This window comes from Hippoglossus hippoglossus, chromosome 5 (genome assembly GCF_009819705.1).
Source record: "Hippoglossus hippoglossus isolate fHipHip1 chromosome 5, fHipHip1.pri, whole genome shotgun sequence".
Lineage (NCBI taxonomy): Eukaryota > Metazoa > Chordata > Actinopteri > Pleuronectiformes > Pleuronectidae > Hippoglossus > Hippoglossus hippoglossus.
In genome coordinates, this window is record NC_047155.1 from 25,159,270 (window position 1) to 25,443,006 (window position 283,737).

Below are 283,737 nucleotides of genomic sequence, written 5' to 3' on the forward strand. Positions count from 1 at the left end.
GCTGGTTTTAATTTAGAGGAGCTGCGTACCTTCACAGCAGATTTATTGTACTGTGAAAAGGTAAGTGGAGTCATGTGGGGGTAAAGAAAGAGCTGTCAAAGTCTGTAAAATGTAGGTATATTTAAGATAAAGACAATTTTTTGAATTCTTTTTTTTTCAGGCTGATACATTGTAGCAGAGGAGAGAAAACTTCGGTCTCACAGACAAAACACCCTTAGGGGGATTAAAGAATCCCCTCGCACACTCTAAATGTAATTGCTCTTTATTACATGCTGTTGCACTAGTGTAAAGCATGCATGCATCGAGATTAAAATGACTGATGAGATGTCAGGGAGCGTGATTAAAATCGCATTACGCTGACATTTAAATCAGAGAACTGGTATTGCCGTTGTTACCTTTAGCTTTCTAAATGACGGGGATGTGGATGAGCAGTTGTTGCTTGCATGTTTGATGTGTTTTGTTGCATTTATGGATCAGATATATCTCGCGTGGTTTTAACATAGTGACTCCCTCAATATGAATATTTACAAGGTATGCAAATGTTTCGCACATGCTGTGTGGAAGTGCTGCAAATTCAAATGTTGGTTTTCTCTGCCTTGTTGTGGTTTCGTGGTGTCTCATTACAGATGGAGCCTTTGAGGGAATCCCAGGAAACAGAGAAATGTTACATAGTTTATCCATAATTTGATATTTATATTCCTTTTGATGCTTTTTTCTTGTATTGTTCTCGACAAACTCTGCTTGCCCTATATTGTCTGCAGCACAGTTTGAGGCACATTTTCCAAAAACAAAGAAATATGGTACTGTTGTAGTAAACACACTCCTGCTACCTCTGCTGCTTGTAGTTCTGCTAGAGCTCCTGATACTGATCCTGCTGCTGCTTAATGTTAAACACAAAGACCTTCTGAAGGTCAGACTGATTCCATTAGTGAATATAATCACTTCAAGCTGCTCTTCAAGAAGAGTACAGCTGTGCCTCGCCCATCCCAGTAAGCACATCCGTTCTCAAGTGTTCAGTGCCAGAATTATCACAGGTAAGTTGCTTAAATTAAATTTCTAGGCCAAAGATGAGAGTCTCGAATGGCACTTGTCATCACACGTGGTCCCCAGCCTCTCTGTATTCAGGGCAGTGGTGCATTGTGTCCAGAAGTAGGTCGAATGCTTCTCACCAAACAATTTGAGCGAGAGCCAGTAATTGGACAAGCAAAGTGTCGACCATCTCCCAGCCGGTCCATGTCAGCCAGCCCCCTCGCCACTTAATATGCAGCTCCAACCTGACGCATTTCATGGACCTTTTTCATCCTTTTTATCGTTTAGATTACAAAATGGAGGAAACAGAACATCCTTTGTAGCTGTGGACCGTTTTGTGGACATTTGTTAGTGGCTGACATACTCAAGCCCTAACAAATGTCTGCTCAAATGTCGAGAAACACCCAGGTAGGGTAACTGTTTGGATCAAAGTCCCACCTGCACATAAATGAGGTTTTACACAGTATGGTAGCTGGCTGTGTCTGCTGCACACAGATTGAAACTCAGTCACACAGACAACTGATAAAAAAAAAGCCTGAGCTTATAGCGTGCTGTGTTGGTTTCATCTTTTTTGCACAATCAACACAGACTGGCTCTGAGGCAGGAAGTGCATTGAAGATGTGAAGGATAAAGGCAGGCTGTGATTTTGTCTTTACCTTTTTCATACAGGTGTGTGTTTGCAGAGCTGCAGACATGTTTGTGCTCGCTGTGTGTGTGTGTGTGTGTGTGTGTGTGTGTGTGTGTGTGTGTGTGTGTGTGTGTGTGTGCGCGCGCGATCAGTGTATTGTCCAGTGTACATGAGAGAGGTTGGGGTTGAGAATGAAAAGGAGAACGGGTGAGGCACAGAGAGCCCTTTCTTTACAACCGGGCTGTGTACACCTGGCCTTTTGACAGTGTGGACTGAAAGATGTACTCGGAGTCTGAAATTAACTTTTTCACTCACAGGCCAAGCTGGCTGGGAGATGAAATAAATCCATTGGCAAAGCATATTTTTATTGGCCAAAAATATACATTGCCTTTTTTGTCACATATAGGTTTGTCTCAGTAATTCGTGGAGATAAACAGGTAAATGTTGAATAAAAAACTTAGGCCTTGTCTACACTACTGCAGATATTTCTTTTCAACAGATACAAAAATGACTAAAAACACTTAAACAAGCATGCCGGGCCACTGAGTGGCAAAACAGTCTACATTAAAGATCTGTCAAATACCAGAGAAGAACACTGTGGTCCAGGTGATCTTGGGCGAGGCAGATGCCTGTGAACCCGGGTTGTCTGGTGCAGTGATACTAAATTTAGTGGCAAACTTGCAAATTAGACCCTATCAGATAACCAAATTGGTATATAGATACAGTATATGCATTGTTCGAGTTGTTCCCGGTGCATGCTCATTACACAAAGCAGTGGGCATACTCAAAGTAAGCTGTGACTTCATCGTTTCCCTAATGCTCTGTTTTACATGTACACACGGATACATAGAACCAAGAGTTTTTGAAAATCTGAACTTTGGAAGGCATATGTAAAAATCTGTTATAGTAATTTAAAATGCTGTTTGTATGGGAGCAAGAGGCCCAAATGCTGAGGAACAAATTGTAGGGCAAAATATCTGCATCAGGGCATTAAAGGGATCACAGCAAAGTTTAAATCCCAATTATTTTTGATGTATTGACCAATGGATTATTTGAGTTAAATACAAAATCCAGAATACGACTCAAGATGTCTGGCGTGAAGCTCAGGGACAAAGAAAGAGGCTCGGACACACTGTCAATGAGCCGAGTGCTGTGTTCATGGTCTCAAATGTCCAATTTCATTGTTTCTATTTTTGTCTTTGTCATACTGGCAACTCCCAAAACAACTCATCACCATAGCCCTGACATTCTAATGTCGCCAGCCTCACTTCCATTATCTGCAAACCCTCATTCCTCAAAGAAATGTACTTTTTCTCTTGGGGTTTTTCATTTTGAAAGTTGGCCTCTTGTAAATATTGTCCCATCACTTTAAATTAGCCTGACTGCTAGCTAGCAGCGGACCTGTGCCAAAAGTCCCCTGAGAGTTACTCGCTAGATGGAACGTCTACCTGCATTTGATGCTTGGCTGTAGTTAATTTTGAACCCTGGATATATTTTTTAAGATTGAGTGAAGCCTCAGTGATTTCTGGTTGTGACAGAGTAATTTACAGCCATCTGTAAACTAAAGCACCTGTCTGTCCAACCCCATCTTCTTCTTCTCCTGTGCCGTAGCATGACTTGAGGCGGTTCTTCTGTATGGAGCCATCTGGGTTTTTTCCCCACATGCTCACAGTCACTTACAAGAACCGACTCTCAAAGATAACTCATTTAGCCAGCAAACTCATTGGTATTCCCACCCCAGCTTCTCCGAGCGTGTCACCTCATCCCTGTTCTGTAAAGGACTCACCATCTCACGTGACCCGGACCACCCACTCTACCAGCACATTAACCGCCCCTTCCCATTCCTTCTGGCTTTAGGTATGGACTACCTATGTTACAAGAAATCCAGCCTGCGTGGTGTGAAGTGTTTCAATCCATGTCTTTGTCTCTATTGTGTGAACCCTGCAATTAAGTTTCCCATGTAAACTCTGCATTGTGCTTAACACTGTCCTACTAGTGTGAGTAATGCATGGACCCCACTGTTTAAAAGCATTTCTTTTTAAAAGACATAAACTATCTGGAGCCAACCAAAACAGATACCTGCATTTATTTGATTTAGCAGGTTTTGTGTGAGATCAATTCTGTCCACGAATTTGCGGATCTAAACCACTCTAAAATGTCCGTTTGCATCTTATCTGCGCCCTGTCTGTAGAGGATGCACCTCTTATCAGCATCAGCAGTGTAATTTCAGCCTATAATTCAGTCTGTCGGATGGAATCTGGAGTATCCGATGGCTATAAGGGATTAGAGAAAGCAGCCTGACAGCAGCGAGCATGGACTGAAATGACTAATCGTCCATTTAAGCATCCTAGAATGTGCTACTGGTGGTGATACAAAAAGAAAAGGGATCTTCAGGAACAGTCTACTGTGACGCGTGGATACCACTTGTAAACCTAAACTGTGATAACGACAAACAATACAGTGATACCTGGTGGTGTTGGGACGTTTGAGTGTGTGTCTCAGAGTGGCTGGCAGATGCAGCGGGAAGGTGTGGAGCCTAGCAAGTACCCAGGCCCCTAATTGAGGTTCAGCTCATGCTTCATCACTACAAGCAATTACAGTGACGACTCATGCTCCGCTCTGCTGCAGGCGGAGCTGAGAGTGCTGCAGCGGCGTCGTACCTGAGCCCCCCCCCCCCCCCTTTCATGTTTGTCACTTCTGACAGCCGGAAAGGCACTTTCTAGCCAGTTTGCTCTGGAAATGTGTTTGGTTACATGAAATATTCATTTCCTCCTCTGCCTGCTCTCTGGCAATGTGCATATATACTGTATTTACCAGATTTTATTTTATGTACCTGACCAGTTCAGAGGAGAGATAGAGGAGGGTTGGTAATGGTTCCCTCCTTACAGCCTGTGATGGAGGTGGAGGAGGATGCAAAGATAAGAGGTGCTGATCCTCAGAATCAAGCTTTATTTCTTATTTAACAGGCCACCGCAGCACCGCACCACCGGGTGAACATGATCAATGGGTTCTCGCGCTGCACGCACAATTAATCAGTAAATTTCATACTGAAGGACAAACCGGCAGTGAGGTCAGTGTTATCTCGTGTGTTCAGTACTTCTTTTCCCAGCAGGAGGGGATGAGAGGTCAGCAGCACAACACTGGCAGCGTGCTACACACTCGTCCCTGCCTGAGGGTAGAGTTTAGCCTGTCTTTCTCGTTTCTCAAGAATAGAACATGTAACCAAGACTTATTGTTATTTGCAGCCAGCTACAGCTAATGTCTTTCATAATGTCTTGCACTTACATGTCATCATTAAGGGACAAATGAGACTCTCTTTATTGCTGTGTTGTACAATTACACACATCTAACACTTGTTGTGTTCATATCCTGACCCCCGGGCTCTTTGTGCATCTTTCATGGGAATTTTCCATCCCCTGTTGGATTCAGTGCAGAGACAGTGATATGTACTGTTATCCGTCCTCGTTTGGCTTCAGAGTTGTAATTGTTATGTTTAATTAATCAATTTAGATTATGCTCGCATGAAAACCATAACCAGTAAAGAGGGGGTGCTTTATGCGAGGGATGCTAATCCCACTGTGCATTGCTGTCAGCGTCAAACCCATTTGCCAATCGAATTGTCCTGATTCTTGCACGCCTTCTCAGATTTACAGCACCACCGTTGAATCGCAGGGTACATATCCACTAAATTCAATGTTTATATTAAAAACCGCGGTGAAAAGGGCAACACAGCCATAAGGTCCTCCAAGGAACAACAAACATGACAGCCATGCCTCAACGAGTAAGAAGTTATTGCCCTAAAGTCACTGGGTTGCAGGGATGATTTCCATTTCAATTGTGGGCTCAATTTGGGATAAGTCATGCATACAGAGGTGAAACGAACAAAGAGCATAAGAATAAAAGTGACAAATTTAGAGAATAGAACAGAGAAACGCGGTGTCATTGGCTTTGTGTCCCATGAAGGGTATTGTGTGTGTGGCTGCACGGATAACGTTGCAAGGGGACCCTTGGGACGTGGAAGAGAAGGGTACCGATGAAGAGGGGGACGCATGTGACAGGCAGGGGACACGCAGGGGACACGCAGAGGACATACGGAGACAGAAGTAAAACATGTCTCAGACAAAAATGCTGTGAGAATGGAGCTGTTTGCCAGTTAACTCATCAGAAGTTCCATTAGAGCACGACCGATAAGGGAGCTGCTGCTGATACCAATATCAGGGATACAACAAACTCCTATAACGATCTATTGGCTGCTATACAAATTCATGAAAGAAATTGGCAATAATTCCCAAGATGTTGTTATCAAACATTTATGACATGATAAATGCAATTGAGGCTTGATAGTTTACAGTTTAACGATAAACTTTATTTTGAATATTTAAAAATAAAAACACCAATACAACTTTATAGAACTTCAACTGAGAATTGTTTTTTTTTTCACGAGTGCACATCTTTTCATCATTGTTTATTCTGTAAAATAAAAGTTTCCTTAGCAGAGTATATTGGCATCTACGCTGAGACTGACATGTCTGAAAGGCTCATGTTGGCCAATATTATCAGCCAACTGATATATCCCTTGGGCTCTAGTTCCCATACCTCAAATTATTTGTCCAGTCTAAAACTCTAAACCCCATTCAATGTACAGTCATTTAAAACAGATTAGCAGGTCCAACTTGGAACCCATTCAAATGGAGGTGGGTGGGTAGCTGAGGAGGTGGAGTCGCTCAGCACCCTATTCTCTTTGCATATTCAGGAAAAAAAAGGCTCTGTCAAAGCCGTGATGTGTCACCGTACAAACCGGGACTTGATCATTTGTATGAGATAATGTGTCTCTTAAGTATGGCAGCCGACTGTCTAGAGGTAGGCGACTAATATGTGTCTGTGTGACAGGGTCTGGTGTGTCCGCACCAGTGCTGTGTGTCCAGAGGCCTCCCCTGGGACCTCATTACACCGTGTCGGGGCTCCTCTGGGTACTGTAAGTGGACTGCTGGGAGCCCGAGCCGGTGCAGCTACATGTATGTTGATTTGGTGTCGAACACGTGAGCTCGCTGTCTGCTCTGCATAGTAAGAGGCTGTTTACTGGCCCAGTGAGGCCTGGAGTCAAGCACAGCACTATCCTCCAAATGGAAGATTAGAGAGCAGATCAAGCATGATTAGACTCGTGAAACAAAGAGGCCCGGGCCCACAGAGTGGTCAATTTGCTAATTGGGTTAACACATGAGCAAGAAGTATAATCCTGTTTTTGTTTTCCGTTGTATTGACCCATTTGTCCCATATTTTCATTTAGGTTCACTCATAGAGAATGTGCAGACCACAAAAGACCTAGTATAAGAATGTAACATTCTATAGATGCTTATAAAACTTTGAATAGACACAGCCTGGTCCTGCAGCATTGTTCTGTAGGTAGTAGGTTCCACTGCAGTATTATGTGTCAGAACTAAGTTATTTTCCTCATAACTTACATTTTCAACAGTTTGTAAATGTGGCAATAGTTTGTGAAAGTCGTTGCAATTGTCCTTTAGGGTCTCCTACAAACAGCCAGAACCCAGCATGCCTATTTCTTAATGTACCCACCCCACAGCCTGAGCAAATGTTGGTTGGAGGAATCTTGCCAAGCTGGTGCGTTTCCAAATGAATTCATTAGCTTGGGGGGGCTCGACTCACCACTTTTACAAGTGTGACCCCGCAGACCAGCAGTTATCAACTGCAGACCTGTTTGACCTCATTATTTTTACAGCTCCAGATTTTTGGGTAGAAACCAAGACTATTTTACAGAGCACGTTTTTTATAGCCTCGTATCCAATTGCAAACGATTTCACCTTGTAACATTTTCTGTGGTTTTTAGTGGAATTCGAATGAGTATCGTGGGATTGTTTTTTACCGAAAACAAGACCAGTCATAAGGTCTCATTCTGGTTAGGTGGAGCTATTATGATGTTGAGGTTTAAAGTAAATAGCTGGGTGTGAAATCACTAAGCATTTTAGTCACAAATTGACTCATTGGGACACACAAGAGGGCAGTGGTACGGGTAAATACTGTTTAATTGCATTAGCTAATCAGTGTAATGCAGGCTTTCCTGAACACAACTACTAGAGTGAGGCGAATTTTGAGTGTAGTGCTCATTATGAAATGCCAACCAGTTTAGCACCCGCTATAATTGGAATAATTTTCCATTTAGAAGCAAAACATACAAACACTATAATGCATCAGTGTGGCACAGATTCCAGAATGGATTGGCTTGGATAGTTTTCCTAAATGTCTCTTTTGTAGCAAAGTAGAGAGTAGAAGTAAACAGATCTCAGTCTTCACAGCAGACTGACTACAAATCTAAAAACACAAGAGTGAAGGATTTTCTGGAAATAGCATCCATGCTGTTTAAGCTGCAGGGTCATTCTGTGTTTTTGCACATTGTGTTTGTGTGAACTTTTTGTTTCCTTGGCGCAGATGGAATAATACAAGCACAGAAAGCTTGACAAATTGCACAAACAGACAAAGGAAAAAATGTAAGATAACACTTTTTTGTCACAGAGGCAACGCATGATTAACAACCGAATGCTAATTTGTAGAGTTGCAGACAACCTGGAAGGAACAGATGTTTGTTCCAGATTAACCCTGGTGATATTTAAGGGAACAAATACTTCATAGACAAAAATAGTGCCCTGTAGTCCTGGTAATTAGTTATTTTTGCTTGTCTGCACACATTCATTCTCTTATCTAGGGTTGCTCTTGTGTTACTCTACCTGTAGACTTTTTGATGAGTGTCTAATAAATTAGAGCAGGACAGACAGATTTTTTCCCCCCTGCAGAGGAAATGAAATTACATCTGGTCCCTGCACAACAGCAGACATTTTTAGGCTGTGGTAAATCTGCATTTAATCGGGTTCGGGTTCAAAGTGTAACAGTGGAGGCAGAATTGCTGAGCTCAATCTGAATTCTTGACTTTCAGAGTGAGTACTTTGCCAATTTGAGAAGGCTTAAAGGCTCGAAGCGATGGCTTTGAGAAACAAAAACAGATCAATAGAGAGTGATCCTGGAAAAATCCTACTTTGATATCCTGGGCTTCAGCCTGGAAATGCTCCCATCAGTCTTCACATGACGTATAGCACAGGCTTTTTTTGTCTGGGTGGAGGTCATGGTGGTCTTCAGTGCTGTGATTCACCTTCATCACCACAACTTTTTCAGATCTAGCTCCGTAGGCAGCGTGTTGTCTTTACCATTTACATTTGCATATAAATTGACTTCATGCCTCCGTGATTTATTTTCTTGAGACAGTGACAGAGTTTCGCCGACGGCTCTGCCTCTAAGTCTCTTGCATTTGCCGCAAGTATGATAACAGGAGCAGGATTGTTATTCAAAGAAATTGTGGTCTGGTTCTGTTTTATAGTGGAGCCGCACAGCAGCCACTGACAGAACACTTATGTCTCGCAAATTCTTCCAAAACTGCAGATTAAATTCGAGTCAGCCATGCGAGATGGCTTTTCTCATGTAGTAAAGAAAAAAACATTTCTTCACACCGGAGAGAAAATTGAACTCAGTGGTGTTTTGGGGAATTTAGTCAGTTCCATCTTTTTCGAGCATTTTACCTTCCACTTCTGACAGCTGTTATACTATATGGGACTTTTTTGTCACTACATTTCAGATTGACTTGTAATGCGGAGTGACATGTGTTCTCTCGCACTAAAGAGGTAACAGCACCTGTTTCATGTTATGTTTTCAGCCCTTTGAAGTCTCGTCGATGTCACCTCCGCGATTTATCCACCTTATAAAAATAGTCGAACAAGAGACTTGCCAGCTCTGCAGGGGTCATGGTTATTTAGGGGGCCACGGCGGGATGGGATCATGGGATGACAGTTTGACACAGGATATATGCAGGGATCACCTCAGAAAAGCGACTATAATTGACATTAGCCTTGAGGTCTGTCAGTTTTCTGACAGCCAATGAATGCAGGCGTGCCTTCCCTTCACAATAGATAACAGATTCATACCTCCTGTTTTTTTAAAACCCTTTTACACCTCAGTAATTCCTCTCTAACAGCCACTTGCCCCAGCTGAGCCACAGTTTGCACCCTGTGTCATGGATTTGTGATTATCCTTTTAAGAGTGTGAAGTGGGCGAGGCGGTGGCCAACATGCCCTCGTGAAACTCTGTCCGCTGCTCTGATTCCCCCAGTGTGCTTGTCTTCCTCTCGTTGAACTGGTGCTGTACAGTCCCCCGGGCTCTTCTGTGAGGCGTAACTCACCTGCCGTCGAAACATTTGGATCATATCCCTGAGCCCTGAGCAGTCCCCGACTCCCCATATACAGCCAAACCAACGTTACAGATGGCCCTGCTTCTTCCTGTGGTTCCCGGCATGGTGGAGAAGGTGCAGAGAGTATGAAGGTTACAGGCAGGTCTTCCCTTGTAGTTCTGTGTCGAATGTCATTGCCAACACACGGAGGCCTCTTTAATGCACCAGCCCTTCTTTTTCTCCACCACCTGCAGAGTGGTGGGATTGTAGCTGAGGTCAAAAGTGTGCCAGAAGCACTGCTGTTAACCCATTGTGTTGTGCCTTCTACGGCAGTCCTCGAGCAGACTCTTCCTGTACATAATAGAGTAGACCGCATTCCTTCCAGTGAGCTTGGACATAGTTAGCTGGCTCTCAATGAACCTTCATGCAGATTTCGCAACAGTGGACGCTCTTTTCTTCCCATTTACACGAGCCCTCATTTTTCAACCCTGTTTAGACCAAAGCTGCTGCTCTTTGGGTTTGGTTCAGCTATCTTGCTCATGGAGTAAACAACATCCCCCCCCTCTCTTTCGCTACACGACCAGACTCTAAAGACGTATTCAAATGGAGTGAAAAACAATGAGTCTTCTCCTGTGTGTGTGTGGGAGTGTGTTGTAACTTAACAAAGAGAGGCTGGTGCTCTGTTTGTAAGTTGACGGAGTCGTGTTAGCGCCCCAGTAACAGGCGGGGGATTTTCTTGCATTCACAGCAATGCTGTTTTGATCTTCTGCAGCAGGGAGTTGTAAATCACACTTAAGGGAAGTTGTTCACACTTCATGTGAGCCTGTAAAGATCTAATTTCTCAACATCTTTTCTATGAGGTTATTTCACAATATTAGTCTGTAAATTGTACACACTGACACTGGCTGGGGTTGTAACTAATCTAAATCCTCAACATGGTTTTCTAACACAGATGGTAGGACAGCTGTGTGGGAAAAGAATTAGTAAAAAAAAATGATCAAACAATCGAGCAGTCCTGGATCGTCCTACATCATTTTGTGACCGCATGCTTACTACCCTGGAGAGATGGAAACACTTTTAATATGTGGTGTGAGTAATGGCCATTCATCTACTGTATAGAGACTGTCTGTGCGGTGATTCATTTACTATGCAGCTGAAGGGGCAGAACGTTACTGGGCGTGTACATGTGTCTCTAGCTCGAGGTTGGAGGGTCCATCACAGGGCTCAGCCTGAAAAGACCGGCCCCCATCAGGAACCAGAGGGGGGATTTGTGTTGCTCAATAAGTGGTGAAAATTGTATCAAAATGGTAGCCCCCCCCCCCCCCCCACCCCCTTTACACACACTCACACACAGTGGCTGATTTATAAGTCCGCACGTCTCCAGTTTCCTGCTGTTGTGTTAAAGCAGGAGGTGGGGTAATTAAACTGATGGCGTAGCTTTCATTCTCTGTCACGGTCAGTAAACAGCAGCCAGGTTGGCCACTGGATTCCACTGCTTTGATTTGCCTCATTTGTAGATCCTTTGCTTCAGACCTCAACAGCAGTTTATAGCATTTACGTGACGGAGAGAGAGAAACAACAACAGCAACGAATAGAGCTTAAAGCATCAAAGGGATGTTGTTCTGAGTCATTTGGTTCCGGTCTTGACCCACTAAATACAACAAGGCTACTACCTACACAAGAGCGTGTTGGGAAATCCTCTCCCAGTCTGACCACAGCCAGAAGCTTTGGTGCACAAAATGCAGAGAACAGCAACTCCTCAACCATCATCATTAGAGCTGCAGTGCTGTGGACACTAATGGCTGTCCCTGTTCTGCTGCCTCGGCACATTCAGAGGCCTCATCTGAGACTTGAGGGTGTGAACACATGAATTAATTCAAGATAGATGAATCCACTGGTCCTGTTCCCCCTTTAAAGCAAGATGCAGGATATAAAAAAACCCTTGTATGGGAGCCACCATGGTTGCATTAGTTGTGACATCCTCTTTCAACCACCCTTGAATCGTCAAAGGAGGCTTATTGATGAGTTTGTCCGTGTTTATCTTCGTTTAAAGGCTGGAGAAGATGCTGTTGTTTACTCGTTTCAATATTGAGGAACGTGGGTGGGTGCGGGGAACAGTGGTAGCAGTGTTAAAATGGGGGGGGAAGGGCTGGTAAAATTTGACGGTCAATGGATGTGCTGTCCCTGGACTCCTGATTGTGTTTTAAGTCGTCAAATAGCCATATAAGGATCTTCTAAAGGAAAATACTCGGGCATCAAAACAGTGTGGTGGTAAATGTCTGTTTGCATATTTTAAAAGAATGAAGATTTATCACCTCTATTTCTCAAGAAAGTGTTAAATGCAATATTTGAAAAATCAATAAGGGGTCATGACAAGGCACATTCATCAAGTTTGTTTATTTCTCCCGTCATGGCGGAAAGCTTAACATGGCCATCTTTTTCCAATTACATGCAAAGGCAGACATAGTCTTTCCCCCATTCTGTGGTGTTTTGTAGTGGCAGTATAGATTTTCAGCCATCCAAATGAACTCTGTACTGAAGAGCCTGCAATCATTGTGCGTGGCCTTTCCCTGGTTTTAGGCACAATCACTACCTCCTTCTAATGTACACTTTACAAATCAATAAGCTTTCACAGTAATTTAACTCTGTGTGCCCTTGAGTGTTTGCGGTAAATTCACTGTATATCCTAACTAGAATTAAATCAGTGAGGTTCCCTGTTGTCCTTGCACATTGTAAATGCTGGGTAATTGATGTCATGGCACTGACTGTATTCTTTGTTATGGCCAGATTTATTTTGTATTCTTTGTAAGCCACTATCAGAGTAAGGATGCAGACAAATACTACCTGGTTTTCTTCTTGTTTTGCTTGAACTTCAATGTATACTTGATATATGTTCTGAGTCCTGAATCCAGTGGGATTCTGGCAAGTAGGGCGTCATTGATGATGATTAGCCCAATGGCTGTGCCCTTACCTGATGCTGATCAATACTCATTGCAGGAGATCAATCTCCCATATGGAGCAGAGGCTAGGATCCCCAGTGCGTCTGTTTGGTTGGAACCTGGCCAAAACTGGACTTCTAGGGCTGAAGTCAATACTATTTTCAGGAGGAAAATGTTCTAAAAACATCTATAATGTGGTGCTGTGCCGACTCACATGTTCTATGATAAATCTGTCTTTGTTAAGCCAGACCAATAACATCAGCCCTTGAATGTCAAATTTTTGTATTTAATGATATTCCTTTTGATTCCTGACCAACAAGATAAGGGCAATCTCACCAGACATGTTCTAATGGCAAAAACACATAATTAGTTTTTTCTGGCAGAAGGCTGCAGTCCAAGGTTATTTTAACTGTGTAAACCCTGTGAACTATCTGCCAAGATACAGATCAGATGTGTTTTAGATCTGCTTAAATGTGGTACTAGTGTATTGAAATTTTTATTGACGTACAGGTAAATGGTGTTTGATTGGAAAATGCTCATCTTCTCTGGATTGGATTTAAACAGCTCCTGATATCAAGTAGATCACAAGAATCTGTGTTAAAAATATCACAGAACAATTTCAAACATTATATATTATTTGACTGTTTTATTTTATTTTGTCTCTTATTTCCTATTTTATTCTATTTTATACTTTATACTTATATGTCCTCGCTTGTCTAGCTCATTCCAATTGTCTGTTGCTATAACAACTGAATTTCCCCGGAATGGGATCAAGAAAGTTTACTTTATGTTATCTTAGCAAAATTCCAAAGTCCAAAGTAGATGTAAATGTAACTGCAAATGTATTGACATGGTTTTACAATTGCCTGTTAGCGAGATACCCTGTATCTAGTTCACTTGCTTTTTGATCAATCCCGTTTTTCAATAACCTCATTCTGGATTGGCAGTGACGTACCCGGGCATTGCAGACAACTGGTGAAAGAGAATCATAGCTACCTACTGAGAAATGATGCGTTGTTGCTTTGATGCAGTGTACTCACCATTGCTCATCATTAGGCACAGCTGAGGAATATGTGTATGGAAGATGCAGTCAGTCCACATGTAACACATAAACTGTTAAGGGTTTGAAGATAAAAGTTAGGATGTCAGACAGTGAAGAGCCCGCCTCTGACTGTCCACAGTTCCTGCTGTGACCACAGCGTGAAACAGAATCCGAGATCAATCAAAACCTTCGTTAATGGAGCGTACAGTGGCAAGAAATTCAGCTGGTTCCATTACCAGCTTCCCCAAAAGCAAAAAGGTGGAATCCATTAAGCACTTCTTTCTTTATGACATTTTACATCTGTCAGTATGTGAATAAATATCTAAGAGGACCAATTGAAGATAAAATATTCAGTGTATGCTAAAGGAGAATGTATTTTCTTTTGGTTGTGTGGTCGATTTTATCGTGTCCCGGATAGAAAAGGTCGTAAAGGAAGCACAGTCTACTCTTATTGACTTATTCTATTTGATCTAAACCCCCTTCAGTCAAACAGGAAGCTTTTAGTAGGGCACACAATATTCAACATACAGTACAGTATCGGTATTCAATGTTTCAAACTTTGACAGGCTCTGTTAAGAACAGGACGTTTCAGGAAAAAAAGTGACGTGTTTAAAAGTCAGGAAAAGAATTCAAGTCTTTACTATATATATTTGACATTAAAAATTGAAGTAGATGAATAAAAACAAAACATTTTCTGGGAAATCTTCAAATGTTCTCTCTGTGCTCTCCCAACTTCAATATGTCCAAAACAGAGCAATTCCTAAACCCTTTAATAGAGTCTTTCAGGGAGGCACAGGAAGAGGAACAAATGCCTCTATTCAGTAGCGTCCAAAATGCTAATGCCTCCGGCTCTTAACACGTTTATAAGGGTTCCCATGTCACGACATGGCATAGTCCCCCCATGGTGGCTGTGGCTGTGGACCACATGAAAAAGCCAGACAAATTACAGAACATGAGAAATATGACAACAAGATTGCTCGTTTCCGGGGGAACGAGGCATCTGAGACCCTATTTTCCTTTTGGAAGATTTACGTAAGCATGTTATGTCACACTGAACTGTGAGGTTTTTTTCTCAATGACTTTGGTCATTGAATATTCTGTTTGTAACAGAGCCTCAGCACTGACATTTAATATATCTATTAAAAATTACTGACTACATCAGTGTTGTCATGGACTTTGTGTGTTGGTTAAAGGGAAAAACAAAGCAATGAAGTGACCGATAGCACCGGTGCTGACATTGGATGTGCTGGCTATTTTACTGGCTATTTTACTGGCTTATATTGAATTCCAGTTACTTTGTGCTTTAGTATGTAAATGATGGCAACACAAGGCTCTGTATTAGAGAAACTTTCTGCAAATATATGAAGGGCAGGTTGGCTTTAGTGATTGCTAGGAAAAGTAATTACTCCTTATCTGTATGGGTGCTGCAAGGCAGGCAGCAGAGCGAGGCTCCAGCCTCCAGGCCCCTTTGCATTGATACTATGTCAACTTCTCAAAAGGTATTTCTTGACTAACATTCTGGTCAACCTGTGGAACAGGTTCAGTGTTATATTGACTACTTTGAATGATTAAATGACAGAGTACATCAAACTGTGCTCCCAACTCTTAATTCCATTTTCAATATGGTAGTTCCTGATCTAGAGCAAACATGTGTTTCAAACAGCCGTTGGTTGACAAAGACAAACACTGGATTGATTATTGAACTATTCTGGGGATGAGGTGGAATCTCCAAAGTCTACACTGCCAAAAGTGCTATTGATGTTTAGATAGACAGTACAAAGTAAAGATTACTGTAAGTGGACTGTACAGCAGTAGGACAACAGAGTGACAAGATGCCATCAATGCCACTTTTAACAGGAGTGAATTACTTTGTACAAGTGCTTTTCCAATGTCTTCCCCCTTAGGAATACCACTGTTGGATCTTTTAAGCAAACCTTGGTTATACTGTACATACCAGTTAACACACAGGTGTTTTGAAGTCTATCTTTACACTATCACTTACATTCATCCAGTCATGGCCGCCTGCCCACTCTGTTTTTGTGTGCATCAGCAATCCCTGGCTCCATGCTACTTTGAGTCAAAGGCATACATTGACTGTACCTGTTTAGCCGATAATTAAAAGGATTTGGCCGTACTGACTGATCGGATGAAGTTGGACTGGATTTGTGCCAGTCTGGGCCACTTGGGGGTCAATCACAGTGACAGTCAACAGGTGAAATAATATGTGTGTGTGATATGTCAATTCATTCATCCATTCACTTGCCATGCAGCTTACCCATGTAGGGTCTCTGGGCCCTGAAGTCAATCCTAGCTTACATTAGGCTGACATTTGCCAATCACAAGGCTGACATAGGCTGACATGACATAAACAACCTTTCACGATATTCACACTTCACATTCACAATGTAAGGGGATTTAGAGGCTCCAATTTACTTAACCTGCATACCTGGACTTTGAGAGTAAGCTGCAGTAACCGTAGAAAGCGTGCTCAAACCCAGAACCTTCTTGTTGTGAGACATCCGCACTAAACACTTTCACCACTTTCACCACCCTTTGTGATATGTAAAGAGTCTGATATAAGTGTTTACGTCTACTCACTGCCAGTTGTTCTCATAAATATTTTTTGTTTGATATTACACCCTGGAGACCCATGGAAATTGAGTGTTGTCTGAGGGAGTCTTACTGGTAAGAGGAGGTCTTTCGGTAAGCGAAAAAGCTTTGTAGTGTGAGTGTGCACTGGATAGTCAATCCCTTAATTTAGTTAATTCTTGAATAAAATCATCTAGTGCCTGTAGTTGTTTTATAAAAACAGAAAGAGTTGTACTTACTGAATGTGTTTTAGTCATGCAAATGTTTCCCACCAAGTGTAAAGGCCGCTGGTCAATTCAAACCTTCAGAGCAGTATGGCCAAATATTTGGGCACTCTGCCATGAACAAAATGAACTCCTATTATGCCATGAACCACCTTTGTTGTCATTGTTTCACAGTTCTTTTCTCGTGCAGTGCTGATTGTACACTGCATCTTCACCATTACATCATTGACATAGCTTTTAATCTGTTGACATGTGCATCAAAAGGAATAAAGAGCTTGAAGTTGCTGGTACCTTTTATTCAAACAAAGCTCTTCACATTCGTGTTGTTTGCCTTTGGATGGCCTGTCCTTTGCAGCTCACAATACTGTTTGTTCAATCAGCAGTTAACCTGATTATCCAGTCACCATGGGCAGCCACTGGGAGGTCAGCTCTGTGTCTGGATTGCCATTGGCCAAGCTAATACTGAGATTTATTACAAACCACTAAACAAATCGATATATTTCCCGGGCATTTGAAGTTAAATGCATGATTAAATCACAGTTTTGTTTTTGCCAGCTGTAGCTAGAGATAGCATGCCAAAACTAATGGTTTGTATGTCTATTTTCTTCCCTCATCCTGCCCTGTTGCAGGTTAGATTTTTTTGATGTAGGACATTTGATTGAATCCCACTCAGTGCAGCTGCTACACTGCAGCACAGCAGCCAAAGCCATCAGTGCTTGAACAACCTGAGGACTTCAGTCTCCTTTTGCTCTAACCACTTGATACCTCTTGTGACCTGAATTATCTCCCTCTTAGCTCATTTCAAATGTTGAGCTTTTTACTGCTATTACCTCTCAACCTCCCACAGTTGAACCCTTTACACAGCCTGTAGCAATGAAAACAAATTGCATGTTTTGCTTTGCTCTACAGCGGATGCATAGCTTGTACTGAAGTTTGATAAATGGAAGCATCACAAATGCAGCCATGTTCAACCAATCATGACTCATAATGTCGGCACAAGTTATGTAAGTTGTCTTACAGGTGTTGCTATAAATGTCTCTACCTAACCTCAACCTGCCGTGCCGTTCACAAAGCTATTGCTGTATTAAGCTATGTTGGCAGAATGGGAAGAATAAGGAAAACCCCTGTTATCATACCATGTTATCCGTAGTGCTAATTGTAGGAACACCAGATTCTCAGAACTTTTTCATGTATTTGTAGTGGTGTGTGACCTGGAACCAGATACATAGTGTTGACAGTGAGTATCTCCTACGAAATGACTTGAATAAATTGTTAATGTTGGCTTTTATTTTGATATGACTGCCAGAAGTTGCATATTTGCTACCATTCTGTCAACACACACAGAATTACAAGTGTGGCCCACTTGTATAGCCTTTCCTGCTCAGCTGCTTGTAATTATGGTTTAAACATTAAAACGTGACCGTGGCATGAGACACAGAGTGTAATTCGTTTGCTAATAGGGCACTAAGGCTGTTTATTTCGATATACTGGGGGGGGGGGTCAAATAAAGATGTCCGAAGCAATTCTTTGCACTCTTGAATACTGAAGACATTATACTCAGTATTTTTGGTGGGTTAGTCGGTGTTTAATCTGTGTCTATTTTATATATTAAAACCATAGCAAAACCATGACCAGACGACATTAGCATCATCTGCATCTCAATGAAAATTAAATAAGAAAATTTAAAATATCAAATTGGTGCATCGATAAATCTCATGTGAGAAAATAACTGAGATAGTTCTCCTCTGTGTGACTTGTAGTTCAGCAAACAGCAGACCTCCACCCACACAGAAAACACAAAGATATTCTGTCTTCATGCACATCTTTTGATGTTAGCCTGACAAAGGCACCAACTCCTAAAGCCTCTTTCACTGGAATTTTTAATGCCTCATGTGTCCTTTCAAGTTGTGAAAAGATAACTTTCTGGGTGTGCCTTGTGTTTCAGTTTGAATCAGGCATTTGTTTCATTTGTCTGAGCATCCTTTCAAACCACAGGGGCTCTCAGAAATGCTGAGAGCTTTAAGCTCTTGATTTGGTGACACACTCCACATCTGTCACAGTGGTTTGATGCTGGGTGGATATTTCCAATGTCTATGTTGTCCTGTGGTTACATTTCTGGTTTAATGGTTTGTTCCACAGTTCTATGATTGTACTTTACCACTGGTGCCCATAAAGAGTGAAACAGTGATGGAAGCCGTTTACGAGTGGCGGTTCAGTATTGCACCTAATCAGGAAACTATACCTGTTTCGCCCCAAGTCAGCAGGTGCCGCTTTATGCTCATCCATAAATTTCTCCTGTAACCCATAATTTATGAAGCTGTCGCCGTCATGCTTGAGGTTGTAGGCAAATGTCAGGTTCTTGTACTTCCTCAACAGGCCCCTCTGGACACAGTAAATTATTTATGATTGATTGAGTTTAAGTTTTATAAGCCACCACTACACGACCCTGAGTCCCAAGTATCCTTTGCTGTGCTTTATTCTCTTGGAACATATGCAGCATACATTATATAACTAGACACTGATAAACACAATCCATCAAGTGAAGCCAGGAGGGATATTCGAATGGTAGTTACTTGGTATACTTTACAGAATTGTGCCTGTGGGCTGGTTTACCTTGCATGGGCTAATTGGCTATCAAGAGAGGCTTTGAGAAAAATAGAACAACAGGATTCCCACCAGTGCAGGCTATATTTTTGAAAAGTAAAGACAACTATAAGAAATTTGTAGCTCTATGGTATATTGGAGGACCAGGGATTTGCTATTGTTGCTCTGGCAAAGTAACATTGAAAGAATATTGTCAGCCCACACACACACTCAAGTAGATGTGCTCTTTTTATGTGCTCAGTGAATGGCCATGAGGATGAAGTTTGAAAGGTTGTGCAGCCAGCCTATTGACGAGCATGTCTGTGTACACACACACACACACACACACACACACACACACACACACACACACACAGACAGATGAGGCCTCAACCAAACACCCCCAGCCCTCCACACACACCCACCCACCCACCCACCCACACAGACACACACACACATCTTTAATTCGTCTCAAATATTGGTCCGCCTCCTCATCTCTTGCTGTTCGCCCATGTGCGACGGATCCCGCCGACATTTTCCACCGCAGGATTAACTGTGTTGCGCGACGGGCCGCTCTGCCTCAGTGCTCCTGAGGGGCTGACCCTGGGATGTGTGTGTGAAGAGGTGGCCAGCAGGACGCTCCTTTAAAGGCTATTCGATCCTTACTGCTTATTATGAGTGGGCGTTCAACCAAATTATCTGCCCTCCTTTCCCTTGTCATAAGACTATAGGCGTAAAAAAGGTTGTTTTCTGGAAATAATTAATCCTACTTGTTGGCATAGGGAGAACACACTGGTGGTGCCTAGAGTGTTTCCTGATAAACCTTTTCTCTGACAGGTGGAGGCTACGGATGGAGATGATCATCTCATTTAGCTTCCTGCCTGCAGGACCTTTCCATTAAATTACAACTGAGCCACCCTCTCTGGAGAAGGAGATTTGATTCAGGCTAGAGTGTGCACTTGTGTGAGCTGTTTGTGCATATGTGGAGTGTATGTGTGTGTGTATGTTTGGACACAATGTGTGTGTATGCTGATCCATCCATCCAATCATTTTGAGCGCTGGGTCCAGCATGTATCTCAAAGCAGAGCCAAGCCTGGTTACCATGCCTACACACTATACTGAGGAACACTTCGTTTATCTTAATGAATTCATTATTCAAGCTTATATTTGTCTCTGTATTCTCTGTCAGCTGTGTACACACTCTAAATAGCAGTGGAGTAGAGGCCCTTCCCTTTGCTAAAAGTGACCTGGGGGAAATAGCTTATTGATTCTTTGGGGAAACATGATTAAATTGAGTTCTAAGTGGACTCTTCATCTGAACTTGTCCACAGAAGAGGAGATAAGAAACTATAGGAGCCACTGTGCTTTTGTCCAGGTCCTTGTCTGATATTTTGTCTTTTATGCAGTTAAATTAATCCCTCTTTTCTCCAGGGTCCGACATAACTGATGGCCCAGGGCCAGCCTAGTGTATGCTTGGTCCGCCGGTCACTCTTGACGTGGGAACCAAATTTATCAACAAATTAAAGTTCAGACCTATATTGGCTTATTACAGAACTGTGATTGAGGTTGTTGTCTCATATGACAGTCTATACGTTATACGAGGCACTTCACTGATGTATTTGTGGCTCACTATGATCCATGTAACCAGCTGCATGGAGCTAAATAGCTACGGTAACTTTTAAGGCTGCTTTATGTTGAGTGTCCATTGTCAACATTAATGTAAAAACCTGAAAACACTGACATACTCAAACACTTTTCTGTGGGTCAACACCAAAGACAGCTCAGTGACTCTATTGACTCAACACTAATGCTCGGTACAGTCGGTTATTAACAGGCACAATCTCAGTTGGAGACAAAATAAGTCAGGATGTTTAATAGATTTGTTCAAACAACATGGACAGCAGTTGATGGCTACCAGTGATGTGACTTTATGGGCTGTGACTGGCATCGGATGATGGAGTTGTTTTATTCTTCATATACACACACAGGCCCTGGAGCGGGGAGTTTGATTTATTGTTTCCATCCATGCCATCATTTGAAGGACTGCTTCATCATATCAAAGTTGTCGTTTGTATCAGGCAAGGATTGTACTTAATATGGAGTGATAACATCAAGAGCAGCCACAGTAATAATACAATTACTACAAGACCATCAGACATTTTTGGGGGGGATTCTTTGACAGGTCAGGTAAATTACACAATACAATATAAAGAAGGGGCTATGTGGGGTCCATGATTTTACCTATTTAAGTAAATAATGAATATTTTACATGAATTGTGCTTCCTTGCAAAGGACAGAGTATTCACTGTTTGTAAAATGGATGCAACCCAATAGGTGTTGTACAGTCACAGACGCAACAGACGTTGGGGTGCACATTGTGTTCACTAGGTGTGCTAATCAGGAGTAGAGATCCCTTGATCACTGCCATGATCGCTGAGAGCACCATCTGTGAAGCTCTGCTGGCCGGCAGTCTGGCTGAGCGAGATGGATGACAGTCTGGTAAAGTCTCTCTCTCTCTTTCTCTCTCTCTCTCTCTCTCTCTCTCTCTCTCTCTCTCATGTCCTCACAGGACTTCACTCAGCTCTGCTTCACACTACCAGGAAAAAGGGTTTTTCTGGACTTCAAAGACCTGGAACCACTTAACACTTGCCTGCAGACACTTCTTAAGTGACACCACTGTTACAATATTAAACATTTTGTATAGTCCAGATAAACCACAGAACGTGTGCAGGCCCCCTCGGATGTGTTTTGATTTATCAGTTTCTCGTCTGTTTTTAGAAATGCGTTGTTTGATCCGTTTTCTTTGTAGTGTCCTGCGCTGAATAAATCAGTTGTCAACACGGATCTGGAAATAATTGAGCGGACTATTAAAGTGCCATGGGTAATGGGGAAATGCACATAAACGTGGGCAATTTGAGTCCTGGAATTTTGTCTGCTTTTCATTTGCAGTCACAGGTCACAAACTGCACAAGTCACTATAATAATGGAAACAATGCACAGGTTCTTGTCGAGTTCAAAAAGAGTTGCAACTTGTTTGTGATGGAATTCTTAAACTGTGACCTGGAATAAATGTAACAACACTTCACGCATCATGTAGCTCACTGTGGTAAACAGCTCGGCATTGCATCAGCAGAAGAGAAGTTTTCATCAGTGCCCAAGCGATCAGTATGAAGATAGGGGCACTTGTTACTATGGCAACTTATAAGGCAGTCATACACAGAAATGCACTCGTGTTCATATTGATTCAGAGTGCAGATATTAAAGCCCATAGTATCAGCCAAAGGCGGGCTGCTTTGCTGCTATCTGCAACTGCCAGGTTTTAGGCTTATTGACCGTTTTTGACAGACTGAGTAGCAGACGACTTTTTGGTGAATGGGCCGTGTGCCCAAAGTTCAATTAAAAGCCTCACACTGTGTGTAGCCAGCATATTTGCCAAATCGTGAGAAAAGTGAAAACCAGTCTTCTGCTTTCTCAACATGCTGGTCCTTGAGCAATATTGATTGCTCTACTGTAACTGATTTTTAAAAAGAACCCCTTCAATATTTATCTTAACCTGACAGGCTGAAGTCCGTTTTCAGGCATGATGTGAGCGCACACAGTGAACACACAGCTACATTTTGAGGTTTTAGTGGGGTCCTGAACTGTGGGTGCGACCACCTACATTTATTCTGTGTTCTCAGAGCGTGTCAGTGGGGGAGCAAGATGGCGTTGGTTTTGAAAAGGCTCGGTGGGGTTTGTGATTTCCTCTCATTTGGTCTGACTTGCCGACTGGGGCCATTGGGTCAAGAGAGCATTATTTTAATTCCAGTGACAGGATATGGCTGCAGCCCTCCATCTTCTACTGGTCAGATAACAGTTAGCAATTGCTGCTTGAGGGAGATAAGAGATGTGAGATGCTGTACGAGGACACAGTGGATTAACTCAATTTAAACTGATTTTTTTTAACTAGTCCATCAAACCGAAGTCAGAGTAGGGTTGGTTACATTTCACATTTAAATTGATTCGTTACCGGTTCCAGTGCCTGGAATTCGCTATTGGTACCCAACAGTACACCTTTATCCGCTCGCCATTGCCTTCAGTTAACGACCCGGTAGCCTGATGCACACCTTCCCACAAATGGGAATGAAAAGAAGTGGCTTGCAACGCAAAAACACTAGCACTCAAATAATAATGCCTATGCCGCTTGTGTAGGCCCTCCAGAGATTCTACTTGCTTTCTCATGCAGATGATTTAACTGCCTCTCTTACCGAATGATTTAAGGTGAATCTGTGCGCAGTTGTACCAGCCTAATTTGGTCGGTACCCTCAGAAGTAGAGTTCAGCACTCAACCCTGATTCATAGCGACCGCTTAAAACTTAATCAGACAAAAAATGACTCATCAGGTGAATCATGGTGACTGTGAAAAAAACAAGCCAGTTGAATTTATGGAGGTTAAATGATCTGCTTACACTTTTCTCCCCAACATCTTTTGTGGTATTTCAACATTTGGTTCAAAGTGTGAACAAATGTTTGCCCTCATGCCTCTGTAAGTCATGTCCAAAACCAGTGAATCAACTGGACTAGATGTGTGAATGAGCCGGAGTAGCAGAGAGAAAGGGGAAGAGGCTTTCCCCCCGGGGCAGTGCCCAGGACAATGTCAAGTTTGTCTGGCCTGAGTGCATGAACACTAAGCTTTTCGGAACTGGCAGCTCGCCCCGGTACCTACCCATCTCCCCTGGCTTCCAGAGCTGTCCAGCCCCGGAGCACTAAGCATTTGTGCAAAGTTCATAAGGCTTCCCTCTGTTTGTGTGGCCATAATGGCAGCTCCATCCTGTTGTAGCTCAAAGAGTGCTTATGGGCTCCGAGGGCCTGGCGCTGATGCTGCAGAGGCGTGAGTGTTCTCAGTTACTGACTTTGCCTGACTGCTCCCATTATGAAAAAGAGCAGACCCCCCCCTCTTCCCTGCTCCTGTCCTGACAGTTTCAAATCTCAGCCTCCACTATCTGCATTTCCTTCATTGTGTTCTCCTTCTAAATCTAATTTGCTTAATGGAAACCTCAAGCTAGATAAAATGTCAGTCCAGTCACTTGGGTCTATTTATTTGAGCAAAGAATCTGCATCTATAAGTAAATTCAAGATACTTTAAAAGCTGCTTGGAAAGAAACAATTTTAATATACAATTCTGATTCTGATTATTCTAATTTACGAGACACCTCTGTCCAATCCTGCGAAAGGCACAATCTCATGTAAACCGTTTCCCAAATGTCACCGTTCTTGAGACCTGAGTGATAATAACCTTGTTTTTTGTGACTGCCAGTTCCGTGGAAGCAGTCGTGCTCTCGGTTGTTTTTTTTTCACCACGGTTACGACCTGCATCAGCATAATTCAAGCATGACCCTCCTCCCCCTTTCATTTTCTGCCTTTCTCCCCCGTTAAAACCCAAGTCGCAGGCTAGGGTCCGCACCATACATCATCCAGACTGGGGGGGGGGGTGGTGCTTCCTCCCTTCCCCCTCATCCGCCGTGGGAGAGAGGGAGACTGCGGCTTTTTTTTTTGTACGGCTGGTGGAAAGCCCTTATCGACAGTTTCAGCATTCTCTGTGCATTGTACCTCCCCCTGACATGTCACTCGGCATCCACTCAAGTCCATCTGCATAGCCGTGAAGTCAGGTCCCTGTTCACCTGAGTGGAACAATCACGTCCACTTGAATCCAGACGCATACTTCAGAAGAAAAATACAAAAAATACATTCGTTTTTCAACTAATATCCTATTCCATTGGAAAGATAAAGGAGGGACGCATGCTTCAAAAGCTCCGCACTTCAAAAATACCAGACTAATGCCAGGCGACAGTCTTCAGTGGTATTAGCAATTAAGGAGATTTTCACTGGCTGACAGAAGAAGATTGCAGCAAACTTAACAGATTTCCACACAGTGGGCGATCTGTGCTCGCACTTAGTACAGCACACTGTCCATATGTTTTCCCTTAAATGATTATTGCTAATAAAACACTTTTCATTGAGCCTTCAGGTGCAGCAAACATCGTTCATGACACTGAACAGGGCGCGAGATGGAACTTGCATTCCACCACTCTGCTTTGTACACAGCCGGTGAATAGGCTTCAGATCAGGCTTTGTGAGAATGATTGTCAGTGGCTTAATGAGCGTCTTTGCCAAGCTAGAGGCTTTGGTAACATATGTGACTACAGTGGCTCCACTCCTGTCCGTCTGCAGCTCGTATGATACAACAAAGAACGTGTTCCGCTCTCTATGATTTTTGCTAGAGTATGATTTTTATCTCAGTCATGTTTTTCTTTGATTCTGGATGTTGCTGCCTAGAAAGGAGCGGGTGTTCATCTCATGACGACCAGAGCTGAGAATGTGAAGTCTTGTAAGTATTCTATAGTGTCTGAAGACGCCTGTAAAGCTGTTGCAGCACATTTGGGTTGAGCATGTTTTGGTCCCTCCACGTGGAGGAGACACTCTGGGAGGCATTCGGTAGATAGGGAAATCTCTGGCTAAGATTTGCATTTTAAATAGTCTAAATGTTGTTCTCTTGCACAGTTATTTTGCATATGTAATACCTCACAACACAGTTTATGTTTAAAATTCATACTTTTTTTATCATAGGTTTCTCTGGGACCAAAGCCCAATGCAAATCTGCTCTATGACGCGTCAACATATTGCAACTCTAAATAATTGTCAAAGATAAAAACACCTGTTTATTAGAATGAAAATGTTTACATCCTCTCGAAGCACTGTCGTCATAGTTACTGTGATGTTTGAAAAGCATCTCAGGAGGTTGATGAAAGTGTTTCATGGGAAATGTTTGACAAGAGTAAAGTATCATCTGAAGTGTCTGCATCAGTAAATGTGGGACTTCACTACATTTACATGTTTGCAAACAAATTTGACAAGAGTCCTCAGTCAAATGTAAATAGTCTTAATCTACTGTTTATTGATTTAATAAACAAACGAGTGAGATTAATTAGATTGGAGCTGAGATCATCATTTGATTAAAAGTAAATATTTGCAAGTTTTCTCATTTTATTATAGCAAAATTAATCATGACATATTTTTGGGGTTGGGGGTTTTGATCGCAAAATAATGAATGCGGAAAGTCGGATTTTTCACTATTTCCAAAAATTCAAACAGTTAAACAATTAATCCAGAAAATAATTCTCATATGAATTGGTAATGAAAATAAATCGTTGTGGCACTAAGTGAACAAGTTGCCTAAGTTCAGTGATCTCAAAGCTCATCTTTTGTTCTACAGGATTAATCACACATTTATCGTGATTGTTTGCTAAATATAACTTGAATGATTCTATAGTTGTAGTGTCAGGCCTCATAGCTCATTCATTCATCTTTGAGAAGCTTGACATTTATTTTTACTGAAACTCAGCTAACTTAAAGTGTGCTGTGCAACACATGCGTGACACATGCAGTACAGTATGCAGGGATGGACACATGCGTATCACTTGCATCTGGATCTGTGTAAACTGTAAAAAAACTCAGTTCAAATAGCCTCTATTGTTTTATGACACGACCACTGTGCAGAGCCGGTTTTGTCCGTTGAAACAAATCACATGATCCAAATGACACCACTTTTTTAAGATACACATCTTAACACATTAAGATATCCACGAGAAGCAGCCTTGGAGTGTCAACAACCTGATCAGCGTGGAGGGGTTCAGTGGTGTCGTTTGAGCCTGGTCCTGCTGAGGAGCGCTGGCTGAGCTCAAAGCAGACCAGACCACCTGCTTACAAAAGCTGCTGAACCTGCATGTGATATATTTTGTGTCCAAAGGACTGAGCAGATTTTTAACTCTGGACAGACTTGAAGTTTTTTACACACCCCTAAATATTTCAGGTTAGCACATGTAAGTGTCAAGCCCTGGTATGTCTGGATGGTTTCCAGAGCTCTCGCTTAGCAAATGCAGACTGTATTTACATTCACTTTAAGTTCATTCTGCCATTTGCTTTTTGCCGAATTGACATCAAAGTGGGACTGGACAGTAACAGTGAGGACTTTAAAATGGACCCTGAGGTGCATCTCCGACCTCCAATTAGTTTTATTTAATAAGCCCTTTACTGTAGATTAAATACTGGTAGTGTGAAATAGATTTTTTCATCTGAATCTTGTGTTATCTAGGGAAAAGCATTAATGGCAAGACTAGCTAATGTGGTGTTTCTATAAGTGTAACCAAACTGGTTTTCATGTTTCATTAAGAAATACTATTAGTCTGGGAAGTATTAAGCTTGAAGTGGTTTGTTGATTTAAAATAATCATAATCTTAATGTAGCTGCAAAGACAGTGAGACATATATTTATTTCAAAAAAAGTTAAAGTCAGTTAAGATGATATTGAAAACATCTTGTTCAGTTGTTGCTGTTTTCTAACATGTGTTCTTGAATAACAAATATATTTCGTCTTTAACTAATGAGAGCCCACTGTAAATACTGAGATTCTGCTTTGTTATATTTCACAATCTTAAATCTTGAACGTCAGGTCTTGAACTCATTCCAGTCGCCTGGTCTCAACATAAACTCATCTCGACCCTATTAAGAGATTGAGAGCCACAGGAACTGGGCCACATATCCGACAGCTGTGTCAAACAGCTTACCCTGGGTAACACTGTCCAGATGCTCTGCTGCAGCAGCGAACAGGAAATTCAAATGTCACAACAGTCAGAGCAGAGCCTCTCATTTCACAGGCTGAAATTCAGATTTCTTTTCCCTGTATGGACATGAGACACCTGAAGGGATTAAGAAGGTGGATGAGGCAGCACAGGTAGAGTGTTTCTATAAAACTGTAGTTTGCGCTGCAGCTCCGTGTGTGCTGTAGGGACATCCGGAATTCTCGGTAGTTGGCAGAAATAAATTGCACCGGGGACTGATGGAGGTGAGGATTTGGGATATAAGAGCCATCGATCATGTCTTGCGGTGAGACAGTTTCGTCTGGGGTAATTTCCAGCATCAGTCAGTCGGAGGGAATGGATTCGGAGAGGAGCGGGCTGTGTTAGTTCGAGGGAAAACTAATATTCCAATCCCTGCAGTCCAACTCGCAGTCCAATTCATCTCTGTGCCAGCTACTCAGCGAGGATCACACACTAATGTGATTATTGTCCTGGGCGAGGGGGCACTCCTGTGGGACTTCAAAGAGAGCACATCAGAGGGAAAAAGGGAAAAAAGGCTGTAAGCTGTGATGCAGACAGGTGCACTGCACTTTCCAAAACCTTTTCCCCCGTGCTCTGAACATATTAACCGGTTCAAAGAGAGGACTCGGAAGTTTTTCTGTTATGTAGCTTTAGCCACAAACAGTGTGCAGGATTTATTGTTGTTATTTTCATGTCACGTGACACGCTCTGGTGATCAGTTTATACGGTGCCCGGAAACCCGAGTGCAAAAGCCACAACACGAATGCAAAAGGGCACAACTTAACTGCACAAGCCACACAATGGAAACAGAACCACCACTGAAGTGAGGGACAACTGATGTTGACAATGAAATGAGCAGTCGCTGCTTAAAATGAGAACCATACTTGAGGTGTTACACTCGGTGGTACACGAGTATCTCATTTAAGCGGCGATTGACTTTCATAAACCACGGCTCACATACATCCTTGACTCGACCGCAGTCAGTAGCTGCGCTCGTTTCAATGTGCGTTGTGGTCGTGCTTCCGTTGAGTGGCTTTTGCACTTGTGCATTTGCTTTTGCATTTGTGTTATGGCTATTGCTTTTGTGTTTCCCATTAATGCGCTTGTGTGAGACGTCTCAGCCACCAAGAGTTCCATTCTGCGTATAAATTATGCAACAGGCCAGTATTAGAAGTCACAATGGTTAGCTCTGATATAGAGAGAGCGCTGTAAGTTTCAGCTTGAATATTCACAGCAGAGTTTCATATTCGTCTGAGGCAAACAGCTTTCAGACACACAAAAGAGCAGCTAATTATATTCTGGAGAAAGCCTTGGTGCTCTTTTGTTCATGAAAATCTTTTTTGAAAAATGCACATTACTTACGAGATAAAAACCTCTCGTGAAAAACCTCTTCAATTTCCTTTTAAGAATGCACTTATTCAAGGGTGTCTGATGCCAGCTGCTGACATGAAGATCCCACCCTCGTACAGTGTGTCGTTACATAAGGCTGCAGGGTCACTGCGCAGTGTAGGCAGTGGATCCCACTCTCTCCTTGAAGAAGTGGGTTCACCCGGGGTCATGATGGTCGTTCTTCATTAGTTCATATAGAACACACGGGGGTCAGGAACCGAACAGTTCATCAGTGCAGCTGCTTTATATCTGTCTGCAACTGAGCCCCATTCCCTCACAACCTGAGCCTCTCCTCTTTCCTCACTGCCTCATTCTTCATCCTCCTCCTGTCACTCCTTTCGCCCAGCTCCCGACCCTGTCCCCTGAGCACGCTGGCGCTACAGGCCTCTGGAATTAATGGTGCGATAATGGAACTGTCATGCTTTCTGAAGTGCAGTCAAATCGAGCCCAATCTCAATTAGACAGGCATATTATCTAATCTTGCTACCACTTCCTAATCTCATTTAGAGCCTTGTTGCTGGTTTTTTTTTCTTCTTCCTCCCCATTAATATTTTAATAATAGATGAAACGCAGGGCCAAGCTTGTTGTAGAATACTAAAACTGCTTAACATTGCCAAAGGTCAGAAAGGAATATAGTTCGAATTCCGAAAGAGCGAGACGGGAAAACAAAAATCTCTAAACAAATCTGAAAATATAATTCTACAAAAAAAAGGTTTTCACCACTTGAGAGTTTGCATTTTCAGAGCAGGCCACACTGTGTCATATTTGCAAGCTAAATGAGCCATTGATTGGACTGAAAGAACAAACTGGCGACCCCAAAAAACTGTGCACTCATTACACACTCCAGAAGCAACGCAAGTCAATTGCTGCTTAGTGTTAATCAGCTCACTTCGTTGTTTTAATTGTTCTTGAATGATCAAATGGGAATCAGTGTGAAAGCATTATCAGGGCCGTGAGAGGGGAGCGTGGAGCGGCTGTCTTCCCGTTGCAGGTCTTTAGCGAAGAGAATATTTTAATCCGGCCTGACAAGACGAGGATCTGCTTAATCCTATTACAGGCTCGCACATTAAACTACAGTAGGCTCACACTCTCTCTACCCTGTTGTCTTTGTGTGAGAAAGCAGCAGATGGTTCCAGCTCAAGGGCTCTAGACCTACTGTAGTGAACTTTGAGTGGTGGAGACAGGACCCCACCCCTTTACTAAACAACGCTGCATGGAGAATGTTCAAGGAAGCGACTTGATGTGCTTTGTTTTTGTCTTTGAAATCCGACTCGTGCCATCCTCGTAGTGTGTGATACATTTTCAATATTTGTGCATTTGTTCACGGGTCACAGTTGAGGTGTGATGCCAGAGCAGATGGCTGAACTGTAGGAGTCAAGAAACAGACAGAACAGGCCAGTTGTATAGTGGCATGCCAGATCAGCAGCCATTTTGACATGAAATAGTGGGTGAACACAGGTGTTGACGTTAATGAAGGTTTAGATTGATTTAGGTACAGAGCGTTGATTAATTTAATTAGTAACACTATTAACTGGTAACTGTAATTTCGTGTCAAGATGGCTGCTGTGAAAAATCTCTAATGTAACAAGTCAGTGAATTCTGCTCTTTAGTGATACAGGATTCAGCAGCGTGAAGAACAGCTTTTTTCTCTCTGTATTTGAGCTTCTCGTTCATACACAAAAATTGCTTTGAAGTAATTAAAACTGAGATTTTTTACAAAAACCTGCAGATTTAGAAAAACTCACAATTCTATGTATCCGTGGGGACAATTAAAATCGTTTGGGAAACGATTACATCACTTCTTACTTTGCGCACGCCCACTGTTGCTTTGTCTGTTTCACCCAACATGACTGGGACCGCATCGTTCTTCTCTGGCATTTGAAGGATTATTGATGTCGAGTTTATCACCACCTACTGGCCCCTGCATGCATGTTATAGACTTTGTAGTCGTTTTTGTGTTCTTGTCTGGCGAATGAAGGCCATGTGGATGGAGGTTTTTTTTTTTTTTTTTTAAATGGAGAGTAAAATAAAGGTTAAAAAATATCCTCAGTATTGAAGACAAGGTTTAAAGCTGTTTTCAGACATCAACTTTGTCTTTCTCATTTGAGAAGGAGATTGTCTAGGTCAGATGCATTCACAGTAAGAGGAAAATGTCCTGAACATTCAGGTGAGGGGTGACAGCTGAGTATCGCATACAAGAGGCATGACATAGGCCTATAAATTCCACTGTGGAAACATGACATCACGTTGGTTCTTATCACCAAAAGCTCCTAATTATCCTCTTCGCAAGCTGACGCATCTATCTGCAACTTAATGGTGTAGAGCTTCTCTTTTTAATCCTGAAATATTTGTATTCTTTTTGTTTATTCAGTTCTGTTTTTCAGGTTTAGTTTTTCAGCATCTGTTGCGTGTTAGAAATGTCATCAACATGCCCACCCACTGTGAAGGTTACGATATTTCTTGCTCTATTCTCACACGGGCTCACTCAGACATTTTCCATTTTACGAGAGGCCTTGCAGGAAATGTTTCGGAAAGGTCCAGAGCAATGGACTCCTACAGCCCCTCCGCAAAATTTCAGGAAAATGTCTGGAGATCAGTGCATGTCTGAAAAAAACAAAAGAAAAAAGGTAAAGTGGGGATGAGCAATATACAGTAAATGGTAAAACACTGGTTGACATAGATAATTTTCTCAATAGAAAACTATGGATATACTGTCGACAAATTACTTTGTTGGCCAGATATTTAAAGAACTTACACTCCACTAAGTATTGAAGGGTTGTTCTTGTCAGCAGGACATTTTGATATCAGTAGTCCATATGGGAACGCAGAGTTACCCCCCTAAGGAAACAGTTTCTGTTGGCACAGAAAGTGACAGCTCACTCAATAGTCACAACAACCCTAAATGTAAGGATCAGTCATGGATAAACAAGATGACAAGACGTGGGTGGTGCAGACGTGCTTTGGCTACATCAAGCCCAGTTTGCACAGTTACTCAGTGGATAAGACACATCCCAAAAGGGCTAGTTAAAGGTCCAGTGTGTACGATTTAGGTGAAAGGGATCTATGGCCTAGATTTAATTTATAATAATCATAGTTTTCACTAGTGTGTTATCATCTAAATAGTTATAATTGTTGTTTTCCTTACCCTAGAATGACCTTTACAGTTATATCGGGAGGGGGTCCTCTCTATGCCATATTTTTTATAGTAGCCCAGACTGGACAAACTAAACACCCTTTGAGTTTTTATGACAACTGAAGGCTACCACAGGTTCTCTTTCATGTTTGGAAGGGGGGGTTGAGCTGCAACATACATCCTCACCACTAGATGTCACTAAATTATACACACTGAACCTTTAACAATGTGTTTGTGTGTAGTGTTCACTTAAAACCTATGACGACAAGGAATGGAAATACTACACCCCACAGTTATCATGTGAAACATAAAGCATGCAACTCCCTAAACTCTCAAACTATTTAAAGTAGACACATTGAACTATTAGCCACTAAAACTGAAAGAATTAATCAATCAATGTGTCATTGATTTTCCAAGCAAAAAAGCCAAACATTGACAATTTCCTGACTAGCTGCTTTTCTCTCAGCTTTTTCTCAGAATTTTTTAACATCTTGTACAATAAATGATTGACAATTTAATCAACACACTAATCGATTATGAAATTAATTAAAGTGAATCAAATTTAATTCAAATCAAACACGCTTTTTGCTCTAAATTGTCTTGATTGTAATTTGGCACCAATTACGGCTGCAGCTAATGATCCCTTTCTATTATTGATTATACTGCTGATTAATTGTTCTGATTAATCATATAATGGAATCTTTAAAAAGACCCTAATCGCAGATTTACTGTACGAGGTGGCTTCTTTATACCTTGATAGACTTAGTTTGTAGTGTACTATCCTTCTATGACAGTTGACTGAAACAACAAACCAGTGACAAGTTGATCACCAAGGATTTTACTTGACACAAAACAGACCCAAGATACAAGATGAAATCTATGTTTGATAATAATGAAAGCGTCACTTTTAGTAGCTCTTATGGTTTTTGATCGTTTTTGAGTTTCTGACTGTACTACTCTCCACACAATCTCCACACTCAACATAGAGACTTCATTCATATTTAAATACATGTTGATATTGGTAATTCATATCAATATTGACTACAAATGTTTTTTTGGCACCATTTTGTGCCACATTGCACATGTCTAACCCCCATCGCACCCCAGCTGGGAGTTTGAAAAGCTTTTTATTGTGTCAAACACTTTAATGATGAGGGGTAAAATTAGGTTACAATGCCTTTGTGTAGAATTGGTCCACATTGTAAAATGAACATACTTGGTCCTTTTGGTCTTGTTGATGAGGAGAAGGTTTGTCAGAGAGTGCTCTACATCTGTCACTCAGAGACAGCTTTAAAGTGTGGAGGCAGATTTTGACTTGGCCCACATTGCTTCATCTCCCACTTCTTGCCCCCTCCTGGGCTGAGCTTCTGTCCCCTCTGAGCCTTGGCTAAGTAAGGTTAGGGTTCATATTGGCCTTCCCACAGTGAGCAGCTTTTAACCTCCTGCCAGCTTCATCAATCTCGAGCTGGTGTGATCGCTGCTGAAAGGGGCGGGGATTAAAAACAGCCCTCGGTCTGTAAATCAGCCGAGTCGGAGGGGGGGCCCCTCTTGAGTGTATCATATAGGTCCAATAGGCTCTATACCCTCTGACTTCAGTGTAGACATTGTTACTCGCAGCAGTTAAGCCCTGAGCGGACCTCCCTCAACCAGATGGCCCTGTTGCTTCCCAATAAATGTTTAATGAGGGGAGAACAAATTAAATCAAAAGGCAAATGATCAGGCACAGTTTGAACAAAGTGTAATCCATCTAAGGTGTTGTTAGGTTGGTAAAGGATTTTGGCCAACATGGTCTAACAATGAGAACACATTGTCTAGTGGGAATTGTAACCCTCTCCTACTCCCTATGCCTCTTAACCAGGCCAATCTCACCAACAAAGCACAAACCAATTAGCAGAAAGCCCTTACCTTTGATTTTAATCTCTGTTTAGCAACATACGCAAATCCTCGTGTTTGGGAAAGGCTGAAACAAAAGCAAAGCCTCAGGCGTTTCTGTGGATGAATTATAACTCTGAGGTCGGTGGGCATAAATTGTGATTGAGTGGGGCGGGTTTATATTACGCGTATCACCCTCGGATTCTCAAACCTTGATGGCGATGCTGTTGGTGGGCGGGGCAGGGGTCACGAGTTGGTTCAAAAAGGTCAGTATTGAGTTGCAGACGGAGTTAATACCATTACCATGAGGCACGGCTGGAGAGTCAACGCATGTTCATCATTCTCTGAATTAATGAAATCGACTCTTTTGTTCTCTGGTCAGTTATTCAATTCCATCTCTCGAACGGGAGTTTGACCTCGGTGTCGCCCATTGAGTTTTGTTAAAGCAGCAGGAAGATTAGAAAAGAAGAGCGCTGAATTCAAACAGGCTCCTTTCTCGACGTCGCAGAGGTGTTTGAGCATCGTTACTGTCCAGCTCATATCTTTGATATGACTGCTTGACTGTGTGTGTTTGACATTAATTGCGAGCCCTATCAACATTAATTCAGTAATTGCAATTACTGGATTTCCTTACCTTGTAATGCGGATCCTTGCATGTTCAACAGTTTCTGTTTAAGCACCAGCATAAAAACAAAAAATCCCTGCAGACCAACAGAATTATGATTCTACATTTCTTTAGAACTCAAATGTTTTTGCTATTGTGTCTTTTTTTGTTGTAATGGTGTATGTTAAGCTGTTAAGCTAATTACTACGACATGACCTACCGAGCTGGGTCACAGCCAACACAGGGAAGACTAATGAGCTGACACCCCACAGGGTATACACTGCACAGACACTCAAATTCCCATACATCGCTCTCTTTCGTGCTCCTCCCTGCTCCGGTCCCGCACTCCCGACCAATCATGTGCTCATTATGGTCCACACTCTGGTCTGTTAGCTGCAAAATGATCCTGTACTCTGGAGCCTGTCAGAGTGTGTGTGTGTGTGTGTGTGTGTGTGTGTGTGTGTGCGTGTGCGTGTGTGCGTGTGTGCGCACAGCTTACTTTGTCTGACTGCTAACTATGTACGCCATGTATGCCTCACATCCCTCAGGCAACAGTGTTTGCTGCAATGACAGATAAACGCGTAGCTGCATTGTTAATCTCTTTCACTCATTGTTATCAGAGTCTTGCAGGCGCTGATCAAAACAGCGTTGTGATTAAATCGGCCAAATAGTCTTAACTCCGATTGTAATTTTGATTTCAATCTTGGCTCTGTTTTGGAGTAAGTGTTTCTTTCCTTCAGTATTGTTGAACATCTGCCATGCACTAATAAATCCACAGGCTCCTTCATTTGCTTATTTATTTATTCCCACCGCCGCATGAAAAATGCACTTTTCCGACTACACACTTACACTGACATCAAACTACAAACAATTTGAGTCCCAGGGGGAAGGGGGATGATACACGGCTTTAATGTGAATATTTCTTTGTCACAGTAAAACGTGAAGTAGCGCACAACAGAGCCCCTGTTGATGCAAATGAAAATGTGCGGTGTGCCAGGTTATGCCTGGCTGAGCAGGGAGCAGTCGGGCTCCCAGTCACATGGGATTTGTTGTGTTTGGGGTTTGCCTTTCTGTCTGCCAGCGCGTGGGTGGATTCATGGGGGCCTTCTCCGTCTGTGCTGCTCTCACAGGTACAGCATCTTTCGACGCGCCAGAGAAATGAACTGAGGACGCAGAGGAGAGAGAGAGAGCACGCGTTTCCTGAGGACGTCTGAGATTTACAGTGAAACCATGAGGTCGCAGAGGAGCCCGGGACTGGTCGCCGTGCTGGGCTGGATCACCTGTTATTGTGCCTTATATACGACTGCTGCCATTGACATCCCACTGGAAGGTGAGTGCTGACTTTGTGCTATAGCAAAACATTCATCCACACATGTTCACAAAGGAGGCTGGTTTCAATTACTGCTGCAGTTAAAGTGGTAGTTCCTTTAGATAAAAAACATATATTATTATTACACACACAATGTTAGAAGTTTTTATTAAGTTTGAAATGATTTAAAACATTATTCGTTTTTTTTGTCGTATCCACATAAACAAAGACATTGTATTTGAAATGATCACAGATTTTAACACTGAAAACAAACTTTCATTTTGTTATAATGGAGCAGTAGATCTGAGAGCAGGATATCTCATAAACTGATGATACCATTAGAGTTATGTGAGAAATCATGTTTTTATTGTTTCATTATTTGGTTGAACTAACCCTTTAAATCATGGTTTCTACACTGTAAAATATTGAAAGCTGGTTTAACTTAACTTAAACTATTTTAATGATTTAAGCACATGGAGAAAAGTGATTGGTGCAAGGGCATTTATGCTGTGTCCAAATCAGCTCTGTCTCGTTAATGGTGGGAAAAGGTCACTGTGCCAGATGCATGGTGAAAAAAAAAGGTTGTACTGTACGTTTTGGAGCCCAACATGCAATAAACCAAATCTAGCGCCATCTCCCATTCCCTTTGGCAGTCAGGTGTGTTTGCAGGTGCTGGTGCAGAGACCTTTTTTCCACCATTGAACTAACAGCACATTAACATGCCCCTTGGAACGTCCCAATGAAGTTGTAGAGTCGTTAAAATGTCGAAAGGTGGCAAAAACATTGACGCTGTAAACAAAATGTGTTGTAACTATGTAATAAGTGTTTCAACAACACTGCAACACCACTTTTATATATTTGCATAGAAAAGAAGAGCAACGAAAAAGGATCAGGTATGACAAGCACATTGATCATTTAATAATAATAATAATAATGTATGCTCATAAAAAACATGTGGTCATGTTAGACACTTGTGAGAGATGGAGGAACTAACACCACATGAATGACAAAAGTAGAAATGTTTTCAGACTGTGGGTTTAGATTGTTATAATATGCTCAAGTTTAAGTTCAACACACCTGACCACACCTCATTTGAAGATGGCCATGGGTCTGTTGATGTCAATGTAGTGTCCACAACTTGTTTCTGCAGTAATATATGTACTTAACATTTTTAAAAGACAAAGATACATAGTAAAAGATCGGCTTTCCAACTGTTTCTTTAGAATCAAGCTGCAGTGAACTGATTCTAATCATCCTTTCAAGTCAGAGGAATTCAATTTGTACATTTATATTCAGTTTGTGGTACAAATGACCTGATTGCACAAAATGTATATGATGTTTTCCTGTCTGATAATTCACAACGGATCTGCTTAATGTTCAGATAAGAGACACTTAACCGTAACAAACACACATCATAGACGACTCAAAGAAAGTGATTTCTGACGGGAGAGGACCCAGTGGAATATATAAACAAGGAAAGGTTATGTGTGAGGAGTCGCACAAATCTTTATTCGCTTCTACAGAGAATGTGTTCTTGGTTTAACTTGAATAATTTAGAGGCAAATAAATCACACCACAGAGAGCTGTTATAGTCATCAAGTATTCTGTGAAGGGAATAAATCTACAGCGATTATCTTGTTCGAGTGAGACTGCTTTTGTGTCGTCGCTATGCTTCCCAGTTTTATTGCAAAAAAAACGTATCAAACCTCTCCCTCTAAATTATTCAGGGATATCTCTTAAAAGCTTGATAAAGAACACTTCAAGGAGGTTCTCTGAAAAGGCAGAAGGCTCCTAATGTCTGAATATTGTTTTAATTCATTCCTTTGTTTTGCATCACCAATGTGTATGTGCTTGAAAAGGCTTGTGTACAGAGAATACTTGTGACAAGGCTGTTTTTTGTGCTGTTTATTTCCCCCTGCTGCTGTGGATTGTGCAGTTTTAGGTCATGTAAACAGTAAGTTCATTCTGCCGCTCGGTAGCTGGTGTTAGTGATGACCTCAGCTCTCTCTCAGTTCATCTCCTGGCTCGCTGACTCACAGCATCAGTCATGACTCCGTAACAATACACCGATTGTAGCTTCTATGAGGCATCACATTTGCATTTCCTTTATACTTATTCATACTCCAGTCATACATAATGTGTCGTGTGTTTTCCATTCTTACCATATGTTCCATGTCATAAGATCATATGAGACTGAGTGAAGAGTTTTATGCCCAAAATAGAAACAATCCAACAAGTTGGCTTATTCATAAATGCTAAACTTTCGACTTTATAGACAAAGTCATTGGTTTATTCTGTTTTGGGATAGAACTCTGCATAAAATGTATTATTGGTGTAAACATGTTAGTCCAGTGGTTTCCAGCCTGAGCTCGCAAGATATTTAAAGGGAAAAGACTGGAAGAAAAACAGTACTTCTGTCGTCTCACAGCAAGAACTGGTCCAATTTGGTAAATTGGAGACTCTAAATTGACCACAGGTGTGAATGTGAGCATTCATGGTGGTTTGCCCCAGTATGTTGGCCCTGTGATACGCTGGCGACCTGTCCAGGATGTACCCCGCCTCCCGCCCAATGTCAGCTGGGATTGGCTCCAGATCCCCCTGCATCCTTTAAAAGGATCAAAGCAGTATGGATAATGGATGGATGGAAAATTCTATATGTGTTCTTCTTATGAGTTATTGGACATTTTTACTGCCTCAGGCTTCAGTAGTCCTTCATACTTAAGAATAGCTTGAATGTCAGTCGGTACCGCGCATAATGTACCTCCGCCTCGGCCAAACAGTCCCACACATGATAGTCTGGTTGTTATAGCAGAAATATAGGAGAGAATAATGCTGATGTAAGTGTTGCTGAGGTCCTGAGTACTATTAACTGATAAGTGGAACTTACCTTTGTAGTTTTAATGTGAGGTGCAACATGATATAAAATGTTTTTTTTCAAATATTTTCCAAGTATTTTCAAGTATTTTCTTTTTTTATTACAGCCAAAGTTCTCAGAAGGTTATGACTTAGAAAAATCTGATCTGAATCATGCTCCAAAATAAGTCATATTTGTCTGTGTTACACTTCTAAAACTATCAGATACATTGAATTTCCCTTCCTGTGGCCACATTATCTGAGCTACTTATTACTGTTAATTGCAGTCTTCTAGCCTTGTTTTTCACATAATGTGGTCGAAAGATCCTCCTATAAAAATTTTTACAAAAAATATATATGTTGCAATTTAAAGAAAGTATAATAAAAATGTCCTGGATCCAACCCCTTCATTCACATCTACAACAAAATGTTCCAGGTTCCAGGCTCCATCCCTCCACCAAGTTAAGTGGAAATCTGTTTCGTAGGTTTTGATCCTGCCAAAAAACAAACAGACAAACAAACAAGCAGACACAGGTGAAAACATAACCTCCTCGGCAGAAGTAAAGTTGAACTTCTCACACTGAGGCCTTATAACCTTCGATAAGGGGGGGGGGGGGTCACCTGAGGGCCCTGCTTTGTTGTATTGAATCACGGTGGCATAAAGGTTGGAGACCACTGCTGTAGTATCACGTTTCATATGACATAGTTTTGAATAGAGTTCTGTATTCAGGCCTATGTTGTGCTTCTCACATTTCCATGCTTGTCTGCCTGTTTGTTGCCCAGTTGAGCAGCTGCCCACCATCACAGATCAGTCGCCCAGCACTGTCATCGCGTTCCCTTTTGACGAGAGCTTCCCCGTGACGTGCGAAGCCAAAGGGAATCCCGAGCCAGAGTGAGTACAGAACCTCGAGGCGAGGATGGAGAGCTTGTTCGCAGCCAAACAGACACCAACAACAAACAACAAACAACAACAGTTGGCCACTGAGATGATGTGCTATATTTTGTTGCTCTGAATTTGTGCGCCATCTCTGGAAAGTGAGCATGCTGAAAATCTCAGGTTTTAGGATTTGACGTTTCAATACTGGCTTTCTTTATTTAGATTCCGATGGACAAAGAATGGCGTGGAATTTGACCCCTTCCTCGACCCCCGGTTGATGAAAGAAGAGAATTCTGGGACCTTTGTGATAGAAAATAATGGGAACCTTACAGAGTACCAGGGAATCTATCGCTGTTACGCCTCAAATAAACTGGGGACCGCCATATCGGAGGAGATCGAGTTCTATGTGCCCAGTGAGTAACATACATCCATGTGTGTGTGAGCAGGGTGCTCCGTTACAGTGCCTTTCAAAGTGATTCAGGACCAGCAGTCCTATGTAACGACTGCGCCGCTCCATTGTGAGCTTTTCATTGTATTTGACATGGCAGAAAGTCATTGAGGTTGGTGCCTGCTCCACCCCTCGCAGCATCTCATCTATAACTCTGCACTGGAGAAATCATCAGATGTGATCGAGCCTCTGCATCCCTTTACCACATTTTTATTTTTGTTCCCAAGCACAGTACATAACCCCCCCCCCCCCCACATAAAAGTTGGCTGGGCGTCAACCACTCAGCAGTGGTGACAAGCCACAACAAGTGTCATAGTGATGTCTGTTTTGTTTCTTCGGGCCAAGAACTGAAATACATCCCACAGAATTCAATCTGCTGAATGATACAGACAGAGCTCAGGAAGCAGGCCCCACACAGAATTCATGAAGGATATTACTGCCATCTACTGGAGTGGAAGAGAACTAAAGAGATTAGTTTATTCATTATTGTCTGACTTCATCTGCTGACTCTGTTTGCTTTATATCTTTAATGTAGGTGTTCCAAAGTTTCCTAAAGAAACACTGGCCCCTCTGGAGGTGGAGGAAGGCCAGCCTTTTACTTTACAGTGTGACCCACCTAAGGGAATCCCACCTCTGCAGATCTACTGGATGACCATCAGTAAGTGATACCTTTTAGCGATGATGAATTTGTTTTCAAATACATGTCAACATTTTTTTTTATTTAATATATTCAATTATTAATTATACACATTTTTTTCCTCATCAATTAAATAGTTTATTTAGGTATATTAAGATATGTCAGTCTGAATTGTGTGGAAAAGTATTTGAAATGCTGATGACATCTTGGTTTTTAATATTCTCTTATATCCCAAACCATAAAGTATATTTTACATACACCGTCAATGTTTAAAATATGCAGTACAGTGAGTAATATCAACAAAATGTGTGTAAAATATCAAATTAAATGTGCAGTAAAATATCTGGGAAATGAGACAAACGTTATTACAGATAACATTATTACATCTATGCTGGTTCAACAATGTGAAACATGTGTTTCACTGTTTCTACTCTACATACGTTTTGATAATTCCCAGCATCAGGCTCCTTCCAGTGTCACAATGTAAATCTGAGGTCATTATATAATTAATGGGGCATCAAAAGAAGAAAAAAAATGCCACACAGATATGAATTTTTGTTATATTTTGTAAATACTGGAAAATGTGACCTGTGTTATTTCTTTAGAGAACTTATTAAATGTAACGTCTAACAGCTCATGGATTTTTAAAACGTGACAAGGGGTCCAAAGAAGACCCTTCTGTTTAATAAAGAGTCATGATCAATAAAGATCGTGAACCTCAGGCTGAATTTATGAAACTGCTTTGTATTTGCTACATAAACCCGTCATGTGTGTGTGCTCAGATCTTCAGCACATAGAACAGGATGAGAGAGTGTCCATGGGCCTGAACGGGGACCTTTACTTCTCTCACGCGGAACACAAGGACAGCAGGAGAGACTACTGCTGCTTCGCCGCCTTCCCAAGAATACGGACCATCGTTCAAAAGATCGCCATGGCTGTCATCGTCAAGACAAGTAGGCGTCACTTCAGCTGTTTATTCCAGCTCAGCTTTGATTTGTTTTCAGAGCACTGATCATTTCACACTTGTTCGCCGATATCCACGTTCATAGCAGCACTTCAAAAGCCATCCGAGTGACACCCTGTCTCGTTTTGTGCATCCTCTCGGTTTTGTGTTGTGATTTCGGTGATGTTTTTGTCATGATGCACCCACGTTGTCCTCATGTTCATTGTATTTTTGTCTCATCCACCTCCATTTCAGAAAAAAGTGACATGAGTCCTGAAGCTGGTGAGTTGTTTGAGTGAAACATCAGCTAGAAAGAGCTGTGTGCACAATGCAGCTCTGTCAGTTTGCCATTTATTTAGGTGCAGCATTTAGGAAACTGCATTACACCTCTGGTGTGTATTGATACTGTCTAATCCACTGCTATACCTCCTCAGCTAATGCCATCCTGGAAAGACGGCCTTCTCTTCTGACGCCCTCTGGTGGCAGATCAGAGACACAGCTGGTCAAAGGAGAGGACCTGAAATTGGAGTGTATTGCTGAGGGATTGTAAGTAATTCAACATGTTTCAAACATATTAATTCACTTACATCTTTGAGTAATTTCCTCAAATTCTAAATTCTAAATTTCCTGGAGTGCAAACCTCCGCCAAGGCCCAACAGTCCACTATTGAAAACACATTTAAATTCCCTAGATCTGAAAAATGTTGAAAACGTACAATGCTACGATTTGTTAAAGAAAACAAAAAATTCCCGGATGCGTTCCCTGATCCGGATTCACACTAAAGTTTAATGGATTCTTCCTTGGGTCATGAAATTTGGTTGATTTTGTTTTTGCATAATCCTGCTGACAAAGAAACAAAGCAGCCAACAAACATGGGGGCAAGGTCGAAAATAAATCCTCCTTGGTGGAGAATTGTAGTTTTTATATCTACTGTATTTATTTTAAAATGTCACATGTTTGAACACTATTTACTTTATATTCAGGTAACTGTAGCATGTTCAGGAACGTTATTTGTATTCTATCTCAATATTTTCTTGTGTTTATATTTATATTTCTCCGTGGGAATAATAAAGTATTATCTAATTTAAGTTTAATATATTAACATGTTTAAACTCACTGTGTGTTTCCCTCTCTGTCAGTCCAACTCCTCAGGTGGAGTGGGTGAAGATTGGCCATCAGCTCCCCGTCAGAGCAAAACTGGAGAATCATGGGAAATTGCTGATAGTGCCGAAAGTTGAACAGGAAGACAAAGGAAAGTACATGTGCAAGGCGAAGAACCTGTTAGGAGAAGCCATCCACTACTTCACAGTGAGAGTAGAAGGTAAATACTACATGCTGTTACAGTGCTGCTGTCACATCAAACCTTTTGTCTCTTTAAATAATGGACTGAATCCTCACTTCTCTTACAATAAGCAAGTAGAGCAGATTTACTGTAGGAGCTGTGTGGCTGATGATATATGGATATGATGAATCCTTTAAAAGAAGCCAGATAAAGTGCTGGATGAAGGGCTGAGATTGCTTAATTAAAAGTATGAATAAAGCAATTCAGAAATTTAATCAAGTAAAAGTATAATGACCTACATGGACTTGAAGAAAGTTCATAAAAATGGCCCCTTTGATGGATTTATTAATATAAATGACATGATTAGATTCAAATCTTTCTTTTTTGTGTGAAATATTGTCGGATTTTACATCTTTCAGCCACAAACATTTAAATCTAAAACCGGATAAGAAATGTTTAAGAAAATGTCTCTTTGGTTAAAGAGCAATGGTCGGGAAAAAAAGTATAAAAAAAAGACAAAAAACACTGATTTAATCTTTGGATATGCTTTGTGTATTACACTGTTTTTACATGTCTTGTACAAAAATCTTAACTTCGAGCAACTATACTGGTCAAAGACATTTAGTGGAGTAAAAGGCTCCATTTTCTGAATGTAGTGGAGTAGAACTAACAGTCATAAAGTAACATAACATAGAAATACTGCAACTAAGCAGCAGAAAAACCTATTTTGTTGTTTAAATAAAATAATTCATATGCTATAAATATCCTCTAAATTATCAAATCACAGACAAGGTAAATATACATATCTATGTTCCATCACTGTTAATTTTTTGTTTTACACTGCACATTCACTGTAGCACAATCAAGTTTCCAGGATAATATGTATGTGAGGCTCATTATTGTGATAATTTGGTGAATTATAACAGACCAATGTGATGATGCAGAAGGGTGTGAAACTGTTTCCTCAGTAAACCAGGAGTGAAAGTGCAGGTGTTGCTTTTACGTCAGATATTCTGTAAAAAGCCTTCATACCTTCTCCTCCCTTTAATTGTTTCTAGAAAACCCTGCCACACAACCTGAATAACTCCAAACCAGTGCATCACAGAAACTTGCACACAATACTAATGTAGTGTGGCAGCCTGGTGTGCCTCTACTTGTCTGTCCTTGGTACCCTTAAATGTAATTGCAGCATTTATTCTAAAAGCGCTCTCATATTGAATAACATATAAAGCGTGCATGTTCCTGTGGTTGTGTCCTTTCTGTGTAAATGCTCAGTGTCTTTCTCAAACTCAAACTCACACTCATCACTTTAACAACATTGTGCTGACTGTGTGTTCCCAGAGCCTCCGGAGTGGCTGTTTGAGCCCGAGAGTCAGCTCAGCATGATCGGCTCAGACGTGCTCATCAAGTGCTCCGCCAGCGGGACTCCTCCGCTGGTCATCTCGTGGAGGGTGAACGGCGTACCTCTGCAGGGTCAGTCCCACACACACCCTTAAACATGTACAACCTGCTCATACAGTGGTAGTCATAATGTGGGGAATCTTAAAGTCTCAAAAAGTATTAATGTTGACATTTTGTTTTTCTTTCTTACGACATCACATTGCATAAGATTTAACACGAGCGAGGAGTGTTCCAGAGTGGATAGGAGAGTCATTGAAGCCTCAAACTCTAAATGGATGTTGAAGGAAGCCACTGTGAAATGCTGTTAGAATAATCCTGAGCTGTCAAAAACTCTGGGTTCTTTAAATTGAAATCCATCCAGTGAGACGCAAACATTGTATCTAAGGAAATAAGGAAACAGACCAGAACTATCTGTCGTACCACGATGCTGCTCATGATGAAAACTGTGACGGTGCAGTTTTTGTGTCATAGAGGGCAGAATGTGGAAACCACATTAATGGTAGAGTCGACTTTCTTTTATTTGTAGAGCGACGCATGAAAAACATGTTCATTAAAAAGTTTGTGAAGCAGTCCTGGCTCAATGGATTAGGGCACTGGTTCCCAACATGTGGTTTGGGACCCACAAACATGGTGGCAAAACATTTCTAAAGGGAGGATAAACAATCAGAATATACACACTTGTGCTTCGGGATGGGACTGAACCAGTATTAACCAGGTCCTGGTGCTACACAATTAAAGACTGTAGTATCAATAAGCTCTGATGTTATTGGTTCTGTTCTCGGCACTGGAGAAACGAGGTAAATAGAGTTTGTATTTATTGTTGCAACATGAAATATTATCTTGTACATTTTATATGACCAACCACACACACACACACAAACACACACACACAAGCACATTCTTGTACTCATTTAAAAGTATGAATACAACAATTCAGAAATTCACGACTCTTATTGGCAAAATTCTTTCCCTAGCCCTTTAGCCTTAACCTTTACCATCACAACTAAATGCATAACCCTAACCTTAACTTAATCCTAATTCTAACTCTATCTCAACAAACAAGTACTTACACTCAATCGGTCTATTGAAAGTAGGTCAGAAAGCGTCCTCACTCTGTAAGTTCTAGGCTCAAAATGGTCCTCCTAAACTTCTGTAGTAGTAAACACACACACACACACACACACACACACACACACACACACACACACAGCTTGCCGCTCTTAGTGACAATAGCACTGAGAAGTAAAAGTTCAAAAGTATCACTCAGAGCAGGGAGATGGATTCAGTGATTTGGGAGCTGCATGTGAACTATGGCACAGTGAAACATTGACAAATAAAAAGTCCTGCATTCATATATTATATATATCTATATCTAAGAGCTGGTGCAAGTGTTGTTAAAGTTGTTAAAATGCCGAATCGATGAGCAGTATTGGTAAGAGTTACGTTTACTTTAGTAGTATAGTTAAAATCTTAAGAATACCCATCTGTTCTTGTGCATTAATGGTCAGTGCAGTGTGGATAAGACGGTGGGTTATGAATGAAGCAGAAAAGTCCAGTTACCTGTTGATGTGTGATTATCTGTGTGTGATGAATTTTATCTTCAACATTGATGTTTCATCGATTGTTTCTCTGGTTGACTGCAGACGCCCCAGCAGCCAACAGGAAGACGCTTGGTGAGACCATCGTTTTGCATAACGCCAAGGCGTCTGACAGTGCAGTCTACCAGTGTGAGGCCTCCAACAGACACGGGAGCCTGCTGTCCAACGCAAACATCATGATCATGAGTAAGTTCAACGGCTTTGGGTTAAATTCATCAGATCCGTTTCCACGGCGTGTTTTAACAAGTCGATGAAAATGCTGTTAATGAGTAAGTACGGTGAGTCATGGGGAGACTGCTGACTGATGTTCTAAAGATTGGAGAGCTGGTGATGATGTTGGCATATGCCCATGAAGCAGTGAGTGAAGAGGAGGGGGCTGTCTACAAGCTGCACAGGCTAGCCGCTCTCCCTGTGGAGCACCAAGCGGCGTTCCCTGACATTTACAGTATACGCAAACAAGTCCCCCCTCAATTCTGTCCTGATTCCAGTGCCACAACACAAACATGTGCTGCTTTACAAGTAACAGATAAAAAACAAAAAGAGGCAGACTGTTGCTTCCCATCGCCCCGCACCAACGTGGGGGGCTTTGTTCTCGGTGACACAGGAGTTAATAAAACCGGACAGCCTCTGAATGCTGAGTCCCAGCTGCTGCCTCTGTAAACAATTAGGGGAGACAGAGCATTTTAATGGGAGGCTTTGACTACGACTGATAAGGTGCACGCGCTCGGCTTACTCATTATTCCTTTGTTTTCTTCTTTGATTTCATTTTCACGTTTGCACATTTCTGACAGCATGACAGCTGAATCTGTTATTTATTAATTTATTTAGTTTTTAACACAAATTAGGCGACAATTATCACACGGTAAAGGCAACTGTTTTGTCACCTCATTTAACCCACGATTATCTGCCTCCCTTCCGTTTTCTCTTCATCTGGATTCAAGACTGCAAACCTGATTTCGTTGGGTTGTTTTTCTCCTCCTCAAAGTCCCGATAGTACAACAGCCGTGGGCCACACCTTGTTCCGTCATCGGTTGAGAAGCCACATTAACGCACTAACCGCTTTCCCAACAACCTCTGATTGATGACTCGATTCTGCTCCTGGTCTTTTGCAGATCTGCCCCCCATGATTTTGACCAGAGAAGGGGAGGATTACTCCGCTGTAGAGGGGAAGGGGGTGATGATGCACTGCAGGGTCTTCAGTTCTCCTCCGTCCACAATCACCTGGTAAGCGTAACTGTTTTTCACGAGTCTACCACACACCAGCAGAGAGCAGTAGATCTCAGCTGCTCGATGCTCACAGTCCTTCTGTGCACTGTTCATCTGTATCGACGACCTGCTGTTTCTTAAAAAAAATCATGCCTGTCACTCAGCACTGTTCTATTCTTTTATTTCATCTTTACTGCCACAGTGATGTGTTTATCCATTTTGACTGATGTTTTTTTTTTCATTATGTTTTGCAGGAGCAGAGACGACTCCTCTGAATCCGTGGAGGGCCCGAGATTTAGCGTTCACGACAACGGATCGCTGGAGATCTACAGCGTGGAGAAAGATGACACGGGACAGTACACGTGTTTAGCTAAAAACACAGAGGGAACGTCCGCCATTGAGGCCATGCTCTACGTTAAAGGTGAGCAGATTTACACGGAACAGTGTTTGCAGAGGCTCACATTTTCCTCAAGATGTAACTAACACGGTCTCGCCCATTTGGAAGATCCCACCAGCATAGTCGTGGCCCCGGAGGACCAACAGATCCTAATGGGTACCACGGCCCAGCTCTCATGCCTGGTAGAGTACGACAAGTCCTTCAGCAACGACTTTCAGCTCCTGTGGGAAAAAGATGATATCGAGTTAACCCTCAACTACACTGAGAATTCAAGGTGGGATACATGATTTTTTTTTTTTAAAACAGCATTGCAGACTTAATCCCAGCTTGAAAGTCGTTTTACTTCTCAGCTTCGTCCGTCAATATTGTGTCTCCATCTTTCTATCAACAGATACTTTGTGGAGGACAGTAGTCTTCAGATCATCAATGTAAGCCACAGGGACCAGGGCGTGTACACGTGTGTGGCAAGGACTCCGGTGGACACAGCCACGGCCTCGGCGCTGCTCATGGTGTTAGGTGAGCCAACATGTGAACTGTATTTCTGCTTCGGAGACCCCTGGTGCTACATAAATGCATGACACATTCACACAGGGATCAATATGTCAGGAGGCCAAAGCGGAGCGTGAACATGCAGGCCATGGCTTAATTAGTGCAGGGCATAGTGCTGTGTCTGACAATCGCTCTTTGAAATCCTATTGACCTCCTTAAATCTGAAAAGAAACAGTTGTGGGCCGCGCAGTCATGCAGCTTGTTCCACATCCCTGGACTTTCGAGAGGATTTCATTGAACATTTGTTCCTTTGGCCTTTCTCTGCCGCACAGATGGATGTGTCTGTGATTCTGTTTTCATGTTGCCATGTTGTTATGATGGTTTTCAGATGTCCCTGATGCACCTGACAACTTGGTTCTGTCTGAACACAAGAGCAAAAGCGTGAAACTGAAATGGTTCCCTGGGGACGATCACAACAGCTCAACCACAGGTAAAAAGGAGCATGTATCAGTATAATGTATTTATAGAGCATATTGAATGAGTTCATCTCGCAGTGACATACACATTAAGGGCGTCATTCTGTATTTAAATAGATTGTTTGATAGCATCTTGTACAATGTGAATCCGTGATTGATTCATCCACGTGTGAATTATGACAAGGCTCCCTGGGGAATATACCGGCCCGGAGCAGAGTTTGAGGAGCTTTCTGCTCGGCTTGTGGTTAGATAAGCAAGAACCACATCACTGATTGTTTCTCTTCCCCTCAACAGAGTTTATTATCGAGTACGAGGAAAGCCAGTGGGAGCCGGGAAACTGGAAGGAGCTGCTCCAAATACCTGGAAACCACAACTCTGCCGTCGTCAAACTCCACGGCCACGTCGACTATTGCTTTCGAGTGTCTGGAGTTAACGCCGTTGGGAGGGGGCTTCCCAGCGAGCCCACGGAGAGATACAAAACCCCCCCAGCAGGTCTGAGGCTTCCTCCTTTCATTGTTTATTGTACGTTTTGATAAGGTCCTCCAGGCCACTCGAGCTGCCATTGCTGCTGCTTTGTGAACTTTAAAACACTCAAACCTGCTGCATAATTGATTCCACTCTTGTTGAAAATCTGCTCTCTTGTGTGCCTATTTCACTGGAGATTTATTCCACTATGCCGACAAAATCTATATTTCTTCTTTTCTACAGCCCCTGACAAGAACCCTGAAAATATCAAAATCGAAGGTCATTTGCCACATGAAATGGATATCAACTGGGAGGTAAGGAACAGGGTTTGGTCTTTTATTATCCTCTTACTGCAGATTCTGTAATGTGGGCCACCTTTGCATAGTGAATTATTCACATCTACTGCAGTTTTTGGATGTCAAAGAATCCCACTAAGAGAAAAGAGATGAAGTTTTATTGATGTCCAATAGGCAATTACCAATAGGAATTTAAGAAATGGAAATGGTCCACTTTTGATATTTCATTCGGTAGTTCAGATCTTTAGAAAAGCCATTTCCTGGGATCGCTGTGAAAAGGGCCCCCATTGAAAGGTGCTCATTTTCTTTGATTAGAAAGAGAAAGGATGGCCATAAAAAGGAAAAATTTTCTTTTGATGCGTACAGTAATAAATTCTGCCTTATTGTAGAAAGATGAATCTGTCCTTCACTTATTATCCGGTTGCCCTGTCAGGGTACCGTAGCTCCTGAATCCCGGATTCATGAGCTTCCCCACTGTTAATTATTTGCCTTTGTGGAAAATCGTATCTCATTCTATTTCTCACGCGCTGACTCCTGTGAGGAGATAAATCTTTTCATCTACAGAGATATACGAAGCCCTATATCAAAGAAAAACCTTGCTGCTAGACCAGGTCAATTGTTCCATTGTTTTATTAGATAGAGGGATAAAACACAGCCAGTGTTCCAAGCACAGTTCACTGGGCTAGCTTGTCATTTTAATCCCTCAGAGGCGGTGACATTGAACAGAGAAATACAAGAAGCGTCTTATGCAATTGTGAAAGCCTGCATGAAACCCCTTCACCCCATTGTTGTTATTTATTTATTTATTTTTGCTGTCTTTTGCTTCCATCGTTCAGCCCTTGTTACTCATTGAGCAGAATGGCCCTGGTCTAGAGTACAAGGTGAGTTACAGAAGACAGGACATGGAGGAGGACTGGAAGGAACACATGGTGAAGAGACACTCCTTTGTCGTGACGAACACGCCCACCTTTGTTCCCTATGAGATCAAGATCCAAGCCAAGAACCATCAGGGCTGGGGACCTGAGCCCAAGATAGTGACTGGCTACTCAGGAGAGGACTGTGAGTAGCTGATATATAACTTTACTCAAAGCTGCACTAGGTTATATGGAATGGCAAAAATACCACCCAAATTGGCAGTTCCCCTCATATCTATGGATGTCTTAGTGTCTTTTGACACATTGTTTTGGTTGTGATGTCCTCACTTCTGCTCTTGTCAGTGCAAAAGCTCCAATAAACATGTGGAGCATTGAGGGGCTAAAGATTAAGAGCTAAAAAGAGAGTAAATATTGGACTTACATTCAATTAATGCAGAGGAACCGCAAATTTAATTAATGTTAAAGTTAAACCTCTCTCCTAAAATCCCCCCTCCTCCATGTTAGCAATGGGACATGGGCCAAATTAGAAAGTCAAAGTTTCCTCGAAGAGGGTGTCTGTCATTTTACTTAGTTTTTATCACACATGTTTGTTTAAGTTCATCCAAGGGACCTCAACTACATAGGCTTCATCCCCTGATTGCAACTGTGCAGATTCTGGCTCCTAATAGGATGGCAGCTTGCACATGTGGGATATTCTGGCCTCATTTCTGGATAGTGGGAGGAAGTGGAGTAGCGTTGTCCGTCTTTATATACAGACTATGGTTTAATAATATATAATTGTTTTTGCTTTATCTGGTCTAGAGTAACCACTAACTTGGGGTTTATGTTAGCTAACAGCAAAAAAACTGTGTTGACATTATTGTGCCGTTCACTCACTGAATGACTTTTCTCTACTTGTTATTTATTCTCTACAGTTAATCAAAAGTTTCATTGTTAGATTCAACATAACTCTGCAGCTGCTGTAGGTTTAAATAAGTGTTAAGGTTATAATATGTCAAAGGGGATTCAGCAACTTCTAACATTTCTCTCAGACCCAAGTTAATGTAAGCTTCAAAATAAAGTTGCTCTCTAGATATAAACTAAAAGCTAATTGACAAAGATGCTCTAAGAGATAACTGTAAAAGCAGTAAACAGACTCATTATAGATTTTTTCTTAATTTAGTTCTGGTGAGAAAATTAAAATAATGAATGTTCTAGTGGCTATTTTCAGTGGGAAAATATTGCAGATAGTCCTGTTGAATAAAACTGATTATTTGTCTGGAGTTTACTGATATAAAAGTAAATGCTTTCTATATGTGAGAAATTTGCACAAACTTCTCGCTCGCCCAAAGTGCAAAGTAGCCAGTGTAGTTTTAGGATATGTGATTTTTGTGGACAAAAAATGGTTTTCATTAAAATATTTTCTTCTCATCTCTGCTTAACTCTGGCATTTTAATTATCGGTATTCAGGTGGACTTGGTGAAATGATTTATTTATAAGCTTTGTGGTTTTAAAATCTTTGAGAATAAATGAGAGGATACGAGTTTCAAGGTTTTTGCATTGGAGCAATTACAGTTTCTGAAGAAGGCTGACTGTATTTCCCTCTGTCCAGCTTTCTTTTGGATTTGCCCCAAGGAGGTCACCTCAGGTCATGACACTACTCACTGTTGTGTCCTTGCTCTCCTGTGGTGTTAGTAATTGCAGTATATACTTACCCCTTTAGAGTCCTTTATTGATTTATTGATTGATTGATCAATCCCCTGTATGTGAGCCTGTAAATAGGTGATCTCCAAATGTGTGTAGTCGTTTAGTATGTTTGTCTTTTGCTCATTTGCTCATTTCTGTCGTTGCTCAAACTATGAGTCATTTACAAGAACACCTTTGTTACTTTCCCCTCTGCTGAATGTTTTTCCTAATGTGTGTTTGCTGTTGCAGTTCCGTCCGCTGCGCCTGATGATGTAGCTGTGGAGGTGATGAACAGCTCAGTGGTCAAGGTTAGCTGGATGCGTGTGCACAAGGACAAGCTACATGGACATCTGGGAGGCTACAGGGTAATACCTCAAAAACAAACCTTTGCTTTTTAGACACAGTTTAAAAGGAATGGCCCTGACCTCGCTCTGAACGTTTGCTTCTCTCACCCCACTCTGTTGTCCTTTACTTGATGTTTTCTGCTCACGCCACCTGAAAGGAAAGATAGACAATTTGCATATTCAGTATCCTGTCAGCCCTCACCCACACGTGTGATGTACAGAGTTTGATCACTCTGCTGAGGATGGCTCTCTGTGTGTGTTCTTACCGATGTAGATAAACTGGTGGCGTCTGCGCAGCCTGGCCAACTCAAAGACAAGTCACGGAGACAAACACACTCTAACTTTCCCTGGGGACCGAAACCACGCCACGGTACCAGGACTGACCCCTTTCTCCGAGTACAGCCTCATTGTCATGACCTTCAACGGGCGGGGCAACGGACCCGGCAGCCATCCCGTCAACTTCAAAACCCCAGAGGGAGGTGGGTTTGTGGAAAAACAGCATGAAATGTATTGATTCACAACTTCTAAAGGGAAAGTCTAATAATAGCCAAGGAAACTGGTTTGGAGAGTTCAACTGCTTAATGTGTGCATCCCCTTCTTGTGCCCCCACAGTCCCCGAGAAAAATCCTGTTTTCAGGGTCACAGATGTACAGAAGCACACCGTCTCTCTGGTCTGGGACCCACCATCCGAGCCTAATGGGATTCTCACCGGGTACCTCCTAGACTATCAGTACAGTACGTATCTCTATGTTTCAGCCTTACACTTAACTAACTCAGATATATTGGTGATGCTCCCGTGTTGCGACAAAGAGATATTGCATTTCCCCTTGTGTTTAATAGTGTTCACATCCTTTTTTTTCTTATGAGGGTACAAGCCGGAAAGACACAGAGTATACAAAAACACACAGGCTGTTTATTTTAATCTGACTGCATATTAGTGACCTGAATAACCTCACTGTTTGAAATGCACAGCCTCTACCTCTGTATAATATGATACAGTTTTAAAACAGCCAAGTATGTGCTGTACCTCTGGAGTGTATCAGTAAAGCAAAGGAAATTTATCTTCGGCTCACTGGTGATTGTCTAACCCATGATCCTGAGCACGGAAGGAAAAATCATTGTGTTGCTCTAATAAGGCCCAGGTCATGGTGAGGTCAGAGTGTGTGTATAGGAAACATGTCAGGGTGATGTCTGTTGGCCTGTATGTCACAATCATGGCTAAGCTAGTGCTGACCAAGGCCACTGTGTCACAGTCTGTTAAGGTCCCTGCTTACTGACCCTATACTGTCCGCAGGGGATGTCTTCACAGCAGCTTGCAGTCCTTGGGGATAGCATCACTGAGCACATCACATGTGTGCACACACACTTTGCTGTTATGACTTTAAACAAAAGTCACAACAGAGCTAATGACTAACTTTTAACAATGTCCCAGCGTCACATTTCCCAGCTAATTGAGTTTGATTTGGCGGCTGCACAAGGGGGCCAAGTGTCACACAGTATTTCAGGAGAGGACGTTTTCATTGTGCCACAGCAATAAAGCTGATGGACTCCTTGAAGTGTGACTTTTGTTGAAGTCCCCTTGAAGAAGTCATGTGCGAAATGTTGAGGAGTATCAGTGTATCATCAGTGACACAAGTGGAATCTCCAGCTGCAGCGCAGCTGTTTGAGGGCGACGCCCATCTTTGCAGCATCCTTTAATCACTTCACGTCTCACAGGTTTCACCATTGTAACATTGTTGAACACATTGAGCATACGGTAATACCAGGCTGTTTCAACTGCTTCAACTACACTGCTTTGAAATGGCACATTGTCTGTGTGAAACCTTTTGATCATTGTGTCAGGTTATCACCAATGTGTTAATAACATTAGCAGGCATTAGAAATACTTTTCGAAACATTAAGGCTGAATGAATCCTCAAGCTTCCCTCACTGCTGAGAGGACGGTGTGGTCACACTAAGAGCTGCCAACTGACTGTGAAGCCTGAGGTCAAAGGAGGCCAGTAACAACTAACTTAAAGCCTTTACCTCCCAGCAAACTGCCAACTGGGTCCTAAAAGTGAGATGAGGTCTCAAATTTAAAACTTTTCCTTTTTCTTTTCCTTTGATTTGATTAGCACTTAACTAAAACATTTTTTTGTGTTTTTTGGCTCAGATTCATACCACATGCTTTTCAAGGTCATCAGATAGCTGTGCACATCACACCAAATGACTTGGTGTTCAAAGTTCATACTACATGATTGACTGGTGACAAGGGATCACACATAACACAATATCTCACCAGGACAAACCCCCAGGTACTTCGATAAGACTGGAAAAGCGCTATATAAATACAGTCCATTACCTTTACTATGTCTGGTCTCAAACCTAGCTTGATCACAAAAATACACAAGAGAAGAGACACAGTGAATCTGAATGATCCTCCTGTTCTTCTGTGCCAGCCTGCTAAGAAATGACACATCAAGCTGGATGAGGTGAAACAGAAATGATTCAGTGGACATCACAGTTGCTAGAAATAGTGAATGGAAATTATTCTAAACTTTTCCGTCAACAAAGTCATATTTTTCATAACTCAGGAAAAAAAACACAAAGTTAGAGGGCATGTCACCTCTACATGTTCCTCTTCACACTGCCTTCATACCAACCTACCCTCTGATTGGCAGTGGTGCTGATTCATCTAGATATTTAGCATGCTAGAAATGTAGGCGTCAAAATGCATCAATGCTGAGGATACACATGGCATCCACGCTAGTCCGGAGTTTTAGTGCCACTAGGACAGAGAATTTTAGAAATGCTGCTGACCCCCTTTCAGTTTGAAACTCTGGTCCTTCATTTTAGAATGGAAGAGCAGAAACAGATATGTTTGGAAATGATGACATAGACAAGCCTCTTGCTGATTGGGTCTTTCTGGTCACAACATAGCCATTGCTGATTCTTCAGGCTCCTATCACATGACCCCCTTCCGAAAGAAACCTACCGGCATTAGCCTCGGCTACCAGTGTAAAACGTGACATTGATAATTAAATACAAGCAATGCTGACCCTGTTGTCTTTGATAGCAGCTGTTGTGCAGTTAAACTGCATTAAACTGTATTTTAATAGAAATGTCTGATTTGTCTTTTCCCCATTGCTGCTTCTGGTTTGTGGCTTAGCTCTTTCTGCAACTAACAATCAAATGCTTCCTGTGTAAACCGGAACTCACATACCCAGTGTAATGTGATAGGTATTTCTAGGTGTATTAGTATAGACAGGGATTAATACTGATGTGGAGCCAAAACACATCAAGAGACAGTTTTAAACTAAAAAGGGAAATATGGAGTTAGCCCTAGTCAGAGGAGGCAACGTGTCGTCAAGCCTCTTGAATTGCATCTTTGCCAAGTTCACACACCAATTGTGACTGACAATCAAAGACCGAATTGGCTTTGATGTGGTTGTTTTTTTTTGGCGAGCTACGAAATTTGTCGAGTGAAAAACCTTGGTAAAAATCACATGTGTGAACTAGGCTTTACCCTGCAAGTGTATTTTCAAATTGAACTCGTAAGAATTTATGTGAGGATTTTTTTTTTTCTGTGTAAAAATGCAGATTGATCTTTCTGAACCATTTTTCAGTATATTTGAGTGACTGTAGAGTAACTCACCATGAGTGGACCAATTGGAATTTGTACTGCACTGACATCAAATATCTTCACACGTGGGAGTTCAGAATGACCTTGGCTGCTATTCATTCTGTATTTGGGCTGAACTCACACTTGTTGTTGGGTCATGTCTCAGATTACAGTGTTTGTACATCTCGGCCTGTTCCACACTACACAAGGCCAGCTGTATTTGGCCCAGCAGGCTAAGTAATATTTGGAAATCTAAATGTTGTCTGAATTGAGAGGAATAGTCGGCAGCCTTCAGCCAGTTCACTACATGACATGATGTGCCTGAGTGTGTCCGGATAAGTGAGAAAGAGAATAATGATGCTTGTGGCCTCTTCTCTGTACCAGTCTCCAGTCGCACCGGTTGCATTTCTTGCCAAAAATAAATAGTTTTTATTCTCACAAACAAAACAAAACATTGTGATGTCTGATAACAGTGGGTGGTATCTGAGAAAAAAAAGGGAAGCAGGCCAACACATTCTTGTCATTGTGTGCTACCAGAGAGACATAGCACCTCTTTCACAGCAAAGGTCACCTCAACACCTGCTGTGTTTGTTTTTGTTACAAAGAACATAAATGCCACCCGTCTACCTGCTCGCCTGCTTTACGTAGTGAAAAATGAGATCCTATCACAACGTAGTCAAAGTGCAGATGACAACACAAAAGAAAGCCTAGATATAAATGTGCAGAACATCACCTGTTTGCTTGTGAAATGCAAATATGATTCAAAGGGATATTAAGCCAAAGAAAGAGCAAATAACAATTTGTCTTTTGCTAATGTTAACAAAGAAAATGTGTAAATCAAAACAAGTGACAGTTGCTTTTCTTGGCATTGGAGTGAAGAGATTGTCACTTGGACATTTTCTTGTCATGCCAGTGAATGGGGATCTTTTGGCTGTGAAACAGTAAAGGCTGGAAGCTAGACTTCTTTGTGTTAGAACAACAACAAGCAAAAACCTTTTTGTTGATGTTTTAGATTATCGTCCACAAATTAATCAAATTATTTTTGTTCAAATCAGAATGAATATCCAAGGATTTCAACACACATATGAAGGTATGAGAGATGAAGACAGATTGGGTATGATGGTTCAAAACTGGAAAAAAAAGACCAGGATCAATAGATAGCTTGATAAAGTAGTTTGTGAGCAAAAGAATAAAGTGGATTTAGTTGTATGTTGCTTGTTGAGGACGAGGACTTTAAAAAGGAGAAACTTCTCCTTATTACAATGTTAGTGTGGGATATGAAGCATGTGGAATAAAATGGTTCCAGGGGTAACAATGCAATATGATCAGAAAATGAGTTAGATTGCTCATGGCTGTGTGTGGGTTATATGGACCAGTGTTTCCCAATAATTAACTAGACTGCTGACCTGCCACAGTTTCATATTGAAGCAAAACGTTTACACTTCTCACAATAACATATGAGATCTCTAACCTGGTGTGTGCAGCGCTCTTTGCTACCGCGTACTCGTGCTGGGGTCCATAATGTTTTTACCATCGACGCAGACAGCAGGAGCTCATAGTTTCAGCTGCAGTTGTGGCATCAATGCAGTTCTCTCTCTCTCATACAAGAACTTGACTTTCACTCATAAGTCTTTGTACCTGTCCCTTGGAATCTGATGGACATAAGAGTGACCTCTGTGCCAATGCACGTGCACCCTCCTTAGCGCAACTTGAACTAATTCTGTGGGTAACCCTCTGGCTGTTGATTATTTTTATATCTTTTCGTTTGATCTTTTTTACGCCATTACACACCGTAAACATTTTTGGTGCATTGCTTGTATGACCACATATGCAAAGTGTAATACAAAGAATTTGTCTTTTGCTCTAGTCAACGACACGGAGGAGGTGGGGCCCCTGCAGATGGTAGACATCCGCAACCCCCGCACCACCAAGTGGATCCTGCGCGAATTGGAGCCCCTGAGCAAATACAAGTTCTACCTGCGCTCTTGCACCACAGTGGGCTGTGGGCCTGTTGTCAGCGAAGAGAGCACCACCACCCTCGAAACAAGTGAGTGATGGGAGGGTCCAGAAAGCATCAGACCAGGTGGTGTGTGTGTGAGATGGCCTGTGGGTGTGAGAATGAGCGGGTAGCTTTCTGGGGAAGACTGAGAGAAACACAGACGAGGGTTTTAGGTGCAGAATTCAGGCTGAGCGAGCGACTCTAGGTGACAAAGCTGTGTCACTGCTACAAAACGGCATTGAACGAGCAGAATATGATATATGCCTGGGCAGCCAAGCTTTTCATATCTCCATATAAGTAATTCTTGTGGATAAACAATTTCATATGGTTGTCGTGGAGGTTTTCATTTGTCACTGTCACAAGAGAGCAAGTGCTTATTGATTGGAGGGAGAGCGAGAGCTGTGAAACAATCAGCAGAGAGAAAGGGAAACTGAGAGTTTTGATGCTGAACTGTGTAATCATTGAAGGAGTTGGTGGGTTAGTAATCATAATGAGCTGGCTTGTAGCATGTAATCTTTTCTTTTCAATTACTTATCATCTGGTGAGGACTGCACAGCACTCTTCAGCTGAGCCGAGCCCCAGTGAGGTGGTGGGCACTGCGATATACGATGTGAATGAAACAGGAAACAGTACGTGGAGTCCCCTGAGTATCACTGTAATGAACCGCAGCAACAGATACTCTCAGCATAAACAACTGGGCGGCAAATTTACTGTGGTATAAAGTGGCTGTAATTAGTGGTGCTGAGGGGGTTGCAACACTCCCCTACTGGCAAGAGGCTGCAACAGCAAGGCAAAATAAAGTTTATTTTAATTTAATGCAATTTGTAATATTTGATTTTGTAGCAAGCTTTTGAGTATATATGCACGACCTGAAAGGAATTCAGTACTGCCTTTAAAGGGATAGTTCACCTAAAAATGAAAATCCACCTATTATCTACTTACCACTATGCCGGTGGAGGGGTGGGTGAAGTGTTTGAGTCCACAAAACACTTTTCAGGGTTAAACAGCCAAATCCAATACATTTGAAGTAAATGGCGACCACGTCTTCAAACGTAAAAAAAAAAAAAATCCACCATACTGCTCCTGTGGTGTCATCCAAGTGTCCGTAAGCCCCAACATTCAAATTCGACTCGAAACAGCATCATTTACACCAGGTTTTTGGCCTAAAGGTCCTCTGATATCCTCCTGTAGCTTGCGCCTCTATGCTCTGCCCCTTGGCGAGTGTTGAGTAGATAATGACTGAATTTTCATCTTTGGGTGAACCATCCCTTTAAGCCAAGTTTGCTGCCTGTTGTTGTGTAAAATGTTCTTACACTAGTATAGAACTATGTTGGTCATTCAAATCAATATAACAAATCAGGAATTGATCCTACATTTAATATCGTGTTATTATATAGACTTTTTTTCAGCACCCCAAAATCGAACTGACTTCCATCGTCCCTGATTTGGTTCAAGTTCTGTCATTCAAATGCAAAACGCTCAACTTGATGCTGGAACACACTGCAGGTGCTAAATATGCAGACAATGACTTAGCGTTGGCGTAAAATCACAGGAAGAAACCTAATTGGCTCATAGGGGTTGTTTATTTAAAAGTGATTACAGGCAGGAGGACTCATTTTGTATGTATTGAATTGCAATTTAGTCGAGCTGTTACAAGTGTGTTTGTGAGAGAGTGTGTGAGTGTGTGTTCAGTGGTAATTCTACTGTGCACTATTACCATCACTCTCCCGCCACTAAACAGTGCACTGCTTTCAACCATAGCTTTGATCATACAGTGTCTTGTAAATGTGTGTGAATGTGTAAAATGTCTGCTTAGCAATGCAGTGCTTGTCCCCTCTGTCTTTTTTTTTTTCTTTCATTCTTTTCTTTTTTTTTTTCCCGCAGCTTCCACTTCGGCTTCCACTGTTGGCCTCAGTATGTAGCATCTGTGTTCACGTAGAAGCTGCAGCATGTCATACCTACACATATATAATCTACAAACACAGACTGTATATAAAGATGAATGTCATGATGGCTCCCCAAAAGTAAAGCCAAAGCGTCTCCATCGCCACCTGGTGGCTTGCTGCAGAATAGGCCAGAAACCCTGCCTCTTTTATGTTTGTGGATCAAAATAAAAACTCAAAATGCACGGAAAACTGAGTCAAATTATCTAGACAGCATATTCTAATTTGTACTGCCACCGTTTCATTAGGAAACTAAACCAAATCCTCTCATTAAAGCATAAGAGATCTCTTACTTGGTGATTTACTCCATTGCTGCATTGTATAGCTACTTGCGCTCGTTCACACTACTGCCCGTATAGTTTGTAGTCAGACCTCATAGTTTTAGCTGCAGTTCTGTTAGTTATTTAATACTCAAAAAAACGATTTGAAGCTTCGATTGACTCACGATCGGTCAGGCGCATGTAATTGCACGACCTTGCTGTTGTGGCTCATTCCCCCCAAAATACTTGAAATGCACAAAATGGTAGCATTCGTAACTGGAATATTTTACTTATTACTTTGTAATAATTTATTTATAAATATGTGTGATGGTATGACATGTCTGACAGTCGGTAGTTCCATAGGTAGCGGGTGCATGTTTAGTTGTAGAAAATGCTACGGATGCTATAAACCTGTGTAAATCATCAGGCGTATTTGAGTCTCAAACTGTTGAGCACATTTTATTTTTCTTGCACATTATCAAAAAGTGCTAAACACTTTGCTCCTCTGCAGATAATTGACCTTGTCTGCTGCTTGCCCTTGCCATCAGCAGAGAGCTCTCTGATGCCTCCTTTCATTAGAAAAATGTCAACTCCTCCTCAGATAAAGTTTGTGGCTTCCTCTCTAATAGCAATAGTAATGAGTAACCTAATTATAAATTCATACTAATCGTGGCTCATTAGCGGCTGTAAACGAATATTGACTTTTATCCTAGCAACAGCAGACTCTGTGCAACACGTCTAAGTCAAGCTGAGGAAATAAATGACGCGTCAAGAGCCAAACGCAGGAAGAAGATCATACACACGCCACGCATCCATCCTTCTTCCTTTTAATGATGTGCAAAAAGAAAATTAAGTAGCTGTTGAAAGGCAAGATGAAGTCAAATTAAAAATGCCAACATCTCCCCTTGTGTATAAACAATTCTTATTTTTCTATATGACGTTTTATTGTACATGCGTAGCCACTAATTTTAGGTAATAGCATGTGTGCTAACAGTAGACGGTAGCGCCCCGGGCTCTAGCCCCAGTTGATAATCACAAGGTTTGTCTTTCTTTTCAGGCAAGTCAGCTTCCCCCACACCTCCAAGCACTCCAAAGTCCCCAGTGACCAAACCCACTCGTTCCACCATAGGTAGAGCTGCAGCACATACTGACACCACAAGCATCAAACCACAGAGACAAACAAAAGCTGTGAAATAAATCTGAAAACGCAAAACAGAAACCAAATAGCTTTCGTATGTTTTATACCAATATTTTTACAGTGGTGCAGCGATCTCCTGGACTCCCTGGCTTTTGCCTTTTAAGGAAATTGATATCACAGAATAAAAAAGAGGTTAAAAATACCTCTGTAATGTGCAAGGTAATCTCCTGTGTTTTTCTTTGATATTTGAAGTTGTTTCCAGTGGCAACAGGAGCTGGAATGTGAGGTAACAGCTCGGCTTTCGTGTTTGGAACAAGACAATTGAATGCTAATGAAAAAGCAGGTTTTAATTTCTCCGCTGCACCACAGGGAAATCTAGGATACAAGATCTATATCCTGATCCGACAGAGTAGCTGCAGAGTGGAGCCGCTTGAATGGGACAAATATGTCTAATTGTCAGTGATTGATTTGTTGGGCCCCAGTTCCCCGGAACCAAGCAGCATATTGACCCAACAGTCACCTGACATTTCCATGTAATCTTCAACTGTGTAAACAGCAGCACAGCTCTGGGACGGAAGTTGTCCACAGCAGCATCTGAGCTGAGACAAAATAGTGAGGAGAGAAACGTCCTCCTGGGCCATGCCGGGGGGGGGGGTGTGAGTGTGAGCTCATACTGGGAGGCTAATATTCACTGGACACTGAGATAAGTGGATAAGTAGAAGCTGTTGAAAGCTCCTATATCAGAATATTTCCTAGACTCTCCCTATATACGAGCCTCCTGACTTTGAAGGGGTGTCTTCCAGGGCTCTGACTCCCCACTGGGTGAGCAGCTGCTTTCTGCAGCATTTATTAGCAAACTGAGGAGATGGTGACGAAACACGGCAGCCTGCCACAAGATATTTTTAGTTCAGGGGCCTATGTCAGTCGAAGTCATCACACAGGTCTAATAATTGCAATTACCATAGTTGCGGACTAATCCATCAACATTAGTGGGAGGCTGTCAGGTGCCGGTGGCGGCGATGGGCAGCGCAGACGCAGGTGTCCTTGTGTGCTGAATTATCACCTGAGCAAATAATGCACCTGAGCTGGAGACACGGCAGGAGATTTGCATGTTTGCCACGGGGAAATGAAGTGGATTGTGCATTGTTGACTAGCTCAGACAGCTGCTGTCAAACCAGGCTAATGATGCATATCATTCTCCACGTTATTAGATTTTTTTCGTCTTCTTCTGTTGTCTGTTCAATAAGTTTGGCATTATTAGGTGTCAATGTGGAAAAGATATTTATGTCATCATGGAGAGAGAGATCAAAAATATTGTAAATAAAATCGTAAGGGGAGTAAGTAAAGTAATGTACTTACTACTTGTAACAGCAACGTTTTTATAAACAATCACATGATTATGATTGTAAACCCTTTAGGATCTCAGTCTATGTTCATTCTGCTTTGCATGCGTCACCTGCCATTCTACTTCCATGCCCGCATTACTCTTGTCATGTGTGTTGGTGAGAGATTCACCCGACGTCCCACCCTGTCACATGTAATTGATGCGTCCGTACACAAACAAAACACACGAGCGTGCGCTGAGCTTTCTCGTAGAAGGTGAAGAGCCACATCCTTCATCGTACAATGACAACACTCCTAACCGGCCCCACGAAGGCCTTGACCTTCTGTCCCCTCTTACTAATCCTTCATCACCATTTCTCTCCTTTTCTTCATCTGCTCTCATCTCTCCATCAGTCGCGGCCCTGTTGAATGTTAGCTCAGCCGTTAGCGACAGCTCTGCAAATATCAGCTGGATATCTGGAGGAGAGCACACAGAGTTTTATATTGCGTATATGAACAACCGTAAGCTCACATTAGCTTTTTTTTTTGTTCTGGACATCGTTAGTGTGATTGAAGTAGATTGTGTTTGTGTGAAACAGCTAATAACTGTCGCTGGGCTGTGTCTGAAACTGTCCTCCATGTCTTTCCATTCATACCTTCACTAGATTGCTCTAGTTGTGTGTCCTCATGAGTACTAACCCACCCTGATGGTTCACCCTCTGCACAGGTGAGGGTCACTGGACGGTTTCAGAGACCTTAAACACCTCTCAGACTTTCCACATCATTGACGGGCTTGAACCTGGGACTGAGTACACTGTGCGCCTTATTCCTAACAGCTGGGTTGACAATTCTAGTATATTTGAAGATGTAATCACGACCAGGTCCACAGGTGAGGAGGGAAACCAAAATAGCTGAAATTAAAAGAAAGTAAAATAAGCAGAACTAATCGACCTATCACTGAGCAGAGTGCAGGTGCATCCTTGAGCGGGGGCCACAAGCCACGACGTGTGGCCCTTTGCGCTGTGACGAGGATTTAAGCCGCTCAGACTCGCTTAGAGGAATTTTATATGTGTACAGCGTTCCATAGTTGATTAATTAGACAAGCAGGATTAGCTGTTTAATATTAACATTGGAGCGTTTCCATCAGCAGCGCGCCCTACCACCTTCTGCCTCTGCATCAGATAGACTCTGTCAGTGTAAACATTCAATCAAGTGTCCCGATGAAAAGGCCAAGTCGTGTCAAAGTCACCGGGTATTGTTCCTCCTCAGGTCTGGCCAGCATCCACGGAGGAATATCCACCCAGGGCTGGTTTATCGGCCTGATGAGCGCCATCGCTCTCCTCACGCTCATTGTGTTGATCGCCTGCTTTGTCAACAGAAATAAAGGAGGGAAGTATTCCGGTAGGTGTTCGCTTACAAACACACACATTACCTTGCTTGAATAGTAATTGCTGCTCGCAGCATCGTTATATTTCCATTTCGTTGTTGGTTGCTATGAAATAAATTATCAATTATCCTTGATGCCATTACAAGAATATGTAAGCTGATATGTTGTCTTTTTCCCAGGCCTCTAAATTATTTTAATGCAAATTTATACATGAATAGGCTTCTGCTTTGATAGGAAAATGAGCATTTCTACTATATGTCCAGCATTTGAATGTTTCATTATTTAGACAAGGAGCTTTTTCCAGCCACAGCGAGACTAAATGCAAATGCTGCACAAGGGGTGGCTGTGATGACATAAGCTCTATGGTATCTCCGTGATTTTCCTCCAGTTGGGGACATGAGAGTCCTTATCAGCTTTATTATTCACAGCTAATGGCCATCGGGTTGTCGTCTGGGCAGCGATCGCTTCACTTGTCAGCAGAAAAAAAGAGCGAGACGCTGCTCTGTCCTTTGTTTTCTCATTAAGTTCTCATTATCGCCAGTTGCTCCTACAACCTTTTCTTTCATTTGCCTGAGCCATGTGGGGTTTTTTTCTGTCACAACACTAAGCGATATATACACATTTAAATTTCTTCAGTTTTTTACCATTTTTATCATGAATATTTTACACAACATAGAGCTACATTTTTTTGTAGAATAAGATTCACATTTTGATAATAAAAAATGTACATTTAAATTCAATATTTGCAATCTTTTCCAAAGCTCTCATTGATCTTTCATCCAGTGAACAAGTGCAGGGAATAAGGGACTGAGAATCTAACTTGTTCAAACAACGTTAGCAGTCAGGGGACACAGTGATCTTCATTGGCAGCCGCCTCCAGAGGAAATCACTGATATCTTCTCTCTATTTTGTGAGCAGTAAAAGAAAAAGAAGACCTTCACCCGGACGTGGAGTCCCAGGGCATGAATGACGACACATTTTGCGAGTACAGGTAAGCATAACCACGGGAGCACTATTTCACGCACAACAGTGTATGAATTTCTCTTTTGCTAGCGGTGGTTTCTATCTTCTTCTCTTAATATTTCTCTCCCCATGCATTTTCCCCTCTCGCTGAGAAGACAACCCAGCAGGCACTCGGTTCACGTGGAGCCTCGCACTCCATCTGTCCAAGACATTTGAAGAGTAACTGGAATGTATGTGATAAACAGCAGTAGTGTCCCTGAGCTGTTTACACATCAGTGTAGTCAGACTGCTAGCCTCCCTTTATAGGACTTTGTGATCCCAGGTACGGTGTTGTGTTGGTGTTGGATGTGATAGACTTTGCATCATAAAGGGATGCGCAGCGGCGTTCAGATGCAGCCATTTTGTGTCCTTATGGAGCGAAACGCAGGCTGCACAGCACGCAGCAGGAGGCTAAAACCAATCAGTGTAATTGAAAGTGGCTCATCTCCAGGGCAGTAATATCTTGGCACGTTTCATTAATCCTTTAGTCGTCCAATTCATAACAGTCTACGGCAGCAGAAGTCCCAATGTAATTCCCCAATCAGTGGGATCTGCACAGCACAACAAATGATATGATATGATGGAGTCAAATGTGGCTCAGTCAGACAGGATTTATATTTTGTCAGGTTGACTCCAGGAGCTGCTGGCACCAGCTATTCTTAAATTTGTTGCTAAGTCTGTGTAAAAATACTTCTTGAGCTTGTGATAAATCGGTCACACCATTATAATGCCAAATTACATTTAAATGTCATAAATTGTAGAAACTGGATGTCACAGCTACGTTCTCTAGGTTGGAGTCCATTCCAGCAAATGGCTGGTAACCTCACAAATGACTGCTGCCAGCAATAACCTCTTATAAAACACAGCATGTGGTTTTTATGCTTGGAATTCTGTATGGAATAAGAAAATAGTTCTAATCTCTTAAAAAGTGGCTTTTAGTGGCGCTAGGGTTGCTGTTCTTTATACTAAGCTCGGCTAGCTGGCTGCAGACAGTTAGGTTCAAATGTAGGTTACTTCCACGCTAACGTGTTTTTAAAACTGCACCACTTTTGCTACGTTTGTACCTGACATCCACACAACTCAGGAGTTTTTGAGCCCCTAAAATCTGAACATGCTGTGAGCCCAATTTTAGTTTGCGTTTCCTGTGTTGCTTGTTTAAACAGGCAGACACTTGGACATTTGGATATGCTGACACAGACCCACACTTACTTCCTGATTTGGTCTTATCAGTCACGACTCGACTACGAGCGGTGAATGTAAAAAGGTTGCTAACACGTCCAGTAACAGTTCCAACTTGTCACTGACAATGTTTACATGGACAGCATTATTCCAACTGTTGACCTTATTCTGCGAAATACACTATTTTAATTATGATGTTTACATTATTTTCCAACAGAATATTCCATTCATATTCCCTATTACATGTTACAGAGCATAGTCTGATTAAAATGTGAAACAGCTGGTAACTGCTGTACGTTTAGATTTCCCGAAATGTTGCAAAACTGTCAACAGGACATTACAATGCGATTATGACGTAAACATGTCTACATAATGCGGCAAAGGTCAGATACTCCACATGTCTTATAAGACTATTGCTTATTCTGAGTATGACCTCATTCACATGGTAAGATAAGGTTATCATGTTTATATGGCATTCAGACTATTGTCTTTATCGGAGTAATATAGTAAAGTGGTCATCCTCTAACCAGAAGGTCGGAGGTTTGATCCCAGTATTCCCCATCTGCATGCCTAAGTGTCCTCGGGCAAGATACTGAACCTCGATTTGCCCCTCATAGAAAGAGTGCTGCCCATAGAGGCACTGTATAAATGTGTGTGTGAGTGGCAATAACAATAACCTGTACTGTTAAAGTGCTTTGAGTGGTCATCAAGGCTAGAAAAGCTCTATATAAATACAGACCATTGACCATGTGAACATAGCCATTGGTTCAACTAAATAAATCCCCAATCTCAATGTTCACCATTGCTGTTCCTCTGTCATAGTATTTTCTACAACTAAGCCATCAATTTCAGAGTAGACAATCTGCCGCCTGTGTACACCAGCGCACACATGCCCAGTGCAGGTCATAGTCATGTTATGAGCGGTTTCAGGTGTGTTAAGGACCTCAAACGCCTGTCTGGATGGAAATTGAAAAGGTATTAGTGTGGATGTAGCCTAGACACACAAGTGATACCGGTCATCTCATTTAATTCTTGGCTCAAATTCACACACACTTTGCAATACACTCAAGCTACTGTGGGTCGCCGCCAAATGCTAACACAACAAAACAGTTCACCTTGCCGTCAGTTCTGAACTCACCTCTTTGTCGGTTGATTGTGGAGATATTTGTTGACAAGTAATCTTCAACACTAGTTGGTGTGTTTCAACCTGTTTCAATTCAGTGAGGTGAAACTCGCTCATCACTGCAGTCATAATAAAGAAGAGAGAAAGTTCATCTCTATTGAACCTAATCAATAAAAAAGTACACACTGTATCATTGTCTGTTACAGGACCACAGTGTGCAGCCCCAGTATCAGCACCAGTTTAATGTCCCCTTCAGGATTTCTTCACTTTGTCAAAAGCAGTGATGCATGTGTAGCTTAGCGATTATTACTGTTGGAACGTGTGCATGTGTGTGATGATTTCCCATTGGTCAGCCAGAGGTAAACACTAATGCCAATCACACCGGCTTCATCGTGGAGGCAGTGATAGCTCGAGCCTGCAGCTCGGCCCCCTCCAATAAGCCATAGAGTGAAGCCATGGGTGAAATGAGGTGATTCTAAATCCACTGTGCCTCTCTCGCAGTGACAACGACGAGAAGCCACTGAAGGGCAGCCAACACTCGCTGAGCAGGGAGATCAAAGCGGGGGACAGCGGGGACAGTCTGGTGGACTACGGCGACGAGGACGTTCAGTTCAACGAGGACGGCTCTTTTATCGGCGAGTACGCGGGCCGAAAGGAGAAGAGGGTGTCCGCTGAGATCAAAGCCGCCGCTCAGACACCGGCGTGAGGAGCGGAACCGCCATTCCATCTTTACCCCGGGACGCCGCTTTCATTAAACCTGCTGGGACGAACAAATGAAAGAGGAAGCAGGACATTATCCACACCAAGCACACGTTTTGTGTCAAATGTAATGCGTCATTGCCAACTGCACACTGCCATTCTCATGTTATGAAGCTCTGTTTTGTCAAGTTGCAACAGAATGACCGTTACTAAATACTGTGTATATATAGTGTATATTCTATGTGCGGAGTGTCTTTTTTTATAATTATTATTACACAGACCATTTAGAGGGCTTGGATTTTTTTTTTTTCTCTTTTCCATTACTTCCACTGCAGAACTGTTTGTACAAATGTTACAAAAATGTCACTCCCCATTGCACATCATTACACGCAGCTTTGCCTCTCATGTCATCTCGTGGCAGACCACAGACGAGTGGGGATATCCAGTTGATATTTTTCAACGGGAGCAAATATTACTGACCTTTTATATTTGAAATGGTTTCATTAAATATGAAGTACAATATGTAAGATGTGTATAAAGGTTGCTTATTAACTTATTTTTTTTTTCCCAGTGGTTTTCTACCTGACAGTTTAACAAGGAAATTTACATATCATTTTATATCATCAACATTGGTTGTTGAACCATAAACCTCCTGTGATATTAGAAGAAAAATATAATTTAGTTGCCATGTTTATGAACATTTAGATCCATTGGACTGTATAAATCACCAAACCTAGTCTGTGCTTTGTAAAAGATTTTCTAAAATGTAATCCATTACAGGTCCCTATGTTCCTGATTATACATGAAAGAGAACCTAACCATTTTTACAACACTGAAGTTGCCAATACCTGCTGTTTGAAAAGTTTTACAAGTTTTATAGGAATCTTAGGAATTTTAGGAAATCAACTTGTTTGCTTTCTTGCTGACAGTTATTTAGGAAGATTGATACAAAACCCCGAAGTCAGGTAGCTCAGTTTAGCATAAATACTGGTCAAAGGGAAATAGCTAGTGTGGCTCTGCCTTAGCGTAACAAAATCATCCTACCAGCACCTCACTGATAAAGAAATGACATCTTATTTGTTTAATGTGAATTTAATACAACCCCTGGACCCTGGTTTTGTAGGTTAAACAGATGAGATATAACATGTTAATCAATTAATTTTAGATGTGCTGGCAGGTGGATTTTGAATTTCTGGACAAGGCCAGACGAGCTGTTCCCAGCTAATCTAAACTAAGGAGTTGACAGTTGTCTCTTCATATTTAACACACAGACTTAAGAGTTTTATCAATTTACCCATAGCAAGAAAGTGCATAAGCATATTTCAATAGGATAACAATTTGAACTATCCATTTAAAGTGGATAGTATGACTCTGTGTCGTGCTTCCAAAATGCTGGAAGACTTTTGCAGAAACATACTTAGAAAAAAGTGCAAAATTGTTATCCTGACTTTTAGTCCCCGGCATGTCAGGCTCTGAAAAAGCTGAATCCTACATTTCCCATAAGGCATTTTAATAGTCTTTTTTACCAGAATGTCTAGTTCTTTCAAACTCGAGGTCCCAGTTTGCAGGTCAGGCTTAAGGTCTTTGTGCACCAAGTCCGTATATGTTGTGTCACGTTTACACATAGACTCTGAAACTTTGATCTGTCATTAAAGTTTTCGGAACAGGTTTGATTTGAGCTGGTTGGGATCAATTGGATCACATAAATTATGTTTTTATTATTTTTAATATGTGGTCTCAGTTCTGGTAGTGGAATGAAACCAATGAAAACCTGAAATGTTGGTAGAGGACCACAAAATCATCCTCAGTGCTCGACTCCATTTGACCTCATTCTGTGAATTTTCAGAAATATGAGATTATTAAAAGGCATCGCACTCAGTGTGCAAGGTTTCTGTGTGTGACGATTTTCATCAGAATATGGATTTAAAAAAATGCTGGTACGAACTTGGTAAACAAAGACCTTACTACTACTAGACCTACTCTAAATATATTTGTACTATCTAAATCAATATACCCGGGGTGGCAACACAATTACAGCATCAGTGTTATTTCTCAGAGTCGACTCCAGAGCCACAGAGAACATTGTCCTCGCAGGCTGAGTATCTCTGCATGAACTGACTTTAATGTGTGATGTTGAAGTTGTTTACCCCTTCAAGAAGAAAGTTTTGTCAAACCTGCAATGGATTGTAGATCCTGTACGTGTAATCAGATTACTGGGATCTGGTTGCATGTTTGACACCCACACACACCGCTGATAGTGTGGAGACATGAGTCTTAACAAGCCTTACTCTGTTAATACACATTCATTATGTTATTAGCACCATGATCACAAGAGTCGCAGTGTTTTGTAAAAATTCTGCCATTGCATGATAAGAATGTTAATTGGTGTTTTTGATGTCATTAAATTGCTTTACTTTCCTATGTGCTGGTTATGGTCTGACTGTTTGGGTGCGTGCCCCCACAGATGAACGCATGATTAACTCGTCAGTCAGCAGTAAAGTACAAGTGGAGAGAGAGCAGTACCTGTGGAGCTGCCCTCATCCGCTCTGTATAAACTGGCAGATGTTCGACAAATCGTTCCCATTATGCAGTGTGACTAAAACAAATGTAATGCCGGGGTCAAGCCTCTGTCTGAGTTTGAGCATCGTGTGTGATTTACTCCGGCGGCAGGAGAGAGTCACCAGAAATCAAAGGAGTGGGCTCCAACCGGCTCCAGGATCAAGGAGCGAGCGCGGTAATCACGTCCGATGGTTGATATAGGAGAGTGTCACTGTGAGGGTTCTCACCGCGCTGATCACATCTGCCTCAAATACCCTCTCATCACTCAGCCTGCACGTCTGCTGTAGCCGCGGCTGTTTAGAGGCTTCAGCTTTCCCACGTGTGACCTTCAGGTGCTGGGAGTGGAGCCTCTGATGGCCACGCTGGACGTCCTCAGCTCTTTGGCGACAGTGTGAATAGCTGCACGGGGCTCCAGGCCTGCAGGGAGTACGGAGCATAATCCTGCAACATAACAACCACTCCTCTGTAGAGAAACGTGCTCTTTGTGAAAAATGAACGATTTGTCCAGACTCTTGCAATAATTTTGCTTTCAAATGTGGTCATGTTTCCTGTGTTCACAAGACGTTTCCATATCAATGAAGTTTCCTGAATCTGCCATTTCACGACTTGTGACATGCTTGCTGACGTTTGTAGAAATGGTTGATGCCATTCATCACAGCACACTGTCCTGTACTTGCAAAAAAAACGTTATTAGATGTACAATATTTCAGTTACGTGGACCTTCATCGGGTAGACAGTTCAAACCCATATATAGGCTACACCTCCTTGAAAGTGGCCAATCAGAGAGAAGAAAATATCGGGCTCTCAGACCCACAGTCTGGTTCCATTTAACTAATCAGAACAGTATAAATACCTGGCATCAAGAAAGGAACTTTAATATGAGTACAATAGCTCATCAGTGTAACATAATACTGTTTAGGTCTAAAATTGCCTCTAAATGGGCAGTAGGTTCCCATAATATAAAGTACAAACCATACGCAAAAACATGGTGAAATTAAAGAAAAATATATAGCACAATACATCAACATACAAGGGATATGAAAACAAGGGTGATGAAGAAAATTTACAAGCACAAACAAAATGGAAATACAAAACAAGGGATGATGTCAAATAATAAGATCATCCACTTAAGGCTTCAATACCTGGGTGAGTAGAAACATGAAAACATTAGTGGATAACTCTGAGAAGCTAATCAAAAATTGAAAGTTATCAGACAATAATCTGTAAAAAAAAAAACATAATTCGAAATAGGGGTTATAAATTTTAGAAAAAAATATCTTGTCACGATAAATCCATTACATCTACAGAGTAAGAACAAATCGACATGATAAGAAAAAAATCATAAAGGCTTAAATGCCTGGACAGTAAAATTGACATTAGTAAATACGTCTAACAATCAAAGATCCTGACTGATCCTAGACAGAGATGCTTTTCACACATAACATTAAGTAACAATTCATCATTAAGGCCCTTTGGAGACAATGTTGTAATGTGAAGATCCCAAAGGCTCCACCTCTCTTAAGAAACAGATCGTGGTCACCACCTGGAGGTGCTGTCTTAACCCCAAACCCCCAACCGTAGAAGCATAGGGAGTTTTTGTTCATCAAAGTGCACAGCAACAGGATGATCGGGGTCACTTCTGCGTATTGCACTCTCATGTTCACTGATGACAGAAACGTTGTACACTTAATAACTTTTTTTTGCAAGTACAGGACCGTCTGTGGGATTCCTCTTCTCTCACCTGCGTGTGCTTTTTCCCCTACGCACCTGTCCACTGTACTACATTGGCCTTTTCAGTGTTGTTTTGGTGCTCAAGTGCTCATTCTAATGCACGAGCATCTCAAATCTGATAAGCCCTCACATTGATATGAAGTATACTTGATAGGTTGGTCTTAGGTCTGGGCAATAAAACAATATCTATAATTTTCATCAATAGCAATATAAAAAAGGTTCAATATATATCGATGTCATGTTTATGCATTGTGCAAACACAGCAAGGAGCCATAACACAGAATTGATCTACCTCAGATTTGTTTGTCACTCTCTGCTCATGAAGAAGAGTTTCAAACCACAACCTTCACTCAGGAGAAAGAATCTGTAATATTTTGACCATTTGATCATGATAATCGGGATATTTACTGTTATGGAAATGTTTATTTTGATATAATTTTTTCTGCCATATTGTCCAGCCCAATGTTTTCTTTGCTGTTTTGACAAGCAGTGAGACAGTCATTGCAATTATTTCACCTCCTAGTGGAAACATAATAATAATAATAATAATAATAATAATAATAATAATAATAATACTCAAACACATTCTGCAGGATTACAAAAAAACGAAAAGCAGTTAAAAAACGACACTAAAAACTATAAATATATAATTCACATTGGAATCACACATTGAAAATACACATCATAATCTAACATCGAAAACATATGTGCAAACACAACACAAACATGGAAGGGCCATCACGAACGTAAAGCTGTTCTGAGTTCAGCCAACCTCTACCGTTCACAATTTGCTTCAGCATTAGCAGGAGATGATAGTCAGTAATTTAAAAAGAAATTAAACTCCAAATAGGAGCAGTAACAGCCTCGGTGCAATAATGAGTCTCAGATGTGCTTTAGCTTTATGTGTGTGCAGCATCCCAGTACATATGAAGCACTGGGCTATTATACAGGAGCTGCACATCAGCTGTTCTTCTACTTCTTTAAACTCCATAAGAGAAGAATTCATGGTGCACATCACTATAGTGCCATAATATATGAAGACAATAAAATATTGAATTAAGGTAGTTAGAGATAGTTAAAATGAAGCAAGGTGACACCTCATCTCGTGCTCCTTAATAATTACTTATAATAATTGTACATAATCCAGGTTGTGGTGTTTTTCCATCCTTTGAAGAATGCACAGCCAATACATGAAGGTAGATTGACTGGGAAAACTGTCCACATGAGAGACGTGACACTTGTTTTTACAATGTCTGATTAAAGAGCCGAAGCAAATTGAAATTGATTTTTTTATGAGAAAAAATGATCGATTTAATTCTACCAGAATTCTTCCATTGCCGGGGCAACAAGTTCAGTGGGAGTGGAGTGACAGGACTGATACCGATATGTGATGGAGTGATTTAACTAGGAAGCTGATCGATGATGAGTTTCGATCGGAAATGTAAACATGTGTTGTTTGTTTGTTTGTCAACAGGCTTGTGAAAAAACTACTCAACAGCTTTCCACAAAACTTGTCGGAAGGATGAAACATGAGCAAAGACAGACACAGTTTAATTTCAGGGTTGATCCAAACAAAGGGGCAGATCAAAGAATGTTCTATTACTCTCTGTACCATCCTGAAATAGGGCACTTATCTGACATTTTATTCAATTTCCCAGGGAATAATTAATGGATCTTAATGGAAATAAAAAATCTGATATGTATGAGTGGGTGAAGTTTGGTGCAGCTTGATTGGATTTAAGGGGACTGTTGGACCTTGACGGAGAGATGTGCTCCACTAGGAGACATTATAAATAGGTCACAACTATAAAAAGCTTTTGTAGGAGGTAAGGTCAGTTAAAACACGGGAAAAAGGTTGAAACATTAACAGGATTTAAAAAAAGAAAGTATTAGAAGAACAATTGAACGTGTGTGCCAGAGGAAATAATCCATGATCTACTTGTTGAGTCTTTTTGGAAAAGATGGGGCCTTTGGTTGATTAGTCATGCCTGCAGAGGTCAGACAGGAAGCTCTGGGCTTTTATTGTTGTGACACTGCCTTAGAAGAAGCACCTGTCCGGACATCTTTATTCACATCTCCTCTTTGCAGGTATGACATGTATTTACTCTTTCAAACGTTGACATGTGTCAGGTAGGTTGTTTTTGTCTGTGTTTCGTCAACGTGCTGAGTGAATGTTGAGTGTTTTTGAAGAATTGCTAACTGCTACGTTGCTAAACATCTCTGTTGCCGGCACAGACACATAACAGGTGTGTGTGGGTAACTTTTACCATGTTTGTCTGAGGTAACTGTCTGTGTTAACAAACAATGAATGTAACAAAGAGGGGAAAGAATCAAATGCTGGCTGTTGTACATCGATGAAGAAATGAAACTCTGTGAAATTTCTGTATCACAATTATAGTGACCAAAATGATCAATGTCATTATTGTAAAAATGTTTTGAAAATGTTCCCGAAGTACTCAAACTGAAGTCATTTCACCAAGTTTAATGTTTACATAATGTCATCATTACCAATATAAACAGTAATATGGCACCAACAGGATATCAAATCTTTCACATAACATTAGCATTGAAGAAAGGAGCCATTTCCTTGCTAAGGAAGCTTTTTGCTTTTCAATAAAAACCTCCTGTAACGCTGGTTTAAATGAAACCTTAAATAAGAAAATAAAACGTGAAACAAAAACTATGAAAATGCAGGACACTACCAAGCAAGGCCACCTTGAGCAGACAATCCCGACACGGGAGCATCTGAGGAGCGGCTTGTGGAAGTGTTACAGTTTTGTGTTCTACAATGTTGCCGGAAAAATAACCAACTAAGGCAACACTGTCAACTTAATATCATTTAACTGCGTCACTCTTTAAAACAACAAATAAGCAGCAGAGTCGGCACATGAGCAGAGCCTTGCCTGTTAAACCTCCTATGATGGGATTCAAATATATTTGAACAAATTGTGTGTCATGTCAATTATGTTCCAACTCGATTTTCAGAGAAACATTACAGCCCTTATACATGTATGTTATACTTATACAAGATGTGAGTGTGTGTGTCTGTGTGTGTGCGTGTGTGTGAAAGCCCTGTCCTAATCCCATGCTGTATATTTAACAAGCATTGTACCCTACATTTAATTCCATGGTACCAGTTCATTACAATAGCAAAATCAAAGACTTGCACAAAAAAAAAATCCCTTTTGTGTCCGTGTACCTCTAATGGAGGCAATATGAGCGAGTGTTTCTAGGCCTCGCCATTTGATGTGCGATGAATCGAGGAGGGGGAGTGTCAATGACTCAAAGCACAAGGTGGACTTTTAATAGTGACACGAGAGAGCCTTTTCTCAGACAAAGCACTCCAACAGTTTCATGTAAATCAGAGTTACAAATAATACAGGACTCAAATGAACGACAGAATTGCCTCAAAGGTCTTACACTGAAAAAATAGCTGTATTAAGTAAAGAGGAGAAATGGGCTCCTTCCCCTGCCGAATGAATTTCTTCCCATGTTGGCTAAAAGCGCCGTAAGGCCGATATCACAAAAGCAAAGGAAACCAGTGGATCCAATTATCATTTCACAGTGTCGGAGTGATAAAACGTCTGCATGCTGTTGCCTCATGCCAGATGACTTCATATTCCTCGATAAAGCAGGAGATATTGCAATCTGTTTATTCAATAGACAGAGAGCTAAAGCCTCTTATGGGCGTACCGTAGTTCACATCAGAAATTATAAGGGGAAATTAAGGCAGTGGGTGTGTGATTCATACAGTCAGGTAATGAGAAATCGGAGCTACAACGGCGGTGAGGGCTCCGCGCTCTAAAGCACCGATTCATTTTGGAGTGCTGCAGAATTTCCGGTGCCAGGCGCGCGGGCCTGTGACTCTTTCAAAGTGCTCAGGCATCTGGGACATCTGAGGGACTGATCTCAACGTATCGCACTTGCGGCTGCAAATGAATTGGTCCCTCAGGTCTCCAGAGCTGTCAGCAACTCACTTTATATGAGAGCTTCATTCATCAACACATTTTTTCCCTGTGAGCAGCAACTTTTTGATAAAAAAAAGAGGCAAAGGAAATGTAGCAAAACTTTTTTTAATAGCCCTTCTTTTTTGGGGGGTGCTGAATATACATGTGGCATTGAGGAACATCTGTAGAACTAAATCATGGACTGGTGCCTGTCAGGCTGCTGTAATTCTCCGGTGAAGTGTAATACCAATCGTCTCACCTCTTCAGACATCAGTTACCTCCGGAAATAAATGTGCATGTTGGAATTCAGGCCCCATGCTATATACACTTCATTTGCAATGATCAACCGTAGGTTTAAGTCAAGTTCATACTTTAATAGTTTAGGTCACTTTTAAGAAGTAAAGTCCATTTGGGCATGTACACTGGAAGTTTTCTGGCAAGAACTATGTATTTTTGGTGCTAATGATAAGGAAAATACAACTTCACTTATGGAAAGCACCACTAACTGTATTAGACTATATTCCGAGTATTTGTTGAGTCCACAACTTCACATTTTTGAATGATCGGATGATCTGCTGACCAGAAACCTTTCAGATTTTAGTTAGCCATTATGGAATTGGACTCACTTGTCTAATAAATAACTTTACAGAGTGGGACTACACACTTTAGGGTGGACCACCATTGTAAGTTGGTCAGGAGGTGTGTGTTGCAGGGAACAAATGGTTGGGTTTATAAGTTTTCTTCTTATTTTAAAATATTAAATACATTAAATATTTATTCCATATTTAGTGAAACAATATCTTTTTTATTTGGAGAAATAACTAGTTAGTAAAGAACACAAACAGCTAAACACTAACCTTTAACCATGAAAACAGCGACTGAAAATCAAAACAATATTTATTTTTCATTTGTTATCAATATTTAATCAGAACCACCATTTTTATTCGATTTCTCTCCCCATCAGCAACACAGTGTGTTTAATGCTGAGCTCTACAAGGACACTCTCTGTCTAAGAAAGACTGAACCATTCTGGTTAGGAACGCACACTTACTCTCAAACCTCCAGGTTAGCTCTGAACCCTGGAGAAATTATTTGGAAATTAAAAATAGTAAAATACCTGAGATTGGAAATAAGCTCATGGGTTCATTCAATGAATTATTTACTATTTTCAAACAAGGCAAAACTTTCTGCCAGTGAAGTTAGATAACTTCCAATACAAATGAACTTGTTTTAAGAATTATTCCACTACTATTAAGAAAAAGTGCATTTGATTTTACATGCTCACAAAAGTCCACAAGAACTTAGAAAACACACCAGGTAGACCAATTATCAATGGAAATGACTCCATCACAGAAGCAACCTCCAAACTTCATCAAACCATTTGTTGCAAAATTGCCATCATACATTCAGGACAGTCCAGGTCCTAAAGAAAGTAGCACAAATATATTGGAATATTGGTTCTTGCATTATGGGGGCATGTTTTGCCCCTAATTATGCTAACCTGTTTTTAGGACTATGGTAGTAACCCATTTAAATAAAAAATTCTGTGGTGGGGCAGATACATTTATAATTTCATTTTGTTCTCTTCAGGCTCAGAAATAGAGCTTCTACATTTCCATGCTTATATAAACAGCTTAAATGAAAATCTTAAATTGAGCTTGGAATATGACCTACAAGTCATTAACTTGTTGGACCTACGGATCTCAAAGGATGACCAAGGTTATCTGCACGTCTCTATCTTTAGAAAAGCCACTGACTGAAAAACTGTATTGCACGCAGACAGTTTTCACCCTCCATGGCTCATTAAGAATATCCCATTTGGACAAATTCAGAGACAATGTGACTCTGATCAGGATTTCCATATTCAATCAATGCAGCAGCACTTCAGACGAAGAGGGTATCAACCCTAGTTCGGACACATGGCTTCGCCGACCCAAGTGCAACTACTGCTGTGGTAATTGCAACTATTATGAGTGTCAGGTATTGAAGTAATCAGCTCTGATGCCAGGGGCTGTGAAAAATCTAACGCCTTAAACAAAGAGAGGCAGACTGGATCCATGTCCTTAAAGGCACCAGTTACCCTGGTCTCAAAGAGGACTTGGACTTCTCATCTTTTTCATTATAGATCACATTGTCATCAGTCAATCATTCCGTGAGGTTTTTCCTCTTCAAACCCTCTTTAAATATGCTCACATTGGTTTCCTCATTGTAGATACAATTTTCTACCACTTGAGTACATTTGTAGTATTGTTTGATATAATGTTTGCCAAACTGCTGCATTTTAATGTTTGTTGTCTATTATGGATTCTGCCCTAATCTCTCCTCTTTCTTCACTATCCTTAACGACAATGGTGTCATGATGGCCAGCAGGGGACTTCCTCCATTTTGTTTATTTTGTTCATTGTGTCATGCCCCTAGAGGCCAAGAAATAAACTTCAATGAGGGATGACCCATTATTTAAATCCCCCCCCCCCCACAAATTGAAATGCTTTTAAATACACATTAACATGAATCCAACATATTGTAGCGAACGGATAAATGGAGGCAGAAGACGTTATCTTTCAGTCAGCAATGCGCACATTCAGCGACACACAATAATAAAAACATGAATATATGAACCTGTGTATTATTTGAATAGCTTAGTATTGAATGCACAATAACAGGGTAGGTATATTCATACATGGCACTAGGCCCAGTTTAATATAAAACACAATTTTATACAATATATATAGTAGGGGGTCCCTGCTCCATCTCTCCATCAGTTTGGAGAAAGAAAGAAGGGCTATTAAAGAAAGTCTGGCGCAATTGACGATCTCTGGCTGTAAACACAGCTGAAAGTCACATTATGTTTGGATACCGCTATAGAAGACCAGCCACATATTTACAGTCGGTTACAACAGGGTGTTTCTGAATGGTAAGTTACACCGTCCTCATGTTTGTTCAAGTTTTAGCAGGACAGTCGGCCAATGTAGGAGTAACGTCCCGAGTTACAGTACGGAGTTTCACAACGGAGTTTCAGTACGGAGTAACGTCTGCGTTATTCCACGTCAGTGTGCTCAGTACGGAGTAACTGAGCACACTGACACAGCACGTCAGAAGAAATAAAGAGTAACCGCTGGTCTCGAACAGTAATGTTCTTAGGAGGAATCTGCACGGACACATTGTCTTCCTTGCATCCCTCCACGCTGCAGTTTCTTCAGTGTTGTTTGTTGTGGTTAGCCTGTGGTAGCTAACAAGCTGCTAGCTCAGCAACAAGTCGGCTTGGTGTCGCGTTCGGTGTGGTGGTGGTGGGGAGCGGGGGTGGTGGGTTCGGAGGCTGGACTGGTACCGGCTGGGTGGGGCTGAGGGACGAGTGCGATCCGATATGACTAATAGGGGGGAGGAAGTACGAAACGAGACATTTCAATAACATATTTCTTAGAATGGACTGAGTGAAAAAGTCCGCGGAGTGACTCTTTTCATACTTTGAGGGTCCCTACTGACCCTCTTCAAGTCATTACTGATAGCAAAAACCCAGAAAATGTATTTTAGCCAATATGGGCTCTTTAAACAATGTAGCAACCATCAGCTATTTTCTATGTAAAGATATGGTGGAGAAACAGCATCTTGAGCAGAAAGTCACACTCCATCTGTGTGTGTTGTATCTTTCGTGTTCTTCGTTTTCTGGGGACATTAATTTTAGTGCATGTGCATCCCTTGCATGCAAATATTTCCCCCTTTCCCACACTGTGACATCTTCCAGAGACACAATCATTCTCTAAATCTAAAACATCCTGTAATACCAAATTTTTCATAGTCTGTGTGCTACACAGCACAGCTATGCTAACGATGCTAGCCTTGTTAACTAGCTGTTGGCTGCCAATACGTGCCTGCTGAGAGCCCTGAAACAAGTTTCAAACACGCATATGTACTATTGCTTTGACCAGCAATTGATCTACTTTACCAGTCAGTGCAGCAGCTTGCTGGATTGTCTTTGTCTCTTCTCCTGTACACAGGGTAACTTTATGGAGTTGTACTTCTGTTTGTGTCGAGGGCCACTTTCATTAAGCTTCACAAATTGTAGCAACACCTGGAAGAGAGGTGTCACCGACTAAATATTTGTTTTGGTCCAAGATGCTGGTGCTTGTGCGGCATCTAGTGGGCAATGATTATTGTTTATATATATATATAAATATATATATTTATAACCTTTAAGAGATATACGCCGATTTTTTCTTTCATGTGTCGCAGTCAAGCTGCTTTTTATGTGCAGTTAAACAGGCACTAACACACTTCTTCAGCTGTGGAGCAGTTTGAACACTCAAGCATTTACATAGAGTTTATCGTATGATACTTGAGTGCTGACTTCCCTGTGACCTTACTTGAGAGGCAGTTGTGAGGGTAATGATGATTACACAGCAATGTCAACCGTCTGGGCTCAGAGCTTGATGTTGTTTAATCCAAACTCTCAGGCAACACACTGCTTTCTTTCTGGGGAGGTGATAATTTACTGGAGAGGTGTTGGGGGCCTGGAGTGCAAGTCTATCCTCTCAGTATTTTGTGAGAAGGCCAGCACAGACTGACGTATCTAGCACAGACAGATGCCCAACGTGGGCTCGGCGGCCACCGATTTGGGAATGTAGGCTACGAGGGGGAACACATGGTGGGGCAAAGGTAGCAGGGGACCCAGGGGAGGCCGGCAGATGGGCCTATATTACAGAGAGATCCACTTCTCTCTGGACGCAGCCCAACGCTGCCAGGTCAGAGAGTGAATCACCATCCTCTTTAGATCCAGGTGGCTCCATGTTTGACCTCACCAGTCACTTGTTCATGCCTTGCTCTCCACTATTCTGACAAACAAAAAGAAACGTAGCCTGCTTAGAAGTTCAACTTTTCATCTGCAGTCCCTGGATTTATTTTTCGTTTAAAAGTTTCTAATGCTCTACTTAAAAAACAAGAAGGGATACTAACTTGTTTTGATGGAATAAAAGCAGTGTTTACTGAGAGGAAGACACGTGACAGAGGTAATGTGTTGACAAACAAGATACACATACAGTGTTAAGTATAACCACATGCAATGGTAGAATCACTTGAAAACATGAAACCACTGTGGCAGCACTTATTACATATAATGGGTAGATTAGTGGATAATTACAGAGAGGCAAAAGTTCAAATGTCGATTAAATCCCATAAAGCTCCTCCTCTGTAAATCCTCCTTGTATGTGTGCAATGTCAACTGATAAACGGGGTAAAAGGGTAACCCAGGAATTGCCCCGAGCTTGTATTCAATAACAATGCAATTTCAGAGCTGCTTGTATTATTTATTGAAGTGCTGTTGAGGGCACTGAACAAATTTTCTTTATTGCCCAAATGGCTTCTTGCAAATCCTGGTTCACTGTATGCGGGTTTGACAATTATTACCCTGGAAACAACGTCCTCTGCAAAGGACAAATAGACTCCTCAATGTAAGTGTGCAGTGATACATATGTTAATATACCAGAGCTGTTATCATAAGCTTTCCAGGGCATTAGCTGTTCAATTTACTGGCCATCCAGGGAAGTATAATGCAGATAGCTTATTTAAAACATGTCGGGTCTTGATGCTTAGGCTATGGTAGCGATGCTGGAAGGAATACTGGGTAAAAGCATGGTGTAATGATATTCCATCTGTGTTAGATTTTATGTTCAAAGCTGTACAAGAAGATGAGGAAAAAAGACTGCTGATTTACTCAGAATGTAGAATCAAATGTAAAGGTAACACAGGGTGAATTACTAATCCTCAAATAAATGTAGTGAGTCATGCAAAACTTTGGCTAATTAAAGAAATCAGTCCAATATCTTCTCACATGGGATCAACTCTGAATAGAATATGGGCTGATCTAATAAAGGTCCCTTCTACAGCCTATATGGCTGTAGAAGGGACCTTTTAATTTTACTAATGTATGTGATCCAGAAAAAAAAAACCTGCGGTAGTGTAATCAATCAGACAAAGCCTATTTCTGACACGACCTGGTATGAGGCAAGGTGTGTCCCCTGGGCCCTGGGCCCAGCTCAGGCTAAGACTAATGACTCTCTGGCTTAGCCTCGCCGTGGTCCTCCCCACCGACTTTGAGCTGCTGCATCGTCTGTGACCAGGCTCCTCCACTCCCATCCAGTCAGGTGTGGACTTGTGTTATCTGCCACAGGTCCACCTGCACCGCCAGCCATCTGCATGGGCCGCCTCACCGGGGGGGAGACTTTGCAGGCCTTCAGAGGCAGGAACAGGTCTTTTAAAGATTTCGTCTACATTTTTCACACCAGTTACTGCAGGATAAGCTCTGAGTCGAGCTCCTAACACGGCACTTTGAAATACCCTCCAACTTTAAGAGGATCAGCCTCGGTGCACGGTCACAGTAATTTAGGCTCTGATGCCTCTGACCTTCAGCCCGAAAAGAGAGTGGAGAAAACAGCAAGCAAATAAAAATTAAATGAGATTTTATATTTTGCCGAAGCATACCCCAAAGTAGCCATAATAAAGCTGCAGAGAACAGAGGGAGGGTATTGATCAACAGACTACAATTTCACTTCAGGTGAGATTTTTGGTTGTTAAAACTCACTCGCTGTCTTCTCTCTGTTCGAGAATAAAAATGTCCTCAGGCAGCAGCATCTTTTCCTTCTGACATTAACATGCTGCTCTGGCTTTATTGTTCACGCCCGACATAAATATCAAAATCCTATTTCTCTCTTCCTCACCAAAAATTTGTCATGCGCGGGATCTCCTCCTCCAATGTCTTGTATAATTCTGCCATGGCCAGCGGCGTGTCTATCATCACAAATGCATGTTGAGCATATAGGCATTGTTCAAATTCACATAACGTTATTAGAAATTCTAGACAAGATGCCAAGGTTTTATTGAGATACCAAATACGTCTGAATATACTCTGAACTCAGGGGGGACGTGCATAAAATGTCTAATAAGACATCTCGGACATTTTTATATGATGCAATGAGCCATTTGTGGGTTTTCAAATTAATTCAGTGTCGTCATCATATACCTTCACTCACCTGCTCGAGGCTGTAGGAGGCTCCTGCGGTGCACTGAGGTTGTTTCCTCATTTTGCACAGGTAATTGGCCGTGTGCCCCAGTGGGAGGATCTATTCCGTCTACACTCTCTAACAGGAGTGATGATGGCTGATCCGCTGGTTACATTTAATGCAACCAGCGCTAGACTGTTGCACCACTACCACAGAAACCCCTGTATACATTTTGAATTATTGTTCTACTGTGTTTGAACACGTTGAGAACGAGTGTGCACTCGGCTGCGCTCTGTGCCGCTGCTTCACAGAAATAGTTTTATGATCTGATGACACTGCCAGCAGGACATCATTTGTCTGTGAGTCAGTGAACATACTGTGCACCATCAGCTCCACCATTTTTAGCTTGTTGCTGTGGGTGCGTCTCGCCTGCAAGCCAGTGGCGAGCTTGCTTCTCGCAAACAGTGTGATAATAGGAAGCTGCAATGTCCTTCAACAATTTATGAGGCACTGACCCTCAATTGTACAAACTTTATGTAAATTGCTTCGGTCAGTCTGATAAATGCTACCTGTAAATTTATAAGATTACGTCACCAGCATAATCAAAGCCCTTAAAAATGCTGAATAAGACGAGCGCTTCTTCTCTGTTTGCAGGCAAGTTAGAACCTCAATCCTGCTGTGAAAAATCTGCAGACAAAAACATAACAAATTTAGTGCCGTCAGTATAGAGGTTGTTGAAGGACCTGAAATACCTATATTAATATTAATAGTGCTGCTGTCAACAACCTGCCCTCATAGCAGCACTGTGCTCTGACAGAAGCAAAGAGGATATGATTAAAAATGATCTTTTTGGAAGTCGTGGAGATTCTAGACAGATGCTCTCATACTCTACAGGAGTGGATTTTATACATTTGGTGCATGAGAGAGTGATACTGGGCAGAGACCTGCATACACACTCTGAGGAGAGGGGGTTTTCCAACTACACTGTAATGTTGCTGTGCTACTGTATGCTAGTTAAATCATAAAATCTGGAATCCTCTCTGAGCCATGATGATGATACCTACAATTAACAATTTTCTGTGTGTGAATGAACTGTAAGTTCTCCGGACCTTTCAAACAAGTCGTGTGTAGCTAGTCTATATTTGACTTAAATTCACAATTTCAATGAAGATGTTGGATTTTGAATGTATTGTTAGAATATTGAAATATCTGTCTAAAACTTCATTTCATTCACACAGAGGAAATTTGTGATTGCCAGAAGAGAGACAAAAGAAGACATTTGTTCTGACAAGAAGATTACTTGATGTTTTTTAGGAAAATCAGTTCAGAGTCATCCAAACATATCGTGCTTCACTTCTAATTCCAAAAATCTGGCTGTATGTGGCTCTCATATCTCGAGAAGTGGTCATTTTATCAGTTCCACATTCCAGTGTGGAATTTGGTGCCATTAAGACATGCAATATATTCTATATTAATATACTTTGAATAAAGAGGCGACCCGTGCTCTGTAGCAGCAGTGGCTGGGACTAGGATTTGGAGTCGTTTGGGTTTTTCTGATACCGGTGTGAAATCGATACCTTTGAAATGATACTGGTACCTAAATGGTGCCAAAACAAATACTTACTGCTTAAGAAAAAGCACAACACAAGCCTAGGTCAATTTGAAATGTAACATATATACTCTTTACAGTTTAAAGTATACTTAAATATACAAATATAAAAGGGTGAAAGTGCAAAACCCTTAACAAATCTACATAACAAAACCACATCATGAATAAAATCCAACACAACTACAATAATTTAACCCTAAATAACATTTTCAGTGCCTAAAACGGCAAAATACTTCAGATCCAAACTCATGATCAATTGTCTTCACAAGTATTTGTGTCATTGGGTCACGCAAGCAGACAAACACGGAGCATCCCTGTGCATTCAAATGTATCCTGTGCATTTCTCAGGTGTGCCCACAAATACCTTTACATTCACCTACCAAATTATGAAGAAAAATAAATCTAATAGACAGTTATCTCAAAATCTTTGGAAATAAAACAAATACTATCTATATCACTAACAACAGGTATTCTTTGTTGTTCGGCTGAACTAACCCTGTAAAGATACAATAGTTAAAGGGAACCTACAAACAACACGTTCTTCACAGCTACCTAATGTTTACATGCAGTCACTATTCTGGACTCCCTTTGTGTCCCTTTGAGATCGGTTGCATTGAATTTTTCTTGTTCGGCAGCTGAACACATTGACCACACATGGCGTCGTCTTTTACCTTAACCTCCAGCATTTCTGTGCCATCGTCTTCTACAAGTTCACAGCCTCCACAATACAAAGATGCAGGAGCTCAAAGTGATGCTGTGTTGTTTCCACTGTCAGTCTGATTCTGTTCTTCAGTGGACGTCCAAAAACGTAATAACATTTCAAACAGGAGGCACGGTACAGCGGCAGAGCCATAGCAGAGATTATTTTCAGGAATGATGACCTCGTTGACATTGATCTCCTCTACATGAGAGGAGATGAAAGAAGCGAACAGGTGACGCTTATCTGATGTTGGAGCAGATTATCTGATTTCAGTGTCTAACTGACCGGAATCCTGCTGCCACAGTTTTTTTTTCTATCTTCTGCAGAGCTCACATATCTTAACTTGATCTCAGACCATAAATCAATCTTTGGCGTTGTGTTTATTTTTGTGTCCAGAGACTGTTCAAGCAAATGTAAAAAGGTTTAAATCAAACATATTAAGCCCAATCGTCACTGATGGCTGAGAAGATATTATATCACAGCCTTGTCTGAGACATATTATACTTATGCTACTTATAATACCTATACTTATTACACATACATTACACTGACAATATTGTGGATATTTAAAATTAGTTGTTCGTAACTTTAAAAAAAGGAAAACTTATAAAAATAAAAGGAGAAATCCCATTACAGTGATTCTTTTCGATCAAATATAGTGTTTTGACATGCCTGTGGAGCGCAGCTATCCATGGCACTGAAATAATTCAATTCTAGCATGTTAAATGTGTTTTGTTGTCTATGATCACATCCATAGGCTTAAGTGAGGACAGCACAAAGCACAAGGGTAAAAATATTGTTCCAAACAACATTCAGAAATTGTTTACGTTGAAGTTTAAAATGTATAAATAATGTATGCATCCTGCTTTAATAGCTGCAAGTAGCCTAATAGTCATAGATCCGCTGTGTTTTCTTAAATTATTATGTTTCATACCTCTCCCTTTAATTTTCTTCCATCGCACCCTCATTTCCATGGCTTTCTTTTGTTGTTGATGAAAATCAAATAAAACACTTTCCTCCAAGAAAGATGAAGCTCCATCTCATTGATGAGGTAATGATATATGACACGGGTCAGGCAGGAAGAAGAGGCGATGGTGACGATAGCCATTTAACATATTCACTGGCGTACATTGGATTACGATCAGCAATTTTACGGTTGATTTAGAGGCACTTTATTCTCTCCTTTGTAGCAGAGATTTCACAATCAAATGTGCATCAGCCATCCTTTTATCATCTCCTGGTTGCTGAGCCAGCAAAGACCAGTTTATTATCACCGAGTATTTCATTAAGACCCAATACAAATGCTTTTTATTTGTCTAAGTCTGTTTTTCTTTTTTTTTTAGAGGAAGCCCTCCTGTGCAGCTGACCAGTCATCATTACTGAGCCTGCTCACCGCAAAGTCTTCAAGAGTCACAGGTCTGAGAGGTGAGGATTTAACCTAACCCAGACCCTAACCCACCCATGAGCAATAGACTGTATATTAAGATGGTTGACTTCCCCAAAGGTGTAGCCAAAGTGTCTTGATCGCCCCCTGGTTGCTGGCAGCAGTGGAGGTCATAAATACTGTCTACTCCATGTTGGTGAATGGGACATGGGCCAAACCCAAATTTTTTTCTCAAAGATTCATTGCAGCTAAACCTCTCAAAAATCTGAGCAGACACATCCGATATGTTTTGATCAGCTGTATCAACATCATGTTGTTTGTCAACGTGTTGACAAATGTATGTATTTACAGTATTTACAGAATGTGCGCGGTGTAAAACGTGTGAAGGTCATCTTTAAATGAAAATACATCTTTATGGTCCTGTTTTTAGTGGAGACATTGTAGAGGAAATTGGAAAGTATAACAGATGGGGGAGTCAAGTTTTTTCAACTATTAACAGTGAGAAAAATAAACCGTAAATAACATCCTTGAAGATTAAGTTGGGATTTTATTTATTTATTTTACACTTTGAGCCCTCACTGTGCCACAATTTGGCAGATTGCAATGAAATTTCTCATGTGGTTACCTTTGACACAGATCATGTTGATTATCGTTAATGTCCAAAGGCTCTCATCCGCTGTAACATACTGGAGGCTAGTGTCCTTAAGATGAATCTGCCATGCAGGCTGTGATGCTGTGGCACCCCGCCAACTTCATACCTTTCCCACCTGTCAAGTTGTAAGCAATGTGCGCTGTGGTTGTCTTTAAAACTGAAGCAAAGCCAGCAGATGGGCTGCAGGGACTGTGTTTACCCAGATGGTATTTGAATTGACAAAACAGCAAAAGACGTAAGCAATGACTAATGTGTTTGTTATGAGATAAAGAATTTGTGTGTGGTTTTTTTTATACGAGGGTTAACACGGGAGTCATTTAAAACAAAACATTATAATTAAGATTCCAAATCAAATTGAAAGGCTTGGTAACATCTGAAAAGGTGATGCCAGCGCAGTGGCAACGACACAACAGCGACGCACACTCACAGGCTCTGTGAGTACCTGCTGCGAGAGCACATGGCTCCTGCTGAAGTTAGACACTTATCTGTGATCCTTGTGAATAATTTTTTTATTTGCCGGAGAAAATTGAGAATTGGATTTACAAGGGTTGCTCTGGAAAATAAATGTAGACAACAAGCATCAGAGGCTTCTTTGTACAGAATTACTGCTTTTCCTCTCTGAGATTGATGTGATTGTGGCACAGAAACTAAACATGTAGGAGGACTACTGGCATCTCGAGCTGATAGATGAGCAGCCTTTCCGACATCAGAGTGATTTTCAAAACAATACTGGATCCAGAACAAATAAAAATTCAAGCTCTATCCTGTCAATACTATAATGGATCAACTGCACAGCAACAGCATTCCGTCTCCAGGTCTGACTCTGGCTCTAATAGCATTACTCTCAGCTGTAGCAATCCCCCTTTGTGTTCACTGGCGAGTTTAACCATGCTCCAGCAGGCTACCGGTGGTAGGCCTGGTCATGTGTCACTCAAAATGCAGTCAGCCAATCAGAGTAAAGCCTAATAATATTAAACGAGGCAGGCGAAAACTGCCAGCTCTGTCTGGAGCTGCAGCGAGAGGCAGAGGGGTTCCTATACCTCAAATTAAATCCCAGAAAAGATCTTAACATTTCTAACTTCGGTTCTTCATTCACTTTTCTGTGCCTGCTTCACTTCGCTGTGTTTTGACAGTGGAAGCTGTAACAATAAGAAATCTCACTACATTCTATGCTGCATTGTTTCCTGTGAATCCCATGAGTTAGCATGGTGGACTCCACCACTAAAAACAGAAAAAAACAATATAGAAAGGTGATTACATAATGCAGACTTTTCTTACAATTTGAAGGATTAAGGCTGAGTTGGCTTGCCACCTGAAACGTTAAGACTGCCAAAATAAAAAGGAAGAAGAAAAATAAGCGCATTAACTTAGAAGTTATGTTTGGTTAGTTGCCGATTGGAGCCGAAGCTGATAAAAACCTGTCTGCTGCAGAGTCATTTGACCCGGGAATGAATTCCTATCCTTTTCCATTTAGACAAGCCCAATGTTAGTGGGTGTTAGTGGGTTTTTGGCCCAGTAGAAAAGGGGCTTTACAGTTGATGCAAAGTGACTCCATGGGCGTTTGCACCAGGTGTCGCAGTTGTCATTTCCCCATAGTTTTTACCACAAAGGTTGTTGCACTGAACACCTACGGGCGTGTTAGTCTTAAAATGAGGTGTGATCAAACGCAGCGTTGTTGGATTATGATTTTGAGGCAATGGAAAAGTACTGCTCCAAATCAGTGGGAAGTGGCACTCTGACTGGTTTATTACAGTTTATCCATGTTAAACATTTTGAACCATGCAACTGGGACTGTAACCTTTTTTTCTGCAATTAAACCAGCAAATATGCTCTAAAATGTATTTGCAGCATGTGTTTTGGACCGTGTACTTAATAGAGCCTTATAATGGCCGTGCAATTTAACAGTGTGCTATCAAAGGACAGGAACAAGTGTAAAGTTTAGGATTTCTTTCATCTTAGTGTTAGGAAATTCAAGTCTTATGAATATGCTTAGATTGTCATTACAGCCTATTTTATCTGTCCATGGACAGAGTTTCCCTTTGGAGATCTCCATCTGTAGTATATGTGATTGGATTTTAGCCATAATATCATATAATTAAAATAATGCCGTCTCACCTGCAGAAATTGCAGAAATTTGAGTGAATGAGGAACATATGATTCCGATCTGGAGGCTAAACATTGTTCGGAAATTGTCTACAAGACCAAAATATGATATAATAATGATATAATAAAATATAATGAGTATCACAATGCAGAGGAGTAATGTATAATGCCATGATTCTTCCCACCTCTAAATTCCTTGGAGATGTTTCCGGCATTTACATATTTGCTTCTGTTTACGATCCAGTTGTTTTATTTGTTTTTGCACCTTTATTGCGGCTGGATAAGCTTCTGTAAATGACGTGAATTTCACAAGAATAAATATGGTAAATCTTATATACTTTTGCTATTTAATAGATATTTGTTCTCAGTTATATTCCTATCTGGGCCTTTTTATGCTCTTTTAATCTCTCATCTGTTTATCACGCCCTCTCCTTATATACATTTACTCTACCCTTACTCCTTTATCACACCAATTTTAATCTTTTTAAGGGATAGTTCACCCAAAAAGGAAAATTCACTCATTATCTACTCACCACTATGATGGAAGCATGGGTGAAGTGTTTGAGTACACAAAACACTTTTGGAGTTTCAGGGGTAAATGGCGTTGCAGCCGGGTGGGGTTACCACGTCTTCAAAAGTAAAAAAGCAACTGACAAAAAAACACAAAAATGCCTCCATACTGCTCCTGTGGTGTCGTCCAAGTGTCCGTAAGCCCCAACATTCAAATTCAACTCGAAACCTCTTCATTTACAACATGTTTTAATCTTAAATGTCCTGTTATTCTCCTCCTAGTTACTGCTGCTGTTCTCACGAGACCCTGTGAGTATTGCTAGAACTTGCAATTGCTGCAGGAGGATAACGGACATTTAGGCTAAAAACATACATTTTTTATTATTATTACAATGCATTGTCCCTGCACTTCAGCATGATCTATTTCTGTGACGAAATGTATGTCTCTTAAATTAGGCAACTTAGCAATGATCCCTCTGCTGATGTTTTCTGCAGTTTTACCTGCTTGTACTTTCAAGAAGCTGTACATTTAAAAAAGAAGATTGTGGTGCAACCACTGGCTTTTTCAGATAAAGATAAAGTGGCAGTGTCATATCGGAGACCTTTAACATTATACAGGAAATTGGCCCACTGTGGAGATTCTATTGTATCTGCTGGTTTTTGTTTCTCATGTTCCAACATATTTTCCTCAAACAAGTCAAACTCCAGCCTTGACTAAAACTACACCACACCCCGATCAGTGTCATGCTAATTTGTTTAAATTATAGTTTGAGGAAAAATCATCACACTGCAATTTTGTGTCTGGTTTATTTGGAGATAATGACATTGTTACAAATACCACGACAATGTCTCATTTAAATGATAATTTAGTGTCACTGCGCATTCTTCTGTGCATGTAGAGAGCTGGGACGGAAATGTGGGTCATTTGAAATTATGCATTTAAATGACAAAGGACACTCACGCTGGGACGACGCGACGGCTATATTCAGTTTTGACTAATTAAAGTCCAAAGTCTTGCACCAGCTTTCGATATGATGAATGAGAGAGCAGCTTGGGCTGTGTACTCTACTGTATGCCGACGTGCCAATACTGTGACAAATGGCTGTGGGCCCGGTGACTACAAACAACAGTAAACAGAGCTGGAGCTGCTGGAGCTTCACACAGCCCAGCTTTCCACAGGGCCTCCTCACACATCATTCATCTCCTTCATGGCTTGATGAAACTGTAGAGAACGTGCAATAAGGATGGCGTCATACTTCATACTGTACGCTGGAAGACACATTTGGTGTTTGGCCTCTCTTCTGAAATATAACCCTCTTGCACACTAGTTTCTTGCCATGTTGTAGTTTTTGAAGAAATCAAGCCTCACTCTTCAAACCAATCAGAGGTGGCAGATACATGGTTGGGAGCTCATAGCTGCCAATCACTACGTGAGTATGCTTCTGGTCTTTTAATTTCCACCGAGGCATCAAGCTTGTATCAACGGCTGGAAGGAGTCACCATGGCTGACTCACAGGCAAGATCCTTATTCCTACATGGAGTTTACCATTGGATCTCTTTCAAAAGCTTCATTTGCAGAACTTACATATTGCAGCTTTTAAACCCAAGGGGATAAAAAAACAAAGCACGAGTAAAAGAAAAACAAATAAGTTTGTATACCCAAATCTATCGCATTGCCTCTTTAATTCACTTCCCTGTCCTGTCTAAGGCTCAGCACAGAAGCATACAAATGCTTTGGACATGCCTTCTTCATTGTGCAGCAGTCACTAAGCTTTAGGGCTAAGTCCTTAAATACTGACAATGAATGTCAGTCAGTGAATCACTGCCTATTAAGTGTAACAACTGGACATTTTGTGTGTTTATATTTTAGTGAAACCGTGGTTTGTCATAAGGACGGGTGCACTGATATTTTGTTACAGGTTAAAATGTCTATAGGTGTGTAGGTACTGTAAGTCTCATTGTATATTGTACATAAAGATTAGTGAATATATGGATATATGTGAAATTTTGATCTGCTTGATGCAATTCAATAATGAGGACCAAGGCAATTCTGAAGACGCTTCCTAACAGTGGTTGTCACTTTGTGCACTTGCGGGTTGGATTGGTTGATTGCAGGTGACCCACCATGAAACTGGAGGAGTATTGCATCCTGAAGGAGGGATTTACTCCCCTGTCCTGAGAATAGGATACTGTGAATGTAGTTAAAAGAACAAACTGACAGGTTTTGGTGTGTATTGTGTATTGTTACAAGTACACTGTTTTAATGTTTTGTCTGATATGTATAGGTAATATTGTCATCCTGTCAATACTGTTTACTTGTAAAGTTATAAATGGAAAATAATGAGTGGTGAATAAATGCAAAAAGGCTCAGAAGCAGCCTGACAAAGTTCGACAAACACCCTGGATAAACACAGTATAAATAAAGGTGACTTGACCGCAACCATTGTTGCTAAGCAACAGGTTTCCGAAGACCTCTGCCATTGTATGTCTCGTCGAAACAGACAAACAGAAAAACAGATGTTTGACTGAAGCAAACCATGTAATGCAAAATCAAACACAGGAATGTGGGGAAGAGCTGCGCTCCCTCCACCACAGCCTCTCTCCAAATGAACCGCTCGCCAGGAGGCTTAAGTCAACTCAGCTAGTAACACAGTTGCTGTCAAAACCAGGGAGCACCAAACCCTCCATGAAGCCAATTTCAAAATGAAGAGCTGTGACTCCAGCTCCAGCTCCTGCCCAATGGGGAAGATGCTATTCACATACTTGACAGATTCCATGTGTTCGAAACGAGGGTGTCACCTTTTTTGATTTTGAAATTAATATTTCAGTTTCTTCATATCATAGTGTTTCACATTCAAGACACAGTCCAATCCAATGACATGTGGCATATCTCTGCAAGGATCACACAATTCTAACAATAACTGCATCATTGCTTCAAGATGAGGCTTGAAACAAAGTGATGCATTTATAAAATGCCTATTAAACCAGTGTATTCACCAGATGATCATTGCCTGCAGGCTGGATAAAAAATGTTTAATTACAAAGGCCACTGGAGACTGGGAATAGAGTCAAACACCTGTCATGGAATGCCGTGGGAGCCAGGGGTAATACAAAGTTGACTGACTTTGGACAAGTACTGAGTTCATAAATTTGGTGGAACGTCATGTCTTATGTTGGAAGTCAGAGCTTCAAAAGGAGTGACATAAAAATGTGAGGCATGGTTGAACAGTATTTTCCGACTGGGCAAAGTCAGTCTCCCTCCAACTCTCACTGGCTGTTCTCTCTCTCTCTTTCATCAAGTCCTCAAACCTGAAGGACAAGATCAGTTGTTTGTCCTCCTGGAGTGACTGATATGAGCGCTCATGCTGAGCCGGTGCCCCATAAGTAGGAGAAAGATAAATTGCCAGTATGTATCTTCAGAGAACTTGTCTGGGGTCGGACAGCTACAGGCACACACACACACACACACACACACACACACACACACACACACACACACACACACACACACACACACACACACACGCACACCTTTCCAACATCTGCGGTGCAAACGTGGAAAGGAATAAAAAATCTTTTAATCTCTATTTTCTATTCTTTACCTAAACAGTTTTAATTATAGCTGTAATAACTGGCCAATAAATTGATAATACAATTGACAGAAAATTATTATTCAACTTTTTTTAAATAATTGATCAAGCTTTCAATACTTTGGTGCTTCTGGTGTAGACAGTGGAGTGGTCAAACTAGAAACAGAAACCAGAAGACTTCCAGCCACAAAACCTTGCCCCTCACCTCCAGTTTCTGCATATTTGTATCATTGCAATCTGTTTAAAAAGTATGAATAATTGATTGTCTATAAGGGAATGCCAAATTCTACAGGTTCCAGCTTCTCAAACGTGCATATTGTTAGGATTCCTTGGTTCTCTATTACAGTCAAGAATATATATTTGTTTTTGGTCAGAAAAAACAATTCCTTTTTTTAATGCTACCTTGTCTTGGCTTTGTGTACAATTTAAAGAAGTAAATAATGATCAGATTTTTTGATAAATGTTGTAAAATCATTAGTTGCAGTGTGCAACTATGAATAACTGCCATGAAAAACTCCTCAAATAGCTGCAGTTAACGTTTCTCACTTTTAACTATACTATAATTTGTCATGCACACAATAATTACCTTTCCTTTACCACACAATAGTTCCCATGCACAGATACTGTACTTTGTCGTTAAATGTAGCCTGGAATTCCATCAGCGTGCTGATGTTAATTCGCTCTTACAGATTTGTCTGGGCTCCCTCTTGTTCAGACAGTTCAGGCCAATCACAACCATTCATCTAAAATGGTGCAGGTTTTATTCAATGACAGATAGAGGCGCTTGAAGCGTTTTTGTTAACGATCAAGATGGCTGCCTCTGATATGGGTAGCTCTGTTGAATCTGCCATCGCACCAGTGTTAAATGAATTTCCTCTCTAGGTAAAGTGCCTCCAGACATATTGTCTGTTGCTGTGTACGTCTCACATTTTGATGATCTGAATGATTGTAGTTTATTCAATTGCGTCCAGAGGCAGTTTTGTTTGAGATTATTGATAATCTCCTTTAGCAATCAAAAATTAACTGAGATGTTCACTTTTATTTAGGTCTGCCAATGTCAGGCTAAACTAGACTTACATATATGATGTCAATAAAGGTGTGGATTTTACAGTATTGATGCTCTTGTCTGGTGATTGGACTGAAATTAACACAATTCTTACTATTTTACTACTATACGGTTTCTCTTAACAGTTCATTGCTCCGGAAAAAAAAGCTTATCTGAATTTGAATGTAGCAACACAGCTAATATGAAAGTAATCCCTCCTGTTGAATTCTCCACTTGTCTGTTCTGTCAAGTATTTTGTGAAATATTTAAAATCGTAAACAGAAATGCTCTTTTATATTTTAAGAGGAGGAACAGATTCACTGTGAAAAGCTTCACAAGGAATCAACAAGAGTACAAAAGACTCTGTTCCTTTGTCTAAATGAACAATGCTCCCCACAGTGTCATTTTTCATTTTTCTTATCTTCTGCACCTTGAAGGCTGCTACAGCGGAGAAGTCTGCAGCATCGCGCTGTAGGAAGGCTTCAGTGGTCTCCTGAGAACAAGCCTTCGTTTAGCCCTGAACAGTCCAGTAACCATGTCTTCGAGCTGAGTCTGAGGTCTTTCCCTCCTCTCCCCGAAAACTCTAATTGTGAGTTTTCAGTTTTTGGGAAATGTTAGAACATTTTCTCTGAATCTCTTAGGATATCTTCGCGTTCGCCTTCTGCTCCCCCACAAATGCCGCAAAATCTGTTGACAGTCAATTTGAGGGGAAAAATAGAGGAAGACAAAGATTCGTCAGGGCTGTTTACTGTCTTTATGCAACTGACACTGGGGAAATCGGAAATGCCTTATTTGCTGTGAGGTGGGATTTTGCTTTCGCTGACAAGTTTCACACTCCAGTTAAGTGAGCCTAAACCACTTGATGAAAACAGAACAGAAAAAGCTATTGCCTGTGTCATCTGCAAAGTAGGACTTGTGATATATAGGCAGCTATTTCTTATCGTCTTCTCACTTGTGAATGTCTAAAAACACAGCCTGTTATCACAGCATGAGCTCCATTTACCCACATGGGTTCTATCCTGCAAAACACTGCGTTTTTTCAGATCATCTCTGACAGTTTCTATGAAGAGTTTACTTATAATGCAGTTTTCATATTTCAGCTGTGTCTGCTGAGAAGCCCCAGTGGCTTTCAGCATTTGAATGTGTCATCTCTGACCCTCTTTCAAATGGCAGAGGGTAAAGGACAGCAGAAAGAGGATCAAAGACAGTCACCCTGAACACACACTGAGCCCATTCTTTGTGTGCTCTTTGTGGAGGAAATGTATTTTTAACCTGTCTTTTATGAGAAAGGACAGGTAAAGAGTACAACTGATTGTCAGATCTTCTGATGAACCCGTTTCTTTAAAGGAGTGGCCAGCTTGTACACCTTCAGTTGCAATGATCACTAAGGACAGTAAGAAAAAATATACTTTGTTTGTGTGTTATATGTGTGTGTGTGTGTGTGTGTGTGTGTGTGTGTGTGTGTGTGTGTGTGTGTGTGTGTGTGTGTGTGTGTGTGTGTGTGTGTGTGTGTGTGTGTGTGTGTGTGTGTGTGTGTATACATATCTACAAGTCCACTTTTTCCTCATTTTTCAAAAGGATGTTCTTTCTATTTGAAACTTCCCTTCCTGCATTTGCAAAACATTTTTGCAGGAAAGATGTAAGATGTTTAGAACAAGAATAAAAAGCTTCGGTTCGAAATGATCACTTTGATGTGTAATCCAGCTGTGAGAAAACCACAGCTAGATTAATCCAGCGCTGCGTAGCCCCCTCGGCCCATGTGTCAGATCTTCCACTCAGTACTCCTGAAACACGAGCATCGCTGACCTTGATACCGTTTGGCAAAATGTTACCCAGCACTCGTGATGTCAGCCCAGAAATGTTTGGGGATGGAGTCCCAGGTGGTCAATGGGGTCTGATGCTGTGAGGCTTACACACATCCATTCACTCCCTGCAGATTCTCAAATATCTTAAGCATAATCTTATAATCCGAGAAGCAGCAGAGTAAGGCCTCAGTTGTACTCCCTTGGTGGACACACACATTGACAGCTCAGGACACCACGGACACAAAGTTCTTTCTACGCTGCTTAGTGTCCGCTACGAGAACTGCATGTTCAGTGAATGCCCTTCCACAACAAATTGTTCAGTACAGAGTGTCTGCGCAGAGCCTCATGTATCAAATGTGTTTTTGAGCAGTTAGCTAATGATAGCTTGATAGTGTTGGGTACTAGCCTGGTGTTTCTAAAGCTGTACTGATGAATATTTTTAGATTAACAGATTAAATGACTGTAACGTTAAAGGGATCACTCATTGTGAAGAACCCAGATGGGAATTACCACCCAAATCTGCAGCTCCTCTCAGAATATGTTAGCTTCTCTGTAATTTCAAAAGGTTTGATGTTGAATCCTCTGCCCCGTCACTGCATGACTTTCCCCTTGTGGTTCTATTGACTCAATGCTTTGTAGTTACACAACTGTTCCTGGTCTCACTTTTCTTTCCCTCCCCTCTTTATCTGTTTCTGCCCCTTGCCTCCCACCTCTCCTCTCAACACCACAGGTCAAGGCAGAGTATCTTCTCTGCATTGTCACAAAGTGCTTTTATTGTTGTAGGATCTGTTTGGTTTCTGTATATAATATTGTAAGGTTTCGATCTTACTGTGTAAAGTGCTTTGAGTTATGTGTATGTTGTGGCTATAGGGTTGGGACAGCCATCGTCAATGGCTCATCAGCAAAAACGCTTCAACTGAGCACCAATATTTTGGTTATAGTGCTCAATTAGTCCGCTTATAGTGTTCATTTTGGATAATTTTATTTTTTTACATCTCCTCCAGCTCTTCTTACATTGTCTAAGTTCATAAATTGTATAGTTTTTACCCAATCTGAGTTTACACATATGTCTGATGACACTGTTTGTGTGTGTGACTGTGTGTGAGTGTGTGTGTCTGTGTGTCAGCGACAGAGAGAGAGAGAGGAAGTGAGGGAGCAGAGTCAGTACAGGCTGAATTAATGATTGAATGTGCGAAGCTATGAAGAAAGATTTTACTCATTAAAGAAAAGTATTGATCATTATGTCGGGATCAGTGTTGATATTGTGTGCAGGTCAGAGACATCAGCAGAGTCGGTGTCTGAGAATAAAGCTAAAAAGTGGTTAAGGCAGTTAATAACAGATGCATCTGTCAGGTGTTAATTGGATCTCTCCTCCTGAGCAATAACAAGAGCCTGACTCCAAGCTCCAGATAGTAGCTTGACAGTAACACCGAGTGATGAGTGTCTGTAATGAGTTATGTGTCAGTCCAAGGCTTTTCATGGTGCCTCAAATAACTGTCATATCGCTTTGACATGTTGATACAGGTTTCAGAGAGATTTCAGAACTAATTCAGTTCAACTAGATGATTGGAGTGTGCTCCCCCTCAAACCAGTGTTGTGGGTGATTCTCTGAAATTACTATAAATAACTGATCTCATTTACTGTTACCAGTTCATCATTTTCTTTTTTAAACTGTAAGTTGCTAGTGTGAATCATCAATCATTAAAATTCAGATACAATGCTAGATTGGTTCAAAGTCTCCAAAGCTAATCTAAATTAGATAATGTATGAATAAAGACATTTATGAATACATATTTTCTATACTGTTCATTAGTTCATTAGTTGCTTTCAAATTGTCATTCAAACCATATTCATTATATAAGACAAATGCATCTCTTGCAGAGATTTGTATTATGCAACGTTTTTACTGGTGGTGACGACACTGATGCCACCTGGGATATGGTTCTGGAATTGCTCTGAAAACAGTTTTTAGCTTCTGGAGTGTGCACAGGGACCGTACCACTTACTATCACATCTTGCCGACTGAACCTTTGCACATGGCACGACCAATTCAAATACTCATATCACTCATTCATACAGAAAACAAGGCTTGAACGTGTGTATGGAAATTGGTTGCTGGGGGTTTTGAATGAATTTCCATGGCATCATGAAGGTGGTGAAAAGGCTAGAATGAGGTCTTATAAATACACAAGGCACGGTAGTGATTTGTTGTAAAAAGAAAACGCCTGAGGTTTTGTACAAATTGATGCTGCTCTTGTTTTCCTTCGTTTCTGTTAGCATACTCCAGGTTTGGAGCTGTTGGTGAGCTGCTGGCACACAGAAAATATAATGCACTAGTGTGACACTAACCAGAAATGAGCTTCCCTCTTTTACGAACTAATGATGTGATCGACATCTTAACAAAACATTCCGTATTATTACAATTTATTCATTTTCTTCCTTAACTTGGCAGATTGTTTCTATTGGTTCTGACAACACTCTATTCATTACTCATCATGCACTAATATCCACTATGTTAATATTATATATGTAATTTATGGTGACAACTGTTTTCTTCTGTTTTTAGTCTGTTTAGCATTCATTATTTACTCTACCAATCATGCCTCACTGTGTTTGTTTACAGGTATCTTAATCATCATTAGTCTTTTACAACACACCCATCTTCGTCATCTTCTAGTCTTGTGATTAATGTTGTATGTTATGTTTTCATATGCTGTGTTATCTTGCGCTATCTTGAGCTTTGATCCTTAAGAAAGAACATTCTTTTTAAGCTGTATACTCTGTGTGTCACATCTCCGCTTTAGTAATCTTTTCGTTCTGCATGTTGCCTTGTTTCCTGTTTTATTTTGAAACTCACATTTTGTCTGGTTTCAGGTCACTTCTCTTCCTGATCCTCCTGTGATCCCTGCTCTCCTGATCACCCACACCTGTAATGTGTCTCACCCGTGGCTTGTCTCCCCTCCTCTTTTAGTATTTACTCTCAGTTTCTCTTTAGTTGTGTGACTTCATCGTGACACCTCTGGGTGCAGCTTTTCTGCACTTTGATTCAAGTTCAGACACATGTATTGATCCCAAGAAGGGCAAATCATTTGTAGCTTCACCCGTTCACGATCACACAAACAACATCCAATATGATACGTGTCAAAAAGCACAGCTCAACCAACAAACAGAGGTCAGTGAAGGACATCAAGATAAAGATTAAGGAGGTGAAATAAATTGCAATAAAAAAGACAATTAAAAGGTGATAAATAGACATTTGTTACATGAGTTATCATGCTAAAGGCACAGTCAAATAAGATGTCATTTAAAATGACGACTGTCTGAGTTTAGTAGCCTGAGAGCAGAAGGAATGAAGGATTTGGAGTATCGGTTAGTTCTCCTTGGAGGTACATGATAACAGCGACCTGAAGGCATCAGCGTGAACTCATGAGACAAAACATGATCAGGTTGGCTGATAACATTCTTTGCCTTCTTTTTCACCTGATTCTCCCTGAGGGAACATAAGTCTCTTTGCTTGACTCCAATGATCTTGAAGCAGACCTTGACAATGCTATACAGGCTGTTCTTGTCTTTTAATGGATAATCCATTGAACCAACAGATAAAAGAAAAAGTAAAAAAGACCTTTGATAAATGAACAATAAAAGTTACCTGGAATCCTCTCACTGACATTGAAAGAGTTCAGCTTCCTCATCAAATGGATTCTTTGTTGTCCACATTTGACAATAGACTCGGTGTTATCACACTTAAGATGACAGTCAAAAACTGTACCAAGGTATTTGTAAGATTTCAATCTGGATGTCTTCTCCGTGTGTGAAACTAGTTTTTTGTTCAGTGAATGACTTGTGTCTGAAGTCAATAATCATTTCCTTTGTTTTTGAAACATTGAGGTCAAGGTAACCATCATCACACCATTGAACACACTCGGGTAATGCAGGACCATGAACAGACTCTGAAACCTGAACCCTGAAGTAGAGATAAGTCTGTTCTGCTCTCCTGAGAAGTCCTGCAGCGGTCAGTGAACATGATAAATAAAAGTGATGACAACACACAACCCTGAGGTAAACCTGTGTTTGACACAGTCGTGTTGGACATTTGTCCATTTACGAAAACCTGCTGGACCCTCTCAGTGAGAAAGTATAAAATCAGCATGAGTAGCTGGTCAGGGAGATTAAAATAAGAGGCAAGTCTCTCAATCAGGATGTGAGGCTGCATCTTGTTAAAAGCTGAAGAAAAGTAAGCAAATAAAAGTCTTGCATGGGATCTGGGTTTTTTCTAGGTGCTTGTACACAGTGTCCAGTTATAAAATTCAGTATGTAAATTCTTAAGTCCTTGCCATGCTTCTCTGAGGTCTCCACAATTGTGTCCTTATACTTTTGTTCAGCCTTACATTCCGTACATCTCTAGGAACAGCTTTTTTCTCTAGGAGTTCAACAGGTTTGTTGTTTGGATAAAAATAACCTTTTTAGTTGGGATGATGGAGTTCACACAGGATGTGATGTATGATGATACAGTGTCACAAACCTCCTATTGTCACCGCATGCATCATAAACGCATTGCCAGTCTGTACAGTCAAAACAGGCCTGAAGAGAAGAGGTGCTGTCTTCAGACCAACTCCTCACTCATTTCTCTGCAGGGGGGAGCCTCCTGAAGGAGGGTGTATACAGGGGCATGAGATACATGCTGGTATGATGCTCAAGGGAAGGTAATGGCAACGGTGTATAAGCACCACTCACTGAGCCCCCACACAGGTCTATAGTAGAGGTCCTCTGTGTGGTGATACAAGTCACCTGTCATACAAGTCATACATGCTGTTCATATGTCCTCAAGGTCATGTTGAGTTGACATTGATTCAAATCACAGAGGACGAATTTCGGGGCATCTGAACAAATAGCGTCAAGTCTGTGTGTGATGTCAGCGATCACCTTAGCGGCAGCAGACGCATTAGCGTGGATGAATGTAAACAATCGTGAAAATCAGCTGTTGAAATTCATGGGGCAAGTAAAAGGACCGGAGTGAGATCGTCATCAGATCTATGTCGGGAGTACAAGTCCTCTCTCTCGAACCACGTTACAGTACCTCTGGTTGACATAGAAGCACACACCGTCTCCCCAAGGCTTGTTGGTGATCTCCGGTGACCGGTCCAGTCGAAATGGAACGCTGAACCCCTTTAGAGACAGGTCCTCGTCCCGGTCCAGATCACTCAGCCACGTTTCAGTGAAGGCCAGTAGAAAGGTGTCCTGTCCTTCATGTTTAAGTGTGGCCCACGCCTCCAGCTTATCCAACTTGATACAGATAGACTGTATGTTAGAGAGCAGGACTGTAGGGAGGGTAGGCAGCTGACAGCGGTCTTTGAGGCCCATGTTCTTGAGTCTTCGATGTATGCCACCTCTTCTCCCTCTTTTCCGATGTGTAGACTTTGCGTCCAGTCTGCGAAACTCCGTTTGAATATTCATCGCCACAACACCGTCAGTTGTGGACCGGAATGACCGGAGAAGCTCACAGCTAAAGCTAAAGCTCTCCCGGGAAAGGTGCCATAACTTGCGCCTACTTCGTGTCCAGTCTCTTGACTTGTGCAAAGTCCGAGACACAATACACACAGAAGCAAGACAAAGTCCACAAACGACCTCATTGATGCTGTACTGACTACTTGTCTGGAAAAGACAAGAAAAACCCTCTCAAACAACAACGCTGGTAAGCTACTTGAGTTGTACACTGTGGATTGCTCCGGAAGCAGAGCTTTGTTAAGTGTAGTTCCTACGTGTAAGAGCCTACATGTACATTACACTTTCAGGCTTTGTTTTGGTTTGGGACAGGGGTTAAATCATGATGTACAAAAGTGACACGCTGAACTCAATCCAAAGGTTCAAAGTGTTGAGCATTAGGCCCATTTTTTATTGATTTAAAAACGTTAAACAACTTACTCTCATGAGTTATTAGGGCCAATGCGTGTGGAAAAAGATGAAGAATACAATCTCTGGGTGTCGTGGGTTTTCAGGGACTTTGTGGATGAAGTTAAACATTTTTTTGATTATACTTCTCCACAGATCTTGTATAATATATATTCCAAAGACAATGAAAAGGTGCTCTTTTCTCTATAGCACATTTTTGAAAAAGTTATATATGAAATAATGTAAAATAGAATATTAGCATTAAAGTTATTGAGCTTTGTACGCCATATATATGAAATTAGTTTGATTCGACTAGTAATAGATAAAGTTCCTGAAGTACGTTCCTCATAAAATCTGTTATATCTGTCTGAGGATCGTCAGTCCACACCATTCTTTTATAACATGAGGTTAACAGGTTTCTGTAGACACCAATTTCCTACATATCACTGAGATCTTTCCTTTAGCACATGGATCTAATGCTGCCAGTTCTTCAATAATACTAAAAGTGGTGCACTTACCCATACATATATTTTATTTTGAGCAGAGGGCTGAAGCATTTGCTCGTAATTATCAACTGATGCTGTGTTTACTTCCTTCTCAGATGAAAATGAAAAGATTTCATCACTCAAAATTCATCTTCAGGAAGGGAAGAGATACAGAAGAAAATGAGAGAAGAAGAGAAGGTACTGCCCTCTCTCGCTCGGATAAGCTTTATGACCCTGTGCTGATCAGCAAAAACAATAAAGCCGTTTTCAGACATGACCTCCGGGTAAAATCCGGAGAATTGGCTACAGACTTTACCCAGAGTCTGCCGTTCACACATGCATTTTTTTATCTGTTGCTCATTAGAAGCGTCATAACCCACCATTATTACAGTTACCGCCTCACTTTTGTATGGCTCTGTTAAATGTATTTTGTCATTAGTGTATAATGGCAGGTTTATGTTTGTAAAGCACATTTCAATAACAAGGCAATTCAGTGCTTTGTAAGAGCAACACAAGAAAAAGCATTATTATAATTAAATAAGAAATAAAAGAGAGAAAATAACAATGCAGTGTAAGGAATGGGTATTATTATTATTTGATTAAACAAAAGGCCTTGGCAAACTATATACGATATAATTGGTTTGCGGTTTTTAATTTAACAGATTCAAGCTGAGCGGAGACTTTTGATCGTTCTTCCCAGTCTCCACAAACAATTACTTCATTTTTATCTTTGTTTGACTGCAGAAACTTTTGACTCATCCAAACATTGATTTGTTCAATGCACTTGGTCAATGCTGGTGGTATGGTTATGAATCATGTATGTATATATTATAATAATGTATGTGGTCATCTGCATAACTATGGTAAAATTGTTTGTTATTTTCCATTTTCTGAGGGAGTGGAAGTATGTTCTGTTGAACAGAAGAGTCCCCAACATGGGGGCTTGAGGGATTCCACAAGTTATTGTTTATGCTCAGATGTGTAATTTCCTATAGACACAAACTAAAGTAAAATACAATACAAAATTTACAATATATATTCAAAGTTGAAGTGTGACATTCTTTGCAAATGAAGTAACAACTTTAACTGTATGGAGTGTGTGTGAATAGTTATTGCACCGTGCGTGTATCAGTTGTTTCACATTATTCCAAATAAAGTGCAAACAGGCAGAAAGACAGATGTGCAGAGGGTTGTTAGTCATGAGTTGACTGCAAGTTTAGGAACCTGAAGGCCTGGTGGTAGAAACTGTTCTTAAGTCTGGTGGTGTGTGCAGCCCTGCTCCTGTACCTTCGGCCAGATGGTAACAGAGTCAACAGTCTGCGTGCTGGATGGCTGTGGTCCTTGATGATGTTGTGTGTCTTCTGCAGTGGGGTGGTGTCCACCTCCCTTCTGTCTTCTGTAAACCACAATCATCTCCTTCGTTTTGCTGACATTGAGAGAGAGGTTGTTTGCCTTGCACCAGCTCGTCAGTGACGTCACCCCCTCTCTGTAGGCCATCTTGTCGTTGTTTGTGATGAGGCCCAGGATGGTTGTGTCATCGTTGGTGAATCTGGAATTCAGGAGGGGGCTGAGATGTTCCTGTGTTGAGGATCAGCTGAGAGGAGATGTGACTGCCAATTCAAAAAACCAAAAGAAAACAAATAACTCCCGGTAAATAAGCAGAGGATTTGTTGCTGTGTCTGTGCAGTGAACCTCCCACTGGGTTGTGCATGTCTTATTTTCTGAAATGTAAATGCTTGAGTTATTGCCACAGTGACCTTGACCTTTGATCAACATCTTATCAGTTCATTTTTCAGTCTAAGTCTAACCTCAAGGTGTTCCTGAGATATCACATTCAGACCAAAACAATTGCAACGTCACGGTGACCTCTGACCACCAAATGCTAATCAGTACACCTTTGAGTCCAAGGGAACATGTGCCAAATGTAATGAAATTACTTCAAAACATGACACATCTGGCCACAGCTGTCTGTGCACAGACACATCAAAAATACCTTATTTCTTTGTATTTGTTATAAAGAAAGCAATCTCACCAGTTCTGCAGTCCCGTGTGTTTCACTTTGCAAAGCAACCGATTGACTTCCAAAGCAGCAAAGCAGCTGATTGACTTCCATCTTTGCAATCACAATGACAGATGTTGTCATTTATAAATACTGAAGTTAGTCACAAAGCCATGTAATAAGGAGTGAACACAGGCGCTAAGTAGCAGGCATTTCAATAAACACGTTTAAAGCATCATTAGCATCCTCATTACACAACACATAACATGGTCAAGCTACAGCTCCGTCTAGTTTAATTAGTATGATCGACCTTGTCACGTCAGTAACAGCTCTGCATGTACAGTGCTAACTGTAGTGTATATGTATGTTAATAGTCAAGCAATCTTGCAATTCCCTATTGTGTTCCAGTTTATCCCTTAGAGAGTACAAAAGTGTTCCCTTGTGGGGCGCAACAAGCAAAGCCCAAGGTGAATTCTCACCATTGGAGAAAGTCGGACCCTAATCAATGACACCATTCCTCCCACGCACACACCCTGCATTGTTTAGAGGCCTCTGGATGCCGCGGTGTGGCTGGAGGATCTTACAAGGTGGTGACAGCAGCGGTGTCGGGCTACTTGGCCATGACGGGAATTAATGAGACTAGTGCGGGTAATGACATTACAAAGTTGTAGCAGGGAGAGTCAGACAGGAGGATTACCATGGACGCACTGTCACATATCCTCGCATCTGCAGTAGAGTACACACCTGTACTGCAAAAACCGACTGCTATTCGAAACAACGCCGGCACAGATGGAAACATGGCAGCTGTGCGATCTCATTTGCAGCGTCTGAGGCTCCCAGTGGCGTCAGGTTCACGGCAAGAGAAGACATCTGCCAGGCTGTCTTTTCATCTCCTCCAGGCTTTCACTGAAGAGACGAGTACAGACTGCAGGAAAAAGATAATAAATACAAAAATCCAGATAATCAATTACCAATACACATTTTGAAGAGTAATTTGTGTTCATCTCTACCAGCATCTGCTAAATATGTCAAATGTAAATTTTACATCAGTATTGTATGTGATTACATGTGTACATGGGGACACGTTGTGTGATGGATGGGCGTGTGTAGAAACAATGGTCATGACCTTTGCATATTGCATCATCAACGTATAAATAATGCATTCGGCAGCACTTTGCTTGGTGCCATTACTATGTTTCATATTGTGAGTCAAAAAACAACACCAGTTCGTTCCCCCTGCTTCTGCTTGCCAGCTTTGTCTGTCAACCAGACCTTAAGGGCCTGTTTAAAAATTAATGAGCAGTGCTTACACTGTAAATAACTGCTGGTAATGCACCGAGGGTTATTTGAAATGTAAAACCTACTGTCATGCCTTGATTATCTATGTATCTGCCCTGAGCACGGATCTGAGCACGGAAGCAGTGTTCCATGCAGTCTGGTTCCTGGCTGACGTATTAAGGCTCCTTCTCACTTGTGAACACGTTGAACGAGGTCCCTTGAGCTGAGAAGCAATGGGGTTATTGCAACAGCATTTTGAGGCCAATTCATGTATATACATTATGCGATGGAGTCCTGGAGAGGTAATTATTTTCTCCGGACTCCAAGGATTTACTCAAGACGCAATGCGCCGCGGAAAGTATGTCATGGAGGTAGACTGTTTCTAAGGGAGCTCAAGCATCAATTCTTTAATTTCATGGAAAACATTCCACCTTTGTCTACACTCATTCATTCTTCTTGCATTGCTAATACCGGGCAAGCTTTATCCAGACACATTTTCAGCATAGAGCTACATGCAGGCGGCAGACAAATAGCTCCAGGACACTGCCATCAATCAGTGTGTCAGTTCTCATTAGCTTTCCTCTGGATGTACCCTTAAACAAGTCCAACCTTGTGTCTTTGCAATTGTGTGCCTAGTTACTGAGACCAGGCTCCTGCCCAGTGGATAATTAATTTGGGTAAATTGTGCTGTTGCAATTTGGCTTCCCGCTTTACCATTCTCATGGTCGCCCTTACTCTATATTGGACTGGAAGTCTATTTTCTGCCCCATATCAATTTTTCATAGGCAGCCATTTGTCCTTAGGGGACGAATGTCATCTCTACACTGGATACTGAGTTTTCACCTGTCCCCACGGCATTCTGCTGACATTTCCTGAACACTGAATGACGTGTGGGAAAAAAACTTGGTTGTACTTATTCTTACTTAAACATCTGTCCTACTTCTATCTGACAGAGTCGTGCTGCTTGAAACAATCGCGCTGCTTTCTGTTCATAAAAAAATATTTGGTCCACATTGTGGTTTTCAGAGCACACCCACCCTGCATAACAATCAGCTCAGGTTTTTTTTTTTTTTCATTACACTCCATCCAGTGGATACGTTTTACCAGCGGCCACAATTGACCCTATACAGAACTACATGAATGAGCTTCAGTGGCACCTGATTATCAACCTGCTTGATGAGTCTGGGCTCTGCCTCCCACCCATACGCAGTTAAGAAAAAGACGAGCGAGGCTCGCACCAGATGGTCATGCCCTTTAGAAGTCTCTCTCTTCCCTGCATTAGAGCGAGTTGGCTCTAACTCCCCAGAATGAGTACTGGGATCAGTCCAGGCAGCTGCTGTTAATGAGCCTCGGTGTTCCCTCCTCTGTCACGCTGGGGTTTCTGTTGCACAGTATACCTTGCTTCTGTATCTGCCCGTGTTTCTGTGTGGGATCAGACGGAAGGGATTGAGAACAAAGCTGGAGCCATCAAACTAGCACCCTACATTCTGCCCCAGGCATGTGATTGCAAAAGCTGAGCCCCTCATTGTGTCTTTACACAGCTTTACTTTAAAGTTCCTACAGGTCCACTCAACAGTCAATCCACAAATTATGTTTAACATATACACAACACAGAATTTATGTTGACACACATAAATAATCAATAACATCAGTGTTCACTCCAGAGAGTCATGTTTCCTGGCCTCCCAACAAATAGAAATCTAGTACTTGTGCTTCTTTTTTGCTCCAGTTTGGTTTCCAATCTCAGAACAGTAAAATTGCAGACAATAAAACCAAAACAATATGCTTTTGCTTAACTACAGTCATGTTATTGTTCTCTATGATTTAATTTGTCTCTATAAGTTTTCCCTTTCACATCGCAGACATTCGATCTGTGGTTAATATGAATGTATTGATTGGTGCAGTTTTAAAGTTTACGATGCTGATAGAAAAAAGTTGAAACACCTAAATTAACAACACCATAAATACTAATTTTAAGCTGTAGCCTTGCCCACAGAACTGTCTCTCCACAAGATGCCTCCTGCTTATGGCTAATAGGTTGGTTTGGATATACAGCATTAGATATTTTTACATCTCCCTGGGTTTTAGTCCTTCACAGGGGGCTGCATGACTTGAGTGAAGTACTGGATAACAGTAGGGTGTAGTTAGGGCTGCAGAGTGGTAGATTGTCAAACAAACCCCGGACCTTTGTTCTTGTGTGTGTGAGGATAACTACCTTTTTACCCAGGGCAATCTGTAGCTCTAGGTCGGTCTTGATCTTGACTGATATCGATCAGAGTTTACGCCTGAGTGTCCAAGTTGATAGAAATTTCAGTGTGCTGCTCTGTATTGGAGAATAGCTACTCTGCTGGTTTTCACTCAGTGTCACTGAGAGTAAAAGTGAGATCACGGTCAGTAAATGCCAGTAAGTTATCTACTGCACATACAGCCTTTATAACTTTGGTAGGCAACCTAATGTAGATTTTATTCAGTCTTACACTGTAGTTCATAATTGTCTTTAGGCTTTAGGGGAATGAATGCTGTTAATTTTAACCGAACAGACAATCTGAAACACATGAAAATTTAAAAGCACAATCCTCTCCCTTACACCCAGAGAGTTATCGCTAACATGGAGAATGAGGTGGCTGATAAAACTTTTGATCCCAGCGGCTCAGTCACCTGTGGTTTAATGGAGACGCTGGAGATGAGATCTGTCTGAGGATCTGCTGGTGTGCTTCAGGACGGGCACTTGGAGGAAATCTCCCTCTCCCAGTGTGTTCTTCACGCCTGCCCAGAGATGCCTCACTGATACTCAGGGGGTGGCTACTCAGACGAGATAGCAGAGACACTGTCACATGGAAAGCTTTCCATGAAAGAAAATGATGCATTACCTACCACTTTTGAAACTGGAACAGCACATACTGCTCACTCCCACAAAGGTGGGGACTGCATATTGTGTCCCACTTGACACTGCCTGTTCTGGCTTGGTTCACATAAAACATGATGGGAATAAAAATGTACAATATACTTTATGCAGCACTAGAAAAGTTTTACTTTTTAAATAATGTACCAGTAAACTGAAATTCCATGGACAGAATTATTCCTCTCAACTGCAGTATGTGCAAGAATAAAGTCTGTTGAGCTTTTTCTATACAATATAAATAACGGGAGTGATCAAAACACAAGCTACCTGGCCAAACTAAAGTTGAATCTTTTATGCTTGTGCTTCCATTAACCTTCATAAGTTTTTCTCCAATTCAGCTCATATTGCAAAACTAGTTTGTGGTCTGTCTGAACGGAGTAAACATCTGGGGTACTTAAAGGGATAGTTCACCAAAAAATGTAAATTCACTCATCATCTACTCACCACTATGCCGACGGAGGGGTTGGTGAAGTGTTTGAGTCCACGAAACACTTTAGGAGTCCAAGGGGTAAACTTTGTTGCAGCAGCATCCAATACAATTGAAGTCAGGGGTGAGTCGTAATAAAACAACAAAAAAACATAACATGTTTCCATACTGCTTGTGTGGTGTCATCCAAACTTCTGCAAGCCCTGACATTCATAATCGACTTGAAACAAGGTCATTTACACCACAATTTAGGCCTAAAAGTCCACTGGAAGTGGCTAAGCTAGAGGACATAGCCACACAATGGTGTGTCCGAGAGTCCTTGATTGCACCTCGAAGGGAGATATCAGCGGACATTTCAAACACTTCATCCAACCCTCCATCGGCGTACTGGTGAGAAGATAATGAGTGAATTTCCATATTTCGGTAAACTATCCCTTTAATGAATGATTTCAGCAGTCATGGTCCCAGAAACCAGAGCCGACAACGCTACAAACCAGAGGTTCTACTGTTTTGCCTTGTCTACAAGACTACAAATATTTTCCCCTCTGTTTTAACAAAAATCATCCGTCCATGCGACCTTCGTTGATCTCTCTTTTAGTGACTTAAAACGCTCTTTGTGTGTGGACAAGAGGCTCAAATTCATAGGAAAAAGTAAGTTTAGCAAAATACTAGCATTATTTTGGACAGGGCATTAGTCGCCATGTCTTTTGTGGTCAGATATGAGTGGGGGGAAAATCCATGTTTGCTCCCTTCTTCACACATGAAGCCCCTTCTCCCGGAAGAGACAGTTAGAGGGAGAAACATGTGTTGCCTCAGCAAGCAAATTACATTTTAGAGATATAATAAGACAGAATTGTGACTTAAGGCAATAGCAGAGGCCACCACAGACACATTACATAGAGATTTTATGATTAAAGCTGCAACAGCCATAATAATATGACAAATGGTGGTGGGGTTTCATACCATTGGACTCATTATGCTCCTTTCCAGTTGTATTTCTCTTTATGGAAAAATGCGTTAATGTAATCATCTTTTTAAATGTAGCTTTTACGTGTGGGGGAGGTGGAGTAAAGGCTGGTAACAGCTTGAAGTTTAAGTATGAGAAAGCTCAGAACTCCATGGGTTTCATCTAGCAGAAAAGGAAAGACTCTCCTCTGGTCCCCTGTGAATCAATTTGTTGAGGCAGCACATAAATTACACAGCCAGGCTTGGTTGTCACCTATTACAGGCAGGTCGGATCCTGATTGAAAGGTCTGGATATAAAAAGCATCTCTGATTTGTCTCCGTCCTCTGATATGTTCCTCAGCCTGATTAGGAGGAAAGGGTATGAATCATCAACAGCCACATACAGCACGCACCACTCTTTGTGTGCACCTCATCAGCGACTTCAGAGAGGAAGAGTCAGGACACAGTATGTCGGGAAAGTGTCATACAGGCTATGAATAAAAACTGATTAGTTTGTGTATTTCAGCATTTCATCCAGAAGTTGATTACTTAATACCCGGTCATTTTAAAGTAAATTTGATTTCTGTGGCGTTATTTAATAGGAGCAAATGCAATCAGTAACATTATTTGTTACATTTCAAAGCACAGCTCCGTTAAAAGGTTCGTCATGACAACACTATCCGTCACACTTCCTAACAATCAACTTAACTTCAGACCTTGGGACGACACACAAAACCCTGGAGGTTCCATCCTCACTTCAAAACCCAAGTGATTTGTGGTTGTAGCTTAACACAAGGGCTGGGCGAACACTGTCAAATATTTTATAATGATTACAAATTTCTCACCAGTCGATATTTATCTTGATTTGTCAATTTTTAAGACTAGTTTCTGCTCCTAATGCAAAGTTAAGAAACTGTTAACTGTAGATTTGAAGTCTTTTTAACTAAATTTATTATTATATTATTAATTATATCCTGATAATTATTGTTATCATTTTATTACCCATCCCTATTTACCAGCGAATAGCTAGCGATAAAGACTATTTAAAGGTAGGGTTGGTCATTGTTTCTGAAACACTTTGAGAAATTCACGTGCTGGCCTCTGTGGGGTGATCCAACAAATTGTAAACACAACATATATATTTTTTCACACTAATTAGTTTAGGATAAGGTGATAGCAACACATCCAACAGATATAAGGCAACGTTTGTATTCTTTTGAAGTTGTACCTTGGTGCAGCAGTCTAAAATCGGACTATTCAATAATCCACATTAACTCGATATTCACTCTGGTGCTTGTCTGGTACTGGGCAGGTAACGCCCAGTGGATTTATGGGCTCTATCTTCACTGAAAACAGTGAGTGCTGTGGCTGGAAGTAATGCAGAGAGCAGCAAGAGTTTATCAAAACAGTTCAGTTCAAATGAAAATATTGGTCAGTGTAGCTTTAGATATTATTTTGAAGAGAGAACCTCTTGGGCAATAGATGCGATAAATCATTAACAATACTTGCTTGAAAGTTTCCTCCAATTATACTATGATTTTTTTGTGTAGAATAAAGGAGGATATCCCACAGTTTGGATCAGATAATCACAGCAGGAGGTTTGTACTGTTCTCAAAACTAAAATGCCATAAATTATAATTATAAATCTGCTCTTCACACATATTCTGTTTTCATCACATGGTAATAGAATAAATTAAATGTCAGTTTGTGGTATATTTCTTTGTAATAGAATGGTGAGGAAACAAGAGTGTTGGGGCTCTAACATTGAAGTGGTTGAGAGGGCAGGTCTTTGCCTTTCATCTTTTCAGTTTAAACCTTTCTGAATGAAAATGATTATGCAAATGACAATATAGGACATCAAAAGGAAGCTGTCTCATTCTCTCTTTACAGTCCTTCGATGAGATTTGGTTGAAATTCAGGACCAAACCATCCTCTGTGTCGTGAGAACAGCACATTTAATGACAAGATAGGCCTTTGTTTGCATTACAATAGGTCTCGTAGCCGCTGCTGGAAGAGAAGCTGACAATGAGTCTTTCTGTCTTACACACACACACACACACACACACACACACACACACACACACACACACACACACACACACACACACACACACACACACACAGCCCGGACAGCGCACTCATAAATACAAACATAAGCATTCTCACAGTTCGTTGGTTATTACAACACTTTCAGTTTCAGAGCAAGTGACATGGGGGTGTCAAGAGTTTTGAGTGTTCGGCTCAGTGGCACTAGTCAGCAACAGTGTGTTACTCTTTACTTCAGTACACTGAGATGTTTAACTATGGTCCAAAGTAGAAATCACTCAAGTCTTTCCATTTACTGTACATTCCTGCTACATGATTTTACCAAATACATTTTGGAATTCCCTGGTTTGGTTTTTGTCCAAGAATAATTAAGTACAATGCAGAGGACTCGATCGGGGTTTGTGTCCTGTGTGCAATGTGCGGTCAGGTTTGTCCACCGTTTTCCTGCCCCATGATATCATGTGTGAATTATGGGCTCAACATCCAGTTACTCCTCTCACTGGACCCGTGTCTATAAGATTTAGTTGTGTGCTACAGGTGTCTTCCCTTTTCTCAGACATTTGGGGGAAATAAATGATGTGGGAACACAGCCTGTCACAACAAAAAACTCCCATTTCTCTGTGTTCTACCAGCAAGGGGTGGGTGGACAACCTGAAGAAATGGCTTTGGATAACAAACAGTAATGTGTTTAGCTGCTATGTTTATTCTGTTGTAAACAACGGTGAGATAAGATTGTTTGGTATTTGGTAGATGATGACAATTCCCAATCAAATAAGAATGTAATCATCTTCATATATTGTGCTATCTTATAGGTGCAGAGGATTCTTTGTTCCTCCCATCGCCACTTAAATTTCTTCTCTGGCAGGTTAACGTCATAAATCTTTCAATAAAATAGTTACTTTAGATTCTGCGTGTGAATATTCAGAATCTGTGAGCAAGACCAATCACATTTGAGTAGGATTTGGGCCCAATCCCATTTCATTCCTTGGCCCTACCCCTAGCACTTGTTGTCGAGGGTTATCTTGGCCCCCGAAATGGAGTCACAAGGGGAAGTGGTTGTAATCTTCCCCTACAAATTGTGACAGCCCTTCAAGAAGCCTTTACATCATCAGTAGTCATCGCAAAACCTGGCACGTCATCAGTAGTCGTTGATGCGACATGAAATTATGTGGAAAACCTTTTTTTTCATGCAAAAAAAAGATTGCTAGCATGCTAGAGCTAGCATGCTAACCCCAGCGCGCTTGCAATCTTTTTGTTTTAAGGTTGTTGTGAAAAAAATGACCATACTACATTGAAATTGTTAGTTGTAAACTAAGATATTACAATCATTATCGAAATTTTGCCAGCTTGCTGGTGATTCGCAAAGCATTCTGGGTACCCATAGGTTTCAAGTGTGGGTCTGAAAAATCTTTGTTTGGAGGGGTATAAAACCCTACCCCTTCGTCCCAACAGGTATTGGGACAGCCTACCCCTACACGTGAACGCGCAAAACGAAGAGGAAGGGCTAAGGGGTAGGGCCAAGGGGTGGAATGGGATTGGGCCTTCATGTCCCACTGGTAAACTGTCCGTGTGAAGAGTGAAAGAGGCGAAAGATATTAAAGGAAAGGCATTGGCCATCTGCTTTTTTAATTTATCTGATTTCATATGAAGATAGCTGTTTATAAGAGATTAGCCAAAATATTGCCTGGACCTAAAACACCTACAAAAAGAAAATCACAGTCTGTGTTTATGTGGGAAACTTTTGACTCAGAATACAAAGTCTTGGACCGAATATTCACCGTCTACACTGAAAGCCCCAAAATATTGGCCAAGCCCTCAGAGGCTAATGCATCATCAGACGATAGCAAATGGGCTCTGAGATTGTTTCTGGGCTAAAGTGATGTTTCTCAAAGACCTGGTTTGCTTTCACTTTGACATGGTGATCCTAACATAATAAAATAGCTCACTAAAAATCAATTTCTCAGGTAAAATTTGGACTAAATTGTTTCTCCTTAAACCTTTTCTCTTGTGATGAAAGAGAGTGGCTCCTGCTTCTTTGGAAGCTACAGCTGACCGAGAGTAAAAGTCATGTTCTCACCCAAGTGATTTAATCCATCTAATATTACGGAGCTCTGCAACACTTTCCCAGGTTGCTCAATATCAGGAAGTTCATAATGTAACACTTGGTGTCCCACCGGATTAGGCAGTAATTACTTGAAATGAATACTTTAATTATGTAGACGCTTCTGATAACTGCATATTTGCCCTTGGTGTAGTTGGTATTCCTGGATCCCGAGCACATTCTCCACAGATCATGAAACTGAAATCTAGCCTAGCCACTTCCTTTCTATTTTGGGGGGCTGGAATTTCACGAGGGAGTTGACTATATTGATAATGATGTGCATACTGCAGGCGTACCTTCCTCTGGGATTTGTCCTTACATGAATGGACCCTGGAGTTATTATCTGTAACGATAATGACTTCTCTTTCTACTGCGTTACCGGCCAAGGTCCTCAGAATGAGGCCAGAAACCAAATTCTTCCCTTTCATTGTCGGGACAAAGAGAAACCCCCTGCAAAACACCACACATCTCAGCTTTTTATCGAATTCTTCCTATTACTCTGTTTAGTAGAGAATTAGATAGGAGTGTTACAATTGTTGATATTTATTTTTATATATAGATATTCTGTATGTTCCAGGATTCTGAAAATGGAACTAACCAATAACACAATAAACTGTGAAGCAATTGTTTAAGTAATGCAATCTGTCTACGTGTTATCTCTTAAACAAAGAGGTTAATCTTAGCAGTTGTTTACCATTCAGAATTTTTTTATTTCAACACAGGGCTTCAAGGTCTTGATTTCTTTCAGTACTTGTGCATTTTAATTATCTCGAGAGCTTTTGATTCACTTTTGTTTCTAAAAGAGGTTGTTTTTGTTTTCTGAAATTGTTTGCTTACATAAAAACTCAATCAAAAATGATATTTGACACTCAAAGTTATTACCTTGGTCAAATAAAGGAGAAATATAAACAAAATCGATTAAACTCAAGCACTCTCTGAGTGGTGACACCCATAAATGAGGGGCAGCACCCCCATTTTGTTTTGGGTCCGGAGTCGAGGGACCTTCAGTCACAGAGTTAACAGTAATTCCTCTCATATATCAAAAACTGCAGTAATCAGACATTCAAGAGTTTTCAGAGTAAAGCCAGAGAGGCCGGAAAGAAAAATTGGAAATGTCTTGCTGTGTCCTTCGGTGTTTTTGCTGTATCTCCTTATGTCGTATCATTAATCAACTCTGTGACCGTTCGTCCTGACACTTTAGAACAGTTTTAATTTGTCCGGTTCTCTGCAGCGGCACCAAGGCTCCCTCACAAATTCTCCTTCTGTACTGGATGTAAGTTTAGCTGCATGTTTCCAGCTGTGATGACGCTGCGAGTGTGTCCCCAGCAAACTAGACTGTTTTGTAACTGTCAGCGATGACACACACCACTAATGGGTGTTTCATTCACCCTGTCGCTGACCTGACAGACATGAAGGGAGCACTCTGAAGGATGTGTTCCGCCTCATGTTATTGTACTTTGTTTCAGAAATAAATTATTGCTGTCATGTGCCTATTTTTATTTTTATGAATCATCTGTTGTGCGCTGAATACAATTCTCTTGTGGGCCATATACAACCAGATGAGGTTCTCCACTCCTAGGTGTACACTAAAGTTACTTGCATAGTGTAGACATTTTGACAGGGTGGTGTTGACTTAAAACACAGCCATTTTGCATTTAAAGGATGTAGCAATTGCTAGCTAGTTAGCATTTATGGTATCGTTCACAGCAACAAATTTGATAAATTGTAACCCAAAAAAAATACCAATGGTTTCTATCTAACAGTATGGTGGTAGGCTATTTAGTACCAGAAGCACTGTGTAGCACATTGGAGGTCCCTCTTCAATCAGTATGGAAGATTACCAACATTGATGTGGTGAGATATCCAGAGTTTCACACTTGACTGTAACGTGCCGCAACTTTCATGAATAAATACAGTTATGCACGGCAAGACAAAATGAGGCACAGCCCAGGATTTAAACATTTGAAAAAAAAATGACGAATTTAAAGATTAGAAACCCTCTGACACATTAGGATTAATACTATGAGCCATTCAGGTATTAATAAGCAGGGACACTAACATTGATGTGGGTAATTTTTGACCCACAAATGTAAAAGTTTCCAATGAGCTGCAGCTAATTTTTTTGTACTAATTACAAAAAATATATAACAATGAATAGCATCACCAGTCAGGACCACGTGTTGAATGCATGAGATGAACAAAGTGCTTTCATAACTTGTAGCAGATCTCTGATCTGACATCTTACTGATTTCAAAGAAATCATTACAGAGCATCGCTTCATTAGAGCGAACCTGAACACCACACGCGTCTGAAAGGAGCGGGGAACGAGCTGTGATGGCGAGGAGGAGGAAATAGTTTGATAGAAGGGGGGAGTGGTCTGAATCACGCTGTCCTTTGGTGGCGTGGGGAGGAAAACACAGACAGTCTCACTTTAGAGTTGAGTGCCGGGACTCCTATAGCAGCCCTTTCATCCACAGTGCGCACAGCGAGGCTCTGCCCGAGGCGCCTCTCACCCTCCTCTCCTCCGCTCCCTGGCGGCTCTCCTCTCCTGATCAGGTAAGGCATCGGTTCAAGTTGTTGTGCCGCGCAATAGTGTGCGATCTTTGTAGAGTTCAGTGTGTGTGCTGCCCGCCTGCACGTTCCTGCGCCTCAGATCACACTGTGCCACAGAACCGGTGCCACTCGGTTCGCACAGGTAGCGCGTGGCAGTGGAGGAGGAGACGATCCCATCTCGTACCTTCACATATTTCTGAGCGTTTTTAAAGAAAGTTGAGTCTCAGCAGCCGCCGGTGGGTTTCACACAGGGGGGGGGGGGGGAGACATCATCGTGAATCTGTGCGCATTCCATCAGGCTGCAGCGCGCAGTGATTAGAAGACTGGGGGGGGGGGGGGGGGGGGGGGGTTGCGCTCTGGTTGTACGCGTTATGGAGAGAGGTGAGCAATGATGCCGGAATGGTTGAGTTGTGAAGATGCACATGAGGTGCGCACATGCAGGATTTGCAGAGGACGCTGGTGGAGGTAGAGGTGAAGCGCGCTTTTTCCCTCTTGTACCTCAATCCACGAGAGACGATCGGCTCGAAGCGCAGGAGACACCTACAGAGGGAGACCTGTGCCTGGCAAACAGAGGGTTGTTCTGTTTATCATGAACTATTCTGTTATTAATATGTTCACGTATTATTCTGAGAAGCAGTGAGCTTCTTATTCGAAATAATGATTTTAAATGAGTTTATGATGGAGACCTTGATAATAAACGCTGTAAAAGGTTATGCTTTGGAGGTGGCAGAGCTGTGACCACCTACAGTATTTCACCAAGTGTGTGTGTGTGTGTCCTGGCCGCTCTGCTGTTTCATATTTGAAGTGCTGCAGCCAATAAGTACCTCACCTCTGGCTTCTAATGTCTGAAGCCATTCATGTTATTTGTTTTTGTGCTGATATACAAGCATTATGAAAATTGACCCCTACACACTAAATCACACTAACCCACACACTCAGCCCTCTCCCACCCAGGAAGGTACTACAGCATAATAAATATGCCATCAAGCCATTTCCATTCAAATGCAATATCCCCCAAATTGTATTAAATGATTACACTCCTCTGTCACTTAGTCTAGTGGAATGATGATTAATATGCCACTTTGTGGCTTAATTTCTAAGCACTGCTTTAATAAACCTGCCACGTTCATGTGGCCCCGTCGATTACTCTCAGGAGGGTCATCTAGAGAATACATATGGGCCCCCGAACATCCTCATCGCCACATTATGTCAGCGGCGGCACGTGGCCTCGGCCACCGGGTTCTCGTTATTCAGAAAACTGAGACAATGCAGTGCATAAACAATTCACATCAGTGTAGTCATGTTCTTGTTTCAGCAGGAAGGCAGTGCAGCAGAGTCTGCATAAAATACAGCTGATACGCCGACATAAAGTTTCATCTGTCTTCCGCTATTTGCATTCTCAGTGTCGGCAAAAAATAAACACAGACACGTACGCAATGTTAACCGGAACTTCCAGGTGTGATTCGGAGGAACCTCGGAGCAAAGTCAGGACTCATTTCATCCACTGTTGTTTTATTTAACAGAGGCAAACACAACCGCTGTGTTTCAAATCAAACACTTGAGTCAGTACACTAACATGCAGCACACTCAGTGTACTCACTTACGTAGTGTGGGGATTCCTACAGGGTGTGTTGTCCCAAATCAAACACGGCTGCTGTGCACTCACTGGAAATGATGATTGCTGCGTGTGACAGTGATTGTCGCCCGCCAAAATATCTTGCTGTGTTTTACCTGTGGGTGCCCCCTGAAAATTACACTCTATTTTCACTCAAATGAAGATATGTTGGTGGTCCGTTCTCTTCCATTACATAGCACAGATGGCGACCTTTATGGGTGTAAAGTGTCCATTATTTTAAACCCTCAAATTCTTGACAATTTCAAGTGCACCATTCACATACTAACACTGTACAGTCCATGTTGCCAATCTTAAAAGTGTGAACACATCGTCTGCACTCAAAACTGCAATTGTGAGTATGGAAGTCTGTGAAACTAAGACACAGCAGCATGAAATAACACATTAGTATAGTTGTATTAATGCAAATCCACAATAAAAAGCTTTCACACAGGAATCGGAGCAATTAAAACACATTATTTCGAGTAAAGTTTATTGTGGTAGAAAAAGCAAAGGCACTTTGTACACGTCAGTGCGTTTCTTCACATTTCAGAGCTGAAACCTTGTTTTTCTGGGTTATCTCTTCATGTTTCCTGGGTTCTCTGGGTTTTTCTGCTCAACAGCAGCAGTCTGAACAGGTAGGTAGTGCGAGCGGAGGGCTAATCTTCACAGGGGTGATAGAGATAACAGTGATGTATGGAGCGGATGGGGTGGTTTAACACCCAGAGCTGACTGTTGTCTAGCGGGGTCAGGACTGTGATACCGGAGTACTGCTTCAGCCAGCTCCTCTCATGCCTGGGATTTGGCAGTCTTGATAGCTGCAGGTGGATACAAGCAGAGGCGGCCTCTGTATTCACAGCCTGCAGATGCCTTGATAAATGCTGTGTTGCTGCTGAGGCATCTGTCAGTTGCTTCTGCTCTCCAAGTAAAATACTTCCTTGGCCAGCAGCCAGACAGACTCAGCTCTGTGACATGGTTATGTTGCATTTTACTGTTAAGTCTCCCAGTAGAAGTGATGGCTGTGTTGTTCTTAAAGGAGAGGCTGCACCTGGAAACTGTCCTAGCAGCACTACCACGCCTCTGCAGGGGTATGAAGTATTTACATGACCACCTTGTAAATATAGAATTTATGATCTTGCATGTATATTAAAGGCATCTGCGCAGTGTGAGGGCTGACATTTACTATACACGCGGCCTGGGCCACATGGTCAAAGTGAATATTACAAGATAATTGGATGATTTTACATGAACTATCCATCAGATAACTACGTGTAATGTGAAAGAGGTCATGTGTAGTGATAAACCAGTTAATGATCACCTGACCCTTCCTGTCTTCCTGCGTAAAGGTTTGGTTCAGTCCCACAGCTTTCATCAACTGAGCTAATCACTGATTTAATCCACTGTATTCAAACTGTCCAGCAGCAAACAGCAAAGTGACGGATTGTGATAAGCTTGTTGACAATTTAGCTGCATTTGAGCATCATGTTTTTATTCCTATAAGTTGGTAGAGACCAAAGCAGAGCTCAAAGGTGTGTGAATATTGTAGATACATTTCCTGGGTGGCCAATAAAACATAAGCCACAATGAATCCAAATGTTGTTTGTAGTTATTCGCCTGGCTTTAAGTGGTAAATAATACATGTTTAATTAATGTAGTTGAAAATAATCAAATAGTTAAATAACCAAATGATCGATTGATTCATAATTGATAAATTAATTATACCATCTGATACAAATATACAATATCATAATTTCCAAACGCAAAATGAGATAGAATAATCAAATAGATGTTAACTGCCACAAACTCTGGTGTACTAAATTGTTATCATGTAAAATCAAGGTATTTAGTGTTGGTTACAGAAATGTGTAAATACAAAATCACCAAATCATCATGTCACAAAACCCCTGAAATGAAAATGAATGATTATTACCATCCACTCTTATGCTCTCCAAATACAAAATTCATTAGTCCATATAATAGCATTATCAAATTATAAAAAATTAATTATTAAAAAACTAAATTAATTTGGCATTAGCAAACTTCAACCAATTAACAACCTGATATCTTTGGCAACATTGCTAACAAACTGTTAGCACATTGGCAGCATTGCTTTGTGTGGGGGCTAATTTGTCATATTTTAAAATGAGTGAATCGGTCGGTGCATTTTGTCTCCTTGGTTTTGTTGCTCGTAACAACGTCACATGGTTTATGTCACATACTGATGCCGGCAGGGATAGAGAGAGAGAGAGATATTGATCAAATTGACCTGATCACACCTATGGGGCTCTGTAGGCTCTTGGTTAAGCAAGTGGTAAATTGTCTTTATTAGAAACCTGCTCTTATTCATGGAGCCTCTGGTTATTTAATGGGAAAAATGCACACCAGAGACAGCATACATTATTTGATGCTGTCATGTCACCTGATTGTTGTCACTTGAAGATGAGTGCAGAGAAGAGGTGTGATTATTAAGGTGCGACTATTGATTGGCTCCTGTCTGTCAAGGGAGTCAAATGTGTTCGCAAGTGTTGAGCTGCAAATTAGCCATTTTGAAGGAATTTAATAACTTGAGGTGAAAACACCAGATGGGCCCGTCTGTAAAGAGCGATTGATGCGCAGAAGTTATATATGCATCTATAAACTGTGGGGGGAGTTTTGGAGATCCATTAAGAGAGGATGATGAAGTAATAGGAGTGTCCTGAATGGAGTGACTTCTTTTGCAACACATTTATTCATTTTACATTTATAGGTTATATTTTCATATCTAATGATAATGATTTAGCTGTTATTGTAAATTTAGGCTACACTCTTGTCCACCTTCACTGTTTTGAGGAGTTATACATTATTCAAAGAGATCCAGGTGTCTTGTTTATCTGATTAATTAAAAAAAACCAAATACATATTACAAAAATTTAGAACAAATAAAAACTAGATTTTTAGATTTTTCACATTTAAGAAGTTGAAATTAGGAAATATTTAGCACTGGGATCATTGTTTTATTATCAAAATAGTCGCACATGAATTTTCTGCTCTTATGTTAGATAAAAATCTATTATCTTATGTGAATTACATTTTTAACATGGTATAGTTTTTTTCTATATTGTATGTAAAGTACTTTGAGCTGCATTTCTTGTATATTTACATCTGTCAATTTATAACTGTCTCAAACAGCATGTTCACTCCAAGCATGATGATCAGTTTAACTGTATAAACAACTGTAAATCTATTTGTAATACCTTCAAGGGCAGCCAAACAGAAAACACACTGATTCGTCTGTAAGTCAAGACAGTGACAAAACAAGTTGTTGGAGAATTTTTGGAAGAAGATGAATTTAATTCTGGAGAAAAAACGAAATAATTCACTGTCCCAGAAAATGTCAGGTTTAGGTCTCAGTGTTGGCTTTTAGAAAGGCCGACACTGGAGTGAAGAGCTCATCAGCGTTGTGTAAATAGTGACTGAGATACAGGTAGTGGTTCTGATCCTCAGCCATATAGTCAGAGGAGATTCCGAGGGAAGCTGGAGCGAGGACACGTGGTCGGACTGCAGGGAGGCCGGGAAGCAGGGCAGAGTGGTGACCTTCACTCCCTGATAGAGTCTGACAGAAGCTTGATGGAGACTGTACAGCTTTGTGCACGTTGAATTATTCTTGACATGGAGCTGCATGAAACCTTAAAGCCAGAGAAGAGTATTTTTACACCACCGTGTTAGAAAGAATGAAACAACCTCACCAACAGACTCCTCCGTATTTTGTGTCAGAGCAAACCATCTGCTCAGTTTCTTTTATACAAAACCTCATCTTGTCAACTGTTGAGCTCAGCAGCTGGAGGACACTGCCAAGCGAACCTGCGCAGTGCAACACGTAAACTCTTCACACCTGAGGTTTGATGTGTTTTATTTCTAATTTGCTTTTCTCAGCAGAACTCTTACCTTTGTGTGATCTCTTTGTCTAAAGCTCCCTGGAAGAAGAAGCCTGGCTTATGAATAAATTAGAGTGCCAACTTTTCACTGCTTTGTATGATAGTAAGTGGATGGCACGGTAACATGTACTGTACCATACTGAACTGGGAGCTACTTTCATCTTTTATCTTTCGTGCCCTCACATGCTAATAATAGTCCAGATGCAGCAAAGCATTGTCTATACATTGCACCGGGAAACGTATACACTATTCCATAAATAATTCCTTCTCGTGTTGTTGTTTTGCACAATAATACTTCAAAAATCAATTATTCATAAAGACCCGGCTGTGAACCCATTGGTTATTGTATCAGGATTTTGCACAAACAGACTTTAATAGCTTTTCTCTTATGCAAGATGGCCACCTTCACTCAGTGGTCACCCATGAGTTAAGCCTAATCTCCTCAGCCAGGCAACATATTGTGCTTTGGAAAATAGATAAATTATTACTATTTTTTCTGTCCAAAGAAAATATCAGATTTTTCTTAATCACTGTTTGTCAGGAAGCTGATTGTAACTGTAGAAGTCTCGGTGTTTTTTGTTTACATATTTTTACACCTCTGAACCAATGCCAATATCCTGGATTTAGATTTCTACAGTAATATCTTAGTTTATAGCTTCACTCCAGAACAGGATTACCCAAGAAATATTGAAAGTAAACAGCTGCACGCTTGCAAAATAATTTCAGGGAAAAAAGTTTTATCCGCAGCCCAAATATATGCAGCACACACACACACTCGCTGTCTGCACAAACCATCAGTACGCCACAGTGAAGTTTGGGAATGTAGAAAAGACAGACTTTTCAGTCAGACTCTGAGGTGTGAGGGAAAGATGTTTGAGGATAATACCTCAGAAAGACGATGGGAGCCGAGCTTAGTTTCACCTAACAAATCCTCTGTTGCGCCGGCTTCGCTAACACATTAGCAGCGGTGCACATTTTCAAACACAGAGTCGGCTTCAACTGGAGCGACGGCTGCACGACACTGATAGAACGCCTGTAATATGCAGCCTACTCACATACACTGACTGCAAACACCTAAAAAGATGGTGTTCACAACACGTGGAGTATCTGCTCATCATTAGAATGGAAATCCAAAAAAAGTGTCTTTTGGGGGTAATAATCTATGTCCTTTCAAGAGTTCCAAAAGCACGCTTCATAAGTCCAGTGATGTGTGGATGTTTAGCTCAAATAAGATTGGCAGCTGGTTAGTCAGATAAAACCTTGACCTGCATGGAGTGTTAGTTCACCCCAGCTGATTGGTGGAGAGTGCCGTGCAGCTTTGTGCCTCAGAGCAGTGTATGGATTTTACTATCTGGAACAGGAAGCCTCTGTCTGCAATGGGAATGTATATTTCATCCCTTTCCTTCACACCATTTTCCTGCCAATATATGCAGCTAATACTTGGCCATGCCGAGTGTGAATAAAACTACATTTACAGGAGCCGTTTGACTTCAGAGTTCCTGTGACCTGTCATACTGATTTACATAGGTGTCATATTGTTTTAGAATGATGATCTAATAAAAGTGGTGACGGCAGACAAAATGTGTTTTTTCAGCAGAGCTAGTTAGTCCTGGTGTGACACGGACGAATGTATGATCAGATAAGTCAGGTTACAGTTTTCATTTATAGGTGGCAAACTGCACTTATTATTTTTACATTTTTCTAGATATAATTCTTAGAGGGCTTTCACACCTACCTTCAGACTTTTCAGTTTAGTCCGAACCACAGTAACAGGTGTGAAATGTGACCAGGGTCCAGACCAACTGTCCAAAATTGAGTGCGACTAAAGGAGGTCAGTCCAGATCAAACTGAACCATGGTTCTGTTCTTTTGCCGTGTTAAATACTAGTTTGGGTTTTCTAAACAATTGCAGGGAGTTGATAAATTAAAACATTAAACAGTTCTAAATGATAGAAGAAGAAAAAGCGGAAGCGGCTCACATGACTGCTTGCTGTCTTTGCCCCTGATGATTTAATTTTTGAAAGACAAGGGCGTTTGCCATAATGATATTTCAGTGGCAACCACTTTATTAATTTTCTCCTTTCAAACAGAGTCTATTTTTTTCTATGCACTTTATTCAAAAAAGTTAGCGAGTACAAAAGCCAGATTTAATAAACAGCCAGGTGCACACCCGTCTACAAACCGTTCACGTCAAGTTCAGGCAGACGCAGCCCACGTGGGTGATGACGGCAGGAGGTATGTGTGTCTTATCTCTGCTCCTTCAACTGCAAAAGTGAAAACAAAACTAACCGGATCAAATGTTAACAATGTAACTATAAGGCATTCATCTTGGTAGAGACCATGGTTACATACTTTAAGGTGTGAAAATACCCTGCGAGGATTGAGGACCAACCAATGTGTCTGGGTTCTAATGCTGCCTCGGATAATGAGTTTGCTTGGGTTGTAATCCAACCCATGTCTCCTGTGGAGCAGGATAAAGCTGCTTACATCAACCTACACGCATACATGTAACATCCAGGACCACTTTCCACACAGTGGATGTGCTAAAATGACTAGACCCTGTAACCCCACCAATGTAATGTGAAATGCTCCCTGGCATTATAGCAGTATCCCTCTCTAGGCTCTCGGTTACAGTGGTAAGGATCAAGCTTGTTAGATTGCTTTAGACAGCAGTGTTTAATTACTTTCTTACACTTTTTGGCCTCTTGCCCTTGTACATAATCCAAATGTATACTCCACTATATCTACCAGCCGTGGAGCAACCAGTTAAGCTTTCCTCTTCCTCCTCTTATCCACAGCAGCTAGAATATGTGTGTGGAAATTACTTTCCCTCTGGCACTCCCATCCATCAAATCCCGTCTATGGTCCTATCTGATGTTGACGAAACAATGCGAGTGTGTGTGATGTTTCCGTGGATCCGTGTGCTCCTCAATGCTCGACGCATGCAGCATTGCTATTTTTAATATACATGTATTCAGCAGTGAGCCTCTGCTTCGTCGGACGGGGTTTGCTCTGATCAAGTTTGACAATCCCTAAATGATCGTGATCGCCTCTGACAATCAGCTGCTTTCGTTGTGCATGTCTTCTAATGGAGAATTATTAATCTAATAAGCAGCCGTGCACTGAGGTAGGTGTGTGGATGTGTGGGGTGCTCGGGGCGGCTGTGAATTTGTGTGCTATTTTTACATCTGGGTTAATTCACACAACCCCTTTTTTGTAATGCAATCTTATTTTGTGATGCAGTAACAGCACATTAGTGCTGAATGTAATGTCAGAACTCCTCGCAGTGCAGCTTTGCAGGGAGAAGGTAATTGAGAGACAGCCCATGGGAGTTTGATGGGTGGGATTGAGAATCTCATAATGATGTCTATATCTACTGTACTGCATGCTATTTCCACAAATGGCCCGGTAATACACCTTCAAACTTTGTGAACACAATGCTTTGCTTGCAAAGAGGGCTGGGTCTCATATATACAGGTCTCTGCAGATTCTGGGCACATACTGGATCCGTCAGCCGCTCTATCAAACCTCTATTAGCATGCATGTAATGCCACATGCGACACTGGAAAAAATGAATGAATGCGGCGAGCATAAAGAGAGCTTCCTTGCTATTAGGCAGAATTTCCAATAGCCCTCTCTTGTAATCTACAGAGAAGCATAAATGGTGAACCTCGGCAGCCCGCAGCATGATTAATGCACCGCACACTAAATGGATTTGCAATGAGCCAATCGTGTGATGAGCTGCTTACACTCGCTATAAACTGGTACCTCGACAGTGCGACTCTACCTGCTCTTTTCTGTGTGAATTTGCATGGTAAATAGCCATTCATGTGGACGCCTGCATCCAGAGTGAGTCACCCATCACAAACGCAGGCCCCAGTTTTCTTGCTTTAAGACCGTGCCGTGGCGTACTCCTCACTCTCCGGAGCAGGTTGCCCGGTCAAAGGCCTGTTTGTCCTCTGCTGGGTGTCTGTCCCAGCAGCCGGGCTGTGTTGACTTTGCCTTCTGTGCCACTGTCAGTCATCTGGCTCTGTGACCTGCACCGCTTTCCTCTGACTTGCCCAGGCTGTAGTCCCAGCCCCAACCCGTCTCTCAACACGGCTCCTCGAGACATTATATTTCCGAGACAACTCATATCCTTTGCACTGTGAAAACTAGCTCCTGACATCTGTGATTATTCTAAACCTTTAAACTGTCTTTTCCTATTACACTTACCGAGTTGTGATAGATTAAGCTTTATCTTCATGGCCACATTGCACCTCCTTTTTTCCCTGCACTGGATTGTTTATGTTTGTGTCTGTCCAGAAAAAGCCTGCCCTTGCAGGAATTCATCAATGCGCTTTGTCCTAATACTGAGGCAGCAGAGAAACGGGCTGCAAGGTCTAATAGATCAAGATCGCTGCCATCCTTCAACCCCACCACTGATTGTGCATGGTGATTTCATTACCCGCAGGAATGTTCTTATACTTCTGTCTCAGAGCAAAACTGTGTTCAACTTAAATAGCCTTTTCCTCTTAATAGAAAATATGTCCTGAAGATACGAGGGTGTTACTGTGTGTCCACTCTGCTGACATTCCTTTATCAACGAATACAGAGTGTTACCTGGACAAACAATAACTGGCCTTTGGCTGCAGTCATTTGTGGCTGAATTTCAGCCTCAAGTGAAGGAGCACCCAAAATGGACACGTCCCAATATTTTTTATTGGAATGCTGTTGGTGGATTTGACCTGTTTGTGATTGAATTAAATGCAGGCTTCCTGTCAGGTGCTTTTGTTGGGGTCCGGAGGTTGTGCTGTGCCGTGTCTGTCATGAGTGAAGCCACTTGCCCTGCGTGACGGCAGAGGATGGATGGCCTTGGCGTACGTACAAGGGCCAGGAGAAATGTGCCCCGCGTGCAGGTGGGGGGATAGGGAGGGGCCGATTCATTTTCAGCATCACTTCACCCAGGATGATCTCATTACTTTGTGCGAGTGGACAGTCCCAGCGATGAGAGCCACGCGGGTCCGCAGAGCCTCCACCTTGAGAGGCGTGGCGTATGAGGCATTACACGCTCCTGCACTCCTGTTTGTGTGTTGATTGTGTTGCGTGTTGACGAGCACAAATGTATTCAAGGTGTCCTTTTGCGTGATTTTATGCAGCTGCGTGACTAAAAGGGGAAAGTAATAGTTTTCCCCGTCTCCCTGATACAAGCACATGAAGGACATAAAGCGTTTTATTTTACCGGCCTTATTTAAATCTCTATTTTGTGTTGGTGATACTGCTAATAACTAAATTCATAAATATAAAGTAGATATTATTTATAATCTGCTTTTGATGCATCACTTCTGCAATCAGTCGCTGACACATTTGGCATGCTCTGAAATCTCAATTATTATATAGACAGTTTGAACAGACACTCTCTGTTTTCTCTCTTATTTATTCATTCTGTTTACATGCATATTAAGTATATCCTGCTTGGGCATTATACATTTTCTCAATGACGGTTGCATTGTCAGAGTATAGGAGAAAGTCGCTCGACCTCCCATCTTTTTTCCAGATTCAGAATTTTCCAATTTGTGGCAACGTATGTCCTGATAATGGCACGAATAGAGGAATCAGAACACCTGGAGATTCGTCTCAGTTCTCTGGGCTTTTGGACACGTAGAACATATTTCATTGTACCTCGCTGATTAAAAACAAGACACAGCTTTATATCTGCGTCGTACAGCGGAGTGCCCCATGTTTTAACACTCTGCGACGAGGCACGCCGTGCCTTGTTAGCTGAAAACAGAAAGATTAAACACAGATGTTACAGAGCGTTTTAATGATCCATACCTCCACTGTAGCCCACAGGACCATTACAGCTTGGAGAAAAAGAGGTTTAGTCTTCACATGTTTAATTAGGATGTTAGTTGTTCAGTGGAGTGTGGGAACAGTGGTACTTTCATACTTTAATTGAGTAAAAGAAGGAACACCACATGGTAAAAAAAAGTAGCATTACAAGAGAAAGACGTGTAAAACTTGAAATCTTGCACAAGTATTATCGCTTAAATTTAAATAAATAGCAGAAGTTAAAGGTCTCATTATGCAGACTCCCCTCCCAGTGTTATGTTATTATAAATATAATTTTCATACGACTGAGCCGTAGGCAGCATTTATTTGTTGTAGCAGGTTGAGGTGCAGGTTTTTATAACTACATTTTATTCTGTTGGAGAGTTTAATCAGTGACCATGCATCACATTTCAGAAGGTGACCATGTGGAAAACACTTGTCTGCATAGTAACTAGTATCCGAAGCTGTTAAATAAATGCAGTGATGTGAAAAGTACGATCTTTTACCCCCCGAAAAAGTGTTGTAAATTGGACTCAAGTTAAGGGCCAGTTAATAAAACGCATGCTGAATTTCCGCACTGTGTGAGTATGTGTGGTGCTGCAGGGACCACACAAATGACCTCTTTTACAACTTCTGGCTATGGCAATGTTTCCCAAAGCAAACTCCAGGTTGTTCAGTCTAAAAATGGTTATTAAATCAAAATAAAATAAAATACATGTTTTTTTTTATCAAGAAATCCCAAAGTATTGAGGCTGGTTTGCCAAGTGATGAATCTCACAAGCAGAAACAAGACCAGTGTGGTTACTTGTATCTTCTTCAAGCACAGAAAATGTCTTTTCTCAGTCCGTGGATTTGCAAACTTGTGGGCCGTGTTATAGCAGAGAGGCTTTATATTGTTTTCTGTTGCTCAGTGCATGTTGCTGAGGGTTTAATTGTCTCTGAATTTTAAGGCACTCAGTTTAGATTTATCTGTCTGTGGCTCTGTGCTGGAAACTTGTACTAACAGCGAAGCTTTCTCTGACTTTAATACATTAACATGCTGTTTATGATGCTTTTGAAAGGTGCACTGGTATCGGTTTTATCACCTCTGTGTGAATTTGGATCAATGATCACCTGATGAGGCAGCTGTGAATTTGATATAAGATGTGGAACAGTGATGGTGCTTGTGTCTATCTGGAAATTGGAGAAAGGACATTGTTGCATAATAGAGCTTTTGCACCACTTGCATTGTTGTGGCATTTCTGCAAAGCTGAAGAGGATTTTGACCAAAAACCTAAGCTTGTAAAATGATGTTTGCATTTGCAAAAATAAAAAAAGAAGAAATGAAAAAGAAAAGCGATAACAAGCGAGCCATCAGAATTAAGCTTGTAAATGTAATGTTTTTTTTGCTTCTTTGTGTCTTTGTAAGCATTGGCCAAACTTTAGTGATTATATTACATTTAAGAGTGAACATGGGCTGAAAGGTGACCTTGCAGCACAGAGCAGCCAGATGGTTAAGTGAAATAAAAACACAGGGTCAGGACAGTTCTAGACCTCGACCACATGGAGCTGTAGTTACCTGAACACAGGATTAATGATTGGACAGTTTTATTTTCTATATTCATGACACAAACACAAACAGTAATTATTTGTTTACTGGGAATGACATGTAAAAATATGTCCTTTATTCACGCACAGAACATCAGAAGTGACACAACTGCTCTTACAATAAGATAATGTAGGTGAGTAGTTGGGAAGCCATGAGGGATTCAAACTGATGAGGGTAGTTATTTTCTTTATCATTATTATTATTATGATCTATTTTGAAGTGCATTCAGTGTAGTGCAGATGCAGTAATGTGAGCAGAGCTCAGTCGGCTCTGGTTTGCAGGTTGGTTCAGTTCAGTAGCTCAGAGATGTTGACTTTGTCAAGGTTGACCTTAATGCATGTATGGCTTGATAGGGATGACATGCTCTCTGCTGACATCCCCTTTGATGTCTTTAAAGGGATGAACTCAGAGACAAGACTCAGCAGTCACCATACTGATATTGTTAAGGTAAGACTGTCCTCCCTTAAAGGAACACTCCCAACATTTTCCAGACCTACCCACATGCATCAGTAGACACTCTTTCTTTTGCCCTGGCTGGGATTAACATTAGAAATCTTCCCGTATCAAAATAGGAAAATATGTTTATCTCGCTTCACAGCAAGAATGTTCCTGTTTTGAATCCTGGTTCAGCCAGTGTTCTGTGTGGAGTTTGCATGTTCTCCCCGTGTCTGTGTGAGTTTTCTCCAGTTTCTCCAGTTTCCTCCCACAGTCCAAAGACATGCAGCTTTTAACTGAAGACTGTAAATTGATGAAAGTAAATGGTCTGTATTTATATAGAGCTTTCCTAGTCTTGATGACCGCTAAAAGCGCTTTACAGTACAGTTTGCCATTCACCCATTCACACACACATTTATACAGTGCATCTTTTAGCAGCACTTTTTTCTATGAGGGGCAATTTGGGGTTCAGCATCTTGCCCAAGCACACTTCGGCATGCAGATGGGGAAGAGGGATCGAACTGCCAACCTTCTGGTCGGAGGATGACCGTTCAGCCACAGCCGCCCAATGTGGGTTTGAACGGTTGTTTGGTGCTTTATGTTGGTCCGATCTGCTGGGATTGGCTCTTGCCCCACATTGCAACCCTCAAAAGAAAAGGCGGTATTGATATTGGATTAATTGATGGAATGATGACATGAACATTTAAATGGAATAGCGCGACATTAACATTTTTAGCGACCCCTTTGTTTTTCCTGTATGTAGTTTGAAAAACACTCTATGCAAGGTTTGTGTAGCACCTTTTAACATGAAGGTCATTGAAAGTGCTTTTCATGAGATTTCAAGATAACTTAAAGTTCTGATATATGTTTGGGCCATCCTGCACACACAATATGATGTTCCAGTCCTGGGACTGTGAGGACCGTACCCAAAGCTCCAGCTTGAGTTTCTTGAAATAGCTCTCGATAGATTTTGAGGTTTGCTTCGGGTCATTGTACTGTTGTAGACGCCAGCCTCTTTTCACTGTCACTGTCTTTGAATGACCGCAGGACAGCTGCCGCCAGCTGATATTTATTGGAATACATTCTTCCCTCCATCCCACTTCCTGTGGACCAGCTTCCACATAAGCCCGGAAGCAGAATATTCCCCTCCCTGTGATTAACACTTTCTAAAGGAAGGTTACTTACCAATTTAGTAGGGGGCCAAAGCTCCAGCACATGCCACATGTTTAATTTCTCTTCTGTTTTTTGAAGTTCTGTATTAACGGAGTAGTGAATTAACATTTGAAGAAGTTCCCTTTTAATGTCTGTTTGCTGCAGGGGTTGTATTTTCTTCTTTTATCCTCAAAAGTCAACCAAATATAGGCTATAATTTGCCCTGAGGTGCACAAACTTTGTCAACTGTATAGATTATTAGTCCCAAATATAATTAAAGGCAGTGTAAGAAAAAGAGAAGTTTTTAAGCAGCTTTTTTTATTTTCTCAATTTTCAGCTTTGCCTCAATCAGATGCTGCAGCCGTTCAGCTGAGCAGGAAGACAGAAAAAAAACAGGTAGGCTCGGGTAGTCACTTTTTATTTGAAATTCAAGCTTTCATTCTCTGTCCAATACCAGAACATCTCTTCTTCTCTATTTTTCTCACTTAACAGAAGTGTCCTTTAGAGACTGAAGCTGCCTTTGTTCTTTCAGATTACGTTTGACCAAGCTTGAAAGTCAAAAGGGTCCTGAAGTAGTTAATACTCATAGGGATTTTCTGACTGACACCGGTTGGTGTTATCAGCCTACGGAGACAGTAAAGACTGCTTATTACACCGACAATCATGTGCTTGCTCAGCTCTGTGTTTTGAGTTGTTTTGGATTTGCACTTTAAGACTTACAGACTGAGGACAACCTACCTGGTTTCAGACGACTGCATTTTTCTAAACTTTACTCTGGTGCAATCCTCTTCTCTGCTAGTGTCAGAACTGACAGAGATTGTAATGATAAAGGTTCCTGTTATAGCAGGTGGTTTTGTTTGTTTGGTCTGCGCTTGCATTGCTCATGAAAATCTTTGCATTGCTCAATTGTGGAATAAAACCTCTCTGCAGTGGACATTCATCATATTAGTGTGTGTCTTGCAGGAGAGCTTTTTGCATATGGCTCACATTGAGTGTTGGTTATTCTGTTCAGAAAAGACTGTCCACATAATCTTAGCAAAATACTCCCACTGCTGAAGCTAATGCTTCGCTTCAAAGTGGCCGAGGAAATAAAATCTTAACACAGTGAGCAGCGGATGTAAATGCAATGTCCGAGGGCCGGTTCATTTTTGAATATGCACATATTGGACTGCATGAGACAGATGTGAGGAGGTGGGATAACATCAAATGGAACACGTAGGGATGGCAAACTCATAAATTTGATCTTCTCTCACAGCATCTGTTGAATAACGTTGAATAACCCATTCGATTTTGTTCAATGCCTGAGGCAATTGCTGTAGTGTTTTATTACTGTGGTTCCCAAACTAGGGGACAGGGACCCTGGGAGGTCGCGAGATAACAAGGGGGAGTCGCAAGATGATTTCCAGGAATCAAATACGATAAAAAATTATTAGAAATAGCATATCTGAGCCACAGTAGTTACAAAAGATTAAAACCATGCAAATACAGATTATGTCATCAGCCTTCTCATTTTTTTATGACCCCCACATGACCTCTAAGGGGATTAGTATTAATGACCGCATTCTGTGCAGCAGGTGAATTTACACCCACCACAGGTTTGAAATGGGCACATAGCTTGTTTTTTTGTTTTTTTTGTGAGCTGGCTCAACCAACTCCAGACATAATGAGGCTCACATTTTTCTGGCACCTTTATTTTGGGGTTCAGGGGTTGAAAAGTTTAAGAACCCCTGTTTTAATACATGACCTCTGAGATATTTCATTCAAACACCACTGGACCATAGTTTTGGTTTTTAAACTCTTTTTTTCTACCCTCTCAGTCAAGCTGACTCAATGCCTCGCTAGAAAGTTGTGTGAAACAATTAGTTTGGGCTTTATCGTGAATTTTGCAGCACTTGAAGAAGAATGTTGGAAGTCAAGCTCTCGATAAAGTTGATAAAGGTGCTTTTGATGAAACATGCAATCTTGAAAGTCAGAATTCAGTGAAGTTGATCCTCATTTCACTCCAGAATTTCAGTGTTATATTCTGGTTTGACTAGACTTATAAAGACTACAGAGGCGGAATCTCACAATCATCTGGCAGAAAATGTTACAGGGATCAGCAATATCAATATCAATGCCTTTTATCGGGTTGTTAACCGGGTGGTGAAAGCAGTAACTTGATGAACTCTGCTCCTCAGATTTGCACGTGCAACACACCTGGTGTGCACTATATGTATCAACGGTGGAGTGAAATGGCAGTATTCTACATGAATCAGTGGTATGTGAGTCAATACGACGTGATGTGGTCGGTGTGTGCTGCATTCATACGGTCATTCCCTCATACTGTCTAGTTGTTTGATTTATTCAAACGGAGGAGCAGTGATAAAGGGATCATTTCCCGTCTCTCAGCAGATTTTCCCCATGAAGCAGTTATCAGATTTTGGGTGTTGGGCTGTAACTTGGTGAAGGCTGAATAGAGGGCAACAAAACAGCAGACGGTCTCAGATTAGAACTTTTACGGCTCCCCTCTTATTGGCCGGCGTGTCGTGATGCTGAACTCCTGTCCAGATGGAGCGCGTGTCTCTGACCCTTTGCGTTGTGATCTTGGCTTAGACAGCACCCAGACATCCCCCCACACGCACCCCTCCCTGAGCTCTGAGCAGAAACAGACGGTCGGTGTGAGCTGTGATAGCAGAAGCAACATTGAGTGGTGGCCTATCAGAGGCAGACTGGCTGTGGGAGCTGGATGGGATTTGCAGACCTGGCCCTCCATTAATCATATTCAAATCAGCATCCCACTGAATGCCTCCCCTAAGCTCCTCACTTCTCACTCGAGCTTATCTTAATGTGGACAGATGAAGCCCCAGCCTTGTTTGTCATTTCGCTGTAATCATGCTTCCATCGCTAATTATTGATGATGTCAAAATTCTTGATGACTTAAAGATGCTCGGCTTGTTTACAAACAGTTCATCAAATTTAACCAGTTGCAATCATCTCTAGCTGTACCCCAATTTGCATAATATATTATATTTAAATGAGGGGCTATAATCGTTGTTTTGTGGTGAATGTTGTGCATCATTTGTACCGTCAAATTATCTATATTAATAAAAAGAGATGAGAGGTTAGAGCTTACCGAAACGTCTCCGTAAATCTTTTGTTGCCACTTTTTTTCCCCTCGTGCCAGTCTGGAGTCAGCGCTGTTTCAATTGCACTCAGTTCGGCATTAGTTAAAAATGACAAACAGTTTTGATAGATCTATCTCAAATGCACAGCTGGTCAAAGAACTCCTAATTCTACTGAGATCTGTGCATGTTTAGAGAGATAAGAATTTCATTATGCTCTCAAGGACTATAAAAGTCGAATGGGAATTTGTCTCAGATGCTTTGTTTCTGTCTGCATCTCAATGATATTCGGCACGACACAGAGCTTGGAAAGTATTTGCCTCTTGTTCCTATTTGAACAATTGTTCTGAATGAAGACCTTCAGTGCTCTGTGGGTAGCCTCATATGGGTAGCCTTATCAAAGCCACTTAGCTGTATGTTCTGTATGGGTTATATAGCCTTAATGGAGCATGATGAAGTAAAGTCCAAAGTCATTAACTGCTGTCATCTGATTCTGTTTGCTGATAGATCTGTTTGTTTTTGTTATTTCAAGAATCCTTTGCACTCGTTTCTGATGATGTACAAAATTATGAGTTTCATGTCCTTGTATGCTGCATGAACATGAATACATCTTATTTCGTGACCCATCTTGAAATTTGATTAATTATGTTTGCATGCAAACAATAATCCAATTACTGTTTTTGCTCAGGGTAGAAATAACATTTGATTAAGCTGTTTACATTCGTTGTAGAATTTGCTAATTGTTATAATATTCCCATTAAATGCAATGCTTCAGGCTCTTATCGTTGACTGGACAGATGAAGCTTATTCTCACCTTGCAGACCAAAAGAAAAGTCTCCTGACACTGTTGCTCTGACATTAATGTTAGAAGGCAAACTGTCAAATACAGGTTGTAAAGCAAGTCCCATCTGCAACTCTAATGGCACTCAGGGAGCACATACCTCTGCCAAGGGCCGCTCCTTGTTTGAAAGCGCCTTTAAATTCATTAGATCTGGATTTTTATTTGGAGGTGCACCGAATGTGTCACACACTCATAACACATCATCAAGGTCCATGAATTTTTCTCAGAGAAATATATTTGATATGTTGAAAAAATCTATCCACCGTGTTCTCTCTCCAGTTTTGTGGTCATCCATCAAGTCATTTTTACGTAATCCAGCGAACAGTCAGTCAAAAACATAACCTCCTTGGCGGAGGAAATATTGTCCTCTAGGCAAACTTGATCAGTTAGGAAACCCTAATGATTAAGCCTTTTCACTATGTTCCACATATAGATTCCAACACCTGCTCGACAACATAACTACATGACAACTGTCACGCCGCTAGTTTGGATTCAGAGTTAGGGGCTGGAAGAATGAATTTAACAGTGTGAAAGTACAAATACAGGAGTCTCTCTTACCTGCTGCCGTTGTGATCTATGCCCATAGGATGGGTGAGCTTTTGCATACAAATCTAGCATATTGTAGTTGTGATAGATGAAGGGTTTAGATCTCTTGCTTTAAAGGTGATGGAAGTCTTTTTAGTTTTCTGCCAAATTATTTTTCCTCCTATGTATCTCTGCCCTCTAATGATGACGATGCTGTGGTCGCATTAACTTTATGTGGACTTCTCCTGCAAAGAGGTTGAAATGCTCTGAAACTGAATGAAAACAGTACAGAAACAGTAATAGGACATCATTATATTTGGTGTTTGGGATTTTTCTCTGGTAAGTGGATTTTGCTCCCAAGGCGCTGCAGTCAGGTTTAAGTGACTGATGACCATGAGGGGAAGAATAGTCCTCAAGTCAATGAGGTAAAATGAGTTTATCAACTTTAAAAAAGTAAAATCACAAGGATAAATAAAAAGTTCACTCTCAAAATCAGGCCTATCTATTTCACTATATTTTTTAGCAGTGCTTCATATTGTCATATGTTTGATATTGTGGCTGTCAGGAGGCAACACTTTAATTCATCAGTGGGATTTATAAATAATTTAACCAGTGAAAAGTAGAAAAGAGTTTCTAAATAGATCTCACAGTGTTGCAGTTTTTATTTACTACAAGGTTTCTGCCCAACAACAACAACATGTACAATTTATATCCAATTAATCTAATCTAGTAACTGATTTAAGTAGCTAATAACTGTTGTTAAGCGATAAACAAAAACAAGTGCAGTATATTCCTTTGAAATGTAGTTAAGTACTGTTTTGGCACTTGGCTCAAGTCCTTTTTAGTCATATTTTGCACCAGAGTCATATATCTTACAAGACAATTGAAGATTGTCCTTAGCCATGGCTGTGGCTAAGGGGGTAGAGCAGTTGTCGTCCAACCAGAAGGCTGGCAGCTCAGTCCATGCTGAAGTGTCCTTGGGCAAGATTCTGAACCCCAAAAATGGCCCTCCGTACACTAATTGTAATTGTAAGTTGCTTTGGATAAAAGCATCATGGCATATAATGTAATGAGAAATAAAAAGCAACATAGACATACATAACAATTATCATGTTTCTGCAATAAAAGAAAATAACCTTTGCACTAGACTAAGCTGTCCATCAGGTTGGTCACTTCTGGCTGTACACCTGTCAGATCACAGTCAGGGTGAATACATGTAGCGGTTATGTGTCACCACTGACAAGCATCATCAGGACTGTCAAAAGAAAAGTAGATCCCATGCTTCCCAAGAGAAATTGTGTCATGACAGCCGAAAACATGAGGCAAGTTACAAGGAGAAATGTGCTTGTATGTGCCCAACATGCAGCTTGTGGGACACACAAAGCCTTACCCCCTTACCCCTAACCCCTTACCACTTACCGAGACCCTATTCTGATGGAGAGAATTTTTGTTGGGCAAGTTTGTGATGAGTTACTAAGAAAAATGAAACCTCCATCACAAGGTGTTTTGTGAAGGAGCCTTGTTGTTCGAATGCTGTAAAACTGTTCCAATGTGTCAGGTTGTCTCAAAGGACTGTTGTTGGAGCCAATTACTGATGTGGCACAGGATACAGAAGTAACACTGAAGGACACCTCAAAGGTTTCTCTCTCTTGGCCTGCGATGACACAACATACAAAATACAACCAAGCTAGCCGTTTCAGTCTGTGGGATCAATGCTGTGTTTGATACGCGGGAGGAATTTAGCAAGCCATGCATGTCAATACGAAAGGGGAGAATTTGTTAGTTAATCATTACCATTTGACATCAGATGCCTAGCAAAAGAGAAGCATGTCGAACCATTGCATTATAGAGGTTAGTGTGATTTACTGTATGTGTTCAGTTATTTATTATGGCCCACAAATGATTTTATTCAAATTTAAGTTGCTCTTGATGGACAAAAGGTTCCCCAGCCCTGTTCTGATACTTCAACGACATTCTAAGTGGGTTTGTGCTAAAATTCAGTCCTGAGGAAACGTGAAGTGCTAAATACTGAAGGTGAGTTTGCTGCCATACACAAAGCCAGAGAAGCCGTGTAACCCCAAGACCTCCACCAGGTGATGGCTCTAACACTGCATGGCGGATAACCTTTGGAAAAGGCTACAGGGTACATAACCTTTTGAAACATTTAAGCATGCATGTGGTGGCCATTAACTGTGATGCATGTTAAATCCTCTCGAGCTTTGAGAGGTTGCTGCTGGTATTTGTAGCCACTGGACAGGCTTTAATTATTAATTTTCAGAGTAGCCCTAGAAGTCCCTGAATACATATTCAAATTTTACGCAGAAACCTTGCAGGATAAATCTAATTGACTCGTTAAATTTCCAACCTTGCATAATGAATTAAACATTGATTTGAGATCAGTGACTAGTAAACACAAATGATCTTGTGTTTGCATTGATTAATATTGCATCGGTAATTACTTTGCAATGATAGCTTCCTGCTGTCAGTTGTCATTCACAAATCTCCGGTTTACAAATGATTAAACCAACCTCTCAGGCGAGTTGTCATTGTACCTGTCATCAGTCTGTCGGAGGACTTTAAGGTGTCAGAGGTTACAAGAGCTCCTTTTTAAACAAGCTGCTTCACAGCAAAGGTCACAGACACCTCTGTGCTACCAAATCCAATTACAGGATTGGACTAGCAATGGAATTTAAAACAACCCGCACCTGCCTTCACTGCCTGCTAACAAACAATGTAGCTGGGAAAGATCAGAATAATTTCCATGGGAGCTTGTATGTTTATTTCACTGAATTGCTTAGCTGAGGAATTTGTTATTTTTCTCTCTCAATTGCCTTCATTCTATTTTACAGTTTACATCAAGTTTTGTCTACATACTCTTTATTGTGAAAAACAGAATGTCTTTAAGCTGCAAAGTGAATATCTGTGTATTTTGTAGATGATACTCTAAAGACCCAACGAAAAGACAAATCCTATATGCTGACGACATGCAATTTATATTATTGCATAAAACTGTATATGAGCACACTGAAGTCCCTGAATACATATTCAAATTTTACCAGATTTTGCCAGATTGCCCTGCTCAGGTATTCACATGTCTGTGAAACGTATATATCTGCATCCAACCTTAGCTCAACTTGGCAACAGCTGGATGTCACACCATGGAGCTCAGGCCCTTCTCCTCCTCTGTGAATTCAGATGCTCTGCCTACTGACAACTGATGTCTGTCAAAACCAGGTGTCATTTCAGGTTAATACAACTAGGCTGAACCTTTTTTGCCCTCCAGCTCTGTCATGAAAGACTTGAAGTGTGCACACCCGTGAAGACTTTTAATGTTTGATGTTACAATATCCATCAGCCTAAAGTCTTAGAAGAGAAATAAATTCGTCACTAATTATACATTAAATTACACTGATATCTTTGATATATATTTCCTGAACTGAGCTTGTTCCATGATTGGGTAGCTTCTAGGCTCTGATTGGTTTGCTGTAAGATAACGATTTAAACTCATATTTTATATTACACCTGTCTGGTGTCTGTCTTTGTGGTTGCAACATGTTTTACTGTCTTGTAAAGTTGGGGTAGCATTTTGCATCTTGCATTAAGCTGTCTCTGCAAGACCAAAACTAGCATGTCTGTATGATGGCTGGTGGAGGCTGTAACAACAGTAGACTTTACTTGAGGATGGAGGGATGGATTCTAAGTAAGATTAAGATAGTAGTAGTGTTACAATGTTACAATATCCCTTAATTTGATGCTCATTAACCATACTCACATTCACTAGTGCTGCAGCGTCTTTAATGTGAGCCATTGCTTCATTGGACTAGTTGAAAACAGTAGAGGTTTTGTTAATAATTGTCATTGCTTGAACATATTGTCATTAAATATCCGGCCTGTTCTCATTGCCTGCGTATCAGCAGACTGGGTAGAAGCCGAGCATTTAGCAGTGAACCTCTCCACGCTGAGGCGGCAGTGTGAATCATCATTGTTTCATTTCTTCCGTGACGCTGTGCGACATACGTTTGATTGACATTCCTTTTTACCAGGAACTGCTCTGGCTCTTGTTCTGCATCGCGGCTGTTCCATTCCAATAAGTCCTGCCACCAAACTAATTGGGCTCGGTGTAAAAGCTCAAATTGTTCAACAGGCTCTGACAGGCAAGAGAAAACGAGATTGGTATAGTTGCATGTGCTTCAATACAAATCGTGTGTGGAGTTTAGCCCCATTGACTGTCGTAGATACTGGGAAAACAAACTCCTACACTGCTCTGTTTGACAACTAGGTGACTGGGTTTTCTTGTACATGAATCAAAACCACTGGGGATTCCATACATTATTTTAAGAAACGGATTATTTTGCCATGATAAACAAGTTCACTGACTGAACTCAACAGGTGATAAATAGATATTGTTGCACTATTTCTCTCTCTATTGGATCATGAATCCAACAGTGGGAATGGCCACGCCCCGAACACCATTTCAGGAACAAAATAACTTGTGTTTGTTTTCTGCAACTCCCTCCCTTGGTTTCATTATCCAACTGATTTTAAACCTTGTTCAAACAATTATGCAATGACAATTGTACACCAGGTCTAGGTGGACTATAATTGTTTGCCTCGTGTCTTTGTCCACTTTGGCTCCGATGAAGACACAGCATTTCGTCTGTTCACCGAGTTAATGGCTGTGAATAAATCACCGTCCCTTTTTGTCCTCTGGACGTTTGCTGTCCTCGGGCTGAGAGGCAGCTGCATTTCACAGGAAGATGTGCGGAGAAGCACGGTTTTTATTTGATAATAATATCTATTTGAACTCTTCCCTTCCCTGACTTCGCTCCTCTTGGGTTAATACAACAGACCCCTTCAGCCTCTTGTGGATCATATCTCGTTTTCTCTGCTGTGCAATTGATCTGAGGCTGTGAAAAGGAAACCTGCCAGCTTTACATAATTGAATTGCAAAAGATTGCTTCTCTCTTTGAGGCTCACATCAATCTCTGTACCTATTAGAAGGAATGAAGTAAATCTTATTGTCATTTCAATTGTCTTTTATTGAAGGTATGCATCAGAGGTGTGCACCCTATATGTCATGCTCTCTAGTATTACAGCCTCATCCTAAAAAGAATTCAACAGAATATCAAACAGTGACTGCAGCACCAAGGCAGCATATGCTGTGAGGTTACTGTACGTGCTGGGCTGCAGCCACATCCTCAAACATAGTATATTTTGAATATTTATTTGTTATGTTTTTCAAGTATTTACTTTAACTGTACAGATAAAATAGAAAAAGAAAGATGGGGACTGTGCACATGTGACTTTTAGGATTTCACAAACTATGCCTTTGCTTCCCTGAGCCACTTTCCCCTTTGCAATATTTTCGCTCTTTACTTGCTGCCACAGAAGAATGCTGAGAGAGTTGTGATCATTCCCAGTTTCAGTGTGGTTGATGAGGCCTTGCTCAGTTCATTACAGTTTGTCACAGGCTGCAAACACCATGCTCAGTGGACAAAAGCTTTGCATACTAATTTTAGCCTCACTACATTTTCCAAGCAGCAGCAGCCAGGTGTGGCCATGTCCCGGAGAGTGTTTTACCACCCTGTCCCCCAGTCACTCCTCCATTTACTGCTGCTTCCCATTATCAAATGCTAAATGTTTGTCCTCGCACAAGGGTGAAGCACAGCACTGGCTCCGGTGTTCGACAAGGACAGCTTTTATTAATGCACACAAGTGTGTGGGGGGGGGGGGGTCTGTTCTTGTCAGAATCAAACCTAGAAGTCAGAGGTGGTTTTGTATGGAAATGAGATATTTACAATGGACATTTGTTTTATTCATTGCACTTATCACCGTGGGGGTAAGATCGTGACGGGGCTGCCCTGGGCTCTGCTTAGCCATATAGGCCTATGTTAATAGAAGATAAGCCTCGCACATCTAAACAAGTATATTTTCATGTATACATTTACATTTACACTTCTCATAATTACTTAAGCCAAGGAGGTTATGCTTTCACCCCTGTCTGTTGTTTGGAGGTTGGTGTGTTTGTGAGCAGGATTACACAAAAACAACTGAATTTTTTGTTATTTCTACAAAAGTTGGTGGAAAGAGAAGACATAGGTCAGGGAGGAACCCATTCGATTTTGATCCTTTTTTTTTTGGGACATTCTCACTGATTGCCCGCGGGAACAATTCATGTGTCTTGAAAACAAAGTGAACTGATATCAAAAAATGTGTGAGAATTGGTGCAGCTTAATTGAATTTAAGGGGACCTTTTTACTGGGTGTCATTCTAGGCTAAATGCGATTTGTTATAGAAAAGCTAAAATGATGGTTGCCTGTCTGTAGTCTAAGTGATTATGTTTGTCATGAATGTGACAAAGTCTTGTAAACTTATGCTGTCTGAGACAAACCAGTGACCCCCCCCTATCTGTCAGCAGTACCTGCAGACATTCAATCACAGCAGCAGCAGAGGGAGGAGGACAGAGGACAGGAGGGAGGACTAATGCTGACTCATGTCTGTGTTTTTCATTCTCTCTAAACTCCACTCAGGATTATTATTTACTTCACTGACATTTTAGATCTGTTTCCACTGATAGATTATTGAGTTAGTAGTCCCTCTGCTGTTGTGAACATCACTGTTGCTCCCCCTAGAAACAGTACTAGTTGTAATTATTAATCAAATGAGCTGGAATGGAACTTCAATTCTGCAGTAACGTATATGATCAATATGTTTCTCCTCATTATACATTTTATCCATGGTTTATATTTTTGCTTCAAAGTGAATGTAGATTCTTAAATTTCTCATTATACTAGTTCTCTATATGTTAACAATCAATCAGGCAAACATCATAAGGTGGATATGATGGAACAGAATGTAGTGGCCACCCAATGTAGAACAAATGTTGTTCTGCAGGCCGGCTACATTTTTCCTTTGGCTCCCTAATCTGTATTCTTGTGTCCTTGTGGCAAGTCCTTGTGTTGTTAGAACTCGTGAACATCAGAACTGTCACAGGGCTTCCCCCCCTTTTTCTGTCAAGGGCTCTCCTTAATAGCAGATCAGCCGACCTCTGTCAATCACTTGTCAGTCAGACAGATGGCAGCGAGCCAGGTGGTAAGTACATGAAGGTAAAGTGGGGGAAAATAGGTCAGTAATTCATGAAAGTTAAGTATCTCATAGTTTTTGTCTGGCCTTTTAGGAACAAGTTTAATTTTACATAATGGCCCTACTACACGTCGTACATATGCACCAACGCAGTCCTGACACCACAGAGCACCCGATATAACAAAGCCCGATTTAACCCCCGCTCATGATTGTCAATTTGCCCTCCAAATGAATTTCACTAACCTGGCACTTTTTGTTTATTGGTTTTGCAAGAATATTATGTCATTAGAGAATTTATAAACAGTAAAAATGCTACAGTATTTAATCAATTTATGAACAGAACTAAAATAACACATTCATGGACAAAATTAAGAAAGGTCATCAAATCGAGATTCTTGTCCATAACAGACACTGACATCAGTACAACAGCACATCACCCCCGCTACAAATAACAATATAAATACCCCTTCAAACCATAAAAAGTAGCTTCAGTCAGGACTGAGTGGAAAATTCAAAAGAAGATTTTTTAAATTAAGCCGATAGTTTATCAGAAGGTCGGTGTAATAAAGAATATTATGTATCGAGTGGCTATGAGAGGGAGATATTGATTGAAAAGCTAAGACATACTGTTGGGTGAAGAGAGGGAAGTCAATGAGGGGCAGAACCCAACAACACACTGACATACATTTACCTATCTCTCTCTCTGACAACATCACAAAATGGTGATACACCGGTATCATGTAGTAGGTATGGTGTACCACTTTATATTGTACATGCACCAATAGAGGATTTAATTACATCGTGTAAAATCCTAATACCCAAACTTACTCTGGCTGCACCTCCCCCAGATCTCCCTGCTAAGAAGTATTTATAGAGATTAATGACGGTAAGTAAATACGATTTTGATCTGAAATCAAGTTTTTTAATGTTGAGACTCGTAAACATGTCAATCATTGGGTTGTTTTGAAAACATGTGGTATGTGTTATGGGAAAAGTAACAGACCTTAGTTAGCCGTAGTTAGTAATTTATCATTAACTTAGTTTTTATATATTTTTTCGATTTATTTAGTCTTGCTGTGGTGGTATTTTGTAGTTAATCTGGGCCCTAACTAAACAAAATTACTTTCAAGACTATTCAAAGAGTCTGGTTAACGAAAGTGCATGTAGTAGAGAACTGTAAGTGACCACTGCTTACTGTGAGCCTCACTTTCCTGAAAGAGCTAGAAGTCAGAACCAAACTTGAGCCAAAAGGAGATTACACTTTAAAAGTAGGCACAACTTTACTCCTGCTTTAATTTCAATTTAGAGTGAAACAAAGTTAATAAAATCCTCTTTTGAAAGTTAGAGTGCCTTCAAACGCCATGTTGCACGATTACTAGTGAAGTCCTTTTGAAGCGATATCCTTAGAAAATGGACGAGAACATATAACAAAAGAATCATATAAAATAAGTATCATATTTACATGAAGTCACATATGGAAGCTTCTGTTTTCAACCAGGAAATAGTCAGTACAACCAAAAGTACAATAATCATGAGGGGAAAAAAGGAATATATTCACTTTTAGATGGGTAAAAGATGTCAGTGAGTAAACCCCTTTATTAAGTATTATCTTTGGAAACTACACACATTGAAAGATCTGATCAAGGATTAAACCAGCGTGTCCACTTATTATAGAGAAATTAGAAGACATACATGTTTAAAAAAGTTTTAAAACGACCTCATCATCACAACAAGGAGCATAAGCATCAACAAAAAACCATACAACTATTGTGAATATAGCCAGTAAGTATAATCAATCTACTACTAGGTCCAGAAATACCATTTGAATGAACAGAGGTACCAGATTTATTATAAAGGATAGGAGTAACTTTTGATTGGCTCAGAAGTAAGGAATGGTGAAGCTGGGATCAGATGAGGTCCGTAATTCCATATTAATGGACTAGAGGCTCAGAGAGTGCAGACCTTTTCCAACATTGTATCTCGTCAAGTTAAAGAAAGTGATGAAAAAAGACATGGATCATCCTGGAAAATCATCCAGCTCCTAAATTTGATGATTTCTGGCATCGCTCATGCCCCCACCCCTCCACACTTTGCATAATCTTGCTAACTTAACAACCTAATGCAGATGATGTTATTACCTCAGTGGCGGAGGTAATAACATTAGTTCCAGAGCAGCTGGTTGAGTCTAATCCCAGGTAGCATACAAGTGGATATTAAAAGCAATTTCACCTCCACTTCAATCTGAAGAGAAGACAAACTGTATCGAATGCATCTCCTCAACCATTCTCTCGTCCCAACTTGTTCCTCGTCCTGCATTTGTTTCATTCTCACTGTAAAAGACTTCAACAACAAGCGGTTGCACCACCGTCTCCATTTATCTACATCTGCTTCCCACAACATCACGTGAGATTTTATGGCACGACAATCTCAATCACATCTTGTAGTGTGTGATGGATCATTGTTTTCAAATCTCATAGTGTGTGCACATTTGAGATTGGAGGGAAGAACATCTGTTGAATGTATCCTGACCTGCTCCCCCCCCCCCCCCCCCGAAAGGACAAACTGACAGACTAACTCTATCTAACTTCACACTATCTCACATGTGCTCTGTAGACCTGCTGCTTATAGACAGCACTGTGTGAGGTTGTACAGCTTTAACTGCAACATTACTAGCACTGTGTCTAATGAATAACAGGCTGGAATATGACAGAGCCAAGTGACAAACCAGACCACTTCTCTCGCTCACTCACTTGCTCTTTTGTCGCTGTTGGAACTGGCAGCTGTGAAAGGTCTATGATCTTGAATAACTGACAAGATATCACTGCGGGGGGGGTGGGGTTAGGATGTGGGGACACATTACATGTCTGAAGTGTTTGCTGATCTAATATGATTTATTTTCCCATATGAGAACAGAGCCGTTTGACTTAACATGGCACTAAATCTCAAATGTCGTCCTCTAGGTGATCTGCTGGGAGGGTCATTAAGCATAAGGACATAATTAGGCCAAACACTGTACAGAAAATGACCAAAAATAAAATGTCCTCAGGCTGCAGGGAGGATGGAGTCATAATCATGTTGCTATTTCTTCATATACACTTTGCCAACAAGTGCAGTGAAATTGTTTTGGACTCTCGACTGCTAAAATCTTTTACTTTTAAAATTACAAAAAACAAACGCTGAATTCTGTCCAATAAACAATAAATGTCTGTGTACAACACCTGCTTCACCTGCGTCACTGCAATCAACAAGCGAGTAAGGAGCTGTGTACGTGTGGTCACACCCAAGCAGCTCACCTCCTGCAGAGGACACTGGCCTTCACTAAAACAGATCCACTCAAAATAGAGTGAAAAAATAGAGTGAAATTAAACTGCTTCACACAACGGATTTTATCCTTGTTCAGGTTATAACCGCTCACGTCTTTCTGTCTCCTCGCAAGTTGCATTTCTGTTCCTGCAGCTGGAGTTCCTATTGCGTTGTTGGAAGCCCTGCATGCGATCAAGCTTTGACTTCTGAGCCCAGCAGCCCTCTGCCTCTCAGAACATTCGTCTCTGAAATGCAAAACAGCCTGTAGTGCACTTTGACTTAACTTTTTGAGATGTTTTTCAAGGCTTCCTGGTGTTTTTTGGTTTTACTATACTATACTTTGGACTACTTTGGGTTGTTGGTAACCTCATGAATTACAGGTTGAGTACTAAGAGCTTTGGATTTTGAAAGTGACTGACTGTATTAGAGCTACAGCTAAAAGAGAAAAATACATTGTTGAAAGTTGAAAGCTTCTATATTTGCCCATGTCGCATCCATCCAAGTTTCACAGACAGACAGATGGTAATGAAAACATAACCTCCTTGGTGGAGGTTACAAAGAAAGTTGTAATGCAAATTCACTTAATCACATAGACTAACAAAAATACATATTTAATTGTTGTAAGATATTTTGATGTACCTATTTTGATACCTAGCAGCATCGTTCTGGCTAGTGGTGCACCGATGTATCGGCCGTATATCGGTAGCGGCCGATATTCGCCTCGTTTACTGCTATCGGCGTATCGGCAATAAACTTGACTTTCACCGATAACATTGGCCGATATTCATTGGTATGTTTTCTGCAGCCTGCCAATCTGGCATCCAGATTATGGTACACTGACGCCAGGTTTACACCGGGCTCTGAAGCGCCGCGCCGCGCCGCGCAGCGCAGCGCCAAGGAAAGCCAGGCGCCTCCCATCCTCCCCCTGTTAAACCTTTGTGCGGTTCACATGGGCTGCGATGCGCCGCGCCAGCGCCCTTCACCGATGGTTTCGGCGAGCGAGCGTATCGCGCCAGGAAACAGACTGAAAAATGATTTTAAACGATATAAATGACATATTTGATATGATATAAATGATCAAATATGCATCCCATACTTTGTATTCCCCTTCTGTTGTCCTGGAGTTTTAATTTTCCCAATTTTCCCAATCACATAATTAAATGTCCGCCTCTGCCCATCCGCTACAGCCACACAAGCAGTCATATAGATAAAAAGAGAGAGAGGGGGGGGCTAAAGGCTTGCTTGGAGAATACGTCATTTACCCCCGACACCCGACATTGAACGGGTTACATAGAACAACAAGCGGAGAATCACGGGCTGACCGACGCGCAGAAATGCGGGTCCGGTGTGAACAGCCAGGCGGCTGCGCGCTTGAGAATAACGCTGCGCGGCGCGGGCGGCGCTTCAGCGCCCGGTGTAAACCCGGCGTTACACACCAAGAAGGCCACATGCAAGTAATAAACAAATATCGGTATCGGCTATCGGCTAGATTGTTGTTTTAAATATCGGTATCGGTATCGGCCAAGAATTTCCATATCGGTGCATCCCTAGTTCTGGCACTTGTTTTTGTTAGAAAATGATTGTTTATACATTTACTGAGTTATGCATCAGAAGTGCTAGACAACAAAACAACAAAAAAAACATCATGATTGCAGTTCACAGATACTGCTGAATTCATCAGAAACAATGAGTATTTCAACCTCACTTTAGTTGCCGTTCTGTAAATAGACTTACGATACAACAACAACCACTAATGATGCTGCATTAACAATTAATATACCTAGCCTATGCCATGAACCCTCCTGTTGCCATTAACCTTTTTTTTTAACTAAATGAGTTTCCTTGCCTCCACTAACTCTTTGCCCTGTCACAGAGAGGGACCTGGCAGTGACACATGCAGCTGGAACACCTTCAGCGTGGAGCTGAAGCCTTGGAGAGACATCAAGCGACTCTCGGGTTCTGTCCGTGTGACCTGACAGAGCCTGGCGTGTCGACCTGGCTGTAAAAGCAGACAAGGGCCACTGAACGCCTGCATCCACTGTGGATACTGTGTCTGCCAATAGAGGCAGAACCCCCCCCAACTGAGTGTATCCAACCCTGTCTGTCAGGACTGCGGAGCAAGAAACTGGCTCTCAAATTCAAAACAACACAATTTTCAGTAAAAGAACACCAACTAAGTATAGACTTTATAGACATTTCTGTCCATGGGTCTTGACAGATTTTCCACTTTGGTCCTACCTGAATTTATCTGACGTCATAAAACAGATTGCCATGAAATTTGGGACAGATACCACTGCTGGCCAAAGGATGAATCCAAATAACTTTGGGGATGCTTTTTCTTTTGTGCTTTTTTCCCTTTTTTCTTGAAATAGGGCACAAGTTCTCTAGATGAGAACACAAATGGCCATGGCCATCAATTCTCTTTCAATTTCGGGTGACCACAGGATCTGTCGCTAACCAGGTGCAGCCAGATGCAGCTTTGCTCATGGTGGCAGAAGGCTAAATGTATGATCAGTAGGAGGAATACAGAACCAGTAGATGGTGTCGGTTGAGCTTCAGTGGCCAATTACATGAGCTCCAGGTGAAACAGAGGGATGAGGTCTCTCACCCCTTAAAGTGAAATGAGCGTGAGAGCTGGTTCAACGTGGGAACCTTTAAAGAACCTGTTTGCTTTTTATGGACTAGAGCCGCCTTAGAGCCACATCATTGCATCACCATATACGCTGTCTCTACGCCTCAACTGTATAAATGAACCCACTAACTTATATTTAATTCAGTCCATCTTGGCTCAACTCCCTCACTTCTCTCTCTCTCTCTCTCTCTCTCTCTCTCTCTCTCTCTCTCTCTCATGCTGACACGTAGACACACATAGACACAGACTCAGCTGACGTCTCTGACCCGCTACAGTTTAAATGTAGATTTGTGTGTAGGCACCGCCACGTTATCAACATTGATCACCACAACAATGATCAATACTTTTCTTAGAAGAGTATTATCTTTCTTTATAGCTGCACATAAATTATTTTATTCAGACTGCTCCCTCTCTTCCTCTCTCTCTCTCGCCCTGACATGAAGACACACGTCTCACACACACATCGTGTCATCCAACACATGTTTAAACCAAGAATGAGTAAAAACAACATATTGTGGTCTTCACCGACACAAATTTTTGTTTCTTTTTTGCACACAAAGTGGTCAATTGCGATCCGATCACAAGTGGTCACAACAAAGTTTTGGTTGGTCTTATTGGTCACGATAATACCACCCACAGCCTCTGACGTCAGCAGTTCTTTCTCTTTTAGACCAGCAACCGAGAGACAGTTCTTTGGCTGTCAAAACAAAAAGAACCTTAGGCCCTGGCTCTGAACCGGCCCTCCAACTGCCTCGGTGGAAAAGGTGTATCTGAAAGAGATTGAAGCAACTGAAGTTCCACAATAAAAACACAACAACCCTTCATATACAATGCTCTAAATATACTGCCAGTGGTAGAACAGATGTGGTGCAGCAGCTGCTGGAACATCAGCAGGTCTGGTTATAGTTGTGCTGACAATCAGTAACATGACGCACGGAATAAACACATGCATCCTTTCCACTGCAGTGTGATGAATAAAGGTGTTTTGTCAGTTACACGGAAAAGATCTGACATTCTACAAGTTGTTTGCAGCTCACTCACCACACAGGACAACAGTATTGATTGTTCTGCAGAACTCCACATCACAGGATTACACTCATATGGAGGATATTGATGGTGATCTTTCTAGGTTTCAGTCAAAAAACGTTGATGCATATATCAATTTGCAGTGCTGTCGGAAAAGAGGTTATATTATTTGACATTATTGTTGAGTGTTTTTTTTATTTTGGCGAGGTCTGTGTGCTATGTGCCTCTGCCAATTAGAGTCACACAAATTGCCCTGCGTTTGCAGTAAGAGGTCATCCGAGCAGGTTTTAACACAAAAGCAATGTCGGTTCAAAATGAGCAGCAAAATTGAACTATGCTACCCAATTAGCATAAACACAGACTGAGCTGCGCCTCTCCTCCCACCTCAGCATCAACATCGCCGCTACAGGAGAATGAAACATTCAATCTGACTAACGTTTTGAGCTTTTGATTGTGTTGTCCATGTGAACCCTGAGAATACCAACAACACCGAGGTACTACATCACAGCATTGTACTACGAAGATCATGAGTAAGTAGCCTCTGGTCCTTATGTTAAGAGAGATTCCTGGTTGCCAGTAGATCTGCTTTGCTAGGTCAATGCACAGCTTGTTAGAAAATCACCTTTGGGGCACATTCCATACGTCACTGGACAAGGGATCAAAAGGTTTATCCTGACCTGCTTCAGTTAACTCATGCATAACGCTCATAACGTCATTCATCTGTCACCTGCAAGCTCACCCTGATACTCGTTTTTTTGCTTTCGGAGAATTTCTTTTACTTTTTGTCATGTTACAGCGCTATGTATTTCCTCCCCTCCCCCTATTCTGTCAAAGGTGATCACATACGGTTCAGAATGATATGTATTTATAGCTCCTTTGATAATGTCCTTGCTGAATTTGTCATTAGGGGTGAACACCCCCATTGCTCCCAACAGTGAACAGCTCTCTTTCCAAAGGGTGCATACAAATGGCGAGAAACATATAAAAGCTGCTGCCAGGCCCCTGCAGGAATTTCACACTCCTCTATATGCTTCCACGTGTGTATAATTATCCTCATCAATTACATAACTGCAGCCCGCACACAGACACATGTCAATCACACTGACTGCATGTTTCTTCTTGCGAAGGATTCTTGGTCTGTGGTTGTCACACAGTATTCTTGTGTCCCAGGAATCGTCTTGACATGGCTTCATCTGCCTCTCAGTGGGTGACAATCTGCTGATATTGTGGCATATGCAGGTTAGTGTGTGAAGCAAAAGACACTGTGGTGAACTTTATTTTTAAAACAGTACAAACCATTAAAATTATGGACATGACCCTGGATGTCCTTGATCACTGCAGTCTTGACAATTCTGATATCTTTAGAACCATCTGCTCTTTGCTTAGGTGATGATGGGACTCAGGCATTGTCTTCAAAGCTTCATTAGGTCACAGCACATTGTGGAGAGGTTTTCTGATACTAGTGAATATTTGTAAGATGAGTAGAGTTAGATAGGCAGGGATGATGGATTGACTGCTGAATGGGTCGTGGCATTCAGATGAAACCGACCATTTAGCCAATGAGGCTAGCCAATGTATGGTTAACTTAAGCAGATATAATGTTAATACAGTATAAGGCCAGGTCTACCTGCTGACTCTGCTCTTCGCTTGGCTGCTCGTACGATCTAAAAGCAGCTTCAAGGTACGTTAGGTTAGGGCTTCATCTGTCAGAGGGCTTGGTAGATTTATTACACCGCCGCCTGATAACCACTGCAGGGCCTGCTGATAGGTCAAAACATCATTTAACATGGATACTCTGCCTCCACAGCAGTGCTCAGCCAACATTTTTTTCTGGGTATTGATAACTAATAATTCTGCAGCCTACAGTCCAGAATACTGTGGCCTTTTATTAGAGAGGCTAAAAGTACGGCTGTGGAGGTCTGGTTGTTGGTTAGGCGTGTAGCGCATCTGACCTTAAGGCCAGATACTGCATTTTTCAGACTAATAAAGATCTTCTTTTCTCATTTTTATAAATACATCCTCTCCCGAAGTGTAACTACACAGTAGTAGTTTTTTTTTTTACTCTTGCAGTGAATTGCCCAAAGTTAAAGAGCAATCTATTATTTTAAAGATTGCTTTTTTTAATATGAATTACATTATTTTGCACCATTAAATGATATCACAATTAATGACAGCTTTGGAGAAAATCCTGCATTCATTACCATTAATTGAGGTAAGAAGATTAACCCAAACAGAAAGGCTCAGTGGATGACAAACGAGTTGAAAACGCTCAGCACAGAGCCACCTGCAGTCACGAGTGCTCTGAGTTGTTGATGATCACCAGTGGCAATTTTGCTATCAATTAAATTGCCGAGAGGATGTTAAAGGTGTCTCCACAGGAAGCGTCTTCCGTGGTGTCAAGGCACTGACAGGGAGAGCGAGAGCGGGGCTTGTGGATTGCTGACTGCAGCAACATAGTTCCCCTGTATGTGCCCGATAGTGCCACTGCAATTAAGAGGCGAGCTTGTCTAATGGGGCGGCAACATGAAGAATATGTCGAGGCCAACATTGTGAAAGGCTTTGCAGACTGAGCTGCAGAGGCTCAAATTGAGACGTAGAGTAAACCGCATCTTAAATGATCGCTGCAGGTTCACTGGACAGAAAAAAGCCAATCAGGGGAATTCAAGCGAGTGCAGATTTGTTTCATTTCATTATTTATTAGTTATTAATAAGGGATGATTTTTTAATTTTCATAAAATGATCAATGAATGTTGATAATTACGGGGCACCGCCCTGGTATCAGACGATTAACCAAACTGTAAGTACAGTTTAAAATGAGTGTTTGTGGGGTGAAGGGTGAAGAGCTGACACTGTCTAGCTGTTGGCACAGGAGGGATGCACACAATATCACAAATGGCTGCTTAGAATTCTCAACCAAAGACGGCGGGTCGATCCCCGTCCGCCTCATTCCGCGCACCCATGTCCTTGGGCAAGATACTAAACCCCAAATTGCCCCTGACAGCTGTTGAGGGCTATGTGAAATTGATGTGTGATGGATGTGTGATAGAGGAGGTGAGCGGTTTGATCGTAACATCTGGATGACGTGTCAGCCGTGTCACAGGGAACTCCTAGGGATTCCGGTGAGTCTTGTCCACTGGTTTCGATCCAGTGAGTTTGAAAGTAAGCCAAACACACAGGTGAGATTGGCTAGATTTAGAACTAGTGGCTTCAGAGCTTCAAGAAACCCTGAGTCATGCCCCTGGGTTTTCGTGTAGACCTTCTATTGTTCTGAGCAAATGTCCCAAGGTCCCAACACTGGGCTTTCAGGGGAGGTGGCTTTAAGACACTGGTTCTTTATCTCCATCCACAGCAGCAGCCGGGGCCCGGAAGCTGCACAGCTAGCCACTTTGTCATGTATAATGGATGATGAAATGTGTAGCATGACTTAAATGACCTTTACTCTTATAATTATTGCATGGGAATTATAGTGTCTTACCCATGTATACCCACTTTGTTTGCCACATTGTTTTTTCTCTTCTGGTGTTTCTTCCCTTATACACTATTACACAGGCTGGTCTAAGAAACACTTTTCCTGTAGGTCTGGTAACATGTTTGTGATATTGGGAAAAATAAACTTTACTTTATTTGACTTGTCTGCATTTAGAAATTGCATTTCTAATCCGTATGCTGGTGCAGTTGTTGCCTCACAGCAACGATGGTTCCAATCCCTGTTTCTTCCTGATTGGAGTTTGCATTTCTGCGTGAGAAAGGCATACATACATATAATTAAAAAAGTACTCGCACTTATATTGCACTTACATGTAGCACTTGTAGCTGGGCTTTTTTGAAGGCTAATTGTACTTACATGATTCTTGTTGTTCTGGGTCTGTACCCTTATGGTTGAGTGCACTTATGTAAGTCGCTTTGGATAAAACAGCAGCTAAATGATATGTAATATGTAATATGTAATATGTAATACAGAATGGAGTTAGGTCAATTTGGAGACTCTAAACTTTGTATTGTGAAATTGTTTGTTACATTGTTTGTCTTTATACAGTCCATAAGTCCTAGGTATTGTCCAGGGTGTACCGTGCCTCTTGCCCAGTGTCAGCTGGGATAAGCTCCAGCTGCCCCGTGACCCTTAAAGAATAAGCGGTATAGATAATGGATGGATTGATTTTGAATGGATTCAGAACTGACCTCATCACCAGTGCTGAATTGAGTTAGTAACACCATTTGAGGTAGTGATGCTTCTGTTTATATATTTGGCACTTAATTTGGTAATATATAAAAGCCAAGTTGGTGGGAGAAAGTGAGATTTTGTCAGTGTCAGACTTTAGAGTGTGAGCATATGACCATATCCCGGAGTCAATGTTTTCCAGTTCATGTATTATTATGTGACATGTATCAGGATTTGGTGATTTATTTTTGGCCAGCATGACACCAGTGGCTGTTCGACCAATGCTCCATTCCAAAGATGCCAGAAACTTTGACATTCTAACTTCCTAACAAACCCCCAAAAAATCATACCCAGAGTTCCTCAAAGTTTAAATCGGAATTGTCAAGATTTTTCAACCACAATGTTCTCGAGACATGATTATTAGACATCTAACTTTATTTAGAGACCGCTTTCCCTGGGCTTCACATCACCATGGCCTGTATAGGCAACACCTTGCTGAGAATATAGTATAACAATAAACTTTATTTGTTTAGCACTTTTATAAATAATGTTACAAAGTGCTTTAGAAGGAAGAAACAGGAAGACATTTTTGAGCTAGGGTGAGATGGGGGAGAGAGGTGTGGCCGATGAAGCACTTGCTTCGGTTTGAGATGCATCACCTAGTTGCATTGAATATAATATGTGTCACTGTCTCCTTAAATAAGCATTACATGCAATAGTAGCAGGTAGGGAACAGGAGACGTTATATTGTAGATACCACCTAACAAGCTGTATAATTATCATGAAGCCTCTGCCAGTTCCTCTTATACTATTGTCTTTGCAGACTCATTGTTTACATCGACGGAATTGTCTTGTAAAGCCGAACTCTCACCTTCGTTCGCACTGCTTGGCATATGTGTCCCCTGTTTAATTGACGGGTAGTTAGCTTGTTAGTGTCTGAGGAAGGCTCCAGGTGGCTCGCTAACCAAATATAGACCAATCACCCACCAGTGAAAGGACATGTTTCTGCAACCTTCAGCACACCACCATGCTCAGGGTGTACTTGGGCATCTGTGCTGCAAAAACAACCTGGCACAGGTTTGTACAATTTTTTCCACTGCATTTCAGATTTTCAATAAATGACAAATGTCACTGCAGATCTTAAATAATGAACACAAATGCCCATGTATGCACAGCTCTCACTCCAAATGTAGTATATATGGTACTACTATTCTCAGAGTGCCAGAGCATCCCTCCGTCAGCTGTATGGTTTAAATGGAGCCGGAGACCTGGCAGTAATGGCTGTCCAGTCTCCTGGGTTGATATTCTCAGGCTGAGACTCAGTGAGAGCCAAATGAATTGATACCACTGAGGGTGGGGGGAGTTTGGAGTGCCCTAGAGGGCAGGGGTAAAGGGGACTGCAGGGGATCCTGGCATTTGGACTAGTGATTTAATATGGATTTAATATTCGGATTTTAGAGCGATTGAAGTTCAGCTTCCTGGATGTTTTGTCTGTGATGTAAAGAAACATACATTTGTATTCACCGAGTTAATTACGGAGACTTCAGCGCTGAGGGGGATTGGAGCTGGGAACAGGCCCAGCAGAGCAGGAGCAGTGCAGAGAGACGATCAGATGGCTTGAAATCAAGTTCTGTCAGAACACTGACTTTGCTGCTCCACCATAGGCAGTTGGCTGCACTAGCAAGGTTAGGACTTGTCTATCTGAATGTAATGCAAGTTTAACTGAATTTTAAAAAAGATGACAAAGAAAGCAAATTAACGGACTATGTTATTTTATCGATTTTTGCTTCTGCTATATTTCCAAGCTGGTGCCAGTGAATTGGACAAAACAAGTTGATGACATGAAAAGTCATATTTTAAATGGATGTAAAACAATGTAAAACACTATAAAAACATGATAGAAATAGGACATTTATGTTTGTTTCATGGAATTAACTCACTCAGACAGTTTTCTTCAGCCTCAGTGACATATTCAGTTCATGTACCTCTTCATTTATTCAAGTCTATTTCCATTGCATCTTGTCCCATTTTTCTTCTCTTAGTGCATGCACCTTTCTACATTGGCCGAATGAAAAAAATAAATAAAAATGATCAAGAAATTAAATGAGATCTAATTTTCGGTTTGATACTAGATCTATATTCAGACCATAACGTTAATGTATTGAGAGACATCAAAATAAGATAAATACATACAATCATTACATCAAAATAAGATAAATACATACAATCATTACATCAAAATAAGATAAATACATACAATCATTACATCAAATACAACTCAGTTCTTACTTACAGAATGAAACAGACAACAACAGACAATGAATGATTGATCTTGAACATCTCAAGGATGACATGTAAATAATCTCTCTTGCCTTTTGCTTTCTCTTTGACACAGATTCCAGTCAACAGCTTAGTGACATGTAACATGTCTGTCTGTTGGTTTGAGTAAATGCTCTGCTGAGATTATGAGAGTCTTTGAGTGTTTGAGAATGAGTTGTGAGCAGATATTGTTTTCTGTAATAGGTGATTCTTTATTTTTTGCAGTGCATGACCTCCTCGCTGTAGAAGTCCCAGGGCATTTGCATTCTGAAATTGAAATGTCTCAGCTTTCCAAACAGGTCCAGAGGTGTTCTTCACGGGTATTTGTATACCCACTTTGTGTACATGTCAGTGTTGTTAGATTTTCAGTATGTGTCGTTTTGTCAACTTCCTTTCACAAGAGTAGCTATCAGGTAAGATTTGATATTTTTTGTCATGGGACTCAAACAGACAGCATATTTCATCCCTTTCTGAATTTATACTGACTTTGTATTAGTAAATATTTTATCTTTGTATTTGTGTATATACAGTATATATATATATATATATATATTGTGTTGACTGTTGCGTGAGCAGCCTCTGCAATCCGAAGTTTTGTTGAGCTTCGACAATGGGACATCACAGTGCCAACAAGCCTGTCTGTATAATATAAATGAATTCTAGGCTTCTCATGTAATGGGAATGAGAAAGAAGGAGCAGCAGAGACAATTGCTCCCCTGCACGCACGAACCAAAGTCTGCACCACAATTCAACAGCCTAGTAATGAAAACGAGACAATAACGTACCCCATTACCTGATTTCATTACCTAATATCCCACTGGGATCAATATCAGAGTTCAGTCTTATCTATCTTAACTTCTCATTAAGGGTTTGGGGAAGAAAGTTAAATTAGATTTTTTTTTTGGCCTTATAGCACTTTAGATACATTTATATGGATGGGATGCTTTTTTGAATGGGACACAGTGGAGACTTTACATATAGAGTCCACTTCACATGAAGAGGGCTATTTGGCAGATAATGTCCTCTTTGGCTCTGGAGGAGCTTCTAATGTAGGAGGAAAGAACCTTGATCGTGTCAATTGATTGCACATAAAGCCTGCATCACAAATGGGCAGTGTGGAGTTTCAAAAGCTGATGTCAGGTGTCAGTGAAGACCTAAAGACAGAAGATATTTTGGAGTGTTACAGAAGGTGTAGGATATAGTTTACTTGAATAATACAAGGGGCTGAAGGTCTGGACATTGACCTCTATCACATGGATTTTGACCATCCTTTTTAAAATCGGTCTCTTATGTAAGAGCTTAACCTCGAATAGAAATCACTCACAAAGAAGTTTCACTATGTTCTACTTCATATGTCCTAAGGAAACTCCTTAGGATTGATAACAGGGCCAATCCTGGCATATTTAAATTGATTGGTGTGGGTTGAATAAAACTGATCGAAATACGATCCCTGCCTTCTGAATGCGAAACATAATCATCAGTCACTCCCAGGTCAAAGGTCTCTGCAGTAGACACAGGTTGTTATTGTCTCTGGCTCCAATCAGCACTGATTTATTGACTCTGCCTTATGTGTCGTGTTCCTCAGACTCAGAGGCTGCTGCTTCACCAGAACTAGTATTAACAAGTCGAGTGTAATTGCATTGCAAGCTCTCAATGAGCGGCTATTTATCTTTTTTGTTGTCACTGGTTTCTACACAACAAACATTAGCTCTCAGCTCCCTAATTAAGCCTCACTATCACTGTAGTTACCAACCGGTTTAAACCGCTGCAGTCATTTTAAACAGCAAACAAGATCACAGTGTTCAGCACTGTTAAATGAATCCACCTCCATGTCTCTGTGGCCATAACCTTTTATAAACCCATTAAAGGCTAACTTAACCCTTTAGTTTTGGCTTAAGTACTTACACCCCCACTCCCCTACCACACATACACACATATGACATACCTATTAGGTTGCTAAAGTTATCTAGGTTGTCTAGCTATGAGCAACGACAGTAGCAGCACACACACCTTTCAACACAAATGTTGCATGAAGTACAGGGCTGTGTGTGTGTGTGTGTGTGTGTGTGTGTGTGTGTGTGTGTGTGTGTGTGTGTGTGTGTGTGTGTGTGAGACAGCTGAGGGTCAGGAAAGGATGGTTGACATCTGTGAATGATAGATCACGTGGTGGTTTAGAGAAGTTGCTTCCCATTCACAAGTGGTTGCTGGTGGTGGGGTGCTGCCCATCTCTGATTAGAGGGTGTCCCAGTTTTCAAATATATATAAATGTCATGATGTGGGGACAATCCAAACAGCCGAGTCAACATAAGCATTGGCCCTGCAATGCCCAAGCAGTTTGAAACACTGGGCGTCGTTATGAGCCATGTTCAGCCCATAAATGTTGTTTTTTCATTACTATTGTAATTAATGTACTAAAACCAGCATTAACATATTTCATCAAAGAACACGCATTATAGTTAACAGCTATAAAAAAAAATACATATGAGTGTGCAGTGTCATTCAAGCGATTACAAGTTGTATTGTCTTTTGTTCAATAACCGCCAACTGCCCAACACACATCCATCTTTTTCCAATTTGCCTTTTGTGAAGAGCTGGATTCAGTATTTCACGCTGACAAATGTGAAGCGTACGACTAAGACACTCTGCTCAGTCCGTCTGCTGAGCACAAATGCACTGCTGTATTAATTACTGATCATTTGGAATCATATTTCTGGCTTGCGTGCAGTGTTTTCCCTTCATTTTTAATACAATGTCAAATGAATGACACTGTTGCTTGACACTGAGCAACAGCGCTTTATGCGCAATCCAACACTCATCATTCATAATCATTTGAAAAGAGACAGACAACACATCACTCCAGTGGCTCATCAAGTAATACTCATTATTTCCATTCTATGAATTCTGTATCATTATGTCCTCATCATTCTATCATGTCTCTTGACGCTGTAGATCGGCTCATTTCTGCACAGAGTGGTGCCGAGAGTGTGTGTGTGTGTGTGTGTGTGTGTGTGTGTGTGGGTGGGTGGATAAGGTGGGTTAAGCAGGAGGATTGCTATCAATTGATGTTGACCATCTAGTGGACCCTCAAATCCATCGGCCTTTGTTCTGTTAAGAAGCTTTGAAGGCCTCTTCATCCTCACAAATTAAATTTAGACTCGAGCGTTTAGCATAGGTTCAGCGCTCTAATCTCTCCGATCGCTTTCTCTCTCTCTCGACAAGTTAATAGACGTGCGGCCATTCGAGCCAAGCGCTGCAAATGCACATGAAAGGGCCATTGTGGAAGAGTATGCATGAGACATACAGTGCATATCATCTAGTGTGTGTGTGTTAGCTCAAAGCTGCTGTGTACAGATCCTTCCTGCACATTTCAACTCTCCCGAGACCCGAGAGCAGACTTCTCTCTTCATCAAGCTTCTTCCAAGACGCCGCCACCGGAACCAGTGAAGAGATTTCAACCGTGGAGGCAACAAAATGTCATGAATTTTTTATGTAGCAACTGTATTATGGGGCTCCTTCTTATGTTGTGCCGCGTGTCCCCATGCAGTCGCTCGCTGTGAGGCTCGTAGCCCGGGCAAACTCCTCGTAGGCTCACTCAGCCCCAGGGTGTCAAGGGCGGGGGGGGGATAATCAGACAGCCATGAACCTGATTTTTCTTCTATGATGAAAACCTTGTCAAGAAAGACAGTCGCTGTTTATTACCCACCTTTAACACAATTAGTCATTGGCCGCGTGACCTACCGGAGGAAGAGATGATAAAATCCCTCTCCCTCGTTTGAAATACCACGGCTGTCTTCCACATTACTCAGGTGACTGACAGCTACAATTGCCCAGCCAGCAAGCTGAGCAGCGAGTGTCGACAGAAGCCTGAGTCGCTGTGAGGATACTGTATGTTGCGATGATGCGGATGTTACAGAAGCAGCAAATTATGATTTTCTTTTCTTTGCAGAATTAGTTTTGGTAGTTTCTTTATGTCACGCACAGGGCTGTCATCGTATTGCACTGAGCACTGTAATCGTCAGTGGATGGTTTTTCTTCTTAACTCATTTATTTATATATCTTCTTTTTTTTTCACAGATACAAAATATGCTCAGGCACTCAAAACCCACTCTTCATTTAGGATTTTTGTGTGTGCTTACCCAGGAAACAAAGATGGGCTGACATTGTTATTCCATCGTCCTTCTTTGATTGCTTGACTTATAAAATAGTCAAAGTGATGCAATTCAGCCACAAAGTATTCCTCAAATTACCAAGACGTCCTTGGATTTACAATTTCCACGCCAGTCAGCCAGAGAGACGCGGGGTAGGATTTTTGTCAACAACTCGCCGATGGTCAGTGTCATGGAAATGTAAGAGAAGCTTCACAATCAACATAATGTGGCATTAAATAAAGCAATTTTCATGTTTTTGGTAATTAGGGGGCAGAGGATCAAGCTGTAATCAACGACATTGGTGTGTTATAGACTTCAGACTTTATTGTCCAGGCGGGGAAATTAGTTTTCTCCACCAGTTCAGCACAGATCCACACAAATAGACACATTTTTAGGCTGATGTGGTGAACGTGTTGCTAAGCAGTTGCTTCATGTAACATCCAATGGTAAAAGAACAACATCATCATTCACCTGGAGTCATGTTCCTGGTCACCTGGTGAATGTGAACCTGTGTAAATTTGACATTTTGACATGTTAAATTGCTAAGTATGTTTAGGAGCTTTCATAAAGTAACATCAAATCTAGCACAGAGCCACATTCAGCCACACAAAATTGCAGTGGAAGTCTTCACAGACGGCCAGAAGAAAGCTGGCCGTCTGTGAAGGGAAGTCATTGATCAAGTTGTCAAAGTCCAACTCCCAGACCGGTTCTGACTCAATGGTCATGAGTAACAGCACATTCTGCTGTGGCTGCATCCTCCTGGTTCTTCATTCATTTTTTTATTCTGGACATATGTGAGAGGCACTGCTCTCCCTCGCAGATGCTCGTCTTAATGCAATGATGTTTAGTCTGCCAATTTAAACCAAAACATTTAAACTCTTTCATAGTCATGCAACAAAAAAATTACATTTACTTCAATATTTTAAGAACAGAAATACTTAAAGGTGTGGCGGGAGACATGAACAAAAATAACTTTTGGACATATTTGCAAAGACTCTCACTGTGATCTGACAGTAGAACATGAGGCAGGTAATATTATAAATATCTGGCTCCAACTACAGCTTGTGATGCAGCCAGGAAGAAACAGATGCTCCCATTTCTAAACCACCAATCAGAGCCAGAGCTCAGTGGAGAAGGGAGGAGCCAGAAATTTGTATTCGTTTAAATTCTCACATTTCCTTTCTCACTCTGCAGCTGAAAAAATAGCCTACTAATACATTTTAAGGCCAATGGCCCCCATTGGCTCCGGGGCCCTGGGCACTGCCCTCTTTTCTCATGTGGAAATTCCTTGTTGTGTATGTTACAGAGAAGGTAAAGACAACTGAGCATTTTCCAACTTACTGAAAACACAACCAGCCTATGGCATCTCTGTAGCGTAGTCGGGTTGTTGAGGAGGTTCATGTCAGCAATAGTGTGGCCTGTGATTTAAGTATAAAGCCGACACATGTAGCTGCTGTAGGTACAGTGTAAATAACATATAGAGAATGGAGCTCATGTCCAGTGCTCACTCTAGTTTTTACTCTGTTTTGATCTCTGCTACCTCCTGGGGGAAGAAAATCATACGATTCATTTTTACTCTAAAAAAATCATTCATGCAGCTCTAAAGTTGATATTGTCATGATAAGTCATGGTTTCAAGCACTTAACTTGGTTTTGTTTGACTCAATTTGCCGTTGTGATTTCTGGGCTTGTGTACAATTCAGTTTTATAACAAAAATAGAACAACAAAAGTCGTTAAAACCACTAAATCAACAATAACAAAATTTACACTCATATTAAAAGGGGGGGATACATCCAAAATGCAGAATACAACACTCTCATGCCTGGTGCCCGGGGTTATCAGAGGGTGCTCTGAGACACAGAAACCACTGACTGAGATATACAAGAGACCTGAAAGTCTCATTTGTTTCATTACACAGCTGAGAACTTTATATGATTACTACATACATTTACCATGTCTCTGCATTGCCACCTAAAATTGGTGATTTATTTCTACCATAAATATTAAAAATCCAAATATGAATGCACAAGCTCCTCTGGGAGGTTGGTGTTTGTGCAGATAATGCAAGCACGGGTCAAATGTCACATATCTGCAGGCCAGAGGATAACGATGTTACCGTGTCTCACGAGCAGCTCCGGATAGAAAGCCGCTGACAGGGTTTCTTTGTGGGTGTTTTTATTCCTTCAGGCGATACAGTAAGAACATTGAGTCAAATATATGTGTCATAGATTTCTAATTGTGATTTCATACTTATTATGATTGACAACTGAGACCACTAATGATCTTCTTCGGAAAGTAGCAGCTAACAACTTTATTTGATTCTTCGTTTTGGCAGTCTTTGTTTTCAGAGACATAAAAGAAGAGTCTGGTCTTTTTCAACAAATGGACTGCAGATCTCAGACCAGCAAATGCATCACTTTATATCACTGCGAGCAATCGCCTGGAGAGGACAGGCCTGATAAGACACAGTTGAATATTTGGAGGGATGAAATTTGAAGCCATGAATTATTCATCCGAGGCCCTTTCATGTGTGTGAGGAGAGTTTCCCTATCATTCATAATCTGTACAGCCGTTGTAATGTGACTCTCTTGCTGTGGGCACTTAGTGAGGTTTCAAGCCGCCCATGTGACACCAGCGCACGTAGAGAGGGGCTTGAAATAAATGTTCAGATGCGTGTAGAGGTAGAGAAAAATCTGGAACTTTGGAAACACATATGACACTGTAGGTTAATAAGAATAATCATCTCACTCTTCAAGGTGACTAATATGGAAGTAGCCCTTAAAGAAACAGTCTCCTGTGTGTGGGAGCTCAGAAACTTCTTGACACAAGGAAGGACACAAACAAATGATGTCAGAGTAATGTATTATAATTCATATTTTAAATCTGTGCTCATTCACAATAATTATCAAAGGATAATAACCCACATTACAACACAAAAACATTTTTTTTAATTATTATTTATCTTAACTTGATTAACTGAAAAAGTAATCTGAATCGTCCTTGATTCCTCCTTTTTGTCCAATATTTACTCATTTGTTTTTGTGCTGGGTCATTTTCTGCTGATGAAATTAAAAGTCTTATATAACTACTATTTATTTCTAATTTTTCCACTAATTCAAAGCAAAACCATAGGTTAAATCTCCATTATGTTGTTGAAGGACTGTGAGATGATGGTGATTGAGATTGGTTGAAAGAGTTCGTTGATTATTTAATAACATTCTGGATTTAGGGTTGGAGAAGCCAACTGGGAGTTACGGGGGGGGGGGGGTTCCTGGTGGGCCAGGATGGTTGTTGGGCTGCAAAAGCTGATGACAACACAACAACTTTATACATAGAGGATTATAACTTAACCATGGCTAACTCTGCTTAGACACATATGCCGTGTGACCCCTGAGTTCTGAAGCTTAATGGTATTGGACATCATGCATCATTTAGATAACAACCATAGATGTGATGTTACGGGATGTGAGTGAAGAAGAGGAGATTAGGAAGAAAGGATGGAGCTGGGAGCTGAAAGGACCAGAGTTAAAATGAAAAGCTTTATTAGCTCACGTGCCAAATGTGCAGAATTCAGCAGTTTAGAAAACAAGCTCGCAGCTCAGTGAGGGGACAGAATGAGGGCCAGGAGTTGATGGGGATGAGACAGGATCGTTACATTCTCACATAACATGTATGATATGAATGAGTGCTTTGTTAAATACAAACTTTACACTATATGGCACCATGCGACGCCACCAAACTAACTCTGAACTCCAGAGTGGAGAGGAAGGGTCGCTTAACGTTGAGGACTATCAGAAGCCTTTTGTAGGGAGGCTGGGAAAATTCACACATATTTATGATTTTATTCGATTTTGTGTTTCACAGACTGCTGCTCTGCTCAGGCTTTCATTAATGTTAACCTCATGCACAGTGAAAAAAGACATGATGGTGTGAACTGATGCAGAGAACATTGCAACACTTACATTTATGTGTGGGCATTGTATAGCTTTATTAACAAGGATAAATAAAATGGAAAAATAAAGATTTTAAAAAGAGCTGTCTCCAGTGCGTGAAGGCTGTGAGGTGAAGTGAGCTGGTCTGAGGTCCTGGTAGAATCCCACTGTTTCCACAATCTGAGTTCAAAGGAGACAAATACACTATATTTGATGTTCTCAGCGGTGTTATAGTCGTAGGCAAAGGCTGAACACACCACAGATGTCTGGGGTAGAATGCTAAGTATCATTAGTGTTTTTCAGGAGCTAAGCTGCAGACCTTGTGCTTCTGTCACAAGGAAAAAAATGCTCTTGGTAGGGTATCCTACATTTTGTTGCATTTGTGGGTTATGGTTCAGCCTTTGCATCCCATGTCTCCTCGTTAGACACAAAGCCTCTAATGCAACTTGGGAGCCCAACCAGGAGGAGAGGGAATTAATGTGATTGATCCCTTTTAAATTAACAGCGTGCAACAGCTTTAAAGTCAACTTTGTCAGCTCTAATTAATTTATGTGAAAGCGTCATTGATTATTTCATTTCTTTCCCTCACTCCACCCTTAACTTATTTAACTCTCATTCAATTTCAAATGAAAAGTGACTTAATCTGGACAACACAAATTGATATGTAGCAAGACAATAATAAACACATTCACACTTATCCTTAAATAAATGCATATATATATATATATATATATATTGTGTCGTGTTGCTGTTCCCTCATGCAAATATCTGCTTCCACATACCTGGATGTACGTGGGGGGTCTGCGGCTCAGCAGGTAGAGCAGGTCGCACACTGTTCAGAAGATCAGGGGTTTGATCCATGGTCCCACCGGTTCGCATGTTGAAATATCTTAGAGCAAGATACTGAACCCTGAATTGTCACATTTGGCTGTGCTGCAGTGTGTGAATTGGGTGTGATAGAGAAGTGCTTAATATAGAGGTACTGTGTGAATGTGACTCACACAGCACTTCTATGTATTATATGTCATGCAGTCCCTTCAACTCTTACCGGGGTTGAGAAACCTGTGCATAGAAGCTGAGTTACTGTGAAGGAAAGTAGGATGGTGGAGAAATGGAGATATTCTATGCAATGTGTTAGAAGTCGAATGTAACAGAAACCAAGAGGCATCAGAATCAAACTGAAATGATAAAAACATTTAAGCCTAATTTAGAAAAGATGTAATTGCATTTACAGACTTGACACTGTACGGCTTAATGATGCTAGGTCTACTTGTAAACATTGTTTTATATTCAGTCCCTTGGTCTGAGTGCACATTCCTGGTACATTCCTATGCGACATCAACTTAGTATTTCTGCTGTTTATTCCTGTGACTGTCGCAAAAAAAGACCAGATAAGTTTTAGAGTATTTTAAAGCATTGTGCACAGTTTTAACGTCACATAAGCCTTCAAATTCACAGATATGTTACTACTACCCAGACTGCAAGTTCTGGATTGTATTTCATTTTCATCGCTGGTAGTTAAAACGACACATCCCCACCAATGCGGTTCCCTGTGCTGTTGTAATACAGGGCTGTTGCCGGTCTGAATGCCCACAAATTAACCATTGTTCTTCTGTTCACACATAGAGAGACAGGAACATGCTGTTAGAGTGGTTATCTGATCACTGCATCGACTGAATGATCTATGTGGCTGAGACTGCACTGATCTGTATGGGTGAGAGAGCGAGGATAGACAAGCAAAAACTTTAGTCTCACTCCATTAATGCAAGTGATTTGTGTGTTGTTGATGGAGTTGTATTTCTGTCCATCTGATAAATGTAACTCCGACTTTTGCCTGCATGCAGCCTTGTTTTAGTCATCATCATCTCCCCAAATAGTGTGGGCCTTTAGCTGCTGCGTGTTCTAGTTCCTGGCCTTTTCTGTTTGTTTGGAGGTGGTAGTGTAAAGTTAGGTCTAGCCGAGGTTATTTGCAGAAAACAGGTGTCTGCATGAGGGTTGTTGGGACCTGTGTGAGCGAAACATACCAATAATCCATAAAATCCAAAACAATGAGCTAAAATAGGCAAAAAAAATATGTCATAGAGCTGCAGAGTTTGTCGTTGCAACTTTTTCACATTTATTGATTCCTGGAGCGTCAATGACATCAAATATTAATCAGCCGAAAACATAAAGCTGTGTTTGAGGAGCTAAAAACTGCAGGCGCATGAAAAGTCGTCAACAATCAAGTCAGTGTAGTTTCCAAATATGACAAACTGGGTCTGGCCTGCCTGAATAATTCAACATAATGAGGACAGCATCAACTGAACATTTGCTTATGCAGAACATGGGTGTGAATGTTAAAGTGTTGAATGAACTTAGTCTTGAATTTCAATACATTCCCCCTTGTTGAAAAGTTTCCCCTTTCCCAAACAAGTTCCCAAAGGAGGCTGTTTATAGCAAGGTTCATGTTTTCCTCAAGCACAGTTCTTGCATAATACCTAGGATATGTTACCTATTTTTCCTTGGTGTAAAAATGTTTGCCATTTGCTTTTCTCAAAGAAAAGACAAGTTTCCCCTCTGATGTTTACAACGGCTGCGTGAACATACTCTATATTCATAGCTGGGCAACTGCAGAATATAAAGTGCTTCGTTTATTGTAGCCAGGGCCAGCTGGGCTGGTTCTACATCCACCTGCAGAGTCAACCAGTCGTCTTGTGATAGCTGTGCTGAGGTCGGTCTTGCTGGAAACCAAATTACACTGAGGCCTCAACGGTGCCACTGTGGACATCTAGGTCATAATGATTAGTTTTGGTGCGTGTCTAGTTGTACATATTTGGGATATCTGCTTTTTTTCCCCTTAATAATATGTCATCTTGTGGACATGCATTTCCATATTCAGAGGAGTGGGGCTAATATTTGTTCCTATGTCCTATATAATGTTTGGCTTTAACCTTTGAAAGGATGGTCTGTCTTATTTGGAGGTGCAGCTGCTCAGTGTAGCTTTTCTGTTGTAGGAAGGCTTCACCTTTGTGGTCCTCCCACTTTGAAGGCCACGCCCTGAAATGGATCACAGCTGCTGACACAGCATAATGAAAAGCCAAGTTTAGTCAGTGCTACCCCGTAACTATGTAGGTGAGCCGGTTAGCTTGCTGAGTTTTTGAAGGGGCTAGTAGGTGTTTCATTGAAAGATGCACACAGACAGTGATGTTTCCAAAGAAATCATCTTTGATTTTGCGAGGATGTTAGCAAATGTTCTGTAACGTTTGTCCACCTGACTAAATATTTTTTTCGTCTTCACTACATTATTAAATAGTCAAAATCTTTAAATGCTACATGTATTTACTTTTCCAGTTGAAAAGCCTATAGTGCCCCTGCTTAGGAATCTCACTGGTATTCAAAGTTTTAAGTCACCACGCTACCCCCTAACTATTTCGGTAAAGCTAGTTAGTTTACTGAGTTGTCGGATTATGATCACTGTGAATAACCCTAAATATGAGGCCATTGTTGATTTCACAGAATTAGTTCAACGACATAATAGCCAGAAGAATCAAAAGCAGGATTCTATATTATGCTTTAGCTCCTTAGCCACGACCTAACAAGTGGCCTCACAAAGTTTTGCAGAAATTTCCCTTCGCCTACCCAAATAGAAAAGTTAGGTACCAGTTGCAAGTTATTTCAACGCCACTTAGCATTGAGCATATGTTGAGCTCCTCTTTCTAAGGTGCTTATAACTTGTCCCATTTAGCCTATAGACAGTTTTATTCAGGCACAAACTAACGTGGTCAGAATGGAACATGGAACAAACAGTGTTAGGTTGTTTGTGCATTCACTAGTCTTACTTATTATGAATCTCACAACAGTGTCACGTGACCTTGTTTCAGATCAGTAAAGCTTCTCTCCACACTTTACATGAGAAGTAATACAGGAGGATAGGGGCATAAACAACATTTAAACATGTATCCTAAATTCTGCTTAACATATGTTTTGGTGACATGTCTGTGCCTGGGTAACTGATATGTTAGCATATTTATAATATGAGTATATATTGTAGGATTATAATGTAGGAATGATTCAGAAAAATAAAGCCACAGTAGTGTCTGTTCAAACAAAGACGTAGGGAGTCTGTTTAATCATTTAATGCTAATTGAATGAGCCTTTAAACAAATACTGTATTTGCTTGATACCAGCAGTAAACTCATAATATTTATGATATATATAGATATATATTCTACACTGTTGTAGGATGAAACATTCATCCATGAATCCTGACACCTACAGTATGCTTGCCTCTTATGAAAAAGGTGAAGGGCCAACACAAATCCTGGTGCATCTTGCAGATTATATCCCTTCTGCTACAGAAAAACCTAAAGTCTGTTTCGATCTTCTTTTTATTTCTCTCATGTTGTGTCTTTCTCTCCCTCCCTCTCTCTCTCTCTCCTAGCCGGCCAAAGGGCTGATTGTGTCTTTGCTGCCGTGGAATAGCGAGCAGACTCCACTTACTGAGTGAGTACTCCATCAGTGGGAAACATGCTTGTCTGTTGGGCTGTTTTATTTATTACATGCTATAAATGACTGCGACCGTTGCTGTTTTTCGAGGTAGGGGAGCAGTCATTGCATATAGTGTTATCTCCTCTTCTTTGAAATGTGTGTGTGGGGCAGATATATGCGTGTGTTCTGCTCTATTAATTTGCTATCGATTGTTTTTTATTGAGGTCATCGATTACATGTAGTGCTCTATGATGAACTTCTGATAATTAAACGTACTGCAGGTTTGGGCCTGAGCAAGGTAAAGCGTCCAGTATTTGAAGTTTGTAGAGTTAAAGTGATGAATATAAAATGTGTCATCAGGCATGTTTCAGACATAATTATATAAATAAGAAAATTAATAAGAAAAATAGCACCTCCCGATGCTCACAAGCCCACCTAGCTAGTCAGCAGCTTTCATGTGCAGTGTTGATAAGATGAATAAATAAAAGATGCTTTTGCTTCTGTGTACTGGCAGTTTAAGCAACTTGTTAAGTTATTATTTAGTATAAGTTTCACAAATAACAAAATAGTTAATCTTCATCAGCAGCATATTATCCTAATTATCAGGACATTGAAAAGATTCAGAAAGAAACTGTTTACTCTGAAGACAGAACACCATGGACTTGGTGGAAGTTGTCCCTTTTGTGGAGGAATAAATGCCTGCAGTCTGTGTGCTATTCAAAGTGATTTCAAGATTTTGGGTTCAGAAAGAGGAGAAGTCTGACGAGCACTGTTTTTTTTTCTTTTAATAATGAGACTTTTCATCATTAAATTAAGATTTTATTCTAGTAAAATTTTTATTTTATTCTCATAATGTTATGACTTTTTTCTCACTAAATTACAACTTTGTTCACTTAATATTACGACCTTCCTTTTAGTTATGACTTTACTTGCAATATTATAACTTTATTCTCATAATATTACAACTTTAATCTCTATTACGACTTTATTGTTGCAATGTTTTTTGTTTTCTAATACTCTGTCGTGGCGTACAGCATTGCACATGTTACAGTTGAAAAATAAACTAGTCAGTGCGCTCTGGTGGACTCACCATGTTACAGAGAAACTGTCTGAACATATCTCTTGTTGGGCTGATCTGCCTTTCCTGTTAACTTTCGGCTGACACGTGTCGAAACTGATAAACTGTATCTGCAATAAGTTCGTATCAGCCAGTTTCTAGAAGAAAGCATTTTCACTGCCAACACCTATGACCTAAAGGAGAGCACTTAAAACGTGTAACCCCTGGCGTCTGAAAAGTGGAAATGAAATATAGAGCTTGTACGCTCATCATAAATCCTGACCCAACTCTCTCCCATGAAAGCACAGGCTGACTAAAGACCACCGAGGCTCTTTGTACCTTCTGTCTCATACGTACCTTCTTACGTCACATCTAAGATCTTTCCACCCCAAAACGTCATGTGAGGTTGACTGTGTGTTAGCTTTAATTCTCCCCCTTCTCTTAGTCCATGTGTAATATGCACCTAAACACAATGAGCAGCAGGCTGCAACCTGAGCTGCAGCCATGTTTGTGCTCCCTTGTCACTGACTGGATAAGATGCACTGTAACCTGAGATCAGGAGGCTCATCTGGCTATTTACATTCTGACACCTTTGTGATGAAGCAAATTTTTGAACAGAAGCCTGTGCAGATAAGATGTATTATAAATTGAGTATTCGTTTATTTCATAATCACCACGATGAGCCATGCCGTTTTGAGTGTTGACACTTTGAGCCATGATTATGTGGTGCCAGGTTGATGTTGTTGCGCTCTGTGCAGTGCTGAATGTCACATTTATCATTGTAAAAGAGCAGAAAAAAAGAAGGATTAATTACCTCTTCCCAGGCTGCTGAAGTTAATTTCTGCAGTCACGTGATTAACCAGTTACTCAGAGCGTAGTGGAGCAGAACAGGGCTCACTGGAGATCGCAGGACACCCTCCACCCTCCTTTCTTCTTAGCCTAGTTTGGCTATTCCAGAGTGGCAAGCTAATCATCACTAAACATTAAACCAGGCACAACTTGACTGTGGATATCTACATTTATCAGAGTCAATGTCCATACCCCGTTTAATCATTTCTCCACAGCTATCTCAATATCACGGCCTAGTGAGACAGGCGGGGCGAGCACATTATCTAAGCCGGGGTGCTACAGTATTAGGGATTATCCCTGACAGATAGTTTCCCTTCCAGGCACCATTAGCTTGGCCTCATCCCATTTGGTATTTCCGACACCTGCGACCACCATCCGCTGGGCACAAGAATTATTACCATTGTATTTTTTCTAGGGTATATAAATTAATCATGGGAATCACAAGCAACTACTTTAAATTTCTGGACTGTGACCAAGGAACACATCCTCCCCAAGGATGCCAGGGACCTATGCATCATTAAAATAGAGTTGTGCTATCTGACAGGGGAGCAGTGCCAGCTCCCTCTCCTTTATACCTTACAGGACTGTGGCCTCTGCATTTCCGCCCCATGCACAGCAGCTACTGTCTGGCTGAGTGCAATCGAGTGCCCAGGTCTGACTTTGAATGCTAAATGAACAAAGAGTGCCCGTGTTTGCGAGGAAATAAAGTTGATCAGCTTGAAAGTGAAAGTGGATAGCTGACCGCAGCGGACATAAATTAACATCGATCATTGGGCAGAGCACGTGCACTAATGACTCATGGCTGCAGGGGCTTGTTAGACACCCTCAACCTCTTGCAATGGACTTTAATGGTTCCCATATCCTCCCAATCCTCTAAATACCAATGGCTGCAATTCCTCCAAGAGCATCCTCGTATTGGCAAATGATCTGTCTTTTCACTTCACATGCATGAATGCATAATGCGGGCATTAATGTGGATAGAAGTTATATGTCAAATAGTGCTGTTAGATCGACTGATCATGCTGCAGTGAGGAGTAAATGCTTCTCCTTACGAGCTTCCAAATCTCTCAAGCTCAAACTCGACTCCAAAATGGTCAAGACATATTTACCAAATCTGCTTGATCAATATGAGGAACCTCATCCTTTTTCACGTGTAAAGATTTATGAGGTTTCTGGTTGGAACTGTCGGTCATAAACCGGAGAGCGCTTTCAAGGTGCCGAGTTTTGCCTGTGTTTTCATCAGAGCGTAATTCGACTCGTTCCGAGTTCCTCTCCTCACAGCGAGCTTGGCAGGCATGTCTGAATTTTAAAACACATTGATTTGGAATTAGTTACAGGTGCGGGCCTATAACAGTATCGATCGCAGATAGGCGTTTTGACAAAATGTCTGGAAAACATTTCACATCGATTTAAAGTTTCTCAGAGGCCATGATAGAAGCCCTGCATCTAACTGTAATTACCATATGCAGCTTTGTGTCATTCACTGCACACCCCCTCCGCCAGCACCTTAATCAACACATAATTATCTTTGACTCTCAAGGAGACTGAGAATAGCACGAGGCAAAACTGTTTGTTGGAAGAAGAGAACATTTCACATTTCACATTTCTCCAAGTAGGTCGAAAGCATGTGGCTTCTATTGTTAGATGGATAGAGTTTCTTCATCGGCTTTCTCCAGAACACAGGAGTGTATCAACACGGAGAGTCTCGTAAGGAAAGATATCAACCAAGTCTCCCATTATTGATCAAGGCTTCCATATGTGATTGAGACGCGTGACAAGACCGTGGATGGAATGACAAACAAAAAAACAAGACAGTTAAAAAAAAAAAAAAGTCAATGATGCTCAAACTAAATCAATGATGATGACTGACAGGATGAAGCTCGGATGATCAGTCCTGTGCCCTCTACGGATAAGTAATGGAGAGCAAAATAAATCTACTTCACTTCCCACGCAGCTAATGCTTTCTCTCCGTCCTTCCCTCTGTGATTAGTGATTCGCCCAGTTCTCTCACATCCATCTGTCTGCAACAATTTACAACAGCAACTCAGAACTAGAGAAGGACAAAGTGAAGCTGAGGAAAAATGGCACAATTATGGGGTTCGCCCATAAATCAACTTGTAGCCTTTTACATGTAGCAGTTAACAAGTCATTTGTCTCTTCTTCAAATCTTTTCTGACTCATATTCAGGAAATGAGGAACAAAAGCATCCGCTCCACCTGAACCATTGTGACCAAAGTGAACACAAGTGTAATTGTGTTGTCAATGCATATATAACAGTTACATAGACAGAAACAAGTAATGTCTGTTCCAAACCGGTGAGGTAGCAGCAACTGAGCAGCTAGAATCTTCTTTGATGCTCCCTCTGTCTTTTTTTATTGTTGTTTGTTGAGAGTATTTAATGTGAGCTGGACGTGAAGTGATCAGATCTGGATACCGCACTGTACTAATGTCAAGGTGTAAACATGATCAGGTTAAAATCATATCGAGATACACTTTGGATATTTTAAAACCAGGTCCAAGAGGAGTCAAGTATTTCTTATTTAAAAGTCACAGAGCTCAGAGTCAAGAGCAGAGAAGAGGTGAAGAATTCTCAATCCGTCCATTAACGTGAGCAACTCTTTTCACATTTATGCAGTCATTTCATTATGGAAGCTCTCAACTCGGGGGTCCAGACGTGTTGAAATAAAGACTTATTTCAGTGTATTGTGTTACTTCTACTCTTAATCTATGTCAAGCCATGCATCACTAGACAAGAAATGTCCACACACCAGTTGGAACTCCTTCAAACTCCTTAACTAGCTCCCAGGTAGCGTTTTGTGAACTGCCCGGTCTTCAGATGAAGTAAAAAGCAGAGTATACCTGCTCACAGTACACTTTCGGAATCAATATCAGTAAATCTACGGCATCACGACCCGTGAACAATGTGCTGACTGCAGGGCTTTGAACGTAAACAAAAAAAAAGATTCAGTTCAATGTGTGTGTTTATTCATTGGCATTCCCTGTGATGCTGTAGCTATAGAGCTTGCACTTAACACAGCACACATTTCGCAATAGAGTAAATATGTTGAACCAACAGTTTTAAGGAAGCTTAGCACTACCGTTGGCAGGATGTTCTGCTCATCTGTTGCTGCTGCTGCTCTGCGCCTCTGCTCTTTTTTTTTCTTGACTTGCTCCTGGGAGATAGTGTGGCAGCAGTATGTATACACTAAATATCAGCTCCTGCGTATCAGCCGCTAGCTGGCTCTTCGGCATTGTATCTTGGCTCTGCTTATTTCGGTTGAATGAATTATTAATGGTTCACCGATTTCCCACAACTTTCAGCCTGTTTTATTCAGCATCTCCTCATCTCAGCTGCGCTCATTTGCCCTCCTTTTTTTCCCCACAGCCAAACGGAGCAAGAAAACAGGAAATATTCTCCACTCTCTGGCAACTGGATTGGAAGAAGGAGAATCTTTGACCTTGGAAAATGAAGATGTTGTTGCCATGGGAACTGTTAATCCTTCTGTCACTCAAAGAGTGCCTGGCTGGTAAGAAGACGAGTCAAGTCGCCTTTCATGAAACACCTGATATGCATACGTCTCTCAGGGGGGCTGGGTCGCTTCGTTCTCATGCATGTCTGTGATGTGATTCCATATGAAATGATATTGGCAATATTATTATTGCAATCGTAGTTGTCTAATACGGTGAGGATTTACACAAGCACATCAACAAAAACACAAACGAAAGAGCCACAACACAACGACAAAAGCCACACAATGGAAAGACAATCACAATGGAAGTGAGTGAAAACAGATGTTGTCAATAAAACGAGGCTTAAAGCACTTGTACCGTAACACCTTGGTTTTATCAAACAAAGGTTCACAAACTACATCCATGACTTGCCCACACAACATAACTCTGCTTGTTGCATTGTCACTCACTTACAATTTGGTTGTTTTTCTCTCGTGTGGCTTTTGCAGATCTATTGTGACTTTTGTAGTTGTGTTTTGTCTTTTGTGCGTTCGTGTTTTCTGTTGATGCGCTTGTGTGAGACGTCTCAGCCATCGCAGTCTAATCAAAGTAGTAGCTTCACAATAAGAGTCACAGTAGAGTCAGAATTTAGTGGTGTAGTTTTAGTTATTTCACAGGAGGAAGTTGTCACAAGGTAAAGTGAAACTACCCGGTGTCATAAGATGAACTGTTGTATTACATTTGGAGCTCACTTGTCAAACCAGAGTGTAAGTTCTCTTCTCAGCGCAGCACTTCTGATAAACGTGACTCACTGTTGGATTTACATCTGAAGAGAAGCTATTGTGTGGGAAAGAATTCACCCTCTATCTGCTCTTTTTTATGCCTCCGTTTTATTATGTAATTTCCTTGCTTTATGTCCAACTGCTGCCGCTCACATGAAATGTAACTCTTTTCTCAACCCTTATTTATGCTGTACTCCGCTCTCAGAAACACAGATCCACGGAATGAGAGGCAAGCAGAATAATATTTAACTTCAGTCCGTTAATACCTGTATGAGCTACAGCTAAGGAGTTCAAACCTTGCTAAGTGCTGGCGCTTTATGTCTGGATTTGGGACCTGTGCCTCCATGATAACCGAGTGAGATTACCATTGGAAGTCACATTCTGACGGATATTCTGTGTACGGAACTCAAGTCGTCAAAAACATGCATGTAAATGTTTATGCCTTTTAGCATATGGAGTGGGCTCTATTGTATCGTTATTTATGATTTCATTTCCATTGATTTAGCATCTCATTCCAAGTCAGCAGTTTCACTGAGGTATATCTCTGCAGTCTGCTAGCACAGAGAAGACGATGAAGGGTAACGTGCATGGCATTGCACGCGGTCTTGTACGTACATATGTCCGCTATTGAGCTCACATTTGTATGCGTTCCCATGAAACCTAATTAAGTGTAATGTGTGTGTGTGTGTGTGTGTGTGTGTGTGTGTGTGTGTGTGTGTGTGTGTGTGTGTGTGTGTGTGTGTGTGTGTGTGTGTGTGTGTGTGTGTCAGTGGTCAGTCCAGTTGGTGTGTTTATAGGCTAGTGTACGCACAAACCACCCGATCATTTCCCAGGTGAAATAGCCCGGCTATTAAAGGTTCATTAATTTGTTTAATTTAAAGGACACTGCAACCGAGGTAAAAATGAAGCGCCCACCCCCCTCCCCTCAGAGGCTGGGAAAGCAAGGCCCTTACCTGAGGCAAAGACTCCCACTCTCATTAGGATGATGATGATGATGATGATGATGAGGGAGGGAAGCAGTCTTTGTCCTAGTCAAGGTTAGAGACGTGTATGGAAAAAAAAAAAGAGCGTTCAATCCTCTCAAGTGCACAAAAAGAGAAATGAGCAATTTTTAAGAGTACCGCTGGTGTGCAGCCTGGTGGGTGACACGTGGTGCCAGAGGAAAGGGAGGCAGGACACCAGTGTGTGTGTGTGGGTGTGTGCGCTATCTATCGAAAAAATGCTAGATTTCACAGGAGTAATTAGTGCAACACTGTTTAATTACTCCTGTGTATTGATAGTGTGGCTGGAGCTAACCGGAACAACAGGCCCCACGGAGCAGACACACACACACACACACACACACACACACACACGCCCAAACCTGCATATAGACAACAGCTTTACTGGCTCCTCTAATAATGACATTATAAGAGTAAGGCCATGCTCTGAGTATTGCAACGCTCGTGTAAACACCCTAACCAAGTTATCCGACTTTTGTTCAGATCCTAATGAAATAAAGCGTAAATCAATTAACCAGCTCATGCACTTACCAATATGTCTTTATACCCCTGACATAATTCAGAAAAGGGTTTATTCAACAATGCATCAGTGATGACTTCATTTTTTCCCTGTGACTGCACTTCCAGTGTAGCAGTGACTTGAGTTATTGTAGCCTGTGTACTCATCTGGATAGCTGCACTATAAAAGTGACTGTACATGTAAGTGCTGTGACTGAATGAGGCCAGCAAAGTAAAAGACAACTTCATGACTCATATGCCGCAGACTGCCTATGGAATACACCAGTTGGCCGATATGCCACAGGGTTATCTTTAGTTAATTGCTCTCTCATCACAGTTGCAATATCTGCCGTGTGACATGTGCACGAGAGGGTTGATTAAATGCAGAATCCACTCAAACAGCCACGTTGGCAGCTAATTATACGGGTGTAGAGTTTAGATACAGTTTTCCCGAGCGCCACTTCATTTATTTTTTGCATGAATTCAGTGTCACTGTCTCTGCACCATTGTACAGCTAATGTGTTTTTTTGTTTTTTTTTTTCAACCCAGAGAATACACGCCACGGTCCGGTCTTCACCCAGGAGCCCAGTGACAGTGTTTTCCCACTGAGCACTGATGATAAGCAGGTGTTTATTAATTGCAAAGCAAAAGGAAACCCACCTCCTCATTACAGGTAATTGTACCGACTGTCTATGGTGAGCCGGAGTGGAGCCTCTGCAAATGTGTGGTGCAGTGCAATACTGAGCTGTTTCTGTTCACGAGTTGTGTGACTGTATTTGCTGTGTTAAGGTCATTCCTAACTCGTAAGGAGGTTACATTTTTAACCTCGTGTTCTTGTGGGATCTTTTCTGTTTCTCTTCCAAACGATGATTTTGACTTTTCTACATCCACAGGTGGAAGGTGGACAGCAGAGAAATAAACAGAGAGTCCGATCCAGAGTTCAGCCTAGTCGAGGGAAACCTGTTGATCAATAACCCTCATGTGATCAACCATGGAGGCGTGTATCAGTGCATCGCCACCAACCCATTTGGGACCATTGTCAGCAGGGAGGCAAAAGTCCAGTTTGCATGTGAGTCGCTATTTCATTCAGATTTTGGTGTATATTGTGACAGACACAAAGTTGTGCCTTTTTCGTTCCATTTGTTGTAATATGATGAATGACCTCATGGTTGAATGCACTTATTGTAAGTCGCTTTGGATAAATGTCCGAATTTCCTCCTATGGACGGTCATATCCCTGGCTGATTGAACATTTGGATGAAATGGTCGGTAAAATATTAAAATATTGGAGAAAAAATAAGCGCTGGGAATTTCACTGTCTTCTTAAGGAGCTGCGTCTGGACGACTGCAGTTTCCAGCACTACCTGATCAGTGGCCGGTTTGATCAGCGTTGCTCATTTCGGTACCCGTCTCCAGCGAGTTTCACTCCCAGCGCTAATTGTACTTGCAATATTTGAACTGGAGCTAGGTTTAGCACATTTTATTTGTATGTGATCTCACTGCGTGAAAAATTGGCTGCGCATTTGGTGTGAACGCACCATTTCTCAGATACTGAACACAAACTACTGAATACATGCTAGGTATGGTATAGTAGCCAGGATGTGAAGTGTCTCCACAACTGTTAGCTTGATTATCACAACATTTGCTGCACTAATCGTTTTCTCCAGAGGAAGTATGCTGGGGACTTTGGTGGTGCCCTGACTTTTTATGTAGCTCCATAAACAGCTAAGATTTTTGTCTTCGTGTAAATTAGTTCATGGCAGGATACCTCAGAAACTATATAACAGGCAGCATTTATAAACACTATTTTCGTGACTCACTATTTATGAACTTCTTTCTGGAATTTGTTTTACATTTTGAAATACATAAAGTATACCGGTTAAATTGCTTCTTTTTTTTTAGCTTATCTGTCATAAATAACTTTCAAAGCATCATTTATCCCGTGAATTTGAAACCTGACTAGGTCACATGTGTAATTCAATTTAAAACATCTTACGTTCGTATTTCTACCTTTTTGAACAACATTTGACACATTTTAGTTCTAACGAGAACAATAATATACTAACAAGTTGCCTCACAGACATTCCCATGGCTCTCCTCCCTGCTAATTTTCAGATGTATGGAATTTCTGAATGAATTGTTCTGATCGAACATCATCTGCCATATCAACTTGATTCACTTTTATTTGTATGGCGCCAAATTACAAAATACATTATCTCAAGGCACTTTACATTGTGAGGTCGAGACCTAACAAACATTTCAGAAACCCTACAGTCCCCACAATGTGCCAACGTATCTGAGAGACGTCTTCATTCACGTCGGAGGCACCAGAGGACCGCTGAAGGAATGAGGATTGTACTGTATGTGTTGATTTTGAGGGCAGTTTTAATCAAAGTGAGTTGTGCTTTGACCACTGCTGATATTTGCCTGATCCCTCCTGGGACTTGGCTGGTATTTCAAAGACATTTGACTGAAATATCCCTCAACTGCTGTTCTGTCCCTCACACACAGCACAGCAGCATTTAATTAAAGGTGGAAGTTATCGCCTAAGCTCAATTGGTGCACCCTCCCCGCCTGATCTCCTGCGCACGTTGTGATATTAACAGGGGGAATCTTGGCTTCCACTTGTAAGTGATGTGAACAGACAGGAATTATCCTGCAGAATGAAATGTCCTTCCCTGGATGTCACCTCTACGTAAACGTTATTACAGCTGTCAAACCCTGAAAAGTTGCAATTCTATATATTTTTTTCAAGTGACTTTTTATTAATTTTTTCCTACTCAACAGTTCTGCAGAACTTCAGCAGGAAGTCGAGGAACACGGTGTCAGTGAGAGAGGGTCAAGCCGTGGTTCTGCTCTGCGGCCCTCCACCCCATTACGGAGGTACAGCACTCTGTCCTAACTCTTCTGCACTGTCTGCTGGAGTTTCATGCTCCTGCTAACCTCAGCAATCTCCACGGTTACTCACTCTTCTGCTTATTATATCCATGTACCGCTGCTGTGTCTCTTTGGTTTTTCTGCCTTCCCACCTTCAATTCCTGCCGCTTTTCTTCCTCCAACTCTGACACCCTGTTTTCCACTCACTCCTCTTTATCTGTCAGCCAGGGAACTTTTTATGTTCATCCACCGCTCCATACCTGCTCAGACCCATTCCTTCACATCTATAGTTCATTGCCTCACACTTCTTAACCTTGGGCTCACTTTTTCTCGGCCATATGATCTGTGACCACGCTGCCATCTATAAAGTCTCCAGTGCTCCACTTCCCCGTTTTTTTCCCCCCCTCCTCGATGTGTGCAGGTTATCTGTGGGTAATAAAGGCTGCTGGTGGCTGCTGTGACTGGGAGAGCATTTATCCTGTGGCACAGCTGTGAGTCGGCTCATGTGTCTGTGTGCTGCTGATTAGCAGGCCCTCAAAGTGGTCCGCACTCCTGCAGCCATTCGGTGCCTACCAGCACAATTTCACGCCAGCACACCAGCCTTTCGCCGCTCTCTGTTTCCAGCTGAATCCCGTGGCCACGTGGGATTCCACACTTTAGCAATTTGCCCTCCAGCCTTCCCTCCATCCCCCTCTTAAAGCCTCCATCTCTTTATTTCTCCTCTTAAACACAGCATAGTCACACGTTTGATGGGATTTGCTCGAGATGTCAATGGTAGCTTGAGGTATGTTAGAATTGAAAAAGCGGTGAGGAATTTTTTTTAGGTTTGAATTATGTCAAAGCTTCTTTAATGCCTGTCGATGCACCACGTAAGTAATACAGTGATGCACCTTATTAAAAGAGGAATCATCTGACGCATCTTTGAGCAATCAATAGGTAAGTAGTCTAAAAGGAGCCGAGCTGAGAATAAAACTGTCAGAGGACACGAGATTATGTGCCTGCAAGTCCTCTGTTGCTGTGAGACCGGAGCTCTTTAACACACCCAGTCTCTGATAGTCCCTAATCATGAAAGGTCTGTCAGTAGCTGCCTCGACTTTCCCTGTAATGATTTTAATTCAGTGTTTTCCCTCAAGGAAGTGAGTGTGACTTTTTGACGTCCGCCCAGTCAAAGGGGCTGACTGCCGATTGTCGTGTCTGATACAAGAGGGCTGCACTAACGGTCAAGTTCATTCGACAATCCCTGCAGACATCTCTCTCTCTCTCTTACTCTGTCTGTCTGTGTGTGTGTGTGTGTGTGTGTGTGTGTGCTTTACACTTGTACACTGACACAAATCCTTCTTGTTACTATGACAAGAGTTTGAGATCAACTATAAAACAAATGTCTCCTGTAAAAATATAAAAAGAGAATGATAAATGACACTAATGCAAGCAAATTACGGACTAATAAGCAACCATTTGACCTTGTTAGCTAGTATCCTTTGTGAATTTCATCTTTGCCCCCTTATTAAAAGAAAAACAACGATGAAACGACTTTCACTTAAATAGCAGGACACGTTGTTTCAGTTACCTTTGAAACATGGAATACAGAACACAATAATGAGCAATACTTGACTCAGAAACCTTGTAAGATAACAAATCACTGCAGGTGAATTTATTATACTGAGGATAGAAAGGATTTTACAGTACTGGAGAGTTATCATGAAGACGATCATTCTTTCTCTGTGTGATGATGAGAAACAACACAATTATTTTGTCTACATTACACAGTGGTCTATTGCACATACAGTTTACGATTGCTTGAAGAACATGTTGCATTGTCATGCTGCAATAGTTTAGACAGGTTCAACTTCTAGACACGATGACCCTGCATTCTTTAGCCGGAGCCCCCTGTGTCTGCACACACAGCGTTCCAATTCAAAAGAGTGAGCTGACTGCATTATACCTCACTGCGCTGTTGTCTGTCTGAACTTGACCTCAGCCCATCTCTCAATACGTCCAGACTTAAATAGACTTCAATACCCTGTCTGTGGCACTCAGGCTCCAACCAGTTCAGTCTCCAACCAGTTCAGTCCTGTTGAAGATGGAACTTGAAAAAACAAATCACATATTTGTTGGTTGCTTTTTGTCATGAATTCTTTAAGGGTATTTGACGCAATTGGAGGGATTAACAGCGTAATTGCAAAGATATTCCATCATCTGGTGTTTTGCTGATGGTGTTGAGAAGGCTATCTACCACATCACCACATGTGTAACCACATAGGACCCCTAGACATTGCCCAAGAGCCTATAACAGGACCACCAAACCCTCTAGAAGACCCTTAGCAAGTCCTAGAGGACTCATAGAACTTCCTTATTGGCCACTACAACCGTCTAACACCCCTCTGAATCATGTCATTAACCACTGAAACTTCCAATACTACATGTAGAACATTTCCAATGACCTTTAGTACCTCCAAAGAGCCGCTAGAAACTCCCAGAGTACCCCTGGAACTCCTCCTCTTCTTCTTCAAAGACCTCTATAACCTCCTGAAGGACCACTAAAAACTTCTCCTTGGAAAACCAAACCCCCAAAAACAATCTAAAGAACCTCCCTATTGGCCACCTAAATCTTCTAAACAACCCCTGCAACAACCTAAAGGATCTCGAGAACCTTCTCATTAACTGCTTGGCCCATGTGAAGGACTCCTAGAATCTTCTGTTAATAAAGTACTGACAGGGTGAATGAAATTAAATGACATTTAGTGTGTAAAGCCTCGAGCCAAGTTTTTCCTTTTATTTGTCACTAAGTGAACAGCAGTCACTGTTGGCTCTGATAGAAATGGTCAGATATAAAGACTGAATCTTTATGGCCAGACGTCTTTGTTTGAGCATCTCCAAAATGGCAGGCCTTGTCGTCTGAGTAGTGACAAGCTGTGGACTGGTGACAGGATGTTGAGGGATGATCTGGCACACGCCTGATCCAATGCAGCTCCAGCTCGTGACTTAGAGGACTTAAAAGGATGTGCTGCTAACACCTTGAAGCCTTGCAGCACTTTCCGAGGTCTCGTAGAGTCCATGCCTCAGCAGGTCGGAGATGTTTTGGTGGCAAGTACCAGCAACTTATGAGGCAGGGGTGGTCATAACGTTTTGGCTCATAAGTGTTTATATTTTTCATTAACTGATCCTTTGTCCTTGTGGCAATTTTTATTGCTTGGTATAGGTCAGAATGCTATTTTGCTGAGGCTTACATTAGCCAGACTTGGCAACACAGGCAGTATTTTATTGGATCAATTAAACAGTTGCTTTGTTTTTTTCATGGGATTTATTGACACAAGGAAAATATAGAATATCACCCGCCTCATCCTTTAAAGTCATCTTATATCTTTATTTCTGGCAGGGAAATAGAATTTCAATATGTAATAATATATTTCCTCTATGTGTTACAGGTCTTGCTGTACTGGAAGTACACTTTTATATCTCTCTTTATGTCTCAATATCCACAATTCATGGCCTATTCTTTATTTGTTTGTTCAGAGATCAAATATGCATGGGTTTTCAACGGACAACGCAGCCTTCTGCAGCAAGACGCTCGCCGCTTTGTCTCTCAGAGGACGGGCAACTTGTACATAGCCAAAGTCGAAGCCTCGGACGCTGGGAACTACACGTGCGCGGTGAGAAACATGATGACCAATGCGACAGTGCTCAGCTCCCCAACCCCTGTGGTGGTGAGGAGGGACGGTAAGCATCCTCAGTTCGCCTCTGCTGCCTCCTGGTTATCTTGCGCACTGAACTGACACACACTGTCGGAGGGAGGGCGAGCCTGGGAGATAAATCGCTTGTCTTGAGCGTGACACTGTTTTTGCTTTTGCTTACGAGCAAGGCTTTTGCACCATCCCAGAGCCTCTGAACTATAGAGGGCTATGCATGCGAGAAACCCTGTCTGTCTGCATGAAGGCACATATTTACATAACCAGAAATGTAGTCTGTACTGACAAAAATCCATGCAGGCACAGACACATACACACAAAGCGAAGAGATTGCCATACTAAACCTCATCAGGACCGTTTATGTGTACCACTTCACATTTCAGCTGAGACAGATATGTAATCCAAACGCATCCATCCGCTAAGCCAAACGCTGTTGTATACGGCGTCAACACGGGCGCCCGCTCTCTGCCAGTGTCATCTGCACCTTGGCTCTTAGATCCTATATGAATTACAGGAAACAGCAGGCCCATGTTTTGTGTTTTGACTGATGTGATTTGCTTTAATCCGTCATGCAGCAGTGATGGGTGAATACGAGCCAAAGATGGAGGTTCAGTTTCCTGATGCCCTACATGTCTCTAAAGGAACCTCTGTGAAGCTGGAGTGCTTTGCCTTAGGAAAGTAAGTGTCAGAAACATTAGCACGCTGCAGCTCTACCCCTCAAATTGCATTTTGAAACTTGTGAAGAGGCCAGACATCCTCTATTAAAACAAACAGACTGACAAACATGGCAGCGGTCCTTCTGGTCAGCGTGAGTGGGAGCATGTGGCCAGTGTGACCTTTTTGTGTGTGTGTGTGACCTCTGCAGCCCCGTGCCTTCCATCTCATGGAGAAGAGCTGATGGAAATCCACTCCCTGGCAAGATTAAAATCAATCACGCCAGTGGGGTTCTGGAAATTCCATATTTTCGCCCGGAGGACGCCGGTGTGTATGAGTGCGTAGCCGAAAACAGCAGAGGACGAAATGTTGCCAGAGGGCAACTGATATTCCACAGTAAGAGCCATGTAAACATTTGCTTTCTGTGTCTCTAAAATACTATCTTATATCCTGCACCTCAGTATTTCAGAGTTGGGCATTTGTTGTTAAGTGTATTTTAAGTGTTTTATTATTTGTTCTAACCAAAGTGATTGGGTTATTTTCTCAGTATGAAATAGCATTACAATGTCAAGATAATTAGGGCTTAATTTGTGCTTCTTAGCTCTGCTTGTAGTGGTTGTGACATTAAAGAACTCCCCGGGCATACTTAGTATATCTTTTGGTAGAAAATGAGATTGTTCACATGTCAGCATTGGTCTAACACATCTGTAGAATCAGAAGGAAGTGGATGTCAAGCTGAAAGCTTTGAAATGAGTTGTATTTGTAAGTTGTCAGAAAGCCAGAAAATCCTGTCCACGTCAGTGAATATTCTTCTGTTGGCAGAAAAGAGCGAGACTGTTCCTGTCTACTGTGGTTTATGTGTTGATAGAGAACTAAAAATACTAATATCAGCCTGTACATAAGGTTGAGAATTTCTGGTTTTTGATTAGAAGCCACATGGTCTGATTTGGTGTTAAAATTAAACTGTAAATTGTTGTTGCTGAATAGTTTGTCTCTGAAACAAGTCTCATGCAAAGAAGACACTTCAGTGTTCTTTACTTTATACATTCCATTATTTTATTCATTTATTTGTTCATTTGATGGCGACAGAGCACATTAATGAAGTATCATTTAGTATAGTAGTATAAAATACAAAACATAAATATGCTGAAGTTACCAAGGATGCCAATTTACATACTTAAAAATAACACAAGACTAATACAATACAAGTAAGCAATTCAGACACCATCTACAAATACACAAATAGAGAAAAAGACAAAATACATTACACTTACATGGCCCAATTAAACGTGATCACAGTTCTGACATTCTGTTATTGCAATCAAAAGACAGCAACCGTGTTAAATGAAATGTAAAGAAAAGAAACGGCAGAGACATAAATGTAAAGTGCTTTGACTCGTGGAGGTTTGGTCCAGGCCCACGTGGACATGAATACACTCTTATTCATTTGATGTGTCAAAGGTTCAAAGTTCACCTCTAATCAGCTCTCCTTTAGCATCAGTGCTTCTTGGGCTCTATTGAAAAAAGATCCCATAATTACTTTCAGCAAAAAATGCATTCAAGAAAACAACATTGATACATAGATATTTAAATGTACCTAAAATCAAATACAACAAGGTGTAATACTCGCTTATACAGCAATATAATCTGTACATTTCTGTCATAAACTACTGCGTATATGAACTGTACGAGTCAGAATGGCTCCAAATGAATCTGTGACTCATCTGGAATTACTGTGTGGCTGCACAGAGCAGTTCTCTGTTAGCTCAGGGTCGTCGAGGAGCTGTCACCCGTCAAAGGTGTTATTTAGATTTCCCTTGCACACTTTCTGTGGTTGCTCGTGTCCATATGTTCAACATACATCACTCTCTATGGTTGTATGTGTCCTGAGTGACATATTGGTCCCTATGGAAGATGATTTAATGGTTCATGTCAAGACAGGCCATGGTCACATGTGTAGCTCAGGATTCTCCTTCTTAGAGGCTGAACACTCTCCATGTGTTCTGTGTAGGCGTAAGAAAAGAAATAAGTTTATAGTGCCTCATGAGCGATGTCTCATGAGTTGGTTGTGTTACCTCAGAGAGCTGTATAAACTCTGCACACGTTTGTCTATGTTGATCTCTTCTTGAACACATGCTGGGAACAAACATTGACTCAGCACTATTCAAGTGCCTCTACTGAGAATCATTGTCGATTGTGTCTGAAATGAACATTTCTCACTGTGATTAATGGTCCTGAAAACACCTCACACCCAAGATGCACTGAGGACGCATGTGGAAGTGTAAATGCAAATTTGATATCAATCCATATACAACTTGAATAGCACTTATTAGAACGCATACTTCCACCAAGGCCCAACAGACCCCTTAAATCCAATCAAGCTGCGTCAAATTACACACACTGATACATATTACTCCTCTAACTCGGCCTGATTTTTTCATCTAGATCCATGATTTATTCCCTGAACCATCCTTTCACCAAGTTTTGTGGTTAACTGTTCAGTGGTTTTCAAATAATCATACTGGACTTTCCTCTGCCAAGGCCCAACAGTCTTTCTTATGAAATCACATTCGAATTCTATAGATCTGCATTTTTTATTTGGATGTGCACCAAATTGCGCACACTCATAAATATCAGTCCCCTAAACATGTCTGAGTGATTTCATCAAGATCCATGAATGATTCTCTGAGAAATCAACAACATTTTTTGAAAAACACTCACAATTATAAAGAAAGAAGCTGAAAGAAAAATCCTGGGTCTGTCCTCTGATCCGGATTAGCACCAAATGTAATTGTTTTTCCTTGGGTTTTGCTCCAGCCCTCCACAAATTCAATGGAACTTTGGATTTTTTGCAAAACTCTAACAAACAAAGATGAAAAGTAAACTTTCTTGGTGGAGGTAATTACATAGGCAGAAATAATAATTGCTCGCAAAGATTCCAAACCAGCAGGGTAGCAGCAGCTCACATCCACAAGCCAGTAACTGCATAAAGTCATCCTCATGGCACCTGTGGATGGTGTAAAGACCAGACCAATTGCAAAGGAAGTAAAGCCATTAACGCAGCAGCACATCATCTTCTATTCTTTAAGATGGACAGAGCAGTCGGATCACAATCAGATTTCAATGTGGACACTGGAGATGCCAAGATACCAAGAGTTAATGTAATCAGGTTTCATCTGAATTCAAAATGCATTTTAGTGCCAGGTGTAAATGACACAAATGACGGCTTCCAAAAGCAGATATCACCTACGGTAGATATCATTTTGTCTATATGATTACTGTCAATGGAGACATTCTTGTGAATCAACAGGTAACAGGTAGCTTATGGAAGATTTTATTTTAGTTTGTCACCTTATGAGAATCTCATATTTGTGTTTGAAAAATAAGAACTGAATGTGCAAAATCCCTATGTAAATGTAGCAGTATTGCTAAACGCTTGTTCTAGCTTCTTCCTTCTGCATGGTTTATTTATTTTTTAAAGTTTATTATTTGTTTTAATGACGTCAGATCTCACGCTGTTAGAGAACATAAGAGAAAGCCCATTGTTATTGGCTTTGATTATCACCAGCCCCTGACACCCCCCCTGATAAAGTGACAATTAAGTCTTTACAAGCCAGCTCTGTTTCCATGTGAGCCCCACTTGACTGCACTGTGCAAATTTAGTGCCCACAGACATGATGCCATAAAGACTCCAATGAATTGGTTAGCCAAAAATAAATTCATTAATAACAGCTAAACAGAAAGAAAACAGGTCACTAATATGACACAAACAAATGAACAAGAAAAAACTAAAATAAGGAGGGGGTACAAGGTTTTTAATGGTTTTGCTCTCATTAAACTTGAACTTGACGATCAGTAATCTGTGAAATCCCTGTAGGAAGGGACAGTTTTTTTTAGGATATTTACAGTTTAAATTTGGCTGCATGTACTGGTGGGATTGTATCAACACCCAACCCACACATACCCCCCCACCCTCCTCCATTCTGCCTGATTTGCTTCTCACTCCTCTCACCTCTGATTGTATTAACACAGTTTTTTTCTGTAGAGTTGTATTTTGTTTTGTCTCACAGTTCACTTATCCTTGTTGCTTTCACAACCCAAGGAGGACTGCAGATCACACTGTATTGTAACTTAATGAGCACTTTTCTTTTCTTTGTTATCTCTGAACCTGTTTCTCTCAAATCCCACTGAAGTGTGCCTATTGCACAATGCTGCTGGAGGTCAGTCCCAGGCACTGACTGTGTAATGAGCTGCTGCCCAGCTAATTCAGGAGCTAATTACATGCAGCACGGGGATGCAAAGTGAATGGAACAAGTGGTGCAAATTTGCCGTGGCCTTTCATGTATGTTAATCTGACCCAGAGTCCATCTGTCGAAACAAGACTGACATTCATGTTACAAGTTAACACCCATGTTATTGCGAAATGCGTACTCACAAAAAAAGGGATTTGGATTTAAACCACAGGAGATGCAATAAATCTGCAATCTGATTTTTTTTTTTTCTCGATAATTATTCATATGCATTTCCTCTTCTCCACAGATGTTGAACATCTGCACTGGGTCCAGACACTGAAAGATGCTCATATGGCCATCGATGCTAACCTGCAGTGGGAATGTAAAGCCATTGGTAAACCTAAGCCTGCATACAGATGGTTGAAGAATGGTCAGCCTCTAACAGCAGAGGTAAAACTCTAACATTTGAGATTTATGTAAAAAGAAATGTTACAGACAATCATGGTGATTTTCCCACATAAAATCTACTATTTAGACAATAATATTCATTTGGCCTGATGTACAGGGGAGGATCCATGTGGAAGCTGGGAGACTGACCATATCCAGGATTAGTCTGTTGGACTCTGGCATGTATCAGTGTGTGTCAGAGAACGAACATGGAGCCGTCTACGCCAGCGCCGAGCTCAAGGTTGTAGGTAAGCAGTTTGTTTGCCGCGTATCATTTACAATGAGCTGTACCAGAGGCGAGGCAGAGGTACAGTCTGTGTACGTTGTGTTGTTAGTAGAAGAAAAGCTCTCCATATCGCAAATTAAATGAATGAATGAAAACAGGCTTAAGCGGTTCCTCAGTGAGCCGTGGCCTTGCTCGTTCATTTCCATAATTATTTCATACAATAAGCCGGTCTGGTGTTGAAATATAATTTCTGTAATTGCCGTCGATGCACTTGACATTTTTGGCTGATGCTCAGCTGTTACCTAAAATGGCCTTAACGTGGGGGTCTGCTCCTCAGCCTCCCCGCCTGACTTCACCCGGCGCCCCGTGAAGAAGTCCACGGTGATCCAGAGGGGGGGCGAGGTTGTCTACGAGTGTCGCCCCCACGCTTCCCCGAGGGCCACAATCTCTTGGTGGAGAGGGGGCGAGCTGCTGAAGGACGGCAGGAGGTAGGGTATTGTGCTGCATGCACCAGCGCTCATGCCACTGATGGCCCCTGTAAAAGGGTTTATTCTTGTGGTCATGTTCATTTCTGGGACTCATTATTATGTATTACTTCTGCTTAAGGGGACCCTAGAAGTCAGGGTTGCATGACACAGCTTTGGTTGGTTCAAGAAAGTTTTTTTTCAGATGGACACCTTATTCTTTACATGGATTTATATGTCAGTGTTCTGCTTTGAGTGATGTCTTTTTTAGTGGATGTAAGAGTGAGGTCAGGATCCCGAGTCCATTAGTTCTTTATATCAGGAGCAATATATGATTCAGTTGTTTAAAGCGTCCCACAGTTTCTCAGCTCTTGAAGGCAGTCAAAGTGCCAGATGAAGGGCAGACACCATGTAAAGATGCTGTTTGTGTGCAAACCACAGAGGAAAAACAATCGTCTACAGACTTTCAGTGAAAGTCTTCCTCTGACTACATGACAGGCCACACCGTGTCGTGATTTAAGGTCTGAGGCAACACCTACGAACTACAAAGAAGCAGCTTGTTGTTGCACTAGTCCTACGCAAAAGCTAATGCACACAATAACAGGGGGTTGGAGCACAGTATGAGAGCTGCTTCTATTAGGTGTTGGGTGGAAATGAAAGGGAGGTAAATGTTAGTCTATAAGTTCAGAGAAACAAGGGCTGGGCTGGGTTACTGTGAAAAAGATCCAAAAAGCAAACAAATAATTGCCAGAAATTTTCCAGCAGCACCTAGATTGAAAAGTGGCAAATGATATGCCACTAGCCAAGGCTTTTTTCCCCCCACATTTATTGGCAGTGCTGAGTTATCCCATCTTCTTGGCCTGTGTTCCAGAAATCATTTGACCCATTTTAGGACGCGTCAGCACAAACGATCTAGTCCAGCTTGAAGAAGCCAATGTCTTCAGCGCGCTGCCTGAAGCACTTGCAGCACATGCTGAGACCGTATATACGGATCAATGTTACATTCCTGTGGTGACTCCAGTAGAGCTGCATATGACCCATCTTGTCACTATCTTGCTGGAGTGTTGGAAAGGCCACGAGCTAAGGCTCACGATCATATTAAATTTGGGTACATCATCAAGGAGATGGAGAGTCAGAATCAGAAATACAATGAGGTGCTATCAGTCAAAATACATTGAAACACACATATTCCTTTATTTACAGGGCTATCTTTCAATAAAGTGAGAAGAAATATACATTCACAGTCCACCGGGATCATATTTGCATTTTCATTGGGGCCGGCCAAAGCTGGACAGTGGCCTACCACTTTCAAGCACCACCTGCCATCTGGAAACGGCAAGTGCTGGTGAAGCATGAGCGACTTACCACTTGGAATCTGCACTTGCCACCAAACCACTAGTGGTAAAGCACTAGCCACTTTTCAAACTCACCGTCTCTCAAAATGTCCTTTAGAATCCATTCCATACCGAATCCACCTGCAGCACCATAGCAATGAAAGGAAAAACTGACCTTGGTAGTGATGCTCCAAATGGAAAATCACAGAATTCCCAGTACTGGCATCTTATGGGTGCAATATAGGCGAAAGATGGCAGTGTTCATATCCAGGATATTTTAGCTTCATTCCTGGTTAGTAAGATGAACTGGAAATATGCCGTCTATGGGTTAAAACATTATAACCATCAAGACCCATTAATGTGGGTGCAAATGTTACTCCCAGTACTGACATGCTGGTTTAAGCGTATTGACATGATACTGGATCATTTAGATATTTGTCAAGGGAAGGAAGGACATTATTGGCAACCTGGCATTTCCCTCCGTAAAGCTGTTGTTCAGCACATTATGAGACATGCAAATGAAAGCTTGTCTTTTGTGTGAAACACCATCAGGAGGCCTTGTCAGTCTCGAAAGGTATAATGGACTTAATTGCATCAATTTTCTGAGAGAGCCTTGGCTCTTTGTTCCGTTCGGGCGGCAACTTAAGTGAGTTACAAAAACGTTCCATAGGAGAGATTTTAAAATAAAGAGGGCGAGGAAAACAGAGAAGTCTGATTTCACTCAGTCTGTCTCAAGAACACTGTTGCTTCTGAAACTTGTTGATTTTATTTTCTCTCCAATACTGATTTCAACAGCAGTTTTTTGTCTCTCTTATCTTTTTTTGTGTGTGTGTTTGGGCTGTGCTGAATGAAAACATTTCGTCCACCGTGTATAAAATCTAACAATTCTGAGAACATGCCTCAGAAATACAAGGAATACATTCAAATGGTTCTGCCTTCAAAAGCACAGTCATGTGCATTGGTAAATAAATGGTTGCTAGAATGCCTATGTTGAGCACCAGCAACTTGCACTTTAGCACAGAGTTACAACCATCCGCCTCAGTTTTCTGGGTGGAATTGGCTTTAGCCCGAAGTGAACATTGAGTCAAAGAGCAGAGGAGTGAGATGTTTTTTTTCTTTCGCTCCAGTTCTTAGATCTTTTCACAGGCCTTCTGTCTGTCAGAGGATTTATTTTCAAAATGCTGCTGTTGATTTTCTAAAGCACTGGAAGGTTTTAGGACTGAAAATGCATTTCTGATCTGCTGCTGCGTTCTGAACCATCCAGACCTCGCAGACTGCCTGGGACAGGTCTGCTCTTCTGTCCCCCAGAGTCAAAGCTGAACATGGGAAAGCTGCATCTCGTTTTTATGCTCCACATGTGCGGAACAAACTCCCAGAGAACTGCAGACCTGCTGCAAATCTCACTTCTTTTAAATCAAGGCTCAAGCCTTGCTGTGTTAAAACAAACAAATAACCAAAACAAATATTCTCTTAAGTTTTTCTGTTTTGTTTTTTTAAATATCTAAGCAGTCAAACATGGAAATGTCAGAATGACTTTTTTCCTTATCCCAATAACAAAATACAGCTTACAGGCTGTAGACTGCTGTACAAAAAGAATGCTGTTTATGTTTTGTATTATTGCATCTCTTCATTGCCTGCATGGATCATCAGTTTGTGAGGAGGCTGATGCTTTAACCTCATGTCACATCAGTGACAACAGAACATGACGACGTGGGTACATCCAGCCATTATCATTTCAAACGTATCATCCAAGGTTAAAACTGGAAGCTATGACTGTCTGTAAAAATGGATGACAACATGTCTTCTCTAAAGTAAAGCCAAAGCGCTGTGATTAACCCTAGTGGCTGGCTGTCCACTTCATCCACTGACCAGACTCTGTTTCTTACACCTCTCGAGTTTAATCCATCCACCTAAAGGTACATTCTCATGAATCTTCAGAAACCCTTGTTTGACTTCAGTCCAAGGTTATGTTGGCTAGATGCAAGGCTTTTTCCCAGCTGCTGCGGTATTTGTCTCAACACAGGAATTGCCGTGGTAACTGAACTCTCGACGTGAGTTCTTAAAATCTTCAGTCAGGAAAACTGCTGAATGTCTGAGAAGAAAAAACGACAAATGACAAATTTTGTGCCTTGATATTTCAATTTGAGTTTGTTTCCTGAGTTCAGACGCTTATGGTGCATCTTTAGGGTTTACTGGTGATTGAGGAAGAAAAACCAGAGTGGCTCTTTTTAAAATACATTTTTTATTCCCAGCAGCAGCCAAAAGAAGATCGGTGATGCAGCTTTTGTCAATTATGCCCCCAAACTATGGAACACACTACCGATAGATATAAGGAAAGCCAGCTCAGTAGATATTTTCAAAAGAAAGCTTAAAACCTATCTCAACACCCGAGCGTTTACATAGCTTTGCACTGTACTATTTTTATATGCTTTAATTTCTTGTGCAATTTTTTTATTGATAAGCACTTTGAGCTGTCCTAACAGTTATTGTATTGTGACTGTTCTGCCTTTATTTACTGTACTTTGATTCTATACTGATTCTGGTTCACAGCTAAATTTGAGTGGTTACAGCTGCTAGGGAGGCCAAGGGGAAACAAATCACTCAACACTCAAGTTGTTCTTATTATCAAGTGGTTTTAATAATGTGTAGATGCATTCTGCTTCGTTCATGTGGAGCATTTATTTATTTAGCTTTGCTGTGAAGCACTTTGTGCTGCAAGATGGTGTGAAAGGTGCTATACAATTAAAGCTTATTTAAATGTTTTATTTTTTGCACATAATTTACAGAATATTGTATGCTGACTTTTAGTTTCACTTTGCATACTGCTACTATGTGAAGTGAAGTCCATAGATGCTTTCTCTCCTTTTTTATATTACCTTTCTTATTTCCATTTGTGCTCAGGCTGGGATCAGTATGTACAGGCAGCTTTCCACAGACGCTTCGTAACTCACAGGACCTGCCTCAACATGCGACCGGAGGGATTGATTAGTTTTCATGTTTTCCATTGAGTGGTCATGAGGAAAGGGAGAAAAAAAATTACCCATGCATTACCCAGGCAGCGCATTTGGACGAGAATAGAAATTCACAGCATGGAACAGAGTTTGTCTACAAAGCAGATAGTTCTTTACCTTTCTATTTGTTTTGCAGCTCATTGCCCCTCAGGTCATGTTCTCAATGCGCCTCCATCACTCAGCGTTTGATATGTTTGTCAATAAATCACTGCAAAGCACCCCCGTGTCAGACATGCTCTCTGGGTCTCAGCTCAGCCCAAGTGAATACATATTTATTCTCGGGAACCAGTATGAAATTGTTTGTGTGTTGTGTGGTTTTTTTTCTTTTTGAGCTTGCTGCTCACAGTATTTCTGTTTGATTTATTGAATCCAAAGGTCACAACAGGAGAGCATTATCTGCCTCGTTTATGCATATGTTTACATGCTCTCCCGCTTGTCTGTTCAGAGCTGAGGCGCCAAAAGAAGTATTCCAGGCTTAAATGTGAAGTTTTATGAAAGAGGGCGTAATATCCAGTGGAGATGTGGGGGGATATGCTACTCTCACTTTTTCGCTCTCAGTTTCTGGTTGATTTTCTTACATAAGAGCTGCGTTGATACAAATTTTGACCCACTTGTCATGTTGAGTTGTCTTCGATGACTAAAGTGCACTCAGGAATAATGTGTGAAAAACAACAACAAATGGTGTCGTGGTGAAAGCCCTCTTTACTTTTTATTTTCCTGATTTGCCTCTCGGGGCTCATACATGTTTTGGCCAGTGGTTTCACAGACTACTCCAGTAGTCGACTATCAAAACCACTAGTCGACACTTGCATTGTTGTAGACTAGTTCATCTGTGGGTTTAGCAGGGTGCAGCAGGGGGTGCTGATGTCATCGACACGCGATAGCTGTCATGCGTGATTGACAACAATGACAACAATACCAGAGCTACGTGTAACCACATAAATCTACAATCGCTTACGGCTCATGCTATAGCAACAGCAAAGAAAAGGTTCCAACAGAAGGAACCTAAACGTCCTATCACTGACGGAGCGATACAGATATAATTGAATTAAGTTGAATTGAATATATCCATCACACATATCTCTCCCGCGATTAATTGACTTGTAAATAGTTGATAACTACTAAAATGCAATAGTCGTGAATGCCCTTGTTGTAGCCATATGCAACCTCTACTTCAATTTCAACTTTATTTGTCCCTGAAGGGCAATAGGTGTTGCACCAAGACAATAAAGAACAAGACATAACATTGGCACAGAATGACAGATTTGGGAGAAATCCAGGTTCACCTTACAATTGTTGAATAAATATAATATTGTTGAATAAATACAGTAAAAACGACAAGAATAAATACTATTTAAGATATAAAAATATCATAAAAATCATAAGTATCAAAATCTGAGTTTCAAGTGCTTCTCATCAGACTCCCAGTTTTATTTCTCCTGTGAGACCAGCCTGATGTTTTTTTCCCCCAAGTTCGATGCTTCTACATGCATATCTCCCATGTTACTGCCTCTCGGAAAGGCTTGTAGCACGTTGGTACAATCTGCCACGTGCTGTAGAGCGATAAGGCTGCAGGTAAAGATCCCAGTCAAATCTGTGCTGCTCCTGTCCTCCTTCTCCTCCTCCTCCTCCTCCTCCTCCTCCTCCTCTTTTCACCAGCCAGCCCAACACTGCTGGCCTGCTGTGTGTCCAATTAATATGTGCGTTTTAGTTGATGAATATATGCCATCAATACTGTGCTGACCCCACAACAAAGCTGTTCTGCCTCAGCTAAGATAATTGTTATCTTCTGAAGCGTGCAAATAGACTTTTGGAATAGATTCTGAAACCTTCATTCAAAACCAAATCCAAAATGGCTTGAGAGATGAGACCTCATATCTCAGGCAGGAAGTCGTCCCAGTGATTCTTATCGTCACTTTTCCTTCAATTAACAGCCAAGTAATTGATTGATAAGGAAATGAAAGATCTGAACCCATGGTGAGCTGTTTCAGTTTTGCCACTCTCCTCAGACAGACTATCATGGAGGACGGAACCCTGCGCATCACCAACACCTCCAAATCTGATGGCGGCAGGTACACGTGTGTGGCCAGAAACCAGTTTGGGACCTCCAGCAGCACAGGGACGCTGATGGTGAAAGGTATTTGTCTTTTTGCTTTTTTTCTCTCCTAGTTTCCACTACTGTACCTTCCAAGCCGAGGGTGTAAACTTTTGTTAAGGGGAAAAAAAATACCAGCTCAAGCATGAAATTGATAATGAAATATATAGCCGTTTTATGTTCCCGGCGGTTTGACAGACGTATAAGTCATCTATGGTTTTGTCAGCTGTGAGTTATTGTTCATGTAGCAGAGTGGGGCAAAGCACCGTCATCTATACGGCTGCGAGTGAAGAATATTTTCTCAACATTTCATTTAAAAGGAGCTGGAGAAGCAATTTCAGATTTGGGTTTTTAAAAATAATTATGATTATAGTGAGCGATTCTTTTTCTCTCTTTCTAGTTGACACCATGATTGCAGTGTGTTTAATTATTCATTAGAGGGTTATGGAGGGCATTTGCTTCCTAAGTGAAGTATTTTAGGTCATTTAATTAAACTGATGGAGCAGAATCTGGACTATTCTGGATGAATTAAGCTTTATTACCTTCTTCATTTGGCACGATTTTATGGACATAAAGTAACAAAATATTCTCCTTTATTTCCTGCCTTTTCCCATAATGCTGTAGAACCCACCAAAATCATAGTTCCACCCTTGAGCTTGGACGCCACCGTGGGACAGAGCCTCGTGTTGCCCTGCGAGGTGTCCAGCGATTCATCGCTGATCCCCGTCTTCAAGTGGTTTTTCAACGGCAAAGCCATTGATTTCATCAGACAGGAGCACTTTGAAATGATTGGAGGGGTATGTATAATGTGGGTGAACACATTATTTGATATTGGGCCAAGGATTTGACCGACATCATTTTCTAAAAGCCAGACCTGATATTGAAGCTCCAGAGCTGTTTTGTTCTGCCAGTTGATTTCTGTGATAGTGTATAACAGAGCTGAGATGACACATGATTTCAGTGTGCAGTCAATTCCCCTGAGTGTTTCTAAACCTTCTAATTCCTGGATTAAAAATATGGAATGGGATGATAACAGGCGTTTTAATGAAAACGATCCATTGCATCTGAATGATGTATGTCTTCTGTGAAGTCTTGCAGTAAAACAGAAATAAACCTAATCTTAAAGGAATGGTTTGACATTTTGGTCAATATATACTCAAGCATGGAGGAAACAGATAATCTGACAATCTACACCTACAAACACCTTTAGCTGCTGGTAGGTAAATAATTAGTTCACTAAGGTTTCACTTTAGTCGCTAATAGTACAAAAACAAATAATACAGTGGAAACCAGATATAGTGATCACGGATATAGCGATCAACCATTTAAATGGATCAAAAAGCTTGGGGCAGAATCGCTCCTATACAACAGCCGTATAAATATTATGGTTATAGTGATCAATAAGTCCACTTACAGTGTGCATTGTGGGTCTTTTCATACATGCCTGGACTGTACTGGGTCTGTCAGTAATTAACTGCTCCTCTCTGTGTCTCTGTCACTGCCAAACGAATCGAGCCAAACCAAGAGCATCCCCCCCGTCTCCTCCGGCTCTCCATACATTGTCTTAGTTTACAAATTCTATTGTTATACCCAGTCGTATGTTTACACATGTGTCTGATCACACTGTTTGTGTGTGTGAGTGAGTGTGTCAGTGTGTGTGTGTGTGTGTGTGTTAGAGAGGAAGAGAGCTAGCGGGAGTGGCTGATGAATGCGCGGGCAGCTATGGAGAAAGATTTGACTAATTTAAGAAACTATTGATCATTATGTGTTGATCAGTGTTGATATTATGGCGTCATTTTCAAACAAATCTATGTTTAATCTGTAGCAGGTCAGAGACATCAGCTGAGTCTGTGACGGTTTTTGGGGGAATGTGTGTAAACTCACACAGTTGTGGTGCTCTGTGGATTGAGGTGCAGCCAATGTCCTCTTTCCAAGAACTGACATGCATGAGCTCTTCATAGAAACCCCTCACACTAATAATGTCTATCTGTTAAATAAATAGTCTACAGGCAGCGGCCAGTTAGCTTGGTAAAATGGCAATATTCATGAATTTAGAGCTTTCTGTTTGGATAAAAGAAGAAGTCACTCTTTCCTAATTCAGGGGCTACGAAGATGTGGCCACTGAAGACCGAGTAGTCTGTGGAGGCCGAGCCGACATGAGACGTTCTGGTCTATTGTAGATTTCTTATTTCTATCGACAGCTTGTCCTGCCCTTACCGTTGATCGAGCAGCTCTCAAGTCTCATTGAGATTAAGAATCTCTTATCAAGGGAGACCTGGCCAAGATAGGCAGCAGCACAGGTGAAAACACAGCACAGGCAAAAAAACACGTAATTACGACCCAAAAAATAAACACAACTAAAAACAAAATCAAAAGAACCAAATAAGATTCTAGCTACACAACCAGGTAAGTTAAAAACAGCAACATCTTATACAATCTGCCTCCAGTTATTTTATTCTGGTTTTAAAGGCATTTAGTGAGATTAGCTTTAAGGGGCCCATATTGTGAAAAATACATTTTCTGGGCTTTTACTAAACGTAATGACTTGAAGAGGGTCAGTAGGGACCCTCAAAGTATGAAAACAGTCACTCCGCGGACTTTTTCACTCAGTCCACTCGAAGAAATATGTTATCGAAACGTCACGTTTCGTACTTCCTCCCCCGTATGAGTCATATCGGTCACATCTCGTCTCTCAGCCCCACCCAGCCAGTACCAGTCCAGCCTCCGAACCCACCACCCCCGCTCCACACCACCACCACACCGAAACGCGACACCAAGCAGACATGTTGCTGAGCTAGCAGCTTGTTAGCTACCACAGGCTAACCACAACAAACAACACTGAAGAAACACTGCAGCGTGGAGGGATGCAAGGAAGAGAATGTGTCCGTGCACATTCCTCCTAAGAGCGTTACTGTTCGAGACCAGCGGTTACGCTTTATTTCTTCTGACGTGCTGTGTCGCTGTGCTCAGTACGAAGTAAAGTCTACGTTACTCCGTATTGAAACTGACTGTAAATATGTAGCTGGTCTTCTATAGATGTATCCAAACATAGCGTGACTTTCAGCTGTGTTTACCAGAGAGAGTCAATGTGCCAGAATGAGACCGGTGATAGGCCTGGTCGCGTGTCACTCAAAGTGCAGTCAGCCAATCAGAGGAGGGGCTCAAGAGGCAGGTGGAAAACAGCCTGTTCTGTCTGCAGCTCCAGAGAGCGGCAGAAGAGAGGACATGGAAATACACATTGCAGCAGTTTTTTCGACTTTAAACCACTGATATATCATCTTAGGCGTACCAATACCTCAAATTAAATCCCAGAAAGGTGTACAATATGGGCCCTTTAAATCCTTCTGCAATAAATTCCAAGTCGCAGGCGCAAATAAAAGCCAAAGCCCAATTTCTGTGCGGACATTTGGAGCAGAGAGAACAGGTGTGGTTTAGAAGCGAGGGAGACATCAATCAGAATACCCAGATATTGTAGCTAGCACTTAGTCACTGGCGCGCAGTGAATCCTGGGATAGGTGGCCTGAGAACGATCCACACATAGGATTCTTTACTGCTTTGTAATGGGAGGACACGTTAATCTGCAACACTTGTGTCTTCGAAATGGGACAGTATAGTCACACTGTGACGCAATCAGTCTTCAAATGCAGCCTCCAACTGCTGCGGCCCCTGAATTGAGACACAGCTTTTAATTAATGAGCTTTAGTGGTTAGACTCAGTGAATCATCACTGTTTCCAGTGTTTATACTGCACTAAGCTAGCCTGTTGCAGGCTGTAGCCTCATACTTAGAGGATGGATGTAAATATCAAACTATGTATTAATCTCTTGTTTAATCTTTCACTTAAAAACCATAAAGGTGCTTGTAAGTGTATTTTTGAATTGCCTCCGCTTTTATGCTAAGCTAACATTAGCTGGCTATAGTGTTACACTTAATGGCCAGGTACATATCGACGCATTTTTTAAATCTTTTATCTTTTTCTGGTCTAGAAAACTATAGAGTTTCTGTATTTTTCAATTGCTCTGGAACACTCTGACATGAGACTTGTTTTTTTTATGGTCCTTTAAGTATAATTCAATTTCAGTTGTATGAGAGTATCAAAGAAATTCCTGTTTCGGTGCTGGTTTCACCTTTGAGCCTGTGTGTCACAATCGTGCCCGTCTAATTCAGAGATACCAGCAGATGTTACTGAGTGTTGTGTCTTAAGGGAAAGCCTGTAACCTGGATGACATTTCTGCTGCCCAGAGGTGATCTCACTGAATGAGAAAATCAATCAACTTCTCCTGGAAAAAACAAGCAGACTATATTTCTGTGATTACAAGATTTATACTCCCTGGCTGAGAGCGCCAGGCCCACCGCAGTCACTGTTCAGCTCTGACACGTCCACACTGTGCATACGCACAACAGCTGTTTAACTTGCCATTGATTTTTACACAAACCACTGAATTCTGGATCCCTAGAACTCTTGATGAGCGGTTCATCTGAGCAGTAACAATAAAGATTGAACACAGCAAACACTGATCCAAAGGAATAAACTGTTTGTGCAGCCTTCATAACAATGTAAACGTGAATTCATGTGTGTAACCACACTGATGTGTCATATTGTTGATTCACTTGTGGTGAATCCAAGCTTCTTTTGTGGGGATTTACACAATATGACAGACACAGACCTTTGATGTGCTCTCAGGATTTTCCATATTCTTATGACTTGGCCCCTTTTGGTATTTTTCTGTCTTCCTGAGTCTCTCATATGTATGTGTCTGTGTCATCAGGGATTTGCAGGTGACCTGATGGTGAGGAACATTCAGCTGAAGCACTCTGGGAAGTATGTGTGTATGGTACACACAGAAGTCGACACCGTTTCAGCAGCAGCAGACCTAATTGTCAGAGGTACGCCTGTTCCTCCTCACTTACACCGCTTGTCATTTTGTAGCAGTCTCTCCGGAGGTTCTCTGTTTCTTGTTTTGTGGGGTAGTATGTGTGTGTTTCTTTAGATTTCAACACACAAGCTGAATCTCAGTGCTGTCAGGGAAGAGATGTATCACCTCAATGTCAGGTTTCAGATATGAACCGCTTTAAGAGACTGTCAGATTGACAACCATGAACTTTTTGAAATTAAAGAGTTATTCTCTCCTTAACCCGTGGGCTCAGTGATCACGACACTTTCACAGATACAGGTAAATTACCTCCAACGCTTCAGGGCTGTAGGAAATATCAGAACCCAGCTTGAAAATACCTCACCGAAAAACCTTAACAACACCATATATTTTGTGCATTGCATCTCTGATGTTGAACTGTCTTTAATATTTTAAGCACATATGATATATATGTGTATACATGTATATGGACATATGTGTTTCCTCCTTTAAAGGTATAGTTCACCAAAATATGAAAATGCACTCATTATCTACTCACCTGCATTTTTTTTTTGCCTTTCTTCGGAAATATGTTTTAAATTTGAGATTTATTTACAGGGAGACATGAATATAGTCACCAAACATGATTTTTTTTTTTCATTGGTGTTGTGGATTTAGCTGCGTCATTAGTCAGTCAGTGTATTTATAACATCGTGATTCCACCTCTGAGCTGCCACAGTGTATTTGTGTTGTTCACCGCTTGTTCAGTTGTTTGCTGTTGTTTTGTTGTGTATTTGTTTTACTGCTCTCTGCCTTTTGCATTCGTTTGGTTTTCTGTCAGCCTTCTCTCCCTGGTTCTGACCTTTGCCAGTCTCCACCAACCATAAGCCTCGTTTGTTTTTATCATAGCTCTGAACTCTTCATCTCTGCCTGAGACTCTGGGTCATTTTGGGTCCTTGCCCAGGGTCTCTTTTGCACTGACTGTTACAAGATGAACAAATCAGTTTTAGAACACCTCCCTATAGAGCACAATGCGAAGCCTGTTGCACTTATACACTATAAAATTTGAATTTAAAATGTATCACTACAGATGGAATATATATATATTTTTAATTAATGGTTTTGAGAATTTTCGAATAAAGATGGACGACTCATTTTGTAGGATGTTTTTTCTATTGTAGAACTACAACAGCTTGTAGCTACCACTAAGACACCAGTGTCTTCTTCCTCTATTTGTTCTGGGAATTAAGGGATTTGAGAACTTTACATCTAAAACTTGCATGACCTGATGTGAGCCAGATGTGCACCGGCCTTCGGGCGACAGAGCCGTCTCAAAACCTACCCCTCCCTCTGGAACCCGTCCCTTACAAATCAGAGACTACACTGAACTTTCCACCCTCAAAACACTGATCAAACCCACTTCATAAGAACTGCTTTTAATAAGTGATTGTGACATGTAATTTTAGTTAGTTTGTATCTGCCTTCCGTTTTTTATATTCCCATGAAGTGTCTTTGAGCATTGTTAAACCGCTGTAAATACTACTAATAATAATTATAATAATCAAAATTATATGTTAAAGACTCATTCCAATGTTTATAGGCCTATTACTTTACTGCTGTGTCTTTAAAGACCAGTGTTTGAGTGCTGGGTCACACATGAAAGGTAAACTGAAGTGTACATGCACACTGAGTCAATATATAGAAAAATTGTGATGAAGCCTCCTGAAGTCAAATTAATGGATCTTTCCTTATGTTTCTCTGATTTTGTTCAGATTCTGTATTCAGTTTTTATTGTATAATTTTTCTGTTAGTGTTTCAATATATTTAGAATGTTTATTTTTCTCAGTACACCGGTTTACTCATATTTTGTACATTCATATCAGCTCTCTTGTATTGTGTAGTGTGCTGGCTTACACCTTATGTAATATATATATATATACAATTTGTAAGTAAAAGTGTAGGCTGACCTCAAGCTGGGCATTAGTGTTGTACTGGCAAAGCCTGGCGTCAAGAGACTGCAGCCAAAGTCAGATGCTGCAGCCTTGACACGCAGATTGTACTGTATGTTTTTTGTCTGACTAATCTGAGCCAGAGCATTGTTGATACCCAGTGATCTTCTTCCAAGCAGCAGGTAGCCCCGCTGAGGCTTCACTGCTACTTTTGCAGAGATTTGCGGAGCTTAGCAGGAAATCTCATGACGGTTAGCCAAGTCCCGGCTTGTTTGTTTGATCTCATGTTGCCGCTTAAACTAATTTCAATTAGATCACTGTAGAAAAAATCCGGCCTTGTTTTCCCCAAATCCCTGGTCATTAAAGTTGTCTCATTATAAATACAGATTTCTCTCATCTCAGTTTGCTGGTTGAGGCACACACATGTCTACATTTCTAAATGTCCTTCTCATTTGACAATTTAACCGTTATAATTCTGTGTATTGATAAGACTGGCCCTCCCTATCTCCACTAGCCCTGAATTTGGGGTTGCTCCCCGCGTTATGAATCACTTAACACCTCTGTTGGGTTCTCAGTCTGACGTTACTCACCTGCCAAGATTACATGTGTTTTGGCTGTGGCTGTCCACTGAGGCTGATGCAGGAACCTCTCCTTGTTTCTGGGTATTGCAGGACCCCCCGGTGCCCCGGAGGGCCTGGTGGTGACGGACATCGCTGACACCACTGTGCAACTTTCCTGGGGCTCTGGACCTGACAACCACAGCCCTGTTACCATGTACATGGTGCAGGCCCGGACCTCTTTCTCTATAGGCTGGCAGACTGTGAGAACAGGTAACAGCTGCAACACCATCACACTCTTTTTATTAAACTAGTCAGTACTGAAGACAGACTGTGTCATCTGTGAGGCTATGATCGTCCATAATGTTCTTATGAATGAAAGAGAGTTTGTAAGCTGTTTAGACAGCTGCATTCGTTTTAGTGCACAGTTAACAGTTAACAATGTAGTTGTGGGTTGTAATAGCATGTGTTGATCTCTTTGCTACTTAATTATCCCATAAGAAAACAGACATTAGTTGTACTTTTCAATATTTTCCCCCGACCCTAATTTTTATTTTCTAGTACTATGCCGTGTATAGTAGATGCTAAATATTCCATTGTTAGATTTAGTCTCTCCAGAGGATGAGTCATGATGTAGCTCTGGAAATAGTCCAGTGATTATGCAACATGTTTGAACAGCTATTTACTTTCCTGTGCACAGTTGTTCGGGAATGTGGAAAACAAAAACTGAAAAGAGATAAAGCAACAGGCCTGAAAACCAATGCAGCTGAAGAACAGTATACACTGTATCTGTTGCAGCCTCTTGATCACATTAGCATATAGAAAATACAAGTAATGTTAGCATGCATGAAAGAGCTGCTGTTTGTCTGCTGCACAAGTTAAAAGCCCAGTAGCTCCTTTAGTCTGGATTCTGTATAAGTGACTTCCACATGCATGAAAAACTAGATTTAGATACAGTACATGCAAGAGGTCTTGGTGCAGAAACCAGTATTGGGATGTAACAAAGTAAATTTACTTTGTTACTTGTTTTTAGGTACATTTCAAATTAACTCCACTACCTATATCAGCAAACATCTCTACTTTCTGCTCCACTACATTTTGATATTTCATTGCATTACATGATCCCACTGCAGCAGCTGCATCACTGGTGAAACATCTGAAAAGGATTCAGAAGGGGCCACTGAGACTCGGCCATTGATTATTATAACAAAGTGTTTTCAGTAGCATCATCTGCAGCAGTCTTTATCAATATGTAAGAGTCTGTATTATTCCTGTATTAAACAAAATATACAGTAGGTACAGTTAATGACATAGTTGGCTGTTGTATTAGGGAAAAGGATACACTCTACAAGTACTTTTACTTTCATTACTTTAAGTATATTCAAATGCAAGTGCTTACTTTCACCCAAGTACAAAAGTTGATGTCATAGCTTTACTTTGTTTAGTATATTGTTGTCTAGTTATTTGTACTTTTACCTAGGTAACATGTTTGAGTACTTCCACCACCACTGGCAGTATGTCCGCAAAAGTTTTCATTCACAACAAATACATACACAGAGTCATGGGAGAAAGACTCAGTGATCTGCCATGTTTATTAGTTCCTACACTAAAACACATCAAATTGATCATTGTCACATTAATAGAGCCTGAAACAAAGACTCTTGCAGGAAGGTGTTGAGCTCAGTCACATTTACTTTGAATAATTCATTTTTTTAAATAACATTTAGGTGTAAAATTGTATCATCAGAACATGAAGAGTTGTCGGACTAGTGTTGCCCTTGAATGTACCATAATTCAAATACTATTAAAAGATTTACAAATGTCAGCATCTCAGTTTGACTGAAACGCTTTCTAAATGTGTTGGAGACTAAATGTGAAATGTGCCTTTATTAAAAATAAAAAAACACATCTCAATTCTAAATTCTTTAATCCTAGTTCCTGATTCTGTGCCTGGACAGATGATGCATGCCACAGTGACGGATCTGAACCCCTGGGTGGATTATGAATTCAGGGTGGTGGCAATCAACAGTGTTGGTGTAGGAGAACCCAGCACGCCATCAAAACAGATCCGAACCAAAGCCGCAGGTATCCTCTCAATTTGTTGTTTCTCTTCATAACAAATTAATCAGTCCCACTTGGAAAATGTAATTTAACTGTTTGATGAGTTTCACTTTCCCTCAGTGCGCCGTGTTGTTCCTTTTCATGCCAGTACTTTGATTACTGAGTCTCATGCTAAATGAGTGGAAATTTAATTACACTTTTAAACATTTAAGTATCAGAACTGTGTGTGTGTGTGTGTGTGTGTGTGTGTGTGTGTGTGTGTGTGTGTGTGTAACTTAACGCCATGATTAATTAATGGTTACATCCACCGATAATGTGACACATTCCCCACACATGCCATGAGACATCAACATGAAAAGTGTCTATTTTGAGCTGGTTAGCTGAGTAATTCCATCCTGCTGGTTGACTTACAAGGGAACAAATGTCCAATTGTGCCTCACACACGGTGCCGACATACGCCGCTGGTCTAATAACTGCAGTGGTAATGCCTCTGTCAACAAAAAGACCTAATTCCTCTGCTGTGTGATTAACCCGTTTGTGTAAATAAGAAGCTTGTGATGAGTGGCTGTGATCACCTCGTTCAAAGCCGTGCATTAACAGAATCCTCTGCACCTGCCTTACACACAACAGTCCAAACCTGAGGGGTGATTACGTTTCCTTTGTGCCTCTTTAGTTCCCAAGGTTGCACCAGTTAATGTGAGCGGTGGCGGAGGAGCCCGAGGAGAACTTGTCATCATTTGGGAGGTAAGAGGATCATGGGTATTTTTTGAGTGGGCATTGATTGTGGGAGAGCATTCTCTGAATCTTTGGACAAGAATGGACTTCTGGCAGAGTTAGTGTGGCTGAGGTTGTCTGGCTCCAGCGCAGTGGTTTTTAATTAAAGGCGTAGCTTTTCTGATTTACTGCCTGCAGTTTTTCCCTTGTTGTCTAAATCAAAACCAAGATTTGCAAGCAGGAGCAAATTTCGTATGTTTACATCAGAAATTACATAACGACTTTACATCTTTTGGGTGTGATTCAAAGGGAGCAAGATGTTACCTCTGTATTTTTCCCTAAACACATTTTATCCCTCATTTCATTTCCACGCACACTTGTTTATGTTAAAGACGTAACTTTTCTGTTCTTATCTCAGCCAGTTCCAGAGGAACAGCAGAGCGGAGAGGACTTTGGCTATGTGGTGGCTTTCCGCCCACTCGGCAGCAGCACCTGGATCCAGACGGTGCTGGCATCACCCGATGCATCCAGATATATTTGCAGAAACGACAGCATCGCACCCCTGACCCTGTTTGAAGTGAAGGTGGGCGTGTACAACAGCCTGGGGGAGGGCCAGTTCAGCCGTGTGGTTCGAGTTTTTTCTGCGGAGGAGGGTGAGTTTATTCACCTGCATATGCCGCAAAGCTGATTGTGTTAATTCCTGAAAATGAATGCTTTCACTCTTAATTGCAAACATGTATAATTCATGATCTATCCTCTTTAGAGCCCTCGGAGGCACCAGCAAGAGTGCGGGGCCGCGCTTTGTCAGCCACCGAGATCGAGGTGTACTGGGAACCAGTTCCCTCGAGGACCAGCAGGGAGAAGATCATTGCTTATGAGGTATGTGAAAAAACAAGGTGGAATAATAGCGTGACATGGAACTTCAAAACAAGGAGTAAAAAATAAATCCCAGAATGACTGACAGTACAGTACGCTGGCGTTGAGCTGAGTCTGACTGCCAATAATGACAAAGTTGAAATGTTGAAATGTTCTTGACATTAAAGTAGTGTATGTGTTGGAGCGGCAGGTCTTTCAGGGCTAATCTCAGGGATGAAGAGGTCTGTTGGCAGCTCCTCCAGACTCTGAAAAGAGCTCAATACCCAAGGCTGTCTGACAGCTGCTATTAAAAAAATATTAAATAAATAAAAGTGTGAACATCATACATCACTATCCCCTACAACAAACACACTCCTGGGATTTGGCTGTGGAAAAACCTAGATAGAAAAAAGACTCTCTCTCCTAGACCCCAGATATATGGCCGGGTTTCCCCAGGTGGCCTGAAGCTTTGAGGTCAATGCCAGTGTTTGGTCCACACATGGTTATAAAACAGGGGATTGTAGCACCATAGTGACGCCTCTTGGAACAGAGACGGAGACAGAGCAAGGGAGCTGTGCTGAGAGTATTCATTGTAAACACACTGAAAATAAATTTGCTAATTTTGCTTGAATATAAAAAAAAAAAAAGGTTAGTAACAATATGAATGTATTTTGGAAACTTTTTAATGTTGTTTGATTTAAATTTAGAAGCTTCTCCTACTTAAACCAAGACCCATGTTTATCACGTGTGTTGATGTAGGAAGCTTGTACTAACTGGCCAGAAATGACTCATTAGCCGTTTTCAGAAAAGACCCCTGGAAGCTGTTAGACGAATTGGGTCATGACTTTTCACACATGAACAATGCAGCAGGAGATTTTCCGCTCAGATGCGTTAACAACAACACATACATCTCAGACGGAGGTGAGGTGTGGAGCAGCATGCAGGCGGCAGGACCTAAAGTATTAATTCCACTGCGGAGATCACATGTTTGTGTTTACAGCACATCGACAACGGCGTGTCTGCTCTCATCACAACAAACTCTCCTGACATCTTTGTTGCTGTCTTCTACGAGTCTGGCACAGCTTTTTCATGGCTTCCTGCAGACGTTCTCCGTCCAGCCCCCTGGCATATCGTCTGCAGAAAGTACAGAGGCTCTCACTCGGACATTTGCGTTCACACCAACAGCCCATCGGCAGAATGTCTCTCTTTCTCTTTTGCTACAACTCTTCAGGGAAAGCTAATTTTAAAGAGATAGTTCAATGAAAAATGAAAATTCACTCATTATCTACTCACCACTATGCCGACGGAGGGGTCGGTGAAGTGTTAAAAATTATTTTTGTAGTTCGCGACGCTGCCAATTCCAATACAGTTGAAGTAATTGGTGACCACTTCTTCAAAGTTAAAGAAACAACAGAGAAAAAAACATAAAAGGCCTCCATACTGCTCCTGTGGTGTCATTCCCGCTCCTGTGGTGTCATTAAGCCCCGACATTCAAATTTGAACGTGAACTTGAGAACTTGTATTTACGAAATGTTAATTTTGATGTGGTGTATTTTCCAACATATCATGTTGTATTCCCACCTGTAAGGAAGTTAACAGGGGATGTGGTTAAACAGTGAGCTGAATTGTGAAAGAGAGACATAAAAGTCATGTGTTTAATGGAGACAGCCCCGTTTCTTTCGCTCTGTGTGATATCAGTAACCTCACTGTGCTGTGTATTGATGAATCCATGGCGCTGTCCATGGTGCTGAACTACCAGATGGATTTGTTGTGCACTGTCTTCTCTCTATTTTACATTCATTGTACAAATACCCCAAACATATCACAGTATGACATAAATACTCTTCTCAATCACCTAAATTATCATTACATTGACATAGTCTAAAGCCTCATATTTTGAGAGAACAATGAAGCATAATGTTTAGCTTCTACAGATTTCATGATAGTGTGGCCTGTGACCTTGTAGAAGGTTCACGGCATAACTCAAAATATTTGGTACATTTCCGTGGTCACAGCAAGTACGCACCGAGGGAAGAGAAACACTTGAACCTCACGGCACTAGTACAAGTACTTCAAACCAACCCAACATAAATAAATGTAATAACTTAACACATTAGAATTCTTCTAGCATACTTAAATGGTGTAATTGTTGTAGTTGTTCTATAATGTATGAATTTGTCAGAGCGGAGGGAAATAAATATTCAAACTGGTGCTGGTGATGAAGTAGTGTTTATCCTTATTACTCAACTGAAATATAATTTACGACGCTACACAATCATAACAGAGGTAAGCTTATTCATCCCCTTCCCCTTCTTTTTTTATAAAATAATTATTTTATACGAAAAGAAGTGATCATATTAATATTTTATCAAAATCACTTTCCTCTCTCTTTCTACAAACATGCAGATTATCATCCATCTATCATGATCAGGGTCATGATGGCAGCAGACACACATCCTTCCACTCACCCACATCCTCCAGCTCCTCCTGGGGGACCCAGAGGTGTTTCCAGGTTAAATGAGATAATTAACCTGCCCAGCTTGTTCTGGCTCTGCCTCTGTGTCATCTCCTAGTTGGGTGTGTCTGGAAATCCTCCACGTGGAGGCATCCAGACGTCCTCAAGATTAGGGTGAAAAGAATACAGGAAGGTTTGGTCGGTTTTGAAAAGTAAAGCTTCAGGTGTTCATTCCTTCTTTACACCTCTTTAAATTGTTTTAATTTCATTTTTTTTTATACAGGAGGGTTTTGACTGCCAGTTCTCCAACTGGTCAGTCACTCCAGATGTTTGGCAGTGGGTGGGGGAGTCGTATTTTTCAATGTTGCCTCTAGGTTTCTTTGAAGCAGCTGCTGGCTGCAAGTTCCTGGAAGGGAATGCACCCCCCGTTATGCCCTGATCTTTGGGCTTGTTGAACCGGTGCCATCTGGCTCTGATGAAGAAAGCAGCAGGATAAGACTCCCACAACATGTCCTGAACTTCATCATTGGCACTGCAGTAGCTCCTGTGGTGGGCTTGTGATAGGAGGTGGGATAAGGCCTCCACTCCAAGTTGGATTTCCTTTTTTGTTGAAACTGTTTAGAGTGGTTGGACTGAGAGGTAATTCTTGACCTTGGAAAGAGCAGTTGACAAAATAATCCCACCATGAGGCCCATTTCTTTGAGGCGCAGATCATATTACTAAATCTGCTAAGCAGTCATGAAATTATGGATGTTTAAATTAGTCTTAAACATTTTTTTCTCTAACCACTCTATAAGATAGGCTGAGGCACTGACTAGGAATATCTGGTACGGTTATTAACAGGAGGTTCTGCGTCTCCATAAATAACCATATTGCTCCTGTCAAGTACGGTGTCCCTCAGGTATCAGTTTTGGGACCAATATTATTTTCTCTGTCTATCCTGTACTTCCTTTGGAACCTTTCAAAGAAATAACATTTTCTTTCATTGTTATAACGATGACACGTAGAAGTACCTGCTCATTAGATAAGATTAACCTGACATGCTATGTTTACTCCATGGCAGTTTAGCAATGTTAAAAACTGGTCGTCGGAAAAAGGTCTGTTCCTGAGGCGTGGCAACAAAATTGAGGTGATTGCTCTTTTACTGGTGACAGTGTAATTAACATTTATAACAAAGAGGTGGGTAAAATGTCAAGGAGAGGATTTCATAGTATTGACCAGATTAGTGTCCTCCATGATTGTTGGCCAAAAAAGACAATCAATGTGTGAAAAGTAATAATGTTATAATCAATTATCAACTAAAAATGAGAACAAAATTCCACCAAGGAGATCAGAATTGTAATCAGAAGAGGCAATCTAGACTTTTTAGGGGACAAGGGGGAGCTTTGTCCAGGACTGAAAGTTAGTGCTCAGTAAAATATTGTCTTGTAATAGACAGCTAAAAATAGATGGTTTAGGATGCCAGACTCGATATCACAATGACAAGCTAAAATATTCAAATTAAAAGACAAATGAAATAAAACCGTTATGAACAGAAATAAAAAGCCTCAGAAGTGGGTATTGCCAAGAGTGAACATTTGGCTGGTTCCACTGCAGTTAGATGAGAGGGGAAATTAAGTGGGGGTACACCAGTGAGCCGATGAAGCAGCGTAATGGAGCTACATATGGGCAGATTCTGAAAACTGATCTGGAGCGGCCAATTGACTAATGGTCACTCAGAATTTGATAGGCCTTTCTGCTAATATGCTGCTGTAACTACGCAGCCGGTGTAGACATACTGTACAGTTATATTACTCTTTTTTGTCTATCGGGACTCCTTTTCTTGTAGATGATTGTAAACTGTAATGGCATTAGGAAATGCCTCAGCTAAAAACTCCCTGGGCTGCATTGTTAGAAAGAGAACATCTAGTTGGAAGAAGGCAGCAGTGCCTCTAATGTCCAATTGTTGCACTTTTAAAAGAGATAAAGGGCGATAGAAAACACATAGAAACAACTCTGTACAACTGATAGAACTGAGGTGGGGCATTGGATATGACTTTAGAAAAATAGCGTACCTGCTCTTTATGAGTCTTACAATCTTACTGCTGTAGAATTCGTAGAGATCTGTAGAAGTTCAGAAATAACCTCATCCTTTAGTTACTTTTGACCAGAGCTTCCCATTGCAAGTCCTGCCCTTCAGGCAAAGACATTGAAACTGAAGAAGTTTTACTATTCATAATGTGCTGTCCATACACTCTGCCTGGAGCACAGCACTGTGCCAAAATTCATTTTATCAGAGGCTTGTAGTGATGGGAATCAAGAATCAGACCCTGTTTAGGACCTGTAGTTAAAATGTTTTCTGATGTGTATTGAAGGGATTTAACTTTATGAAGCATGCTAGCTGGCATGTGTGCTCTCTGAGAATGTTTACACACTGGACTTGAGTCAATATATGCATTAGGGTGCTTTTGGGGGGCTGTGGCTCAGGAGGTGGAGTGGGTCATCACTAATCAGAGGGTCGCTGTCGATCCCAGTGTCCATCACTCCGCGTGCCAAAGCGTCCTTGGGCAAAATACTGAAACCTTAATTGCCCCTGACGGTTGTGCCGGCAGTGTATGAATGACGTGTGATAGAGAAAGTGTTGCACATAGATGCACTGTATGAATGTGTGTGTGAATGGCAGTGCTAGATAGATAGAGACCATTACATCAAATATTGTGACTTTATTCTCGTAAATTTACAATTGTATTCTCATAATATTTTCACTTTTTCCCGTAATATTACCAGAGTAAAATTTATTCTATCATTATTACAATTTTATCCTCGAAATGTCCAATTTTTCTTCCCCTAATGTGGCCATAATACTCTGTCGTAATTATGCACTCTCTTTGGTAAAATATGTTTTTGTTGTTCAGCGACGCTCTCACTATTTACCATCAATATAGCACTTTTTACATTAGAACTGATCAGCAGAGGATTAAATACAGAGTCACATTGATAAGTAGAAGCAATACTGAAATCTGCACTGATGGGTTTTCCATGGCCGACCGCAGAGAGGAGGCAGCCAGCTGTGGAGGAGAAGCCCAGGGAGCTCTCGTATGGCTCCGTCAGTCGGTCCCAACAGGGGAGATCAGACACAGGGGGCTCTTCACGCAGGTTGGCCAACAAATACCATTGAGGCATTGCTATCGATGCCTCATATTTCAAGTGTAGCGTCCTCCAATATGTCCGCTTCATGCGATAGAAAATAACAACTACTCATTCAGCTCAAAGTTTCAGAACTAAAATGCAACAACATCCATCTTTGTCTGCAGCTCTAAAGTGTCATTTAGGCACATTTTATCAAACTGCACGGCCACAACAACAGTGCTCCTTTCTTCTTTAGGGACTTGTCTCTCCTCAGTGGCATTTGTGTCATGAGACTGGAACCGCTGCTCTAAAGCCGAGAGAGAAGTGATGGGACTGACTGAGAGGATCATGAGTCATCACCACGCCCCTTCAATTCATCTCCCACTTCCCCAAACCTTTCACTTCACACGCATGAATGAAAATAGCCGGAGCACTTGGACAGGCCCTCACCACAGACTGAGTGTACAGAGGGGTAAATACAGCTGCAGTTTTTAACAGAAGGAAAACCTAAAAAGTACCTCTCTGCAGTTTGAACCCAAAACGTTTGAGACAGACCGCAGCACCACACACATCGGATCTAAAAGTCTTCACCATGTTAACTGTGAGGATCCTGTTCAAGACATTTTGACATGTTACATTAGAAAAAGCACATTAAATAATGAAAATGATAATGATATAATATAATAATAATGAGTCACACCCGCTGCAACATCCGTTTAGTGTTAATTATCGTATTATTGTTGGTGTGTGTACCCTTATGGCACAGTTGTCCTCGAGGCATCAGTACTTTGGCAGGTGTTTGTGTGTCTATGGACAGGTTGTGTCACCTTCAAAAATGTCCCAACCACACAAGATTCAGTCACGAAACTTTACAGGTGTGCAGCTGTGATTAAAAATGAAGATTGGTTTCAGTGCATGTGGTCTGACCCATGTGGTAATGACCACTGAGTACACATGGGTCGGAATATTACGGGCATCCCATCCCATCAGCCTCTATATGAGGACTTACGGCCGCGCCACACTGGATGTGTGAGCGGCGTGTGCGTCGCAGAACATCGTGCATTTCATTTTGTCGTCCATGTTATCAGGTTACAGCAGCCACGTGTGAGCCCCACTGCTCCTGTGTGGTTCACAGCAAATTAGAAAGTGAAAATGATCTTTCACGACAAAGTATTCAAAGTAAAAGCACCCCAGCATTTCCGTCGACTGAATCCATTCATTTGTTTTAGCAAGGTTTTTGTTGTTCACACAGTCGAACCAGAAACCTTCATGCAGGAGCTCTGCAGCAGACACGCTCCGTGTGTGAACAAGCAGCGACGCAGCCGTCACACACTGCAGATGCACCTCCTGTTGCTTGGGCATAATAGTCATTGGTTGGAGCAGACGCACGTCTTTAGCTGAGCTTCCATTTTGATCTTCACTACCTACCTGTACATTGTGTTACTGAATCTTCGCACGGCAGGTTAAATCAAATCTGGGCGCAGACAGAAACACCTCACAGTATTCAAAACTACCTTTGGGTAGCTGAATAGACCAGAGACATTATTTAGATTATTAGAAGAACCTGTGCTTTTCCTACTGTGAAAAAGGTCTGATCACAACACTCAGCAGCTTTTTAATGTGCCAACACAGCCAGACATCAGCCATTTATACGACGCTACACCACTACCTGGCCCCAGGATCTCCGTACCTCACTTTATCGCTGTAATTTGATTTCACACAACTTTATTTAGGAATGTGCACCATGCTAGAACAAAATAAGCTAAAATAATGAAGTTAAAACCTGACAACACAGAGGAGCCTGTGGAGAGCTATGGGCCTGGGACAGTGTGATACCGTCTCTGACAGAGATTTGATTAGACACACAGTAGTGGTTCAGATGTTAGTGAAATAGTCATCCATGAATACAAAGGTACCCTGAGGAGTTTTCTTGGAAACAAACAAAAGATATGTCTACAATTCAGTGTTGATCATCAAAACACATTGTGTGTATCTCTGAGGTCAGATGTATTTATTCCTAAATTCACTTGCTAAATATATATTAAAAAAAATAAAATCTCTGGGGTGTGTGTGTGTGTGTTAATGTACTGTATACACAGCTCTAGAAAATATTACAACACAACTGCAAGATTATCAATTTCTCTGTCTTTACTGTTTAAAGTTATGTGTTAAAATGAAATCAACATTTCTCCTAAATTTAACAGACACTAGAATGAAATGGCTGCCATACATGTAGGGATGCAGATTTAAGACAAATCTGGAGCAGTCACTTAATTTCTATGTAACTAATGTCGCACGTATGTCTATTAATATATACGTATAATTCTGTGTTAATGTATATATGTTATGTCAATTTGATTTAATATGAGTTAATCAGTGTCATCACTACCTCCCACACAGATCACACTGAGCAAGTGGAAGTACCTGAGGTGTAATATGGTTTGTTCTCACTGAAGAACGTTTTTAAAACATGTTGACTTTCTGTGCTCAGCCCCTTTGACTCTTGATTGTTTCCTCGCAGAAGGAACCTGACTTGCACCTGCAGCGTCGGTGCTTTGAACGTCAGTAGGACTTTACGCTGCATTAGCATGGTGTACATAATAAGCAGGCTGAGTCAGCGCACCTGAGGCATCAATAAACAGGGCTTTGACCTGAGATTGCAGACAATGCACATAAATGTCTGACACTGATTGAAGCCTGAATCAGCCATCCGCATAATGCACAGTGGCGGAGTCCCCTGCACTATTTCTGATTCAGGAAGGTGCACATTTAAGTCATCCCTTGTTTACTGTTGGCTCTATAGCTTTGAGCAAAGCCACATGTCATTAAATGTATTTAGAAAATTGTTCCTTGTTCATATAATGTGCTTCAAAAATGCTGAGAAGATACAAATTCTGAACAAATTGTCATGTTTTTCTGTAACAGTACTGTCAGGACATGGACAATTCAGATTTCTGCCCCTGGATCCCTGCCTCATAATAGAGGAATTCAGAATCAGAATTACATACATTTTAGACATATCAGGTACAGCATAGATTTTGTGCATCTCCCACACATACTGCTGATACCACACACTTGCCTGAGACTGTCTCCATAAGACTTAAAGATGCAGCACGACAGCTTAAGTCTCCTCAGATTCCTCTCTTCATCCCTCTTTGTGTTTAGATTAGAAGTGGTGCGGTAAAGAAAAAAAAAACTGTAAACCTCTTCTGCTGAGGTATTTCAGGTGTTTTCCCAAGTGCCGCAGAAACTGCCATAATTAAACTGCTAGTGGGGGGGGGGGGACATAGATGCATCTGTTATCAGCAACTCCAGGCCCTGTCGCTTTACTCTGCCGTCTCCCAAGCAAGATCCCTGCAAACCTGTGCGCTGCCAATTGAATAAGTACCCAGGCTACTCTCAACCATCTGTTTGACATTTTCCTGTCTGCTTCTTCTGTCTCGTGTTCCCGGGTCATAAACGATTTCGCCATGAATACAGATCCCAACAAGCTCCTTATCCGTGCACTCCTCACTCCCCAGTTCTGCTTCAGCTATTGCTGATCGTCAGATACAGTGTCACTCGGTGGTTTAAGAAATGTGGGTTGGACTGCCCCAGGACCTACAGTAGCTGAGCTGATAACTCCTAAGTTATGTCCTACTGAAGCACAGTTTTAATATATTAAAGAGAAGAACCTACATGACCTCAAAATGTTTTTAAATCTTAATGAAGTCGGGGAGAAATGCCCCAGAATGAGCTTCATTTAAAAATATCTGCATCTCCATAAGTGAGTGCTTCTTTTTTCGTGTTCTGCTGCCACATTGTGCACGTCGGCTGGCTCTGCTGTGCAGGATGCTTGGTTTTTATAAGCACATTGTGACACCCTCAGTGGGAAATTGGCAAATACATAAGGTTTTACTTGACTCAGTTGTCACCACTTTACACATTTGAAAGCTTGAAAGAACGGGGGGGTCAAAGGGAGGCGGTATGGCTGGAGCTCTGTGGTAATCTGTGTTTCTTTGGTCTAGGTTCTGTTCTGGGAGGAAGGATCTGGGCAGAGCGACGCTGACAGAGTGAAGGTTATCAACACCACAGCACAGCTCTCTGGCTTGAAGGGCAGCACGGTCTATCTGATCTCAGTCAGAGCCCAGAACAGCGCTGGACTCGGACCCAGCAGCCCTGCGTTTAACGTCACCACAAAGAAACCACGTGAGTCCGCACTGATTCTCAACTACTGCATTTGAGTACGTGTCAACTATCCACAAAAAGTAGCCAGTTAGTCGTGGGAGATTTTCCAACCCTTAATGTATTTGAGAGAGGATGACTAATGCTCTGTGCACAGCTCTGCACAAAATAAAGCCGGCTGTAGGATTGCTAAAGATATTTTATCTACTATAAATAGTCAAATATTAGAATATCAATATGTGTTAATATTGTGGTTAGCTGCCACAAATAAGTCGATGTAGCCGTTTTCAAACATGAACTCTGGAGGATTACTGACTAATTGCGTTCTCACATGCAGCCCCTCAGGGGGGATGTCAGGAGATTGTCCGGAGTTTAGTGCTTGTCTGAAAGCTGCTCATGTGAATCCCTGTATGAAGTTGCAATATCCCAGAAAAACACAAATGTCCAAAGGTGGAGAAGACATTCACCGTTGTCTTGATATATTGAAATAAATATAAAAGTGAGTGACACACACATTCATATGGCAGAATGAGCTTTCCCTACAACACAATTCCCATTATTAACATAACCTACATTTGACCCAAAATTAGTTAGTGCAAAGACAAACTGCTCGTGCAAACAGACATGTAAAACGTACTCACCTAATGAAGCACAGTAAAGAAAGTGCACAGTGGTAAACGTTACTCCATATTATGTGCGTAATGCATCTCACGGAGGCGTCACGCTACTTTCTGAAGACCTGCTGGTTTTTTCTAGTGGAGTGAGTAGTTTCTGAAACCCCAAATTTACATAAGATGCAAGAATTATATTTGTGAAAAAAAGAATTGTTGTCACTGTGCTTATTACTTGACCTGTCTTTATTGCTTTGATTTCATGGTCTTTCTTAGAGAATATGTTTGAGATGGGTTTTTTTTTTTATACAACACCCACATGCTAGAAAGTTATCGCTGGCTCTCGTCATCTGTCTGTCCAAACTGCCCGTGAAGCCAGCAGCATATGACACTCAGGTCGTAATAACTGAGGGTGTCAAGGAACACGACAGGCAACATTTGAACCGGGCTTCAAACCGACCGCTCCACTAATTTTAACTCTTCAAGCGACAGGTCAATAACTTCCACTGACATTTTAATGGCTGCCATTGAATACACACACACCTTTGGCTGACACCTGAGTGAAGAACAATGCCCACACTTTCCCTTTGTCTCTGTGTTTCAGCTCAATGTAAAAAAAAAAAAGTGTATTTTCTCATTCGTCTCATTCCCCAAATGACTGATTTCACTGCACCGACTCTTCAGCTGCTCCGACTGCTTATTAATCTGATGACAGGCTTTCACTTCTGACACCACCACAATTCCACTGTCGACGGTGGTTAAATAGAAATCTCACCTGATTTTAGAGATGTCACTTCAGCTGACTTTCCCGTGTTTTAACTGTTTTAAACACTGACACCTCGGCTCCTTTCAGTGCTTCAACTAAGTGCATCAGCTTAATGTAAAATGGGACTGCTAGGATTTATTTTACCTTTAATGAATCAACCCCTTCTAAGATATTTTCTCAATTTTATTACAGTTTTTTTTTTTTTACAGTTCTCCATTGTTTAGTATATGTACTATGTGTCAAGTGATGTCACAAAGTCAATTCATTCAAAACTTTAATTCTGTTAAAAGGAAGTGTGGTAAAATAAATACAAAAAATCAATCTCCATAGTCAAGACACCAGGAAGAAAACCAGTCATGTGTTTCAGTGCAGTGCATTAAATCACAAGTTTGCAGCTGCAGTCTCTTCATGGTGATACACTTCAGTTAAAAAGAAATGGCCCAAATATTCAGAGAGTCGGTTTGCGGCTCCATATCTTACAAAAGTTCTACATCCGCATCACGCACGGTGTGATATACAGATGGTCACAGGGTTCGGTGAGTGTGACCTCTACAGCTTGTGTGACCTGCGCAAGAAAGATTCAATTCGGAGAGATAAATAAGACACGTTTACATGGACAGCAATATTCAGACTATTGACCTTATTCTGGATAGTATCAAATTATAATGCAGTTTACATGATTCACGTCAAAATGATGTCCACTGCGTCATGCGTCTCACATTACACTAGAAGCCAGGGCATGTGTAGTCAAACAGTTGGTAACTGCTGTATGTAGACTACTGCTACAGCAGGATGTTATGATGAGATTGAGACGTATACATGTCTGCATTATGACACTAAGCTCAGAATAGTCCACATGTCTCAATGTGATCATTGTTAATTCAGAGTATGAGTTTATTCGGATTATGGTCGTCAGAAAGTGCTGTTTACATGGAAATTGCTTATTCCCACTGTTGTATTAATCACATTAATAAGGGAATATTGGTATGTCCTTGTTTTTGTTTGCTAACACTCATGGCTGCACTGCTGTAGACTGAAGAAGTCAGTTCTCCACAGTTTTCCCACCTTATATTCACACACCTCCCGTACATCACAGCTGAATTTTCTTCTTAGATGTGCATGTTTTCACACAGAGGCTGAGTCCACACAACAGGATTACATGTCTCTTCATTAGGGAAACATTGTGAAATCTGCTCTCGGTGTCTCGTGTTAAACTCTGCAAACCCTCTCCTTCTTCGGTGCAGTCGTGTGATAACATTGTATGAAATGAAGCAGAACACTCAATAGTCCGTTTCCATTTGTTATCCTCCTCTGCAAAACAATGTGATTCAAGAGTTTATCTGAAGAGAAAAAAGTGAGCACAGCCATTTGATATAAACAAATCAAGTTATCATAAAAATCCTTTTCTTAGTATCTCTGGTCTGCGGCTCATCATGGAAACAGCCTGGAGAAACAGATAGAGAGAGTGTGATACTACAAACTAAATAACTGGTTTTAGTAGATGCAACATTTTGGAATATATTGAACAAGCTGACTGTGGATTTTGTCGTAGTATTAGTAGTAGTAGTATAAGGCCGCAGTTGTAGTAGTTGTGTGGTCGTCAGTGTAATTACACAACTGAGTCCACTTCCTCAAAACAAAACTCTTAAAAGTCATATTTCGTTCAATATATTCACTTATTCAATCTCTTTCTCCTGCTCAGAGTGCCTCCGTTACGATGGCATGACTATATTCATGACTGCCTTTCTAATGTTTCATATCGCAAATGTTGTTTTGTTGTTTTGCATTTAAAAAAAGGGCAGAAGCAGCTGCAGCACCTAAATGAGAACCCCTCTCGACCTGAAGCATTCCATTGAATCACGATGCAGTAAAGACTTTCACGCTGCCGCAGGGTGAACTTTTCATCCTTATTAGCCGAGTTTTCACTCACAGAATGAAATTTTAATCAAAGAGCGTGAGTTTTCGGCTTTTTGTTGACCTCTGTTTTTCCCCAAGGTTTTTGTTTTTTCTTTAAGGTTGAAGTGTGTGTTGAATGAAATGCATTCTGCTGCAACACCACATGATTAAATCCAGGCTGAATGCAAAGTTACTTTAGAGACTGTGACATTGGTTCATTCATTCGTTTGTGCTACTTTCTTTTTTCTGAAACGTGTGTCTACACCTCTGGCAGCTCCCAGTCAGCCCCCGGGGAATATCGAGTGGAGTCTGACCAACTCGAAGATCTTTCTAAACTGGGAACATGTCAAGGCGATGGAAAATGAGTCTGAGGTGACAGGATACAAGGTGAGTTTGTCAGAGTAATAACAGAAACTCCACAACTGGGGAAACAAATAGAGCTCCAGCTGCTGTCATCCCAATAAATGGCTTTCTCATTGCAGTGGAAAGATAGACCTCGACACTCCAGTGTTACATTATGGATTGGCCCTGTCTGGCCTTTCAAAATTAAAAGATCTGTTCCAGGTGATAAAATGAAAGGTGTCGTGCCTCAGAGGGAATTTAGCTTCTAGCAACCGCTACAACACTGCATCATGTTTGATCCTCTTTGCATATATGTGTAATAAAAACACTGTTTTGATAATGCTGCGTGCGTGTGTGCGTGCGTGCGTGCGTGCGTGCGTGCGTGTGTGTGTGTGTGTATTTGTACAGATATCTTTGTGAGGACAATTTTCAGGCGACAACCTACAGAGTGAGGACATTTTGCCTGTTCCTCACTTTCTGACCCACTTTTAATGAGCTGTTTCAGGGTTAAGACTTGGTTTGAGGGTTAGTGTTAGAATTAGGTTCAGGTTAGGGTTAGGCATTTAGTTGTGATGGTTAAAGTTAGGGTTAGGGGCTAGGGAATTCATTAAGCCAATGAGTGTCCCCACTAAGATAGATGTACAAATGTGTTTGTGTGTGTGTGTGTGTGTGTGTGTGTGTGTGTGTCTGTTCTCCGTAGATATGAAGCTCTGCTCATTTAATGACCTGATTTAATGATTGAAGTCTTTTGTCGAGCTCTTGTTGTAAGGGAGCGTGTGTTTTGCATGGAGATAGTAATAGCGAAATATTTTTTAACACTTTTTAAAATGAAATATGAAGCGTAGCTCCATTTCCTGTGAGTTTCTTTTGAACAGCACAATAAAACATGTTTCTACATTTTGATAAATATAAAATAACATGGCTAAATGGGTAAAAAAATAATAGAAATGTCCGAATTGTTGTTTTGAAATGCCTGTGTTCCTCCAGGCCGAGTCACCAGGCAAAACCAGCGCCGCACAAGACATTTTGAAATCTCCAGAGAGATATAACCAAATTTTGACTGCACACATTTTCCCTGCCTTCAGGATTTAGATTTTATTCACACGGGGGAATTAATATATTGAATGAAGTCGTACATTCCTCTGCTGAACAGTCATAAAGGTTTCACTGCTGACTGAGAAACGAGGTGTTCACCCTCAGATTCGTTTTTGTCCGCCTCCAGGTTGTGTATCGTCAGGACTGGCAGGGCAGGACCACTGTGCTGGAAACCAATAAGACCAGTGTGGAGCTGCAGATCCCTTCCGGAGAGGACTACCTCATTGAGATCAAAGCTCTGACCAAAGGGGGTGACGGCACCAGCAGTGGCCCCATCCGCATACCAAAGATGTCCAGTAGGTTTCCAGCACTCGGCAGCATGCAGATGATCAGAGCTGGGATTGAGCAGAGCAGCAGTGGGATGGGAGCACTGTGTGTGACTAATCCCCAGTGAGACTGATGCTGTTTATCAGTAGTACCATTACTGTAGCTTGAACAAAACCTTCACAATTCACATATAATGAGACTGCACTGAGCAGGATGAGGGTAGAAAACGTTGTTTTAATAGAAAGATGTGTCTCAGTCTGTCAGCGAGCAGGGTGTCTCAGAAATGAGTTCAAGATTTTTGGGAAACACGTTTAAATGCTTTCTCCCTGAGAAAGAGATGAGAAGAAGAAGATCAGGCTGGTGTGCAGCTGGAATAAGAATGTAGTTATTCCGGTTTAGCAGACAGACTTAAGGCAGTTAGGAAACAGACAGTTTAGTTGTATTCAGTGTTGAAACATTCATCCCTGTCAGCACATCTGAAGCTACGAAATGTATTGTGCGTACAAAGAAATTGATTAAATCATTTTAAAATAACTATATAATGATAATAATTACATATATATTATTATAAAAATATAAATACATTTAGAGGACAGTTACATCAGCCATTAAAACAAAACAACATCAAATCTTAAAGGAAGATTTGACTTAAGGGGGCACCACAGAGTACGACCTTCTTTTAATCAGCTATGATGAACCAGACTTTTTTTTATTTTATCCAGTTTATCCTCCTTTAAAGCTATAATTAAGATTTTTTTGTTTATCACAAAAATGGTAAACAAAGTGTTTATGACTGCTAATATTCATATTTGTCTTTTCTTCGCAGGTCTTAACTCAAAGGGATGTGTGTGCCCAGTTTCAATGAAGACCTGCTGTTTCATGATGTTTATATTTTCCATGTTTGTTTTGTAGCTTCTGATGCCTTCATATTTAGCGCTGGACATTAGAGTGACTACGGTCTTTGATTTTCTTCTTCAACATGTCAGGTTTGTGGAATGGAGAGTTCCTCAACCCAAACTGAATGATGGGAATCGTTCTGACAGGTTGTCAAATGCCCACTAATCCGTGGTTGGACTGTTACTCGTGGGCAACAGTACAGTTACAACACATTCTCATCTGGCTATTTTCAGGACCACTGCCATCCTCCAGGATGCATTTGATAAACATGGAAAGATGCATTTCTTATCTTTCCTTGTGAAATGAACATGAGCACAGGTTCATGTCCCGGTTTCATGTCTGTTTCCACCTTTTCTGCCTCAACCTCCAGGTTATTTCTTGGCTTGATGTGACTCCCATGAATGTTATAGACCAAGAGGTAAGAGTTCTTAGTTCTGTTCATTTGGAATTAAAGTGTTGATCCTTGATATTTTTAATGTATTGTAAGCTGATTCAAATGACCCTAGAAGATGAAATGACCAATCGACTGCTGGCTCTAGCTTCAAGATACAACATTGATTTTCTTATGTAGTAAAGCCAATATATTTCCAGATGCATTGTACATAGAGGTTGTACAAGTATTCATAAATAATGCATACACCCACTTACCTGTGCACGTTTGTCAAACCGACTAGCAACTTACAATGGTTTAATCCCAAGATAAAAACAACCACAGCATTAAAAACCAATTGAACAGTTAATTGGTGATAATGTTGTGTTTTATCAGTTTTCTATATCTGATCAGTAAATCCATCAAAACAGACAATCTTCAGGGTTAACACTTTAACACCAGGCTGTCAGTCGTCCACACAGTTAGAATAATCACCAATGTTTTCCCTGTTGATTTTATGCAAGAGCACTCTGGCTGATCTTTAAGTGTTTAACAAAGCCGCTTTGCCTTGTTGTGTGTATATTCTTCGAACCTCTTGTCAACCTGTCTCAATTATACTGAAGGGCAAATTTATAACACATTGAATGTAAAATGTTATTAACTGTAATTATTTTGTTTGTAAAATTATGTTTTATGATATTTCTGCGAGGGAAGCACAAAGTGATTGTAGTGACAAGAGGTCAAACTGAATAAATTCAGCCATTATTACCATTAGTGTACATCCAACATTGACAAATGAGTAGGAGGTGTTCTGTGCATTCTGTGTGCTTTTTGTTAACAGCAAGCATAAGCATCTAAGTAAATGCTCACCACAATACTGAAACTAGCTGCACATGTATAATTAATCCAATACAGTACAAATAGCATTTGTCTTCGCTACTTTCCGACATGATATGGACCTTTCAGAATAACAGCCTTCATATATTGCAATTTAGCATAGGTTTTCTTAAGTACATGACAGGATACCACAGTAAACCAATGGCTTTTTTTTTTTACAGAAAATCACTTTGTGTTGTTTAATATGATGAAGAATATCTGCATCAGTACATTATTACACCTCCAAGACCATTTCCCTTGTGCAGAACAGATGAACATACAATGTAGATGAATATATTTCGTAGGATTTTAGTAACTTGTCGCCTTCACACGATGTCACAAGTGGTTAAATCTATAGCAGAAAGGTTATAGTGATGTTGCCGTTATGAAATGTAAAGAAAAGCTTGTGTTAATGTTTCAGATCTGTTTGCTTTGCATCACTTTTATTTCAGATGGTTGGATTTTTCACTCCACTCCGGATGTGTCATTTCAACACGTGCCACGTCAAAGTTATTATTAATATCGATCAAGACATATTAACACAACTGTCATAAATTAATTAATTTTTATTGCGCAGACAAGTGAAATGAAGAGATGCTGGTGTTGAAATGATCTGCTCCAGAGAGCAGCACTGTTTGTCCCTCATATGTAGCCGTGAGCTTTATTCTTTATTTGAATGACTTAAGTGCTAAGAATATATTGACTGTATATTTTTCTATGTACATCTATTGTTCTACTGTAAAGCTACAGCCTATGTGAAATCTATATCAGTCCAAACATCCTTAATTATTTCATTGAAGAGTTTATTTTGTGCCGTTCCTTTCACCCTCTGCGTTCGCCTAATTAATGTTTTTATTTCCTGTTGCAATATCTAATTATGATGTCGGAAATGTGTATCTATGAAAGTTCTCATTTAATATTAACATGCTTTCTTTATCTGAATCTGCAACTTGTTACTTCAGTACTGTAATACCATTGTATTAATATGATATCTCTGTGAGATGACGAGGACTTAATAAAATCTTCATATTGAAACCCTTTAATCGTTTTTTATTCATTTAATTATCATTATTCCTTCTTCTTTATTGGTGGTAGTGTCAGTATTGAAACTGGTCCCGGGAGATTTCCGCTGCTCTCTGGAGTGTGCGATGGTGAATCACAGGAAATATGGTGATAGTCGTCTGAACAGGTTGTAGCAGCAATAAAAAAAAAGGTGGCGAGAGATATTCCCTGAGGACTGAGGTAAAATTAGCAAGAGATTAGTTTCCAGTGGTTGTTTTAGCAAAGACATGATTTATGTTCTTTTACAACAAACTTCATACATGTAAGACAGTTTCTCTCTTCTGGGATATGAGGAAATACAGAGTTTATACAACAGACAAAAAATAAATTAGAAGCAGTCACACTAATGGTTAAAAACGGCTGACCTAAAAACAAACACACGGTTCATGCTGCTGATTGATGAACTCTTAGATCCATTTCTCACAACATTAAATAAAGTTAAAACACAAACTTTTCAGAACTTATATGGGTTATTTCACTGCCCCACATTAGATTGGACTAAAGCAGAGATGTTACAAGGGAGAAGACCATCCACTTGAAGAAGAGACTTGCTGTTTAGAATATCTGAATCTTGAGTGTGTGTTTTTCTGTCATGATTGGTTTACACGGCCACATTTCTCAATGTTGGTCCGGAGGCTAATTTACCAACTAGACAGTGCAACACATTCAGACATCAGGAGTAATCAGGAAGTTAAGAGACAACACGAGGATTTGATTTTCTTTAAAGTGAGTAAACACTGTTAAATAACTACTTTGCAGTTACTCACCACAGCTCTTTTCTGCAACAACAAAATGTGTGAGATTGGTGGCAGCTCCCATCGAATCTTAACTCAGAATGCCTGATTCATTGATTCACTAACAAAGTTCCATCTGTGTGTTGTCTTAGATATTGACACAAAAAAAACTGAGTAGAACTGCAATACTTTTTGTAGTTGTACTTTTAATGGAAAGCAAGAGAAAGAATGAGACGTGGACTAGAGCATCAAACTAGGACAAAAATCACCATAGTCCTTATTTTGGCCAAGCCGACAGGTTGGTGACGTCTGGACACACACATCCAGTCTGATCCAGTCTGTGAGAAATGAATCAGTCGGACTCTGAACAAAGAGAAACACCAGGGGCCAGATACATAAAACTGTAACTGATTCTGTGTATATGTTCAAAGACAAAAATATGCCTATATGTTAATTTCATTCAATTTATGAAGCTATGTGTATGACTGATTCCGTTTTTCTCTCATAAACGTAGGTTGTAGTGCATCACAGCACACACACGTCGATCCTGTGAACTTATGTTCTCTCTCATATGTGTAAGTCTATACTGTCTTTTTTAGTCCCGACCTAACGCATTATAAATTATAGTCTGGGTGCAGAAAGACGTGTGATGGATTTATGAGGACCTGCACCCCCCTGGTGTGTGTGCATGTGTGTAGGTGTGAGCGAGCGAGAGACAGCGAGATAGAAAGAGAGAGAGGGAGGGGAAAGTGGAGCTTCATCAAACCCGTCCCATGCAATGTTGCTTTCACTTGTTTCTAAGTTACAGACGTGCAGGTTATGGCTCAACCTGAGCATCAGTTTCTCAAGCTCTGTTTTATCAACAAGAGCAAACTAAAGTATTCCAGCAAATAAGCACAAAATAAGCCCTGAAGGCAGAATGTTACATGTTTTATGTGTTATAAGGTTATATATATATAATATTCACCACCACTAGATGCTTTTTTCTGACACATCTGGCCTCCCTTTGAGTTCTCAGAAACAATTTGCTCATACAGTCTATGGGTGTTGCAAAGTTCAGCGAACGTGAACCCTTAACGCACGACCAGAAGCATAACTGAATAAAGTTACCCTGTGTACAGGAGAGCAAACAGCTCTCTCATCCTGCACCGAAGTTAGCATAGTGTCGTTACAATATGCTGTGCTGTGTTCAGGTGTACACACTGCGGAAAAGGAGCAACCATCCTGTGTCCCTGTGAGGTTGGCCCAAGCGGTTATGGTTCTGCAGTCCAAGTGTATTTATTTTTACTGTTGCAACTTCATTCCCTGTGCAGCACTATGTGCCCTCGCAATTTCCACTGTCTTGAACTGTTTCCAGGTAAGATCTCACCTCCCTCTCAGGACCTCCAGCCTCCTCCATTATACCGGCTGGGTCCGACCAAGAAACAGGGATTAATATTTGATAATCCATTTTCTAAAAGGGAGATTACACTTGGTGCACAAAGCATCGTAACTTTCTCTACTGTATAGCAAAGCATACCAAACACACTTTTAGGTGCATATTAGTTCTCAAAAACAATTAAACAGCATTTTTTCTTATGACACACCCCTCCAACTCTTCAATACTTGATGCCTTCCCCCAGGAACCCCTGTTCATAAGCCAATGGTACCCTCCAGCACAGTTTCTGCAGTTCTTGGGCCAGACAGCAGAGCACATGTCCAGCAGAGAGGAAACAGGTGACAAACAATTCATTGTCTTTGTTAAACACTTTAAAAATAAATAAAATGAATAATGTCAATGCCAAAATACATTCCATGCATTCTATGACCTGTATATATATCTTACTTTGTCGGCAGGTCTCCTGACATTAACAAACAAATCGTTAAACTAATACAGATTCCTCGGAGCCGGTTCAATCAAAGTGTCTTTGTCGTGTGTATATGTGCATCTTACTTTAAAGGGCAGGGCTCACCCCGTGACAGTCTCCCTGGAAGTACTCTTTTACATTCTACTAATTCCATTAATCTCTGTCTGTATGTGGCTCAAATATCTCATCTTATTGGCTTCAAACTTGTCACATGTGATGTTAAAGGTTCAAGGATGTGCAGAGTTGAATTGGAGCCCTTTGGACATACGATAGGTTCAATATCAATACAAATTTTAATTAAAAAGCAACCAGGGCTCTGTAACAGCAGCGGGTCGGACTCATTGACATAAGTGTTGTTGTCAATTGCAACAACAGTGTGTTCACAACAAAAACGACAGCAGCTGATTCTCCAGTTCAGGGCTCTTCGTACTGAGTCATTCAGCTGGCTGTTACTCGGTGTTGCTCAGTTACTGCAGGTCAGAAATCACAGGCCAAACAAACAGCACATTCAAACAGGTATGTTTAGAGAGGGCACTGCATTATTTGTTTAAATATGGCCAAAGGTGTCAGGGAGGGATTCACATCCACTAACATAAATGGGTCTAGACCAGCTTCCAACACAAAGAACAGAGAGATTACAACACACAGAGGAAGTGTGACTTCATTCTCTGTTGACACCATTATTCCACTGTATCATGATGTGCAGGAGAAAATAGTTGTTGGCTGCTATGTGCGAACAATACAGAAAATATATGTATGTTCTTTAATCAAATACAACTGTTGTTTTTGAATCCCCTTCAAAATAAATGGTTTAATTTGGTAAAGGGGTAATGTATCCTTCATTGATAAATAAAGTAGGTTAATATGATTCATTCTGAAAGTGTTGTCCACAGCTGCTTTATGAAAATCTTCTTCTTCATTAAATCCCTGCGGCCACGTAGAGGCAACAGGATAGAATGACATGAAACCCATTTCTGACTTTGTTTGCAGTTTAATCAAAGGTTTTGCGTTATTTATTTTTTCCACTCACTACTAAAACAAAATGCAATGAGTAGTGTGTTTATACATCACATTGTGTTTGTCATGATTCAGTCCTTTGTTCAACTTTGTGTTTGGACATTTAAGAAAGACTTTGGATTTGTGTTGTGGGCGTGCTGTGTTGCACTCCGAGGTCTTTGTTTCCTGTTTTATTTTGAAAGGTCTTTCCTCGCATGTGTCTCTCCTGCTTGACTTCCTGTCTTTGTCTGATTTCCCTGCTCTTGTGCTTATCTGCATCTGCTCTGATGTGTCACACCTGAGTTCTGTTCTCCTGGCCCCTCGTGTATATAAGTATTCTCCTCTGTCAGGTCACCTGTTCACCCTCATGCATTAACCACGTGTTTCTGTTCAGTCTTGTGTCTCCTGTGTGCTTTCACCTGTCAACAGAGACTGTACAATTTATCATTCTTTTGGGTTTCTTTGTGAAATTCACTTTCACCAACCTTTGCTTCTGCACCTGCATTTGGGTCCTGCTTTGTAATACGCAGCAGTGTGTTGTGTGCTCACTTCCTCTGAGCATGAGGTCCTGGCCCCACCTATGATCTTAAAGACCACTCCCTTCAAAAACTGTTATTTAATGTAAAGCACATGATCATGAATTTACTGACAACCAAGTATTACAAAAATCTAAAAACGTTCAAAGCAGTTCAAAACAGTTTTATATTTTGTATTTAAATTCAAAACCTCACTGTGCATACGCGTGTGTGTGATTTTCAGTGCACATTTCTCTTTTATGAACAGCATTTGGTGTGTGGAAGACTCGGAATAATCGCTTATGACAACACAACTGAGTTACTGTGAATTGTTTTCGGTATAGTATTGAACAGCTCATATCAACATAAAAAATAATGAAGTCATTGACATAGACAGCAGTGACATGACTCCATGACACCAGACAATATATGGACAGGACAATGGGCGGCTGTGGCTGAGGGGGAGAGTGGTCGTCCTCTAACCATATGGTGGGCAGCTTGAATCCCAGCCCATGCCGGGGTGTCCTTGGGCAAGATGCTGAACCCTGAATGGCCCCTCATAGATGTTGAAAGCACTAATTTGAAGTCGCTTTGGATAAAAGTGTCAGGTAAATGGCATGCAACGGAATAATGTAACAATATCAAATGCAGTAAAGTGCATGTACATTATGATTGTGGCAGAGTCAAGGGTCCTTCTGTCTGTGGTGAACATATATTTTTTTCAAGTGGGATGATTTAGTGGATAACGATCCGCAGCGCCTACTAGAGGGTAACAGTTGAATCAGATGGCGAGGAGGATGGGTGGGGTCAGATTATATTTGTGCGCTTGTGATAGTGCATCATCAGATGGGAGGGGACGCCCATTGTACTTTTTGTATGTGATTGGCTGTTGAGGCTGCCAAACCAAACTATTATGGTTGAGGTGAGTGTGTTTTCAATGATGGTAGAAGTGGAGGAAGAGAATTTGTTTGACTTTTAATTTATTTTAGTCTTTGACCTGCTTTTTTGGTAATGTGGCCTTTGATGGTGTTCCATTTGACTGTTGATGATGATAGTTTTACCAGAAATGGGGGTTTTGGGTGAGGGGCTGCTTCTTAATGTGATAATGGTTTCTTGTGTTTTGGATGTGTTGAGCTGACTGTATGGCCAAACTGCTCATGGTATTGATCTTTGTTGCTATTGGTTGATTCTGATTATGGTTGTGTCGTATGCATATTTTACACTAGTGACTGAGTTGATGAGCTGAGGTAATATGCGTGTGATTTTGTGCATGTTATTTAAAGGCAACCAATTAAGGGTTAAATCAAACGTCTCAGAGAAACATTCGTATTCATGACAAGAAACCCTCCATCTCACCAAAAGGTATTTTCAGAGACTTTCACTCGAGTAATATCACCTGGTTGCACAATCTTTAATCACGTTATGTAAATACACACGTACAGTTGGTATCAGCAGCTCAGATCCGTGTTGAGCCAATTAAATGTACGATGGATTATGGAGTTTATCCCTTAGTCGTTTGTCTGGGCAGATAACATCATCAGCAGTGTGAATTTCCGCAGAGCTCACCAGAAGCTTCCTGATCTCACCTCACAATCTCTGTGTCATAAACAAACTGATTCACAGTAACAGTCCGACATGCAGGAGAAATGTACCAACTGAAATCCATGCCATGTTTCAAGTAAAGACGTACAGATGTTCGTTTGGGACAAAGATAGCATTTAACAGCCTAATATGCATGTTCAGCCTCCCTCGTCTGACACATCATTCAAACTGGAGACACGATAAGGCGCAGTATGTTGAGAATTTCAGCAACTTACGTCAATGTACTCCTCCAAGACTCATTCCCACTTTGCAGAACTGCTGCACAATCTCCTTTGACGTTAAGCTGCCCATTCTGCCGCTGCAAAATTCGGCCTTAAATATGTAAAGCAACCGCGAGAACCAGAGCTTGACTCACAGCTTGCAGCAAATCCTTTATTCATGGAAATCTTTGCGCTTGAGGAGTGGCATCTCCACCTTTGCCAGGCTCCTCGTGTTGTGCTGCTGAGAATCCACCTTCGCTCATTATGACCAACATGTGACGCCTCATGAAAAAAACTGCTGGGGTCACCTAATAAGCACGGGCTGATCTGTCATGAGCTTAAACCCAGGACTCTTATTTTATCCTACATGTGGGTCCATCCCCATCTCACACACACACACACAGACACACACACACGCTGCTAAGAGTTGTTGCTGGGAGGTAAGGTGGGCAGCTCCGCTCCTACATCCAGTTTGAAAATATGATTTGTTGTTCATATTGAAAGTGAGTTGGGGGTGTGAAGGAGCTGACAATATTTTCTGGTATTGTTGAGGTGTAGGCTGCGAGATATGTCAGGAAAGTGACAGTGTGTGGACCTGAGCTGAGCTCTGAAGTAGGGATAAAGTGGTGTGATGGACAGAAGATTGGCTGGGAATTAAAAAGACCATGAGCCTTCTCCAAGCACCATGGGACAGCTGACAGGCAGCCCGCAGAGCTCTCCTCCCAGGTTCACAGGGAGACGGCTGTGAGTGGAAGACCGCTGCTCAAGCCTCTGACTGACAAAGACTGCACTCATCACTTTGATTCAGGGTTGCCAGGTCTGTGGTTTTACCGTGGAGTTAGGCTACTGGTGAAGTGTTATTGTCCGCGGGTTAGATGGACCCATTTTGCACTTTCGTGAAAACAACATCTCAATTTTAAATTTATTCCTTTTAATCTCACCAAACTAATATGTGCAACCCCCGTACACACACGCACGCACACACACACACACACACACACACACACACACACACACACACACACACACACACACAGACACACTTGCAGTTAGGCACTCCATCAGCCAGCATCTGCCTCTCAATCACAACTCAGTCATCGCGCTACTTTTTGCCTTGACTTTGATTGGTCATTGTGCTGGTTTTGTCATACACATCTGGCAACCCTGCTTTTCTTAAGCCTATCTCAAGTTATAGGGCCTATAGCACAGTGTAATACTCTTATAACGTCAGTGTGGTAACAAAGAAGGACTTGTAGAGACTATGTTGTTGCCTTAACATGAAAGTTAACCCTTGCATTGTGTTGCCTATTGGACCCGTTGGTACTGTTTGGATCAAATTGACCTTTGACCTTATCCCATTAAAAAGACTGCTAACAAGTATTATCTTTATTTTAAACAATATTGATAAGATTTGATATTTAAAATGTCTGCTAGCTCAGTTAAACAATAGACATGTCATCATTATGTCAGATCAAATATTTTTTTTTACATTTCTTTAACATTGTGAGACATTTTAACCATTTTCCCAGGTAATAATTCATGGAACTTGATGAAAAACAAATGAGTGAGTGAGTGCATGAAATGTGGTGCAGCTTGTATTTTAGGAGACTGTTTGCCATTCCAGTTACACTGATATGGACCGGTGATTCTGAAATAAAGCTGAAGTATGGGTAAAGACAGTTGCAAAAATCATGCTTGTCTATGAAAAATTTAAATGAAATGAAGGTTTGATTCCTGTACATTTGAACTGAGATGGATAATTGATATCCACCTATTTTAATAAAATCAATGCTGTAAAGTAAATACAGCTGGTGGTCAGAGGAAATAGGTGATTGGTGAGCAAATGATCCTCTGAGGGCCTTGATATTGACAGTGATGTAGAAATACACGAGTATGAAAGGTAATTTAAAGATGAGCTTGACTGAGAGGAATATTTTCCTATAACTGTGGGGCTCCTCCAGCGGCCGGCTAGGGGCCCATTTGTGATGCAGTTATTTGTCTGTTTTCTTGCTCCCCTGATGTGCAGGTGAGAGGTGTTCAGTGTGAGAGAATAATAAATGTGTAGGATGGTTTTAAACATGCAGGTTCCCACAGCACAGAGGGTAAAGAAAAGGGAGAAATAGGGCCAGATGGCTTGGATGGTAACAATGTAGGTGCAGGTGTGTATGTGAGTGTGTGTGTCTGTGTGTTTCTGTGTTTCGAAGTTTGCACGCAGGTCAAATTGACCCAAACATTGTTTGAAGGGCATTAATGTGTGAGGGTATTGCAGCATGTGTGCGCCTTGATTTCTTTTTTCTTTTTCACAGAAAATAACAAGCCATGGCCACTGAGTTTCAGGTTGAAATAGATGTTTCCTTATTTGTCATTTCTCTTTTAGTAAAAATTTCAATTTAACCAGAACACCACAAAGCCTGCATTTGGTTCATTTAAAATTCACTTTTCAGTTTTCACAACATTGTATGCAGCAAAGAAATCAGGGTACATGGTGACATTACAACAGCAGAGAGTGATGGTGTAAAAAAACAAAACACAAACAGTAAGATGCTCAGACAGTTTGCAAAAACGAATTCATTTACCATGTGGAGGAGGAATTATAAGTGAGTTCTGCAAAAGTGTCAGTGATAATCCATACTGCACAGAAAAACTGTTCGCACCTGATTTGATGCGAATGTTAAATCCTGCTTGACACTTTAAATTTAATTTTAGGAACGTAGTGGTCTTCTCAGCAATTACCTGTTGAGTTTTAGCATTGCTAATGTGAATGGCAACTAAATATTACAAAAATACAAACTCATTTGGGATAAACCATATTCAATCCTCTAAAGCTGCATTTCTTCAATCACTGCAATGATCTACAACATCAGCTAACAAAGTAGTTTTGGCAAGTAGCCATATTAGCAACTGTTTTATCCAGCAAACACAAATCAACTTGCATCTTGTGACGTGATTAAAATTAAGTTTATTCCCCTTTAGGTCTGTTTTGGTCTCCATCAACTCCTGGAGGAAATATCTATTGGCTAGATGCAGCTACTGGTGCTGCTCAGGTACAGTGGGCTGATCAGAGCTTTCAGTTGCTTTCCTCTGGAAACTGGCTTCACAAGAGCAGAAATTCTGTGTTTTTGAAAATAAACGGGAAAAAAGAACTGATTGTTATCCACATGGAGTATTTTTCAACTCATCCAGCATCTGTGGAGATATTTACCTCCACCAAGAGTTAGTTAGTTAGTAACATTACCCAAACTGCAGGCTGATTCCACCACAGAACTTGGTGGAATTATGCCGTGTGGATCAAGAAGAACCAGGAAGAACCCATTCAATGTTTGTGCGGATTCAGATCAGGGGGCTGATTGAATTTCATGTTGATTGAATTAAAGGGGCCTTGGCAGAGGTATGCGCTTCTCTGACTGCTCTTCTATTTCAGTGTGTTTATTTATCTGTTATGTTAATTCGTACAATTATTAGATCACGAGCAAGATATAGATATAAGTGTCAACCATGATCTGATATCTAACACTATTCATCTGAGAATACTGTTTTAACTTTCCTATAGCAGCCTGGTTCAGCTTATTTCCTCTGTCGTGTGTGACTCGTGAAGGACAATAGCAAAATAACAGTGGAAGTGGAATTGGAGGCTTGACAGATACTTGGGGAGAAGCCTCAATTCAAGTAGGAAATAGAGGGCAGACCAAAACCGGGGATGTGTTCAAAACAAGCTGCAGAAATGTGACATCTTTTGTTTCTGTCAGTCTTCACACAAGTCTTCTCAACATGGCTGTCAGTTCATATTGGTGTCAGATGCTGCATGGTTACATCCTGGAATAGATATGAAGAAAACCTCCACAAAAGTGGGATATGAGCGGCAGTTCAGAGCTGAGCACAGAGGTCTGCATTGTGAATGCAGCCTATATATGTGTATATATCTGCGTACTTCTACTAAAAACACATCTGCAACACTCATATGATTCTGAATGTATTTGTCTATGTCTAATCTGCTGTCATATAGTACAGCATGTCTTCTCTACCCTGTTCATAAATTCCTGGTAAGTATATTCACCGCCGTGTGTCACTCTTCCATTATTGATTACCTACTGTAGGGCTGTCACAGTAAGAAATCATCTCAGAATCCACCTTCAAGAAGTGCTTCTTATTTCAAGCAAATTTCTCCTTTTTGTACTCGTGAGTGATTTTTCTTTTCACTTGACCTGCATCACCTCACTACACTGTAGGCACACTGCTCCCCTTGTCATTCAGTACCGAACAATAATGTCTTCTTATCTGTTATACACTGTCAGGCGACCTCTAGCATTTCAGCCTATTAATGCATGTATGCCATTAACCTTGGAAATCCCCTGAGATTTGAATGCTGCTGTGTCGATCGGTGCATTATAAATTATTGATCAGCGAAACATGAGTTTAGATCCCATCATGCGTTGCCTCTACCACGTCCTATTCGTACGGGAGGGCTGTGCAAAAAGGGTTTTATATATCGTATGAGAACCAGCAGATTCGCACAGTTTTGAACTAAACTGGCCCATGCAATGTCTTCTGTAATAATCAGATTCATTAAGCCATGTTGGTATCATGCCTCTGCTGGTTTACAATGCTCAAAATGGTGTGTGCTGCAGCGTCAATTAACCCAGGAGTGAATACCAATTCAATCAATTGCCATTGCAGACAAAAAACAGATGTTGAACCTGAGATGTTGAACCAGATGTTGAACCTGGCACTGTGGTGAGATGGCTGAGTTACACATAAAATAGTAAGACAACAATTTCAATCAGTAGAGATGTATAGAGAAACACACGGGTGTGTAAATAGGAATGAAATGAGGCATACACTTTGCTGCTTGGACTCCAGCAGGACGTAGAACAGCATGGAAGCAATTCTACGAATTAGGTGCTTTGGATATGAAGAAGACTTCACCCTGGAGCAGAGACACTGGTGTTGGTGATGAAGAATGGAGCACTAAGTTGGGATGTCTCATGCAGGTTTCTGGTCGGACGGTTGAAGACCAAGTATGTGGTTGTCTAGTTGATACCAAGTATCCAAGGAATCATCGTGATCCTAGCACTGATCTGATAGCTGAATGACAGGAGGGAGAGAGAACATTTTAAACTTTGACATATTACAGGTGATTGGCTCAAGATGAGTGTGCCAGGCTGTGATTGGCTGAAAAGGGATAATGAGCTGGTGGAGTTTTGAGATAGCTAAGCTTCATTTCACATGAGTTTGATTTACAGAAGGGGTTGATTATTTTGTAAAGTTAAAATGATTGAGTAAATTACTCAGAATCAGAATTGCTATAGACATTATTCTTAGAAGATTTTTAGGTATGAACTGTGTTCTTGAAAGGCGACAAATTAAAGAACAGTCCCAACAAGAAAAACAACAACTTGAGTACAATACACTGTATACTATAGGACAGTAGTTTAATGAACAAAGGACATGGGACAACAATTTACTTCACAAATGGCTATATATATATATATATATATATATGCATTGATACTTTCATTAGACACATTAACATTTTTATATTTTCATTTCTATTCATTAAAGGATTTTATTACAATTCCCATTTTACAATTCATACAGTGACTTTTACAGACAGAGCCGGATATCAAACTCAGCATCCAGACAACAGCCTAACTGTGACAACAAGTGGGCGGTAGAATACAAGATGAATGCAAACAAGCAATATTAGATCCTCTATGGGGCATGGCGCAGCCCGTAGGTGTTATTTTGATTAATGTCTATTTTGAGCTTTAACTAGTATGTACTGCTTACTGAGCTTGTCCTCATGAATGCCACCACTATAATAACTATTCATGTTGCACACTAGCTAATGCAGTCATTAGAGGAGCCGTGCCTTTCAGTGCACATATTGTATGAACATGTCACAAATAACGTCAAAAAGTTTTACTAGAAACCAATGCCTATGTTTTTACTTTGTCATTTTTTCATAGCAGCAGATACAAACCAAATGCTGCAACACCAAAGACGACTAAACAGTGGAACTATCTTTCTTTGCGCTGATCACAGTAGCTGAATTCCTGTGATCATTTCCTGAAGTCAAAGGAAATACAGATTTAGTCTCTGTTTGTCATGCTTTTCTTCAGCTCTTTCAAAGATTGTTTTTTTTCCCCAAGTTGTATTCACTCATTCAGTATCCCACACTGCATCTTTTTGACTGCTAAATAATTGCATCCAATTTGTTTTCCTTGGTAACAAGTCCCCTTTTATTCTCAACCTGAAGATTTTGAGGGAGTGATTTAAGTAATTTGAAGGAAAAGGCTGTGGTATGCAGACATGGCATTAAAGGCTGAGAAACAAGGCTGGAAAGCAAGAGTTTCCCCTGTGGCTGCAGGGGTTTCATTGCAACATCCACCAGCAGGTTGCTCAAAGACCTGGTGATCCTTGGACAAGTCCTGCGCCAGACCATAAACAAACATCACACATTGAAGAATTCATGCGGCCAGTGGCTCTGGATCAGGAGGAAAGATCCTAACTGGTCCCAAGATTCTAGGGACATGCACCAAGGTCTGATCAGCCTGTGCTGGAGCAGCCTTAGAAGAGGGTGTCTTGAGATTAAAAGGCTGAAACACCTGATGATGCTAAGGTACACAACTGAAGATATGTCCATATGATCCACTGGTGGTCACTAACATCCGATAACATCAACTGGTAGTAGGCATTAATTAGTTCAGTAGAACATACTAGGGATATTCTCCACCTTGTCCTATGTTCTATAATGGGAAAGTGTGTAGTTTAAAAAGACAGAGGTAATGATCTACTGAGCGCCCACATGGCTTTCATAGTGCTGCCATACAAGCCAGTAGCCAGGTAAATAAAACAATAATGTGTATAATTTAGATGAAACACACTGGTGAAAACAATACTAGGATTATTTTGTATAAAATTTCTGTCAATAGATCCCTGTCACCTAAATCCTACACACTGAACCTTTAACTAACGCTGAGCTTCATATTTGTGGGTAAAATGCACTTTTCAATATTTGTATGAACTATGGATTAAGTGACTGTATGTAATGTGAAAGGGGTCTTCCATACTGCCTTCTCCACAGATAACTATCACTTGACTTTGCCAGTTACCTCTACAGAACACTTCAGTTTATTGTTTCAGCTTCACTGGTTCAGTCTTGATGCTCAGGTTCACCTTGACTCCAGCAGCGGTTTCCAGCTAAAACAAATCTGTGGTACCAGTACAAACTGGCAGGCGAAGTTAAGAATTATGTAAGTTATCTACCAACATAGGCATAGCAAGTATCAACAATATTGACCCGAACTTATTTGTCCCGGTGGGTAGAGACCAAAAGAGAAGGCAAAGGAGAGTGACTATTGGACTTATTTGTCAGCCGGTACGAAACATGACTCTAAATGAATAATACATTTACTCTAGATCTGATGGAGGCAAATAAGCACCTTCTTGCAAACACATGAGCCATATCAATACAACAAGGATTTTAGTTTGTTGAAACATGTTCAAGCTTGCTGTAAATGCAGTGCATGTGGATGGTTTCAATGTTATACCCTAACTGTCACAGACAGTGTTGGAGGGGTCACATTTAAAATGTATTCCAATTGGTAACAGAATACATTACCTAAAATATTCTAAATACTTCAGACATCATTTAACAGGCATAACATAAAAGACATGTCAATGCATCTGTAATATAAATGTACAGTGTTGCATTCAATATTCATTGCATGTTAGAACAGAATACAATGAAACAATGTGACTACTATAAAATACTGCAATCGCCTGTGAAAGCTTTAGTGCTTAAGGCTGCTAAATCTGGAGCATGACCCACCTTCTCTAGTCGCTCTCTGTAGTCAGTAAAGGTGATTGTAATCTTGCAAGAGAGCCTGTTCAAAGTGTTTGTCTGTTATATAGTTATACTGTGGAGTCAGGACAACTCCTCCCTGACTAAAAGTCACTTTTCTCAACATTGTGGGGTTGTATTTCAAGAACAGGGCTCTGATCATTGCATACACTCTAATGGATCTTGCAGGTACCACTGAACCTCATCCTCTGCCGTGGAACTCACCATCAATGCATTCTCAAAAGAAAAGAATTTGACGACAAAATTGAGGTCCCTTGCGAAGGGAGCTACAAGGTGTTGACATGTTCAATGGTTCTGGCATCATCAGAGGACTAGTGTGTTGAAAACAAATCTCTTGGACCAATATCCTTCCCATAATTTTATCTATTTTTATCAGTGAGCCACAACAGTGTGTACTCTGGGATGGCGGACCAACACCTCTCCAAACCAAGCATCAGCAGCCATGATACTTGCTGAGACGCTGAAAACATTACATGTGGCTTTTCAGACAACTTAGCATTCAAGCTGAGAATGAGAGTTAAGAAGCCAAGATAGGAGTTATTTTGCCCTAAGGAAGGTTGATCATGTAGGCGAGATGTTTCAGAGGGCTTTGCACTTTGTCTCTCTAGGGTGCAGTTTGGCCACATTTAGATGGGCACAGACTTCAATCAGCAGTGTTTCCTATAGATCAAGAGGTTTGCCTCGGGGCAATGTGACCGTGGGGGGAGTCAGGGGAATGCTACATGATGGAAGGATTCATGAAGAATTTATACATTTTGATTTATTTATTTTATACAATAATGTTGTATTTCAAAATCACCATTTGAAGTAGGGTCTAACCAAGGCATGAATCTTTGAATATTAGGCCATTTTTAGTTCCATCCACACGTGATTCTAGATTTTTTTATTTTTGTTTCTCTTTCCTCTCCCTATTCTTCTCCTGCTCTCCTTGCATTCTATTTCCTGCCCTGTCTTCCATCTTTTATCCATGTTATTTTCTTTGGAGGTAAACAAACACTATGGATTAATATAGACTAGTTATGGATCAGTGAAGGTTCGCCCATCAACAATATAACAATAAGCCTAACTGCACCACATGGCTGAATCTATCTTAATGGGATTGTTGTAGGAAGTGAGTCTCTTCTGGTGCTTGGTAGAAGTACCAGCACACTGACACAGCTACTGCCGTTAACCGTAGTCATGTTACTTTTGTCAGCAATCAAGTTGTAGTAGCACCAATATTCTGATATTAAACCAATAGTCTGAATAAGAATGCTATGTAAACAGCTTTTTGTGATAACCTTTACCCGAACATGGTCATACTCGAAAGAAGAAATAATCAAATTAAGACATGTGGAGTATTCCGACAGAAACGTCTTACTCGCATTGTAACTGCATATTACGGCAGTTACCAACTGATTAACGACGCAGGCTCTGACTTCGAAGATGTAATGTTAAACATTATTCAAACGCAGTATGACGTCCTATTTGAGTGTTCACAGCATTATCTGACATCGACATACATCAGCCCTATGTACAGGATAGCTTGGGCTATGAAGACGACTCATTTCTGGTGTGAAGGAGACAGAAAGGAGGCAGAGGATTTGGCGTTGAATCAAAAAGTTCCAAATTGGTAATATTTAAGGATTAACCTGAATGCCACAAGTAACGATTGTAAGGCAATCTGAAATCTGAAAACTGTGTCTGAGGATGGCGGCATCTGGATGCAAATGCATATCTTTAACTGAAAGACAAGTGCAGAGTGTTCTGCCAGGTACGGTAAAAAAATAATGGATTTTTTTTTTACCGTCCACAGGGACACAGACCTAAAGGAATTTCTCCCAGTGCTGCCCATGGCCAGCCCAACCATGACCGACAGGTCAATGTGTTTGTGAGAGGGAGAGAGACAGCAGGGCAGAGAGCGCTTCACACAGTTCTTCACTGAAGAAACGGCAATCTTTCATGTTGTTATGAGAAGTTTCAAAAGATTTTCAGATCACTATGAAACTGTCGCAGGAAAAATTACACAAAACATCATGTGTGGCAAACTTGATTTCTTTCCCATGCCAAAGCAGCCGTCTTTGTATCCAAAGTTTCTGTCTCGATCAAGTCTTTATAACGAGCTGTCCTTTCTCCCACATATATTACACTTACAGACTCAATCGGCATTCGTACTACAAATCCTGGGCTGGGTTCGGACAGAATATTTGAAATGCGATTCAGATTTGGGTCGGGTTCGTTCATATTGGCAGAGCGAGCCTACTTGATTATTTTTACACTGCACAATTAGGGAAAACAGGCAATACCTGTGCATGTCAGAGACAGAGAAACACTAACTCAGTTAATTGTACGAGGCTCCGGTAAGGTTGGATTTTCAAAAAAACTCAAACCTGTCAGGTTCAGGTCGAAGTTTTCTCTTCGGCTCAGACAAGTTTGGATAGAAAACTGTTGCCTGAGCTGCTCTCTGAATTACTACACAACTACACTCATCTCAAAAGGGACATGAATGCATGCAACCAAAACTCTACTTAAAACAGTTTTTCTGTTTGCATGAGCACCAAGAGAAATGGCTGTAATAGTGTCAAAATTGCTATTGGCCATGGTTTGGAAATGTAAGTTGCTAGATAGTCTGTCATTATTTACATTTTGGCTCTAGGCAGCTATCTAGTTAGCTAGTTGGGATAGCCAAGATAACTAGTAGGTTATGCCACAATTTCAGCCAGACATAAAAAGGACCTGCTTCGAGATGCGTCAATTAGTTAGAACTCTTTAGACGCAGGAAGAAACTTAGCCCCTAGCAAGCAGAGGTTTCACTGCACACTTATGGTACAATGTCCGGTTTCCTTCAATATACTTGACAAATTGTTTGAATTTTCATGACATTAATGCACCCCTGTCCTGGCTTTGTGCCAACTCCATTATCCCGTTTCATGGTGTCGGGACCTCATGCAGACACGGTGTTGCACTTAAGTGCTTCTGGGAAATGCATTGACACTCTCATAAAATTTTTAAATTACTAAATTTAAACCTTAAGAAAGTACTTGCTTCAAATCTGTTAATTTCTAAAGTTTAACTGTATTCTGACTTTTGTAACGTAATTTGAATCCAATTTGTTGATTTTTGTATTCTAAATACACAACACTGTTACATGTGCACTGTTACTTCCCAACACTGGTGACTAGATTACTCTTGTACCTTCATTATCATTGATACAGCTTTCATTTCCTTATCTGTCATTGGAGAGTTTATACTACCTTAATCATCCCATCCCAGCTTCAACTGCACACTTTTAATTACCAATCTGAGGATTGGCATTTGTGCTCTCTGTGAAGCAGTTGTCTTCAAAGATGCAATGACTGAGACAACCAATTTCTTCATCCTCATCAAGTGGCATGGCTGTTGCAGAAACAGCTTGTTAGTTATATCACCCGACTCTGTCAACAGACAACAGGCTATGTTTCCAAGCTAAATTCAAGTGTACTGTATGTTGTGATAGGAGAGATAATCTGCTTAACTAAGGATAATTAGTAAAAAGGTGAATATCATTTTGTCCTCGAAGCAGTGAGTGATTGGGTACTGCAGTAGAGTCCTGCATCAGATCGTAGGTATCCAATGGGTAGAAAACAGAAATTAAAATGATTGCAGTAGTGTGTGAAAATAGCCAGTGGCAATCAGGCCCCCTATACGACATGACCTTTGACTGCTAAGGTTCGAAACTGTCATGACGGACACTGAACAAGTATGGATATCAAAATGGTTCACACAAAGACAAAACTAGCCAGTGGTGAATATGTTCTCGGTGGTTTTGCTACATTTAAAAAGTGCCACAATGTATTACCTTTTCATGGCCACAAGCTAGGCACGTTGTCACAGAGGAAACACACTGACAGCTGCAGGAGCTCAGGTCCTTCGACAACTCAAAGATTCTTTTCCAGGAACACAACTCAACCACCAAAACAGGAGGAGGCCATAACCCCAGTGATGTGAGTGTGTATGTAGCATATGTGTTTGATCACAGGTGACTGATCGGATTTGACTTGGAGATAATTGCAGGTAACGGGTTGTGTCCGGAGTTTTACAGGTGCAGGTTTGCAAAAATGTACTGTGCAGAACACTACTGTCAGTTTGTGGGAGCAGGATTAACATCTAAATGAGATTTGGATTCGGTTGTTGTGTTTTTGTTTTATACTATAAAACAAAACAGACTGCTTGTCCTGTAAATATTTGCTTTTTAAAAATTCTTTGTTGATAAACTTTCTTGTATGTATCCTACTTAAAGTGTCTCCCGACAAGGACATATACATGCTGAGTTACCTATGTAAGAAATTATTTTAAAAAAGGCAGTGATGGTTCCCAAAACGGTCTTCAAAGTGATACCATTGAGTATCAGTGAAATAGCTTTTAGAATATTAGATTCCCCATGATTACACATTAGCAAACATGGAACAGGTCATTGTAGAGGCCTCTTTTGAAGGTAACCCCATTCCCAGGCCCCTAGTGCAAAATCCCACGAACCATATGGTGGACATAAACAAGTGAAATATCTTCCTCAACCATCAGGGAGCATGCAGCGCTTATGAGCTGTGTTCATTAGCCCCAAGTGAACTTTGAAGGTGAGAGAGAACAGTGGAGAAGACACTGCAGCTGTACACAGGGTGTGATTTGTGTGTTACTCCGTGTTGTAACCATGATTATCATGGAATGGAATAATTGTTTTTCTAATTATAGATGTTGTGAAACCACAGTTAAGGCCACAGTCTGTTCCTGGCTCCTCGGAGGAAATGGAGTAATTGAGTGTAGAGCACAACAGATTAATGACACGGTGGTCGCAACTTGGCAACTAGTACTTATTACAACTGGCAACGGAGGATTGCTGCATATTGTGTGTAAACACAGATATGATTTGATGAAATGATCCCAGTTTTCCCACTTCACTGCAAAGTCTCTGAAGGAAAATGAGCCCATTTGTCGCCGTTTCCTATCTCATCCTGTGGGCAAATCATCCTCCAATGAGAATAACAATGAAAGTAGAGGGTGTCCCAGAGCTGTGACCCCAATTAATGTTGTCATCTTCCATGTATGGATAGTGCTCAACCTTTGGTGACTGCAAACATCCCAAAAATTCAGTTGTCTGCCCTGTCCTGTCTTTCTTCAGGGGACTGTCACATGATTCTTTTCCAGGGACAGTCTTTCTGTCAGCACTTCATCAGCAGCTGTTCAATGTATTGAAAGTTCAAAGCTTCAGTAAGTCCATCTAGCAGCGGTGCCATGTTTTTCTGCTAACTCGACTGCCTGCATCAGAGGTCTTTGTATTTAGATGACACATGCCATTGATTAGCCTTCGAAGCCACTCAAAAATCATTCTCCAGCGACACAATAAACTGCTGCCCTTGCACCTTCGAAGGCCTGAAGAAGTCATATTTTGCATTCATCTTTACACTCCAAAGCTTTTGAATGCAGGTTGATAGAGTTTGTATTTAATTTCGGAGAATTCCGCGCACCTCAGCAAACACACACACACACAGGTGCCAACACTAAGCAGAATTCATGTTTACACTCCTGCCTTGAAGACACTCTCCTCCAAGAGGCTCATTTCCCAATCTTGGCTCGGAGCTGCATTTATAACAAAGCTGGCACTGGGAGCACATCTGTGGCTGGCATGTGAAAATCTTAATATGGATAACTGGAATGTCAAAGTCAGACTCAGTCTGATTACAGTAAAAAGTGCACGGCATGCAAGTGCACATGAATGCGCTGTTTTCCTTGCTGACATGCACTAAATACCAGTGCGCTACTTGCATGCCAATACAAGAATCAGGACTGCTGCTACATTTCCAGCATATAAGATTCATGAGTTTCTCTGTGGGTGATTGAAATTGGAAATGCTGCAATGCCTCCCCGAGTCTCTGATTGGCAGATGTTCCACAGAGGAATCAGTCTCCAAAGAGTGACTGCTCAGTGGTCAGGAGAGCCTGGTAGCTTGACTCAATGATGATAGATGATGCCAATGGGACAAGCTGAGCTCATGGATCAAAGGTAAAGAAATGTGACATTGAAAAATAGCTTGACTGAAAAGTTTCATTTGATGGAATGGTCCTGGATTAGTCTCATCATCTCTCTCAAGGGGAGTTGCTACATGACTGAGCTTCCTGACTTCACTAGAAACGGCAGAGCGGCAAAATGCTGAAAATAGCTGATCATGTGTTATTAACCTGAAGAGAGAATCCACCGGTTGTTATATAATCACTCACATGCATTCACACTCTTTCATGAGAATTCAAAATCTTCAAGTGTTCAAAGTCCTTTCTTGTTCATATTTTTACAGGGTTGGTGAAACAAATAAGACTCCTCTCCTGGAGATGTGTGTAACGCTAACATAACCGAAGCCAACTTACTGGGTTACAGTTAAAGCAGCTCAGACACGACTATATTCCTCCAGGCTATAGGAGAGCAGCCATCTGTGAGGGTAGTAAATGCTGTTGAAGCATCACTGAGCAAATACATCCAAGCTAGGGCTATTTTATTCAAGAAAATACAGTCCATGCTCCGCAGACAAGCCGACTTTATACACAGTGTATCTGTGAAAAGCTTTAGAAAAATAACAGCAAAGTGAGTTGTGTCCTTGCCGTTCTGGCTGCCTGCTCAGAAACTGTAGCTCTGCAGTTACCTCATCTGTGAAATTTCTGTTTGTGTATGATTTCAAGATGATGATTACAAAGATTGATTTGTTTTTTAACAAAATACATTTCATCATGCAAAAAAAAGAGAAAGCAATCACATTGCTTTGTCGGTGAGACTGACTCAGTGTTGACGAGGCCCCTTGAAAAGGCTTTCACATTTCCTCCTTTCTACGCAGTCTGCAGAGTGAAAGATTCCGAGGCAACGCTCTATAATACGGGTTCAATACATATATTGAAGTAATCCTAATGGAAATCAAGCTTTTAACCTCGTTGGCATGTTCATATGGCGTTTTTTAATTAGCACTCAATGCCATGACTGAGTGTTTCCACCTTGGTGCTGCATGTCAATCAAATATACCATCAGCAACACATAGCTGTTTGATAACATAGCCAAGCTCAGAAGGCTAGTGTTATCTTTTAGGTTAGGTTTCTTACATTGTAGAGACCAAAACATTAAAAACATTACAATTCTGAAACATTAACCTTTAAGCGACCCTGTACAGTTCGCTCTTCTTCATCCTCAGAGTCGGGTTTAGGTTCAAACTCGACGTCGGAGCTACATGCTGTAGATAGAGATTCTGCTACTTTGCATATTCAGAGATCTGTGAATTGTAATTATTTGAGGGTATTAGAGTTGCATTCATTCAACCATCAACCATTCACAAGTACATTTTTTCATGTAAAAATCTCAATGCGTAATTCTGAGGAATAGAGGTGATTTCTTAGGGGTTTAATCAATGCCAGAAGAGGAACTTAAAGGCAGTTAGTTGGGGAATCACGGGCAGAGCATGTGGACACGTGTTCAGACAGAGGTCACTTTGGCCCAATGTACAATTTATGGGAAGGCAGTGTAACCAGCTCAGCACCAGTGTTAAACAGTTATATATGCTGTGAGCGGCACATCGAAGTAGTCTTTATATAGTGTCTTCCTGTGACAACATTCGTTTTAGGAATAAATCCTCTTTTAATTTAGCTGGCAATGTGGTTCTGGAAAGTGAGGCCTGTGTCCAGAATCACAATTGTTCCTATCCTGACCCATTAACTAGGATTTTTTATTGTCTAATTGCTTTATGTCCATATATGGTCATTTTTGTAGAGAAAGTAGATTTCACTGAATTATGAAATGCATCATAATTTACATCGGGGATTCAAAATGCATTTTGGAAAATGTGTTGAGTTTGTCTTGTAGTAGTGCAGCAATCAGTTGGATGACAACAATATCTATGTCTTAGATGATTCAGACACAGAGGACAACATCTCTGCTACAACATCACTACCAGGGGAGGCCGTTGTTATCCAAAACACTGTACTGGCAGAGTGCTGACTTGCTCAGTGGGTCTTGTTTCTCACCACTGGAGTTGACATTGAAGCCGAGTACAGCAGTTCTTAAGAAGATCATTCTTCTTAGAACCCATTTATAAAGTGTTTACGAAGATTCTGACATTCACCAATGTTTTCTTATCTGGGATCTGTTCTAATGTAAGAGCAGAATCTAAGCACACTGAAGAGCACTCTTACGTACACGTGACAACTGAAATGCGTGCCTGTGTGCGCGCTGCGCACCGAGCGGGACCTGAACCCGAAAACTATGCGAAATATTTTGTCTGAACCCGGCCCAGCATGTCTGGCCCCCGATTCAGGTCTCATGCCCTTTTATGGGCATTGACGGGCACATGCTTTCAACTCACAAATACACGGCATTCATCAATATAAGAACACAGATGTGAACAGTTAGGCAGTTTAAGAACGCATCATGAATCTGACATAGAATTTTCCTAAAAAGCTTTCTAAGAACAAATTTAATATTAGTAACTGAGGCCCAATGACTTAGTAGATTTAGACATAGTGTTCAGTGTTCCTGCTGAGCTGCGAGCCAAGGCCCAGGCTGAGAGAGAGCCACCATCAACCCAAGCCAGAGGTTAAGACTGATACAGGGTCAATAAAACCTTTAATTATCTGCCTCTGAAGCCATGAGGTAAAAACCATTTGAGAAATAAAACATTTGGCTTTTATTGATCACTTTTGCCTTGCACTAATGTCATCAGCATTTTGTTAATACTCAAGCAACTGAGCTGGACTGAAAATGTTGCCAAAGCTGCTTGTTGTTTCCTGCCACATCCAGTTTCTGAAACGATGATTGACAATAAAAGCTAAAGGTTTAATCCCTCAAATGGTTTTTATTTAATGTGTATCTTTTTCAGAGGCTGAGGAATCATGTGTTTGCAGAAAACCCTCAGGATTGAGGAGGTATTCTATCAAACAACGCGTCGATTTTAGAGGTCTTAATGGGTTAAGCAGTAATGGCTCTTGGGGAAAGTGTAATTTACTGTCCAGCATCAGTGGTTCAAAGTTTTTGGCAAAAACAGACGAGTGGGTGGGGTGGAGAGCTCTGCTGTGGTACTGTTATCATGATGTTTCCAGCAGTGGAGAACAGCATCTCTGCTCCCGCGTTAGTACCAAGTAAAGCCATTGTTATACAAAACACAGTACTGGTGCAGGCCTTTCAATGTGCTGAGCTGCTCAGCACGTTTTGCTTCCTACAGTGCTGGAGTCCAGTGCTCGCCTCCTCTATTACAAGTAAAAAAAAAAAAAGTATTGACTAAAAATGTCACTTTTTGTCACGTACAGCTTATATTCAAGTTATTAAATCCCAAAAAATGAACTACAATAGAACTCTAATATGTGGGAGCTGTGCATCATCCGAGTGCTTCTCTGCTCTCTGTTGCTTTTGTCATTCTGCTGACATAATTTTATTAACAACAAACAAAAATCTTTATTTTCAGTCTTGAATTGATTGAAAGTTTAGTTTTAATAAACTACATTTATTTTCAGAGAAGTTTTGAGTGCTCCCTCCCCCATGTGTCAACACTCCACTAATCAGTTTGTGACGGTTAAAATAGAAGTGGATCTGAACACAGCAGCTGAAAACCCTCCTGTGTAGACACACTGGAAACAAACCAGTAACCTCTGTTTGTGTGTATACAACCAGTGGTCAGCGCTGGTCACAGCTCTTTCATAAAAACCCAGCACCTCAGGGGCATCATGATCAAACTCTTTCTTAAGCTGCTTTCTCCTGAGTTCATTCTGCCAACCCCTCAAGTAAAACAACTGTGGACAATGTCCATATGAGCCCACGGGACATTATCCGGATGATTCACAGCAAGATGGCGTTTCTAAGACATGACGGAAGCAAAACTGAAAAAAAAAAAAAAAAACTAAAAAGAAAATAAATATCTCAAGATGAAAAAGAGACAGAGACGATGATGTTAACTCAGACAGACAGCAAGATATGAGAGATGTTGTGGATAAGTGCCGACACCGGTGTTGATCTGCTTTTAACTAAAACCCATGATCTCCGTTACGTCCTGTCTCCTGCATTCTGTGCCACTCCTCACCTGAACGCTCCAGAGATTTGACTGTTGTGAACGTGTCGGACCGGAGATTCTCCTGCTGCGTTGCTCATATGTAAAAGGCAAACTCCCCAGAAACTCTGGACACCATTGTGCGGACATCACACAGAGTTCATGTCTGAAAACAGCTCTTGTCCGACAGTGTGTTTGGACATCAGTAACAGATGTGAGGAGATCTAGCTTCCTGCAGACGTTAGTTTCACCCAGTCCTCCTCCATCTTCAAACTGTACTTGGCAGATTTCCCTATGTGAAAAACACAATCTAAATAACAGATTGTAGCTGTATAATTGAGAGACATCTCTTCCCTATTAATTAGATCCCTGCAGATTAATCACATTTCCTTGAGTTTAATTCTAATTCGTGCTGAAACTGACAGGGAAGGTTCTCACTACAGAGTTATGCATGAAAGTGTTCACATTTGGCATCAGCAATCGATACGATTAGCTCCGAGAATACATTTCATAATGATCCTTGGCACAGCAGAAACCTCTGAGCATTCAAAGAACAAGTTCTGTTCTAAAAGCCAACTTGGGATCCCCAAATGGCATTAAATGGCCTTCATGCCACTTTAATATCTATATCAAGGATTCTCTATATTCTCCATATTCAGAGGCCATTTTTCCTTTTTTTTTCTTTGTTTTCAACCAATGTGATAAACAACTGTGGTGAAAATGGAGCCACTTGACTGTGGTTGTTTCTGCTCTGTAATTTGCTGGACATGCTGCACGTCAATGAGGAAAGGTTAAATACAGGACTTCTAGTTAAGGCTAAAAGCCAATTATCATGTGGCCTGTACGAAAACATCCTGATTGTCCATTCTCTCAAACTTGCTTATATTTGTTATTCTAACAGCCTAGACTGCTCTAGTGCCTAAAGCCGCTTTCATTTAATACATATTTCCTTTAAATTAATTATTATTTGAAAATAATAAATATGTAATATACAGTGAATGTGAATGCAAAGTGGGAAAATCAAGCCACAACAACCCCCTGAGGTTGATCATAAAATTAATATAGTGCAATACCAAGTGCTGTTTCTTTTCACTGGCCTCAAAAGTAGCACATCTCAGGAGCATTATTATGTTAGAACAAGCAGACTCTATCCACGAAGTTATTTATAACATGCATGTGGAATGGCCTTCACCTGCTCATGCAGTGGACGGTCTTCATCCACCAAACGACATATATAATATATTGAAGTATATGAGCCAAGAGGTCTGAAGGTACGGTGGGTGGAGAGGTCAGGATATGGCCTGGTGACTGTGCTACTTTTTCCTGCCAGACTATTATTCACATATTCTCCTGCTGCTGACCCAGTTAAGGTGAGTGAGACTCATGCTCTCTCCTACCAGGCCACACTAGCAACCAGACTCTGGTGCCGCAAACATTGGTCGGTCTAACGCTTTGATCAAGACTTAACATGAGGTATCCAAAGCTGTCGGATGATTGCCGTGAATTATGTAAACTTATCATGGTCAACAGAGGATGAAACCTCGACATGTATTAGATTGGACTGTGGGATGCTGCAAAAACGGCCAAAACACAAGGGTGGTATCATCTCCACTCATCCTCAGATCACTTTAAATTTGTCTTTTCAAAAAAATGTTGTTTGATTTTAGTTGCATGTTGGCACATGTGTGATTTCAGGACGAAATTTACTTGACTTCTTTTTGTATTGTTGACACAGTGTTGCTGTATTTAAAATTGCAATTCTGTAGTGATGAATTGTCTCATCTGACCCTGGACTAGACTAAATGTTTGCCTCAGAAAGGGGTTTGGAGGCTTTGTGTATCTTTCTGTTATTTTTGCAACAACTACAGCTAATCAAAGCACAGGTCAGGGTGAAGGTGGTGAAGGTACAGAGTTGTGAGTTGACCCCTGACATTTTGCGCTGCACATGTCTGTGCTCACAAAGAACAATAATACATAAACTGCATTAGGCTTGGATTTGGACGAAGAAAAGAGAAAGATTCTGAAGTTTCACCTACAGCTTGACGTGTCAGTCTGTAGCAGGATGACACGAGATGACACAGAAGAACAGGAGGATCATTCTGACTCACTTCTCGTGTTGTTTTGATCAAATGTAGGTTAGAGACTGGGCATAGTATACTGTAGGGGTTTCTCCTGGTGAGAGATCATGCAGTGTGCGACCCCCTTGTCACCAGTCAGTCATGTAGAGTGAACTCACAACGACTCCTGATCACTAGACAGCAAGTCATGTGTGAACAGACCAGACCATCTGACAACTGTGAAAGTCGTGTAGTCTGAACTTAACATAATCATCGGTTCATTCATTCATTCCTGCTTGTCTTTCTTTTCCCTGTCACTATCTCTCTTGTCTTCACAGACATTGCCCCCCGACCTTGTTGCCTTTGCCTTAATGCCATTCCCACTCCCCTAACTCCTTGCACCACCTGTTTTACTGTTATCCAATTCCTTATCTGCCTCACAGTACTTCAACCACCCCAGTTTTCCAGCCATCCCTTGCCTGTTGACCCAACCATGCTTGGCCCTCACTTGCCTTTTTGGATTTTTGTTTTTGCCCTCTCCTTTGTGCTTTTTGCTTACCTGTTGCCAAAACCAGCCAGCACACAGACTGGTGTCCCTTCCCCCTTTGCTTGTGCTTTTGCAGATAATTCATTCACTGGTGAACTGTTACATTTGACCTAATGGGTCCTTGAGTTACGCTTTTTAAATCCTGCTTGTTAATCCGAAACCATTGCTTTTAGGTACTTCTCAGTAGACATTCATGGTCCCCAGAAGAAGACTTTTCATCGCACACAATATTTCTCTCATTGTGGAAATGTTGCAGATGGCTGTGCACCAACTAAAGAACACTATTCTACAGAGTTATGTAATGTATCACACTGTGTCAAACCTTTCTGAGAGGAATAGTCTCAAGTGTTCAGAAATGCCTTTTTTCATAATTGCATATCCATTTATTAAACTCCTTGCAGCAGAATAAATCTTAAAGGTTTCACAGAAAATGTTGAGATCCTCCACCCAGCCAGGATTCACCCACAGCATAGAAAACACTCTGCAGACAGGGAACAGGAGCAATGGTTGCATATAAAAAACAAGGTGCAACTGGGAATGGTGGGGTTGGCAAAAACAAAATACAATGCAAATTAGTCTAACAAGATCCTCTGTGATGGCCACCTCTGTGCAGCATGTCTTTACTTCAGCTTACTTCAGCCTCACACACTCACACGGCTGCACTTACTCTTCTTACATAAAGCAAAACTGCAAATTAACAGGAAATGCATGCAAGTGCCCTCATTATGTCTTTAAAACCCCACAGTTTGAGTGCTCCTCTGGCGTTCTCCAGGGCATCTATCTGTTTTATAGGGGCGTCTCTCTTTGCATTTCCACACAGGGAACCATCACTTTGGTTTGTGAGCATCACAGCCTATTGTCAGACCCACAACTGGGGAGTCATCACGCCCGCGCAGCCTCGCTGTCTGCTGTGCGAGAGGCAAACCCTGGGCAGAGGAAGCAGGGGGTAATTTCTGAGATGTGGCTCTCAGAAGAAATATACACTTCTCCAGCCACGGGCTGTAGTGAGGCATTTTATTCACCTTAACACCTTGTAGGGTGTTGTAGCTCAATGTTGCTGAGGCATGTGTTTCTTTGCCAGTGATTGCATTAAGTGCTGTTGTGAACCTGTTTACCCTCGGCCTTTGAGGATGCCTCGTAGGTGGTGTCTGCATCTCTTGTGGCAATGTGTGAGAGGTGGATGGAGGGGCGGCGGCGAGCCTGTCTGAATGAAAGAACAGGCCAGGGAGGTTTAAAAATAAAATTGACAGCAGGCACCTTACTGAACCATGACTTGAATGTTTAAAGGGTGGCAGCGTTTTTGTGAGAGGCAAGGGAAATCTCTCGCTCAAAAGTGCAGCGAAGTGCACCATCTCTTCACTAGGTATAAATATGAAATAGGCTGGTCCCTTTGGGGGGGGCACTATGTGGAATTACGTGGTGTTGTTGTAGTTTGTGTCAGAGGTGCGCTGGATGACGAGGGGGAGGGGAGCTTGTTTATTTGCAGGCACTTTTGTTGAGGATATGCTGATTTTTAGGATTCATTTCCTTAGCTCCGACCAGAACTCGGCTTCAGCAGAAATGCTCTTCGGAGGATAGAGGCTCCCAAGACTGAAAAGAGGAGGAAACTGCATAGGAATCAAAGTGTAATGAATCTTCAGCTCAAGAGACACACTTAGGTTTTCTCAGGTCTTTTTTTCCAGCTTTCATCTTTGAGAGCGTCATGATGGATGGCCTTATCTCAAACAAATAACGGTGATGTCAAAGACTTGTGATGTACAATATGTAGGTGGGTCTCAAATTACTTGCGTAAATCAATACTTATCAAATCCTGTTATCACCTTGAGACCCCATATAAAATGTTTTCTGTGTGTGTTTCATCAAATGCAGAGTGAATCTGCTGCGGGGGCACATTTCAACACAGCAGTTTTATTTAGAGGACACATCGGGCTGCTTGTTTTCATCAACAACAATGCCTGGGGCCACCGGGTTAGTGTTAGCAGGGACCATGTTAAGAGGAAATACGGCCGTGGGTTTTTTAATGTTACAGTTAGGATGTAGCCTGTAATTTGAATTTGAGTGTAGCTCCGCTGTGACATCTGCAAAGCAATGATATACCTCCCTCAGGGATGCACCGCTCCTGCTCACAATCAGACCCTCAGATGTGTTTGCCAATGTAATAATTAGCATTTCAGAGTATTGTATTATTAATATAACTTATTATTATTATTATTAATAATAATATACAGTGTATATCAATATTATATATCGTGCAATCAATATTTTCTAAATAACACAGTACAGTTTATGTTAGCATTGGAAATAATGTTGGAATTAATCACAATTTAATTAAATTGTGTAATTATTTTTATCAACTGTAAAATTAAAACATAATTGGTATGTGTATACAAAATGAGACAACCCGCCATTCAGTTTTAAAGTAAAATGTTATTATTATTATCATTATTATTGTTCATGATTCAAAACTTTATTTTCCAATTAATTGGAAATGTATCTTCTATTGATGTATGGCACATGAATTATACTTTTAAAAATTATTATTATTATTTCAATTATTTGAAGTTTTATTTATTTTATTATAACTATTACTACAATTGTCACTATTATTGTTGTTTTGTAAAAATATAATACTGAAGGCGCTGCATAGGTGTAAACATTGAGGAGAAGCAATGACAATCATGAACTTCTCTTTTCATAAAAATGAGGGATGTACAAAACACATCTTCTCCCATTTCTTGAAGCATGGCATCTCATCCTCTTGTCTTCCCGAGCTGCAGCCTCAGGTGGATCAGGACAAGAATCATCCCCCTGAGCAGCTCTGAAAAGTGCTGCAGCGGCTGCTGGGAGAGACGCTCGCTCCTTTGAATGTGCCGGGTTACAAGTGCCTTTTCCAGCTGCTCCAGGAACACCCTCCTCTTGTTTTTGCTCATCATGCATTCAATATAATGGTTGATCTGGTTCCATATCAAGAAGGCAACATATGAGGACACATCAGTGGTGTTATGGTAGATGGGCAGGGGCCAGCGGGCTGTCGTCCTCCTGCAGCTGTAACTTCCAATTACCTTGTCCAGGTTGGCCAGGCTTCCTTTGCCGTGGTGGTTGTCCAGGATGATGATTGACTTCCTGTCCTGATGATCACTGACCTCAGCCATTCTGTGCAGTGTGCTCAGGAGGAACACATTCTTCCTGTTTGGAAGGTAAGAAACTGGAAAATGGTGGTGGGGGTGAAGGTCAATTTCTCCTTCATTGTTGCAAGACGTGTAGGGGGCAGTTCAGACTTGTTCTCTCTAACCATACCAACCATGGTGATTTTATTTTTTAGGAGTGTTGGTTGAGTCCATTGAGAGGTGTAGAAACTGTCAAACATGACCCTGTGCCCCCTCAGTCCATCTGTCACACCAAGAATCTTCCAAGTGTAGCTGACTCTGCATTACAGGTCACATATCTGTCCATAGTTTGCCGGCAGCAACCTTTTGATGAGAGAGATTACAATCAGGAATTATTAAACACATAAATAACACAGAGCAAAGCTAGTGCAGAGAAACCAAACACAATATACAGTAAAAATAAGTATCAGTACTGATGTGAAAAATAATAATTACCTCCTAATGGAACCAGATGCTCGTCCACTGTTCCCTCGGGTCCACGGCTGTACATGTATTGCAGACCTTCCACCAACTTCTCCCAGACTGCTGTTTTGTCTGCCAGTGTGTCTCTCACACGTCATGCAACATTCTCTTACACTGTTAAGATGTTGTTTTTGTTTTTCCTTACTTTAGTCGAGGGTTAAGGGCAGAGGATGTCGCATTTTGAACAGATTGTTAAACCCAATGAGGCAAATTATTTGTGAGTATGGGCTATACAAATAAGTGATTGATTGATTGATCTGAGACACTGTTGCAGCCTCGCCTCAGGACCTGTACACAACAAATTATCAACCCTATTAAGGCACTTAGGTCTACCTCATCCATCTCTTCCCACATTCATAGAAAACCTCCACATTTCTTCGAAAGGCTGGTTTGATGAACATGTAAAAAATGGAGGTGATGTCGAGGGCATGTGCAGCTGCATGTCTTGTGGGCCCTGGGGGTAATCCTCGTGACATTTCATGCTGCACATCCTGGTTGTCATATGGTGACAAGGGCCGTGTTATTTTTCTGTTCTCAAACCAAAATGTCGTGTCTATTGAGAATAAACACAAACTGAATGACAACACAAGCTCCAACACATTGCATATATATTTGTGGATTGCTTAATCTTTCACAAGGTGTCAAGTTTTCAATGTGAAATGTATATTTATCTCTCAAACACACTGGAGCAAAACTGTTAATGTCACAGCTGACAGTGACATGAAATATGAAATAATGAGGAATAGTAAGAGTCCATAATCTCTGTTTTCTGCTCACTGTTTAGTTAAGTTTGGAGTGTCTGTTACATAGGAAATAGTAAAAAAGGGAGCGCCAGTCTTTATTAGTAGTCAGGTAAACAGGTAATGTCTCCTACGAGGCCAAACAACCCAAAACTTTGTTTTAATGTGAATGCTTTTCTCCAGTTTGTCTTTGTCAGTTAAGTTGTGTCTGACTTCTGACAACAGAAAAAAAAAACATTTGTGATAACCTTTGACTACAATGTTGTAAATGACATGAAACAATAGTAGGAGAAGCAGACATGTATGTCAATGTAATTAAGTCAAATCCTCACATTTGAAATTGCCTCTGACAGTTTGCAACATTGTCAAATCAAGAAGATGTATCAATAGAACCGAATAATATAATGCTTAGGGGCATGCCAGGATACATCTCACATCAAATCAGAATGTAGATGAATAAATAGGTAAATAAATAGAAAAGAAAAAGGATATAAATGTAATAAAAATATTACAAAAACTTAATAATGTATAGCTTACCTGATTTACACTTCATCATATAATATGTACATGTCCATGTACTTCACACACTGCGAATGCTAACATACCTTCCTGCACAGTTAAACGGGACATGGTAATGATTTTACACATTTATTGCATCGGAACTCACAATATCAGACATTTATGAACACTCCTGCTTCACATGATGTAAATCTATAGATAAAACTGGGGTCGACATTGTCATTTTGTTCATTTAAGTGAACCTCAGGAGATAATTGCTCTGCTACAGACACAGTATTTCTCATAAAGGGACCCACCTGCACGTCATCCCTTTTCCAACCAGGACATCAGAGGTCGAAGTAGTTCTCTTTTTTAAAATTTCACATCTTTTTTTCTCCCCTCTGTCACCATTGTTAGTACGTCTCAGCCCACTTACACCGGCAGCCAGTGGGATACGCTCCAATAATTCCTCGGGTGAATCTTGTGCTTTACTTCCCGGTGTGCCTTTCTGTGTTCAAAAAAAGACACGCTAATTTGGAAACATGAGCTTATAGTGCATCCACTTTGGGATTTTACTTCAAGGCAACTAAAAACCTAAATATGGATCCGCAACCTGAGGTCATTTATTTGATTGACACGACACAGCGACATATAAAGTCTAGTCTTTCAACAAAAATGAAATTTCATCCATGTTTGCAAGTTTACATAATATAGTTTTAGGGGACATGAGCGGCGGAAGAAAGCACTTCTGTTAAAGAGAGTCAATAACTTGCACAACTGCTATTGCACCTTGGGGTAATATCACGCCACCTGAAAAAAACATAAGTGGATATTTATTGAATAGTTGTCAGTAGCTCCTATTTTTATTGAAAGTATAATGGAAAGAGCACTAAAAAAACATCAGAATAGCCTGCAGATATGTTACTGACTGTTTGTGGACTTTGTGGACCTTGTATTAAGGTCAAAACGCATTCTTCTTCTTTGACGTGTTTGACCTTAGTGACTGAAAATAATAAAAATTTTAATGCGAGCCATACAACAGCAGCATCTCGATGGAAACCTGATGTCTCCAGGGAGCTGATTAGAGGAGAGTTGAGAGGAGGGATGCTCACCTGGCTCACCATTTGGGGGTACACTCACAGCGGCCATAATGAATAGAGCCGGCTGGGATATTTGAATGTCATCTTTACCTCCTGAGACACTTCCAATTTGGCACTGTGTAATAATAATGTCAAGGAAGAGCCATGAACTTGGAGTGTGTTATCACAAGGAAGGCAGCGCAGAGTTATTATACATCTCTAGGGCAAAAAAAAGAAGAAGAAAAAAAGAATGATTGAGTGAGATGACTAAAGACTTTCTCTTTTTACTGTCAAGATTGTCAAATACTATATTTTAAGGAAATAGTCAACCCTCCCGTTTTTCAACTTGGCACAGCTAAGAGTGTGGAGTAAAAATGTTTTTGTAAAAATTTCAAGTTTGTATTGTTTCCCAGGAAGGAGGAAGTTTTTGCACCTATATTACATTTGTTCCACTCCCCTGACAGGCAAGGGCTCATTGGCAGTCAGTGCAGTCAATTGTCAAAGATATCATTATGAATCCTCTTTAGATCCCTGACAAGTCCTCCATTATAGATTGCAGCCCCCTGCTGCTGGGAAGAATATGGCCCTGTCACCTGAGGCCAATCTTCCAGCCGCTCGACATTTTAGTCCATGTCACAGTGCTGCATTGACCTGCTAATGGCTTTTCTACTCGTATACAGAATGTGGGAAGGCCAGCTAACAATATGACAACTTGATGGCCCAAGCTTTTTTTTTTCTTTTTCAGACAGATGCAATAACACAATTACATGTGGCTGCTTCCTGATTCGAAGCCTTAGGATTATATCAAGATTTAAAAAAAATTGATTAAAATCATGAGGTTGTATTATTGGGCGAATAAATGTATCAAACGTGCTGAAGTCGACCCGGTGTGTGTTATGGATGAAGCTGTGTGTGGATGAAGTTATTTCATCTTCTCTCCAGCTAAAAAAAGAGCAGCATGTGACTGCCTGAGTCTCTTACTGCTCATTGCTCACCCGTGTTGGATGGCAGGTCGGGCCAGTGTGATCTATAGCCTGGATGTCTCATGGAGAGCTCTGTAGGACCTCTAGAGTGTTAGTGCACCAGTATCCTGCAAAAGGAGGAAGGCGAAGAGTTATCTGTTGGTGTCTCTGCATGCAACATTTGTCTTATCATGCTGGTGGATAATTTATAGTGTACAGAATACACTGCAGAGACCAGTAATTAAAACTATTGAGACCTAAAGTGAAAATGAAATAATAAATAAATAATTATGAACGAAACAATTACACAAATAAATTGTGTAGAATATATAATTAAAATATGCTGATGTAATCATTTTTGAAATGCTTCATATATAATATCATTTATATCTAAATTATATTTATTATATTTATATTTCATAATAAGGAGAGAATAATTAGTTGTTCCTCTTATGTCACAATTTATTGATGAGGTTGATTTTCATAATGCCATTGTGTTAAATTAAAGAATTGTATTATTCAAAGTTGACATCCATAAGAATATGTTTTAATCTCAATAGTTTTACAGCTCTTCTCTCCTCTTTCTCTCTGGAGCTCCTCTGATTGGCTGAGTGATGCTCAGCCTCGGCCAACCACAGGTGATAGATTGCATCCTACGACTGAAGCTTATAAAACTCATGGGTAAGTGTAATGGTGATGGTCAGTCACTGCTGAAATGTGCTGTGGGTATTTCAGCAGTGACAAAGTTCAGCAGCAACAAATATCAACGAGGGAAACTGGGGACAATAACATAACTGGGGGCTAATGCTGGGTGTGAATGTCCATGGGTGTCTCTCAGTCGTGGTTGTTGCTGCTTGTGGGTGCTGGGTTACTTTGGTGACATGGTTTTTGTTTTCAGAGTATCTTATAGGGCAACGTTTTTATTTTTGCCTTTTTAATGTGAGGTGGTATACCTGAGTGTGGCATTAGTGTTGTCCTGGGTCTGCTGCCCACTTATTGAGTTGAATGTTTGAAGAAGCCTGCCATGGAACCATTGGGGGCTAGCTTGGCTAGTTAGCCATCTTGTTATAGGCAGACAGGTGAATGCTTCTTTACACCTTGGTTCCCTTGAAGGTTTGAACAAGGGAAGGCTTTAAAATGATCATTTCCAGATGGGGGGACAACCAGATTATCTGGTTGTTAGAAACTCTACCCAGCAAAAGAACCAGACCACTGTTATCTGAGGAAGCTAAACGGGCGAGGAGAGAGCGTAATAGAAACTGAGGTAAAAGAAGAATGAACCTCAGACGGGCATTCAAACGGAGTAGTCAGCCGTGGTCGAACTGAGACAGTAATTCAGTCCTGCATACATTGTAGGTGGTGCTCACTGCAGTGCCGAATGTATGGGGCTGGATCTACTCCTCATCCAGCTCCACCTCTCTGGACCAGGTCAAGCTCTACTCCTCTAAGTATATCTAAAGGCACACGAAATTGAAGAGCAGAGTTCGATTTTGCGGATCAAACTAATTCATTTTAAAATGTCTGTCTGTCAGAGTGAGCTACTATTAGTCTTGCATGGAACTTTAAATCATATCTTTTATGATACCACCATCATGTTCAGCATCACTTCTGTAACAAACTATGTGACTAAACTTACAAGTGGGCAATGGTGAGAGATTACTATATTTGCACCAGTGCCTCCTGCAGTGGGATGTGGACAAATTATGAATAAAACCTGATCATATCGGATGATTTAATGTAATAATGTCAGACCTAAGTGACCGTATCTGCTCTCCCACACATTTTCATGGACAATGTTTCAATATCCACAATTCAAAGAGCCATAATAACATTTCTACCAGGGCTATACCAACAAACTGTATTATACAGTTCTGATTGTGTATCAGGTATAATAGAGTTTACTTCAAATATTTATAATGTGAAAATTTAAATGCAACCTTTTCCAGTCTGTAATTGAGATAGTGGTGTTAATTTACATTTCAAAAGCTTCAAACTACAGGCACAGAGCTCACTATGCTGAAACATCAGAGAGGCAGGAGCTGGACCTGTGCTGAGGAGGCGCTGGATGTGGAGGAGGGGCTGGACTATGTCAAGCTCCGCCCACCTGGCTCTGCAGCGAGCAGTGTCTCAACTCTACAGACCTCTCATCTGTCCACCTGCTGAACAATGCAGTAGCCCACCAGGATTCGTTCCTGCAGTCCGGATGGCCTGTCTAAGGAAAGCGAGAGCTCCGGCATTTGACGGATTCAGTTGGCATTATTTCTACTAGATCAGTTCAAAAACAAACTTCTATCCTTATTGATTCAACCAGTTGTATTATTCTGCCTTCATACAAGCACTGAGCTCAGGATCTCTACTTCAAATTTGGAGTGTAATGATTTTATGCTTTGGACAGTAGCCAGACTGACAGCCATGATCCTACTGCTAGCACGTCATCTGAGCAAAGAACACATTTATAGTGTTGGCCTTTCTCAAATGAGCAGTGGTGAAACTTACTATACATTGTTACGATTAAGATGATAAATCTGAGATTGATCCATCTTCTCAACAGCAGCACCTACACCACTTGGAAATGCAAACAACAAAACATGTGTGTCTGTTGTCTCTGAACTGTTCTAAGACCTGACAGTTGTTTGCATGCTAACTGTGGGTTTCATTAACACGTTTAAGGCGTCTATTTCTGTCTGAACTAAATTGTAAATTGATTGGGATTGTCAGATGTGCCTGTTAACTTTTGAGCTTTCACACAAACATATATCCTATACGAGGAACATGCACTCACATTGACACTTATAACTCACCTGTGAAACCAGAGCTCCTTAAGGATGTCTTGCAGTGTCAACAGCATGCTCTAATGAACGAGCCGCTTGCACCCTCACAACTTCCCCACTGATGTGTTAAAATCCAACCGAACTTTTGTGAGTGTAAATGTTCTGTAAGGCAGTCTGCAGTTTCATCAACATCCCAGCTGGCCAAACTGTGATGAAATCTTTCAGCGAATATATTTAAGGGTTGGCATCGTGTGGTAAAATCGCACCAAGTGGAATGCAAAATATATAAAAAAAGAAAATATTGTGAAAATTACCACATGTCTGCTTTCCTGCAGGTCGCAATTTTTTTTTTTATGTTGATTCAAATAGACAATCGAACATAAAGAAACGTGTTGGATGCACTTCATAGACATGGATATGTTTCAACATGCTCACACCACTGTCAGTGTAGTTTAATTAGACTGTTATAATCAATTCAGTTCATATTCTCACTTGAAGTGCTCTCTGTGATGAGACAGTTAACCATCTCTAAATTTAACTCAAGTAAAGAATACAATTTCCTCTAGATTGATTAAAATTACAGTGATTTCAGTTGTCTCTTTTGTAGTTCAGAAAATCAAGGACAAGCGGATGGAATAATTGTGATACCAATACTGTGTCTCACAGTTTGTTATTCTGGGATCTGTCTTTGTTTTTAAGCTGCATTCATTATTTTTGAAAAAAATATACCAAGAAAAGGTGTATATACACATCAAGAAGCTGCACTGAAAATCTACCATCAAACTGTAGCTAGCAAAGAAAGCTACACGCTGGCAGTGTGGCTCAGATATAACAAGGAATAGTAAAAGGATACATAAGAAAACATTTCTTTAAATGCACTGTTATTTTATTACTATTGGGTATTTTTCTTTAAAAGCATCATTATAATGTTACTTTTGAGTAAATTATTACTTCCAAAGGTTAAATGTAGTTTTCTTAGTTATATTAAAATGAAATATTAATTGTCTGAGGTTTGGTGTACATGCTGAGAACAGTTCTATCCTCATAAAACATTTACACTCTGCATTGTTAACATTAACGTTTCCTTGGATCCAAGGCACCCCTCTGCCAAAAAGTTAAAAAGCTTTTATTCAGATGGCTATTTCATAGAGGAGCAGCTCAAACAGTCTTCTTCAGCCTTGTTACACAGCTCATTTTTAACATGTATGGTCATGTTTTTATGGATTTCACCATGAAATAACCGTCTGAATAAAGGCTTTTAAAAAACTTTTTGCCAGAAGAGCGCCTAGGATCTTCCTTCCTTCTATGAATTATTTACCTTATTTGCTTTCAGTACTAAAGACCATCATACTTTGTTTGAAATTCGGAGCTATCCAGAAACTTTTTCTTTGTAGAAACATTTGGGATTTGGTGTTTATTTCTCCAGTGTCACAGGTTTTGAATGTGGGTATATTGCACATACTAGAATGGAAGGGCTTCAGTGGCAGAGCCTAACAATGATCTTAAGATCTGCATTCACTCAGCACTGACTCATTGCTGCTGGTTTTAAAATACTGAGAGTGTAACTCTGTGAAGGGAAAACCCATTCAGTGGCTCTCTGGGTCCCCCTTCAACACCACCTGTTTGTGTTACACAGACGCCAACTTTTTGATATTTGCATGTTCAACAGAATGTGTGGCAGCGTTGTGGGGCTGCAAAAGCATGAATTTGGATTGGCCTCAGTGTAGCTTTTTTAGTTTTTACCTTTTGACAGATTGTGTTTGGCATCTAGGAAAAGGAAAAAATATACAAAGCAGTAAAAGCAGCATCACAACAAAAAGTGAGTATAATTGAGAAGACATAGGTAAATATCAAGCACGGAACACAGATGAGAGAAGTATCAAAAATGCAGCCCAAAACAGTGCATTCATAGTGGGTAGTTTTGCCCAATATTCATATGGGTTATAATGATACTGTACTCACCAAGTAATTACCAATATCTCATATTTGGCATCATTGGGCTAAAATTAAGTATAATGTCAGTAAAAACAGTGGAAACATAACGTAAGCTGCTTTCAGACATGCACTCATCTCAGGATAATCTCCTAAAGTTATCCAGAGGGGCTATGAGTAAAAACTCTGGATACTGTCTGAGAGAACCCATAATGTTTGAACACAGATGCCAGACTGAAATACACAAAAGGAATACACATATCTCCTTATAAAAAGAGCAGCCTTACACATAGAAGACACGGACAAAGATGTTGACCTAGAAGGACATTGAGATTCATGAGCTTTTGGTGATAAGGGCCGACGCCATTGTGGATGTGCTGTAAACAAAAACGTGATCTCGGCTGAATTTATATATCTGCTGCATGCTGCCACCCCTCACCTGAATGTCCCAGAGATTTCTGTTGTTGAGAAAGCACCTGACTGGACCCCATTGTGCAGACATTTTCCTGAGGTCACAGCTGAAAATGGATGTATGCAGTTTTGTAAACCATTGCATATACAAACTCATGGTGGAATGTGCATGTGTAAGTATGTTTAGATGTGTAAATAAGCCACTGTTTACTAATATAAACTCCACCACAACTTCTCCCCGCTGCGCTGTAGTGGTCTGAAGAGTATCAATGTGGATGTCATGAAATGTAGCCAGTGTGTGACTGCTCACCCAAAAATCTAAATTCACTCATTATCTACTCACCACTTTGCCGATGGAAGGGTGGTTGAAGTGTTTGAGTCCACAAAACACTTTTGGAGTCTCAGGGGTAAACAGTGTTGCAGCCAAATCCAATACAATTGAAGTAGGTGGCGACCACTGGTAACTGCAGCTATCGCGAGTACATGTACTACTTTACCTTACTGTGTGTGCCTGGTTGCTGGTGGTAGCTAATGCTAAAGCTACTTTTTGCAAACCTTAGCCAGACATTGTTCTGTATCTTGGACAGTTCACTAACTTTTAGTGTGATCCCGAGCTGTGCTTTCTAAACAGAAGTTTACCCACTGTCCTGTAATTATCACTTATGGTCACAGATGCACTAGTTTCCAAGATATCATAGTTAGCAATCGCTGATCATGTTGTTCCACATTAGCCCTCGCATGTTGTTGTCGTCTGACAGTGCATCCATCCAATGACACAGTATAACTGGACAATGTAAGATGCTGTTTATTGTGAGCTGCTATGTTAAAATAAATTAGTGCTTCAAGTTTCCCTCTTGTTCTTCTACTTGCCTGTAGAAGAGCTTTGTAAGGACAACTCTGAAACTGAGAAAGTGAATCTCCAGATGGACGACATGAGGCTGCAGATGACCGATGAAACAAGACTGAGCTTGAAGTACAACTACTGCATTTAAAGGTGAGTGGGTACCTAAGAGATGAATTAACTTAAATCGCCGGCAATTTCTGCCGGCGTCTTTGCTTCTCGGCTCGGCTCGGCATCTCCTTGTGTCTCGCTTCATGTGACTCTTCCCGTGGCAGCTCTGTTGCTACCTTTTAAATCCAGGGAGAGCTAATTGGCCAACTACTCTCCCACTGTGACAATCAACTCTCCCTGGTTTACCTAGTGGTTCTCTGAGCCACCTCCACACAAGATTACACAAAAACAACTGAATTTTCCATGAAACCTGGTGGAATGGTGTGGTCGGGATCACACGAGAACCCATTACATAATGGTGCGGATCAGAGGGTTGATTCAGGTATTCAATTTCTTTAACATTGCAAGATAGGTTTTTCCCAAAAGAAATTGAATTGTCCTGGGATTAGTTTGTGTATCTTGATGAAAAAACTGACTTATTTAAGTGACTGATATCTAAGAGTGTGTGAGAGTTGGTGCAGCTTGATTGAACTTGAGGGGTTGGGCCTTGGCGGAGGTATGCACCCAACTGAATGCCATTGTAGTTTCAAAATGAGACCATGTTTATACAGAATTTATCCATTTGCAAACCTGTTGCTCAGTATAGATGCAGTAAATCCACAGGCTGGGGGCTGGCTTCACCACTAATTATCATTTAGGCTGAGTCACATCATCTACGCTGTGCTGAGATGGTAATTAGCTGCAGAACATTAGCTTTTGTAAACCTTTTGAAGGACAATAGACGGCTGTAGTGTACCTGCACAGTCATTATGGACTATTCATGTGAGCTTTATTACTTTATTGTCTGATGAAAGTCTGATAATGTGCTTTCTGTTGTGAAATTCATCTTTATGGAGAAACATAGCCAAGGTCTCAAGACTAAAGGTTTTATAAGTCATTTTTTTCAGAAAGTTGAAACTCTATGGATGTTCGGGATCTTTTTAAGTTTAAGTTTCTCATCGTATCACGAATTTGCTAAATAATAAAACAGTGAGTGGTCTTATGAAACACTTTGCCAGTGTGCCAAGCATCACTGATTTTCTAAACATCCATTTGTAATTACAAAGTCAACTTCAGAGTGTAAGTTGCCATAGTAACCTGGAACATATGGAATTAAAAAACCTAGCTTCCCCTATATTGTAAATGTATCTGGATTTGCCCTGCGCTCAATAAATGATTCAGGATATTCACTTTATTTTATAGAATATAATTCTAGCTCTTTAGAGATTTAGAAAACCTGGATCATGTCCTTTAATGATCAAGAGTTCCTCACTACATAACTGGGTCAGTTACCTTATTTCAGTCAGACAACTCACGTTCAAACTTTTATTGCAGCAGTAGAACAGGTTTAGTGTTTGGCGTCTAGGCTCCAACTTAATCACTCCCCCATATGATTACACAGGAATGATGGGAGTGATGAGCAAATACTTATAACCCCCCTTCTCGGAGCCTACAGGTGGATGCTGGGGTGGTGGAGGGGCTGAAGTAACTGGCCGCGATACTGCTGCAGCAGTGCGAGCAAAGGGGATAATGGGGAATGTCTCTCTGCTTAAATAGACCACCTGATAAGGTGGGTGTGTATTATAGATGGTTGTGGAGAGTGAGGTATGTCACATGATGTGTGTCACATGATTGGAGCAGCGCAGCTCGAGTTGGCCGCCTGAACTCGCAGGCGTCGCTCCATATATTAACAGAATATATTTGCTTTGTTTATTGTCACTTTGTACAGCTACTGTACTTCTGCCCTAATATATCATCAGTGGGTATGACACCAGCATTTTCCCCTTTTCCACCATATCTGTACATGGCAGCACATTAAGGGTTTAGGGGAGGCTCAGTTATAAAATATGGTTTAGGAAAAGAGGGTGGGTCTGATATATACATGGATGTTTACAGCAGGTCTCTGATGAGAGGTAAACTTTGGTCCCGAATACAACTTTTCTTCATTGGCTCTGAGTTGTTCAGTACAGACAAGTTACGGGACTAATATATTGTACGGATTTCTAAAGTAAATGTCCAATCACCGAACCCTCTTCCAGCAAATATCAGCATTTCAGCTCCTTCTGTGAGGGTCTTGTTCTGTTTGAACAGAGCTGTAATGGGATATCTGAATAATGAGCTGCAGAGCTGCAACGATTAGTTGATTAATGGATCATTTGAGAGAAAATTAGTCAGCAATGATGTTATGATGGAAATCAAATATCTTTTTTTATTTGTCTTCCAGCTTCTCAGATCCGAAGATTTAATGCTTTTCTATGTAACGCATGAAATATTTGGTTAGCTGGGCATACAAAAAAAGACAAAGTTCTCTCCTTGATCTGTTGGACAGTATTACATTTAACTATTTTGACAGAAAAATGTATGTATTTGTATATATATATATGTGTTCCTAGAGATGTGCTGAAAACCTAAAAGGCATTGGCTTTGAACCTGTAAACGTTACATATCCCATATCTGAAAACTCTTGTTATTTCTATTTTAAATAACAGTGATAGGTAATGTGTGTTTTTAGAAATAGTACAGCTTGTTGCATCAGAGTTTTTTAGCAGTGGGATATGCTGTTGGACAGTTTTTCAGATGTGGAGAACAGACACCCAACATCTTTTTTCAAAGTCTAATTTGTTTCGACTTTTCATCACGATTTATCTGATGTTGCATCTGACTCATTCTTTCTGTAATTAACTCTGAAGTACAGCCTCGTGTGTTTAGCCATTTTATTAATACTTTAGCAACACTGAATTAAAATTTTCTTAATGAGTTTGTTGATGGCTTCTCAATTTGAAAATTCCAGGACAGTAATTGCTCTTCCATTTGTGCTGAATGATTTTATTGCACACAAACTCTCTTGAAAGAGTCACCATGGCTGATCCTGGTTGCTCTTCATGTTGGGATTCGTTTGAGTTCTGGTGAATGTTCAATTAATGGTTTTAGTTGGCACGTAATGATGGATTCGTGCATCCTGTGGGTCTCTGTTGCATAATGTAGTGAATTGAGTTAGTCCCACATTGTAAAGCTTGACTGGTGAAAGATTGATTGTATTGTTCAAAACACCAAGTAGAAACCTCCAGATGCCGTATTATCTAACTGCAGAGGTCTGAAACCTTTGTCTCTTGTCAGTTCCCATCTCTCCACCACACTGTCAATGTTCACTGTGGATCATCTAATAAAGCAGAATGTCTATAAAAATAACCTCTCAAAAGGCACATTTCCCTGAGAGCTAGGGGCGTTCCTGAGGCAAGAAGATCTTGTGGGAATATTATTTTTCTCCAAAAGGAGGTTTGAACAGTGACATGTAGATAGTCTTCCAAGACTTGTCATTTAAATGTGTTTATTTATTTTTATCTCTAAATGAACATACAATTCACTCTGAAAAAACGGTGTGAATAAAATGCCTCCGTAGCTGATACACAAGAAAATGGCAGGATAAAGAATTGTGCTTAAGCAGCGTAGAGTCACTACTCATGACAGGAGCACACATCAACTGTGTGCAGTGCTGCTCCGGTTGAAAACTGCGTTATGAATTGTGGGTTTTGGTTTATGCTGTAGAGGCAGTTTGGATCTGCCACAACACATCAAGTGCCTTGCTAACAATCACAATCAGCTATAACAGCAGATGAATAATTGTACTGAAAAACCTGCAAAATGGGGCAACAGAGGTGCCAGGTTCCATGTGTGCTTTTAAAGTGAGGATTTAAAAATTCAGTTCATCTGAAATAAAATATTCCCTTTCATTCATCAGTACACTTTACTTACCCAGCCTCGTAGTTGGGTCCTAGTTTTAGCATTCTCCTATAATCATCACTTGTGGCCACAGTCGCAGCAGTTTACAGAATGTTATGTATAGCAATCACTGATTATATGTTCCCATGTTAACACTTACATTAGTGTCCATCCAGTGATACAGTACAACTGCACAATGTAAGATGCGTGTGACACTGGCAGATGATTCAGACTAAAATGCAGATAAATGGTGTAATCTTAACAGGCAAAGATCAAAAGTTGACTGTATTTAAAGATGGACGACAAAAGTGAAGCCAAATCATCTTAATCCCACCCAGGCCTCTATGTTAGTAGATGGGACCAAACTTTGTAAGAAAGTTTCTGTCATTTTAGGTTGTTCTTATCACACTGATGTATGTTTAAGTGATCATTTGTCCAGTAAATTTGGTTTTAATTACTTATTTGATGCCATAAATATGGGGTAAAACGCCATGATTGACAACTGAGTCGTGATAGATCAAGCATGTGTATCGACGGGACAGGGCCACAACCCATGACGTCCATCAGGAGGCCCACTGTGGGGGACAGGAACACCTCCTCTACAGGGATATACACACTAAGTTATACTGCCAGTGCCTTTGTGGCAAAAAGCTGCATTTCTGAATCGAATGATAATATTGGTGGTTGTTGTTGTCACCCTGTGTGATGTGATAATTGTGACAAAGCTGTTCAATGAGCAGTGACATTATTGTTCTTACAGCTTCTAATTGGTTGAGTTGTCCTCAATTACCCTATTCCAAGTGTCCAGATGAATCCAGATCAGACCTAAGGCACTTTGGTTTTAACTTTAAATAGCCAAATACAGTACGTGTTTCTGTTGGCCATCACAAATCTGATTGTACTCCATTTTGCTTTCCCCAGGCAACATGGGTATTTAGAATAATCGATACAATTTTACGAAATCTGGCTAGAATCAGTACATCTTAATCAAACCCTAAGGGGGTTTTACCTGTTGTTGGGGGTGTCTTGGGTGTCCAAGACATAAAAGGTGAATATGTTCAAAGTACATTTGGCATTGCAAGTTGTTTGTTTAAATGGTCCGTATTTTGTAAAGTGCACAATTTGGGGTTGTGTGTGGAAAAAAATCCATGAGTGAGGACGACACAATGGGTGTAAGTGTCTTGATGTCCTTGAAATGTCTCTTTTCACACACTGTAACTATAGAGTGACATGAGTAGTCCAGACCAGAAATGGCCATACACATTTGCTTTTTCACAGCCAAACCACATCGTGTCCTCGATGTGCAATTTGACACCTCTAACAATTTTATACGTCCATAAAGTGTCATTCCTGACCAGTGGAAGCTCTGGTGGACAGCTCAGCTCTCTGCTGGGATTTACTGGTCTACATGTAGAGGGAATATTGAGCTATAAATGGCTGCCAGGCTGTTTAAAAATCACCTCATGCTTCCTCAGATCATCACTGTTAGCATTAAAATCCTCAGTTTGACCATGTAAAGGTTAACTGTGAATAAGAAGGGCATAGGAATACACTTGCAAAATCTTTATACTCAAATACAAGTTTTAGTTTGTGCAGGACTTTGACATAGCATTCTCTCCTACACAGAGACAGTCTCGGTTAGAGAGCAATGTCCTGTGGTGTGCCTCTTGGCCAGAGAGCCATACATTTTTGATTTAGACGTTATTGAGCTGGAGTTTTCTATATTATTGAGTGGTTTTGGGGCAGACTAACATTTTTTCTTTTTCCCTGTTTTTGCACTCCTTCGTCAACCTTTAACGATTGGAAATGTTATTTGGCCACGACCACACACAGATTGGAGGGAGAACCTTCATTGGGAATCAAGTGTGTCAACAAACTAACACCGACATTATCACGTAACAGAGCATAGGGAGGCTTTATTTTCTACCTGCTTGTCGGGCTCCTCTTTAATATAGTGTGATTGTTTTCTTGGATCTCCACAGTCGGGATACAGTAACTGCGCAGCCAGAGAAAATTCAGTGATGTGCAAATGTTGTCGTTAGTGATAAACATTTCTTAAAAAAATAAAAAAAAGGGGAGCTGCAGATTAGTTGTAGTAAACAACCTCTTCAAAACAAAGCCTAATGAGGTAGCACTGTTTGTCGGGGCTTGCCAATCAAAGCATTTGCAGGTTTGTTTTATTGCCTCTTAACTCCTCCTGCACTCGCATTCTCATATTAAACATTTCAATAGAAAAAAGATTGATTCGGATGGGGCAAGGGCATTTGCTCTTCAACAACAGTAATATCTACCATAGTCTGTGGTAGACATTTTGTCTTGCTGTATGGCCCATTTGTACTCTAAATTGTCTCCATGGAACATTCAGTGACGTGTGCTTAATGGACCATGATAATAGTCACTTATCATCCTCAGCAGACACTTGTTATATGTTTAAAATGAGGATCCAGTGATCTAGGGAGTTTGTGTCTCCTCTGAGTAAGCATTTTGTAGAGATAACACAGCAGCTTCTATATACAGGACCCTGCAGATACTGGATGGAGCATTCAGGATGTTGCAGTGTAATCTGCATGGAAGGAAAAAAGTAAAGGACACAATCAGGGTTGAAATGTTTTCATCCTTTTTTATGTTGTCCAGCAACTTTGAGCTTAATGCTAGCATGCTCACCATGACAATGCTAGCGTACTGATTCTAAGCAGATATTTTTCCCATGTTCACCATCCCTCTATATGGTATGTTAATATAAGCTAATTAGAACTAAGGCCGAAATGCTGCTGGGGCTGCTGGGGCTGATGGGACTGCGGTGGAGCAGATGGTCTAAGCTATTTAAATAATTGTTTTGTATGTATATATCTGTATGAATATGTCATTTACATCTGAAGCATTTTTTTTAAATTTTCCCTGTATGTTCTTTTCATTTTACCCTCTAATAAGAAGAACTTTCTAAAGTCTGTTATACAAACAATGTGATTCAGTATTAATTCAGACATGTTGGAAATTCAGCATGGTTTCAATGATTATCTTGGGTAACAGCCATGCGGTGTTGGATGGACTCTCCAATGCAAACTGTGGGGGGGCACGGTTACACATACGCGAATGCAAAGCCAATATCGCGGGTCATGCGAAGCCACATTGTGATTTGCTTTGCCACAGGAAGTGAATTTTAATCATTCACATTTAATTCCCTTTTTCACTCTCACAGATTGGAAGTGAACAGGAGGAAAAGGTTTATATGTGTACGTGTGACCAGCCCCTACACTTTACTATAGAATGGGCTTTGGACCAAATCTTGTTCACCGTGTGGTGGAAATCTGGAAATACAAGAGGCTGGAAACACCAAAGTTATCCACGTGTATTTTAATAGGGGCTTTCTGCAGAAAGGATCAACACAGAGAGTCACAAGGATCTCAGAGTGAAGATGGAGGACACTCAAATGCAAGGATCTTATATAGGAGGACTAAGGCTGTCTCTCAGAACCAGTTCAGACTGGTTCTGTAGGCGCAGGAGAGAGAGGAATCTAAACACAAACAACTGATTTACATGTGTTTCCTAAGGAGATAAGCAGACATACATTCAGTTCTTTGGAGGGTAAATAAGTGGCAAAAGGGTCTGACAGTTTTCAGGTCATAAACAGTTCAGACCATAAAACAGCTCAGGTCATAAAAGTCTTTAGACAGGGCTGCAAATGTTACTCTTCAACTATAAAATAGGTTTCAACCACACTTAGTTAATTTTTCCAGTACAACCGTCACCATTAAAATGTCACATTTTTATGTCTTAAGATGAAAGAAGATTGCATGTAAAGATTTTCTTTTTAAAGGCATTTATAACTGGGTGCTACCAATTCATTAGGCCTGCTATCACTGCATTAGAGAAAATGGTACCCCAAACAAATGACCTTGTATGAATTGGGCAAAGATATAATGTTTGATTACGGTGACATAATTAACAACTGCATTGTTTATAGGTTATTGGTTACCTATTGAGTAAATACATGTAGCTTCTATATAATGGCACCAGAACCCCAGTCGCTGCATACCTAACAATATGTATTGTAAAAAGATTATCCTAATCCTTTCTCTCAAAGTTGATTTTTATGAAACAATAAAACAACATAACATGTCTCAGAGGTGATAGTAGGAATCAGACCACAACATGAACTACATGCAGCCCCTACATCAGAGAGGGGTGTTTATGGAAACCCCAGTGATCATGGAAGTCTTAATGGTCCCAAAACCTTAAGCAAACAAAAGAGTGTTTTCTGTCATTCTAAGACAAATGTGATGTAGCAATGCAAACACTGAACTGATGGTTTTGTCCAACCCACATCCCATAATAAGGAGTAGAAAACAGGTACATTCATAGTAATGTGTTTGATAATATGATGTTGAGTGTAAATGCATTTTTTAAAGTTACTATTCAGTTTTTTGCAGTTTTGGTTGTGATGCTTTGTGCACCGGCATGGCCCTGTGTGTTTGACAGTTAAAAACAATGTAAGACAATACTGCAGTACACCCGTGTTATCCCTGAAATATCTGATATACTATGTCATGTACGTAGGTTATTAGCCGAGCTGTGTACTTCGAGTGTGCATTCCAATAATCTCTTCCTCTGCACATGAGAGCGAATAAATCTACGAGACCCCCTCTATTCCATCAATGATACATTTTCTCTCTCTCGACAAAGCCACGTAAGGGTTCTTCTCTTCCTTTCAATGTGTCGCTGCATCACTCGTCTCCTCTCGTTGTAGACTTGTGCAAACTCTTCGTGAAGTTAAAAGGATAAAGTTCTCAATGTCAAACTTTTCCTCCCAACTCTGTTCCCATTAGAGCCGAAGATGGATGCCATGCAATTTCTCATTAATGCCGTCTTTCTAAAGGGGCTCCTGTAGCCCAGGCCTGTAGGGGTGCATCTGGGACATTTTGAATGGAGGCGCAGTGATCTAATGTCACATAAGCAATGTATTTATTGAGCTTTAAGGAACCAAATGGCAGAGCAGGTGTATTGATGTAGAGAGAGGGCCGGTGTCTCTTTAGAACCTTCTATTCGATCCATGTCTCATTAAGCTGAGTATTGGCCTCGGAGCCGGACTTTACAGGTTCACATTAGAATTGTCTTTTCAAATTAGGAGGCACAGCAGAAACAATTACATTGGCTTATCTCACTTTGCATTTATATGCATCGGATTTGGATCAACTGATATTTTGCGATGGATGACAGCAAACTGCATTGGAGGAAATTTTCTGAGTTGAGCACAGATGCACCTCAGATTGAATAAAGTATCTTAAAAAATAGTGTTGAGCCTTCAGACAACTTTCTGAGCTAAATATTACTAACAAATAGCTTTTTAGAAATTTACCAAAGTTGTTTACTTGTCAATGTATCAGACAGCCTCTGTGCAAATAGCTAATCAAAACCTTTAATTTAAAACTGAACTGTGTAAAGCAGCGTCTGTCTCCATTCTGTTACTGGTATATCATCACAGTGACAGCCAGGCAGCAGCCTCCACCACAGACTCAACAGAGCCACAGGCTGTGAACTGCATCGGTTATTTTTTTTACAATATTTTTCAGCTAATGTTCCCTTATCTACAAACATGAACACAGTGCCGGCTGCTGGAACAGGCAGCAAAGGCAAATGCAACAGGAGGCAGTTTTGTTGAAAGGGTGCACCGCAGCTGGAAGAGAGTGATGGTTAAAAAAAACCTCTCCTGACAAACGTGTGGGGATTGACCTTCTGTGCTTTTTGCATTTGAGATAATTAGTACATCTCTGCTACATCTCCAAACCACATCTCTTCCTGATAAACAAAATAAATTGGTTATCAAATGAAATCATACCCCACCACGGATGTGTGCACATTCTCACAAACACACACACACACACACACACACACACACACACACACACACACACACACACACACACACACACACACACAGGTTCTACAAAAGCATGATTTCAACCCTCTGACAGATACAAGATCTCCTCTGTCATTAGTGTGTCCAACCACTAATCAAGAATAGGACCGAAGAGGAAGGTACACACACACACACACAGTTATTCCCAATGACTGCTACTCAGTGGCTGACATGGACGTTTTTCTTACTCAGTTGCTCGCAATTAACGTCTAACTGATATGACGTGAACCATATTTTTATTTTTATTTAATTTTTTGTCCGTCTGCGAAATTAAACAAAAGGCAAATGTAATGTCTTAATTAATAGAAAACAAATAAAGGAGCTGTCTGGCAGGTTTTCTAAACTTTGGACAGAGTCTGGCACACTGTTTTCCAAAGCTCCCAGTTTCTGCGGCGCTGCCGAACATTGAGGCAAAGACGTGTCTGTGAATTATAAGTGTTTAAACTTGAGGGAAGAATTTGGCTCTCATTCCCGCGCTTTATGAATCACACACACACACACACACACACACACACACACACACACACACACACACACACACACACACACACACACACACACACACACACACAGGTTCTACAAAAGCATGATTTCAACCCTCTGACAGATACAAGATCTCCTCTGTCATTAGTGTGTCCAACCACTAATCAAGAATAGGACCGAAGAGGCAGGTACACACACACACACACAGTGCTCCAAAACATCATTGAGCATAGCTTAGTTCAGGCAAGTTACGAAGTCAAGCTCAGCCACAATCCCAGTACATCAGCAGCAGATCAATGTCAGCCCACATCAGCTGATCGCTCAACTGATCCCCTCCAATGCATTCAATTAGCAAAGTTCATATTGCACACTCTAAGCTGCTTTGGCTGCCCACTCTCCCTGCTCCCAGCCCGGCTCCTGCTTTTCACACTGAATCTGACATGTGTTGTTGTTGATGCTGCTCTGTTCCGTGCCAGGGTCTTTTACCTGCTGCTCTCGCTGCCTCAGTCTCCATGGAAGAGTAGAGAGGTGAGCTCTCCCTACCTGAGCCTCTCCATGTATGCACGAGGAGGGGCAGGGAGGTCCCAAAACAGGGCCATGCCGCCAAATATAACTTACTGCAATAATTGAAATCAAATTAAGTTTGAAAAAAGTGGTCGATTTCCATATGCCTACATGCAGACTTCCACACATGGAGCTGCATGGACCTTTGCAGATCTGGACAGACAACACAAATTCAATCCCATGAGGGGACACAGAAACAAAGAATTGTGTGCACAACCGGCTGTCCAAAAGTCCACTCTTGAATGTGGGATGGGAAGCTGACATTTTATCATTTGAATATGGGGATAAGTGCATTCATTTCATTTTCAATTCATTTTAAGACCCTCCTACAGGAAAGTCATTGTACTGCTCTCAGTTATACACACAAAAAAAATGGTTGTGTAATGTTGTGGCTTCGTTTCTCTCGGTTCAGTGGGCCAATCAGTGGGTAAAGAGGGTGTAAATGTCAGACGGTTACAGAAATGTTCCAACATATGCCGCCACATCTATCATCAAAATGGTGTGGTGGTGGTGGGTAGTGGGGCTAGGCAGTTGTGACGGAGTGTACTGGCCCACCTTCAGGCCTCCTTTAACTGCAAAGAAGACTTATTGAATTTGAATGAAGTTAAACTTTCTTTCAAAGAAATCCCCTCATAAATGGGTAAAGAGTTAAGTTATCATAGGTATGTTTGAATCTGACTGAGACTGTCAGAAGAATTCATAATGAGCAAAGATCAGAGAGTAAATGTGTGTTTACCTCAATGTCTGGGTATAGCACTATAAATATGTTTTAGATATTACAGCAATCCGCTATAAACAAACTGGGTTCAGAAATGGTGCGTTTTTATCAGACACAACTCGCAGACATTCAATTAACCTTTCTCAACTTTTTCTGTCCTTGGCGTGCCAGACAAAAAATCCTAGTGATTGAAAGTGCTTATGACTTTTTTACTTTTACAGTTTGTGCTTCCATTATCCAGTTGACACTCTTCAGTCCAACATACAAAGAGAACAAAAATCAATGCACTCGAGGAGTGGTTGGAGGGCCTTTATCTTTTGTGGCCAGTGATTTGGCTGTGTGAATTATTCATTGCAGAAAGCTATGGCCTGTGCTGGTGAGTACAGAGGATAGGAATAACAGCTTTTCCTTATCACTCTTAATCTTAGGAGCTGCAGTAATGCAATTCCTAACATTTAGCACTTAATGGTGTGTCAGAGAGGGAACATGATCTAAGACCATTAGGGCTTTTTTGTGCTGAGGTTCAAAACGGGCTTTTCGCCTCTTATCTCTGCCACTGAGCTGACTAAGGAGGCGGAAAACCGTGAAAGGTGTGAGAAAAGTCAAGTTTTAGGATACAGTTGGCCTATCAAATAGACTAAGTCCCTCTGTTTTCCCCTGCTTTATTCTGCTTGTAATACAGCAGTGCAGTATCATGCAAATACTTTTGACCTTTCTCAAGAAGTTTCCTGAATAATGCAACTGTGAAAACCTGATTTATAGGTTTATCGAACAAAATGAAGTGACATGTTTTCTTGCTGAAAGAATGAGTGTGTTTGGCTCTTTATGCAGATCATGTTTAAGGGAAGTAAGTGTGCTCATATCTTCTGTTTTACTTTGTCAAACAAAACAAAACTGTTGAGAAATATTGGTTGCCAACATTTTTTCCTTGAGACAAGCCTCAAATATAGAGAAGAACAAAATAACTTCTGAAAAGAAAACACATAACTTATTAAGGCTGGTTTTTGGCAACAAATTAAGAAGTATATTTTAACAGACAAATAGATGTCAATGCAAAGCTTGTTTCTCACTGTAGCAAAAAAGAGGTGATAGTATAATATAAACCACAGTGAGTTTTTTTTCCTTTCAAAGCTCAATTCATATACAAGTAAAAGACTCTGTCTGCAGGAATGTCAAGATGCAATCCACCCACCCTCCTCCTCTCTGTCAGCTGCTCCAGAATAGAGGATGATGCTACAAGTGAGAGGCTGGTATAGAGGGACATTTCATTGTCAAGTGGCGATCACGGTTGGCATGATTTCGTTTGAAAACAAATGAGACAGGTCAGTGACTTTGTTGCAGTTATGTTTAGCGTAACATTTTAATGCAGTTACTCTAAGAGGGCTTTTTAATATAATAATAATAATAATAATAATATGCATGACACCATAGATATCATCATAAATCATGTTGGCCTGTAGTGGAGAAGAAAAAGAACTTTAAAAAAAAGGGGGGAAATATGAGAATGGCTGATGGAAAAAAACATGTATAAAAATGTATTTATGGAGCTCAACTGTTGCTGTCAACTGTTTCTTTAGAAAAAAAACAGTTAGCAGCTAATATTAACATAAATTAGCATTTCCAGGTGTTTGAATATAAATAAAACATATAGTCATATTCAGGTTCATGATTTTAATTTGTTAATACTTGAAAAGGTTTACATGCTCTAATGCGCAGAAAACTCATCACTTTCCTGTCCACTGCTACAGCTCTTCTTTTCAGCCTCTGTCTCGAGCTTGTCTCTTTAAGGCCGCCCCCCCGATATAGCCTAGTTTGCTCTGATTGGCCAGCTGGCCCGCCTTGTTGTGATTGGTCAAGCTCTTCCAGCCCAGGTAGAAAATGACGGCCTCAACTCTCGCTCTACTTTGCTTTAGGGGGCGCAACAGATGTGCTAGGTATGCACAGATATGGCGCATGTCACAGAACATCCCAATGATGGAGACGTATTGGCCTGACAACTGACGAGGCGTTTTCTGCGGGCTTTTCACGTTATAGATGGAACTCCTCAAATTAGAGAGAAGAAGTACAAGGGAATCATGTCTGCTTTAAGTTGTGTCATTGTTTTAAGCATAGTGATGTAAATAAATGCTGCAATGTTCACTAACCTCGATGCAGCTCCACAACTTGACACAGGCAAATCCAACACCCAACATTATGCATTTGTTCCCAACCTTGCTATGACACAGCATATCGTCATTCAGTTAAATGAGTCTGGTTTTCTCCATCCTTGCTCCACTCGTGCTCAGTGACTCGATGCTCCATTATATTGCACATCACAATCATTTGTTGGGGCACAAGCTGCTTTTCCTTTGATTTAAAAATCAATCTTTTCACATAAAAACACCAATTAACATGAAAGCGTGCATGTATGGTCTGAGATTGAGGCCTGTGTTAATTTGATGAGTCACACACTCAATGCGGCTCTGGGAGTCTTAATGATTTTAGCCTCAGAGGGAGTGAATCATGATACACTTTTATATCATGGTGTCACTTGTAATGGCGAACACACATCGATTCAACACCTGGCTCTGCAGTGCTCTGTGGAGAGGCTTAGCACCTTTCAGCTCATTGTTTACCTTGGTTTGGCCTGGAACTTCACTGTTTGGCTCACAGCAACTTTTTGACTAGCTGGTGAACATAGTGGTGCTTTTTGTCCTCAAGCTTCATATTCCCTGCAGGAGTTGGACCAAAATGGAGCCAAAGAAAAGTGGCTATTTAAATTGCAGTAATCTGAGAGCCATTAGGACAGCTCTAAATGAATGGTAATTTTGGTCCATGCCTACTGGATGACCACAAGCTAATCAGCTTTAGAAGGCCATTTGATTTTCTTTCCTTTTTTTTTTTTGCTCAAACAAATAATGCAGGTTTGAGGGGGGAAATTTCTGTTTATAGTCGTCATGGAACATTCTAACACATGCATGCCTACCTTGTAATCTGAAGGAAAGGAATGAAAGCAGAGGCGCTGCAGCAGTCATTGAGACATTTCTTTCTCTGGGGATGAATCAGCTCTCTTGTTGACTTTTCATGAGCCGTGTGACATTTGTAGGGATGTGATCTAACTTTAAATAGCTCACCAGCTTTGTGAATAATACTATTTTTCCTTCATGGTTTCTTGTGACTACAGAATTATCTTTTCCCTGCCATTTGTCTCCGTCCTTTTATGAACAGGCAACCAGTATGACCCTGCCCATGGTTTTTACAATGATAACACTGACGATACACTACAAAGAATTTAATGGTGGTCTGCAGTTATGATATGTTCACGCAATACCCCTCCTGAATACAGAAAGAGCCAAGAGTCACGTTGGGGAGATTATTGAAAGAACTCTTTACACATCATGTAATCTTGTCACGTAACCCTGTATGGGTGAACACTTGGAGTGTATGTGACTGAGCTTAACTTGATCTTGAGTCTAACTATGTTCCACATTATCGCATGTCCCCGCTGTGCACTGTGAGCACAGAGTACCCTCCACGTATCCTTGTTAGCATGTCCTCCAGGGCCCGTGACACCAGGGAACTGCTCAAAAGGCGGCACCTGGAAAGGCGTGATAAGATGAGATGTGCTACACTGAGCAGGGAAATGAAGATCAGTGCGTCACTCGTGGGTGATGGGGTGGCACGCCTTAAAACACTACACTTCTCCCTCTGCCTCCTTATACTCTCTTCCTCTGTTTATGATCTTTTTTTCCAGTCTGGGAGTAAAGATTAAAAAAAGTCTTCTTTTACTGCAGCAACATTGAATTTCCAGGATGTATTGTATGTTGCAGTCGTTCTCACCTGCTCCTACAATCAAAGGCATTCATCCTTAGATCATGTTCTTGTTTTCGCCTGCAAATGGCTTGGGATAAAATTAGACAGCTTTGCCGGTGTGCTTTCTCCTGCAGTTTTAATTTTCATTCGTACGTGACAGAGGCGATTAATCTTCTGCACTTTGACCCGTGCAGCCTCCGTTTGAGTGCCTGTCTAATTGTTTCTGTAATATCCCTGCTCATTCCGCCACTGTTCATTAACAGTTAATGGACAATGATCCGGGATAGCGTGAGAGCTTAACAAGTAGTCATATCCACTCAAATGTGTTTGCACTGGGAAAAAGCTAATTTTTAAGGAAATGCTTTTTCATATGGAAAAACACATGAGGACATGGCCATTCACATATTATTCCACCGGTGCTGTTTTTCCCATATGAGTTTAAGTGTGTATCTGAAGGTGGATAAGGATTGTACAGAAAAGTCTGAGAAAGGAAAAATATCAGTTTTCTTAGTTCCTAGTTTATGCAGCGAACATTAAACAAACTTTTCATGCTTGTTTTTGAGCAGCATACTGCAGGATGGGCTTTACGCAGAGGCTTCAAGACTTCTAAAGGTGTAATTTTCTTCAATGACTTCATATTTTCCTATTTTGACAAAACATCTCCCTGCCTGGATCTTGAAGAGAGATCCTGACATGCTGAATTTTTTAAGTAGTAGTCATGTCAGTTTGAGAAAATGTCCCTACTATGACATAGAAGGTTAAAAGCATCTGATTTAAGGAGCACATGGAAATGAATAAGGATATTCAGGGTGGGTCATTTTTGATATTTTATTCTTGCTACTGCCTGTTGTTGAAAATTAAGACTAGTGCAGGGCCCATATCCATTCCTGTCCGGGCTGTCTGCCTCGCCTGTAGTGATGCTGGTTGCACTTTTCTTTCTGAAACTGTAGAAGTGACCTGAGCCCCTGGAAGGAAAGACCAGCTGCAAGACTCAGTCCACAGAACCCTGAAGCTGCACCACTGCTGTTGCACAAAGAGCTGTTCATCTGTTTATTCAAAGTTCAGTACGCAGAACCGTACATCAACAGCTGTCGCTGCCGTCGTCGTGAACGCGCTTTTGTCACGATCGACAACGTTGTAGCCGCTGCTGCTACAGAGCACTGGCCTGTTAATTCATAGTTTCTTAATACTGAATGTATTGTGTGTCTGAATTGAACCAAATCTGACAATGCACTTAAGGATATGCATTCCAAGTGGAGGCTTAATTTATAACTTTGTGTTATTTGTACAAAAAATATTTGTATAAAATCAAACATTTGCTTGAATTAGAAATTGGTCTAAACAAACAAGCAACATGTAACGTGGTAGGGAGGGAGGTTGAAGAGGTACTTGGATGTGAATTTTCTCACCTTTTGGACTTTATGGTAAGCTTAATTTTTAGTGTGCACATGTGAGGGCAGTATTGATGATATGATGACAGGGAGAAAATTAAGAAATTATCACAGAATTAGAATGTCTATAGACTATATTCTAAAGCCACTCTGAACAATATTTATTTATTTATCTTATTACATGTGAAAACTATGTGGAAGCTCAGCTCCACTTTTGCCCCAGCTCTAAAGGAACTTTATAGTTAGCTTCAGCCCAAATCTTTACAGATGTAAAGTCACTCATTGATGACGTGGTCAGTAAAACGACTCCAAGTAAATCCTAATGATCCAGGATGTGTAGAAATACAACTGTTCATTATATGTCAGTGTTGTATTCAAACGTATTTGCACTGGCCAGAAGTTTCTATTCTTCCAATTATTTGGGACAATGATTAACTTTGTTTGAAAATGTAGTTAAAGTTGTTACCAGAAAAAAAATCATGTTGCACGTCCCGTGTACTTGAAAGTCATTAATCAACGTGCAAGATGGCTGAAAGAATATATTGCAACACACAGGAATTAATATCCTGACAGAAGGTAAAAAAAGTCAAGTAGAAAAGTGTAATTGGTTATGTATATGCATGTATTTTAAGCAATATATATGTATATATAATGTATACAGTCTATATTTATGGATATCATTATCTAGCCTATTAATTTCAAATAACTATATCCTGCTTTTATGTGCAAATAACAGCATGTTTATGTTCAACCAAATGTTTACAGTAAATACTTTCACAGACCAGTGCCAAACTAATTTACTCTTTGGACGTGTCTGTAAGTATTTTCCACTCGGAGCTTTCTCCTGTGTTTAAGAATCTGACAGAGAAAGGCTTCAACAGAGGAAAAATGCACAGTATTGGTCACAAGAGGGCATGTCACCCCATAAAACAACCAAGTTGCTAATGACTTTTTCAGGAACTAATTTTCTGCTTTGTGGCACAGCCCATAAAACAAGGTTATTCTCCTTTATCAAGGGATGGATAGAGATTTAACTGTCTTTTCTGTTTATCGTCTCGCAGCAACATTTACACTTTGCTCCAAGAGGGTCTCGGTTGACTTTGTCACTTGTTTGCTGTGTTTTCTTTACCCATTAGGTGCAGCACCGATGCATTCTGCATGCTGACAACAATCTCATGTATTTATATCATGTTTAACAAGAACCTGTGTGTCCTACCATTTCACCTCCCTAGTCTGGCATATTCTGCATCTTCTTCCAAATAGTCCAAAAACTGGATCGTAGCAGCAGAAATCAATCTGACAGTAATGCTGAAATTAGCTTTAAAATGCTGAGCTCTCACCATTATTCGAGTAAGTCCATGCGCTGTAATTCTCCCACCTGCTAGCACTGCTGTAACTCAGATCCTAACCTCAGGGGTCGAATACATGATGACTTAGGTCTACCAGATGACAACATGATGTTAATTCATGTGGAAGGATGCGATTTTTGTTAAACACACACACCAGGGTTCCACAAATCATGCATACTTGTGTGTGTTTCTGTGTGTGCGTGCTGACCACTCAATTAACACAATGTCCCCTGACAAGGCCTCATAAAAAAGATGAAGATGCATCTGTGATTTTGAAATTCTTCATAGCACTGTTTAGAAAAGCTGGCCATAAGGGCGTTTACAGCTTTAAGTCAAACTATAAACTTACTGATGAATGACTGCAGCACTATGACTTAATTATGACTGCACAGGAAATACTGTCCATCCCTAGTAATGACCCCAACGGCCATCGATAAAAAGGCCTGATAAACGCAGACTTCCTGAGCATGGAAGGATAAATACAGCCTGAGTAATGAGACACAGGCTGCAGCGGATGACAGCTCTGCTCTATATCATATGCTGCTCTGTGGTTCTGGGGTGGCAGTTTGGGAGGTGGTGGTGGGGGCTATGAAACCTCAGCGTGAGTTGCCTTTCAGACACAGTGGTTGTGAAAAGAAAACTGAAAATAACCTGAGATATCACAGAGACAGTAATGAGAAATTCAATTTTCAGTCCTCTGGTTCTGTCTCGTGCACTCTTAAGGGAAAGGCAGGAGTGTTCATTTTACACGTGCAGTCAACTGGGATTCATTTTTGAGAGAGGTTCACATTGGCCCTAAGCATACATCAAAATAACATCATCAGCGTTTCAAATTCAGTTCATCATTCCACCCGCTTCGCTAATTAACGCTGTAATTGATCAATCCATTAGTTGATTTTTGTTCTCGGTGCTTTACGTTGCGAAAGAAAAATTCAATTAATTGTTGAGAAATAATCTGGCTCTGTTTCATGGTTCAGAGGCTTTACTGTCCTTTAGAGAGAAGACGGATCTTGTGGAGGTTAGCAAAGCACTCATTAGCAAACTAAGGATCTAAGTGGACACAATAGAGCCACAATGCACTCTTTGCCTTGCAAGGAAGTGTCATGAAACGCCTTCTTAATGGCTATTCTGCTTCGAGGGATGGTGCGCACAGGAAAGATGAGAGTGGAGATGATGGAGCCAATATCGAGAGTCAGATTCAAGTCTGTGGTGCTCTCTGTGCGCAGTGGGAGGTGAGCTTTGAGCCTGCTGACCAACCAGAGCGTCGGTGAGTATCATTCAGTTATTAATTCCAGCATGTGGGGAGATTTCCCCAGTTAATACGCCAGCTTCTCCATCACCCCTCTTTTTACGCTCTTTTGTGGGTCAGCTAGGAATATCCTCCATACATTCTCTCTAATTACCACTTGTCGAGCATATAAATGGATTTTTTATGGAGTA

General features: G+C 41.0%; 2 protein-coding genes across 13 annotated transcripts in view; both read left to right on the plus strand.

Moving 5' to 3' along the window:
• Nucleotides 1-68,464, plus strand: part of chl1b (cell adhesion molecule L1-like b) — a 70,340-nt gene extending 1,876 nt beyond the window's left edge. Inside the window, exons 2-31 of one of the 10 annotated variants that reach the window (XM_034585186.1) lie at nt 36,025-36,224; nt 38,140-38,157; nt 39,840-39,948; nt 40,156-40,346; nt 40,917-41,039; nt 41,801-41,971; nt 42,217-42,243; nt 42,396-42,507; nt 43,101-43,282; nt 44,585-44,716; nt 46,288-46,428; nt 47,355-47,466; nt 47,703-47,869; nt 47,954-48,119; nt 48,237-48,361; nt 48,723-48,824; nt 49,105-49,302; nt 49,519-49,589; nt 50,408-50,630; nt 52,361-52,476; nt 52,730-52,934; nt 53,068-53,190; nt 57,924-58,103; nt 59,940-59,969; nt 61,316-61,387; nt 63,134-63,241; nt 63,447-63,608; nt 63,989-64,120; nt 65,025-65,097; nt 67,912-68,464. In XM_034585186.1, the coding sequence (XP_034441077.1) occupies nt 36,125-36,224; nt 38,140-38,157; nt 39,840-39,948; nt 40,156-40,346; nt 40,917-41,039; nt 41,801-41,971; nt 42,217-42,243; nt 42,396-42,507; nt 43,101-43,282; nt 44,585-44,716; nt 46,288-46,428; nt 47,355-47,466; nt 47,703-47,869; nt 47,954-48,119; nt 48,237-48,361; nt 48,723-48,824; nt 49,105-49,302; nt 49,519-49,589; nt 50,408-50,630; nt 52,361-52,476; nt 52,730-52,934; nt 53,068-53,190; nt 57,924-58,103; nt 59,940-59,969; nt 61,316-61,387; nt 63,134-63,241; nt 63,447-63,608; nt 63,989-64,120; nt 65,025-65,097; nt 67,912-68,116 (3,876 nt within the window). In that variant the 5' untranslated portion in view covers nt 36,025-36,124 and the 3' untranslated portion in view covers nt 68,117-68,464. Of the gene's footprint in view, nt 1-25,605; nt 25,629-36,024; nt 36,225-38,139; nt 38,158-39,839; nt 39,949-40,155; nt 40,347-40,916; nt 41,040-41,800; nt 41,972-42,216; nt 42,244-42,395; nt 42,508-43,100; nt 43,283-44,584; nt 44,717-46,287; nt 46,429-47,354; nt 47,467-47,702; nt 47,870-47,953; nt 48,120-48,236; nt 48,362-48,722; nt 48,825-49,104; nt 49,303-49,518; nt 49,590-50,407; nt 50,631-52,360; nt 52,477-52,729; nt 52,935-53,067; nt 53,191-57,923; nt 58,104-59,939; nt 59,970-61,315; nt 61,388-63,133; nt 63,242-63,446; nt 63,609-63,988; nt 64,121-65,024; nt 65,098-65,224; nt 65,300-67,911 lie in introns of those variants that run through there. The other 9 variants (XM_034585184.1, XM_034585178.1, XM_034585177.1 and 6 more) reach the window with 9 other exon arrangements.
• Nucleotides 68,465-117,240: 48,776 nt separating this feature from the next.
• Nucleotides 117,241-223,509, plus strand: LOC117761757 (contactin-4). 3 transcript variants are annotated; one of them, XM_034585952.1, is made up of 25 exons: nt 117,241-117,364; nt 132,210-132,268; nt 169,362-169,423; nt 174,700-174,841; nt 177,595-177,718; nt 177,939-178,114; nt 179,832-179,927; nt 183,435-183,638; nt 184,183-184,285; nt 184,473-184,657; nt 188,801-188,943; nt 189,059-189,188; nt 189,504-189,654; nt 195,985-196,112; nt 196,695-196,867; nt 200,839-200,956; nt 203,543-203,701; nt 205,364-205,513; nt 206,163-206,233; nt 206,622-206,856; nt 206,967-207,082; nt 216,629-216,809; nt 220,333-220,445; nt 221,623-221,791; nt 222,589-223,509. In XM_034585952.1, exons 4-25 carry the CDS (start codon nt 174,781-174,783, stop codon nt 222,672-222,674), a joined length of 3,072 nt encoding a protein of 1,023 aa, XP_034441843.1. In that variant the 5' UTR covers nt 117,241-117,364; nt 132,210-132,268; nt 169,362-169,423; nt 174,700-174,780; the 3' UTR covers nt 222,675-223,509. The 3 variants fall into 3 exon arrangements, with proteins under 3 accessions (XP_034441843.1, XP_034441846.1, XP_034441845.1); XM_034585955.1 differs by having other exon boundaries at nt 184,186-184,285; XM_034585954.1 differs by lacking the exon at nt 132,210-132,268.
• The last annotated feature ends 60,228 nt before the right edge of the window (nt 223,510-283,737 follow it).

Bases quoted from the DNA above. Each gene is read 5' to 3' on its own strand.
- LOC117761757 (XM_034585952.1), top strand. From the start codon at position 174,781: ATGAAGATGTTGTTGCCATGGGAACTGTTAATCCTTCTGTCACTCAAA. The intron at 184,658-188,800 runs GTAAGAGCCATG...TCTTCTCCACAG, and splicing joins AGGGCAACTGATATTCCACA to ATGTTGAACATCTGCACTGG. The intron at 196,113-196,694 runs GTATTTGTCTTT...ATAATGCTGTAG, and splicing joins AGGGACGCTGATGGTGAAAG to AACCCACCAAAATCATAGTT.